Here is a 288,358-nt window from a genome sequence, read left to right as displayed (position 1 = left end):
AATGGGGCAGAATGTCCCTGTTGTCATGGACTGGACAAACCTAGGAAGAAGAAGGATGGTTTGGGTAAAGTGAATGATAGGATTTGGGATGGCAAATCAAAGCCAACTAATATTCTTACAAGCGTCTCCTTATTTAAAACTGTTCATGCACATGGAACAGTTATTTATCTCCACAGTTTAAAGTTATAGTAGTTCTGGTGGTTAAGATATTTCTGCTTTATGTCTCAGTTTCCTCTGCATAAAAGATATTTTTAGATAATCTCTAAGGAGTCCTTCACATAGAATATTCTGAATCTGAATATTAGCAAAACATAACACAAAAGCATGGAAAAGATTACAGTCATGATCATTCTTGGCTGTTCACAGATTTCTCCCATTTAGCTAGAACCCATTATTAGCCATTCTTAAGAGCTTCTTGCCAGTCCTTTCTTAAGCCACATAATGAAATAAAAATTCCTATATTATAAATTTCACTGGAGAGGGATTGAGGACTTTGGCTTTCTAATTCATGAGACAAAGCTAAGCAATCAAGAGACCAATGAATTGTAATTAATTGCAAAAAAAAAAAAGAGAGAGATGAATTTTAAGTAGCAAGGGTGATTGACCTTCTTCTGGAAGGGCCATGGGAGTACTAGGAAGCAGGTTAGGCGAGAAAGAGGAGGGAAACCAATTTCAGAGAAAAGATTTTTGAAAGTGAAGGTGGAGGGATAGTTAGCTGAAAATAATAGAGGAAAATAAGTACCGTCTTTCTTTAAGATACAGAAATGAGCCAATTAAGGGACTATATCTGTCTTCTCTCCTTGGTGTCTCTGAGGATCCTGAAGTCTGAATGGCAACTAGCAATATTCTTGGGGGAATGGGGAAAAGCACAGACTATACTTTTCTGTTTCACCTGCAATACTTTTGTACAGAAGAAATAAGGTTAAAGGGAACGGTAAGACTAAAGGAGTCACAAGGAGTGGCAGACCTAAGAAGCAGGAGACCACTGGACTGTGAGGGCCTTAAGATCCCAGACTGTGATACTGAGATACCCAACACTTCACAGAAGGCTCAGTCCATTATGCAGTAGACACTCCATGAATGGGTGAGTAATTAATCCCATGAAATTTGCCTTAGAGAGGGCGAGGGAAAGGGAAAATTTGACTATCGTTATATTATGAGTGATGTATGAATGAGCTAGAGGCTTACAAGCTGGAAGGACTATTTCATCTTAGCCACATACCTTCCAGGATTACCATCCTCCGGTTGGCAATATGGGGTGGGAGGCTACGGTGGAGAGAGCAGTGGAGCAAGGCCTGTGGCATGGTGATCATGACAATTCCTCATCCCCTAGACTTTGGTATGCACTGGTTGTTTTCCTAAAGCAATCTGTCAAGCAAATTCGACTTCAGGAGAAATTCAATAATGTTACAGATTCAGTAGTTCTTTCAATAGTGTTTGCCTTAAGTCTGAGTCAAGGCCCTCAGAGATTTAAATTCTCCTTCTGTGTTTAGTTGCTCAGTTGTGTCCGACTCTTTGTGACCCCATGGACTATAGCCCTTCTAGGTGGACCAAAATAGTCATAGGACTTCCCAGAGTAAGTGGAGCTCCAGATCAGTCCTAGGGAACTCATCTAAGATACTCACAGAAGTGTAACAGTCACCTGTTGCTGTTTCCCTCCTTTGTGTGTTTACTTCCAGCTCCACTTCAGTAGATGGAGAAAGAAGCCTAGACTTGGACCCCGAAGATGGGAATCTCATTGCTTATCAGTTGGTTATCTTTTGGCAAATCTGCAGACATCTCCAAGTTTTCTGATTTGTAAAATAAACATAAAACCTACATGACTTATTACTGTGGGAAACAAAATACCTTAAAATCCAGCAAAATTATCACAGCAATTAGAATATAATCCTAGCACAGAAGCCTAAAAGACTTCTTTTGATCAAGTCCCTGTCTATTTGGTCAATATTCTATTTCTTTCCCTTTATTCCTTAAGTTGCAATGTGGACCTTCTCTTTATTGCTCAATATCAGATATCAGATCTCTCCCACCCCAGGGCTACAGTAATCTTCTCCTTGACATTTCCTTCTTATGCTATGCCACCTAGGTCTCAGCTCATATGACATCTTTTCAAAGACACTTCCTTCATCCATTCTATCAAATATTTCACATCTATACATTCCAGTCCCACCATCAACCCCACTGGTCATGGCCTATTTCATTCTTCTGTTCCATTTTCTTGTTAGCAATTGTCACCATTTGCACTTATTTTGCTAATTTGTTTCTTAATGTGTTTACTAGTTGTCTCTCCCCAGTCAGTAATATAAATACAAGAAGAGCAGGGACATTATATTGCTTGTATTTGGAATAATAAATATTTTAGTTAAAGTTGTAGAGTCAATGGCTTTCCAGGTGGCTCAGTGGTAAAGAATCCTCTTGTCAATGCAAGAGACACAGGAAATTCTGGTTTGATCCCTTGGTCAGGAAGATCCCCTGGAGTAGGAAATGGCAACCTACCCCAGTATTTTTGCCTGGAAAATTCCATGGGCAGAGAAGCCTGGAGGACTATGGTCCATGGGGTCCCCAAGAGTCAGATATGCACACGCAGGAAAGTTACTAAGTGTTTGAAACAAAATATTTTAATGAAAGGGATTCATAAACTGTGAAGCACTATGCGCACATAAAGAAGCATTTGCGTCAGTCGAGAGGATGCTAGAGGAGAAACAGCAGAAGATGAAGAACACTAGATTTTCATTTTGCCTTGACTGCTTTTCAGTTGTCTGGAGGAGGGCAAGTCACTCCTTCGACTCTCAGTACATTGGTTTCCTCATTTGTAAAAGAAGGGAAGTGGGGACTTTCTTGGTGGTCCACTTGTTAAGAATCCCCCTTGCAAAGCAGGGGACGCAGGTTCGATCCCTGTTTGGAGACCTAAAATCCCATGTCTCGGAGCAGCTAAGCCCAAGCACCACAACTACTAAGCCCATATGCTCTGGAGCCCAGGCACCACAACTGAAAAGCCCATGAACTGCAGCAAAAGACCCCAAGTGCTACAGGTAAGACCCTATGCAGCCAAGTAAATAAATACATATTAAAGAAAATTAAAAGGACAAATTCATGTTGATGTATGGGGAAAACCACCACAATATTGTGAAGTAATTAGCCTCTAATTAAAATAAATTAATTTAAAAAAATTTTTTAAAATGAAAGGAGGAAACTGATACATGCCTCATAGGTTGCTTTAAGACTTAAATGCAATGTTGACACAAATGTCAGTCATATAAATTTTTGTCATTCTCCAAAATGTGATTCTAAACTAGAAGTATTAGGAGTTTCTTAACATCTTTTTTTTTTTCCAAAGAAGCAAGCCTTTTGGATACCATTAGTGCAAAATCATAAAGGGAGTTTATTTTATCCAAGAAAGTAAAAGTGAAGTCACTCAGTTGTGTCCGACTCTTTGTGACCCCATAGACTGTAGCCTACCAGGTTTCTCTGTCCATGGGATTTTCCAGGCAATAGTAGTGGAGTGGATTGCCATTTCCTTCTCCAGGGGATTTTCCCAACCCAGGGCTCGAACCCAGGTCTCCTGTATTGTAGACAGACGCTTTACCACCTGAGCCACCATCCAAATTCTTCCCTAAATCATCAAAATTCTGCCATCCATGCCTTCGTTTTCATAAGTATATTTGCATATCCTAATTAGAACCTTTGGCAAGAATCTGAAGAAAGGAATTTAGGATTTTGCCCTGAAGGAAGAAGATAACTCTTTCCAAAACAGCTACTCCATTTTCACGCTGCAGAAGAGAAGTGGCGAAGGCATCAGTGTTACTTATAGAAATGAGACTGAGCAATCGGATTAACATCAATTTACCAATGGAGCAGGACAACTCATTTCAAGTAAAGCACATGATAGTTTATTTAGCAACAACTGCTTGCTTCTTCTACCTCTGTGTAATGACAGCTGTTCTAAGGCTTTCACAAGGAAGACTGTAAAGAAAGAAGATGAGTGTGTTTACATTTGATCCAAGTCTGTCCACTGCACTTCTCTGCTAAAGTCCAGAGGTTCTTCGGGAAAGGCACGAGTCCAACCGAAACCTTTAGGTCCACTTTTTGACTCTAGAAGAAACTCCGAGCTTGATGGATTCCCAACCTCCCAGCCCGGGGCTTAGAAAGTCTGGGTTCAGGGAGTGAGTTTGCCATTTAAAATTCATGGGCTAACCTTGGGCTAACCATTTCACATCTTTGTAGGCTTTAATTCCTCTGCAACAAAATGGGCATAAAACTGATATCTGCCTCATGGAATTGGTGGGGAGATTAAATAAGACACTACATGGAGAAAACCCTTTGTAAAGGACAAAGTGTTATATAAACATCCCACATTTTAAATTCCATCCTCGTCTGTTCTGACACGAGGAATTACAGCTGTACTTCTCTTGGTAGAGAGGTTTGTAACAGTCAAGGTCCCAAGTGCTCACCGGGGAGGTACATACTTGGTACAGGTGCAGCTTTTTTCCTTCCTGTGCCCTCACTGGCATTGCTAATATATCACAACACTTTTTCCTACTGAGTCTGGACTCAGTCTCAAAGCCCCATCTTAACACTCTAGCAGTTACCATTGATGGAATTGGCATGGGAAATAAAGACTCCTGTGAAACCTATAAAGCCTGTGGCCAAAGTATCTCACTCTCCTCTCTGTTGTCCAGACTGAAGATACACATGGGGTGCCAGACATGTGCATAGCAATGACATCCCAGAGCAACAGAGCTTCAGTCATTACGCACATACACAGTGCAATGCTGGCTCAAGCATGTGTTTATTATGTCTGAGTTAACTTCATAGTGGAAAATAAAACAACTGTTCAGGGAAATGTTGGCAACTGTACAATTTATGGTAAATCAAATTGCCTGAAGAGATGTGTAAAAAGGTTTTGGAGAAATCAAAGGCTCTGGAACTGAGCAGCAAATGTCAAGTTAGCTAGGTAACTGGTGGGAGTGTAGACATCATGTCACTGGATCTATCCCTTAATTGCTCTATGTTTTCCTATCAGCTAGAATAATTAGAAAACATTTTGATTCTCCTTTTGGTTCTGGAAGGAACTGAGCATTTTGTGAAAGTTATCAGAGATCCTTCTTTGACAATCCAGATGTCAGATGCTATCCTGAAAGAAGAGAAGTTGATCTGCAGCTGCCAGATATCCTCACTTGCAAATAGGAAACCCTTTTACTCAGTCCTGACACCAGTTTGCCTGACATGAGGTAACCTACTCTGTTACTTTTTACCAAGGTCAAGCAGTGGCACATTTTATGGGAAACTGCACTTGCTGGCTGGAGAAGGCAATGGCACCCCACTCCAGTACTCTTGCCTGGAGAATCCCATGGACGGAGGAGCCTGGTGGGCTGTACTCCATGGGGTCGCTAGGAGTCAGACATGACTGACGCAACTTCACTTTCACTTTTCACTTTCATGCATTGGAGAAGGAAATGGCAACCCACTCCAGTGTTCTTGCCTGGAGAATCCCAGGGAAGGGGCAGCCTGGTGGGCTGCCATCTCTGGGGTCACACAGGGTCGGTCACGACTGAAGCGACTTAGCAGCAGCAGCAGCAGCAGCAGCAGCAGCACTTGCTGGTTACTCAAGCTAGAAGAGAACAGCTCCCTGCTTTGTGTCACTAGGGATATGACCAAAGAAAGATTTACATATAAACAGGTTTTCTTAATTAAAATAATAAATGTTTTATATGCATACATAGCCAAAGTCTAATTTTCAAAGAGGTAATTTACAATTTTTATGTTAAATATTTCTTTAAGTCCTAGAAGCCAAGAAGCTCATAATAATGACAAGAACAAACGTGGCATATTTTTTTCTTCTGAGCCTAGTGGTTGTTACTTCTATTTGCCTCAAGGGTCTGCATTAGGGCCCAGTTCAAGAAATACGTCTTCAACAAATGGGTCTTTAACTTGGGCAAGGGATAATGCAGCTCTTCTTATTCCCTGTTGACCCCCTTTTTAGGCCATTTTTTAATCTTAGTGTTAAATAGTTCACAAATTCCTTAGAGTTTATAAAACACTTTTTCAGGCTATGTATCTCTGGTCCTCACATTACAATTTTAGCAATATCAATACCAACTTTCAGAGGAAATGTGGAGACTCAAGGGGCTTAAACCATTTGGCCAAGATCACATAGCTGGAAAATGCAAAAACATAGGAGTTAAATCCATATAAGCTGATTCCTAGAATGGTCTTCTTTACTACCACACGCCCACCTAAAGAGTGACTTAAGATAGGATTATGTTTCCTGTGAAACTAAAATAGGGAATTTTCTTTTTTTAACCTAATAGAAATTCCTGGGGCCAGGAGAGTGAGCCAAGATGGAGTCAACCTCTCAGTTCTGTGAGCGGTCTCAGAATTAGATAAGTATTAAAGAGAACAAATCAACACCAACAAAAAAAAGAGGAAATCCAAAGGAGCCAGAGATACCAGGCTTGGGGCTGGAGGGAGGTAATGGCAAACAAAAGCAGTTGTGAATAAACCAGACTAGTGGTCCCCAACCTTTTCAGTACCAGGGACCAGTTTTGTGGGCAATAATTTTTCCACAGACTTGGGAATGGGGGGTGATTTCAGTACATTGCATTTATTGTGCATTTTATTTCTAATCTAACGCTGCCATTGATCTGACAAGAGGTGTCAGTTAGCAGTCTGAAGGTTGGGACCCCTGAACCAGACAATTGATTTGCAGTGTACATTGGAAACTAGAAATTTTGTGACGCCAGATTTAGTGATTGATTCAACAGGGCAATTTGTAGCCTTCCATGTGGGTAGAGAGAAAGTAAAGTATCTGAAGTCTATCCCGGTTGGCCTTCTACTGATTCTCTGGCTTAGATGCCCTGGGCTGAGTGGTATTTGGGAGAAACTAAACAGATCACTTTATGGGAAATAAATGGGAAAACAGTGGAAACAGTGTCAGACTTTATTTTGGGGGGGCTCCAAAATCACTGCAGATGGTGATTGCAGCCACGAAATTAAAAGAAGCTTACTCCTTGGAAGGAAAGTTGTGACCAACCTAGATAGCATATTAAAAAGCAGAGACATTACTTTGCCAACAAAGGTCCATCTAGTCAAGGCTATGGTTTTTCCAGTGGTCATGTATGGATGTGAGAGTTGGACTGTGAAGAAAGCTGAGCGCTGAAGAATTGAAGGTTTTGAACTGTGGTGTTGGAGAAGACTCTTGAGAGTCCCTTGGACTGCAAGGAGATCCAACCAGTCCATCCTAAAGATCAGTCCTGGGTGTTCATTGGAAGGACTGATGTTGAAGCTGAAACTCCAATACTTTGGCCACCTCATGCGAAGAGTTGACTCATTGGAAAAGACCCTGATGCTGGGAGGGATTAGGGGCAGGAGGAGAAGGGTACGACAGACGATGGGATAGCTGGATGGCATCACCGACTCGATGGACATGGGTTTGGGTAAACTCCGGGAGTTGGTGATGGACAGGCAGGCCTGGTGTGCTGTGATTCATGGGGTCACAAAGAGTTGGACACGACTGAGTGACTGAACTGAACTGAACTGAAATAGATCAACAGTTCCCACTAAGGCAGAGTGGCAGTGCGTCACATTTTAATTCGTTGTTTCCAAGAATGCAGACTGTTACAACGTAAGTTGTAGTAGGCATGGGAATGGAAACTGACCATCCAGGACTGGACACGTTTAAGAATGAAGGGAGCACATGTACCAGCAATGGAAAATTGAGCCAAATAGTAAAAGGAAGTCAAGGTCAAAGCAAACCCAAAAAAACCATAACTGACTCATAGAGAGAGCCAGGGACCACCCCAGTAGAAGGTGCTACAGAACCAGACCCATGCTTGAGCCTGTCCATTAATAGTGACTGCTATAATTTAGCATATACTTATGAGTATGGCATGTGTACAGTGACTATAAATATTCTTTCATTAATCTTCAAAATACTGTGAATTGATTATTTTTAAAAACAATGTTTGCAGATAAGAAAGCTCTGGTTCAGAGAGATTCAGTGACTTATTCAAGGCCAGACAGCTAGTAGGAGGCATGCCAGGATTGCGACAGAAACCTGGCTCCAAAGCCTGTGTGGCTTAGCCAGGACGCTCAACATTTTTCCCATTACATGGAGGGATTGGACAGTAAATTGATGGTGGTGAACCATATTTAATAACACCACTCTAAGTATTTTTTTAGTCATGTCAACAACATACAGTTGCCAAGTGTTTTCTTTATGTTTTTATATCGCTCTACTGATTTTTAGCATCATTGGCAGCCAAGGCTCTTCTCTTTTCTTCCTGAGCCTCCAGAACCTCATTTAGTAGCTGATAACTCTCTGGGTACCAGTGTTTGACTAGCTTGTATAATCTTAGAAAATTTTATTGACCTCATAGTGCCCACTGAGCATCATGGGAACAAGCAGTTCAGCATCTCAAGCACAGCTCTAAAGAGAAAACTTTCACAGAGATTTATAGAGGCCACTGTCCATATTGTAACATCCTTCATAGGCTTTTTCCATTTATCCCACTTTCTCCACTATGACAGTGCATGGCTCATGATAGACAGCTGAGGACACAGGCAAGGTGAAAGCGTAAGCCTGCAGCTGTAACCTTAATGGACAGCTGGTTTGAAGATGGCTATTTTGGGGAATCTCATTTTGATCTGTGAGTCATTCTGTGGACATTTGGCATCACACTGTGGATGAATCTGCCTGCTTTCTCCACATAGGAGCCAAAGATATATTGCTTCACTAGTGTCCAGTGAGCTTCAGGATCACAAAATTGCTAGGGTATTTTTAAATATTCCCGTTAAATGAAGGCAGTTGTTGTTCAGTCACTTAGTCGTGTCTGACTCTTTGCGACCCCATAGACCGCTGGACACCAGGCTTCTCTGTCCACCGTCTCCTGGAGCTTGCTCAAATTCATCTATTGAGTTGGTGGTGCCATCCAACCATCTCTTCCTCTGCCAACTGTTTCTCCTCCTGCCTTCAATCTTTCCCAGCATGGAGGCAGTGATATATTCTAAAACAAAGGGAATGTGAACATCATAAGAAGTAGAGGGTTTTACATTGAAGAGCAAAGAGGAAAGGACTATATGCCCACATGTCCAACACTCCCTAAACTCAGCTTCTAGTATAGCTCACTCCAATTCATTTTGATGACCTCAAATCTTCCCCAATAATAACATATTTGTGACTTAAAGAGTTGTTATTTGAACATAGGCAGAGTTTTAGTATTAGTGTTTTCAGTTTTAATTAAGAGAAACTGAATTTGTCTGATTTCAACAGAAAAGTAATTCATAAAAATATATATATTAGGGAGCTCTTGGGAAGGCTGGAGAAACAGAGTCAGAATAAAATTAAAAACCAGTTTGGTGAGGAATCTGTTGCTCGTATGGCCACAGATGACACTAGAACTCATCTTTACTATGGTCACCGGCTCCTGGGTGCAGCCCCTGGCCAGCCCGCCCTTGATGCCAATGAGATGGATTCGCTTCAGGTCCTTCTTATTTGCAACACTGACTCCTGATTCAGATTCCCACATGGGTGGGCATGATTAGCCAGCCTAGATTAGGTGTTCATATTTTAGTTGTAAAGGAGGCTGGGAAATCACTATATGGTCTTGTTGGCTTATAAAGTAGAAGACTGGCTCTATTTCCCTTCAAAGTTCATAAAGTACAAAACTGCCCCCATCATGGTACTAGAAATGTTGAAGGACAGTGGCTAGCCAAAAATGTAACACTTTTTGTCCATGTCACTTCGAAAATTTTCAAATGACATCATCTTCAAATTGCAACATAGGCTTGTGTTTTACAGACTATTACTTGCTTGTTTAAATTTTTTAAAAATTCTTTTAAAAAGTTTCTGATATTCAAAATTATTCTTATGCCATTCTTAAAATCTGTTTAAAAGCACTTTCTGGTCAGCATCCTCCTAAAACTAGGTAAGTCAAATTCCCAACCCCAAAATATTTATTTTTGTTTCTGGGTCATTTCTATTTAGCTCAATCAGTCACAAAAAAAATCCATGATTGCTAAAAATAAATTAAAAAGTAAGCAAACAGATGAAACTGATGAGATACAAAATACTTAATAAATGTCTATTACGTAGATATCTCTTTGTTTTGAATTGCAGCTGTTTTGCAATAAATAGCACAGATAGAAACAAATTCAATAAAAAATCCAGAGTCTTAGAATAGCAGATATTCTATGCTCTTAACTTCCTAAAGAGTCATTCAATATGCCACTCTTTGCTAAGTCGCATGGAATCTATTTAGAATCAAACTAATGATTAAACCCCTAAAAGAGGGCCTGCTTCTTTGTCTAAATGACCGATATTTTAATATAGAAATCCTTTTTGTGTGTGTGTGTGGAGTCAAAATATAACTATGTATGTAGGTGTACATGTAATTTTTTTTCACCTGAGAGATAGTCATCATGTTTCAATATTGTCCATGTAATAAAGGACAGAAATGGTATGGACCTAACAGAAGCAGAAGATATTAAGAAGAGGTGGCAAGAATACACAGAAGAACTGTACAAAAACAATATTCATGACCCAGATAATAATGATGGTGTGATCACTCACACTCACCTAAAACCAGACATCCTGGAATGTGAAGTCAAGTGGGCCTTAGGAAGCATCAAACAAACAAAGCTAGTGGAGGTGATGGAATTCCAGTTGAGCTATTTCAAATCCTGGAAGATGATGTTGTGAAAGTGCTGCACTCAATATGCCAGCAAATTTGGAAAACTCAGCAGTGGCCACTGGACTGGAAAAGGTCCGTTTTCATTCCAATCCCAAAGAAAGGCAATGCCAAAGAATGCTCAAACTACCGCACAATTGCACTCATCTCACACACAAGCAAAGTAATGCTCAAAATTCTCCAACCCAGGCTTCAGCAATACATGAACCATGAACTTCCAGATATTCAAGCTGGTTTAGAAAAGGCAGAGGAACCAGAGATCAAATTGCCAACATCCGCTGGATCACTGAAAAAGCAAGAGAGTTCCAGAAAAACATCTATTTCTGCTTTATTGACTATGCCAAAGCCTTTGACTGTGTGGATCACAGTACACTGTGAAAAATTCTGAAAGAGATGGGAATACAGACCACCTGACCTGCCTATTGAGAAACCTATATGCAGATCAGTAAGCAACAGTTAGAACTGGACATGGAACAACAGACTGGTTCCAAATAGGAAAAGGAGTATGTCAAGGTTGTATATTGTCACCCTGCTTATTTAACTTATATGCAGAGTACTTCATGAGAAACACTGGGCATCCAGAAACACTGGATGAAGCACAAGCTGGGATCAAGACTGCTGGGAGAAATATCAATAACCTCAGATATACAGATGACACCACCCTCAAGGCAGAAAGTGAAGAAGTATTAAAGAGCCTCATGATGAAAGTGAAAGAGGAGAGTAAAAAAGTTGGCTTAAAGCTCAACATTCAGAAAACTAAGATTATGGCATCCAGTCCCATCACTTCACAGAAAATAGATGGGGAAATAGTGGAAACAGTGTCAGACTTTATTTTGGGGGCTCCAAAATCACTGCAGATGGTGATTGCAGCCATGAAATTAAAAGATGCTTACTCCTTGGAAGGAAAGTTATGACCAACCTAGACAGCATACTAAAAAGCAGACATTACTTTGTCAACAAGGGTCCATCTAGTCAATGCTATAGTTTTTCCAGTGGTCATGTATGGATGTGAGAGTTGGACTATAAAGAAAGCTGATCACCAAAGAATGGATGCTTTTGAACTGTGGTGTTGGAGAAGACTCTTGAGAGTCTCTTGGACTGCAAGGAGATTCAACCACTGCCTCCTAAAGGAGATCAATCCTGGGTGTTCACTGGAAGGACTGATGTTGAAGCTGAAACTCCAATACTTTGGCCACCTGATGCAAAGAGCTGACTCATTGGAAAAGAGCCCGATGCTGGGAAAGGTTGAGGACAGGAGGAGAAGGGGATGACAGAGGATGAGATGGTTGGATGGCATCACTGACTCAATGGACATGGGTTTGGGTAGGCTCTGGGAGTTGTTGATGGACAGGGAGACCTGGCATGCTGCAGTTCATGGGGTCAGAAAGAGTTGGACATGACTGAGCGACTGACCTGACTGACTGATGTAGTATTTCCCAATTTCCCATATCTATAACCAACAAATGACTGAGTTCAAATCTAGCTGGTGAAAGTCATTGATCAAACACTGTTAGTGAACTGAACACACTCAACTATCTCTGCTGTTTCCTGACCCAACCTAAAGAAGAGAGAAAAGGAAAACAAAGTATAATTTAAAAGACAGAATTGGAAAGGAGGTAATCATAGATGAAACTGGGGAACCTAGAAGACACATGGATGAGTCTTTGACTCTGAAAGGCAGAAAAAGCTGAAAATTGAATCATCAGGGGTGAGTAAATAAGCAGGAAGCTGATCTCTTTGCTTTGTAGAACTCTAGGATAAAGTTCAAGAAAGGGACGTAATAGGACTCTTTGAAGACAGATGGGCAAATTTGGGTTAACAAAAGAAGATTGGTTGCAAGTCTTTACAAACAACATTTACAACTCCAAACATCCTTATCCTTCCTTGGAAGAAGCCTGAAAGTTTACCTTCTGGTAATGATGAAAGACACAAACTCTGTGTATCAGTGCTAAGGGACACCAGGTACAACAAATGACAAGAATAAGGAGCTGACATTGAAATAGAGGCATTAAGGGAAAGTGGGCACAGAGACTGGGAACATCTATTTCCTACCATGATTTGGCTCTTAGATGTCGGATAGGTAATTTCTACATATGAAAAATATTTAGTAACCAGCAAGTACCTCTCAGTCATTGACGCTGGCAGTAGGGTCCTGGTGTATTTAGCTGTTGTTGTTGAGTCGCCCAGTTGTGTCTGACTCTTTGTGACCCCATGGACTGCAGCACACCAGGCTTCCCTGTCCTTCACCATCTCCCAGAGTTTGCTCAGATTCAGGTCCATTGAGTCAGTGATGCCATCCAACCATCTCATTTCTCTGTTTTCCCCTTCTCCTCTTGCCTTCAGTCTTACCCGCATGAGAGTCTTTTTCAGTTAGTCAGCTCTCTGCATCAGATGGCCAAAGTATTGGAGTTTCAGCTTCAGTCTCAGTCTTTCTAATGAATATTCAGGGTTGATTTTCTTTAAGATTGACCAGTTTGATCTCCTTGCTTTCCAAGGGACTCAGGATTTAGTGGACCCCAGCCATACCTGCTATTGCTAGGTCTTGGTGAAATAGGGAGTCTAGGGTTTCTGGTATGTATGTCATTGTTTAAAAAATTGCTGATACATGCTAAATAGCAATCTTGTTCATATCTCCAAGTAACAACAACAAAGGGGAGAAAAAAAGAAAACTTGTTTTGTGGGTTAATGGACTAGCCTAACAGAAAAGAACACTGATACTGACATTTAGGATCCTGAACAAAATAGCTAGAAATTGCTTAATCACCCTACAGTGAAGCCTTCTATACAGTAAGCTCCTCCCATACTCATTGTTCTCTATCTATGCCTTAGATTCTTCTTATTATATGAACCATCAGGTACTAGATACTAGATAATAGTATATCTCAGTTCAGTTCAGTCGCTCAGTTGTGTCCGACTCTTTGTGACCCCATGAATTGCAGCACGCCAGGCCTCCCTGTCCATCACCAACTCCCGGATTTCACTCAGACTCACATCCATCAAGTCCGTGATGCCATCCAGCCATCTCATCCTCTGTCGTCCCCTTCTCCTCCTTCCCCCAATCCCTCCCAGCATCAGAGTCTTTTCCAATGAGTCAACTCTTCACATGAGGTGGCCAAAGTACTGGAGTTTCAACTTTAGCATCATTCCTTTCAATAGTATATCTAGTACATGATAAAAGTATGAAAGTACCTGGATATCCAGGTACTAGATAAAAAGCCTCTGTTTACCTGTAAATAATCTTTAGAAAAAGGGGAACACAGAGGAGACAGAAATACCTTAAAGAATAGACGAAAACATTTTAAAAGCTGATTTCATATTCTCAGAGGTACTTATTCATTAAAAAATATTCATGAAGCCTGGTGACAAAATACTCTACTGGGTACCAGAGTTTAAACATTTTTTTCTCTATTTATTATTTTAATATAAATTTATTTATTTTAATTGGAGGCTAATGGGAAATAGATGGGGAAACAGTGGAAACAGTGTCAGACTTTATTTTTGGGGGCTCCCAAATCACTGCAGATGGTGACTGCAGCCAGGAAATTAAAAGACGCTTACTCCTTGGAAGAAAAGTTACGACCAACCTAGATAGTATATTCAAAAGCAGAGACATTACTTTGCCGACTAAGGTCCATCTAGTCAAGGCTATGGTTTTTCCTGTGGTCAGGTATGGATGTGAGAGTTGGACTGTGAAGAAGGCTGAGTGCCGAAGAATTGATGCTTTTGAACTGTGGTGTTGGAGAAGACTCTTGAGAGTCCCTTGGACTGCAAGGAGATCCAACCAGTCCCATTCTGAAGGAGATCAACCCTGGGATTTCTTTGGAAGGAATGATGCTAAAGCTGAAACTCCAGTGCTTTGGCCACCTCATGCGAAGAGTTGACTCATTGGAAAAGACTGTGATGCTGGGAGGGATTGGGGGCAGGAGGAGAAGGGGATGACCAAGGATGAGATGGTTGGATGGCATCACGGACTCAATGGATGTGAGTCTGAGTGAACTCCGGGAGTCGGTGATGGACAGGGAGGCCTGGCGTGCTGTGATTCATGGGGTCACAAAGAGTCAGACACGACCGAGAGACTGAACTGAATTACAATATTGTATTGGTTTTGCCATACATCAACATGAATCCGCCACGGGTGTACACGTGTTTCCCATCCTGAACCTCCTTCCCTCCTCCCTCCCCATACCATCCTTCTGGGTCATCCCAGTGCACAGCCCCAACATCCTGTATCATGCATCGAACCTGGACTGGCAATTTGTTTCATATATGATATTATATATGTTTCAATGCCATTCTCCCAAATCATCCCACCCTTGCCCTTTCACACAGAGTCCACAAGACTGTTCTATACATCTGTGTCTTTTTTAGTGTCTCGCATACAGGGTTATCATTACCATCTTAGCAGCATGGACAAAGACCATTCAAATGAAGAGCTTATATATTGCCTGTATGTTAGTCACTCAGTCGTGTTCAACTCTTTGTGACCCAATGGACTGTAGCCCACCAGGCTCCTCTGTCCATGGGATTTTCTAGGATATTACAAGAATACCGGACTGGGCTGCCATTCCCTTCTCCAATATAATGTGTACTATACTATGTTATATCTTCCCACTATTCTTGCCTGGGAAATCGCACGGAGGACAGAGGACCTGGCAGACTACAGTCCGTAGGGTCTCACAGAGATGGCCACAACAGAAGAGACATAGCATTTATACTATGTTATGGGGCTTCCCAGGTGGCGCTAGTGGTAATGAAATGCCTGCCAATGCAGGAGATAAGAGACAAGGATTTGATCCCTGGGTTGGGAAGATCCCCAGGAGGAGGGCATGGCAATCCATTCTATTATTCCTGCCTGGAGAGTCCCATGGATAGAAGAGCCTGTCGAGCTACAGTCCATAGGATCACACAGAATCAGACACAACTAAAGCAACTTCGCACACACACATACTATGTTATACTGTAGCATAAAATTATATTATATAATATATATATACTAGAACCATATTATGTAATAATGAGAACATTGAAGAAAATACAGAAAGGGAATGTAGTAGAGAGTGATGGAGCAAATAGTGGTCCCCATGGAGGGCTGTTTTATATAATGTATCATAAAAGACTAGAGTCACCCTCATATAAATGGTATTTAAAGCTATAGAAGTAAATAAGTTCACATTAGGAGAAGATGTATCTATAGAAGAGAAAAGAGGGCTGGTTTCTGTTTCAAATAGTCAATTACAATGTTTAGACAAAGCAAACTGTTAAATGCTCTTAAGAGTGAAAATGTTTAGAGATTGAAATGAGAAGCAAAGGAGACTGAGAAGGAGAGCTGCATTCAGGATAAGAAAAGGGGGCTGGGGGAAAAAGTATACAGAGTATACATGTTCTATTAAGAAGGCTTTAGGAAATTAAAAACTGATAGCAGAAAAACAATTCAATTGAGGACTGAAAGATAAAGTTGAAGAAATCTGTCAGAGAATAAAACAAAAAGAAAGAAATAGGACACAGGAGAGGAAAGATCAGAAATCTAGAAAAATCAATAAATCAACTATACTTGAATTAAAAAAAAAAGGGAATATGAAGCTACTAGCAGGAAAAATAAACAAATCTTGAAAATCAGATCAGTGGTACCATTGTCCAAATGATAGGAGTTCCAGAAAAAAAGAATGTAAAAAGGAGCAGAGGAAATGAATAAAGAGATGAGGCAATGAAATTTCCTGGAAATGAAGGACACAAGTTTGCAGATTGGAGGGATCCGCTGAATTCCCAGAACAATAGATATTGTGCATATTGAACATATATGCTGTCAGGGGAGAGTTTCACCAAACTTTTAGGAATCAGAATGGTATTAGACATAACAGTAACAAAATGGGGAATGAAAGAAAATGGAGCAATGCCTTCAACATTCTGAGGGAAACAAAAGTGTGTGCATAGTAAACCACCCAAGAGTGAGAAGAATAAAGACGTCTTCAGACATGTAAGACCTCAAAAGTATTACCTTTTCCACAACACTACTGGAAGATTCGTTCCAACACAATTAGAACATAAACTATGAAAGACACTGAGCTCAGGAAATAAGCAGTCACATATGGAAGAATCAAAGGACAAAATCAAATTTCAAAATGATGGGGAAGAGACATCCCAGAATAACAGGTCTAGAGGCTGGCACGTTGAGAGTAGAGAAAGAGGCCAAAGGGTTCACACTAATCTATCTATGGAAGAATAAATGTCTTATAGAATGCCTGATATGCTTGAACAGACTGAGATTTACAATTCTGTAAGGGTTTAGGAATGTTAGCAATAGGTAAATAAAAACAACCAAAAGAAAGTAAGTAAATTCTAAAGAGAAGGAAATGATTTAAAATTATATAAGAACATGTAATCTTGAATAATACACGACTCCACTCTGAATACTATTTAGTCTTAAAAATATAAACACTCACAGAGTGCCTCATGAACTATGGACTGAGGTTCATGACATTGTACAGGAAACAGGAATCAAGACAATCCCCAAGAAAAAGAATTGCAAAAAAGCAACATGGCTGTCTGAGGAGGCCTTACAAATAGCTGTGAAAAGAAGGGAAGTGAAAAGCAAAGGAGAAAAAGAAAGATATACCCATTTGAATGCAGAGTTCCAAAGAATAGCAAGGAGAGATAAGAAAGCCTTCCTAAGCAATCAATGCAAAGAAATAGAGGAAAACAATAGAAGGGGAAAGACTAGAGATCTCTTCAAGAAAATCAGAGATACCAAGGGAACATGTTATGCAAAGATGGGCTCAATAAAAGACAGAAATGGTAACACCTAACAGAAGCAGAAGATAATAAGAAGAGGTGGCAAGAATACACAGAAGAACTGTACAAAAAAGAGCTTCATGACCCAGATAATCACGATGGTGTGATCACTCACCTAGAGCCAGATATCCTGGAATGTGAAGTCAAATGGGCCTTAGGAAGCATCACTATGAACAAAGCTAGTGGAGGTGATGGAATTCCAGTTGAGCTATTTCAAATCCTGAAAGATGATGCTGTGAAATTGCTGCACTCAATATGCCAGCAAATTTGGGAAACTCAGCAGCGGCCACAGGACTGGAAAAAGTCCGTTTTCATTCCAATCCCAAAGAAAGGCAATGCCAAAGAATGCTCAAACTACCGCACAATTGCACTCATCCCACATGCTAGTAAAGTAATGCTCAAAATTCTCCAAGCCAGGCTTCAGCAATACGTGAACTGTGAACTTCCTGATGTTGAAGCTGGTTTTAGAAAAGGCAGAGGAATCAGAGATCAAATTGCCAACATCCGCTGGATCATCGAAAAAGCAAGAGAATTACAGAAAAATATCTACTTCTGCTTTATTGACTATGCCAAAGCCTCTGACTCTGTGGATCACAATAAACTGTGGAAAATTTTGAAAGAGATGGGAATACCAGACCACCTAACCTGCCTCTTGAGAAACCTGTATACAGGTCAGGAAGGAACAGTTAGAACTGGACATGGAACAACAGACTGGTTCCGAATAGGAAAAGGAGTATGTGAAGGTTATATATTGTCACCCTGCTTATTTAACTTCTATGCAGAATATATCATGAGAAACGCTGGGCTAGAGGAAGCCCAAGATAGAATCAAGATTGCTGGGAGAAATATCAATAACCTCAGATATGCAGATGACACCATCCTTATGGCAGAAAATGAAGAACTAAAGAGCCTCTTGATGGAAGTGAAAGGGGAGAGTGAAAAAGTTGGCTTAAAGCTCAACATTCAGAAAACTAAGATAATGGCATCCGGTCCCATCACATCATGGCAAATAAATGGGGAAATAGTGGAAACAATGGCTGACTTTATTTTTTTGGTTGCTAAGATCACTGAAGATGGTGATTGCAGCCATGAAATTAAAAGATGCTTACTCCTTGGAAGGGAAGTTATGACCAACCTAGACAGCATATTCAAAAGCAGAGACATTACTTTGCCAATAAAGGTCCGTCTAGTCAAGGCTATCTATGGTTTTTCCAGTGGTCGTGTATGGATGTGACAGTAGGACTATATAGAGGGCTGAGCACTGAAGAATTGATGCTTTTGAACTGTGGTGTTGGAGAAGACTCTTGAGAGTCCCTTGGACTGCAAGGAGATCCAACCAGTCCATCCTAAAGGAGATCAGTCCTGAGTGTTCATTGGAAGGACTGATGTTGAAGCTGAAACTCCAGTACTTTGGTCACCTGATGCGAAGAGCTGATTCATTTGAAAAGACCCTGATTCAGTGAAAGATTGAGGGCAGGAGGAGAAGGGGATGACAGAGGATGATATGGTTGGATAGCATCACCAACTCAATGGCCATAGGTTTGGGTGGACTCTGGGAGTTGGTGATGGACAGGGAGACCTGGCGTGCTGCAGTCCATCGGGTCACAAAGAGTTGGACACTACTGAGCAACTGAACTGAACTCATGAAGAGTGAGAGTCAGTGTATGCAAGGTATTCAGGAAACCAATGCCTGTCACTGTAAACTTTGTAATACTATTTGATTTCTGAAGCTAAGAATGTTAAAAAATTAAGCAGCAGAAAAAATATTCACAGTGTGTTGCAATTGTTTAATGTATTTTGAGTGCAGTATGATATAATTGTTAGTCAGAAAATAGCATATATTGAAATTCAATTATATCTATATCTATAGAGAAATACGGAAGGTCATACAAAAAATGTTAGCAGTTATTAACTCCAAGTTATGAAATTTTCAGTGATATTTGCTCTCTTCTTTAGAGGTTTATGAATATTATGAACAACACTTGAATTATATTTATAAATAAAATGTATGATAAAGCTACTTCAAATTAAAACATTTCTCAGGTAGATCAGATTTTCATAACCTGACAAAGTTATTATAAAATATATATTTAAGACTATTTGTGAGCTAAAACGTACTCCAAAACAAAAGGATTGTCTGTGATGCTAACACAAGAGAGGCTACTTTGTACTAGTTATTTTTTTTTTTCTATATGTGTTTTGTCTCCCCAGTGATGATGTAAGTTACCTTGGAGGCAATAATTCTTTCCTAGACAATTTTCTCTCCTTCATAGCTCATTCATGGCATCTTGAAAATTATAGCTGTTCTCTCTCTTTTTAGAAAGACAGAATTAATCTACTAATATTATTATTTATAAATATAAAATATATAAATATATTCACATTAATTAAATACAAGATATAAAAATGTATTCAATATAAAATGTACATATATATGCATATATATACTGAGAAAACATAGGCAAGTGCCGTGCTAAAGGCTAGACGTAACTTGTCCTGTTGAAGAGCTATCAATGACATGGAGTTATGTGTGAAAGGAATGTTGAAATCCTAAATATCTGTGATGATTAATTTTATGTGTTGACTTCAGTGGCCCATGGAGTATCCAGACATTTGGTCAAACATTCTGTGCATGCTGGTGAGGGTATTTCTTCTTTTAAAAAATATTTATTTTCTTTTCATGTCAGGTCTTATTTGCTGATTTTCGCTGCATCACTTGGGATGTTTCACTGTGGTGCATGTACTCTCTACTTGTGAAATATGGGCTTAAGTAGTTGTGATGCATAGGTTCTAGAGCACACAGGCTCAGTGGTTGCGGCTCCGAGGCATGTGGGATCGTAGTTCCCTAACCAGAGATTTAGCCAATGTTCCCTGCATTGCAACTAGGATTTTTAACCGCTGGACTACTAGGAAGGGTGGGCTCTTCAGGTGGCACTAGTGGTAAAAACAAAAAACAAAAAACCCACCTGCCAATATGAGTAGACGTAAGAGATGCAGCTTCAGTCTCTGTGTCAGGGAGATCCCCTGGAGGAGGTCATGGCAACCCACTCAAGTGTTATTGCCTGGAGAATTCCGTGGACAAAAGAGCTTGATAATCCACAGTGATGCACACAGTCGGAGACACCTTGAGTGGCTTAGTGTGCACACACCTAAGTGGGTATTTCTTGATGAGAATGGTAGACTGAGTAAAGCAGATTGCTCTCCTGATGGTGCCTGAAGAACTATGGATGGAGGTTCATAACACTGTACAGGAGGCAGTGATCAAAACCACCCTCAAGAAAAAGAAATGCAAAAAAAGGCAAAATGGTTGTCTGAGGAGGTCTTACAAATAGCTGAGAAAACAAGAGAAGCAAAGGCAAGGGAGAAAAGGAAAGATATACCCACCTAAACCTAGTGTTCCAAAGAGCAGCAAGGAGAGATAAGAAAGCCTTTCTCAGTGATCAATGCATAGAAGTAGAGGAAAACAGTAGAATGGAAAAGACTAGAGATCTCTTCAAGAAAATTAGAGATACCAAGGGAACATTTCATGCAAAGATGGGCACAATAAAGGACAGAAATGATATGGATTTAACAGAGGCAGAAGATATTAGGAAGAGCTGGCAAGAATACACAGAAGAACTATACAAAAGAGATCTTCATGACCCAGATAATCATAATGATGTAATCACTCACCTAGAGCCAAAGTGAAGTCGCTCAGTCATGTCTGACTCTTTGCGACCCCATAGGCTATAGCCTACCAGGCTCCTCTGTCCATGGGATTTTCCAGGCAATAGTCCTGGAGTGGATTGCCATTTCCTTCTCCAGGGGATCTTCCCAACCCAGGGCTCAAACCCAGGTCTCCTGCATTGTAGACAGATGCTTTACCATGTGAGCCACCAAAGTCAAGGGGGACTTAGGAAGCATCACTATGAGTAAAGGTAGTGGAGGTGATAGAATTCCAGTTGAGCTACTGATGAGCATCATCATAAAAGATGGTGCTGTGAAAGTGCTGCACTCAATATGCCAGTAAATTTGGAAAACTCAGCAGTGGCCACAGTACTGGAAAAGTTCTGTTTTCATTAAAATCCCAAAGAAAGGCAATGCCAAAGAATGTTCAAACTACTGCACAATTGCACTCATCTCACATGCTAGCAAAGTAATGCTCAAAATTCTCCAAGTCAGGCTTCAATAGTATATGAACCATGAACTTCCAGATGTTCAAGCTGGTTTTAGAAAAGGCAGAGGAACCAGAGATCAAATGGCTAACATCCACTGGATCATCAAAAAAGCAAGAGAATTCCAGAAAAACATCTACTTCTGCTTTATTGACTACAGGAAAGCCATTGACTGTGTGGATTACAACAAACTGTAGAAAATTATTCAAGAGATAGGAATACCAGACCACTTGACCTGCCTCTTGAGAAATCTGTATGCAGGTCAAGAAGCAACAGTTAGAACTGGACATGGAACAACAGACTGGTTTCAAACATGGAAAGGAGTATGTCAACCTGATTATTTAACTTGTATGCAGAGTACATCATGTGAAATGCTGTCTGGATGGAGCACAAGCTAAAATCAAGATTGCCAGGAGAAATATCAATAACCTCAGATATGCAGATGACACCACCCTTATGGTAGAAATTTAAGAAGAACTAAAGAGCCTCTTGATGAAAGTGAAAGAGGAGAGTGAAGTTGGCTTAAAACTCAACATTCAGAAAACTAAGATCATGGCATCTGGTCCCATCACTGCATGGGAAATAGATGGGGAAACAATGGAAACAGTGACAGACTTTACTTTGGGGGCTCCAAAATCATTGTGTATGGTGACTGCAACCATGAAATTAAAAGACGCTTGTTCCTTGGAAGAAAAGCTATGACCAACCTAGACAGCATATTAAAAAGCAGAGACATTACTGTGTCAACAAAGGTCCATCTAGTCAAAGCTATGATTTTTCCAGTAGTCATATAAGAATCTGAAAGTTAGACTATAAGGAAGGTTGAGTGCCGAAGAATTGATGCTTTTGAACTGTGGTGTTGGAGAAGACTCTTGAGAGTCCCTTGGACTGCAAGGAGATCCAACCAGTCAATTCTAAAGGAAATCAGTCCTGAATATTCATTGGAAGGACTGATGCTGAGGCTGAAACTCCAATACTTTGGCCACCTGATGCAAAGAACTGCCTCACTGGAGCAGACCTTGATGCTGGGAAAGATTGAAGGCAGGAGGAGAAGGGGACGACAGAGGATGAGATGATTGGATGATATCACTGACTCAATGGACATTAGTTTGAGCAACTCTGGGAGATAGTGAAGGACAGGGAAACCTGGTGTGCTGCAGTCCATGTGTTTGCAAAGAGATGCACAGGACTGAGAGACCAAACAGTAACAACAACTTGTCTGATTTCTTGAGGTGAACAGAGGTGTTTCTCTTGCCTTTGTACTTTAAGTAATGCTTTAGTTTTTCTTTCTTTTCTTGGACCTCAAACTTGGTAGCTTTGGGACTAGCACTTACAGCATTGTCTCTAAGGTTCTGAAGCCTTCAGATGCAGGCTGGTATGAGAATCAACTTTCTGTGTCTCCAGCATTCTTACTGCAATCTTGGAGCTTCTCAGCTTCCATAATCATGTTAGTTGATTCCTTGTAACAAATCTATTTCTCTCTCATGCTCCACCCTGTTGGTTTCATTTCTCTAGAGAACTTTGAGTAATTCTGTATCTATGAAGTTAAGGTCAATATTTATCATTCTTTTGTAAGTGCAATACTTGGATGCAAACTCAAAAACGACAGAATGATCTCTGTTTGTTTCCAAGGCAAACCATTCAATATCACTGTAATCCAAGTCTATGCCCTGAGCCATAATGCTGAAGAAGCTGATGTTGAACAGTTCTATGAAGACCTACAAGACCTCGTAGAACTAACACCCAAAAAAGATGTCATTTTCATTATAGAGGACTGGAATGCAAAAGTAGGAAGTCAAGAAACACCTGGAGTAACAGGCAAATTTGGCCCTGGAGTACAGAATGAAGCAGGGCAAAGGCTAATAGAGTTCTGCCGAGAAAACACACTGGTCATAGCACACTCTTCCAAAAACACAAAAGAAGACTCTACACACGGACATCTCCAGATGGTCAACACCGAAATCAGATTGATTATATTCTTTGCAGCCAAAGATGGAGAAGCTCTATACAGTCAGCAAAAGCAAGACTGGGAGCAGACTGTGGTTCAGATCATGAACTCCTTATTGCCAAATTCAGGCTGAAACTAAAAAAAATGGAGAAAATTACTAGACCATTCAGGTATGACCTAAATCAAATCCCTTATGACTATACAGTGGAAGTGAGAAATAGATTTATGGGACTAGATCTGATTGACAGAGTGCCTGAAGAACTATGGATGGAGGTTCATGACATTCTCCAGGAGACAGCAATCAAGACCATCCCCAAGAAAAAGAAATGCAAAAAAAAAGCAAAATAGCTGTCTGAGGAGGCCTTACAAATAGCTGTGAAAAGAAGGGAAGTGAAAAGCAAAGGAGAAAAGGAAAGATATACCCATTTGAATGCAGAGTTCCAAAGAATAGCAAGGAGACATAAGAAAGTCTTCCTTAGCAATCAATGCAAAGAAATAGAGGAAAACAATAGAATGGGAAAGACTAGAGATCTCTTCAAGAAAATTAGAGATACTAAGGGAACATTTCATACAAAGATGGGCTCGATAAAGGACAGAAATGGTAGGGACTTAACAGAAGCAGAAGATAATAAGAAGAGGTGGCAAGAATACACAGAAGAACTGTACAAAAAAGATCTTCATGACCCAGATAATCACGATGGTGTGATCACTCATCTAGAACCAGACATCCTAGAATGTGAAGTCAAGTGGGCCTTAGGAAGCATCACTAGGAACAAAGCTAGTGGAGGTGACGGAATTCCAGTTGAGCTATTTCAAATCCTGAAAGATGATGCTGTGAAAGTGCTGCACTCAATATGCAAGCAAATTTGGAAAACTTCAGCAGTGGCCACTGGACTGGAAAAGATCTGTTTTCATTCTAATCCCAAAGAAAGGCAATGCCAAAGAATGCTCAAACTACCACACAATTGCACTCATCTCACATGCTAGCAAAATAATGCTCAAAATTCTCCAAGCCAGGCTTTAATAGTACATGAACCATGAACTTCCTGATGTTCAAGCTGGTTTTAGAAAAGGCAAAGGAACCAGAGATCAAATTGTCAACATCCGCTGGATCATCGAAAAAGCAAGGGAGTTCCAGAAAAACATCTATTTCTGCTTTATTGACTATGCCAAAGCCTTTGACTGCGTGGATCACAGTAAACTGTGGAAAATTCTTCAAGAGATAGAAATACCAGACCACCTGACCTGCCTCTTGAGAAACCTGTAAGAAGGTCAGGAAGCAACAGTTAGAACTGGACATGGGACAACAGACTGGTTCAAATAGGAAAAGGAGTACGTCAACGTTGTATATTATCACCCTGCTTATTTAACTTATAAGCAGTGTACATCATGAGAAACGCTGGGCTGGAGGAAGCACACGCTGCAATCAAGATTGCCCTGAGAAATATCAATAACCTCAGATATGCAGATGACACTACCCTTATGGCAGAAAGTGAAGAAGAACAAAAGAGCCTCTTGATGAAAGTGAAAGAGGAGACTGAAAAAGTTGGCTTAAAGCTCAACATTCAGTAAACTAAGATCATGGCATCTGGTCCCATCACTTCATGGCAGATATATGGGGAAACGGTGGAAACAGTGGCAGACTTTATTCTTCTGGGCTCCAAAATCACTGCAGATGATGATTGTATCCCTGAAATTAAAAGATGCTTACTCCTTGGAAGGAAAGTTATGACCAATCTAGAAAGCATATTGAAAAGCAGAGACATTACTTTGCCAACAAAGGTCCGTCTAGTCAAGGCTATGGTTTTTCCAGTGGTCATGTATGGATGTGAGAGTTGGACTATAAAGAAAGCTGAGCGCCGAAGTATTGATGCTTTTGAACTGTGGTGTTGGAGAAGACTCTTGAGAGTCCCTTGGACTGCAAGGAGATCCAACCAGTCCATCCTAAAGGAGATCAGTCCTGAGTGTTCATTGGAAGGACTGATGTTGAAGCTGAAACTCCAATACTTTGGCCACCTCATGCGAAGAGCTGACTCATTTAAAAGACCCTGATGGTGGGAAAGATTGAGGGCAGGAGGAGAAGGAGATGACAGAGGATGAGATGGTTGGATGGCATCACTGACTCGATGACCGTTGGTTTGGGTGGAGTCCAGGAGTTGGTGGAGGACAGGGAGGCCTGTTGTGCATGGGGTCACAAAGAGCTGGACACAACTGAGTGACTGAACTGAACTGAACTGTGACCCATGGCCATTCATGTGTCCTGGGCTACTGCCTATTTATCACTGTTATTCTAAACATAGATTATTCAAAATATGACAACAAATTCCAACTCCTTGTATCAAGGATGAGAGTTTGAAAGCAACTTTATGTGGATAAATGTCTCTCATAAGCAGATGTTACCCTTAGCAAAGTCTATCTGGAGAGAATATAAATACTGGCAGGATGGAGAATGTTAGCTTATGGATTCAATATATTATGACAAATGAACATATAATCATCACAGTAATCATAAATAAAGCACCTTCTATGTGCAAAACATTATGCTAGGTTTTGTGGGTAGTACTGAGATGAATAACATGTGCATGTCTATAAATCACCAATGCTGAGAATAGATAATCTAATATTATGATGAGTTACAATACGTTTTTTAACATGTAACCCATGGATACAATATAATTTACCTCTTAATGGATATGATTGAGGCATGATTCATGGATGCTTTTTTTATCTGAAAAGAAAAATTCTGTGAAAAGACAAAAAGCTACAAGAATTAGTTTCAGGGTTAAAATTTAGTTATCATGGTCTTGTGACTGTAATGGATTTTTATACCCTTGAAAATGTTGTTTGAGTTTCTCCAATAGCCATATCATAGTTATGAGTAATCAAAGAAAAAATATTTCCCTCAACTAACATAATTTCTGACACACACAAAAATGGAAACCTTGATTTTACAATTTAGTGAGTTAGCATCAGTCATGGGAACTACTGGGAAGTTCACAATCATTTGTCCAGCTGACTAAAATCCACCCCAGATATACAGGTAATGGGTTCATTTTTCAAACCATGGCATATTTTGGAATTTCTTAGGTTTCTAGTCCTAGTAAACAAAGTAATCTTGTAGTTGCTAAGGCTGACATAACTTTATCTTTCTCTCAGGAACTGAGAAGAGTATTTTTGAACAGCATTTTGTTCAAATATATGAGACTAAAGACATGTGAATAAGTATATTTAAAATAAATGAATAAACAAACAGAAACAGCAAGCACATATAAAGAAAAATATAAATACATAAATATAAAGAAACAAGCTGAATTCTGTTCTTAATTACTTTTTATTTGGTTTCTGCTGATTTTCACTTGAAGTTAAACTATAAATGGGTTTCTTTACCCCAAGAGTGAATATAACTGGTGCAGCCAGAGCTCCAACTTCAGGCAATACTGGCAAGTCACTCCAGTCTAGTGATAGAATAAAAGGGAAAAAATGAGTTAGGCTGGGGAATGTCTATTTCTATCAGTTATGTTATCTTGGCATCAATCTTCCTTTCTCAACCAAATGGTAGACATTTACCTCCCCAATATAAACATGACTATAAACATTTTTTGTTCCGTGAATTTTCAGTTTTAATGTACATTGTATGTACTGGATGGAAATCAACAGAAAGAGACATCCCTGGCAATAGTTATCTAGGCATACTGAAATATGGGATTGGGAACTCATGTACACCCATGGCTGATTCATGTCAATGTATGGCAAAACCAATACAGTATTGTAAAGCAAAATAAAGTAAAAATAATAATTTATTTAAAAAAGAAAAAAAGAAAAATGAATAGCTGTTTTCTACATTTTTAGCAAATAGAATTTTTTTCTTTAATAAATAATATGGGTATAACTCTTGAAAGTACATGACTTTCATTGAATCAATTCCATTAGCATGAATATCTCTGTGAAGTACATTCCATGCACAAAGAACCTCAGTTTTTAATAGAGTTAAACATAGGCACCATTCATTATATATAATTCTGTAAGTTGGTATTCTGCCTACCTTAAAATTAAATTAAGCCCATATGCTTGCATGCTCAGTTGTGTTCAACTCTGTGACCCCATGGATTGTAGCCCACCAGGCTCCTCTGTCCATGGGATTTTCCAAGTGAGAATACCAGAATGGATAGCCATTTTCTCCTCCAGATGATCTTCCTGACGCAGGGATCAAACCCATGTCTTTTGCACATGTCTCTTGCGTTGCAGGCAGATTCTTTACCACCATTGTGGTTCAGCTGGTAAAGAATCTGCCTGCAATGCATGAGACCTGGGTTCAATCCCTGGGTTGGGAAGATCTCCTGGAGAAGGGAAAGGCTACCCACTCCAGTATTCAGGCCTGGAGAATTCCATGGACTCATAAAGAGTCGGACGCAACTGAGCGACTTTCACTTCACTTCACTTCTTTACCACCATCAGAGACTCTATCTATATACTTATGTATATGTATATACATGTATATATATATGTATATATGTGTATGTATATAGAGAATAAAAACATACCTGATCTAATATAGATTCCTAAAGCCTTGAGATTTTTATTCATATTTGTATGAGGGATAAACAGTGTTAGCAGAAATTAATAACAGGATTTTTTCAATCCTGGTTTGTCATTTTTGAAATTAACTTTATGCCACAGTATTGGTTATTTCTTCTGATGTCCTCCTCTAATATCACAAATATGAAGTTCTTTGGTTAATCATGCATGTGTAATTATCAGTCTATATACTGTGCAAAATTGCAATCAAAATACTCTGTGACTCTAAAGAAACCCTTGGCATTTTTATTTCTCCTTTTCTTTACTTATGAGTCACAGATGATAACTCTTAATTCTCAGGATTGTTATGAGCCTTGAATAACTCCATAAGAGTGATTTGTATATCTCAAACAAGTTCTAATACAGCCAGAAGTATTCTATTAATTTTCACAGTGGTAAGTAATCTTGATCTATTTATGACCAATAATAATAGCATTTTATAGGTTAGGTATTTTTAGCCTAAGTATGAGTCCAACTGGTATAAAAAACAAACTCGTTGGATTCTTGCCCTTTTTTGCTGTTTGGGACAATTAGAGAATGTAGTCTAGCTGTGAAGCATCTGATTTAGAATCATCAAATTCCAGAGCAGGAAGGATTCGTGAGATCATTGTGTCTTTCATATTTTTCTAAGTATCTTTGAGTCTACAGTGATGGGCAGATGATTTTGAGGGGTGCATACATATAAGGCTGATCTGTACCCAAAATTCAGATGGTGAGTTTTGAGTCATTATTATAATATGGGTGCAGAGTCATTTTAAAAATGTGATCATGATCTTTTTCTTCTCTTAGTTGAAAACAGTGTTCTAAGCAAATTGCATCAAGTTCTCTGGTTTCCACTTAACCTCCCTGACAGTTCTGCTACACCCTCCCTGCCTCTCCCACTGTATTTTGTTGTTGTTGTTGTTGTTAAGTAGTGTCTAACTCTTTTGTGACCCCATGGACTGTAGTCTACCAGGATCCACTGTCCATGGCATTTCCTTCTCCAGGGGATCTTCTTAACCCAGGGATCAGGCCTGCATCTCCTGTGTTGTTGGCAGGTGGATTCTTTACCACTGAGCCACCGGGGAAGTCTCTCCTGCATATAGGATGGGTTATATGTTTCTTTACCAATAAGAGAATACTGGCATTGATTCAAATTATAAGCAGCTGGTTGCTGAATCTCATGTAACATTTCAAGATTTCATGATCATGTGTAATTTTTATTTGGAATGTCTTGGGTGAGAAAAATTCATTTCTGATGAAAAATTAAGTTTAAAGTTGCAATGAGAAAAATATTCTTTCATATACTAGCTATAGAATTGTGCTACTGAAATATTAAAGACCATATTTTATCCATCATAAAAAATACCAGAGTGTACTGATGCTTGGGTACCTTGGGTTCAAATCATGATTCTACCAATTCCTAGCTTTGTGACTATGGTCTCAGTTTCCTAGCCAATAACAGTACATAACTAAGTTGCTGTGAGGATTAAATAGGTTAAAACAAATAAAGTACTCAGAACATTATCATAATAAATGCTAGTTACTTATCATCATCTCATCAACATCTTCCTCTTTTTCAGAAAGAAATCTTTTTAAACCCCCCCCAAATACAGACTTATCATCTTATTGGACATTTGACCAGCTTTTTTTCTTCACAAACTGAAGGTTGAATTTCAACCAAATAATCTTATATTGAAGAAGCCATCTCAAGGGCAGAAACATGCCTGCCGAGCTGTTTCTCTGTGTTCCAGCACATTGAGGAAGCAAAGTACTACTGGTCTTGGCTCATTAATCTGGGCAATGTTTAAAAACTCCAAAGCAACACACTAACTTGTCTTCAACTAACAAAAACATTTATTTAAAAGACTCAGGTGAGGCATCGAGTTTGGCAAATAAAAACTGGAGTATCAGGCATGCTAAGAAGTAAGATCCTAGGCAGATTCCTTGTCCTATAAGAAAGTCAACCATAGAAATCATAAGAAAAGTGTTTGCATGCTAAGTCACTTCAGTCCTGCCCAACTCTTTGTGACTCTATGGACTGTAGCAATCTAGGTTCCTCTGTCCATGGGATTCTCCAGGCAAGAATACTGGAGTGAATTACCATGCCCTCCTCCAGGGGATCTTCCTGACCCAGGGATCAAACCCACATCTCTTAAGTCTTCTGCATTGGCAGACGGGTTCTTTACCACTAGGGCCACCTGGGAAGCCCATAAGAAGAGTAGAAAATGTTGAAACAGGTAAAAAGCATGGTGTCAGGGGTCATTCCTGGGGTCCCAGGATTTGGGGTCAGTCCATGAGGCCCTGGGATTTGAGTCCACCACATCCAGGAAAATAAGTCTTGCAGACCTCTCCATTTTCTCTCCAAACCTGGCCTCCTAGCTGCTCCTATGCAGACGTGATCTGCAAAATATTACTTGGTGTATATGTGTCAAAAAACACTGAAAGATTTTAGTGGCAGAAATACACTAAATACAGATTTTTGGCTAAATAATAAAGACAATATAGAGTCAAATCCAAGACTGAGGCAGAATATAACACTGCTCGTTCCCCTGTGTCCTAGACTTTCTTGATTTAATCAAGTCATGTGTCCAGGAACACCCTTAGTTGCAGGCAAATCAGGATATGTTGGTCACTCTTATCTTCAAATAAGGAATATCTTGAGAATAAGAGAATTGGAAGTGTCATAGAATTTTTAACTGTTCAAATTTTCAGCAGTCAAAATATGGAGTTTGACCTACTGTAGGGACAATAATTTCTCAACACTGTCAATTTTTGTATCACATGTATGGTCAGTGAACTGCACTTTTGAGCTGTGAGCAGATCTTTACTTCCAAGTGAAATAAGTGGAAGAGAAAGATCTTTAGGGCTAACTCTGCTGGTACAGGCAACTGTTCTAACACGTGGTAACCAAGATGTCTAATTTTCTATATTTTCTGATGGTGATGATGGAGGTGAAGATTTCATTCCTTTCAACTCCTGTGCTTGATAATTTAGTCAGTGATAATGATGCAATTTCACTGAAGCAAGCTCAGAAACTGAGTATTTCTCTAATTAACTATTGGAAAAATATTTCATTATTTTTCAGTATAAAATGAATGTGTTGTTCACAATCAACATAATTATCGCAGCATTTCACTCTGAATTCATAAATATATATTTATACTTCAACTGATAGGATCTCAAAGACTAAAACATACAAGGAAATTGTAGTCCTACATTTAAAATGCTTACCCATATTTGAAACTGAAAATTCTAACAATGTAGAACAATGTATCTAAGTGACTTGTCTTATTTCTGTTACACTGACGTTGACACATTGACACATGAGGGTAACTTAGTCAATCTCATGATCATTGAGATTATACGTATTATCAGAGATGCCAGGAATGATGCTAGGATTGGGTGTTCAACAATTTGGTCTCTTAAAGGCTGAGGCTGAAGCCAAAGTTTGCCGGGAGCCACCACGGGAGATCCCACCCATGACAAGGTCATGTGGAAGAGAACTATTAAGCAAGGCTTGAGAACTCAAGGGGCTCCCTAGGCTTTCTCGAGCATCTACCCCAAAACTAGCATCTGTCCGTTTTACTATTTCATGACTTTCACCAACTCCTCTGACATTAACAGGGGGCTAACCCTGACCACCTTTCTCTGGAGAAAATCAACTTAGGGCTATAGCTAATAAGTCTCCTGGACATGAGAGCAATATTTCAAATCAAACCCCCTCTGTTAGCATTCTAGCTTGCTCGGCAGGTATATCCAGACTCTTACAGCTACGCATGTGATTATTTACAGCCTCCCAACTGTGAGAGGCACGGAAAGCCTAAAACATAGAGCCTTTGAAAGAGTTAAAAGTTATTAGAGTAGTGCTGGTGTAGGATTTCATTATTGGGCCAATGCTTGTTGCTAAGTTCCCATATCCCTTATCCACTGTTCACCTGGAATATATTAGTTAACATAGTGAGAATGTAAGAAAAACAAGTAAAGCCTTGAAATTAACCACATCAGACTTCTGAGCTAACTGGTTCTTTCTTGTAACTCACTGCACCTTTGCTCTGTGAGAAACGTAACTCTGTTTAGCATTTTCTGAGGCTGACATAGATTAGAAATATAAAGAAAAGACACTTTGAGGGAAAATAAGTTTCCTGGTTGAGCAATCTTTATCAAAATAGGGTCATAAAATGTTCACAGGCCTCCAAGGCCAAAAGATACTGTACACAACATCATTTGTGGGAAAGGTATGCAGAAAAATCCTGGTTTCGATAAGGGCAAAACTGCTGGAATGTTTGGGCTGACTCTGTATGACCTTGCATCTTTCATTTCCCTCTATGTACAAAAAAGTATATAAATACCTTTTGAAAATAAAGCTATTGGGCCTTGCTCACCAAAGCAGCTGGTCTCCTCATGTCAATCATTCTCTCTCTCTCCCTCTCACTCTTTCTTTCAGGCTGATCCCTTGGAGCATAGAGGCTCCCTGCGTTCACTTATCTGCCCAGGTTTCTAAGACCTGAACCAGAAGATGTTCTGTGTCTTCACTCCCTTGGGAGACCGGGAGGGCACCTGCAGACTCCGTGAACAAGGCAAACTTCTTGTCTCAGAGTTTTATTGGCTTTCTATGTAAACCAAGGAATACCAGCCTCTTTCTCTCCTCTATTTTCTTATCTTCAAAATTCTTTCCTTCTCTCTCTCTAAATCAATCACTGACACTGTTTCTCCTTCGGGTTTCCCTGGATCCTGCGGGGGCTGGAATCCAGCAAAAGTTGAAGAGTAGATACTGGCTAATTTGGAGGTCAAAGTTATATGTTCGGTTTAGTTCAGTTCAGTTCAGTCGCTTAGTCGTGTCCGATTCTTTGTGACCCCATGAATTGCAGCACGCCAGGCCTCCCTGTCCATCACCAGCTCCTGGACTCCACCCAAACTCATTTCCATTGAGTCTGTGATGCCATCCAACCATCTCATCCTCTGTCGTCCCCTTCTCCTCATGCCCCCAATCCCTCCCAGCATCAGAGTTGTTTCCAATGAGTCAACTCTTCGCATGAGGTGGCCAAAGTATTGGAGTTTCAGCTTCAACATCAGTCCTTCCAAGGAACACCAAGGACTGATCTCCTTTAGAATGGACTGGTTGGATCTCCTTGCAGTCCAAGGAACTATCAAGAATCTTCTCCAACACCACAGTTCAGAAGCATCAATTCTTCGGCACTAGCTTTCTTTATAGTCCAACTCTCACATCCATACATGACCACTGAAAAAACCATAGCCTTGACTAGACGGACCTTAGTCAGCAAAGTAATGTCTCTGCTCTTGAATATGTTATCTAGGTTGGCCATAATTTTTCTTCCAAGGAGTAAGCGTCTTTTAAGTTCATGGCTGCAATCACCATCTGCAGTGATTTGGGAGCCTGCAAAAATAAAGTCTGACACTATTTCCACTGTTTCCCATCTATTTCCCATGAAGTGATGGGACCGGGTGCCATGATCTTCGTTTTCTGAATGTTGAGCTTTAAGCCAACATTTTGCTCTCCTCTTTCACTTTCATCAAGAGGCTTTTAGTTCCTCTTCACTTTCTGCCATAAGGGTGGTGTCACCTGCATATCTGAGGTGATTGATATTTCTCCCGGCAATCTTGATTCCAGCTTGTGCTTCCTCCAGCCCAGTGTTTCTCATGATGTACTCTGCATAAACATTAAATAAGCAGGGTGACAATATACAGCCTTGACATACTCCTTTTCCTATTTGGAACCACCCTGTTGTTCCATGTCTAGTTCTAACTGTTGCTTCCTGACCTGCATACAGGTTTCTCAAGAGGCAGGTCAGGTCGTCTAGTACTCCCATCTCTTTCAGAATTGTCCACAGTTTATTGTGATCCACAGAGTCAAAGGCTTTGGCATAGTCAATAAAGCAGAAATAGATATTTTTCTGGAACTCTCTTCCTTTTTGCATGATCCAGCAGATGTTGGCAATTTGATCTCTGGTTCCTCTGCCTTTTCTAAAACCAGCTGGAACATCTGTAAGTTCACGGTTCAGGTATTGCTGAAGCCTGGCTTGGAGAATTTTGAGCATTACTTTACTAGCGTGTGAGATGAGTGCAATTGTATGGTAGTTTGAGCATTCTTTGGCATTGCCTTTCTTTGGGATTGGAATGAAAACGGACCTTTTCCAGTTCTGTGGCCACTGCTGAGTTTTCCACATTTGCTTGCATATTGAGCGCAGCACTTTCACAGCATCATCTTTCAGGATTTGAAATAGCTAAACTGGAATTCCATCACCTTCACTAGCTTTGTTCATAGCGATACTTTCCGAGGCCCACTTGACTTCACATTCCAGGATGTCTGGCTCTAGGCGAGTGATCATACCATCATGATTATCTGGGTCGTGAAGATCTTTTCTGTACAGTTCTTCTGTGTATTCTTGCCACCTCTTCTTAATATCTTCTGCTTCTGTTAGGTCCATACCATTTCCTTTATCGAGCCCATCTTTACATGAAATGTTCCGTTGGCATCTCTAATTTTCTTGAAGAGATCTCTAGTCTTTCCCATTCTGTTGTTTTCCTGTATTTCTTTGCACTGATCACTGAGGAAGGCTTACTTAGCTCTCCTTGCTCTTCTTTGGAACTCTGCATTCAGACGCTTATATTGTTCCTTTTCTCCTTTGCTTTACACTTCTCCTCTTCTCACTTCTCTTCTTTTCACAGCTATTTGTAAGGCCTCCTCAGACAGCCATTTTGCGTTTTTTGTATTTCTTTTCCATGGGGATGGTCTTGATCCCTGTCTCCTGTACAATGTCATGAACCTCTGTCCATAGTTCATCAGGCACTCTGTCTATCAGATCTAGCCCCATAAATCTATTTCTCACTTCCACTGTATAATCATAAGGGATTTGATTTAGGTCATACATGGATGGTCTAGTGGTTTTCCCTACTTTCTTCAGTTTAAGTCTGAATTTGGCAATAAGGAGTTCATGATCTGAGCCATAGTCAGCTCCTGGTCTTGGTTTTGCTGTCTATATAGAGCTTCTCCATCTTTGCCTGAAAGAATGTAATCAATCTGATTTCGGTGTTGACCAGAGACCACTGAACACAAGATTAAAGAGGCTCTGGAGTCAAATCCTATGAGCTTCCATCAGCCCTGGCATTTCTTGATTGCTTCTAGCTCTGCTTCCCCTATTGACCTGCCAACTTACTCACCCACATGAGGTGGGTTGTATTTCTACATTTTGAATCTGAGGGCTTTCAAAAGGGCATCCCTGATAACAAGGCTGAGTTCCCAGGTGGCACTGTTGATAAAGAATCTGCCTGCAAAGCAGGAGACCTGGATTTGATCCCTGGGTCAGGGAGATCCCCTCGAGTAGGAAATGGCAACCCACTCCACTATTTTGCTTGGGAAATCCCATGTACAGAGGAGCTTGGTGGGTTATAGTCCATGGGGCTGCTAAGAGTTAGACACAACTGCGCACACACACACACACGGATGACAAGGCTAAATGAGACAAGGACATAGTGAGTGCAGATTTCCATGGCTCAGTAAGATGGGATTATACAAGCATTCAAGGAGCAATACACACATAATATCTGCGTGTATGGGGTAAGGAGGTTAGGAGATACGTGAACAGATCAGACAGGATTCCCTAATCAATGCAAGAATTGTAGAATATTTGTGGAACCCATTCACCTATTTCTGGCCTCTTGATCTGATGTTTATGAAGAATTGAACCCTCTAACTTTCCTCTAACTCTCTGCTCTTACCCCCTACAGCTAGATTCAAAATTACCTCCATCTCTTTATCTCAAGCATGACCCTTTTCCTTAGCAGACAGGATATCTGTCACCCGCTCCTCCTACACCCACCCAGTCCCAATTCTTATCTTTCTTTTTTCTCTTTACATTTTTCTTATTGTGTTAACATTTACATAGCAAAATTTACCATTTTAATCATTTATTAATATATGGTTCAGTGGCATTCAGTGCAGTCACACTGCTGTGCAACCATCATCACCATCCATCCCCAGGACATTTTCATCTTCCCCAGCTGAAACTTTGTGTCCATTAAGAGGCCAAACAGCTTAACACCTGATATATATAAGTGAATCACATTGCTGTACACCTGAAACCAACACAATATTATAAATGAACTATGTGTGCATGCTAAGTCGTTTCAGTCTTGTCTGACTCTTTGCAACCCCATGGACTGTAGCCGTCCAGACTCCTCTGTCCATGGGATTCTCCAGGCAAGAATACTGCAGTGAATTGCCATGCCCTCCTCCAGAGGATCTTCCCCACCCAGGGATCAAAATTGCTGCTCCTGGCTCCTGCGTTACAGGCAGATTCTTTACAGCTGAGAAACTGGGAACACCCACATGAACTATACTTCAGTGTAAGTAAAAAAAGAAATTATTCAAGGAAAAAAAAAAAAAAAGAAATTACTCAAAGTTTCAAAAGCCAAGGTCATCAGAAGCCAGGGAGCCAGATGAGTGAGTGAAGGTTCGATACAAATAATCCAAAAGTCTTATTAAGCGAAGGTTTTAGGGGTCTGTTTTTCTTGGGTGCTGCCCATGAGACAGAGCATCTAAGGGTAGGACCTTGCTTCCGAATCTTATTTCTGCTGTTGAGGATGGGATAATGTTACTACTGTGAATGCAAGGAACTCCAGAATAACAACTGCTCTCAGCTCGATTCCAAAACTTCCACCACTACCTGACACTAGTCTTCCTTTAGTCCCAGAGTGGATTGGAATATTGACCCATTAGCATAATCCAGTGACAAGAAAGGGACTTGGAATTTATCTCATTCACAATTATGTTACCTTTGTAGTCTGGACACTTTCAAACAAAATAGTTTCAAAATTATTCCAGACCAGTAATACCCTGTGCATCTTGCAGAAACAAATGCAGAACTTCAATCTGGGCTATGCAGGATTCCCACAGCCATCAGGTGATATTCACTGAGATAATGGCTTGAGAGATTTTAGGAACTGATGGAAACATTTCAGTTTCACAAAGAGCAATGATATCTTCTGCTATGTTGCTAGATATTCCACCTATGATACCCACAAACCAATATAATCACAAGAGGAAAGTCACCATACACAAGTTTAAACCAGTGGTTTTAGTATTCTTTTTGTTTCAGTTTTGGGCTTCTCTGGTGGCTCAGAAGGTAAAGAATCTGCCTGCAGTGCAAGAAACCCAGGTTTGATCTGTGGGTCAGGAAGATTCCCTGAAGAAGGGAATTGCTACCTACTCCTGTAGTCTTGCCTAGAGAATTCCATGGACAGAGGAGCCTGGTGGGCTACAGTCCATGGGGTCACAAAGAGTCAGACCTGACTGAATGACTCACACTTTCACTTTTCACTTGTTCCAGCTACCAACAATTAAGACAAACTTCTTGCTCAATTATAGTTATTAGTTTGTATCAGGTAATAGTAACGTCTATTAATTCTGCTCACTACTTCTTCTCTCACATATATTATGCAATTTTTCATGCAGTAAACTGCTTTTGGAAGGAGGCAGGGTGGAGACCATGAAGGGAGGGGGATGTCATTGTAGGATTGATAATCCTGCCCCCTGTTTAAGGGACTAGTGACTCTCACACTAGGATCTGGGACTCCAGTCTGGGTCTCAGGGAACCTCTCAAGGTTACCAGAGACCCTTGCTGTCGTCCTCTACTGTCCTTTATCACTTAACTCAATACTGCTTCTTCGCTTCAATTCTTCAAATCAATTGTTCAGTTGGACTTTCTGTACAGTTTTTGGTATTGTAAAGATGATCTTTTTCATATAATTCTGGGATCCATGATTCAATACCCCTTGCCTCAGCTCAAAATACTAATTTCCAGGTGTTCATCAAGAAGGAGAGAAATGACAAAATGAATAGATTTATTACTTTATTTTTATATCTTAAAATTCAACATATTTGCAAAGTCACCCTTGTGATTATCAGGATCAGTCGCAGTTAGAATGGCATGACGAACTCACATTTATGACTGGAGCTATAGATGAACACAATAGATCATCCCATTGTATAAGAAAGAGCACCCCATTCAACTGTAGTTTTCTACATACAGAAATCCTCCTTGGAAAGGAGCAGCCACTACAGGGGAATCCCATTAATGCTCAGCCAAGTGAGAAGAATCTATATCATGGGGAGGGAAATAGCTATAGAACACCAGATGTTTCTAATTATTTTCAAATGAAATGGACTAAGTTGAATTTTAAACAAAAATAATCTGGGAGGGTAAAATAATATAGATTCTTCCCTTGGCTTTTATAAGGAAGGGTAATAAATCCATCTAAGTACTCATCACTGCTTCTATTCCAGCCTTATCTCCAGTTATCAAGCCCTTCTTTTTTGTCATAAGAATCATATTCAGCATCTATTTATAAGCTTTTCCTCAGCCCCATCTTCTTGGTTTGCTCTGCTTGAATTCAGTGTAACATGACTGAGGACTTCCCACCTCAAGACTAACTGTCAGATCAGATGATGCCTCTAGGAATCTCAGAATTATCTGAAGCTGAAGGACCCTAAAGTTTGGGGCAAGAATCCAGCAGTTTTGACAGAATGCACCATCTACTCTTTTGGGGATATAAGCTAATTCTGGAAAAGCATAGACCTTCTTCTCTGTGGAGGAATAATTAGTAAAAACACAGAATCTGGGCAAAATTAAAACTGCAATTCAAAGGAAATGGACCTCACAGAAAAATGAGAATTGCTCTTCACCTAAAACAGATGGATTGGAGGAAGCAAATACATTAAAAACTGTTTTACCCAAGCTCTCTCAACACAATTCAAAATGGTGCTCTGTCTGTAAAACTAACATGAGACGGACACTGCATCTTCTTCAGGACAGTTTATCTGACAGCCTATCTCCTGGGCCCCCAGCAGATTTCCCAACCTGCTGCTGCTGCTAAGTCACTTCAGTCGTGTCCGAATCTGTGTGACCCCATAGACAGCAGCCCACCAGGCTTACCCATCTCTGGGATTCCCAACCTGGGATCCAGCAAAAGGACTGAGAACCCCTTGGGAATTTGACTTCAAACTTCAGTGGGATTTGATTACAGAACTTCCACAGGACTGAGGAAACAGACTCTTGGAGGGAAAAACAAAACTTTGTGTGCACCAAGACCCAGGAGAAAGGAGCAATGACCCCACAAGAGACTGAGCCAGACTTGCCTGGGAGTGTCCAGGAGTCTCCTGAGAAGGCGTGGGTTGACAGTGGCCTGCTGCAGAGTTGGAGCACTGACTACAGCAGTCCTGGTATGTTGGTATTTGTCCTTATGAAGAAAGTCGCCATTACCACCATTACCCCTACCATAGTTTGGTCTCAGGCCAAACTACAGGGAGAGAACACGGCCCCACCCATCAACAGAAAATTGGATTAAAGATTTACTGAGCATGGCCTGGCCTGCAGAGCAAGACCCAGTTTCCCCTAAACCCAGTCCCTCCCATTAGGAAGCTTGAACAAGTTTCTTATCCTCATCCATCAGAGGGCAGACAGAATGAAAACCACAATTACAGAAACCTAACCAAACTGATCACATGGATCACAATCTTGCCTAACTTAATGAAACTATGAGCCATGCCATCTAGGGCCACCCAAGACGGATGGTCATGGTGCAGAGTTCTGACAAAACATGGTCCACTGGAGAAGGGAATGGCAAAGCACTTTAGCATTCTTGCCTTGAGAACCCCACGGACAGTATGAAAATTTTCCTTTGACTCTATGCTAAATACATCCTGTACCTGGTGTTTACCCTTATACCACACTTCCCCTTGTAGTTACAAATCAGAAAGAATGCTGCAGAGGCATCAGACTGCCAGACTCAATTACTGGGTTACTGATGCCCGTCTATGACTGTCTTTGAAACAATGCAAGAGGAAGAAATGAACATCCTAACACCTTTGCTTCTCATCACCGACCCCTGAAGGCAAGTCCTCATCTTATATAAACCCCTAGACTCCTTATGGAATAGGGGTACAGCTGTTGATGCATGAGCCTGCTGTGTTCCCCTCTTTGCCAACTGAGAATTAATGCCACTTTTCTATTTCCTCCAAACTTTGTGTCCATATTTTTCATTCAGCTTCAGTGGGCAGAGAAGGCCAAGATTTTGGCCAGCAAAAAAATGACATTTAAATAGAGTCAAATAGTTACAGTATGATGTAATTCTGGGGGAAAAAACTCAAATCTGTCTCCATCAGGATTGCCTTGCCTTATAAAATCCTGCAAATCCTTTAAAGCCAACTCAAATCCTGCTTCCCTCAAGAATCTCTAAGTGCTCTGGTCAGCCAAACTAAACCTCTCTTTCAGCTCTCTCCTCCTCCAGTGGATGTGTTAACTAAAGTTCACGTTTGTATCATTCTTCCAATCGCTTTTATATACTTAAAGGACAGAAGCTTCACATTAGCCATCTTTGTATTCTCCTATTTGGCCAGAATGTTTGTTGGTCTGAAATAAACTATATTACATTAATCAGATTCACTCTCGTGAAATTTGCAAATACATGGTTCCTCTGATTTAGAATAGAAAGGGCAACAAGTTCAATGTATTTCTAGTCAATAGTCTTAATTCTGATGAGACATTGTTTGCCTGGATTCTAAAAAGGGTATATGAGGGGTTTAATTATAATATTTTAATAAGTATATTCTGCACAGAAGTTGAATCAAATTATTCTATAATGGTACTAACAATATTTCTACCAATTAATTATTATTGGTTGTATCTGGAAAAGTTTTACATAGGGATTGCAGTGGAGGAAAGCAGGAATGTCAGAGATAGGTGTTGAGATTATGGGAAATGAAGTTGGGGAAAAGGGGTGAGAGACTTCAGAGAGCCATGAATGACAGGAAAAACTTAGCACTTCATGGGCCCATTGTTAACTTCTTCCTGTAAAGATTAACCGATGGTGATGATGGTCCTTTAATCTTACTTTTCTGGGGCTTCATTTAAAATGAGGTTTAGCTTGAGACAGTTCCATGAAGGAATCTAAAAACCGTTTTTGTTGTTGTTAATCTAAATTAACCATTTGAAAAATAGGATGGTAAAAGTATGTTTGGGGGAAACAAAAGAGTTATAAAATGTATTAGAAGGAAGAGATCTTGGAGACAGGAAATTCCTAATAGAGCAGCTTTTTTTTTTTTTTTTTTTCAGTAAAAGGAGGGGAAAGCAGAGATTGGAGTGGAAGGAAGGAGAAGGGACAGGATGTGAGAATCACAGGAAACTAAGTTGCTCCATTTGCCAGTCTGTCTAGTTACCTCTGAAAGCCTTTTCATTTACTAATGATTCACTCGTTTTGAGTTTTCTTTGGACTTCATTTTTTGTTTGTTACTACTGATTATAATGATAAAGCACTGAATTAGCACTCTCACCATATGTTAAGGTCTTGAAAACTAATGTAAAGGACAAAGATGTTTCTTCTTTGAAAAATTCTTTGTGATTTTAATTTTTCAAGCACTCAGGAAGTAAATCTGAAAGGGTTGGTGATTGAGATCATTTAGTAGTATTGTTTTCTGCCATGCTTCCTTGGCTACTGAGTATATTTTGACGGGGAGTGTGTTATTCAGAGTACTGAGGTGTAAAAGATTTCTTCAGTACTTTGCAATACTTTCCACATAATGGTGAAAAACATGTTCCCTTGGGCCTAAGCCAAAGGCTTTTAATCTATTGCCCAGAAAAGCAACCTTGTCATATAATATAGTAGCTGAGGAACTGGCTCTTACCTTCTTATGAAAGTGAGGCAACAGGGACTGAAATTTTCTTATAGTATTTTGTAAGTTTCACTTTTTAGTAACAAATGGAGTTAACTTGCAAGAAATGTAGAAGTGTCTACAGTTTATTTGAGGTAACATTTTAGGGTTTACTTTATTTCATTCCCTTCCTTAATTTTCAGAAAACAGAAGATATTGGAATATACAAATATAATAAAAATATTCAAGACAAAAATAAAAACCAACCAGTTGCATTAATTTTGGAATTAGGGTTTTCAAAATGACAAGCTGTTAAATTCCAGTTGCTCTTCTAGATATGATCTCGAGTGGTCTCTGCCTGCAACAGCTTGGAATGGGGCTTGGATTCCCAGCCAGGGATCGAGGCTGGGTCTTGGCAGTGAAAACAGCACACTCTAACCACTAGACAAGTGGTCAGTGACAAGTATCCCGGTCTTTGGCTCTGCAGAAAAGAATTTCCAAAAAGATGGAAAGTAGTGAAGCAAGTAAAGCATTCTTTAAGTACAGTACGTGTGGATAGACAGGGAGAGAGCCGTTGAGTCGTCCCCTTGTGGTAGCTTTGTTGGGGGTGTGTGCAATTTCCATGTTTCTCTCTCGCAGCAAATATCTGAAATGGGCAGACCAGTGTTACAGCTCAGTTACAACTCAGTTTTGTTCAGGAAACAAAGGATATTTCACCCTCGAGGTGTGAGGGTGCACTGATCCAAAAAGAGAGGCCTCAATCCATCTTGGCTTCCTCCTTTTACATATTTGTCTCCTCCGCTCCTTGAGCCTACCCTATGCAAATCAAGCTAGCCAAGAAGGGGGCATGTTTGTTTCACCTGAAGTTCTCACTCCAGTCCACAGATTATCTTTCATTCCATTTTCACGGGCTTTTCTCTATCTTTGCCTTTTAGCCATTTGCATTATGGACTCCTTTTTCCTGTTCTAACTACCTAACAGTTTGAATTACTTTTATGGGGTATTTCTTCTGGTTTTCCTTTGGTAAATCATTTGATTGCCTGTTTCACAGTCCATATTTGATGTATCTCAGTATCCTCCCATGTGTGTGCATACATCTCTTAGCCAAGATAGGTTTTACCGAAAAGGCATCTGGGTAGAACATCATTTGACATAACTCACCTTTGACCTCCAAAGAGCCTTTTCCGCGCATGTGTGGACACAGAGGTCTCCTGACTTCGACAATAAGAGATATGTGGTCTGAGCAGGGCCCAGTCTCCTCCCTTAATTATCCTGCTAGTTTTGTTTTGGAATTTTGGTCAACAGAGAATGTCTCAAATTGCTTTACCCAGGGGGAGAAGGGTGTCCATCTGCCTCCTGCCTCATTATAATATGCTGAGAAATGGCGTTTCTGGTTATTAAATCCAGAGCTGAAGTTATTTTCAAATAATTACTGTTTCACTCTTCACAGGCCAATGAAAACAGGCTTGAAAACCAACATTTCCTGAATATGATGCTGAAAGCTCAGCTTCTCCTACACTAGCACCAAATGGAACCTCAGGGACAGTTTGGGTGAAGTAGAAAAGAATAGTTTTATTGTTTTGCCAGGCAAAGGGGGGCACAGCAGGCTCCTGACTCAAAAAGACTATGAGTTTTCATAAGGAGTTTTACAGCAATAGTTCAAGCGTGGGGTGCTGACAAGCTTTGGTTGTATGCAGGGTCTGCAGACACACCCTTAATCTCATCTCAGGTGGTCTCCTGAGCTTGATGAGCTTCTCAGTTCAGTTCAGTTCAGTCACTCAGTCATGTCAGACTCTTTGCGACCCAGTGGACTTCAGGACACCAGGACACTTCCCTGTCCATCACTAACTTCCGGAGCTTGCTCAAACTCATGTCCGTTGAGTCAGTGATGCCATCCAACCATCTCATCCTCTGTCATCCCCTTCTCCTTCTGCCCTCAATCTCTCCCAGCATCAGGGTCTTTTCTAAGGAATCAGTTCTCTGCATCAGGTGGCCGAAGGATTGGAGTTTCAGCTTCAGCATCAGTCCTTCCAATAAATATTCAGGACTTATTTCCTTTAGGATTGACTCTTTTGATATCCTTGCAGTCCAAAGGACTCTCAAGAATCCTCTGTTTTTGAACCATAGTTCAAAAGCATCAATTGCTGATGAGCTTCTCAGGTCCTTTTAATCTTGCCTCAGGTGGTTTATCACCTGCTTTCCCCTTGATTAGCAACTGTTCTAATCTCTCTTTTGGAATGCAGGAAAGATCACATAAACTAGATTCTTGCTTACAAGAAATGGGGACAAAAATGTTTCTATGCCCAGGAGCCCCACAGGGTCTTGCTTGGTCTCAAATAGAGAAGGTAAGAAGATAACATTCAATAAAACATGACTTTGAGAAGTATCTAAACAGAAGATATTTGTTTGCAATTAAGAATTTCTTATCTTACACTGATGCAGGACCCTTCTGGGATTTCTGGGCCCAAAACCCTTTTTGTGTTTCTGTTTTCTTGTTAGCAGGAGATAGGCTTCATTCAGCTTCCATGAATAGGTTATCCCTACTAAATGCTGACTGAGCATGCACACAGCCTTAACAACCTTTTTTGCATTGCAATAGTTAGGTTCAGTTCAGTTCAGTCACTCAGTCATGTCTGACTCTTTGCAACCCCATGATCACAGCACGCCAGGCCTCCCTGTCCATCACCAGCTCCCGGAGTTCACTCAGATTCACGTCCATAGAGTCAGTGATGCCATCCAGCCATCTCATCCTCTGTCATCCCCTTCTCCTCCTGCCCCCAATCCCTCCCAGCATCAGAGTCTTTTCCAATGAGTCAACTCTTCGCATGAGGTGGCCAAAGTATTGGAGTTTCAGCTTTAGTTATCATTCCTTCCAAAGAAATCCCAGGGCTGATCTCCTTCAGAATGGACTGGTTGGATCTCCTTACAGTCCAAGGGACTCTCAAGAGTCTTCTCCAACACCACAGTTCAGAAGCAATCAATTCTTTGGCGCTCAACTTTGTTCACAGTCCAACTCTCACATCCATACGTGACTACTGGAAAAACCATAGCCTTGACTAGATGGACCTTTGCTGGCAAAGTAATGCCTGTGCTTTTCAACATGCTATCTAGGTTGGTGATAATTTTCTTCCAAGGAGTAAGAGTCTTTTAATTTCATGTCTGTAATCACCATCTGCAGTGATTTTGGAACCCCTCAAAATAAAGTCTGACGCTATTTCCACTGTTTCCCCATCTATTTGCCATGAAGTGATGGGACCAGATGCCATGATCTTCATTTTCTGAATGTTGAGCTTTAAGCCAACTTTTTCACTCTCCACTTTCACCTTCATCAAGAGGCTCTTTAGTTCCTCTTCACTTTGTGCCATAAGGGTGGTATCATCTGCATATCTGAGGTTATTGATTAGTTTTTTCGGCAATCTTGATTCCAGCTTGTGCTTCTGCTAGCCCAGTGTTTCTCATGATGTACTCTGCATATAAGTTAAATAAGCAGGGTGACAATATACAGTCTTGATGTACTCCTTTTTCTATTTGGAACCAGTTTGTGGTTCCATGTCCAGTTCTAACTGTTGCTTCTTGACCTGCATATAGGTTTCTCAAGAGGCAGGTCAGGTGGTCTGGTATTCCCATGTCTTTCAGAATTTTCCACAACTTATTGCGATCCACACAGTCAAAGGCTTTGGCATAGTCAATAAAGCAGAAATAGATGTTTTCCTGGAACTCTCTTGCTCTTTCAATGACCCAGCAGATGTTGGCAATTTGATCTCTGGTTCCTCTGCCTTTTCTAAAACCAGCTTCAACATCTGGGAGTTCACAGTTCACGCACTGCTGAAGCCTGGCTTGGAGAATTTTGAGTATTACTTCACTAGCGTGTGAGATGAGAGCAATTGTGCGGTAGTTTGAGAATTCTTTGACATTGCCTTTCTTTGGTATTGGAATGAAAACAGACCTTTTTCAGTTCTGTGGCCACTGCTGAGCTTTCCAAAATTGCTGGCATATTTACTGCAGCAATTTCACAGCATCATCTTTCAGGATTTGAGATAGCTTAACTGCAATTCCATCATGTCCGCTAGGTTTGTTCGTAGTGATGCTTTCTGAGGCCCACTTGACTTCACATTCCAGCATGTCTGGCTCTAGGTGAGTGACCACACCATCGTGATTATCTTGGTCATGAAGATCCTTTTTGTACAGTTCTTCTGTGTACTCTTGCCACCTCTTCTTAATATCTTCTGCTTCTGTTAGGTCCATACCATTTCTGTCCTTTATCGAGCCCATCTTTGCATGAAATATTCCCTTGGTATCTCTAATCTTCTTGAAGAGATCTCTAGTCTTTCTCATTCTGTTGTTTGCCTCTATTTCATTGCATTGATCACTGAGGAAGGCTTTCTTTTCTCTTCTTGCTATTCTTTAGAACTCTGCATTCAGATGCTTATATCTTTCCTTTTCTCCTTTGCTTTTCACTTCTCTTCTTTTCACAGCTATTTGTAAGGCCTCCTCAGACAGCCATTTTGCTTTTTTGCATTTCTTTTCCATGGTGATGGTCTTGATCCCTGTCTCCTGTACAATGTCACGAACCTCATTCCATAGTTCATCAGGCACTCTATCTATCAGAATTAGTCCCTTAAATCTATTTCTCATTCCCGCTGTATAATCATAGGGATTTGATTTAGGACATACTTGAATGGTCTGGTGGTTTTCCCTACTTTCTTCAATTTAAGTCTGAATTTGGCAATAAGGAGTTCATGATCTGAGCCACAGTCAGCTCTTGGTGTTGTTTTTGCTGACTGTATAGAGCTTCTCCATCTTTGGCTGCAAAGAATATAATCAATCTGATGTTGGTGTCAACCATCTGGTGATGTTCATGTGTAGAGTCTTCTCTTGTGTTGTTGGAAGAGAGTGTTTGCTATGACCAGTGCATTTTCTTGGAAAAACTCTATTAGCCTTTGCCCTGCTTCATTCCATACTCCAAGGCCAAATTTGCCTGTTACTCCCAGTTGTGGATGTGACTGGTGATAGAAGCAAGGTCCAGTGCTGTAATGAGCAATACTGCATAGGAACCTGGAATGTCAGGTCCATGAATCAAGGCAAATTGGAAGTGGTCAAACAGGAGATGGCAAGAGTGAACATCGACATTCTAGGAATCAGCTAATTAAAATGGACTGGAATGGGTGAATTTAATTCAGATGACCATTATATCTACTACTGTGGGCAGGAATCTCTTAGAAGAAATGGAGTAGCCATTATGGTCAACAAAAGATTCCAAAATGCAGTACTTGGATGCAATCTCAAAACGACAGAATGATCTCTGTTCGTCTCCAAGGCAAACCATTCAATATCACAGTAATCCAAGTCTATGCCCCAACCACTAATGCTGAAGAAGCTGAAGTTGAACAGTTCTATGAAGACCTACAAGACCTTTTAGAATTAACACCCAAAAAGATATCCTTTTCATTATAGGGGACTGGAATGCAAAAGCAGGAAGTTAGGTTCAAGCAGATGCTAACTAGGGAAGGGAGGGGATGCAGTGTCCAGGGTTGTTGTTGGTCAATCATTCAGTCATGTCTGACTCTTTGCCACCCCATGGACTGTAGCACGCCAGGCCCCCCTGTCCTTCACTATGTCCTGGAGTTTGCTCAAGCTCATGTCCATTGAGTTGGTGGATACCATCCACCCATCTCATCCTCTGTTGTCCCCTTTTCTTCCTGCCATCAATCTTTCCCAGCATCAGGGTCTTTTCTATTGGGTAGGCTTTTCACATCAGGTGGGCAAAGTATTAGAGCCTCAGTTTCAGCATCAGTCCTTCCAATGAATATTCAGGGTTGATTTCCTTTAGGATTGACTAGTTTGATCTCCTTGTAGTCCAAGGGACTCTCAAGAGTCTTTTCCAACATCACATTTTCTCTAAAATGTCTATTTTATTTCATTTTGATGTCTTTGTGAAACCCGTTATGTTCCTTAGGAACCCAAGAAACAGAAATTTTAACAGTTTAAATTTCACAGTTACTATAATCCAAAGGACTAAGGTGAACTTTATTTCTATAACTCAATTTGATCTCACTTTGCGTTGCACGGCTTATTGATTGTCATTTCAAATTTCTTCTCCCTTGTCCACCTCCTTCAGGGATAGTGTTTGGACTAAAGGAGATGTATATTTCAGGGATGGGCAGGAGGAGTGAAGGTGAGCTTGTGGTCCTTGACAACACCAGTATGGCTTCTGCCACTAACATATTTGGAATGTCTTCTTGGTCTTGCATGGTGACTGCTGTGCAAGAAAAGAATGTGGTGCTTTTCTTGACTCTGCCAGGAATGATACATAAAGAATTTCAGTCAGTGACTGAAATATCACACCCTTTCAATTGTAAGTTTCCTCTCTTCTTTTACAGAAATTTGGGTAGGTAATGGCTCTCACTTTCAGTAAATTTCCATATTCTATTTACGGGCATGACATTTTGGATCTTTTTCCTCACCATTTGTGAGGTAACAAAAAAAATTCAAGAGTATTTATCCCTGTGTCACCTGCCCATTATTTTTAATCCCCAATTATTTAAACACCTAACCCAACTCTCTGCTACCAGGGATTTATTTTTATAAACAAGATGAGGAAAAGTGAGAAAAAAATATTGATTCAGATGGGTGGTAACTACTTTCAAATTCTCCACCTTACACATACATCCATGAGTTTTCTATAAAACCCTCCCTCTCAAATATGATGTCTTTGCCTGTTGGTCTTGACAACTTTTTCTCAACCTTCAAAGGGAACCCATATGCTTCAGGGTTCAAAGAAGAAGGGTCATGGAGGAGAAACACATGCTGATTAGTATAATCAGAATTTACGCTCTGGCCCAAGCGCATGTTTATGGTAGAACCCGATAAGATTAATGATGGAGGTCCTCGTGGTAACAAAAGAGTGTCATAAGATTCGACTAAATGTCTAAGAAGGTAGGTGCTTCTCTAGATGGATAATGAGTTTTGGCTGCACTTGAGTCTAATTAGGAGAAAATGAGTGTTAATTTTTGAAGCTCAATTGTGTCTCACAGTTTAAAGCCTTAACACAGTGGAGGTTGTTGATCACAGAACTAAGATGTCATTTTGCACAGACTCTCAGAGCAGACTCTACCAACGGAATGGCAGGAAATTTGCATGAGAGGACATCATAAATTCACTTGGTACTAATAGTGAGAGAAAACTCCTTTCAGAAGAGATACTGTGCGCAAAGAGCCGAGAGGGAAGAGATGAAAATGGAAACATCCATCAAGTAAAAAAAGGGTGTTTAGAAAATCACTCTTTCTACTCCATCCATCATGCTTTCAGAGACTGCTGTGTTAATCCATTTACCACCCCGGAGCATAAGTCCAAAAACAAAGTACAGAAGTACTCCTTGAGGAGAGCTCTCGAGGAAACTTCTGTAGAGTCTAATATAGACAATGGGGATTTCCCTCATGTCACATCCGAAAAATATTGAGAGCAGTTTACATACAGCAGCAGGTAGTTTTTCAAATATGAGTCATTTCTTAATTACTTGGCCTAGGGAGTTTTTTTCTCTTCTTTCCTCACAGCGCAAATTCTGAGTTGTGAACACAGGCTGCAGATTCACCCTCACCTCTTCATGGCATGTAAATTTGCTAATTTCTTCAGGGCTAAAACCAAAATAAGCTCTCACTTCTCTGAATGCTACTGGAGTTTATTGTGTACTCGGTTACAGGAATTTATTAGCTCTCCAGATAAAAGGAAAGGATGTTAGTTAGAAATGTTGCAATAATTACAGAAAATCTTCAAAATATTACTTCCTTAGCCTTTACAATTGCGCCAAAGAAGAAAAGCCAATGCCAAGTCCTTATTTGACTATTGCATATTATCAATTTCAGTATTATACCTTGGTAATGAAAACAGTTCCTTTAATTTTCAGAGTGCTTTTTTGTCTTTTTATAGTGTTTTTGTAACTTTTGGGGGCTTCCCTGGTGGCTCAGTGGTAAAGAATATAACCACAATGCAGGAGATATGGGTTCGATCACTGGATCTATAAGAGCCCCTGGGGAAGGGAATGGTTACCCACTCCAGTATTCTTGCCTGGAAAATTCCATGTACAGAGGAGCCTGGCAGGCTACAGTCTATGGGGTTGCAAAGAGTTAGATATGACTGAGTGACTAATACTTCATAACCTTTATCACACTTGATTCATTGATATAAATGTTCTGAAAGTTAAGCATTTCCTTATTTGATCAAATAATAATTCTTTCAAATAAGTGAATAAATGTTTCTTTGTGTGTAGAAAAAACATATGAAATTATTCAATGGAAACAGTTTCTGGGCATATTATATTGTAGTGGTTTCAATGGAGCACAGCAACGAAAGAAAAAATAATTAGATCTCATCAAAATTAGAAACTTCATTGAATTAAAAGACACAATCAAGAAAGTGAAAGAACAACTGATGGAGTGAAAGAAAATATTTGAAAATCATACATGTGTAAGGATTTAGTATCCAGATTACATAAAGAAATAATATAACAACAAAAAAAGACAAACAACCCAGCTTAGAAAATGGGCAAAGCACTGAAATAGACTTTTTCTCAAAGAAGATAGGCCACTAAGCAAGCATATGAAAAAAATGCTCAATATCATTAGTTATTAAGGAAATGCAAATAAAAGCCACAATGAGATACCACTTCTTGACCAGTAGGAAGGCTATTTTTAAAAAAGTGAAAAGAAACAAGTCTTGGTAAAGATATAGAGAGGTTGGAGCCCTCCTATACTGCTAGGGGTAATGTAAAATTGTTAGCTTCTGTGGGAAACAACCTGGGAGTTTTTAAAAAGTTAAACATAGAGTTACCATATGATCTAACAATTGCCTTCCTATGTATATACCCAAGAGAACTGAGAACATATGTCCAAACAAAATCTTGTGCATTAACATTCATAGCAATCAAAACCATAATAGCTACAAAGTAGGAAAAACTCCATAGACTGAGCTTCCCTGGCGGCTTAGAGGGTAAAGCGTCTGCCTGCAATGCGGGAGACCTGGGTTTGATCCCTGGGTCAGGAAGATCTGCTGGAGAAGGCAATGGCACCGCACTCCAGTATTCTTGCCTGGAGAATCCCATGGACGGAGGAGCCTGGTGGGCTACAGTCCATGGGGTCACAAAGAGTCGGACACGACTGAGCGACTTCACTTTCTTTCACCTTTCAGAAACAACCCAAGGGGCTCTCAACTGACAAATCTCTAAACAAGATGTGATCAATCCATACAATAGAATATTTTTCGGCATAGAAAAGGAATGAAATATTGATACATGGTACAAAATGGTTTAATTATGAAGACATAATACTAACTGAAAGAGGCAGACAAAATAGGCCATACATTATATGATTCCATTTATGTGAAATGCCCAGGAGAGTCAAATCAGTAGAGGAAGAAAGTAAATTAATGATTGCAAGGGTCTAAGGGAGACAGATCATTCTGCCGTTTTTGAGACTGCATCCAAGTACTGCATTTCGGACTCTTTTGTTGACTATGGTGGCTACTCCATTTCTTCTAAGGGATTCCTGCCCACAGTAGTAATCCAAGTCTATGCCCCAACCAGTAACGCTGAAGAAGCTGAAGTTGGACAGTTCTATGAAAACCTATAAGACATTTTAGAACTAACACCCAAAAAAAGATGTCCTTTTCATTATAGGGGACTGGAATGCAAAAGTAGGAACTCAAGAAACACCTGGAGTAACAGGCAAATTTGACCTTGGGGTACGGAATGAAACAGGGCAAAGGCTAATAGAGTTTTGCCAAGAGAATGCACTTGTCATAGTAAATACCCTCTTCCAACAACACAAGAGAGGACTCTATACATGAACATCACCAGATGGTCAACATCAAAATCAGATTGATTATATTCTTTGCAGTTAAAGATGGAGAAGCTCTATACAGTCAGCAAAAACAAGACCAGGAGCTGACTGTGGCTCAGATCATGAACTCCTTATTGCCAAATTCAGACTTAAATTGAAGAAAGTAGGGAAAACCACCAGACCATTCAGGTATGACCTAAATCAAATCCTTTATGATTATACAGTGGAAGTGAGAAATAGATTTATGGGACTAGATCTGATAGATAGAGTGCCTGATGAACTAAGGATGGAGGTTCGTGACATTGTACAGGAGACAGGGATCAAGACCATCCCCATGGAAAAGAAATGCAAAAAAGTAAAATGGCTGTCTGGGGAGGCCTTACAAATACCTGTGAAAAGAAGAGAGGCAAAAAGCAAAGGAGAAAAGGAAAGATATAAGCATCTGAATGCAGTGTTCCAAAGAATAGCAAGGAGAGATAAGAAAGCCTTCCTCAGAGATCAATCAAAAGAAATAAAGGAAAACAATAGAATGGGAAAGACTAGAGATCTCTTCAGGAAGATTAGAGATATCAAGGGAACATTTCATGCAAAGATGGGCTCAATAAAGGACAGAAATTGTAGGGACCTATCAGAAGAAGATATTAAGAAGAGGTGGCAAGAATACACAGAACTGTACAGAAAAGAGCTTCATGATCCAGATAATCATGATGGTGTGATCACTCATCTAGAGCCAGATATCCTGGAATGTGAAGTCAAGTGGGCCTCAGAAATCATCACTACGAACAAAGCTAGTGGAGGTGGTGGAATTCCAGTGGAGCTATTTCAAATCCTGAAAGATGATGCTGTCAAAGTGCTGCACTCAACATGCAAGCAAATTTGGAAAACTCAGCAGTGGCCACAGGACTGGAAAACGTCCATTTTCATTCCAATCCCAAAGAAAGGCAATGCCAAAGAATGCCCAAACTACCGCACAATTGCACTCATCTCACACGCTAGTAAAGTAATGCTCAAAATTCTCCAAGCCAGGCTTCAGTAGTATGTGAACAGTGAAATTCCAGTTGTTGAAGCTGGATTTAGAAAAGGCAGAGGAACCAGAGATCAAATTGCCAACATCCACTGGATCATGGAAAAAGCAAGAGAGTTCCAGAAAAACATCTATTTTTGCTTTATTGACTATGTCACAGCCTTTGACTGTGTGGATCACAATAAGTAGTGGAAAATTCTGAAAGAGATCGGAATACCAGACCACCTGACCTGCCTCTTGAGAAATCTGTATGCAGGTCAGGAAGCAACAGTTAGAACTGGACATGGAACAACAGACTAGTTCCAAATAGGAAAAGGAGTATGTCAAGGCTGTATATTGTCACCCTGCTTATTTAACTTATATGCAGAATACATTATGAGAAACACTGGGCTAGAAGAAGCACAAGCTGGAATCAAGATTGCCGGAAAAAATATCAATAACCTCAGATATGCAGATGACATCACCCTTATGGCAGAAAGTGAAAAGGAACTAAAAAGCCTCTTGATGAAAGTGAAAGAGGAGAGTGAAAAAGTTGGCTTAAAGCTCAACTTCAGAAAACTAAGATCATGGCATCTGGTCCCATCACTGCGTGGGAAATAGATGGGGAAACAGTGGAAATAGTGTCAGACTTTATTTTGGGGGGCTCCAAAATCACTGCAGATGCTGATTTCAGCCATGAAATTAAAAGACGCTTACTCCTTTGAAGGAAAGTTATGACCAACCTAGATAGCATATTCATAAGCAGAGACATTACTTTGCCAACAAATGTCCGTCTATTCAAGGCTATGGTTTTTCCAGCGGTCATGTATGGATGTGAGAGTTGGACTGTGAAGAAAGCTGAGTGCCGAGAATTGATGCTTTTGAACTGTGGTGTTGGAGAACACTCTTGAGAGGCCCTTGGACTGTAAGGAGATCCAACCAGTCCATTCTGAAGGAGATCAGCCCTGGAATTTCTTTGGAAGAAATGATGCTAAAGCTGAAACTCTAATACTTTGGCCACCTCATGGGAAAAGTTGACTCATTGGAAAAAACTCTGATGCTGGGAGGTATTGGGGGCAGGAGGAGAAGGGGACGACAGACGATGAGATGGCTGGTGGCATCACTGACTCGATGGACATGAGTTTGAGTGAATTCCAGGAGTTGGTGATGGACAGGGAGGCCTGGTATGCTGTGCTTCATGGGGTTACAAAGAGTCAGACACAACTGTGCGACTGAGCTTAACTGAACTGAGGCTAGAGAGAAAAGGGAAGTGAGTGCTTATATGTATGGGATCTCTTCTTGAGGTCATGAAAAGTTTTTTAACTTTAATATATGGCACGTGTGCTTCATTGCTCAGTCATGTCCAGTTCTTTGCAATCCCATGGACTGTAGCCCTCCAGAATCCTCTGTCCATGGCAATTCTCCTGGCAAGAATACTGGAGTGGGCTGCCATGTCCTTCTCCAAATATATGGCATAGCAGATTTTTTTGTAAACAAAAAATAATCAGTAAACTGGAACATAGAAAAAATTACTCAAAATGCTTATCAGAGAGGAAAAGTAACTGAAAGTGAGAATAAGTGATATGGAAGGGAGTGAGAAGTCTTGGCAAACTTCTAACTAAACTACAAAAGAAGGGCAGAGAGGCAATAGAAGGGAGTCAACATGTATTTTAAAAAAGAAGGGAGACTCAAATATATTTTAAAATAAAAAAGCAGTCCTCATTTCAGAAAACATAAAATTCTGAAGAGTATATATAAGAAAAAATCCGCAAGTAGACTCAGCACAGCAGAACACAACGACAAGAAAGGAGAAGACAAATAACCTATTGATATGGAGAGAAAAGATAGATTTCCCAAGAGAAATAAATATTAAGATGGCAGTTAGCTTCCCAAGGAAAAAAAATTAAAAAAGCATGCCGGAAAAGAATGGCATAACACCTTCAAGGTATTGAGAGAAAATAACTAACATTCTAGAATTGTACACATCATAAAAATATCTTCCAATAATGAGAGCAAAATAAAACCTTTTCAGGAAAAAACTGAGCAAATGGGACAATAACAAACTCTAAATAAAAGCTATTAAAAAAGGTGGGAGGTTTGATAATGGGCAAAGACATAAATATATGACAAATATAAATATGATGAGCATAAATATAAATCTAAACAAAAAAATCAATAGTATAATAATTAATAGTAATAACATCTAACTCATAGAGTTAAATAAATAAGGTGAGTCAAAATGCTGCACAATAATAGTATATCACTTGGGAAGAAGCTGATTAGAGTTACAGTCATCTGAGGTTCTTGCTTTGTTTATGAGGAAGGAAAAGATAATGATTAAACTTTGCATATTAAAATTTTTATACTGAGCATTAACAGAGTAAAAAAAGGCAGTAAAATTTTGAATTGCTAAAGGGAAAAATAAAATGAGAGGAAAATACCAAACCAAATTAAAGCTTCTATATTCACTGTGTAACAAACTAGCCTAAAACATAGTGCCTCAAGACAGCAATCAATTGTTACTGCTCATGAGCCTGTGAATTAATCAGACAGTTCCTCTAAACTGGGCTAGTTTAGTTGTTCTTGAATGGAATCACTTGTGCCGTGTTATCAGACGCTTTGTCCTTGGGAGCTGGCTAGTCTGAACTAGTCTTAACTAGGACAATTCATCTCTGCTCTATGTGGTTTCTTATCCTCCAGCAAGACTGGCCTGCTCTTATCACTTGGCAACTAGTCAAGTTCCAATAGAATGAGTGAAAGCCTAGTCCAGAGATTGGCAAACTTTTTCTGTAAAGATCCATACAGTGAAAATTTCAGACTTTGTGGACTAGACCACTCAACTCTGCCATTTTGTCAAGAAAGTATCCATAGCCAATATGTAAGTGGTTGAGCTTGGCTGTGTTCCTATAAATCTCTACTTACAAAAATAGGCTGCAAGCTAGATTTGGCCAGTGGGCTGTAGTTCATTGACTGCTGGCCTTGGCTTAGAACTGGCACTAGATCCTCTTTCACCTCTTAATATGAACAGAAGGAATTGCAGTCTTATTATGAAAGGGATTTGCTTATAGGGAAAGACCTAATTGTATCATATTTTGAATGAAAAACCCTTTATAATCTCAGTAAATCAAAAAGAAGTCAAGAAAAGATGGGGGAAGGTCCACAGAAAAGGCAAAAATAAGATAATAAAGCAATATAAATAAACTCAAACAGGCTGTTATTCATAAATTCACAGTAAATGTGAAGGGAATCTTCTCTCAATTTAAGGCTATAAAGCCAAAATTGCTAGAATTGCAGAGAGGAATTTTAAAATTCATCATCACTGTGGGAGATTTTAGCTCATTTCTCTCAGTAATTGATTAAGCAAATGACATTATAGAGTGCAGCTGAAGACGTGCTTCACAGCCCTGCAATGCTAGTCCCTGATACATATTTGAAAGTTATTCATATATGTATGCACCAAGTCTCATGTACAAGATGGTTCATAGAAATCATCACGTATAAAGCAAAAAAATGAAACCAATCAAATGTCAGGCAAAAGGAGAATGAACAAAGAAAATGTGCATGAGATCCATAGTAGAATCCTACACAATAGAAAGACAAATAGAAAGACTCCAGCTATACAGATGAATCTTAGGAACTGAGAGGGTATGTACAAAGCACACTGCAGAAAAGCATCCATAGTCTGACTTCATTCACCCAATGCACAAAACAGACAAAATTAAGCAATGTAGTTTTAGAAATATACAAACGGTAAAACTATTAAAAAGGAGCTTATCTTTGTAGGTGACCTTTGTAGGATGGGAGTGGGATTGATTTTGGACGAGTGATGCAGTAAGCGGCAGCTTGCAACGAGCAGCAGTGAGCCGCAGCTGGAAGCAGAGTCTTAGTTTCCTGGATGGGTGTTCTAACCCCTGGACCACAGGGGCCAGCAGTTAGGGCTAGAGTCCTCAGTCCTTGCCTGCCTAGTCAAGAATGAATTCAGGTGAGAAGGCAGAAGGTAAGGCGTAAAGGAAAAATTTTATTGAAAAGAAAATTACTGAAGAAAGGCACATGGGCAAACAGAGTCGGGTTTTGAGGAAGTTTAAATCCTTTAGAAGGCGGCAGTTTTCTGGGTCTTTGTCTTCCCTCAGGCAAATCATCTTGCTTTGTCTCCACTTCGTTAATTTGTCTCAGGACCCTCCCCTGGGGTGTGCATGTAACCTTCAGCCAAGACTGATCTCGAAGTGAAGCCTTCTGGGAGGAGCAAGACTCATTTTGGCCTGGAATTGTCCCCTGGTTTTTGACCCCAAGGAGCCTTTCTGTGCATGTATAGTGTCTCCCTTTGATTGGTAAAGAATATGCCTGCAATGCAGGAGACCTGGGTTCAATCCCTGAGTTGGGAGAAGGAAATGGCAACCCACTCCAGTATTCTTGCCTGGAGAACTGCATGGACAGAGGAGCTGGATAGGCTACAGTCCTTGGGATTGCAAAGAGTTGGACATGACTGTGTTACTAACTTTCACTTTTACTTTCAGAGATATCTTAATCCTTTACTCAAACAGGGTTTGCCTCCCTTTGTCCTTGCTACAATGGTCATCTGAGTTAAATTCGCTCATTCCAGTCCATTTTAGTTGGCTAATTCCTAAAATGTAGATGTTCACTCTTGCCATCTCCTGTTTGACCGCTTCTAATTTACCTTGATTCATGGACCTAATATTCCAGGTCCTATGCAGTATCACTCTTTACAGCATCGGATTTTACTTCCATCACCAGTCACATCCACAACTGGGTATTGTTTTTGCCTAGGCTCTGTCTCTTCATTCTTTCTGGTGTTATCTTTCCACTCTTCTCCAGTATAATACTGGACACCTACTGACCTGGGAAGTTCATCTTTCATTATATCTACTACTGTGCAAGACATAACTCTTCCCTGGTGGCTAAGATGTTAAAGCATCTGCCTACAATGTGGGAGACCCGGGTTCAATCCCTAGGTCAGGAGGATATCCTGGAGAAGGAAACGGCAACCCACTCCAGTATTCTTGCCTAGAAAACCCCATGGACAGAGGAGCCTGATAGGCTACAGTCCATGGGGTCGCAAAGAGTCGGACACGACTGAGCAACTTCACTTTCACTGTGCAAGAACCACTTAGAAGAAATGGATTAGCAATCATTGTCAACAGAAAAGTCCGAAATGCAGTACTGGGATGCAGTCTCAAAAATGACAGAATGATCTCTGTTTCCAAGGCAAACTATTCAATATTAGAGTAATCCAAGTCTATGCCCAACCAGTAATGCTGAAGAATCTGAAGTTGAATAGTTCTATGAAGACCTACAAGACCTTCTAGAACTAACAACCAAAGAAGATATCCTTTTCATTATAAGGGGACTGGAATGCAAAAGTAGGAAGTCAAGAGATACCAGGAGTAAGAGGCAAATTTGGCCTTGGAGTATAGAATGAAGCAGGGCAAAGGTTGACAGAGTTTTTCCAAGAGAAAGCACTGGTCACATCCAACACATTCTTCAAAAAAAACAAGAGAAGACTCTACATATAGACATCATCAGATGGTCAATACTGAAATCAGATTGATTATATTCTTTGCAGCCAAAAATGGAGAGCTCTATACAGTCAGCAAAAACCAGACTGGAAGCTGACTGTGGCTCAGCTTATGAACGTCTTATAGTCAAATTCAGACTTAAATTGAAGACAGTAGGGAAAACTACTAGATCATCCAGGTATGACATAAATCAAACCCATTACGATTATGCAGTGGAAGCAACAGATTGAAGGGATTCAGTTAAGTTCAGTTGAGTTGCTCGGTCGTGTCTGACTCTTTGCGACCCCATGAAATGCAGCATGCCAGGCCTCCCTGTTCATCACCAACTCCCAGAGTTTACTCAAACTCATGTCTATTGAGTTGGTGATGCCATCCAACCATCTCATCCTCTGTTGTCCCCTTCTCCTCCTGCCCTCAATCTTTCCCAACATCAGGGTCTTTTCAAATGTGTCAGCTCTTCGAATCAGGTGGCCAAATATTGGAGCTTCAACATCAGTCCTTCCACCCAGGACTGATCTCCTTTAGGATGGACTGGTTGGATCTCCTCGCAGTCCAAGGGACTCTCAAGAGTCTTCTCCAACACCTCAGTTCAAAAGCGTTAATGCTTCTATGCTCAGCTTTCTTTATAATCCAACTCTCACAACCATACGTGACCACTGGAAAAACCATACCTTGACTAGATGGAACTTTGTTGGCAAAGTAAAGTCTCTGCTTTTCAATATGCTGTCTAGGTTGGTCATAATTTTCCTTCCAAGGAGTAAGCTTCTTTTAATTTAATGGCTGCAATCACCATCTGCAGTGATCGTGGCACCTAAAAAAATAAAGACAGCCACTGTTTCCACTGTTTTAAACCTATTTTCCATGAAGTGATGGGACCAGATTTCTTGATCTTTGTTTTCTGAATGTTGAGCTTTAAACCAAGTTTTTCACTCTCCTCTTTCACTTTCATCAAGAGGCTTTTTAGTTCTTCTTTGCTTTTTGCCATAAGGGTGGTATCATCTATGTATCTGAGGTTATTGATATTTCTCCTGGCAATCTTGATTCCAGCTTGTGCTTCTTCCAGCCCAGTGTTTCTCATGATGTACTCTGCATATAAGTTAAATAAGCACAGTGACAATATGCAGCCTTGACATACTCCTTTTCCTATTTGGAACCACTCTGTTGTTCCATGTCTAGTTCTAACTCTTGCTTCCTGACCTGCATACAGGTTTCTCAAGAGGCAGGTCAGGTGGTCTGGTATTCCCATCTCTTTCAGAATTTTCCACAGTTTCTTGTGATCCACACAGTCAAAGGCTTTGGCATAGTCAATAAAGCAGAAATATATTTTTTCTGGAACTCTCTTGCTTTTTCAATGATCCAGCAGATGTTGGAAATTTGATCTCTGGTTCCTCTGCCTTTTCTAAAACCAGCTTCAACATCTGGGAGTTCACAGTTCACGCACTGCTGAAGCCTGGCTTGGAGAATTTTGAGCATTACTTTGCTTGAGTGTGAGACAAGTGCAATTGTAAGGTAATTTGAGCATTCTTTGGCATTGCCTTTCTTTGGAATTGGAATGAAAACAGACCTTTTCCAGTCCTGTGACCACTGCTGAGTTTTCCAAATTGGCTGGCATATTGAGTGTGGCACTTTCACAGCATCATCTTTCAGAATTTGAAAAAGCTCAACTGGAATGCCATCACCTCCACTAGCTTTGTTCATAGTGATGCTTCCTAAGGCCCACTTGACTTCACATTCCAGGATGTCTGGCTCTAGATGTGTGATCACACCATCATGATTGTCTGGGTCATAAAGATCTTTTTTGTACAGTTCTTCTGTGTATTCTTGCCACCTCTTCTTAATATCTTCTGCTTCTGTTAGGTCCATACCATTTCTGTCCTTTATTGAGCCCATCTTTGCATGAAATGTTCCCTTAGTATCTCTAATTTTCTTGAAGAGATCTCTAGTCTTTCCCATTCTATTGTTTCCCTCTATTTCTTTGCATTGATCCCTGAGGAAGTCTTTCTTATCTCTTCTTGCTATTCTTTGGAACTCCGCATTCATATAGTTATATCTTTCCTTTTCTCCTTTGCTTTTAGCTTCTCTTCGTTTCACAGCTATTTGTATAGCCTCCTCAGACAGCCATTTGCTTTTTTGCATTTCTTTTTCTTGGGGATGGTCTTGATCCTTGTCTCCTGTACAATATCACACACCTCTCTGTCTATAGTGAATCAGGCACTCTGTCTATCAGATCTAGTCCCATAAATCTATTTCTCACTTCTACTGTATAAACATAAGGGATTTGATTTAGGTCATACCTGAATGGTCTAGTGGTTTTCCTCACTTTCTTCAATTTAAGTCTGAATTTGGCAATTAGCCGTTCATGATTTGATCCACAGTCAGCTCTTTGTCTTGTTTTTGCTGACTATATAGAGCTTCTCCTTGTTTGGCTGCAAAGAGTATAATCAATCTGAGTTCGGTATTGGCCATCTGTTGATGTCCATGTGTAGAGTCTTCTCTTGTGTTGTTGGTAGAGGGTGTTATGACCAGTGTGCTCTCTTGGCAAAACTCCATTAGCCTTTGCCCTACTTAATTCCGTACTCCAAAGCCAAATTTGCATGTTACTCCAGGTGTTTCTTGACTTCCTACTTTTGCATTCCAGTCCCCTATAAAGAAAAGGACATCTTTTTTGGGTGTTAGTTCTAAAAGGTCTTGTAGATCTTCATAGAACCATTCAACTTCAGCTTCTTCAGTATTACTGGTCTGGGCATACACTTGGATTACTCTGATATTGAATGGTTTGCCTTGGAAACAAACAGAGATCATTCTGTCGTTTTTGAGAATGCATCCAAGTACTGCATTTTGGACTCTTTTGTTGACCATAATGGCTACTCCATTTCTTCTAAGGGATTCCTGCCCACAGTTGTAGATAAAATGGTCGAGTTAGATTCTCCCATTCCAGCCCATTTTAGTTTGCTGATTCCTAGAATGTTGACGTTAACTCTTACCATACCCTGTTTGACCACGTCCAATTTGCCTTGATTCATGGACCCAACATTCCAGATTCTTATGCAGTATTGCTCTTTACAGCATCGGACCTTGCTTCTATCACCAGTCACATCCACAACTGGGTGTTGTTTTTGCTTTGGCTCCATCACTTCATTCTTTCTGGAGTTATTTCTCCACTGATCTCCAGTAGTATATTGGGCACCTACCAACCTGGGGAGTTCATTTTTCAGTGTCTTATCTTTTTGCCTTTTCATACTGTTCATGGTGTTCTCAAGACAAGAATACTGAAGTGGTTTGCCATTCCCTTCTCCAGTGGACCACATTCTGTCAGAACTCTCCACCATGACCTGACTGTCTTGGGTGGCCCCACACGGCATGGCTTAGTTTCACTGAGTTAAACAATGCTTTGGTCCATGTGATCAGATTGGCTAGTTTTCTGTGATTGTGGTTTCAGTCTGTCTGCCCTCTGATGTCCTCTCTTAGTGCCTACCATCTTACTTGGGTTTCTCTTACCTTGGACATTGGGTATCTCTTCACGGCTGCTCCAGCAAAGCACAGCCGCCACTCCTTATGTTGGACATGGGATTAGATCTGATAAACAGAGTCCTTAAAGAACTATGGACAGAGGTTCCTGACATTGTACAGCAGGCAGTGATCAAGGCCATCTCAAAGAAAAGCAACTGCAAAAAGGCAAAAAGGTTGTCTGAAGAGGCCTTTACAAATAGCTGAGAAGAGAATCTAAAGGCAAAGGAGAAAGGAAAGATATACCTATTTGAATGCAGAGGTCCAAAGAATAGCAAGGAGAGATAAGAAAGCCTTCCTCTGATAAATGCAAAGAAATAGAGGAAAACAATAGAATGAGAAAGACTAGAGATCTCTTCAAGATATTTAGAGATGCCAAGGGAACATTTCATGCAAAGATGGATGCATTAAAGCATAGAAATGGTATGGATCTAACAGAAGCAACAGATATTAAGAAGAGGTGGCAAGAATACACAGAAGAACTATACAAAAAAGATCTTCATGACCCAGATTACCATAATGGTGTAGTCACCCACCTAGAGCCAGACATCCTGGAATGTGAAGTGAAGTGGGCCTTAGGAAGCATCACTACAAACAAAGCTAGTGGATGTCATGGAATTCCAGTTCAGCTATTTCAAATCTTGAAAGATGCTGTGAAAGTGCTGCATGCAATCTGCCAGCAAATTTGGAAAACTCAGCCATGGCCACAGGACTGGAAAAGGTCAGTTTTCACTCCAGTCCCAAAGAAAGGCAATGCCAAAGAATGCTCCAACTATCACAATTGCACTCATCTCTGCTGCTGCTGCTGCTAAATCGCTTCAGTCGTGTCCAACTCTGTGCGACTCCATAGACGCAGCCCACCAGACTCCCCTATCCCTGGGATTCTCCAGGCAAAACACTGGAGTGAGTTGCCTGCCATTGCCTCCTCCAATGCATGAAAGTGAAAAGTAAAAGTAAAGTCGTTCAGTCGTGTCCGACTCTTTGCAACCCCATGGACTGCAGCCTACCAGACTCCTCCACTCATGGGATTTTTAGGCAAGAGTACTGGAGTGGGGTGCCATTGCTTTCTTTGTGCACTCATCTCACACACTAGCAAAGTAGTGCTCAAAATTTCCAACCTAGGCTTCAACAGTATGTGAACTCAGAACTTTCAGATGTTCAAGGTAGATTTGGAAAAGACAGAGGAACCAGAGATCAAATTGCCAACATCTGTTGGATCATCGAAAAAGCAAGAGAGTTCCAGAAAACCATCTACTTTTGCTTTGTTGACTACACCAAGCCTTTGACTGTGTGGATCACAACACACTATGGCAAATTCTTCAAGAGATGGGAATCTGCCTCTTGAGAAATCTGTATGCAGATCAGAAAACAACAGTTAGAACTGGACATGGAACAACAGACTGGTTCCAAATAGGAAAAGGAGTATGACAAGGCTGTATACAGTCACCCTGCTTATTTAACTTATATGTAGAGTACATCTGGAGAAGGCAATGGCACCCCATTCCAGCACTCTTGCCTGGAAAATCCCATGGACGGAGGAGCCTTGTGGGCTGCAGTCCATGGGGTTGCTACGAATGGGTCACGACTGAGCGACTTCACTTTCACTTTTCACTTTCATGCATTGGAGAAGGAAATGGCAACCCACTCCAGTATTCTTGCCTGGAGAATCCCAGGGATGGGGGAGCCTGGTGGGTTGCCATCTATGGGGTCGCACAGAGTTGCAACGACTGAAGAGACTTGGCAGCAGCAGCAGCAGAGTACATCAAGAGAAATGCTGAGCTGGATGAAGCACAAGCTGGAATCAAAGTTGCTGGGAGAAATATCAATAATCTCAGATATGCAGATGATACCACCCTTATGGTAGAAAGTGAAGAAGAACTAAAGAGCCTCTTGATGAAAGTGAAAGAGGAGAGTGAAAAAGTTGGCTTAAAGCTCAACATTCAGAAAACGAAGATCATGGCATCTGGTCCCATCATTTCATGGCAAATAGTTGTGGAAACAGTGGAAACAGTAAGAGATTTCAGTTTTTTGGGCTCCAAAATCACTGCAGATGGTGACTGCAGCCATGAAATTAAAAGACTTTTGATCCTTGGAAGAAAAGCTATGACCAACCTAGACAGCATATTAAAAAGCAGCAATGTTATTTTGCCAACAAAGGTCAATCTAGTCAAAGCTATGGTTTTTCCAGTAGTCATGTATGAATGTGAAAGTTGGATAGCTTTCTTTATAAGAAAGCTGAGCACCAAAGCATTGATGCTTTTGATCTGTGGTATTGGAAGAAAACTCTTGAGAGTCCCTTGGACTGCAAGAGATCAAACCAGTCACTCCTAAAGGAAATCAGTCCTGAGAGAAGGACTGATGCTGAAGCTGAAACTCCAATCCTTCGGCCACCTGATGCGAAGAACTGACTCACTAGAAAAGACCCTGATGCTGGGAAAGACTGAAGGCAGAAGGAGAAGGGGATGACAGAGGATGAGATGGTTGGATGGCATCAGTGACTCGATGGACATGAGTTTGAGTGAACTCTGGGAGTTGGTGATGGACAAGGAGGCCTGGCATGCTGTGATTCATGGGGTCGCAAAGAGTCAGACACGACTGAGCGACTGAACTGAACTGAACTGAACTGTCCTTGCCACAATTATTACTTGACTATTGTCGTGACTATTATCTTAAGGTGTTTACAAGAGACAAAGACTGGGTATTTACCCTGTTTCTGTTGTTACTTCCATTTTGGAGGGCAAGCAGTAGGTTGATTGTAAAGTCCTTAACTGGAGCCCATCTATCTCTTGTCTCAGGGAAGGCAAACAGGAATCTAGCTGTAAGTATCTAGCCTGAAGCCCACTTTGTGCCCCATGAAATGCAAACTGGAGGTCAGCTGTAGATGTCAAATTTGGAGCCCATCTATCTCCTACCTCAGGATTGAAGAGGGCATACTGGGGTCTTCGATATTTTTTGAGGAAGGAGTCTATTTTATATAATCTTTTTCCAATATAAATCAAGAAAGATTTTCTGAGTTTCCTCTTCTACCATTACTTACTTCATATGCATAATATATACCCTGTGAGGCCCAACACATCTTAGTGGAGGAGAGAGAGAGAGGTTATGCGGCCATGGCAGATGAGGCTCTGGGTTCTCGTATATTACAAATTCCCTTGCAATTACGTTGTCCAGAAAGTGGAAATTGTACCTAATTCTACTAAATAGAAAGAGTTTGCCTTTTTCCCAATTTTTTATAAATGATATTTATCCTCAGGAGATTATCATTTGATTTTTTTTTCTTCATTGATTCTGGTCTTTATATATGTTTTTAATAAACGTGCATTTAGGAATTTTTGTATCACTTAAAAGACTCTTCAAGCTAAAATCTACAAGTCATGTGTAATTGTTTAATACACCAAATAAAATGCGTTATTGCAAAATTTACTCTGAGCATGGGATTGTTTAATCCACCAAGTAAAGCATGTTAAGTATTGCAAATTTTACTCTGGTGTGAGTGTTTTCTCTAACCTGATGCCATTAAACCATGTGTGCCACTTATAAAAACCTTGCATTTCATTGGTGGGAGCATGCTCAGTCATGTTCAACTCTTTGTGACCCCATGAACTGTAGCCCATCAGTCTCTTCTGTCTATGGAATTTCCCAGGCAAGAATACTAGAATCTGTTGCCATCTACTCCTCCAGGAGATCTTGCTGATGCAGGGATCAAACCTACATTTCCTGTGTCTCCTGCATTGCAGGCAGTTCTTTACCCCTTAAGGCTTCAGGGATGCCTGTAAACCTTGCATCCTTTAGTAAATGAAATTGAGTCTTAGGTATTCTAGCCATCATCCTATTACTTCTCCGGAATCCTCTTGCTCATTCAGTCACTCTTGATTGGATGAAATAGGAAGGAGAGAGGGAATATTTACTCATCAACCAAGGGCTCCCCTGCAGATGCAACCCCTAGAGGATTAAGTGGAGAAGGCAACGGCACCCCACTCCAGTACTCTTGCCTGGAAAATCCCATGGACAGAGGAGCCTGGTAGGCTGCAGTCCATGGGGTCACCAAGAGTCGGACATGACTGAGCGACTTCATTTTTACTTTTCACTTTCATACATTGGAGGAGGAAATGGCAGCCCACTCCAGTGTTCTTGCTTGGAGAATCCCAGGGACGGGGGAGCCTGGTGGGCTGCTGTCTATGGGGTCGCAGAGAGTCGGACACAACAGAAGTGACTTAGCAGAGGATTAAGAACTTCCTTTGAGAATCAGAGACTTCCCTGATGGCTCAGATGGCAAAGAATCCACCTTCAATGCAGGAGACCCAGATTCGATCCCTGGACCAGGAAGGTCCCTAGAGAAGGAAATGACAATCCACTCCTAGAGAATTCCATGGACAGAGGAATCTGGGGGGCTACAGTCCATTGGGTCACAAGGATTCGGACATGACTGAGTGACTAACATTTTTCACTTTCGAGAGCCAGAAAGGCAGGGAGCACAATATTGAGAGATGACTGATCTCTTAGACGGGATGAGGCAGAAGCATAAACTTCACTCACTCTTTCCCTCGCCTTGTCTCTAGTGCCCAGGCAGCTTTGAGCTTTGTGACCTTGACCCTCACCCTGATTCATGTTCGCCGGTGGGACTTTCTGGCAGAAGTGAATTTCCATGGCTTGCTGCTTAGCAATCCCTAGCCCAGGGTCTTCACCCTTCCTCTAGCTCTGCCCGCCATGTGATATTTCAGTGACCCATCCCCTAACCCAGATCCAACAGCCGGTGGAGCTATTATTATCCCTTGTAAGTGAGGTTCACATAGCATTAAGGCCAAATCTTTATTGATTTCTTCACATATATTAAATTACCACTGATTTCTGTAGAATGGGTGAGACTGCCTGGGTTCTAATCCCAGCTCGATCACTTACAAGCTGTGTGCTTGTGTGCTCAGCTGTGTCCTATTCTTCACAACTCTATGGACTGTAGCCTGCCAAACCCCTGGGTCCATGAGATTTTTCCAGGCAAGGATACTGGAGTGGGTTGCCATTTCCTCCTCCAGGAGATCTTCCTGACCTGGGGATCAAACGTGTGTCTATTGCAACTAGCTGTGTGGCCTGGAACAAATGTTCAAGGCTTTGTTCCTGGATTTCCTGTTCGCAAAATAATGTCCCATAAAGCCCAACATGATCTGTTTCCCATTTCTTTCCTCACTTCCTTCAGGTCTTGGTTCAAATCTCAGTCATCTCAATAGAAAGACTTTTCACAACTAGTTTCTCTAAGATAGCAATCTCCCCCTCCTCATCTGATGCCAACCTGTTCTCTACACCTTGTAACCTGTTTTAGTTGCTTCCGAGTGCTTATAAACATCCAATATGTTACATATGTTGTTGTTCAGTTGCTGAGTTGTTCTGACTCTTGGCGACTCCATGGACTGTAGCATGCTAGTCTTCCCTGTCCTTCACTATATTTGTTCAGATGTTCTCTCCCTCTTGGTAATGTAAAATCTGTGCACAGGAATTTCATCTTCTCTGTTCATTACTGTATTCTGTGTGCCAAGAACAGGGCCTGATACTTAGCAGTTCCTCAAATGTTCTTGCTGGTCACTCAAACTCTATGAAACTTGATTTCTTCTTTTGAACAAAGGGAGAAAAATCAAATTGTCTTGCAGTGATGTGGCAGAATCAGAATGAAAGAAAATTCATTTCTCTGACCTCCAAGTCTGGGTCAGAGATGACTCCTAAAGTCTCCTCCAGCACCCAGAGATTATCCTTATGGTGATACTTGTTATGAAGAGCTTGCTTACTTTTCTCTAACTGAGGTCTAGGTGATACCTGTGATACTTAATTACATGGTAGATGCTCAATCAGAGTTTTGTAAGTGAATAAACGACATAAAAAAACAAGGCTTTAAAAAGTAAAACATCGTTCCATGCGTACTTAAGCAGCTGTCTGAGGAAGGAGGGCTAGCTTCCTCTTTAAACAATACCCAAGCTAGGAAAAGGAGAGGGTAAACAGAGAGCCTGAATGGTGACAGCAGTCATATTTCAACTGATGTAAATGGGTAGAAAATGAAGGAAAATAAACACTGGTTAGCTCCAAACTATTTCTGATTCCACTTATATAGCTGACAATCACCACTACACAATGCATAGGAAGCGTTTCTATCAGTAACACGTCATATTCTGGTTCTTTCCATTTTTGCTTATTATAAATAGATTCTTGCAAATTGAATCCCACAGTGGAATGTCCTGCTCTAAGCAATATGTATTCTTTCCTAATGGACTGATCTGGGTGAGAAGACTTTCCCATCCAACCCATGCAAACTGATTCTGTGAGCAAAGTCTAGATGGATCCAATGTCATCCATACTGTTTTATTGAGATGAGATAATATAATTTCCTTAGTCAACAGTTTCTAGTTTATGAAGCCATAGATCCATTCCAGGAAAACATCTGTCAGGTTGCTTTTATTCCTATGAAAGTATTGTGGTTTTTGTTTGTTTGTTTGTTTGTTTGTCATGGAAAACTACTAATCTAGGAGAGAATATTCTTGTCTGGACTTTGCAACTTATTAGCTATGTGATCTTAGTACAATTAAATAACCTCTATGAACTATGGTTTATTCATCCAAAAACTGGGATAATTGTAAGAGATGACCCCAAGTGTCTCTAATTCACCAATCACTTTCCCCAGCATCTATCTAGTTTAGTTCAGTTCAGTCACTCAGCCTTGTCTGATTCTGCAACCCTCGGACTGCAGCACACCAGGCCTCCCTCCCCATCACCAACTCCCAGAGCTTTCTCAAACTCTTGTCCGATGAGTTGGTGATACCATTCAACCATCTCCTCCTCTGTTGTCCCCTTCTCCTCCCACCTTCAATCTTTCCCAGCATCAGGGGCTTTTCCAATGAATCAGTTCTTCGAATCAGGTGGCCAAAGTATTGGAGCTTCAGCATCAGTCCTTCCAATGAATATTCAGGACTGATTTCTTTTAGGATTGATTGGTTTGATTTCCTTACTGTCCAAGGGACTCTCAAGAGTCTTCTCCAACACCACAGTTTAAAAGTGTGTTCTTCAGCACTCAGCTTTCTTTACAGTCCAACTCTCACATCCATACATGACTACTGGAAAAACTATAGCTTTGACTATACAGACATTTGTCAGCAAAGTAACCTAGCAGCATCTAGAAAAGTGTCTTAGACATAAAAGATGCTTGATACCTGTTCAAAGAATTCTGATACATGATACTGAGAAACTATGATTGGTCTTTTGCATTTTTATAGCATATCAACTCCTAGCACATAAGTAGAGTTCTGTACACATTTATTAAAAAGGAAATGATTTCCTTTTACTAGTAATAAAGAGTTTCAGATATTGCAATTTGAATTGTGGGTAATCTAGAGTTAATAATTTTAAAACTGTATTGTTTAAAATGAATAAATAGATACAAGAAAATCAATCCCCGTGACTTGTGCTTCCCCGGTCTTCCCTGGAAAGCTCAGTCATGTAGTTGCTGATTTATTGCCTTCATAAGGGGACTGGGTCCACACAGAGGAGCATCCCATGTGAATCTGAATCTGAAGATCTCAGGGCATGGCTTTTGACATGGAAATTGGTGAGAAAGTGAGGTCTCCGGTCGCTCAGTGTTTTCAGAGTCAATAACACAAATGTCAGATCATGAAGGAAGCTCTCACACTAGCAATATGAGGAAGAGACAGAATTTATGATGAACTATTTTCCTCCAGGAGAAGAGGAACTCCTGTGGCATTGGTAAAAGTCACCTACTGCCCAGTCCAACAAGAAAACCTTAGAGCCCTCTTGGTGGACACAGCATAGCCTAGAGAGTTGTGAATGGAATCACTGATTTGCAGGCTCTATGGACAAATGATCTTCTCTATCTTGATTTTTTGACATTATGTATGAAGAAATTGCTGATGTCAGTCTGTTACACAAACATGGTTTCCCTAATGATGAGTTGTTTACTTGCAGATATAAATCACATAAAATCTATGAAGCCCTCAGCACAGAACCATTCATCTTGCTGAGAAATGAATACCTTGTGAATGCTCTGGAGAATGGAGCATATCATCTTCTGTGAGGCTAGCACATTTTGGATGAAGCTCTATTTCTGTGTATCCAACTGAAAGTGAGTTGTCTTCCTTCTTAGAACTTGGTTTCTCTTGAGGTCCAGAGAATTTCTTCCTTCTATTACAATCACTTGGATGTGTGTTTCATTTTTTTTTTCTTCTTCCAGTCTTATATGAGATATAATTGGCATATAACATCATATTTGTTTAAGGCATATGACATAATGACTTGATATATGTATGTTTTGAAATGATTGCCATGATAATTCTAGTTAATACTCATCACCTTACAAAGTTATAAAATTTTTTTTGTGATGGGACCTTTTAAGGTGTTCCCTCTTAGCAAGTTTCAAATATGCAGTATAAAGTTATTCATTATAGTCACTATGTTGTACACATTCCCAGGGTTTATTGATTTTATAACTGGAAGTTTTGACCACCTTCACCCATTTGGCCCATCCCCAACTCAAACTTCTGACAAACTAGTCTCTGTATCAATGAGTTCAGTTTTTTTTAGATTCCACATGTAAGTGAGATTAAGTACGGGTTTTCATTCCTTCACTAGACCAAGGAGCTGGAGTTGATTTCATAATCATTGCCTCCTGAGCTGAGCCAATTACTTGCCAAAGTGACGTTCCACGTGTGTGTGTGTGTTCAGTAGCTCAGTTGTGTCTGACTCTGCAATCCCCTGGACTGTAGCTCAACCAGGCTCCTCTGTCATGGGATTTCCCTGGCAAGAATACTGGAGTGGGTTGCCTGACCCAGGGATCAAACCAGTACCTCCTGCATTGACAGGCAGATTCTTTACCAATGAGCCACCTGGGCAACATACTCTAGTAAATAGTAAAAAAAAAAAAAAAAAAAAAAGGAATGATTTAGGCATTAGTCTACTATTTCAGAATTAATTATTATCATCTTCTCTTTTAAATAAACTCCACTTGATTCAGCTTTAGAAACTAATTTATGCAGAAGCCCTCTGGCTTAGTAGATGGAGTCAGCTTGGAAGTCAGGAGAAGTTTTTTACTGTTCATTTTTTAAGGACCCTTGGGGGAAAAGACCTTACTTAGCATTTCTTTCCTGGAATAGTAGAACTGAAACGACTCATAAAGGTCATTCGGTATATTTCCTCAGACACACAGAGGAAGAGGACATATATAGATTGGCACTGTACATTAGCGGTCAAGGTGAAGACTGTGTCCTAACCCTCATCTATGGGACACGAGACAAGATAGTGTTGACTTTGGAGGGGAACTGGCTTCGAAGCAGTAGGAGGACACTCTATTAAGTGATAGAAATATTCTCTATCCAAATCTGGATGATGGTTGCTGGCATGTGTAAACATGTACAAATCCTGCACTTCTACACTTAAATTTATATATTTTATTGAGTATAACATTATATTTCAGAAAAAATGAAATATTTTAATGAAACTGCCTAGGTCCTCATCCATCATTTTATTATTTCTCATATGTCTGCCATTTTTCTGATTACAAAATAATGCATACTTAGCAAAAATTCTGACATATCAGATATGTAAAAAGTTAGATAATGAATAACTTTCAAAATGCCATTATCAAGAGAAGAAATATTGTTAAAATTTTATTATTCCCAGGGTATACTTTCATTTTAAAAAGCAGGTCCTTTGAGAGTATAGAAGTACTAAGTGTTGCCTTCACGCCAACCACACCCAGCCCTGGCTCATAATCTCTAGGATATATTTACAGTGGAGAAGTCGTGACAGGCACTACTGTCCCCCGCTTCTCAAGCTTGTTAAGCCCACGTCTCCTTTTGGTTCTGGACAAGTCTTAGTTTTCTCCACTGTTGGTTCTTCTCTAGACTCCAGAGTTTGAGGGTTGTTTGCCTTTTCAGTGACTCCTCCATTCTACCTGCCTACAACTGACATTAGGAGAGTATTACTGTGTTACTAGTTCTTCCACTATTAAGGAACTTAGAACAGGTTCATGTTACTGCTCTGTCTCAAAGAAATGTTGCTAAACATCACAGAAGAATGAATGAGAGGTGTGATAGGAGTAACCAGCCAAGGAACTGACAGTCTCAGGGAGCTGTGAACACAGTTCTCCTTTGTAAGATACAGGTAGCAAGAATTTGAATTTCCTCACATTTCTGTTCCTATTAGCAGAGGATTAGCAGTCAATTTTGTCTCCTTTTAAATTCCACACATTGGATAGGCGCTAACGAGAACAGAAATTAGCTTGTCTGTCTGAGCCTGGAACTTGCCAGCTCATCTTCTTCCTATCTCTTCCTTTCTGATCAACTCAATCCTGAATAAAAACTGGTGGGTCCAAGTAGATTAGAGGTCAGGACTTAGAACATCTGGTTGTGCTAGAAGGTTAAGGAAGTGCTCAAAGGATGATGGAGATACATTAAAAGGACACAGAGCATCAAGATAAGCAATGATAGTAAAGAATTATAAGCCATATTACATACACATTGATTATGAGTCAGTAAATGAATCAACTGAAACTGTGGGAAAGAAAAGGATATTTACATAGTTTCAAGGTACCTCAAAATGCTTGTTATTACAAATGGGAAAATAGTAACTTTATAGTGGATTGGCAGACTCTAATCGACTGATCAAAGTGCACATCATCAGTAATGGACCAAACTGAAGATCAGAGAAATAGAGTCAAGGGATTAGATATGATAGATGTTTGTAACATTGCACAGGAGACAGGGATCAAGATCATCCCCAAGAAGAAGAAATACAAAAAAGTAAAATGGCAGTCTGAGGAGGTCTTACAAATAGCTATAAAGAAGAGAAGTGAAAGGGAAAGGAGAAAAGGAAAGATATACCCATTGGAATGGAGAGTTCCAGAGAATAGCAAGGAGAGATAAGAAAGCCTTCCTCAATGATCAGTGCAAAGAAATAGAGGAAAACAACAGAATGGGGAAGACTAGAGACCTCTTCAAGAAAATTAGAGATACCAAGGGAACATTTCATGCAAAGATGGGCACAATAAAGGACAGAAATTGTATGGACCTAACAGAAGCAGTGGTAAAGTGCGGGAGACCCGGGTTCAATCCCTGAGTCAGGAATATGAATATCTCCTGGAGAAGGAAATGGCAACCCACTCCAGTATTCTTGCCTGGAAAATCCCATGGACGGAGGAGCCTGGTAGGCTACGGTCCATTGGGTCGCAAAGAGTCAGACATGACTGAGCGACTTCACTTTCAACAGATGCAGAAGATATTAAGAAGAGGTGGCAAAAATACACAGAAAAACTGCAAAAAAAGATTTTCATGACCAAGATAATCACGATGGAGCCAGACATCATGGAATGTGAAGTCAAGTGAGCCTTAGAAAGCATCACTATGAACAAAGCTAGTGGAGGTGATGGAATTTCTACTGAGCTATTTCAAATCCTAAAAGATGATGCTGTGAAAGTGCTGCACTCAATATGCCAGCAAATCTGGAAAACTCAGCAATGACCACAGGACTGGAAAAGGCCAGTTTTCATTCCAATCCCAAAGAAAGGCAATGCCAAAGAATGCTCAAACTACCGCACAATTGCACTTATCTCACACGCTAGCAAAGTAATGCTCAAAATTCTCTAAGCCAGGCTTCAACAGTACATGAACTGTGAACTTCCAGATCTTCAAGCTGGATTTAGAAAAGGCAGAGGAACCAGAGATTACATTGCCAACATCTGTTGGATCATCAAAAAGCAAGAGAGTTCCAGAAAAACATCTACTTCTGCTTTATTGACTATACCAAAGCCTTTGACTATGTAGATCATCACAAACTGTGGAAAATTCTTCAAGAGATGGGAATACCAGACCACCTGACCTGCCTCTTGAGGAATCTGTATGCAGATCAGGAAGCAACATTTAGAACTGGACATGGGACAATAGATTGGTTCCAAATAGGGAAAGGAGTACGCCAAGGCTGTATACTGTCACCCTGCTTATTTAAGTTAAATGCAGCGTACATCATGAGAAACACTGGACTGGATAAAGCACAAGCTGGAATTAACATTGCCGGGAGAAACATCAATCATCTCAGCTACGTAGATGACACCACCCTTATGGCAGAAAGTGAAGAAGAACTAAAGAGTCTCTTGATGAAAGTGAAAGAGGAGAGTGAAAAAGTTGGTTTAAAGCTCAACATTCAGAAAACGAAGATCATGGCATCTGGTCCCATCATTTCATGGCAAATAGTTGGGGAAACAATGGAAACAGTGAGAGACTTCAGTTTTTTGGTCTCTGAAATCACTGCAGATGGTGACTGTAGCCATGAAATTAAAAGACGCTTACTCCTTGGAAGAAAAGTTATGACTAACCTAGATAGCATATTAAAAAGCAGAGACATTACTTTGTCAACAAAGTTCCATCTAGTCAAGGCTATGATTTCTCCAGCGGTCATGTATGGATGTGAGTGTTAGACTATAAAGAAAGCTGAGTGCTGAAGAATTGATGCTTTTGAACTGTGGTGTTGGAGAAGACTCTTGAGAGTCCCTTGGACTGCAAGGAGATCCAACCAGTCCATCCTAAAGGAAATGAGTCCTGAATATTCATTGGAAGGACTGATGCTGAAGCTGAAACTCCAATACTTTGGCCACCTGATGCAAAGAGCTGACACATTTTAAAAGACCCTGATGCTAGGAAAGATTGAAGGCAGGAAGAGAAGGGAATGACAGAGGATGAGATGGTTGGATTGCATCACCGACTCAATGGACATGAGTTTGTAAAAACTCCGGGATCTGGTGATGGAGACGGAGGCCTGGAGTCCTGCAGTCCATGGGATTGCAAGGAGTCGGACACAACTGAGTGACCGAACTGAACTGAACTGAAGATTAGATGCACTGAGAAGAACACAGCATCACTCCTGTGATATTTCTGCCAGAGATGAATAACCTAGATCTAGTTGTGAGGAAACATCAGAAAACATAAACTGGGGATTATTCTACCAAATAACTAGGCAGTAACCTTCAAAAACATCAAGGCCATGATAGTGTTTCATATAGAAATAATGAAAAAGACATGTACTGTGTGATTCTGTACTGTGTCCTTTTGCTACAAAGGATAAAGGACATTATTCTGGCAATTAGTGAAATTTGAATGGATCCTGAAGATCAAATGGTGGCCAAGTTATCAATGAATTTCCTGATTAATGGCTGTGCTGAGGTAACAGGGAAGAATGTTCTTGTAATGGGGAAGAATGTTCTTGGTTTTTGGAAATAGAATATATTAAGTATTGTGGGGGGTTAAAAAGTATAACCTCAACAACATCGTTGTTGTTTAGTTGCTAAGTGGTGTCCAACTGTTTTGTGACCACATGAACTGTAGCCCACCAGGGTCCTCTGTCCATGAGATTTCCCAGGCAAGAATATTGGAGTGAGTTGACATTTCTTTCTCCAGGGGATCTAAATTTACAAAATACTTTTATTGATACTCTCTAATTAAAAAGGATAATTAATAGACATATAAGTGACATAGTATAATTCAATAGAAAGAAAACAGGTGGGTAACAGAGGGCTAGAGTCTATCTAGTTCCCTCACTGTCATTAAGAAACTTTGGGACTTTAGACAGTCACCTTCTGGGCCTTAGTTTAATATGTATCAAACGAAAATAATAATATCCATCTACATCTGTCTATAAGGATAGAAAGTCACTAAGAGATATAAGTGAAGTAAATTTTTAAATGTTTCAGTATTACTATATAAATAGAACTTACCAGATTTTCTATAAAATCATTCTTAGAATCTATGCATGGGAACATTTTATCTGGTGAAGACAATTAAAAATAGGTCCATATAATAGAGATTAAAGCCCTAGAGATAAACTTGGTCCTTTAATGAAGTTTGCTGTAGAGCAAAGCGAGTAAGAACACTATTCCAATTCCCTGCTGCTGCTGCTAAGTCGTTTCAGTTGTGTCCGACTCTGTGCGACCCCATAGATGGCAGCCCACCAGGCTCTGCCGTCCCTGGGATTCTTCAGGCAAGAACACTGGAGTGGGTTGCCATTTCCTTCTCCAATGCATGAAAGTGAAAAGTGAAAGTGAAATTGCTCAGTCGTGTCTGACTTATAGCGACCCCATGGACTGCAGCCCACCAGGCTCCTCCGTCCATGGGATTTTCCAGGCAAGAGTATTGGAGTGGAGTGCCATTGTCTTCTCCTCCAATTGACTATTTAATGCCTAATTAAATATACGATGCCCTATGAAAGTAACAAGCAAAATATTCAGGCAGTGGGATAAGTTGTGGGGGAGGGAGCAGTGGAAATAATCCCTATGGAGAATTTTTAAAATATTAAAACCAACCAAAAGACCATCTGCTTTTAATTTTTACCATGTGCTAGTGATTGTAGATCACTGTCACTGTTCATATACCACCACTTTCAGGATGAACCGTAGTTCTGCCCAGGCCTTCTACCCCATCCTTGTTATATCAACGTATCATAGTGTTTAGGAATAGAAAGTAGAACTTCAGTCCTGCAAGGACAATGTACAGGCTACAGAACACAACTCCTCTTCACACATACATCCACACACACACTCACCCCTCAGTTGGCAGTACTTTTCTGACCTTTCTTATCCAAGATCTAAAGGATCTTATAAGATTTTTGATAGAAGTTTGTCAACTAAAGTTGGAGTTCTGCTACGCTCCCAGGCAGCAGAATGTGGAAAGATCAAATCTGGGGAGGCCAACATCTTCTGGAATGTGAAGAACTGGCTGTGATTAAGATGAAATTTTATGAAACTTCTTTTATATGGCGGACTATCTTTATCAACGACTTGCTCTTGCTTCGTATTTTAGTTTTGAAATATTTTCTTTCATTGCTTCTCACTAAGAAACTATTCTATTTGGCTCCCCATAGTTAGCCAGGTAATGAATCATTTATAACTTGCCATTAACATCCAAGTTTTAATTTTTATATCTGGATATAATTTCCATGTCTTTTTCAGACACAGCTTATAGGATTTTTTAAAACTTCTGTGAGGGTTCTTTAAAATCCTCAGAATCTGCAAAATTCAAGTATAGCATAAAACTGAAAACTTTACTATAGAACGTGATTAATAACTAGATGACTTAAAAAGTCTTTGTTAAAAGGAATATTATGTACTTGCAAGCTTATTGGGAGTTCAGTTTGTTTCTATTTATTCACTTATTATGTCTATCTTCCATGAAATCTATAAGCCTAAATAGAGGAGCTGTTTTAAGCACCCGTCTGCTAATTTCAACCCCTCAGTCGTCTCTGGGTCTGTTGCTATTGACTACCACATACTCCCCCCTGTTATAGGCGACAGACACCTTTTTGGCTTTTAAAGATAGCTATCTAATTTTTTAATTATAAGCCAGACATTGGCAAGGCTCCATTTTTAAGAGTCTGGTTGCTTTTCTTCCAAGAAGGGGTGTTGAATTTTTTTATGGCAGGAATAACTGACTGACAGATCAGCAAATTCCCTTGGAGGCTTGTTTTTAAGCTTTGTTAGATGGGGTCTAGGGCTTCCCTGGTGGTTCAGTGGTGAAGTATCTGCAACATAGGAGCTCTGAGTCCGATCCCTGGATTGGGAAGATCCGCTGGAGAAGGAAATGGCAACCCACTTCAGTATTATTGCCCGGAGAATCCCATGGACAGAGGAGCCTGGCTTCAGTCAATGGGATCACAAAGAGTTGGACACTACTTAGTGACTAAATCATCTTCATCATCGTCAAAAGGAGTCCAGTGCAGTCCTTAGTGGAGAGCCCGATCTCTTTGGTTCCCAGAGAGAAATCTGTATTTTCAGTGGTCTCTTCAATTGAGATGGTAAAGCTCTATGGGAAGTCCAAAACCTCCTGAAAGCTCACAGAACCCCTGTAGCTATTTCCTGCCTGTTTCACTGAGCTGCCTTGTAAGAACCGTATTTAGGTGAAGATAAGAGACCAATAGGTGGGTTTCTCGAATTCTTTCTCTGTGTGACTCCTTCTTCCCGGTACCCTGGCCCACAAGTCCCAGCTCCTTCAGCATCCCCGCTCTAATCTCTGCTCTCCTGTCAACTCAGGGAAACTGCTCTGCGGGGCCTTCCCCTCCCCCACCCAGAGAGTGACTCAGGCTAACGCCTATCCATCCATCAGGGGCTCACTTAGTGCATATTTCTTTTCTTAGGAGTGAAATTCTTGAGCAGCCCATTGTCCAATGTCTAAAAACACTGTCTTCATGTTTTATGCCCACTTTCATATTTGTTTAAAGTACAAGTCTAGACCTGTCAGTACCAGAAGCAGAGACTAATTTGTTTGCCTTTACTTCTCTGTTTTCAATGTATTCAAAAATTTTAAAATACTTATTGATCCCTTTAAAAGTGTTATCTGTGGTATGATTTTCCAAAGTGTGTTCCATGAAAAATTTAAAAGACTGTGTGCTAAAATAGCTTAGAAAATGCATTTGTCTTGACAGCAGGACACCTCAGAGCCATAAAAGGCTAATATGGATTATACACTTTCAAGGGGCTACATTATTTGCAACTTTCAAATTCATTTTACCACAAAATCCATTTTTTAACAAACTGTCTTGTGATAGTACTAAACAGTGGACCACTTTTTGGGCAGTGAAGATCTGTGGCTGCTATTTATTAATTTTATTAAAAATTTATGCACCTAATTAAAAAGGAAGTATGGTTATAACTATCTTCTAAAATTAATTTTTAGATGGCAAGTAAGCTCAGTTTCTTCTTCTTTTCCTTAACACACTTCCAGCCAAAATTATTCCAGGAAGTCCTCAAGACATCTAGGGAAATACATGTGTACATATACATAGATTCCCAATGGCTAAGTTTGCAGCTGGGCCCTTTTAATATTTTATGTATCATGAAAAAAGGATAGTTTTAAAGGGATAAGTATAATTTTATATTATGGAAACATGTATTTCATTTTGACATTTTTTTCTTAAAAGAAAAAGGCATTTTTGTGATACTGTAAGATTGTCAGTATTTTTCATTCTCTGAAGTTATCGTCTTATTGTGCTATTTGATAAACGAGGTGTCACTAAAACATGAGAATGATGAGCCTTTAGGAGAAGCAGCAGCAGCTGTGAGATCTCTTCTTTACCATTAATAATTAAACTATTTTAAGTGTTTCTTACAGAGCTGTCCTCCTCCAACACACACAAAGATCTGGATACAGCTGGTTTGGTTGAGAGCAGTTCCTAGCTGCCACAAGTCTAGGAATTATATGGAAACAGCAGGAGTTGGGAAGATCCCCTGGAGAAAGAAATGGCAACCCAATACAATATTCTTGCCTGTGAAATCCCATGAACAGAGGAGCGTGGTAGGCTGCAGTCAGTCCATGGGGTAGCAAAGAGTCAGACACAATTTAGAGACCAAACAACAACAGGAGAGGGCACAGACATGAAGCCAACGGACTGAGGGACATTCAAGGCCCAGGGTATAATCTGACTATTTTGCTTATGTCTGCCAAGCAGTGTCCCTCTCTGGACCTTGGTTTCTGCAACAGACAGTGAGCTCCTTGGACTAGGGAATTTCAGAATTTGCTTCCAACTCTTACATTCTCTGGATCTTGTTGAATAATACGGTGCTCAGATGCTCATTCATGTCTGACTCTGTCACCACATGGACTGTAGTCTTCTAGGCTCCTCTGTCCATGGAATTCTCCAGGCAAGAATACTGGGGTGGGTTGCCATTTCCTCTTCCAGAGGATATTCCTGACCCAGGCATCAACAAGCATCTCCTGAATCAGCAGGCAGATTCTTTACTACTAGCGCCACCTGGGAAGCCTTGAATAATATTGTGAGTGTGTTGAGTCGCTCAGTTGTGTCATGCTCTTTGCAATCCCAGACCGTAACCCACCAGGCTCCTCTGTCCATGGAATTCTCTAGGCAAGAATACTGGAGTGGATAGCCATTCCCTTCTCCAGGGGATATTCTTGACTCAGGGATGGAACCCAGGTCTCCTGCATTGTAGGCAATAAGAATGTGTCAACTGCAAATTGGCACTTGCCAAGAGCATTGCAATGACTGAACAAGACCTTCGCCATCTGCCTCTATGGAGATTGAACCCCGTGCTGCTATAGCTGTTGACCTTCAACAACCCCGGGGGAGTTCAGGCTGGAGTGAGGCACTCTGTGCTCCAGGGAATCTGATGGGACAGGTCTTTAGATAGTTGGATGTTTTTAGGAACAGATTTGGTGATCTCAATCCTTGCATCTCCTCGTATCTAGAGAAACACTAAATCCCTTCATGGTGACATCAGATCCTCATGACTAACAAAAAACCTTTGTTAGCACTCAACCTAAATTGAGCGCTTCATGGTATTGAACTCCTCCTTCACCAAAACGTTATATATTGACTTTCCCCCACTGCTGCTTTGGAGCAGTCTCTCAGAGCTATCTGCGATGCTGCCTCCCAGGCTGCAGTCCTCATTTTGCCCCAAATAAAACTTAACTCACAATTCTCAAGTTGTACATCTTTTTTAGTCAACAAATGTCACTTCTAGATAGCATTCCTTCTGCCTGGAGTATAAGAGATGTGTTCTGAAAAACACTGGAAAATATGGCTGTCAAGCAACTTGTGGGTTCATTTTAGCTTTATGCCTGTAAACTGAAAAATTCTTACCCCTCATATTTGGCCTTCCTGACTTAAATAATTCCCCCCAATCACTATCAATTTGTTATCTGTCAAAACCTCTCATTTCAGTTCTTGTCAAGTGACGGAGGTGATGGCTTTTCTCCTGGAACATTATTCCATGTTCCTTCTACCAATAGCAAGAGATTATTAAGCAGGAAGAGAGGCTTTTCCTGCAAAAATACAATAGGATTTTGCAGAGAACTAGAACAAAGGTTTTTTAAATCCCTTAAATGAAGTCAGGAGGAAAAAAATAAGTCATTCTGGTTTTAGTTGCTAACAAAGGCAGAGAACGAAAAAAAATCAGTTACTATATTACTTCTCCATTAGCCAAGCTCAGCACAAAGTGAAAAAGGATTTCCTGATACAACTGTACATTACCTTCCATTGCATTATAGGTTTAGATTATAGCAGAGGGGAAAATCAAAGATTTCGCCTTTGTTTTCCCTGGAGCCTCAGATGCACCTGATAGTGTATCTATCTCTAGGAGCATTATATACAGATACCATGGGATGCTCTGTGTTGGTGTCCTAACTAAGGACAGGTAAACCTGCAGAGCTGCAGGTCCTGAGGCTGCATTCCCTGAGGCAATGCATTTCCCCAGAGAGCTGGAGCACCTTGGCTAAGGGTGGTGCAGACTGGAGACTACCCACAAGTAGAAATGCAGGAAGGCTAGCCCTGAGGGGCAAGGCAAGTCCATGGAGTGGGGGAGGGGCAGCGAAGAGATATGAGGTCTAATGCAGGGAAGATGGCCTCTCACTGGGCCATTGATTCAGCTTTCTCATTTTGGAATCCCACAGGCATAAAGGCTAAGTACGGGCTATGACAAAGTCAGCTACTTACTAATGATATGAACTGGGGTGAGTTACCGAAATCCTCTGAACTTCAGTTTCCTCCTCTGTAAGATGAGGATGATAAATTTAAAACAAATAAAAGAAGTGAGGATAATAAACTTAACCATAAGATGATGAGAAGTATATTGAATGAGTGAAGGCAAGTAAAGCACTTAGTATCTGACTTGCCAAAGCTCAGTGTTAGAAATACTACAGTCACATCCTTTTATCCTCTAGCTTTGCCAGCTTCCAGCTATTCCTAGTAGCTACTAGAATGTGAGCTCCAAGAGGGCTCAGATTGTATCCTTAAGGTTCATGGTTGTATCTTCAGCTTAGTAGAGTACCTGACACATTGTAGGCACTTCACGGATAATTGCTGAATGAAAAAGTTAATACATGAAAGAATTTCTGACTAGCACTCTTGGACAGCCTGCCTCCATCTCTGTGAGGGTGGGCCACGCAGCCACGAAACACTGGGCCATCCCAAGGTGACAGGCTTTGCCCTGAGCCTGATCATTCATATTATCGACGTATGGCTCTGATGATGTAGGCAAATGTATTTGCTTTTAAAAGGAGATGGCAACCCATTCCAGTATTCTTGCCTGGGAAATTCCATTGACAGAGGAGCCTGGTGGGCTTTAGCCCTTGGGGTCACAGAGAAGTGAACATGACTGAGCGACTAACACTAACTAACTGTAGTTTCCAGCACTTTGGTCCAGGTCTTTCTTGTATGTGTGTGGGACTGTAATGTTATCTTTTTTTGTTACACATAAACATTTTAAAATTCATGGTGCTGGGCCAATAGATTAGTAATATCGCTTTGTCCTATCTCTCATAGAATTTCCCAAAGGAAGCAATTATAGCAGGTACTTCATTTCATCTGGTCTTCTACAGTAGAGTTTATCTGTATACAGGCAACTCATTATCCTGATACAGATTTTCCACGCTGAGACTCAGCCACTCAAAATCTTCTTTAAAGCCCTGCCCATGGAATAACTATCACATTTTAATACAGCTCTTGTGGAATCTCATTTCATAGGCAAGGAAAAGAGAGAGAAAAGATGGGTGAATAGAAGAAGGCATGTCAGTAGCGGTGCAAATAGTAGGCTTAGAAGTTGACAACTGAAGTGGTGGAGGATAACACAGAAGATCAGAGAGGAATCAGAGAAATGAAGGAGGCAGGAAGGCACTAGTCACTAACAGGCTCCCACCATGTGCTGTTCATACTTCTTATTATAGTATGCACCACATTCTATGCTATTCTTTTTCTAAAAGTTGTTCCCTACCACTATATTGTAGATTTGATGATGTAGACCCTGTTTTAGTCTCATAGTCTAGCCTAGCCTCTGTCATATAGTAATTCTTAATAATTTTGAATGGATTAGTGAATTAGTAGATGGAAGGATGGATGAATGGCCAGAATATAAGAGAGAAAGGAGAAAAGTAGAGATTATTTAATAAGAGTGAGCCAAGTATCTAGGACCCAGAGCAATTCCCAAGGTTGACCACAGGCGCAGAGTCTCTTTAGGTTTGGATTGAGGGAATTTCTTTCCTGAGAAGGAGAGGATGCAAAAAGGCACAATTTTCAGTCAGAAAGCTGAGTTCCGTATGATAGAGAAAAATCTAAATATATTACCACATGAGAGCAAGAATCAGCATCTAGTTTTGAAAGTAGAGGCAGTAGCTTGAAAAAAAAGTAGACAATATTTCATGGTACACTGGAAACAGATATTGCTACCTAATTAGATTTGATGCGTCTCCTTAGGAAAGCTTATGTGTGAATGGCCAGTTCAAGTGTAGCAACCAACATTTCCCTGCCAAATCATTGATTATTAAAAACATAAACTTGGATTTGAAGGGTTGAGGATGGAGTCTGAATACTACACAGAAATCTTTCTTACAGAAAAGCTAGGTCATTGGGAGAATGAGTTCATTGCATTTGAAAGGTACAGGGGATGGAGACTTCAGTATGGCTTCAAGAGTCAATATGAGTATGATTAGACCTCAGAGTATAACTCTTCTTGGAGGAAGAGAAGCTCACAGTGGTTAGTTTTGCTCTTATACTTGGGGTACCAGATACCACTATGTTGCCAAGCTGAAGATATGAAGCTCAGAGGCAAGAGCTGGCACATTAGCATAATGGGAATGAAGCCATTCAACCTGCAAAAGGAATGCTGAGGATTTTAAATTCCAGAATATGAGATGATTTTCCAGGAATAAAACTTCTACCAAAGAAAGAGACTCAGTTCAGTTCAGTTCAGTCGCTTAGTATGTCCAACTCTTTGCGACCCCATGAATAGTAGCACGCCAGGCCTCCTTGTCCATCACCAACTCCCGGAGTTCACTCAGACTCGGGTCCATCGAGTCAGTGATGCCATCCAGCCATCTCATCCTCTGTCGTCCCCTTCTCCTCCTGCCCCCGATCCCTCCCAGCATCAGAGTCTTTTCCAATGAGTCAACTCTTCACATGAGGTGGACAAAGTACTGGAGTTTCAGCTTTAGCATCATTCCTTCCAAAGAAATCCCAGGGCTGATCTCCTTCAGAATGGACTGGTTGGATCTCCTCGCAGTCCAAGGGACTCTCAAGAGTCTTCTCCAACACCGCAGTTCAAAAGCATCAATTCTTCGGTGCCCAGCCTTCTTCACAGTCCAACTCTCACATCCATACCTGACTACTGGAAAAACCATAGCCTTGACTAGACGGACCTTAGTTGGCAAAGTAATGTCTCTGCTTTTGAATATACTATCTAGGTTGGTCATAACTTTTCTTCCAAGGAGTAAGCGTCTTTTAATTTCATGGCTGAAATCACCATCTTCAGTGATTTGGGAGCCCCCCAAAATAAAGTCTGACACTGTTTCCACTGTTTCCCCATCTATTTCCCATGAAGTGATGGGACCAGATGCCATGATCTTCGTTTTCTGAATGTTGAGCTTTAAGCCAACTTTTTCACTCTCCTCTTTTACTTTCATCAAGAGGCTTTTTAGTTCCTCTTCACTTTCTGCCATAAGGGTGGTGTCATCTGCATATCTGAGGTGATTGATATTTCTCCCTGCAATCTTGATTCCAGCTTGTGCTTCTTCCAGTCCAGCGTTTCTCATGATGTACTCTGCATATGAGTTAAATAAGCAGGGTGACAATATACAGCCTTGACGCACTCCTTTTCCTATTTGGAACCAGTCTGTTGTTCCATGTCCAGTTCTAATTGTTGCTTCCTGGCCTGCATACAGATTTCTCAAGAGGCAGGTCAGGTGGTCTGGTATTCCCATCTCTTTCAGAATTTTCCACAGTTTATTGTGATCCACACAGTCAAAGGCTGTGGCATAGTCAATAAAGCAGAAATAGATGTTTTTCTGGAACTCTCTTGCTTTTTCCATGATCCAGCGGATGGAGTACCCTATTTAGTGATGTTTTAAGGGTTCCTAGATTTGTTTTAATTGTATATGCTGAGACACATAAACATGGAAGTTATTGTCGCAAGGGAAGAAACTTGTATTCACAGATTCCCAGTAATCAGCTGGGCCACATGGAGTAGCACCAGGGTCAATTAGGAGTTAGATGGAGAGAAGTAAGAGGCTTTGCTGTGTTTTTCGTAGGATAGAATGGGTGAATCAGGGGGCTTCCCTGGTGGCTCAGGGGTAAAGTATCCACCTACCCAGCAGAAGACATGGATTTGATCTCTTGGGTCAGGAAGATCCCCTGGAGAAGGAAATGGCAACCAACTCTAGTATTCTTGCCTGGGAAATCCCATGGACAGAGGAGCCTGGTGGGCTACAGTCCATGGAATCACAAAAGAATCAGATATGACTTATACTAAAACAACATCAACAACAACAAAGGGTGAATCAGGGTAAACAGGCTTAAAACTGGCTAGTTTGAATAATTTCAGCAGGCTCCAAGATTTAGGGGCTGTCACCAGTTATCTGCTATTTGGCTCTGATAGTTTTAGGTTTGACTTGACTGAGCCATGGTACCTAGATATTCAGTCAAACATTATTCTGATGTTTCTGTGACAGTGTTTTGTTTTGTTTCGTTTTTAGATGAGATTAACATTTACATCCAGGGACTTTGAGTAAAGCAGATTGCTGTCCCTAATGTGGGTGGGCCTTATCAAATCAACTGAAGGCCTGACTAGAACAAAGACTGATCTCCCCTGAGCGAGAAGTATTTCTGCCGGAAGTCTGACTTTGTACTCACATTACAACTCTTCCCTGAGTTTCCAGCCTACCAACCTGCCTGTAGTTTTGGGTTTACCACATCTGTACGAGCACAAGAGTCAATGCCTTGAAATAAACTCTCTCCCTCTCTTTCTCCACAGCACACACAAACACACACACATCCCATTGTTACTGGCTCAGCAGAAGCCTGACTAACTCACTGGACATGGGGTGATTAGAACAGATGGATAGCAGCCAGGAGTGTGAGAGTAAAGGAAGTGGCTGGGGATGTAGGCTCTGGACTGGTTGGTTTGCATTCACAAAGGACCCTCCCAGGAGAGTGGTTACTAACTCTAGGAACTGGCTAGACCTGGGACAGCAGTCCCTTCAGTGTCATCAAGGTCACTTGTGTCAAAACGTCAACATTTGGAAAAGAAAAAGAGATGGTTATTACAAGTAAGAAAGAGGAAAGCTATGGGAAACTGACGGAATAGATTGAGGGTCATTCCTATCTCCAAATAAAAATGCTGCAGAAGCTGTTACTGAGAAGCTTCTATGATGCGTGGAGACCAGCAAGGCCCCTGCTCTCAATACGCTTACTTTTAGCATTGAATAAAGGCCTGGAGAGAAGCAGTGGGAATCCTCAAGCTTACTAAAAGGCTAGCAAAAATATAACATATCTCACCCTAGGCTGAGGCTGGTGATTGAAGCAGAGAGAGGCTTGGCCAGGGAAATCTAAGCTCTTGGAAACTCAGAGCTCAGACCATTTAGAATAGATCCATTTAGAACAGGTCGGGGCAAGGGCGATTGTGGGTGACTCTCTCAGCACTGAGTTCATCCAGACTGAGACTGATTTCTAGGTGATCCAGAGGACCTCAGCACAGCAAAGACAGTTGCAGTAGTCCTGCCTATGGTGTTGCCAGGTCATGAATGGTAGAGGCAGAATGAACCAGGTGGATGGGGAGGCTGTACAAGCAATGAAAAAGGTGACCACTGTTTTTTTTTTTAATTGAAGTATAATTGCTTTACAATGTTGCGCTAGTTTCTGCTGTACAATGAAGTAAATCAGCTATATGTATATATATATCCCCTCCCTCTTGGACCTCCCTCTCCCCTTCATTAAGGCAGCTCACCTTGGCGCTCTGTGGTGACCTAAAAAGTGAGCACTTTAAGAAACGAATCGCCAGTCTATGTTCAATACAGGATACAGGATGCTTGGGGCTGGTACACGGGGATGATCCAGAGAGATGATATAGGGTGGGAGGGGGGAGGGGGGGTTCAGGATTGGGAACTCATGTACACCCATGGCTGACTCATGTCAATGTATGGCAAAACCAATACAGTATTGTAAAGTAAAATAAAGTAAAAATAAAAAATTTTTTTAAAAGGCACTGCCTTTTTCCAATTTATCTATAGGTTCCTATAATCTGCCTTTCATATTTCTTGGTCTAATCTCGTAATAGAGGTGGCTAGCTGTTTACCAAATTAATTTTCTCTGGCAATTAATGTTTGTGGACAGAGTTTGACCACATTTTCCAGCCTCTTTTACTCATAGGGGTGGTCATATGACTCAGTCAGTGGAATGTGAACACAAGTGATGGGTATGGTTTCTAAGCTAAGGGTTTTAAGAAACAAAAGTGCCGGCTCCATGCTCTTTCCCCTTTATGGCTAACCGTGATGGCAACCCCCAGGCCGACCTTATAAATCACAGGTTAAAGACGGCAGATGCATCGCCAGCATGAGGCCCTGAATGACTTTACAGTCTGAATTGCAGACCAGGAACATCTACCTTGGACTATTAACGTGAACAAAACCCAGATTTTTGGAGCCATTGTTTATGTTACATCAATTCAATATCATGACCCTACCATAAGGATAAATGAACATTATTTTCTCTATGTACAAAGGACAAAGAGACCATTTCCCCCTTTCTCCTCTTAGTATTTTTTTGTTTTTTGAGATGCACTGAATCTGAGGTTTTGCTCTAACCTTTGGAATAAAGACAAATCTCCATGGGAATTAAGCCCAGGCTACAGTTTTTATAATATAGAGATATCTCCAAAGCCATGAGCCACATAACCTTAGCTTAGGGCCCCTCATGAGATGAACTGAGACTGTCACAAGCTTCAGCCCTTTTGTCTCTCAAGAAGATAAAAAAGCTTTTATTGCTTTTTTCCACCATTTTGCTGTATAAATTTGTCTGAAACTCTGCTCATACTTTGTGGTCACTTTTCTACGTTTTGTGCAGATAAATATTTTAATGTTCACTCAATAGTAGATCGTATTCTCTCTCTCCTACATAGAAGGATTGAATTATTGTTGGCAGGATTAGATTATCGGATTATTTCTCCAACACCAATCAGAAACTGGTCCCATAAGTGGGACTTTGCTATAACAAAACCCTAAAATATTTAGATTTGACTTAGTGGTCAAGCATCTGCTGGGGAGGAAACAGATATATCATGTTATACAGTGGCAAAATGACAGGTAATATTTTCGCCTTCATTGACCTGGAAGCTAGAACAAGTGTCTTCTGCATTTTTAGTTCTAGGGGAATAGGTTAGAAAAAGCAAGAATGTTTTCACATCCATTGTGTGTTTTAGTGCATTTAGCGAGGTATTATAAAGAAGAAGTGAACCTGTACAAGAATTGGCTGGTTTGAAAGTAGAAATAAAAGTTGAAAGAGGTGTAGAAATTTAGGTCTGAAAAGTTCACTGCTTCTGGATTCCAAACTGGAAGAAACATAAAGGCTTTGAGCTTTTGAGAAGGTCTGTAAAAACTTACCAATTTAATGAAGAAACTCAGTCCTATAGCCCAGATCAGATTAAGAATGCTATTAGTTTGAGAGAATTCAGCGTAGGTAAAAAGCGTAGCACAAAGTCCAGGAAGGAACTTTGGGTATGATCATTGGTCATTGATGGAATTGACAGGGAACACCCAGACCAGAAGCCTAGCACTTTTGAAGGAAGTGAAAGTGAAAGTTGCTCAGTTGTGACTGATTCTTCACAACCCATGGACTATGCAGTTCTTGGAATTCTCCGGGCCAGAATACTGGAGTGGGTAGCCGTTCCCTTTTCCAGGGGATCTTCCCAACCCAGGGATCGAACCCAGCTCTCCCACATTGCAGGCAGATTCTTCACCAGCTGAGCCACAAGGGAAGCCCTTTTGGAGGAAACACATTGCTAAAAACAAAACAAAACAAAAACTATAGGATAAGCTTGGCCTTAAAAATTCTTGACTGCAAAAATTTTTGAGCCTCCATCTTCCCAGAAGATAGAGATAGGGACCATAGAAAATTATAGACTGGGGCGTTCATCCAAGGTCAAGATCCAAGGTTTATTAAGAATTTTCTCCTCTACAGAATCAGTGTTCTTCACAAGACCCATCCCTCAGTACCCCTTCCTTGCCATGAACCACTGCCTCCTAGTTGGCCTTACTTCCTTATCCAGAAAAGAAACTTTCATTTGGTTGCTCTGTGGTGGGCTAAGTGTCCAGTGGCAGAAACTTCTTGTCTATATTCCCAAACTCAAGATGCCATAAACAGAAGAGAGAGAGAAAGAAACACATATCTCCAAGATATTCTGGCCTTAGAGGTGGTAAGATGGGACTTTGGGCTGTCTCATTTTGGGAGGAAGGCAAGTGAAGCTTTGGGGAACAGATGGATAAAGAAGATTTTAGGAAGTTATGCTCTATATTTACTCATTCAGTTTTCTTTCTTCTCTTCTTCAAATCTTTAGCAAACCTTGAATGTTTTTCAAAACTTTCAGAGATGGATTTGTTTTTTATTTAATGTTTTTCCGCAGACAGAGAGAGGTTTTAAGGCAGAGCAAATGGTTGAGATATGACCGTGTTATACGCACATCACATTTATTTGGCTAAATAAGCACAGCATAGTGAAGATACCACTAGTACATCAGCCTTTTAAAACAAGCATTATACTTTCATCTGACAATTAAAAATTGTCCCTAAGTCCTGATAGTAGCTTGTTTTACCCATTTTCTGTTTCTATGAAGGAGCCCAGCTTGCTCAGTATATACATAGGTTATTATTACTTCTTTTTAACTCTAGGGTATTTCTGTCTTGAGCTGCAGAGCCAAAGAAAGAGACAGTGTTCTCACAGAAAATGCATGCTTTTCTTCCTCCACTGTGGGGATGGGATGGCCCACAGTTGCACTGGCTTAATCATGCCTGCACCTGGCAATCAATCACTCTTCTGGAGACTGCATCCCATTAGGCAGCAGCACAAAAAGGACTCTTGCCAAGCAGAAGCAGGGGCAGAAAATGCAATTCCAGTCTCTGACAGTGATGGAACATAGATTATGCCAAATCTTTGCCTGTTGTCCCTGGATATGAAACAGGCACAGAAAAGTTGCCAACTGAGTAGCTCGGCTGATGCTTCCTTTAGAAGAAAACACCATGTTTTTTCATTACACAATTTATCCACAAGGGACACAAAACTAAAACTATTATGTTTTTCCTAGAAGACGAATTATAATATGATATGATATGCAAGATATACTCCAAGTAGAAAGTTCAGTGGCAAAGAACTGACTCTTATTTCCAACCATGTGCAAGAATTTTGTGAATATTCTTTGCAGATTTAACCCTTTCCTTTTCTACCTAATCCCTCAACTGCCTACTTCATTTTGTTCCCTCCCCAAAACAGTTGATTTAAACCCTGGTCCACCTTAAATAGATCCTTCTTGAAAATCGCAAGATCACAGAATGTTGAGACAGGAAAATTTCATGCGCGATTTTTGCTTCATCACCTTGTTTTGAGTACTGAGAAACTAAGCCCAAGAATGATGAGGTGATGTAACCAGTTTCAAATACTAGAGAAATGTCAGGCTCAGGATTAGTTCAGAGCTTTTCCCTTATTTCTAAGTGTTTTTCTATTTACAGTGAGGTTCCTGAATGTTTGATAGACATTTTGTCAGCTGAATCCAGTAGGTCTTCAACTACAATTCTAAATTTTAACTCTGCTGAAAAGACACTGAAGAGGCAAGTTCAATGCTCTATTTAAGGAGAAAAAATAGTGCTCCTTGGGTTCTTTTATGAATTGCTTCCTTTGTACTCATAGATCTTCCTCAAACAAAGATTTGCTGCCTTAGAGTCTAGGGTGAGAAATATTGGCTTGTCCAAAAAAGGCATTTATCCTAGACAGATGAAAGTTATCAATTGTAGACCTGCATATAAACAATAGTTATGTAAAGATGGTTAAAGTTGGTAATCAATTATTCAATTAGTTAATTCATTCTTTACTCATTTCATATGTAAATATTTAGTGCCTGTGATGTAGGCAAGATACTGTGCTAAGGCTGTTCATGAAGAACCCAAAGGTGAATAAGTCCAAGTCTGCCCTGAATGAGCTAATTTCTGGTCACCTACGGAACACTGAGAAATGGGTTTTCAGCAGAGTATTTTGATTCTGTAGGAGTGGAGAGAAGCAAGATGTTTCTGGAGGAAAAGGTTATCTAACACAATTTCTCTATATATCCATTTTTAAAAGTAGCTTTTATTGAGGAATGATTGACATACAGTAAACCTCATATATTTAAAGGGAACAAGTTAATATGTTTCACAAATGTAAACATCCATGAAAGTCAAGTCAAAATGATAACATATCCACGACACTAGTTTGCTAGTGCCCTTCATAATCCCCTCCTCTCACTCGTTCTTGACGTTAAAACCCAGCCCCCAAGAAAACAAGGAGTGCTCTCTGTCATTATAATTAGGTGCAGTCTCTATAATTTATGTAAATGGGATCATCAAACTCTCTTTTGTTTAGCTTTTGTCACAGCATAATTATCTTGGGATCCATCTACACTGTTGTGTATATCAACAGTTTGCTTCTTTTCATTGCTAAGTAATATTCCACTGAATATATAAAAATATATATATAATATATACATACACATATATATACATATACACACATATATATTCACTGAATAAAATATTTACATATACATATACTATTTATTTATATTATAAATATATTATATTTATAGATAATATTTATACTATCTATATATATTATATATGTATTTGTATTATATGTTTATTTTTTATATTTATATATATATAATATAGTACATGTGTGCATGTGTGTGTGCTAAGTCATTTCAGTCGTGTCCTACTCTTTGCGACCCAATGGACTGATCCTGGCAAGCTCCTTTGTTCATGGGATTCTCCAGGCAAGAACACTGGAGTGGGTTGCCATGGCCTCCCTCCTCCAGGGGATCTTCCCAAGCCAGGGATCCAACCTGAGTAAATGTATAAATATATAAAAATAAATATATAGAACAAACACTTATATAATATATATAGTATGAATATTATCTATAAATATAACATACTTATAATATAAATAAATATTATATGTATATGTAAATATTTTATTCAGTGAATATATATATGTGTATACACAATTTGTTTATCCATTTATCTGTCATTGGAAGTTTGGGTTGCTTCCAATTTCTGACTGTTACAAATCAAGCTATAAATATTCATGTGCAAGTCTTTGTTTATGCAGACATGTGCTTTCATTTACCGTGAGTAAATGGAAGGGAATGGAACAGCAGTGTCACGTGATCTATGAATGCTTAACTTTTGAAATAGCTGCCAAACAGTGTTCCATAATGGTTGCACCATTTTGCATTCTTACCAGCAATGTATGAGAGTTCTAGTTGCTCCATGTCCTTGACAATATTTGGTATAGTAAATCTTTTTAATTTTGGTCATTCCAAAAGTATCTTTCTATATCCACATACACACTGATTTACAGAAAGGCTGGTAGCCTCTTTGGAAAAAACCTTGAACTCCATCTATCATTTCCATTCAGACTTATATATGGAATAAGACAAAATGCACCCCTGGAAAAAAATGTATCATAAAGGGAAAAAGAGTGTGTCAGCGGGAACCAGACTCAGGAACGGAGCCAGAGAAGACTATCAGTCCTGGAGACAGTGTGGTGGTGAGGAAACTCATCTTGAGCCACTTTGCTGGCCTCATACAATACACGCATGCATGCGCAACCGTTGTTCCTTCCCTGAAGTCTGAAGCACTCGAAGTGTGGGAGCCACCTAGCTAAGGCGCTCTTTTTCACCCACATAGCACACAGAAGGTGTGCCGTCCTTTTCACTTTACAAGGGTGATGGTAGGGATCTCTTAGGTCAAACTGTCCCCTATCCATCAACAATGGACATGGCAGCTTCCCAGCCCCACTGGGCCTCCTGTGATGGCAGTGGTATTGGTGGGGGCAGAGTTTCAAATCCAAGTAACACCTCTGAGGAACAGTGGGGCTCAGGCTGACCGAGGGGATGATTTCTAATCAGAACTTGATGAAAGAAACATGACAATAGCCTTGAGGATAATTGAGAAAAAACTGTGATTTACTGTTGCATTTCTAAACTAATCAAGCGGAGGATCAGAGTCATTGATCTGATCAATAGATCACATCAGAATAGAATAGATGGTAGAACAGATGGAACTACCCTTACCAATTGCAGAAGCCTGAGACTCTCAGGTAACACACTTATGTAGCCATTAAGTCAGAGACAATTTAAAAGAGACATAATAGATGGGTGAGGGCCTCCCTGGTGGCTTAGCAGTAAAGAATCCACCTGCTAACGTAGGAGATGTGGGTTCTATCCCTAGGTTGGGAAGAGCCCCTGGAGATGGAAATGGCAACTCATTCCAGTATTCTTGCCTGGGAAATCCCACGGACAGAGAAACCTGGTGGGCTACACTCCATGGGATCACAAAGAGTCAAACACAACTGAGCAACTAAACAACAACAAGAAATGGATAGTGACAGTGGATATTTATTGAGAACATAATGATGTATCAGGTAGTATTCAGAGTGCTTTAAATGGATAAACTCATTAAATCTTGTATCACAAGGCTTTCATGTTGTAGGTTGCAAAGCCAATAACCAGAAGTCAAAGCATCTTCATAGGAAATGTATGGGTTTTTTCTTAAGCTATAGGGATGTAGTAACAGATTCATTTGCTTTATCATATTATCATAACTGTACCTAGAGATGCTGTCAAAAATATTATTCCCATTTTAGAGGTGAGGAAACTAAGCCCCAATGAGCTTAAAATAATTGCCCAAGGTTATATAGCTTAGAAGTGGCAGGATCAAGATTAGAACTGAGGCAATCTGGCTCCACAGTCTGTTTGTAATCATTCTACTGTGTTGATGTAGAGAGAGATGCAAAATGTTCCTGATTTCAGAGAAATGTAGCATTAGCTTTTACTGAGGGAATTAGAGGAGCTTCACGCACAATAGAGTATTTTAAATTACATCTTTGCATAATTATGACAGTAGAGAATGGGAGGTTTATAACCATTAGGTCAGGATGGAGAGCATTTCTGCCTGATATCAAATTATGCCAATGATTTTGGATACATTTTTTTCACTCTAAAATTGAGTGGAGTCAGCTTATATCAAATATAGCTGGACTGATTTATTAAGGATACATACATATTTTATTAGCTTTTATATAATGTAACACATATATGAATATTATCTTCATGTCTTCTGACCACTTAGAATCTTTTTTTTTTGTAATTAGGAGAAAAACAAATTAAATAAGTAAAAGCAAAGTACATTCTGTAGATCATAGTAAATTCAAAATATAAAATAATTCAATGTACTAGATCAAGGTATCTTTCAGTTACATTATTATGTTACTTAGAGTCTTTTAATGTGATGGGCTAGACAAGGCTGTGGTCCCTGTGATCAGTTTGGTTAGTTTTCTATGATTGTGGTTTTCATCCTGTCTGCCCACTGACAGATAAGGATAAGAGGCTTATGGAAGATTCCTGATGGTAGAGACTGACTGAGGGGGAACTGAGTCTTGTTCTGATGCACAGGGGCATGTTCAATAAATCTTTAATTCAATTTTCTATTGATAGGCGGGGCTGTGTTCCCTCCCTGTTTGAGCTGAGGCCAAACTATGGTGGAGGTAATGAAGATAATGGCAGCCTCCTTCAAAAGGTCTGATGACTGCTGACCTCAGTGCCTCCAACCCTGCAGCAGGCCACCACTGATCCACACCTCTGCCAGAGATGCCTGGACACTCATGGGCATTTCTGGTCAGTTTCTGGTGAGGTCACTGCTCTTTTCTCCTGGGTCCTGGTGCTCATAAGATACCTAGGGAACATTTCATGCAAAGATGAGCACAATAAAGGACAGAAATGATATGGACCTAACAGAAGCAGAGATACTAACAAGAGGTGGCAAGAATACACAGAACTATACAAAAAAGATCTTCATGGCTCACATAACCACAGTGGTGTGATCACTCACCTAGAGCCAGACATCATGGAATGCAAAGTCAAGTGGGTCTTACAAAGCATCACTATGAACAAAGCTAGTGGAGATGATGGAATTCCAGTTGAGCCGTTTCAAATCCTAAAAGATGAAGCTGTGAAAGTACTGTACTCAATATGCCAGCAAATCTGGAAAACTCAGCAGTGGCCACAGGACTGGAAAAGGTCAGTTTTCACTCCAATCCCAAAGAAAGGCAATGCCAAAGAATGCTCAAACTACTGCATAATTGCACTCATCTCACACGCTAGAAAAGTAATGCTCAAAATTCTCTAAGCCAGGCTTCAGCAATACGTGAACTGTGAACTTCCAGATGTTGAAGCTGGATTTAGAAAAGGCAGAGGAACCAGAGATCAAATTGCCAACATCCATTGGATCATCGAAAAAGCAGGAGAGTTCCAGAAAAACATCTATTTCTGCTTTATTGACTATGCCAAAGCCTTTGACTGTGTGGACCACAACAAACTGGGGAAAATTCTTCAAGAGATGGGAATACCAGATCTCTTGACCTGCCTCTTAAGAAATCTGTATGCAGGTTAAGAAGCAACAGTTATAACTGGACATGGAACAACAGACTGGTTCCAAATAGGAACAGGAGTATGTCAAGGCTGTATATTGTCACCCTACTTATTTAACTTATATGTAGCATACATCATGAGAAATGCTGGGCTGGAAGAAGCACAAGCTGGAATCAAGATTGCTGGGAGAAATATCAATAACCTCAGATACACAGATGACACCACTCTTATGGCAGAAAGCAGAGAAGAACTAAAGAGCCTCTTGATGAAAGTGAAAGAGGAGAGTGAAAAAGTTGGCTTTTATCTCAACATTCAAAAAACAAAGATCATGGCATCTGGTCCTGTCACTTCTTGGCAAATAGACAGGGAAATAATGGAAACAGTGAGAGACTTTATTTTTTGCAGGCACCAAAATCACTGCAGATGGTGACTGCAGCCATTAAATTAAAAGACGTTTGCTCCTTGGAAGAAAAACTATGACCAACCTAAACAGCATATTAAAAAGGAGAGATGTCTCTTTTGCTGTCTTGCATACAGGGTTATCATTACCTTCTCTCTAAATTCCATATATATGTGTTAGTATACTGTATCGGTGTTTTTCTTTCTGGCTTACTTCACTCTGTATAATAGGCTCCAGTTTCACCCACCTCATTAGAACTGATTCAAATGTATTCTTTTTAATGGCTGAGTAATACTCCATTGTGTACATGTACTACAGCTTTCTTATCCATTCATCTGCTGAAGGACATCTAGGTTGTTTCCATGTCCTGGCTATTATAAACAGTGCTGCGATGAACATTAGGGTACACATGTCTCTTTCAATTCTGGTTTCTTTGGTGTGTATGCCCAGAAGTGGGATTGCTGGGTCATAAGGCAGTTCTATTTGCAATTTTTAAAGGAATCTCCACACTGTTCTCAAGAGGGAGAGGGTGGGATGATTTGGGAGAATGGCATTAAAACATGTATACTATCATGTAAGAAACTAATCGCCAGTCTATGTTCTATACAGGATACAGGATGCTTGGGGCTGGTGCACAGAGATGTTCCAGAGAGATGATATGGGGTGGGAGGTGGGAGGGGGGTTCAGGATTGGGAACTCATGTACATCCATGGCGGATTCATGTTAATGTATGGCAAAACCAATACAGCATTGTAAAGTAAAATAAAGTAAAAACAAAAATAAAATAAAAGAAAGAAAAATTTTGTAAAAAAAAAAAGAGAGAGAGAGAGAGATGTTACTTTACCAACAAAGGTCCATCTAGTCAAAGCTATGTTTTTTCCAGTAGTCATGTATGGATGTGAGAGTTGGACTATAAAGAAAACTGAGTGCCTAAGAATTGATGCTTTTGAACTGTGTTGTTGGAAAAAGACTCTTGAGAGTCCCTTAGACTGCAAGAAGATCCAACCAGTCAAATCTAAAGGCAACCAGTCCTCAATATTTACTGGAAGGACTGATGCTAAAGCTGAAACTCCAATACTTTGACCACCTGATGGGAAGAACTGACTCATTAAAAGACCCTGATGCTGGAAAAGACTGAAGGCAGGAGGAGAAGGGGACAACAGTGGATGAGATGGTTGGATGACATCACTGACTCAGTGGACATGAGTTTGAGTAGGCTCCAGAAGTTGGTGATGGAGAGGGAGGCCTGGAATGCTCCAGTCCATGGGGTCACAAAGACTTGGACACAACTGAGTGACTGAACTGAACTGAACTGAACTGAATGTGATGGGGGAGAGCATGTGCTAGGAAGTAGAACTACCTGTGCTGGCCCAGTTCCTGGCTCTACAACTTTTTAGCAGAGTGGCCTTAGATAAGTTGTCAACCTCTTATCACAACTGTAAGGAGTTTGAGATGTTTCCCCACTTGCCATCCAACAAGTCAGCCCTGTCACAGTTTCATGGATACTGGAAGAAGATATGAGACTTCTGAGTCAGAGACAAAGAACTTGATTACTCATGGCAACAGCAGTGGCTAAAATGCCAGCATCTGTGCCAGTCCCCTCAGCCCCGGTTCTTATAGGATGATAGAAAGAGAGCAAGAAATGCCTACACATGCCATGGATTGTGTCCACAAGAGAGGAACCTCAGTGTAGGGAACCTGAATCTTTTATAGTGGGCAGTAAGCCTGCCTGAACTTTGTCCTTAAAAATTTATCTTTATTACACAGGTCAATTAACAGACTTGCCCTTTGCACCTGAGGGAGATGTTATCTCTGTTTTCCCAGCCTGTTTGCCATACAAACATTTCTGAATAGATAGTCTGGAAAAAACTCACCAGTGCCTCTGCTCTCAAGTTGTACAAAAACATGAGAGACTCATGGAGGATTGTCTCCCAGCTTTTGTAGGTGCACAGTTTATTCATCTAAGAAAGAGGCATAGTTATACATCTTCACAGAATTGCTGTGATGCTATATTTGAAAAGAACTTAGAAGATTATACCCACATTTTAAACATCCAGTGTTAGTTGTAGTTCTTGTTGTTGCTGTTATTTTTGTTGCTATTATCAATTATTATTATTCCCTACATCCTTCCAAAAAGAAAAAAAAAAAACTTGTGTACAATCTCAATTAACATCAAAAAGTTCTGCAAATGATTGCTGGGGTTTGCATATTATCCATTACTCTAAACTCCTGCTCCTGGTACAATTCTCTAATTTTTAACGTCTGTTTTTCAGATTCTCCAGTTCTCTCTGATTTGTCCCTAAAATGTGACCATAGTCTCATCTCCTTTACCCCTGTCACAAGAACAAATAGAATATTCTTGCATTTCCACTGAAGTAAACCTTACTCACTGGAAAACCATTCAAGTTTAGAAAAATGCAACATCCTCTCTTCTCGACAACTGAATGCTTTCCTGTTCACCTCCTCATAAAAGATGCCAATATTTGTAAAATAGAAGCATTTATTTTGGCACATTAAGGTTGTTTGACTTTCTTCATATGTATTTTCCTACTACCTTCTCTTTTGAATATTGAGATGAATAAATTTAATTTTCCCTACTGTTCAAAAGCAATCAAAACAAAACTTTTTATATCTGCACTTTAATGAGCTTTGCTTTAATGATTAATTTAATGTGAAGTTAGTCAACACTTAATCATTACAAAAATACAAAATAATTATTCAAATGCCTGAGTTGGGGTTCAGTGGTAGTTAAGTACAGCAAAATCATGTTTAAACTATTTTAATAGGAACTTTTGGGATTCCCCACTGGTTCAGAAGTAAAGAATTTGTCTACAATATAGGAGACAATGTAAAAGATACAGGTTTGATCCCTTGGTCAGGAAAGTCCCCCGGAAGAGGGCATGGCAACCCACTCTGGAATTCTTGCCCAGAGAATCCCATGGACAGAGGAGCCTGGTGGGCTATAGTCCATAGAGTCGCAAAGAGTCAGATATGACAGAAGCAACACAGCACATGTGCACCACTGCTAAGTCACTTCAGTTGTGTCCAACTCTGTGTGACCCCATAGACGGCAGCCCACCAGGCTCCCCCGTCCCTGGGATTCTCCAGGCAAGAACACTGGAGTGGGTTGCCATTTCCTTCTCCAATGCATGAAAGTGGAAAGTGAAAGCGAAGTCGCTCAGTTGAGTTCGACTCTTAGTGACCCCATGGACTGCAGCCTACCAGGCTCCTCCATCCATGGGATTTTCCAGGCAAGAGTACTGGAGTGGGGTGCCATCGCCTTCTGCGACATGCACCACAGGAACTTTCAATTAAGGTTTCATTTTGTTTGGGAGAAACAGAAGAGTGAAGGAGGGAGTTACGATCAAATAAGACAGAGCAAAGCAGTTTTGCTCCACACTGTGGAACAATTTAAGATAAATTCAGGTAAAACACAGGAGAGACCAAGCAGAAGAGGGGCACAGAGGAGAAGTTCAGCACCCTAGTGGTGGAGGTAGTAATGATGGTGGTTCTTGTGATGATGGGAGCTGTTAGTTTCGGGTTATTTTCTTACTATGGCTACTCACCTTGCTAAGCATTTTACTTGTTGAAGTACATTCATTAGGCTCTAAGACTCTTGCATTCAAGTCAAAGGGTGGAAATGTAACAGACAAAAGGTGAATATAATTTAAGAATTTAAAAACAGAATTGGAATTGTGGAAAGAAACAATGTTTGCCCTTAGAACCATTTCTAGGGGCTTTACTTTTTAAAATGTAATTTTCACAGTTGTCACTGGGGTCACTGGGGTCATTGGACACAGGAAGTTGGTCTCCTCAGAGCACTTTCAATGGATACATTTCACAATGGGCTGAAATGCCTTGGGTTTTATAAATTTTGTGATTTATCCTAGACCCTGACAAATTCCAGCTGGACTTTTTGGCCTGCAGTAATCACTTCACACAACCAGGCTCAAAGTGGGTGATTTAGAAGATTTATCACAATAGTACAGAAAATATATTTGATGTACAGTCTAAGGAAGGACAAACCCCCCACCGTGTGCCTATCTTCTGGAGCACTGAAGAGGAAAGATGGTTCCTCTCTGTTGGATTCAAATCCAATATCTTTTGGCTGGTTTATTTTAATTAGAGCTAGGAAAAGAAATGAACCTACAGATTTCATTTTAATCAATACATTCAGTTTTTTTCTACCTAAAACATCTTTTTCCGAATTTTATTAAAAACCAAGCAAAGGGAATGGAATTAATTATACAATTTCTTTGCATAGTTGGAGTGTTAATCTAGAGTGTTGTTATGTCTATGGGACAGAGACAAACCCAGAAAGTTTCCAAGTAATCTTTAACAGTTAGGATTACTTCTGATTTTGTATGAAAGAAAAACCAACATAACAGGAAGCACTCAAGGTTTAGTCTTCTAATAGAAAAGGAAGTAGAATAGGCTCTTCAGTATTGATATGAATAATTAGAAAATCAGACTCCTTCTTTCTCTCTGCCTTTGGCTTTCACCTTGAAGGCATTCATGGTCCAACACAACTACTGGAGAGCTCACCATGCCTGTAGCCCATGCAACAGAAAGGAAGAAGCAGGATGAAAGAAGAGTGCACCTCCTAGCTGTGTTAACTCCCTTTTATGGAAAAATCACAAAATTACTCCATAGTAATGCTTCCATTACCATCTCCCTGCTCAGAACATCATTATACATGCATTAGAGAAGTCTGATAATTATAAGTTGTACATGGGCATATTGCCAGTTCATATAAAAGTGGGATTCTTTATTGAACAAGAAGTAGAGAAATTTTTGGATAGGCAAGTAGCCATTGGACAGCAATCTAAAAAAATAAGCATCCAGGTGCTTCCTCTCACCTCAATTTATTGAAGTTGACTGTACAGAGAAACCACACAGAGTAAATGAACACCTGACACTTCCACCCAGACAACACGCAATAATCCTCATGGAAATTCTAGCTGCTAGTGGACCTCACACAGACCAGGACCTGATTGAGAGTTAAGCATCCAGGCTACAGAATGGGTTTGAATCCTTGCATTACACTCTCTGAGTATATGGCTTCATTTTCTTCATAAAATAGGACTGTTTGGGAACTCTGCCCCAAAGGACTGTGGGTTAAGAGAATGCAGGACAAGCCCAGAGGATTGTGCCTGCTACACACTGATCACACTATTAGCTACTCTCCCCAGAGAATTCTATTAGCTATTCTGTTAGCAATTCTCTACAGCAATTTTTCTTATCACTTATCCCACGTGACTTTTCATGACTCTAATCAAAATAAATTTATAGTCCTATTCTAAGTAGAATAAGACTTTATGTCCTATTCTATGTCTAATGACATAGAACCGCCTCATTACTCAAGGAATAGCATCAGAAATGTCCACACAGATTAGCCAGTCACCTCTCTGATGGGTGCACAGGTATTTTTAGGATGTGGCATTTCTTTGGTCTCTAGTCTCCTGTGGCTAAACTGAGTCTGCATATGTGGTCTTACATGTAAATGGTGCTTCTGGTGACAACTGGCTAATGTACTTTGAATGGAGACCACCTAGCAAAGGTCCCGGATTATGGTGGTAGAGGTTGGCCTTTTACCTGGATCACAGAATACATCTCAGGCATTATATTTATTTATTTATATTTATATGTTTTAGGGTTTTTTTTTTTTTTAATTTAACACAATGTTAAAAGTATACCAGATGGCTAATTATAGCTTCCAGAAACAAAAGACTACACCTAAGTTTATTGCAGTTGCCTCATAAGGAATATTATGATGAAATCATGGTTCCATAAAGTTGACAACAAAACAGTGAAATAAACTTTAAATTCAAATTTTGGTTCATTTACAGTCTCATGCCACTTTGCTTCCCAGTAAACAACACAAAATGCTTGCTTTGCAATCACTGAAAAACCCAGAATTATCCAACAGCATACTCTTCATCTCCAGACTTCCTTCACAATGCCTTCTTCCTCATTATTCCTCTCAAGTTGAATGTCTATAACCACACTCTTCAACCAAAAAATCATATATTACTTGCTAACATAGTGAAATATCAGAAAGGTCTAAATTTTCAACAATGAAATATTGCTTTAAAATTATGAACAGCTAAATAAAGGACCTCTGTACAGTCATTAAAAAAAATCATGTTCCTACACTTAATATATCATCCAGTCATTCCACTCCTAGTTATTCACCCAAGAAAAAAGAAAACATACACTAAGACTTGTACATGAATGTTCACAGAAGCTTTATTTGTAATAGCCCCAAACTGGAAACAACCCAAACATCCATCAACAGGTGGATGGATAAAGAAATTGTTGGCTATCTTATCAGGCATTGCATTCAGTTTGACCTTCTTGTAGAAATTCCTATATTTTAGACATTGTACTTAATTTGATTTTCCTAAAGAACACCATTGTGGAAAACCAGACCACTGGGACTAAAGTGCAAATAATATTGTATTACTACCCACTATTCCCCTGATGGGGAAGCCTTGGTAACTCAGCTGCAAAGAACCTACCTGCAATGCACCAGACTGCCTGCAGTGAAAGAGACTTGGCTTTGATCCCTGGGTGGGGAAGGTCCCCTGGAGAAGAAAATGGCAACCCCCTCCAGTATTCTTGCCTAGGAAACCCCATTGACAGAGCAGACTGGTGGCGACAGTCTATGGCATTGCAAGAGTCAAACATGAATGACTTGACGACTAAACCACCACAACCACCACCACCATCCCTCTGATGAGTTTCAGTTCAGTTCAGTTCAGTCGCTGAGTTGTGTAAGACTCTTTGCGACCCCATGAATCACAGCATGCCAGGCCTCCCTGTTCATCACCAACTCCCGGAGTTCGCCCAAACTCATGTGCATCGAGTCTGTGGTTAGATGATTAAATTAGTCAGTGACTAGATTTCTCATCCTCTGTCGTCCCCTTCTCCTTCTGCCCCCAGTCCCTCCCAGCATCAGGGTCTTTCCAATGAGTCAACTCTTCGCATCAGGTGGCCAAAGTATTGGAGTTTCAGCCTCAGCATCAGTCCTTTCAATGAACACTCAGGACTGATCTCCTTTAAAATGGACTGGTTGGATCTCCTTGCGGTCCAAGGGACTCTCAAGAGTCTTCTCCAGCACCACAGTTTAAAAGCATCAATTCTTCAGCACTCAGCTTTCTTCACAGTCCAACTCTCACATCCATACATGACTACTGGAAAAACCATAGCCTTGACTAGATGGACATTTGTTGGTAAAGTAATATCTCTGCTTTTTTAATATGCTATCTGATGAGTTTACTATTTTGTAAGAGGATTTCTAATTCTTTACATTCTCTAAATTTCATAAGCAAGGTCAGTAGGAGCAAGGAAAGGATCCTTTTCTTGTTTTGAACACAAGGAAACAGAGACACAGCTCTCAGTGTCCTACTTGAAGTCATATGCATTTCAAGCTGCAGAGCCAAGACCAGAATTCAGGCCTTCTGACTACAAGCTGGTGCCTTTTCAGCTCTGCCAGAAAGCAAATCAGCAGGGAGGATGCTGAACAGCTTCTAGTTGTCAGAAAGCCGAGTTTGCAAGCAGTTTCTGGAATGGTAGTGATGACAGCAGGTGAGACAGGGCAGCTGTTTTTATCAGGTCATAATTCTGTGTTAGCAGCTTCCACAGAACATCTTTCATTTACCCTGGAGGAGTTAGTGAGAGTCACCTTACTTTCACTGGCATCTGAGGTTTTGCTGCGATGTGGTATCAGAGCAATGGGAACTGGCACTTGTGATTAGCAAAATGAATCCCTGGTGAGAAGTGCCAAATGATGGTAGGGAGACAGAACATAAAACAAAGACAAGCTCCTTCATATTTTCATCCCACTAAAATTAATTTAACCACTATGCAGTCCTGAGTTAGGTATTAGGGACAAAATATGAATAATAAACTACAAAACTAGCAATAGTTTTGAGTCTGGTGTTCACAACCAACTGGGAAAGAGATCAAAGCACCTCTGGCAAGTACTGTCTTAGAAAGTTATACAGAAACTGTAAGAAGAGGGACAGGCTGCTTTGTTTTTGGTGTGGTAATATTTAAACTACCCCTTGAGATATGAGGCGCTTTTATCACTGAAACAGAAGTTGTAAGGGCATAATGGATGAGGAGACAAGATGACATGTGTCGTGGTCAGGGAATTCTAAGTGTTCATTGTGGCTGAAACATATGGTGTAGGGACTGGGGCTGGAAGGGTGGCAGAGAGAGGTAGAGGTGAGAGATGAAGTCTGAAAGGTATAATGGAATATGACATCAAGAAGGAAGTGAAGGGCTGAGGAATTTACACTTTATTTCACAGGTGGAAGAGAAAGGTTTAATCAGGAGAGTGACATAATCAGAGCTGCCTTAGAAATAATTCTGGTTCGCCATGAAAGTTAAACCCAGAAAAGTGATGCTAGGCGCGCATGGAAAGGTAACCCAGGAAAGCAATGGGTGTTGCCTGAATAGGAGAGCTGATTTGTATATTTTCCCCCTTAAATTTGCTTCTACTCTTTTATGTATTTGTTTCCCCAGTAGTTTACCGGCATTCTGGAGACATTAGCGCTGTTTCCAACTAGTTTAGGAGTCCTAGCCAATGGTCAACATGAATATTCATGACAGACCATACTATCATTTAACATGAGTAATTAAAGATGTGTTTAAACAGTCCTGGGGTCCAGGAGTCTCTGGCGGAGGCACGAGTTGGTGGTGGCCTGCTGCTGGGCTGGGGGCACCGAGTGCAGCAGTGCATACATGGGACCTTTTGAAAGAGGTTACCATTACCTCCACCATAGTTCAGTTCAGTCGCTTAGTCGTGTCCGACTCTTTACGACCCCATGAATAGCAGCACGCCAGGCCTCCCTGTCCATCACCAACTCCCGGAGTTTACTCAAACTCATGTCCATCGAGTCAGTGATGCCATCTCATCTTCTGTTGTCCCCTTCTCCTCCTGCCCCCAATCTCTCCCAGCATCAGAGTCTTTTCCAATGAGTCAACTCTTTGCATGAGGTGGCCAAAGTATTGGAGTTTCAGCTTTAGCATCAGTCCTTCCAATGAACACCCAGGATTGATCTCCTTCAGAATGAACTGGTTGGATCTCCTTGCAGTCCAAGGGACTCTCAAGAATCTTCTCCAGCACCACAGTTCAAAAGCATCAATTCTTCAGCACTCAGCTTTCTTCACAGTCCAACTCTCACATCTATACATGACCCCTGGGAAAACCATAGCCTTGACTAGATGGACCTTTGTTGGTAAAGTAACATCTCTGCTTTTTAATATGCTATCTAGGTTGGTCATAATTTTCCTTCCAAGGAGTAAACATCTTTTAATTTCATGGCTGCAATCACCACCTGCAGTGATTTTGGTGCCCCCCAAAATAAAGTCTGACACTGTTTCTACTGTTTCCCCATCTATTTCCCATGAAGTGATGGGACCAGATGCCATGATCTTCGGTTTCTGAATGTTGAGCTTTAAGCCAACTTTTTCACTCTCCTCCTTCACTTTCATCAAGAGGCTTTTCAGTTCCTCTTCACTTTCTGCCATAAGGGTGGTGTCATCTGAGTATCCAAGGTTATTGATATTTGTCCTGGCAGTCTTGATTCCAGCTTGTGCTTCTTCTAGCCCGGCATTTTGCATGATGTACTCTGCACATAAGTTAAATAAGCAGGGTGGCAATATACAGCCTTGACGTACCCCTTTTCCTATTTGGAACCAGTCTGTTGTTCCATGTCCAGTTCTAACTGTTGCTTCCTGATCTGCATATAGGTTTCTCAAAAGGCAGGTCAGGTGGTCTGTATTCCCATCTCTTTCAGAATTTTCCAGTTTATTGTGATCCACACAGTCAAAGGCTTTGACATAGTCAATAAAGCAGAAATAGATGTTTTTCTGGGTAAATAACAGGGAGGGAACACAGCCGCACCTATCAACAGAAAATTGGATTAAAGATTTACTGAACATGGCCCCGCCCATCAGAACAGGACCCAATTTTCCCCTCAGTCAGTCTCTCCCATTAGGAAGCTTCCATAAGCCTCTTCCCTTTCTCCATCAGAGGGCAGACAGACTGAAAGTCACAATCACAGAAAACTAACCAATCTGATCACATGGACCACAGCCTTATCTAACTCAATGAAACTATAAGCCATGCGGTGTGGGGCCACCCAAGACGGATGGGTCATGGTGGAGAGTTCTGACAAAATGTCGTCCACTAGAGAAGAGAATGGCAAACCGCTTCAGAATTCTTGCCTTGACAACCCCATGAACAGTATGAAAAGGCAAAAGATAAGACGCTGAAAGAGGAACTCCCCATGTTGGTAGATAACCAATATGCTGCTGGAGATCAATGGAGAAATAAGAAAGAAAGAAGAGATGGAACCAAAGCAAAAACAATACCCAGTTGTGGAGGTGACTGGTGATGGAAGTAAAATTCGATGCTTTAAAGAGCAATATTGCATAGGAACCTGGAATGTTAGGTCCATGAATCAAGGCAAATTGGAAGTGATCAAACAGGAGATGGTAAGAGTGAACATCAACATTTTAGTAATCAGTGAACTCAAATGGACTGGAAAGGGTGTATTTAACTCAGATGACTAAAATATCTACTACCGTGGGCAAGAATCGCTTAGAAGAAATGGAGTAGCCATCATAGTCAACAAAGGAGTCTGAAATTCAATACTTGGATGCAATCTCAAAAATGACAGAATGATCTCTGTTCGTTTCCAAGGCAAACCATTTAATATCACTGTAATCCAAGTATATGCCCAGAACAGTAATGCTGAAGAAGCTGAAGTTGAACGGTTTTATGAAGACCTACAGGACCTTCTAGAACTAACACCCCCAAAAGATGTCCTTTTTATTATAGGGGACTGGAATGCAAAAGTAGGGAGTCAAGAAATACTTCGAATAACAGGCAAATTTGGCCTTGGAGTATGGGATGAAGCAGGGCAAAGGCTAATAGAGTTTTGCCAAGAGAATGCAAAAACACCCTCTTCAGAAAAAACCCTCTTCCAAAAACACAAGAGAAGACTGTACACATTGACATCACCAGATGGTCAATACGAAAAACAGATTATATTCTTTGCAGCCAAAGATGGAGAAGTTCTATACAGTCAGCAGAAACAAGACTGGGAGCTGACTGTGGCACAGACCATGAACTCCTTATTGCCAAACTCAAACTTAAATTGAAGAAAGTAGGGAGAACTACTAGACCATTCAGGTATGACCTAAATCAAATCCCTTACCATTATACAGTGGAAGTGACAAATAGATTCCAGGAATTAGATCTGATAGACAGAGTGCCTGAAGAACTATGGACCGAGGTTTGTGATATTGTACATGCGGCAAGGATCAAGACCATCCCCAAGGAAAAGAAATGCAAAAATGGAATATGTTTGTCTGAGGAGGGCTTACAAATAGTTGTGAAAAGAAGAGAAGTGAAAGGCAAAGGAGAAAAGGAAAGATATACCCCTTTGAATGCAGAGTTCCAAAGAATAGCAAGAAGAGATAAGAGAGCCCTCCTCAGTGATCAGTGCAAAGAAATAGAGGAAAACAATAGAATGGGAAAGTCTAGAGATCTCTTCAAGAAAATTGGAGATGCCAAAGGAACATTTCATGCAAAGATGGGCACAATAAAGGACAGAAATTGTATGGACCTAACAGAAGCAGAAGATGTTAAGAAGAGGTGGCAAGAATACACAGAAGAATTATACAAAAAAGATCTTCATGACCCAGATAATCACAATGGTGTGATCACCAACCTAGAGCCAGACATTCTGGAATGGAAAGTCAAATGGGCCTTAGAAAGCATCACTACGAATAAAGCTAGTAGAGGTGACAGAATTCCAGTTGAGCCGTTTCAAATCCTAAAAGATGATGCTGTGAAAGTATTGCACTCAATACGCCAGCAAATCTGGAAAACTCAACAGTGGCCACAGGACTGGAAAAGGTTAGTTTTCATTCCAATTCCAAAGAAAGGCAATGCCAAAGAATGCTCAGACTACCACACAATTGTACTTATCTCACACACTAGCAAAGTAATGCTCAAAATTCTCCAAGCCAGGCTTCAACAGTACATGAACTATGAACTTCCAGATGTTGAAGCTGGATTTAGAAAAGGCAGAGGAACCAGAGATCAAATTGCCAACATGGATTGGATCATCAAAAAAGCAAGAGAGTTCCAGAAAAACATCTATTTCTGCTTTATTGACTATGTCAAAGCCTTTGACTGTGTGGACCACAACATACTGGGGAAAATTCTGAAAGAGATGGGAATACAGACCACCTGACCTGCCTCTTGAGAAATCTGTATGCAGGTCAGGAACAACAGTTAGAACTGGACATGGAACAACAGACTTGTTCCAAATAGGAAAAGGAGTACATCAAGACTGTATATTGCCACCCTGCTTATTTAACGTATATGCAGAGTACATCATGCAAAATGCCGGGCTGGAAGAAGCACAAGCTGGAATCAAGATTGCCAGGACAAATATCAATAACCTCAGATAGACAGATGACACCACCCTTATGGCAGACAGCAGAGAAGAACTATAGAGCCTCTTCATGAAAGTGAAAGAGGAGAGTGAAAAAGCTGGCTTATGACTCAACATTCAAAAAACAAAGATCATGGCATCCGGTCCCATCACTTCTTGGCAAATAGATGCAGAAACAATAGAAACAGTGAGAGACTTTGTTTTTTGGCGGGGGGCCTCCAAAATCAGATGGTAATCGTAGCCATGAAAATAAAAGATGTTTGCTCCTTGGAAGAAAAATTATGACCAACCTTACAGCATATTAAAAAGCAGAGACATTACTTTGCCAACAAAGGTCCATCTAGTCAAAGTTATAGTTTTTCCAGTAGTCACATATGGAAGTGAGAGTTGGACTATAAAGAAAGCAGAGCGCAGAAGAATTGATGCCTTTGAACTGTAGTGTTGGATAAGACTCTTGAGTGTTCTGTGGACTGCAAGGAGGTCCAACCAGTCCACATTAAAGGAAATCAGTCCTGAATATTCATTGGAAGGACTGATGCTGAAGCTAAAACTGCAATACTTTGGCCACCTGATGCAAGGAACTGACTCACTGGAACAGACCCTGATACTGGGAAAGATTGAAGGCAGGAGGAAAAGGGGACAACAGAGGATAAGATGGCTGGATGGCATCACCGACTCAGTGGACATGAGTTTGAGTAAACTCTGGGAGCTGGTGATGGACAGGGAGGCCTTGTGTGCTGTAGTCCACGGGGTTACAAAGAGTCGAGCACGGCTGAGTAACTGAACTGAACTGAACTGAACTGAGGTACCTACTGAAAAGACCCGCAGGCAGACATGGGGGGACTCCTTTGTGGCAGCCCCATCAGGAAACATCCACCGCATATGTCTGTGCCCCTCTGCCCACTGCAGGTCATTTTGCTTCAGATATAACAGCTCTGTAGTTTATGTGCAAAATCCCAGGTACTGGCCTGTAAAAGGACAGCGTTAGCAGGATAAGACAGATACTGAGAATCAGAAGTCTGAGGATTCTTGACATTTCCTGTAGCAATAAGCCACAGAGAATCACTATTCAAAGTTTAACTTTAAGAAGCAGTGCTTAGGTTGCCCTGGGCAGGGTTAAGAGTAGTAATCTGCTAAATAAAGAAAAAAGTTGGGAGGGAAGCTGTCCCAGGCAGCCCAGGAGATACCTCAGGTGGTTTTGTGATCCTAATGCAATCAATCAGATAAGTGTGGACAGAGAAGAACAAAAAGAAAAGGGTCACCTGAGCCAAAAACTTGATTTCAACAATTTCGTTTCCTGAGTTGAATGATTGGTTTCTGAATAAATTTTCCAGGTAGTTCAGTGACTTGAAGTCACTGTTTTATGCCTAATTTTACACATACACATGAATATGCATAATTTTCCAGGCAGTCAAGTTTTATGAATAGTCCCAGCTAGAGATATATGGGCATCTGTGATCCATTTTACGTAAGGCAACGTCTTTTGTAAGTAAGACATATGGAAGTAAGTATCATGCTAAATTTCTTTTGCAATTCTTTTTTTATTTGGAAACAAAATATTTATGTTTTCCTTGTGTCCTTAAATCTACTTAGTCAAAAATCTGCCTCCACTATATCCTTCCAAGTGTCTACTCACTGACCACTTGGGTAGGGACAATGACAATAATAGCTAATATTTACATAGCATTTGCCAGGTACTATTCTAAGTATTGAAGAGGGCATGGCAACCCACTCAAGTATTCTTGCCTGGAACCCCGTGGACAGAGGAGTCTGGTAGTTTACAGTCATAGGGTTGCATAGAGTCAGACACGACTGAAGCAACTTAGCAAACAGGACTTTCTAAGTATTTACTATTTATTAATTTGTTTAATCCTCACATTTATCTAAAAATATAGGTCTTCATAAAAGTTGGGAAAATTGGGAACAGAGAAATTTAGTAATCTGCCACAATCACAATGCTACACATGGCAGAGCTGGAGCCCACCTCCAGGCAATCTGTCTTTCTTACCTTTCAGAGTGCCGCCTGGCCAGAGGCTCATAAACAGCAAGCACTAGAATTTGATGGAAATCATGTTAACTCAAGGGCAAAGTGTTCACCTTTAATATCCAGTATCTTTTTCTTGATTATTCCACAAAAAGAACTGAAAGCAATTTTCTAATAGACTGGAGAGCATGCCAATTTGATAAGATGTACTATCTGTGAACCAGGGGGCAACAGGCCTGGGTCCTTATCCCAGATGTCACATCTGACAAAAGATTTCACAGCTAATGCTCATTTTTTATTAATTTTATTTTACCAGTTTCCCATCCATGCTTTGTTGAAAAAGAGATCCGAGTGGCTAGGCATTCAAATATCACAAAGCTCAAAATGCCTGTGTCACATGTCATCATAACTATCATTACAAAACATAAAACAAAACAAAAACAAAACCCCTCTGCTTATTCTTTAAAAGGCTGCAAGAGAAAACAGTGGGGTTACACGGTGTCCTATGATCGTATTATATAGGACTTACTCGAAGGTCCGGGAGTGTTAGCATCTGTAATCTTCAGGTCCACATTTTCAGACCTGATTCTAGGGCCCTGAGATTCAGAGCCATTATTTTCTTTTGCACCAGAGAACTAGATGCATGGCATGCAAAGTGCTTGAGATGAAAAGGTAAGAAGGCTTCCCTTGCTTCCTCTCCCTCCGCACTTGGTGCTCTGTACAGATTGCTTTCTCATCTATTGCCCTACATATGAGACCTGAATTATGCCTTCACTCTCTAGTTGATACATTACACCACTGATCGCTCATAAAAGACGTGAAGAGGAGAGCTTATCTGGCATCAAAATCTGAGTCTTTTCCAGATTCCCTTGGAACTTGAAGGACACCATCCTGGGTTACAGTATCAACCTGCCAAGAACCAAGTTTTGGTAAATTATTTAAAGAGAGAAAGATATGTCCAAATGTTACATCAAAACCTGGTCTTATTCTTTTGCAAATCATGAATAAGAATGTGATATCAAGTAGGAAAATATGGCTTCTGGCTTTTGTCCTTACTCCCCAACTCCCACCACTGACACAGCAGACCTTTTCTCAGCTCTTCTGGGCTTGTCCCTTTGGTCATTTTCCTTTATTTAACAATTCAGTTCTCTCCCTTGTTATACCCTTCTACCAACCTTCTCTAACAGAATTACATGTGTAATTTTTTCCACATAATTATATGAAAATATTTTCATTTAATGAAGCTGTGATTAACTGGGAAAGATAAATCATATAGATGGCTACATTTTCAAGAAGTGAAGGGTGGAAGAAACAGGCATTACAGGGTGAAAGCGCTTACTGAGTGCTTCTGGTTTACTAAGCCTTATGGTTTACTAAGTCTCTAATCAGCTGTGTGATATAACTGGAGTATGGGAAGCACATAATTTTATCAGCATGGTGGCTTCATTAGTCATAGGATTCTCACCTGCCTGTGTCCTTCTTTAAAAGCCTAGAAAAGCCAAATACTTTCTCAGCCTCTTTTGCAAATAGAAGTAACCCCTGACCCAGTTCTAGTCAATAAAATATGAAGGGAAATCTGCTGGAAAATTCTAGAAGAATCTTCTCCCTATTTTCTCCCTGTTAAGAGAGCAGTGCAGGAGGACAGGCTCTCTCCCCACTGCTCCTTACTTCTATACGTGGTTATGTAAGGACATGATGATGGGAGCTGCTGTAGCCATCTTGCAACAAGAAGGCCAAGAGAATTTCAGGGACACTGACAGAGGGGTTGATGTCACTCAGTTGCTGAAGTATTCACTCAAAAACTGTTGAAAGCTTATTAGGCACCACGCACTGTACTATGATAGGGGTTCATACGTACAAAATAAACAATGTCCCTGCTTACAGGAGGAAAGACAACCAATAATAAATATACATCAACTAGAGTTAAGAGTTATGGTGAACAGTTATGAAGGATAAGGGGTCTGGGAAGTGATGGAGTGATATTATATATAGGTGGATAAAGTGACATTTGAGAGACCTAAAGGAAGTGAGGGAATAAGTCAAGCAGATACTGGGGGTGGGAGTGAGAAGGAGTGCTCCAGGAAAAGGGAATAGCATATGCAAAGGCCTCATTGCCTCCTTGGAAGCATCAACAAAGGAGAAGATGTAAGTAAGATTTACTTACTGAGATTTTGCCATGGAGAATCACATGGGTGAAAAAGAAACTGGACCAAGAAAGGAAAGTATGGTTGAAAGGATTCCTTTTTCAAGGAAACAATCAGTGCTTCTAATCTCCTTATTCTGATGAAACATATGGCAGGTCAATTCTGAGACTGAGTGAGACTGGAAATGACCAAAAATAGACCTCTTTGGAAAGCTCTGGATAGTTTCATTAGAGCATTTAGTAAGTATATTAAAAAAGTAAAAACAAGTCAAATTAAGGTCAAATTTTACTTAACTGAATATATTCAGCTATTATCATTTTGACATGTGACACAAGCCACATTTCAAGCGTCCAGGAGCCACTAATATGGCTGGAATATCGAACAACATATCTTCAGAGAACCAAACATGAAAAGAAATGTTTTTATTAGAAAACTTCTGTAAGTTTGTGTTTTTAAAACTCATTAATAATTTTACCTGTTTTAATGTATGGGCTTCCCTGGTGGCTCAAGTAAAGAATCTCTGTGATGCAGAAGACCCAGGTTTGATCCCTGGGTTTGGAAGATCCCCTGGAGAAGGGAACGGCAACCCACTCCAGTAATCTTGTCTACAGAATTTCATGGACAGAGAAGCCTGGTGGGCTACAGTTCATGGGGTCACTCCATTTTATGGAGTCAGACAACTGAGTGACTAACACTTTCATAACCAAAATACAGATCATTTTTAAATCAATAAAACCTAGAACAATATTTGAAAAAAAATCCAGGTCTTGCAAATTCAAGGGAAAATTGAGATAATAATATCCACTAAGTTGGTACATACTAAATGAGATGATACATGGGTTTAAAAAAAAAATAGAGCACTGTAAGAATACGCCTCAATGGATATGAATAGTATTGTTCTCTTATTTTATTAGAATCTTGGTTCCTGGTCCCTGGTTAAATAAACACTTCAGAAATCTGTAGATAATTCTTTCTTTCCAATATTATTATGTCATTGCCTTTAAAGCCATTATACACACTGACCAGGAACACAGTTAAAGTCCTAGGAATAATCATTTTGATAAAAACTGTGACCTTTCCCAACATTCGAGAAATATCTGAGTATGACCATATGGAAAATCTAGATAGTTTCTAAAGTAGCTACAAATATGTGGGGAGAGGGAAATTCTGATGGTTTCTCAAGACTTTTCTGAATTATCACTCATTATTAGAGAAATGCAAATCAAAACCACAATGAGGTACCACTTCACACCAGTCAGAATGGCTGCGATCCAAAAATCTGCAAGCAATAAATGCTGGAGAGGGTGTGGAGAAAAGGGAACCCTCCTACACTGTTGGTGGGAATGCAAACTAGTACAGCCACTATGGAGAACAGTGTGGAGATTCCTTAAAAAATTGCAAATAGAACTACCTTATGACCCAGCAATCCCACTGCTGGGCATACACACCGAGGAAACCAGAATTGAAAGAGACACATGTACCCCAGTGTTCATCGCAGCACTGTTTATAATAGCCAGGACATGGAAACAACCTAGATGTCCATCAGCAGATGAATGGATAGGAAAGCTGTGGTACATATACACAATGGAGTATTACTCAGCCGTAAAAAAGAATTCATTTGAATCAGTTCTGATGAGATGGATGAAACTGGAGCCGATTATACAGAGTGAAGTAAGCCAGAAAGAAAAACACCAATACAGTATACTAACACATATATATGGAATTTAGGAAGATGGCAATGACGACCCTGTATGCAAGACAGGAAAAAAGACACAGATGTGTATAACGGACTTTTGGACTCAGAGGGAGAGGGAGAGGGTGGGATGATTTGGGAGAATGGCATTCTAACATGTATACTATCATGTAAGAATTAAATCTCCAGTCTATGTCTAAAAAAAATAAATAAATAAATAAATAAATAAATAAAATAAAACCTGATTTAATTTCCTGTATTCTGAGAGATATAAGTAAATGTAAATATGTAAACATCTTTTTTATTGGTAATGACTGAGATTTCTGAATTTCTCTGTAATTATGTTTAGCAGGGGGCTATGCTGAGCGGCTCCCCCGAATCTGTCAGCTTTTCACAACATAGTAACCCACCCATCACTGCCTCAGACCTTCAGTAAATACACAGGCCATGTGCCTGCACCTACAGAACTTCACAGGTTTCCATGGATACCGGAATTTTAGTGCTAAGGCACATTTACTACCGTTTTTCTTGTCACCGAGAGTCCTGTAAACATTTGCGCTTTAAGATTTTGTTCAGAAATTTAGCATTTTATAGAGGACTGAGTCAGAATTGCATTTTCCCAAATGCTTTGTATGATTTCCCCTTAGGGCAAAGTCCCTGAAATCATTTACATTTGTGGCCTCTTTTTAGTGATGAGCTTTTCTTTATTAGACTAATAAAAGACAATAAAGGCTTGACTGCATTGTCAGTATCACTTTTAAGGACAGATATTTATAGTATATAAATGTTACAATTAATAAATAAGTTTGATCTACATTAAAACAGAAAAAAGCAAATAGGAAAGCAAGAGCAGGAATATTATGTAGATACTTGGCCATTTCTCTTTCTGAGTAGGGTGAAATATAAGTGTCAGTTTTAAGGACACCCCTGTGTCACATCTATTGACCAATCATTGTTTGAATGTACTTTCTTATATTCAGGATTTTTTTTTTTTGTATAATTAAAAGATCTTTTTGTAAATCTGTGAACATGGAAGGCTATGTCATTTCTTTTCTCATTTCCTATGTGTATAACTGAGGCTCAGGTTTAAGGAACATACCCTGTGTCACACAGCTAGCAAGTGGAAGAACTGAGATTAGAACTAAAGACTCCTAACTCACTGTCCAGAGCTTTTCCACTGTGCTTTTCCTGGGCAGAATACAGGCAACTTCCTCTATAGAAGGCATGCCCCTGTTCTTCCTTCCTTGCCTCATGCTGATAGGTTTCTGTGCCTCTGACCTGGGCTCCATTAAATCTTCCTTTTCTCCACTTGTTTTCCGATCATTCAGTCCCCTTAAACTGCCTCAGATACTTGGCTCAGCTTAACACACCAAGCTGAGTAATTTCACATGCACATAACCATTGGGAAGCAGAGTTGCAGAGACATCACATAGCCTGGATATGCACTGCATAAGGACTCAGTATGGAAACAGATTTCTAGTTCCAACCATATTGACCAAGAATGTAAAAAAACCCATTGAATGAGAGGCTCAAGAACTCCATACCAAAATGCAATCTGAGCAGACATGTTGCCTGGATAGACAAGTAGAGAAAAAAGCTTTTATTTTTTGCAGCATTGACTTTTGGGGCAGCACTGGAAGTATATGCTTGTCTCCACTCTCACCTGTTATGTTCTTGTAGCCAAAAACCTCTGCGTCATTTCAGCAAGTATCTCAGTTAAGGTCATGAGATCATCACAACATCATTTTTGAATGAAGTCTCATTCACCGTGTATTTGTATAGGCCTTTTGTTTTTGCAGTTTTTTCACCTAAAAGGAAGACATTGCTTTTAATATCTAAGGGAGTCTGGGTAGAGGATGAACTCTTTTTTAAATTCATTATTAATTGGAGGATAATTGCTTTACAACATTTTATTGGTTTCTGCTATATAACAATGTGAATCAGCCATAAGTATACATATATTCCCTCCCTTCTGAACCTTCATCCCACTGCCCCCTATCCCACCTCCCTAGGTTGTCACAGAGCATGACGTTGAGCTCCGTGTTATACAGCAACTTCCCACTAGCTGTCTGTTTTGCATATGGTAATGTATATGTCTCATTGCTACTCTCTTAATTCATCCCATTCTCTGCTTCTCTTGCTGTGCCCACAAGTCTGTTCTCTATGTCTGCATCTCTATTCCTGACCTACAAACAGGTTCATGAGTACCATCTTTTTGGATTCCATGTATATATGTTAATATATGATGTTTGCTTTCTCTTTCTGACTTACTTCACTTCGTATAACAGGCTGTAGGTTCATCTACCTCAGTTCAACTGACTCAAATTCTTTCCTTTTTATGGCTGAGTAATATTTCATTGTATATATGTACCACAACTTCTTTATCCATTCACCTGTCAGTGGACATCTAGGCTGTGAGGAAGAGCTCTTGACTAAGAGACCTGATCTGGACCCTCCCTGGGGGAGGCCCTGAGTGAAGAACTCCATGTCTCAGGCCTCAGAGTGACTGCCAGAACCTGAGGAATCATGGGTTTGCTGTCAGGCTCAAATGAGAGAAAGAACAGGAAAGTGCTTTGCTACTTGTAAAATATGCATTAAAAAATATAGGGTTGTTCCGGATAAACAACAAGGTCCTAATGTATAGCACAGGAAACTATACTCAAGATCCTGTAATAAACCATAATGGAAAGGATCTAAAAACAGAATGTCTACATGTGTACAACTGAGTTACCTTTCTGTGCAGCAGAGATTAGCACAACGTTGTAAATCAGCTCTTCTTCTATTAAAAACCAAAGCAAACCAAGAATTCTTTTGAGGAGTAATGTCACACATTGCCAATTGATTTTAGAGTCCCTATGGTAAAAAGGCAAATAATGATTCTTGTTAACACTGAGCTTTTTCTGGATTTTATTCATTTTACAACAAACATGGCAGAAGTATCTCCATTATGGTTATTTCAATATGTTTCAACCCTTTCAGCCTAACTAGGCAGCAACTTAAAGTGTCATCCATGTGGTGCTTCACTTAATATAATAGCCAAAATAATGGGAATTAGTTATTTGGTTGTAATCTAACACCTGGTCCCATCACATACCATGTACAGCCCTTGACATCCCAGGACTGCAAATCTAGATTCAGGCAAACTGGCTATCACTACCCTACGCTAATTCCTCATTCTTTCTGGATGGAAATTTTAATTCTGTACTGTTCATCCATAGAGTACCACTGAGGAGTGATTAAGTATCTCTTCAATCTGTAGAAAGGAAGAGAGAACTCAAGAGTTCTCTTGAACAACAAAGCTTTCTCTGTTTCTCCTACAAATTCCATTCAGACATCAAATTGAATTTACTCTTAACCGAATGCATTTTATCTATACCTGGCAGGGATCTAGAAGTAAAATTACAAGATTTATTTCATTTTAATTCTATCATGATGCATTTAATCACAAATACCCCCAAAAAATGAAAAGACAATTTATCATTTTGTTCTGACTGAGCAACCCTCCTTGGTTCACATTCATGAATCTATAATGCAGGGAGGAGAGCGGATGATTAAGTGTCCGATTAGAGAAAACAGATTAACCTGGCAAACATAATAAATTTAGCTCATAAGCAGGATGGCTTTATAAATGCTCACAATAACTCTCCTGCATAAAATCATGAACCACAGCCTTCGGTGGTTGATGACTCAATTGAAATAGTTGGGGAACATAAAGCAAATGCATGTTTATGGATTTCTTTTTGACATATTAAAAGAACACTGAAAGGTATGTCTAATTCTGTGTATAACTCTAAAAGTACACTAAATAGGGAACATGCAGGAAAAATATTAACTCATGAAAATAAAGCTACACTCTCAAGTGTTCAAGTTTCTACTTTATCAAAAAATATATCTAGAGTCCACGTACTTTCAATGTCTACTGATTAATTTCCAAAGATGTCAAAGCCAGACCTCGATTTCAAAACCTACAGATTCACCCTTAACCTTCACCACAGAACCTGGTTCCTTTATAAAGGCGGCTGCATCTTTAGGTACTTCTTATTCCATTGGGACATAACAACATAAAATTAGAGAGCTAGTTCAGCCTTTGAATCAGTAGGGAAAAATCCTTTCTTTTAGCTGAGAGACCACTTATATCAGAGTAAAATCTAGGTTAGGACGACTTGTTTGAAGGCAAGTCCTTGTGCTGTGCTCCAGAAGGTTCACTTAGCAGTCTGTGGGCCTTCCTTACTTAGCTGGTTTGTTTTCCTGGCCTCCCATTTTTAGCAAGGAGAAAATGGATACCCTTCACGCCCAGCTTTATTTTTAAACTTTCATGGCTTTATTCCTGGAGGCCTCTGTTGGCCTATGGCCTGAAAGAGAGTCAGATAGGGGCTGCCCTGTCACGTGCACCCAGGTCACACTGAATAAGAGACCTGCTCTGCTCCTCTAAATAGAAGCAGACCCTTGCTGGGGGCAGGGCAGGGCTGTGGGGGAGGGGAATTGGCTGCCTCGGAGAGCCTGGTCTTTAAGGAAGGCCGCATCCGGAGCCAGGTAAATTTCCCACTGGAAGAGACGGGTACCTGTGCACCCTTCCTTCCTCCGTTCCCCACTCCGCCCACTTCTGAAGTTGATCTTGGGGGGCAGGGTGGCGACAGGGAGAAGGCCAAAGTGGGTGGGGGGGTCCACGCGTGTCCCCACAGTCCTGGGCGCTGGATCGGGCTCACAGAATACACCATGTTCTGTAGGTATGTGTGGGGGGAAGGAGGAAGGTTTTTTAAAGTCACTGCTTCTTCCCTTCTCCTTTCCCCATTATCCTCCCCCCACTCCCTAGCTTAGACTGAGGTGCTCTCTTGGGGCACAGGGACCGGGACCCTTTCTGCTGACTCCGAGAGTCTGTATAGAGCTAGGAGGGGGCGCACTTCGAGCGGATGCAGTGTGTATTCATGCTTATAACACTGCTGGGCTCAACAAGACAAGTTAACTGCACCACCTTCGCGCCTTGACCAGCCAGGACGTCCCAGTGGCGGGGCGCGGGTCCTTGGTTCCCGCGCTGGGGCTGCGCCTCGGCTGTAGGGTTTGTGTGTGCGCCTGTGCGGGGTCGGGGGGACAGGTGTCCCGCGGGGGCTCCCAGCAGTGCGGCGTCGGGGGCGACAGAGACGTGTGCGCAGTCGGGGGCGAGCGAGCGGAGGGTACTCCGGCGGCGGCGCGGGGCCGGCCGGCTGGGCGGGCGGCAGGAGCGGCGAGCGTGCGAGCGCGTCGGCGTCGGGGCGCCGGGAGGTCTCCGCGCGGCAGGGTGGAGTTGGCGCTGGAGGCCGCCCTGGTTACCGGTGGACGGCCACTGCCGCCTTGACCTCCCTCCCCCCAGATGGAGTGGAGCCCCGGCCGTTAGCGGGAGGGGCGGCAGCCGTGAGGCCGGCGCGACCCCAGGACCCTCGCCGCTGCCCCTGCAGGGGACACCAAGCCGGCGTCAGAGTGAGGTGTCTTAGGGGTGGGGAGGGAAGACGGCTAGGCCCGCAGACAGCCTTGCTGAACCTATTGTCAGGCGAGAGCCCCAAGAACCAGTGGAGAGCGTGTAATTTCTCCCACATCTTTTTTTTTTTTTTTTTTTAAGAGGCCACAGGGAAAGAGAGACTCGCTTTCCTAAATCACACAGCTATCAAATGACAGAATAGGGACTGGATACCTGGTCTTGCTTACCAAGGCCTCTATCCCTTGTGTGTGTGTGAGGTGGGGGTGGTGGTGGTGGTGGTCGTGGGGTGCGCAGGGGGGTGGTAAGTCGCTTCAGTTGTATCGACTGTTTGCGGCACTATGGACTCGAGCCTGCCAGGCTCCTCTGTCCAAGGGGTTCTCCAGGCAAGAACACTGGAATGGGTTGCCATGCCCTCCTTCAGGGGATCTTCCCGACCCAGGGATGGAACCCGCATCACTTTATGTCTCCTGCATTGGCAGGCGAGTTCTTTATCACTGTTGCTGTTGTTCAGTCGCTCAGACTCTTTGCAACCCCATGTATGCCAGGCTTCCCTGTCCTTCACCATCTCCCAGAGCTTGCTCAAACTCATGTCCATTGAATTGGTGATGCCATCAGACCATCTCATCCTCTGTTGTCCCCTTGTCCCTCCTGCCTCAGTCTTTTCCAGCATCAGATCCTCATGGAAATGAGTTATAATATAAACCTTTATTATTATTGGAGAAGGCAATGGCTCAAACAATGGTGATATCACCATTCAGGACTGTTAGTATAATTTATGTGCTGGAAAAGCCCAGCCATTCTCTTCTCCCTGAGCTTGGGATCCTCATTCCTTCATTTATTAAACATTCTGGGCAGTTATTTGTGCCAGATAAGCTCTGCAGCAAACTGAAGGTTTAGAGATGAACAGGAACCGGTGTCTCCATGGAGCAGGAAATTCCCTAGACACCAGTAAGTGATGCAGGTGTAGGAAACATAGTGGGTGTTAGAGAAAGGAGCAGTGGTAATTTGGAAGCACACAGGCAGTTCTGGCTGAGTGGAGGAAGACCCTGGGGAGGAGGTGGTATCTGATCTGGACCTTTAAGAGTGGGTCATTTGGAAATGATCAGCAAATGCCAAGAAGAAATTTCGTTATTAGCAAAGTAACTCCAGGTGAGAGTGAGGAATAATGGTCTGGTTTGCTTAGAACATAGGGATGAATAAGGAGTCCCAAGATTACAGACGGGATGCAATGCAGACTCAACATGAGGATCCATGGAGGGGTTCCAGGCAAGGAATGATTGGGCAGTGGCTGAGGAAGCTTCATAAGACTGGGACGTGGAACCCTCAGCTGTAGGGAGAGGATGTTGGACCAAGGACCCTTGCAGCTCTGAGAGTTTGTGAAGTAGCCAATCTGGGAACAGGGAGATTTGTGAAACCATCTCAATGTGGCAGGGCTATGGATGAAATGTGCTGCTGGAGTGGGAAAGGGTCCAAATTGAATTGGAAGACTTTTGGACTGTAAGGATAGCCTGTGATCATGTTTCAGACTGCCGATAGCGTCCTTGGGAGTAGTTTGTGAAAAAGTGCTCTTAGTATTCTTGTAGCACAGGTGGCTTCCATGGACATGAGCAGCAGTTAATCAGCCTGTCCCTCTCTGTGCAGGGGGCTGTAATTTCTTTGGATGTATCCCCGGGGACCAACAGGGAGCTATAAACAGGGCAGCTTGTTTTGGCAGTTGAAAGAGGAAATTTCTTGCATAAAGATTACGGACTTACTTTCTTGTCACTCTTTATTATAAACTAGTCAAACAATTCTGTGCAGATGAACTGTTAAAATGAAGTATTTTTACCTTAAAGGTGACACACACAGCTTTCAGCAGAGGACTTAAAAATGTGTCTTTAATTGGTTCTGAATTACTGTGTTTCAGAAGCACAACATGACATACGTGGGCTTGAATGAAATGGGTGGATGGCCATGAAAATAAAATTATTCAAGCAGACAAGTTTAGACATTTATCTAAGGTATGAGTCTGGGAACCTTCTAAATGCATCTAGAACCTTCTCATCTTGACACCTTCCCTACAGAAGAGCAGGGGTTCCCTAAAGCTCCACTTCCGATGACTCACTGGTTCCATGTATGAATGTTTAAAACCTTCGGATGTTGTTTTATGAAATACACATTCTGTATGCTTTTGCAGCTTCTTTATCTGATGGATATTTGAGGAGAGGGGAAAGATGAACTTTTGTTTTGTAGCAGTTCCTTTGGTTAGTGATGTTAATCAGTGATGTAAGGAAGGAGCATGCAGTCTGGAAAAAGAAGAGACTTGGGACTGAATTATAGTTCTGTCACTATCTGTGTGACTTTAGTTCTGACACTTAAATCATATGAGTCTCTTGTTTCTTCATCTGTAAAAAAGGTGATGGTAATCGTCAGGTCACAAATGTCACGCAGTCTCAAAGGTCGGTAAGGGAGGAGATACAGTGTACATGGGGACAAGCAGTTAAGGATGGAGAAGAGGCTGGCCTAGGCGTAGGCTAATCCAAGTCCAGATGTGGGCTCTGCCCTTTCCCACTGTGTGACTTTGTGTGAGTCCCTCAGCTGTGGTAAATGTCAGCTTCCTCATCTTTAAAACGGGGGAAATAATTATGTCTACTTTGTGGGGTTGGTTTGAGGATTGCACAGTTACTGGGAAATAGAATGAGACGAACACTGGAGATCAAAGAGAACTTGGAAGGCCTCCTTACCCTACTACCATCTTCCCCACCTCCCATGGAAATCTTCTTTTTATTGACTGTGACTGTGTTTAAAGATCTTCAGTGACAGGGACTGCTATCTGTATGAGGGCCTCCATGTCATTGTTAGATCACCTTCATTGTAAGAAGAATTTCCCTCATATACAGCTAAAAGCTGTCTCAGTATAATTTCCACATATTTATCCTCTTCTATGCTCAGTGGGAAAAAATACAGTGAATTTTCTTTTTCTGTTAAAGATTTTTATTTTGAGGTAACTGTAGATTCACATGCAGTTGTAAGAAATAATGCAGAGAGATCCTTTGTGCCATTGCCTGCTTTTTCCCAGTGGCAACTTCTTGCAAAACTACACTGCAATATCACAGGTTATTGACATGGACCACATGGAGAGGCAGCCTATTCCACCACCTCTAGTTTCTCATATGTTGCCTTTTTATAGCCACACCCACTTCCTTTGTACCATTTCGTTAACCCCTGGCAACCACTATTCATTCTCTATTTTTGTAATTTGGTCATGTCAAGGATGTTGTATATAGATGGAATTATATATATAACGAGTTGTGTCATTGGCTTTTTTCACTCAGCACCGTTCTCTGGAGACTCATCCTGGTTATGCTGTTGCCTTTATCAGCAGTTTGTTCTTTTTATTCCTTAGTAATGTTCCATGTTGTGGATGTGCCACAAATTGTTTCTTGTTCACCCATGGAAGATCATCTGGGATGTTACCAGTTTGGGGCTATTATGCTAGAATAGGTTTTTGTATAGGTTTTATACAGGTTTTTGAGTAAATATAAGTCTGATGTCTTCAATCTCTGGAAAAAATATGTAGGAGTGCAAGTGCTGGATCATATGGTAGTAATAAGTGCTTCCTTGGTGACTCAGCAGTAAAGAATCTGCCTGCAGTGCAGGAGACATGGGTCCCATCCCTGGGGAAGATCCCCTGGGGGAGGACTTGGCAACCCACTCTAGTATTCTTGCCTGTAGAATCCCATGGACAGAGGAACCTGGCAGGCTACAGTCCAAGGGGTTGCAAAGAGTCAGACATGACTGAAGCAACTTACGCACACACACGGTAGTTATGAGTTATGTTTTTAAAGGAATTTCTAGACTGCTTCGAGTGACTGCAACATTTTATATTTTCACCAGCACTGAGTGAATGATTCAGTAACTCTACATCCCTGCCAGAATTTTCTCTGGTCACAGTTTCTTTGTTTTTTTATTTTAGCTATTGTGATAGGTAAGTAGTGCTATCGTGGTTTTAATCCAAATTTCCTTAATTGCTAGTGATGTAACATGGCTTGCTTGACATCTGTGTCTCTTCTTTGACAAAATGTGTCATTGTGTCTTTTGCTCAGATTCTAATTGTAGTCTTTTCAGTTGTTAAGTTTTGAGTGTTCTTTTTATGTTCTTGATACTGGTCCTTTCTTGGGTATGTGGTTTTCAAAAATATTCTTCTGCTCCATAGCTTATCTTTTTTGTCATTTTAGCAGGATCTTTTGTGTTGCAAAAGTTTGACATTTTGAGGACATCAAATTTGTCAGTTTTCCCTTTTATGGATAGTCCTTTTGGTATCAGTTTCCCAGGTAGAGCAGTGCTAAAGAATCCACCTGCCAATGCAGGAGATACAAGAGACGCTGACTCGCTCTCTGGGTCGAGAAGATTCCCCAGAGAAGGAAATGGCAACTGTCTCCAGTGTTCCTGCCTGGGAAATCCCATGGACAGGGGAGCCTGGCAGGCTGCAGTCCATGGAGTCGCAAAGAGTTGGACATGACTGAGCACACATATGCACACTTCTGGTATCAAGTCTAAGAAATCTTTGTTTACCCTGGAGCCTGAGGATTTCCTCCTGTTTTTCTTCTTTATGTTTCATAGTTTTATATTTTGCGTATAAGTCCCAGCGTGACAGAAGTAACACGGAGAAGACCTGAAACAAGAAATCATATCTCTCACACGTAGACCAGTTATTTTTTCCCCTCCATGTTTTATAATTCAAGGATTTCAGTGAGTATTTTTCAGAAATTGGCATTTGCTACTATCATATTAGCTGTAAAATGGGATAATAACATAATAAACTCAAATCATGGTAGATTTTTTAAAAAATTAATTAGGGTTAATTGAGATAGTGCACTTGAAAAAAAAAACATGTTATACTACAAAGTACTTTCTGTTCAAATAGTGGTTATTATTGTAAGCTTGAATAGATCTCTGAATGCTAACAGGCAGCTGTGTGTGCTTGCTGCTTCCTATTCATGGGAAATGTGTTTGTTTATATCATAGTATAGTATCTATTTTTCCTTTTAGTGCCCATGTGGCCAAATTTTGAACTGCCATTTTAATAAGACTCAAACATATTTGAGAGGGTGGTTAGACTTAACGGTTTCCATAAAGTTGTTTTAATAGTTGTTTTTCAACAGATGGACAGCTTGCATTTGGCCTCATTTCTGTGACAGGGTGATGATTGAACTTTTCAACAGATGGCATACAAATACTTGAGAAAACACCCTCCCAATATTAATTGTTGTAAAAAAGACTTTTTGCGTGCCAGGGAAATAATAGTCTGTATTCCCAAGTCCTTTGCCTGTGCTATTATAATTATAATTTAGATGATTTGGAAGTTTCCCTTTCTGGCACTGGGGTTTATTTTGTAAATGAGTATCTACATTAGAGTGAGAGATGCCGAGGAATACTCTGTTGTCATTTAGATGTTCAACATGGATATAGCATGAAATCCCTTTTTGATTATCAATGAATGTACATAACTTCCTTTTACTGAGTCATTCTGCTTCAGTGCTATACATAGGAAATGTAATGTTCCATAAAAATCACCCCTCAGAGACTTACATGTTCTTTCTTAAAAATACTGTCTTCAAAGGAAAAAAATAACCAAACTGAGAATTATCAGACATACACATTAATATGATGAACCCCCCAAACTTCAAAATTGTCTCCTTTCTGCCTCAACTACTTTGCACTGTTTTAGGATTCAAAAATGAAGAATCAGACAGTAAGCAGGGCAGTTGAGGAGTGGTGGAAATCTGGAGGGTGTTTGTGATTGTCACAGTAACAGGAAGCATTTGCTGATACTTAGTGGGTATGTTGCTGAACCTGGATTTGGGTCCTCTTGCTTCACATGCAGCAAAGTCAATCTCCTGAGACTGGGTTGTGGTGAAGGAAAGTATAGCATTCATTGCATGGTGCCAAGCAAGAAGAATGGACAGTTCATGCTGAAAAGATCTGAACTCCCCAATGGCTTTCAGAGAAGGGTGTTTAAAGGCAAGATGAGGGAGGGGTTCACAGGCTGTGTGATCAGCTTATGCTCAGTTCTTATATTGGATGGTATCCATGTGAAGTTTCAAAGATGATTAATCTTGTGATTTCAACCATTTGGGGGTCTATATGCCTGAGGTCAGTAGTTTTCACCTGTAAAAACAATTTAGGAATGTGAGATCTTTATCTGTATCTTTCAGGGAACTAGGAGTTTGGTGACTCTACCATGTGGCTGATTTATAGTCTAAATTGTTACCAGTTTCCCCACTCAACAGCTATTCCTTTTTTCTACCTTTTCACATTTCCTAATCATTAACTCTTCTTTTAAATTCATTAACTCTTTCTTTGAATAGAAATTATAACAAAAAGTATTTGTGGGGAATGTCCCAAAGATTAGCTATTTAATTGAGACAGTTGAGACATATATACTGCTTGTTATGTGCCAACTACTTCTTTACTTATTTTAAATTTAGTTTTAGCTGGAGGATAGTTGCCTTACAGTGTTGTGTTGGTTTATGCCGTACACCTAAACATTAAGTCTTGAGCCAGCCTCTTGAGACTCAGGGGAGGTCTGGGAGACTCAGATAAAGCAAAAGACTTTTACTTCAAAGGACAGTGACACAGGGAATTGTATATGGTTTCAGGTGGAGGCAAGTGTGCCTAAGTCTGCACAGCACAGTTCGACACAAGGAAGAAAGGTCCTGTGTCTTACAGTATATCTGGATATCGGACTGGACACTCATCTGAGCCTGGAACTTGTGTCTGCTTAAAACACAGAGTAAGTTTTGCAATTCAAGGTTTTTGCTTTTTTTTTGCACAGAATGTTAGTGTCTACCCAAATCTCTTCTTTTTGATTTTACTATGTTGCTATATGAAAGGCTGAAAGACTCTGATCTTCTACTTCTAAACCCTGACTTATGTTTATTATAAGTGCTTTATTATATTTTTGGGTATTCATGAACTGAGCATTTACACAGTAAAACAAATATTATTACAAATTTATTTCCCCTGTCTATTCCAAATAGGACATCATATTAATTTTTGAAATATTGTGTATAGGTAAATTACCTTATCCATGAATTTCTGGATTTAAAGAGAGAATTATGAAATGCTTATTATAACAAAGGAGGCCTGGGGTTAATCAGTATGAGAAGCATTGCTGTAGAAAATTAAGCAATAGCAGACAAATTCTTTCTCCACTTGCCTGTATGTGCACACATAATTCTGTGTTGGAATCATTCAAAGGACAGTGGTGTGAGTCTAAATATTTACTAAGGAACGCAATCCCAATAAAGTCTGTATTATTATATTTCTATAGAAGCCTTGAACTGATTTTCTTTTGGCAACTCATATCAGCTAGATCTTGGTGTCTGTCATTGCAGATGGCATTTAATGATTGCTTTAGTTTGAGCTATCCTGGCAATCCTCAGCCAGGGGATTTGATTGAAGTGTTTCGTCCTTGTTATCAACATTGGGCACTGTACTTGGGTGATGGGTATGTTATCAACATAGCACCTCTAGGTAAGTTTTGCTTTCTGAAGTTCCTGGGAGTTTTTTAGCTTTCTTGCTACAAGGAGTAATCATAAACAAAATCATAAAATAAACCAGAAATACAATGTAGAAACTAGGTAAATCCAGCTGTTCTAGGTTTTTGGAAGGATATTCTCAGACATCCTGGACTGTGAAGTCAAGTAGGCCTTAGGAAGCATTATTACGAACAAAGCTAGTGGAGGTGATAGAATTCCAGGACTTCCCTGGTGGCTCAGAGATTCCAGCTGAGCTTTTTCAAATCCTAAAAGATGATGCTGTGAAAGTGCTGCACTCAGTATGCCAGCAAATTTGGAAAGCTCAGCAATGGCCGCAAGACTGGAAAAATTAAGTTTTCATTCCAATCCCAAGGAAGGGCAATGCCCAAGAGTGTTCAAACTACCATACAATTCACTAATTTCACATGCTAGCAAAATTATGCTCAAAATCCTTCAAGCTAGGCTTTAGCAGTAAGTGAACCTAGAACTTCCAGATGTACAGATGCCAACATCCATTGGATCATAGAGAAAGCAAGGGAATTCCAGAAAAACATCTACTTCTGCTTCACTGACTACACTAGAGCCTTGGACTGTGTGGATCACAACAAACTGTGGAAAATTCTTAAAGAAATGGTAATACTAGACCACCTTACCTGTCTCCTGAGAAGCCTGTATGCTATATAAGTCAAGAAGCAGTAGTCTGAACAGGACATGGAACAATGGACTGGTTCAGAATTGGGAAAGGAGTACGTCAAGGTTATATATTGTCACCCTGCTTATTTAACTTATATGCAGAGTATGTCATGAGAAACACTGGGCTGGAAGAAGCACAAGCTGGAATCAAGATTGCCAGGAGAATAACCTCAGATATGCAGATGACACCACCCTCATGGCAGAAAGTGAAGAACTAAAGAGCCTCTTGATGAAAGTGAAAGAGGAGAGTGAAAAAATTGGCCTAAATCTCATCATTCAGAAAACTGAAATCATGGCATCCAGTGTCATCACTTCATGGCAAATAGATGGGGAAACAGTGTCAGACTTTATTTTTGGGGGCTCCAAAATCACTGCAGATGGTGATTGCAGCCATGAAATTAAAAGACTCTTACTCCTTGGAAGGAAAGTTATGACCAACTTAGACAGCATATTCAAAAGCAGAGACATTGTCAACAAAAGTCTGTCTAGTCAAGGCCATGGTTTTTCTAGTGGTCATGTATGGATGTGAGAGTTGGACTATAAAAAAAGCTGAGCACCGAAGAATTGATGCTTTTGAACGGTGGTGTTGGAGAAGACTCTTGAGAGTCCCTTGGACTGCAAGGAGATCCAACCAGTTCATCCTAAAGGAGATCAGTCCTGGGTGTTCATTGGAAGGACTGATGTTGAAGCTGAAACTCCAATACTTTGGCCACCTGTTACGAAGCACTGACTCATCTGAGAAGACCCTGATGCTGGGAAAGATTGAGGGCAGGAGGAGAAGGGGACAACAGAGGATGAGATGGTTGGATGGCATCATTGACTCGATGGACATATGTTTGGGTGAACTCCGGGAGTTGGTGATGGACAGGGAGGCCTGGTGTGCTGCAGCTCATGGGGTCACAAAGAGTCAGACACGACTGAGTGACTCAACTGAACTGAACTGAATCAACTGGGGAAGATATTTGCCACAAATGTGACAAGAGTCGGTGTCTTTATATATAATATAAATAGATTATTTCAATCACTTAACATCTATTTTTAGATTTTTATTGTATGTGCCAAATATTATTCAAATGCTAGGGATACATAAGCCAGTCCCTCTACAGTAGAACTTACATTCTAGTGCACAGAGAGAGAGAGACAGACAGAGACAGAGAGAGAGGAGACAGAGAGCCTGAGAGAGGGAGTATGAACAGAATACAGAAAGCAATGTTAGATTAGAGATAAGTGATATGGAGAAAATAAATCATAGAAGCAGGTTAGGAAGTGCTGGGGAGTTGTAGTTGCTGCAGTTTGAAATTAGCTGGTCGGGAAAATCTCACGAGAAAGTAACATTTGAGAAAACTTGAAAGAGGTGAGGAAACCCAGCACATATTTGGGGCAAGAGTTTCTTTGTCTGAGGGAACAGCGAATACTCAAATACCAACAAACAAATGAGTAAAAGATTGTGAACAGTTTGTAGAAGATGAAACTCCAATACCCATTTTTAAAGCATTCAGCTTTTCAGTCATCTAGGAATTATAAAATGATAGGTTTTATGCCTCTCACATTAGCAGAATTTTAAAAAATGAAAATCAGTGTTGATAAAGGTATAATGAAATGAACACAGGATATTGTTGATAGAAACAAAGTTGATAAAATCATTCCCCAAAACAATTCAGCAAGATGTGTTAAGAGTCTTGAGCTTCCCTGGTGGCTGGGTGGTAAAGAATCTGCCTACAATGCAGGAACTGCAGGAGACATGGGTTTGATCCCTGGGTCGGGAATATCCCGTAGAAGAGAGCATGGCCACCCACTCCAGTCTTCTTGCCTGTCCAGGGACAGAGGAGCCTGTCGGGCTACAGTCCATGGGATTGCAAAGAATTGGGCATGACTGAAGTGACTTGGCATGCATGCATGTTAAGAGTCTTAAAGTGTTTCCATGCTCTGACCCTGTAATTTTACCTCTATGAATCTATTCTTGGGAAATATTTTTAGAGAACTTATTTAGGATTCGTGTATGAGAGTGTTCACTGCTATCTCATTTATAAAGGTTTAAAAAAAGGACACTGGGAAAAAATAGGGAAAAGAAATAAGTAACTTGATTTTTTATGGTGGGTAAAAAATTAGACAATGGATTAATAATATTTAAAAGATAATGGTTAAATGAATTAAGATTTAGCCACAGATACTATGATTCTGTGTTTGGTAGAACTTTTTAGTTGCAAGTAACATAAATCAAGTTAGTTTAGACAAAAGGCAAATTCATTGCTTCACTGAAGGAAACTACAGGAAGGGTAAAGATGATGCTGGTCTCAGGGATACCTGGATCTAGAAGTTTAAACACTATCAAAACTCTTTGTCCCACATCTGCATTCTTTTTTGTATATATTTTATTTATTTTCCCAGGCTGTGTCTAAGAAGCTGAACTGATGACCCTAGGCATCCTTAGGCTCACATCCTTGTAGGCTGGTGACCCACAGGAGAGAGATACTCCTTGTCTGCTGAAGTTAGAAAAATCATGGAGAATGATTCTTGATTGTCTGGTATGGGTCCCCTGTCCGTTACTGAACCATCACTATGTCCAGGAATGGGACAGTATGACTGGCTTAGACAGAGTCTTTTCTAGAAAGAAAGAAGTAGTGGTAGGATGAGGTGCTAAGCAGACTAAAACAATGGCCACTTTAACAGCTGAAAGTCATTTCTAGATATCTTTAATTGTATGAAAGATGATCTTGTATGACAACTATTGGCAAATTACAGATTAAAATGCAACGTGTAATATGGTACCAAGATTGCAAAGAAATCATATATACACACATACATGTTAATGCAAATACATACATGTGTATTTGCAAGTGATAAAGACAATATAAATTCATTAAAATAATAAGGATAGTTGTTTCTAGCAGGATAGCAGGTAACTTGTATTTAATGTTTATGCTGTATTTTTCTGTATTTTCTACATGTTTAGAAATGAGTACAAGCTATTAAGAAAAATGTGTGCAAATAACAAAGAGCCTAGAATGTTTTTTTCCCTCAAGATGCGTTAAAAAAGAAGTGTTTACAGGCTGAAGTTTTACTTTCTTGAAAGCTTCTGAGAACCTTTAATGAAGTGATTTTTGTGAGATTTTGAGCTATTTGCCACTTTTTCTGGAATACTGGAAATGGAAATGGCAAATAAAATGACATTTAAAATACAGAGCTATTCATTCTGTAGAGTCTAGTGGTTAATACTAAGAAATTCTTTATATTATCTCTGCAGCTTTCACATTTAGAAAACAATATGAGGCTTTTGCGCTGTTTCCTTTTTTTCACCTCTTAAGCTCCATACTAATATGGTTCAAGCACTGAGCTTTGACTGAAATTAAATTCCTGTTTCTGTTAACTACTTGTGTGATGTTCCACAAGCCAGTTTCTCTCTCCAAGCTTTGATTCTGTCATCAATAAATTGATTGCTTCAAACTAGTTGATGAGTAATTCTAACTAGGATATACGTGTTCTGTGAACTTGTACTGTGTAAGAATTTAGACTATGTAAGGTATTGAAAATGCTACTCCAACGAAAAGGAGTTCAAAGGAGTGAAAAAAAAGAGGGGTAGGAAAAAAAGTTTGCTTTTAGTCATTACTGAAAGGAGAAGTGTCTAAACACTGGTTATATAGCAGCCCTTCATCTCATGGTTTTCTTGAACAATGGCCAAGCCTAGCAATCTTGGGCAGATAGAGAGGGCCTAGGGCCTGGCCTTAAAGCTGAACACTAAGCAATCACTTTTCCAGTCTCAGATGACAACCATGGCAAGTCAGGATACAGAGATTTGGGGCTGTTAGGCAAATGCTTACCAATAGCGGCAGTAAGATGGAGTGGCGGGGCACAGGGCACTGTAACAGGGGGACGGAGCACAGCAAAGGCCCACGTAGAGTGGATAGTGCCTACTGCATTAGGGTTAGTTTTAGGACTTAGTTTCTTGGCTGAAGGAATTAGCAAAACAAAGACAGGGCTCCAGCTGATCCCAACTGACCCTATCAAATGTGTAGGGTCCCCTGCAGATTTCAAAGTAAAGCCTGATTAAAAGAACAAGTGTAAAAGCAGAGAGGTGGCTGTAAGAAGTGCAGCTTAATTGTAAGAGGAGAGCATCAATCTTAACACTCTGCTGCTAAGCCCAAGCATACTAGTTTAGAAGGGCTCTAATGCCAAAGAACAGGGGCTTTATAGAAAAAGGGGGCAGTGATCTTCTCTGTACTATGTTAGAAACATATGCCAAGATCCCTAATAATAATACTAGTTGATAGAGAACTTATACCTCAAGAATGAGTAGATTTTTCACACCCAGTTTGTTCTGTATGTTGTTTAGTCGCTCAGTCATGTCCGACTCTTTTGCAACCCCATGGACTATATAGCCCTCCAGGCTCCTCTGTCCATGGATTTCCCAGGCAAGAATACTGGAGTGGGTTGCCATGCCCTGCTCCAGGGGATCTTCCCAACCCAGGGATCGAGCCCTCATCTCTTATGTTTCCTGCATCGACAGGCAGATTCTTTACTGCTGAGCCACCAGGGAAGCCCAATGGGGAGATAGAAATTTTCAAAAAGTTTTCTTATATTCTCACTCTTACAGTATCGAATAAATGTTATTGGTAAATTAGAGAATGAATGTTGATGGTTAGTAAGATTAAGTGGTTTCTGGTTTGAGGATGAGTTAGGATGGCATTGGAGTTCACTGGGCTGGATTGTTGTGTTTTGCTAACCAGAATTCTCCTTATAGAGGATGGCATTTCCACATCGTTTACAAGTGCCAAGTCTGTATTCAGCAGAAAGGCCCTGGTGAAGATGCAGCTTTTGAAGGATGTTGTTGGAAAAGACATATACAGAATAAACAATAAATATGATGATACATATCCCCCTCTCCCTGTTGAAGAAGTTATCCAACGGTCAGAGTTTGTTATTGGGCAAGAGGTGGAATATGACATACTTGTCAACAACTGTGAGCATTTTGTGACTTTGCTTCGATACGGAGAAGGAGTTTCAGAGCAGGTGAGTTTTCTTTAAGAGAAATAAAAATTTCTTACATTGGGAAGATAATAACTACCCAGTCTTGATCAAGTTTTCAGGCCTCAAGCAAATGGAAAAGAACAAGAATATATGAGAACACTGAAGGACAAAGAAGGGAATTGAGTTACCCAAGGTCACTCAGAAAGTTCATGACCAATCAGACGAGAACATTTTGTGTCATGAATCTGGGGCTAGAAGGGACTTGAAGCAGAGTCAAGACCATGTCTTTCTGTCTGTCTTAATGCCCCCTGTCCTTCAGTGTTTTTTTTTTTTTTTTTCATTACCGTACCATACAGCAGTTAAATCAGTAACTATATATATTGAAAAGAATGTTGACTTTTTTGAGTGGGACTTCCTTTGCCAAAAACATAGATGTTAGTACTGAGATTCTTTTCCATTAACTGAAAGAGGCTAACTGATACCATGGATTTGTGGATGTCTTTTTCCCTGGTGGCTCAGAGATTAAAGTGTCTGCCTGCAATGTAGGAGACCTGGGTTTGATCCCTGGGTTGGGAAGATCCCCTGGAGAAGGAAATGGCAACCCACTCCAGTATTCTTGCCTGGAGAATCTCATGGAGGGAGGTGCCTGGTAGGCTACAGTCCCTGGGGTTGCAAAGAGTTGGACACGACTGAGCTACTTCACTTTTCAGTTTCCTTGCAACACTAATTTCAAAGAAATGTTGTGCTTTTAAGTGGATCCAACGCTAAAGTGTCTGTCTACAATGAGCGAGACCCGGGTTCAATCCCTGGGTTGGGAAGATCTCCTGGAGAAGGAAATGGCAACCCATTCGAGCATTCTTGCCTGGAAAATCCCATGGACAGAGAAGCCTAGTAGGCTACAGTCCATGGGGTTGCAAAGAGTCGGACACAACTGAGTGACTTCACTTTCACTTTTGATTCATTGAGCTTTTGGATGATTGCTTAGTGGATTAATTGACTTTATTTTTAAGGTAGCTTATAGTTTTGCTATTTACCACCACTGTTCAGTAGTGTAGCAGATTCCTCACTGAAAGCAAACTTGATTCAGTTACCCTTTCCCTACTTACCTTCCCACCAATTCAATTGCATCATTGATATTTTAGCCCAAAGGTTTATTAAATTAGCAGTATCTTGAAATGGTGGATCTGTTGTATAAATGTCTATTCTAAGCATTGAAATTATAACTCTGCTCACGAAAGCTTGGAAGAATAGAAAATAGAACATAATGAAAGGATACATTTATTTTTGTTAAGAAATAATTTAATTGGAAATTCATTTTTACTAAGAAATATATTACTCTAATGAACTATACACATGTAGCAATAAATTGTTTCTGAGCCAAAACACAGAGGATACAGACATAAATATCTGCTCATTTTTGCATTGAAAAGTAGTGGTATAGCTAGGAAATAAAGTTTGTTAATGATAAAGTCATCCACAGTACTCAGCAATTTTTTAGAATGTGGCTAAATCAAAAGATGGTACAGGTCTCTTTTTGCTCTGACTCTTACCTGTACTCTCTCATAGTCTTTTCACCTTTCATACCCAGATCAAGATCCGTGAAAAAGTAACTATTTTTCAAGAACTAGGAGAACTCTTCTCTAGCAGGTTCTGATGGGTGTAGTAACAGCCTTAAAGACACATCTGAGCTTTGGAATTCTGCTGATCTGAGCTAGAACCCCATCTTCACCACTTCTAACCTGGATAACTTTGGACACGTTTATCAGTTTCTTAATCTATCAAACAAAGTTGTTTCATAGATTGTAAGAGATTTTTAAAGTCTCTTAGCATGTTCTATTAAATATTACTCATCCCAATGAAAGATATACTTTCCATCGATATTACTTTTTATTTTAGCAATTTTATAGGTCTTTGTTGATACTGTTCAGTAATATTCTGTTGATCTAACAGAAACTGCAGCATTTGAATTATTATTTTTATTACTATCAATAATAGTACTAATAATAGCTAATGTTAGATTTGTTTCTGGGGTCCCTTTAAGGCTCAGGGATCTTGAGCATAGAACAGTTTCCTTGGGAAGTGGCTGTGTATTTCCAGCTCAGTTCAGTACAGTTGCTCAGTCGTGTCCAACTCTTTGCGACCCCATGGACTGCAGCATGCCAGGCCTCCCTGTCCATCATCAACTCCTGGAGTTCACCCAAACCCATGTCCATCGAGTTGGTGAAGTCATCCAACCATCTCATCCTCTGTCATCCCTTTCTCCTCCTGCCCTCAATCTTTCCCAGCATCAGGGTCTTCTCAAAAGAGTCAGTTCTTTGTATCAGGTGGCCAAAGTATTGGAGTTTCAGCTTCAACATCAGTCCTTCCAATGAACACCCAGGGATGCACTGGTTGGATCTCCTTGCAGTCCAAGGGACTCTCAAGAGTCTTCTCCAACACCACAGTTCAAAAGCATCAATTCTTCAGTGCTCAGCCGTCTTTATAGTTCAAATCTCACATCCATACACGACCACTGGAAAAACCATAGCCTAGACTAGACGAACCTTTGTTGGCAAAGTAATGTCTCTGCTTTTGAATATGCTGTCTAGGTTGGTCATAACTTTCCTTCCAAGGAGTAAGAGTCTTTTAATTTCATGGCTGCAATCACCATCTGCAGTGATTTTGGAGCTCCCCCAGGAATAAAGTCTGACACTGTTTCCACTGTTTCCCCATCTATTTCCCAGTTAAACAAAAAATGGTAAATGATAAAAAGATTAGAAAGGTGGAAGGATTGTGGGTCCTATCCTTTTCTTCTTTGTACTTTTCTGTATTTTTTGAAAAAATTAATGGACTTTGCTTTTTAGAGTTTTAAGTTCACAGCAACATTGAGCTGGAAGTATATACAGAACTCATACATATTCTCTAGCCCCCACCCCGACACACACACACATATCCTTCCCCACTGTTAGCATCCCATAGCAGTGTGGGTTATTTGTTATAAAAGAAGAGCCAACATTGATACATCATTATCAACCAGAGTTCATTCTGAAGGAAACTAGAGCATACCACCCCAAATATGTTACTTTGGCATAAGGATTATTTTGAGCAGTTGAGAAGCAATTGAGTAGGAGCAGAAGGAAATAAAGCTCCCTGCCCTCCCCCTGTTTTTCTAAAAGTAGGACAGAAGTTTTCAAAGGTGGCCCCCCTCCCCACTCTACCAGGAAGGACAAAAGGTAATCACCCTGGACACCCCGTGTTTAATGTCAGACCCTTAGCAGCCTGGGGAGGGCACTAGAGGAATCTACTTAACAAACTACTTACAGACTTCTGTATACCATTAGTTTCTTACCTTCCCACAGGTGGTTGCCCTTGGAAGACGAACCACTTTTCCCTTGCTTCGCTACAAATTTATTTTGCTACAAATTTATTTTTCTTTGGTGAAGACGCTCTATAAGTCTGAATTCTAAGCCACCTCTTTGAGTTACTTCTTCCCTGAATTTCTCCCATGAGTGTATGAGATGTGCATGTTAATCAACTTTTGTTCATTTTCCTCTTGTTAATTTGTCTTTTATTACAGAGCCTCAGCTGAGAACTTGAGATAGGTAAAGAAAATAATTTCCTTTCATCAAATAGTTAACGTTAGGGTTCACTCTGTGTTGTACCTTCTGTGGGTTTTGACAAATATATAATGACGTGTATCCATCATTACACTGGTCATAGCAAACACCCTCTTCCAACAACACAAGAGAAGACTCTACACATGGACATCACCAGGTGGTCAACACCAAAATCAGATTGATTATATTCTATGCAGCCAAAGATGGAGAAGCTTTATACAGTCAACAAAAACAAGACCAGGAGCTGACTGGCTCAGATCATGAACTCCTTATTACCAAATTCAGACTTAAATTGAAGAAAATAGGGAAAACCGCTAGACCATTCAGGTATGACCTAAATCAAATCCCTTATGAATATACAGTGGAAGTGAGAAATAGATTTAAGGGCCTAGATCTGATAGATAGAGTGCCTGATGAACTATGGAATGAGGTTCGTGACATTGTACATCAGACCATCCCCATGGAAAGAAATGCAAAAAAGCAAAATGGCTGTCTGGGAGGCCTTACAAATAGCTGCGAAAAGCAAAGGAGAAAAGGAAAGATCTGAATGCAGAGTTCCAGAGAATAGCAAGAAGAGATAAGAAAGCCTTCTTCAGCGATCAATGCAAAGAAATAGAGGAAAAGAACAGAATGGGAAAGACTAGAGATCTCTTCAAGAAAATTAGAGATACCAAGGGAACATTTCATGCAAGGATGGGCTCAATAAAGGACAGAAATGGTATGGACCTAACAGAAGCAGAAGATATTAAGAAGAGGAGGCAAGAATACATAGAAGAACTGTAAAAAAAAGATCTTCATGACCCAGATAATCATGATGATGTGATCAGTAATCTAGAGCCAGACATCCTGGAATGTGAAGTCAAGTGGGCCTTAGAAAGCATCACTACGAACAAAGCAAGTGGAGGTGATGGAATTCCAGTTGAGCTATTTCAAATCCTGAAAGATGATGCTGTGAAAGTGCTCCACTCAATATGCCAGCAAATGTGGAAAACTCAGCAGTGGCCACAGGACTGGAAAGGGTCAGTTTTAGTTCCAATTCCAAAGAAAGGCAATGCCAAAGAATGCTCAAACTACCGCACAATTGCACTCATCTCACATGCTAATAAAGTAATGCTCAAAATTCTCCAAGCCAGGCTTTAGCAATACATGAACCGTGAACTACCCCGATGTTCAAGGTGATTTTAGAAAAGGCAGAGGAACCAGAGATCAAATTACCAACATCTGCTGGATCATGGAAAAAGCAAGAGAGTTCCAGAAAAACATCTATTTCTGCTTTATTGACTATGCGAAAGCCTTTGACTGTGTGGATCACAATAAACTGTGGAAAATTCTGAGAGATGGGAATACCAGACCATCTGACCTGCCTTTTGAGAAATCTGTATACAGGTCAGGAAGCAACAGTTAGAACTGGACATGGAACAACAGACTGGTTCCAAATAGGAAAAGGAGTACATCAAGGCTGTATACTGTCACCCTGCTTATTTAACTTATATGCAGAGTACATCATGAGAAACACTGGACTGGAAGAAACACAAGCTGGAATCGAGATTGCTGGGAGAAATATCAATAACCTCAGATATGCAGATGACATCACCCTTATGGCAGAAAGTGAAGAGGAGCTAAAAAACCTCTTGATGAAAGTGAAAGAGGAGAGTGGAAAAGTTGGCTTAAAGCTCAACATTCAGAAAATGAAGATCATGGCATCTGGTCCCATCACTTCATGGGAAATAGATGGCGAAACAGTGGAAACAGTGTCAGACTTTATTATTTTGGGCTCCAAAATCACTGCAGATGGTGATTGCAGCCATGAAATTAAAAGATGCTTACTCCTTGGAAGAAAAGTTATGACCAACCTAGACAGTATATTCACAAGCAGAGACATTACTTTGCCGACTAAGGTCGTCTAGTCAAGGCTATGGTTTTTCCAGGGGTCATGTATGGATGTGAGAGTTGGACTGTGAAGAAGGCTGAGTGCCGAAGAATTGGTGCTTTTGAACTGTGGTGTTGGAGAAGACTCTTGAGAGTCCCTTGGACTGCAAGGAGATCCAACCAGTCCATTCTGAAGGAGATCAGCCCTGGGATTTCTTTGGAAGGAATGATGCTAAAGCTGAAACTTCAGTACTTTGGCCACCTCATGAGAAGAGTTGACTCATTGGAAAAGACTCTGATGCTGGGAGGGATTGGGGGCAGGAGGAGAAGAGGATGCAGGATGAGATGGCTGGATGGCATCATGGACTCGATGGACGTGAGTCTGAGTGAACTCCAGGAGATGGTGATGGACAGGGAGGCCTGGTGTGCTGCGATTCATGGGGTCGCAAAGAGTCGGACACGACTGAGCGACTGAACTGAACTGAACTGATCCATCATTACAATATCATACAGAATAGTTTCCCAACCCTGAAAATCTCTGTACTCTGCCTATTATTCATTCCTCCCTCTCCATAAACCTCTGATAATCACTAATATTTTTTTTTTTTACTGCTGTGTGTTTTATCTTTCCCAGAGTGTTATACAGTTGAAATCATACCAAGCAAAATGCACTTAAAATTCTTCCATGTCTTTTCATTAGATGGTTTGATTGCTCATTTCTGTTTATCACTGAATAACATTCCATTTTCTGGATGCACTACAGTTTATTTATCCACTAACCTACTGAAGGATATCTTGATTGCTTCCAAGTTGTGGTGATTATGAATAAAGTTGCTAGAAACATTTGTGTGCAGCCTTTTTGTGGATGTAAATTTTTGGCTCATTTGGATAAACACCAAGGATTATGATCGCCAGATCATATGGTAAGAGTATGTTTAGTTTTGTTAAAAGAAAAAAAAAAGAAAAAACTGCCCAGCTAGCTTCCAAAGTTGCTGTACTAGTTTGAATTCCCACCGGTAATGAATGAGAGTTCCTGTTGCTCCACATCTTCCTTAGCATTTGGCATTGTCAGTGTTTCAGAGGTCAGCCATTCTGATAGGTACATAGTGATGTCACCGTTGCTTTAATTTGCAATTCCTTAAATATGTATGATGTTGACCATCTTTTCATATATTATTTGCTATCTGCATATCATATTTGGTGATGTGTCTCAAACTCTTTTGCCCATTTTTAATTGGGTTGCTTACTTGTTTTCATATTTTTGAGTTTTAAGAGTTCTTAGCATATTTTAGAAAACAGTCCTTCATCAAATATGTCTTTTGCAAATGTTTTCTTCCAGCCTGTGGCTTGTCTTTACTTTTATAAATTCCTAAAATCAACATTTCTCACTGTTAGAGCCTAAACAAGTTACTAAAATACGCCTGTCTTTGTGAACTATGGCAGCACCCTTGAATGTGCCTGTATGAGCTGACACACAGTACACCCTGACTGTGCCTCATTGCAGCACTGTAGCCTTAGAGTCTTGGGGGAAGAGAGAGTTTTGATAACTACTGTAGTTGTCTGTGACCCAGCTTCACTGATAGCTGGACCCAGCTGCTTCAGTTGTAGCTAACATTTCACTGGGTATGTATAGATCCTCAGAATGAGGTCTTTATCATGCCTGTCCCCCATCCCACACACACACCTGAAAGCCCTGTATAGGACAAAGTGTGCAGGATAGGATTTGGTGATAAGTTAATTCTAAATCATTCACAAAAAATTCTTGTTCATGCTGGTTCACCACAGACATCCTGGGATATCTTAATCTTGCAGATCAATCCTGTTACACATAACTCTTAAGGGATTTTTCCATTTAGAATGCAACTTGAAATAAATGTTTGGAATTTGGGGAACTGCACACTGGAAGTAGTTTATTATAATTTTATCTTGCCTGTGCAGTCTTAGGGAATTTTGATTTAGGATTGAGTTGTCTGTCCTCTCCCCAGGTCTCATAGATGTTTGAGATTTCTCTCACAAGTTCTGTTTCTAGTGGCTGAAACACAGCCAGTGAGTTAGGACTGCATCTAGCTGTCCTCCTACCCCCACAGGATCCTGCAGGTTTTCCCAGGGCTGTCCCCTGCTGCCATTTGACCCCTCTGTCTACAGACACCAGTTACACCTTCCAATTTTTTCACTGCCTGGCACTTTTCCTGTCAGACCTCCTTGGGATCTCAGCATCTGCCTGGAATTGCATGATGCTTGGGCTTGGTTTGCAATCCTTGATCCCTGTCTGATTATTGACTCTGCCCCTTTTTGGAATTCTGCCAGGTATCTTGTATCTCCCACCCTATTTTTGCTCCCTGTGTGCTATGTGGGTAGTTCTCTGCTACAGTGAATTCTGCTTGGAAACAATTTAGGTAGCAACTAATTAAGAATTACAAATAAAAGAAATAGCCAACCAAATACATAAAATGAAGAGTTGTAAACTAAAATAGGATTTTTCAACTGTTTGCCAATGTCATTCTGCCTGGCAACTAGGGATGGTGGCAGAGCAGAGACAATTAGAGGTCGTGTCCCTACAGACCACAGGGTGGTGTAATGAAGTGAATACTCTTAAGTTTGTGCTGCTTTCCTGGCCAGAACCCTTGCTGCCTGTTCCCCATAGGGAAGCCTCAGTTAGGGAGGGAGCATTATGTTGCATTTGTGGGTGGCAGGCTCAGTGGTGGAGGGCTATGGGTTAGACAGAGGGCATGCTCCAGTGTTAGCTGGGTCAGGTTTTTCAGCATTTGGGCTGGTCCCCAGAGTTGTTTAGGAAAAATGTTTTGCTTTATTTGAAAGCCTGACTCTTAACTCTTAGAAAACAACTCTTTTCCAAATACCTGATGACACTGAAGTATCTGAATGTGACCTTTGGGTCATAAAATTGCACTCAAACCCTTGCAGATGGAAGGTAATATTAGTTGAGTGCCATGCAACCATGAATATTCATCAGTTCCCTCATCATGATGATGATTAATACCCTTAAAGCTATAAATGTCTGAACTCCTTTATGGACAGTTGAACTTGAGAGTGATTTATTTTTGTTTGTCTACATGAGAAATTAATTTTTGCCATAATAGTTAACATTAGTATTGACTTATCTTAAAGTTTGTTTATTGGAATAGAAAGTGTATCGACCAAGTAAGAGTATATGATATTTAGCTCAGATCACATTTCTGAATTATTTTCCTAACAGCTTTAAGTCAGGGAACACACACACACGTACACACACATGTCCATCCAAATGCTGTCATATTTTTAATAGACTTCTTGAGTGAGTACTCCTGCTTTCTTATCTTGTCTACACTCCCTGACCAATGCACACACATACACACACACGCACTATTCACCTTGGTATGGACCCAGCCAAATCAGTATGTGCTTAGGAGGAGGGGTGTATAGGGGGAGGACACATGGTTCAGGTCTAAACTATATCCAAATGCCCTGGTGCTATTACCTCCCTTGGGCAAATCACTTTTAACTTCTCAAATTGTATAAAACAGTAATGCTATACTGTCCAGGTGTACCATGATGATTATTAGGAATTGTGGCATAATAAGTTTATAAACTGTCAGAGGCTATAAAAATAGGACTGTTTACCTATGTGTATTTATATCTTTGTCATAATTATAATAATTATAAATTTATTTCATCTTCATTCAAAATTTTAATTTTACATTCAGCTTTACATTGTACATTAAAATGAGTTAAATGAATTAAAATTTAGGAAACAAGCTAAAGCTGAGGTTTAGGACACTAAGATGCTTTTAGAATAAGATGTGTTTTTGATTCCTTTTTCCTTATAGGCCAGCCGAGCAATAAGTACCATTGGGTTTGTGACAGCTGCTGCTGGTGCCTTCTCCTTCCTGGGCTTGTTTCCAAAAAGACTAAGACCAAAATTCTATTAATTTACTGAAGAGATATTGGAGCTGAAGGAATTTGTGAGGAGGAAAAGTAACCTGGGATAAATACTTATTTTCATTGCATCATTATTGTTCCAAATTCCAGTGATGGATGGCAGACTCTTTAATAAATTGCTTACTGGCATTATCTCATCATTGAGCCATGGAAATTTTTCTCCCTTTGTAGTACAGATTCATGTGGTAGCTTGAACAAGAAGCAGTGGCCTTTTGAATGAACCGGCAGCAGATCTTAATATCACATCATTTATCCTTTTTCTTCTATAAATATTGTTTTTCTTTCCCCTGAGGGTAACTATTCAGAGAGATGAAGAACCTTTTATATGTGACTGAAAAAAAATGTTAAAAACCCTTAACTGTTTGGATTGGTATCAAAATTCATATTCCTTTTCTGGTGAGAGAAGAAACTTGAAGTAAAGCATTTGGTTAGGTAGCTTAAGAATCTTTTATTAACAAACTGTCTGAGAGTGGATACTCGTCTCCTTGACCCTGTGTAGGTGTGAGCAGGTGAATGGGAGAAGGAGCTCTTGGTTCCAGTGTTTCGGATCCAGTGATTTCTCTGGCAGCAACTCCTTTGTCAGGAGTATGTGACAAGCAGGAATGGGCTGTGGCTTCTACCGAGTTCCATTGTCCCCTTTGGATTTTGAAGTATTTGAAGACTTTGGCCCTTTAAACCTGAGTTCTGTTCAGTTCAGTTCAGTCGCTCAGTCGTGTCCGACTCTTTGCGACCCCATAAATCGCAGCATGCCAGGCCTCCCTGTCCATCACCGACTCCCAGAGTTCACGCAAACTCACGTCCATCGAGTCGGTGATGCCATCCAGCCATCTCATCCTGTCATCCCCTTCTCCTCCTGCCCTCAATCCCTCCCAGCATCAGAGTCTTTTCCAATGAATCAACTCTTTGCATGAGGTGGCCAGAGTACTGAAGTTTCAGCTTTAGCATCATTCCTTCCAAAGAACACCCAGGACTGATCTCCTTAATTTTTTTAAATTTAAATTTATTTATTTTAATTGGAGGCTGATTACTTTACAATATTGTATTGGTTTTGCCATACATCAACATGAATCCGCCACAGGTGTACACGTGTTCCCAGTCCTGAACCCCCCTCCCATCTCTCTCCCCATACCATCCCTCTGGGTCATCCCAGTGCACCAGCCCCAAGCATCCTGTATCCTGCATTTAACCTAGACTGGTGATTTGTTTCTTATATGATCTTATACATGTTTCAGTGCCATTCTCCCAAATCATCCCACCCTCTCCCTCCCCACAGAGTCCAAAAGACTGTTCTATACATCTGTGTCTCTTTTGCTGTCTCGCATACAGGGTTATCGTTACCATCTTTCTAAATTCCATATATATGCATTAGTATACTGTATTGGTGTTTTTCTTTCTGGCTTATTTCACTGTATAATCGGCCCCAGTTTCATCCACCTCATTAGAACTGATTCAAATGTATTATTTTTAATGGACTGGTTGGATCTCCTTGCAGTCCAAGGGACTCTCAAGAGTCTTCTCCAACACCACTTTCTTCACAGTCCAACTTTCACATCCATATATGACCACTGGAAAAACCATAGCCTTGACTAGATGGACCTTTGTTGGCAAAGTAATGTCTCCACTTTTGAGTATGCTATCTAGGTTGATCATAACTTTCCTTCCAAGGAGTAAGCATCTTTTAATTTCATGGCTGCAATCACCATCTGCAGCAATTTTGGAACCCCCCAAAATAAAGTCTGACACTGTTTCCACTGTTTCCCCATCTATTTGACATGAAGTGATTGGTCAAGATATCATTAAACATAGGTTTAAGGTACCATATTTGGAAAACAATATCCTATATTACTTTTTATGGCATTTACTAGAAGGCAAGGAGTATGGCTCAGACTGTAAAGCAGCTTCCTGCAATACAGGAAAGTTGGATTCGATCCCTGGGTTGGGAAGATCCCCTGGAGAATGGAATGGCTACCTACTTCAGTATTTTTGCCTGGAGAATTCCATGGATGGAGGAACCTGGTGGGCTATACAGTCCATGGGGTCCGAAAGAGTTGGACATGACTGAGTGACTAACACTTTTACTTTTTCAACCAGGGAGAGACTCATGATTTTATTCTTGCATTTTATTGATTATGTGTTGGATGAAGCAAACTACTTTGTAATACCTTTCCAATGGAATTCTTGTTTGGTAGCAGATGGGGAAAAATGGATGACAGTCTCTCTATCCTGGGATTATATCAGATATTATAATGTTACCCTCCAAACCACATTGCTAGTCAGTGACATCTTTATTGTATCATGGCCAAAAGCATGACATTAAATAAAGGAAAAGTTTAAGTAAATATGGGGGGTTGTGGTGCAGGGACGGAAACAAAAATATGGTAAAGGTAACAAACAGCTGCCTCAAAGTCTTAGACATAGTAAACTGATTTGATTTTATTCGTGGGCCAGAAAGTCTGTACAATCTAACTGTAGGATTAAGTACAATGATAACAAGAAAGGGTCATGTGGTTCCATCAGGGCCCATAGAGACCCTGTCTGTCTTCCTGTTCCCTGACTAATCCCTTCCCTTTCTTACGGCACCAATTCTGTTTCCAGATAAACCCCAAAACTCTGTCTTCCTCCCCTGTTCCTCTGGGAATAGTGTAAGTGTCTTCTATCTGATAGCATGGTCCAAAATTATCCTTCCATTTTCATTCTAAATTCAATTTCTTATTCCTATTATGTCCTACTCTTAAGTAACAGTAACATTAAAAAAGAAAAAAAAAAAAACCAAAACAGGCTCTTTCCTAGTATTGTCAAGTCTGGGCAGAACTGGCAGCAGCTTTATGTGTTACGGCCCCCAGGATATGCTTACTTTTTAGTAAAGATGCCTGCAGAGGACAAATGTTAGCCTTGAACAGGAGACCTGGGTGTGGTGGGATTAATTGGCAACACAGAGGATATTTTGAGGATCCTTAAATCACACTTCTTCTGGATAGCTGGACACGCCCACTCTAGAAGACAATCTTAGCAATACTGAATAATTGTTACAAATGCACTTTTAAATTAAATTCATGGATTCATTTTTTCACAAGTAGTGTTCAGGGTTCTAGTAATGTTCATCCTTAAGGGTAAGCACATAAAGTTAGTCATCAGTTTCCCCTGAAAATGGCCACTCTTGGTGACGGGCAGCTTCAGCCTGTCCATTTATATGTGGCCATGTTCACTGTGCTTTTATCAAACATCTTTTTCCAAGACTAGTAAACATTTCTCTGAGTGTATTTTTACTGTATTAGTCTAGTGTAGAGACCAAATTTATCATGTCCCGTCCCCACCTTCAAAAAGATGTGTGAAATAAAGATATCACCTATCAGATACCTAATAGATTGTTGAAGAAACTGAGAGAAGCGAAACATTTATTGAAAAAAGATTTAAAAATATTTTTATGCTATCTAGATATACTAGAGTATCAGCTGAATCCTCTCATTCTAAAAGTCAAATTACTAAATAGAGATATGTCAGCTCAAGGAACCTAGCTGCTGTATGTTTTAGGTTGACATATTTCTTAATCTTTAGCTAAAAATATTTTTGATATTTTATTCTTTTATTGGTATCCACTAAATTAGACATTTTTAAAAATTGTCACTCTCCAAGAGCTGTGCATCCAAGAAAAGGTTAAAAAGCAAATAAAATATAAACATAAAATGCTTGTTTTCATAGGAATTTGCATTTATGCTGCTGGCTTGTGTAACAAAGTGTATGGTACTATTTACAGCAATGAATTGCTAAAATGTTAAGACATTTTTTCAATCCTAAAGATCTCATAATTGTAAAGACATGATTGAATCCATATATCACAGTATTAGGCATGTAATTGACACTCATGGAATGGGACTGGTTAGCTAATTGCCTATGACCCATTAAAGATCCATTTAATTAGCCAAATTAGATTTATGGTTACAAGGAAAATGTAGTAGGTAATTTAAAATGTTCACTAGGAATAAATATCCTCTCAAGGTCACAGTGAGGTTGATATATGTTAAAGGTAATAATGTGCAGAACGTATTTGTAAAGGATGTACCCTTTCTTGTGATCCTTGATGTGCATCTAATTGATTTAGATTATGAAAAGATGAAATGGATCTTAAGGTTGTTTAATATTCTGAGAATTTTCATGCTGTAGATAAAAACATTATGGGTTCCTTCCCTGGGATTGATTTTTTTCAGATGAGCAATGATGAGTCTGGGCCAACTTTTAAAGTTAGAACTTAAGATTTTTCTTTGTCAGTAATAAAAAGCAAATAAAGGTACCATACTTCTTAAGAGTGAAAAGTACATTTTAATAGTTTTATTATTTTTGTGATCTAATCCAGAACCTCTGGCTCACTAGCCCCGAAGCAATATACTTGGGAGATGCCAATTTCAGTAGAGTTTGCTTAGCTGTGCCCAAGCCAAAGTTATAAACAATTATCAGACACCTTCATCTTTCTCCACGTCCATACTTAACAACAGGGATGAATTTTCTGAAGTAAATTTCAATTCTTATTTCTCTATTAAAACCATACAAAGAACCAAAAAGAAGCATTCTGTGACCTGGAGAAAAGATATACGCATAGATGTTCTTTGCAGGTGAATATAAGATTAAGTAAATTTGTGACAAGTTATTGAGAGAAGCTTTTTAAAATATATAGATTCTTTTATTTCAGTAGATGAAAATAAAAATACCTTGATGAAACTTTCAAAATTAAACTCTCCTTTAATTTTTCTTTCTTCTATTGATGTACATACTATTAATTTTACTACCATAAAAAGCTGTGCATTTGAAGCAAGTCAGTGCTATGCATTGTGAATAAAATTTATTAGAAAAAAATGATACTTTAGAAAATACATTATTTTTCTTAGTGATAGAGGATGAGGTCAAAATAAACATATATAAAGTCCTTTGTTGCAAGGTTCAATGCACTGAGAAACGCACTTTGAATCTTCAGATGGAGGAAGAAAATAAGGGTAGACTATTATCACCTCTCTACAATGTTTTAGATCCTGGTAAAAGGAGGATGCTGTTTAACAATTCTGATTACAATCTGGTCCAGAAATGTTGTTCTGTGGTTTGGCCTCCCAAATTAAGTTTTTCTTTTGGAATCTGTTCAGAGCTTTCAAAGCCTTGGTTGATGTAGAATCCATTTCTGCCATCGCCTGAATAATCTGTCCTGTTTGTAGGAGGCCAGGTTGGATCTTTTGCCAGTTTTCTTTGCCAGATCCTATACTGACTTTTAGAATAGATTCCACATTCTTTCTTGATCAATAGCCAGAGTGCTCGATTTTGAAGGATGGCATCCTAGAAGATCAGGTAGAAAAGACAATCAAACCATCACCTATTTTCCCTGGCAGCCAGGTTGCTCATTGCTACCCTGTTTCCCCAGGATTCCTCTAAATGTGCTTATTATGTATGCTCAGTGGTCACTTCTTCTTGTAGCCCCATGAAGCCTAGCAGCTTCCTGGGTTCATTTCCTTGAGAACTGAGTGAGCTTGTGTTCATAGAAATCTGCCAAAAGCTTACAGTCTTTCATTTCCACAGATTTCCTAGTTCAATTCTGGCAGGAGAGTCACTTAAAATTATTTTACTGCCAGAATGAAATAGCAAAATAATGTACTCAAAATCAAGAAAAGAAAAGAAAAATCACTGTTACTTGCTCCTTGATACAAAGAAGGCATCAAGTAATGGTTTGTTGAATGAATGAATGAACTCTAGAAACCAAATGGGTTTTGCTTTCCACTTTTTGTTGTTGTTTAGTTACTAAGTTCTGTCTGACTGTTTTGCGACCCCATGGACTATAGGCTCTGCCAGTCTCCTCTGTCCATGGAATTTCCCAAGCAAGAATACTGGAGTGGGTTGTTATTTCCTACTCCAGGGGATCTTCCCAACCTAGGGATCAAACCCACGTCTCCTGCATTGGCAGGCAAATTCTTTACCACTGAGTCACCAGAGAAGCCCTTTGCTTTCCATTTTGGGGGTTCTCTTTTTTCTGTGATTATAAGCACATACAATTTTATGCATTTATAGTAATAGAAGTGATCAAATATTGCATTCCACTTTCTCTGTCATATACAGTTTGTAGCTACCATCTTCTCAATAATCATTTTTAATGATTGTATAATGTTTACTCAAATTTCTGTATTACTATTTAGTAGCACCTCTACTTTTGGAATACTTGATTCTAATATTTTATCACTGTAGATAATACTGTGATGAAAATCTTCATACATGTAAAATTTTCTCTTTTTAAGTTATTTTTTAAATGAAATCTCAGAAATGGAATTCCTTAAGAGTATGAGAAATTTTAAATGCATTGTATACAATGGAATATTTGTATATACACATATTTTTTCTTAATTTGGTTGATACCTTTTCTCAAGGAACTTCATGAATCTTTTCTTTTAAACTGTCCCTTAAAAAATAGTACCTGAGTTTTTCACTGAGAAGGTAAATTCATTTAGTGACACTGAGTAGAAGAGAAATGCTATAGGAGAAGACCTTCAAGGGTAAGAATTGACTAGAATGAGCAATGGCTTCCCTTCTCTCTTAATTAAGGAAGCCCTTCTAGACAGCTCTTCACTCTAAAAGGTCTCACTGAATTTTAGAGCTGGAAGGTCATTTGATCTAGTCTCTACCAGATTATTAAGACTACTAGGAAACACTTCAGTACTCTTGCCTGGAAAATCCATGGACAGAGGAGCCTGGTAGGCTGCAGTCCGTGGGGTCGCTGACAGTCGGACATGACTGAGCGACTTCACTTTCACTTTTCACCTTCATGTACTGGAGAAGGAAATGGCAACCCACTCCAGTGTTCTTGCCTGGAGAATCCCAGGGACAGGGGAGCCTGGTAGGCTGCCGCCTATGGGGTCGCACAGAGTCAGACACGACTGAAGCAACTTAGCGGCTGCAGGAAAGTACAATATAAGGCCTTCATGTGAGACAAAATTAGCTAATTTGATGTTTTGCTTCCTACACTGCAGATACCGAGAGCATTTCTTTGCAGCCTTCAAAGAATTTTAAATCATTCTCACTTCCCCCAAAGAGAACATGTGTAGTTTTTAAAAAACACTTAATAACCATTACTTTTGGGGGATAAAAGTGGTTGCTCTAAACAATGAGCATCTGTTGAGAGTCAGCCCTTTATTTATCCTTCCCCCCAGATAGTGAGCCATACAGAAACTTCTTTACCTCTACAAAGAAGGCCACACAGAACTGGGTGAGAGCTGCCACCAAAACTGAAACCCTCCATGATGTTACAGTTGGGACGAACTGTTGAAAAAGAAATACTGCCTTTATACTTTGCATACTTTACACTTGACACGCATTCTCTTATTTAATTTGTATATATTTGTAACAACTCTCTGGGCTTAGAGGGTAGACGTTACTCTCTCAGCTTTACAGATGAGAAGGTTGCCCTAGGACTCAATACCAAGAAATAAATGGCAGAGTCAGAATTCAAATAAAGTCTGACTGCCTCTCGCCCAGTGCTCCCTCCACTGCCTGATAATTAACATGGAGTCAGCGTGCCCTGGATCAAAGACATGAGACAGGACACTTTGGAGCCTGTGTTCTCTCTTCATTATTATGTTCTCAAATATAAGAAAGATTAAATCATGCATCTAATGATATTATTACTCCTAATGCTCCCAAAGCAAAATCTACTTGGAGCTCATTCGTTCAGTAACATTGACAAATGAGTAAAAGAAATAAAAGGTAGACAGAGGTTCAAGTTTATTTTGATAGACACTTGGTGAATAATTTCTGAATAAATATTCTCAGCCCTAAATCTAATGCCTTGATGAAAGCTGAACTGGCTCAATCTATCTCCTTTTAAGGATTAAAGAGTACCCTTGACTACCAAATACAGTTGTTGAATAGGTGTGAAATCTACAACTTCCTATGGATACATCCATAACAAAAGATGAATTACGAAATTCCTTTTTTGACCCTAACAGGTAGGATGACTGTGTAGAGGCTGAGCTCTGCTTAGGACTAAAACCACAGACCCTCCATAATGTTTAAATGCTCACCTTTGATTCTTATTCCTGTTCTCATAGGTTATTTAAAGTTAACAACATGTTACTTTTCCTCCTAAGTGGAAACAGCCTTTCTCGAGGATGTGAAACAGGCTTGCTAGGTAGCAGGTGGTCTGGAGAGGGCTGTGAGATCCGGCAGTGGATCACTGGTAGTGGAGCACCTGCCCTTTCCCACATCCTACTATTGCCCTGATCTGGGAGGTCACTTCTCCAGGCCTGGGCCTGGAAGAGACTTGTCACATTACTTTGGAATTATCTTCTGTGATGCTCTCCCCTCCTAGCTTCTGAGCTATTTGAGAGCAGTGACCACATCTTACTCGTTTTTGTAACCCCAGTGCCAAGCCCACTCTGAAGCTTCACAATGCTTTGTAAGTGACTGACTGGTCTGGGTTTTCATATCCTAACTGCTTCTCTTTCCACAGCTTGTCTTCCCTCACACACAGCGTTCCTGCTGTCATCTAACGAATCTGTCTTAATGCTCCACTGAAAAACCTGCTCTGATGTCTTCAGTGACTCCCATTGCTCTCGGCATAGTGTTGAACTATCATTGTCTGCCTTCCCCCATCCACGTCTACTCCACAATTTACTGGCTTAATCTTAGCTAACCTTCTAGGTGGTCTGTAAAACAATTCTTGCTTTGGATTTTCCTCTCAGCCATGCTCCATTCTTTTGCATTTCCAAAACGAGAGAGATTGAGCCAGCCCTCTCTGCTTGCGCTTAGGCTGTTCTAGTTGGGAATATCCCTACGTCCTACTTAGCAAAGTCGAACCTATCCTTCCAGACCAGATCAAGCTGCATCTCCTGCATGAAGCCTCCTGTGGAAGCCGCAGGCCCCAGGGAGAGCTCTTCCTTCCAATGTCCCTCCCACTTCTCTCTGTTTTACACTCTCTTCAAGCATGGATGGCCTCAGGTGGCCATGCCATCACTTCACTGGGTGTGGCTCATCTTTGGAACTAAACTATAGGTAGAGGGCCAGAGCCAATCTTTGTCTTTCTATTTTTCCTACAATGTCAGGTCCAAAAATAGGCTCAATAACTTATTAATAAATTTAATTTTAACCCTTGAAATAAGACCCCCACCCCATTGTCAGTGTCTTACAGACAGAACATGACTGGCGTACAGTCAACATTTTCTTACTCTTCACAACTACATTATAAAGGACTTATACTATATGATTAAAAAATTAAAGTTGGAGGATTAATTATTGTATTAATGCATTAATTTCATTGTATTAGTATAACATAGAAGAATAAAATATCCAAACACAGTGTTTCAGGTATAAACAGAATAAATGACCCAATCAATGATACTAATAATATGAAAACACTCAGACCAGCATGTGTGAGAGAGAGATATGTTATTTGCTCTTCTAGTAAATGAAAATCTTCTTGTGCGTTACTTCAGTCATGTCCAACTCTGTGCGACCCCATAGATGGCAGCCCACCAGGCTCTGCTGTCCCTGGGATTCTCCAGGCAAGAACACTGGAGTGGGTTGCCATTTCCTTCTCCAATGCATGAAAGTGAAAAGTGAAAGTGAAGTTGCTCAGTTGTGTCCGACCCTTAGCGACCCCATGGACTGCAACCTACCAGACTCCTCTGCCCATGGGATTTTCCAGGCAAGAGTACTGGAGTAGGGTGCCATTGCCTTCTCCGAATAAATGAAAATAGCCTCACAATATTCAGTGACTAGAGAGAATATGGGTGTAACTGACTTGTAAATTATCAATACAATGCAAATACAGCCCCACTGCACACGGGAGTCACGGATTCCACATACCTCCATTCCACGGTATATATCTTGAAAATCAGAAAACTGAAGGAAAATTGTGAGGCCCAAGGCAGATGCCAGCAAAAATGAGAATATATCTGAAGAAACAGCAAACATTATTTTTAGATGCTGAGGGAGTGTTTCCTGTAATTTGGCACACATGTTTCAGTATCAATTATCTTTGTTGGGCAAATACTGGATACATCTTCAGATGTTTTGATATATCCTCATATGTTTTAAAATGTGTTCTAATGCTTACAAGACAAAGGTGATATCTTAAAAATCTTTCCTTGAAAGGCTGAGTGTAGAAAGTTGGTAATTAAATATATTCTAGTAAACTCCATGAAGAAGTTACCTCAACTGAGGAGTCCTTGGGGCTGGGAAACCCTGCAGTGACCAGCTCATGTAAATGGTCACCAGAGAGTTCCTGATGCTTTATCACCTCGGGTCTAGTGAGTCATTCATGAATAAATTATTTACACAGTCAGTCTTCTTAGTGGCACCTCTGTCTTCTTCATTGCTTAGAAAACAAAGTACAAGGGTCTTGAGTGATTGATGTTCAAGGCCTTCCACAGTCTGGTTCCAATCAGCCTTTCTAAACTCATCTCTGGTTGCTCTTCCTTAAGTTCCGGGAAAGTTAAACCATAAACCTGCTGCTCACAGAGACCCAGTGCCTTCTAGCTTTTGTGCCTTTGTTCACAAAATACCCTGTGTAGATGGTAGTCTTCCAGTCTTGGCAAGTTCCCAGTTTTTCTTAAAAAGCCCTGTTCCAGTACCACTTTCTTTTTAAAGACTCTCCAATTCTCCCTTACCAAGTTTTATTTCATATGGTATTTATCACTCTGCTCTGCATGGTCTTCATATATATATATTCAGTATGTTATAACCACCTTAAAGGGATTTTGATCTGCTTCTCTGGGACTCCAGTTGGAAGTGGAAGTGAGAAACTCACATGCATATCTGCTGGCTTCTTTCTCTCCAACCTGCCCAGATGGCTTTACTTTGGGATGCTCAATTTCTCAGGATGCACAGTGCCAACATCCCTGTCCTTATTTCCCCAACCCCATCCCCTCTTGTGGCCATTAGCTTCTAGGCACTTTGTAGACAGTGCTTTATATATGCTTTTCAATGGGATTAGCTCCTTCAGGCCCAAACAGCAGCATTTAATCAGCGTTCCTGTGATATAATACTTACAGTCTTCAAAATTTAAAAACAAACTAGATTTTCTCTTACATTCTCTCTACCTCATTTCTTCCAGTGTTGATGGTTTATGGGCCCCTAACTCTGCACAGATCTACATTAAACAGAAATCAGAGGAACTGTCCCACTACAGCAGGCCCTATATTTTGAAGCCACAAGAGCTCTGTTTTAATCCTCACCACCTACACTCACCTTCATATTCATCCATACCTCACTCTGCATATACAACTAGATGAAGCACCTCTTAGAAGAATACCCATGCTTGCTTGAGAGGAGTGTGCAAGAAAGGAGAGAGCTGCATCTCCTAAAATAAAGCAGTCTGAGCAGAATGGTGACGAGAAGGCCCTAGGAGGTGGCTGTGTGGAATTTTAATTTCCTTCAGTGTTTCTGAGTCCCAAGGACCCAGATGTTGGGAAGAAGATGATGCCCCAAATGTCCATCCTGATAAAGTACTCACTGAAACTGGGCTGAGTACCGTGCACGTCACACTGCTCTCAGACCCGGGGTCTGAAAAGCAGACCAGGCTAGGGCACAAATGAGCAGAATGGAAACAAAATGATGAGGCTCTCTTCTTTAATTCAGCTTTGGACAACTTCGTAAAGAACTGAAGTGAACGTTGCCTTCCTATAATTAATTACTAATGATGAGGAAACTGGAATGAATGGGGTTCTGTTTGCACAGGTGATTTGGGAAGACAAGCCCTGGGCAAACCATTATAGCCTATTCTCAGATAAGAAGAGGCTTAACAAATATTCACACCTGTTTCCATAAAAATTAAATCTGTACTTGTTCTATAGCTCATCATCATAAAGTTGATCTGTCAAAGACTGTTAAAAAAGGTAAAGACTTTTCTGTCACATTAAAATAGAATTTTGTATTTTAATAGCCATTCTGAGAACTTCTGACTTGTGACCTTGAGACTATATGATTTACTGTAAGATTATGTTTGTTAGAATATGTTTATAAAAAACTTTTTTCATTTAAAATTACCAGTTATGTTTGACATACAGACTTGAATTTACCCACAAAATTTAAGTCCCTATGATGTAACTAGTTCAGCTCTAATTAACTCATGTTTAGAATGACTTTGCAGCTATTATTCAAATTAAAGTACTAGCCAATACAATATGTTCTCCTTGTAAAATCTATTTACAATAAAAAAAATAGTAACCTGAAAACATAAAATAGAATCTTGATTTGTTTTGACAGAAGCCAGGGACATTATCAGATACTATATCAAAATTAAGAAAAATTTGAACAAAAATAAGAAATTCAGGAAAAAAACATTGTAAAAACTGTAATTAAAACAAGATTTTAGCATGCTCTCAAAACCTCTGACAAAACAGCTATACAAAAGAAAATGGGGAGGGGGGGATGAAAACAGAAAGCATGTGAATAATATAATTGCTAAAACTGGTTTTATATGATAAATTAATTTTTAATTTAGGAATAAGAATGAGACTTACTTCTCTAATATCTATGACTCTTTTTAAAAATTAGAAATTAGAGTTTATGACATGTGATATACAAAATTGTAGTAAAATTTCCAAATCAGAAATATTACAGGCTAGATTTTCTTTGACCACGACAAATAAAACTAGAAATTTGTAACTAAATTTAAAGGAAAAATCTCCCCGCATACAAATCAAAATTCTAAAGATCTGTTGAGTCAAAACTAATAGCTTCCCTTTGGAAGCTTTTAAGAAAAAGAGTAGTAAGAGAATGAAAACAAAATCCTTTCCCACTTGAAAATTGAAAACCACTATTCTTGTAACTAGTGGGTCAAAGAGGAATAAGTCATAATAAGAGAAATATGAAAATGTAAATAATGTAACCCAAACTACAATTATTGGTCCTGATGTTTTTTCTAATTTTATAAGAATAAAAGAAAATATATGGATTATAAAATCAATTCAAACATTAAAGAATTTTCCAAGGAAAGTAAGAAGAAGGGGAAAATGAGAAAAGCAAAAATGAATAAATTAGAAAATAGAAAACATACAGAAGTATTAAATCTGAGAGCTGGTTATTTAAAGAAAACCAGTACAAGTATATTTCTGGTAAGAATAAAGGAACACAGTGCACATAAACATAATATGAGAAGATATTAAAAGTTGTAGATGGCATTAAAATTATAATAATATCATTCAAAACCCTCTCCTAAAAAAATATAATCTCACTGAAATGGAATTATGGGTAAAATTTTTTTAATTTTAAAAAACAGTTTAAAAAGATACCTAAATAAATTCTCAAGAAATTTATTCTTTTAATGAAAATATTTGGAACCAGATGATTTTACTGGGCTCTCATAAATAGTAAAGGAATAGACTATTTCTAACTATAAAATATTTTTCAAAGGAAAGAAAAAGTACAAGAATTTTAAAGTCCTAATATCCACACCTAAAAAATCTCTAACACAAAATACTTCAGACCAATCCCAGACAAAATATAGATATTAAAAGCAATATTGAAAAACAGTAGGATCCATTTTACTAAAAGTGAAATCCACCACAAATAAGTAGAATTTGTTCAAGAATATGGAAATATTTAATAAGTTTATTAATGTAACATGTTCTAGCAATAGGTCAAAATAGAAAACAAGTATAATCATCCTAGTAGGAAGGATGAAGGGCAGGATATAAGGAAGACAGTTGATGAAATACATCTCCCATTTTATAATTTTAAAACATACTCTTGATTTACTGGAAATAGAAAAGTATTTTTCTTCACAGGATGTGGCCCACCTTGAACCAATATTCAAAACCATATTTACAAGTGAAAAATTACTAGAAGTATTTTTATGAAGGAGTAGAACTATCTGCTGCTTCCACTAGTACTTAACATTGTCCTGGAAATTCTGGATTGTACACTAAAACTGAAAATATAAATAAGTATTATAGCTATTGGAAAGGAAGAAGGAACGTTGTTTTCTTTTTTGGTAATGCTGTGCGGCTTGTGGGATCCTAGTTTCCCAACCAGGGATCAAGCCCGTGGCTCCTGTAATGGAAGAGCAAAGTCCTAACCACTGGACTATCAAGAAATTCCCTGTGGAACATTATTAATTGCAGATGATAGTAATTACCTTTCTAGAACACTCAAATAGCAAAGACTGATAGAAAAATTCAGAAAGGATTCTGAGTAGAAAATCAACATTATAAACAGCACTATATCATTCACATATATTTGTGATCACTGATTAGAAAATATTATGGAAAAAAGTAAATCACTATATAAAAAATACAAAAAGCAGAAATTCATTTTTAAAATAAATGCATAGGCTCTATAATGGAGAAAGCCACAAATATTTACTAAGAGACATAAAAGAAAATATGAATAAATTAATAATACTCAAATTAGGACATGACTCATGACTAATCAATTCAGCACATGCTTATCTGCACAACGTGTTTCTGCCCTTGGGCTTTTTACCACCTGTGATAATTATGGTTCTGTACTCAATTTTAGAGTATTGCGATTGTTTCCTTCTCGGCCAATCACTTCACCAGTAAGCTGCAATTCTGGGGATAGTGGGAGAGTAAAAAAAACATATTTGAAAAGAAAAATTAAATTTCACACTTACAGTTTGTGTAGATAGGTTTTCGAAATGGCTTGCCCTTAGAAAAGATAAACGCTGTTGTGATACAGTTGATGGTAGTGATCGGCCACAGTGTGGTACTTTCAAAGCTTAAAACTGAACCAGGAAGCAATGCTCCATTTCCAGTCCCGTTTCTTGACAAACTCACATTTGTTGAGAAATTACTCTGGCTGTCCAGAAAGCACTTACTGGAAAAGAATAACCAGCATTTATGGAACTTTCATTGTATTTTTATCCAGCCAGTAGGAAAAAATTAGCTAATCATGACCCAGGGACCTTACCTTGCAAGCTGTTCCAGCAAATAACTACCAGGATATATTTTGTTCACCTCTTGCAGTGGCAAAGCAGAAATAAACTGCAGAGGAAGTCAAGATTGTTCTTTGTCCAGAAGCCTATCTAGAACAAATGATCTGTCTTGCAACGGCACCCCACTCCAGTACTCTTGCCTGGAAAATCCCATGGATGGAGGAGCCTGGTAGGCTGCAGCCCATGGGATCGCGAAGAGTCGGACATGACTGAGCAACTTCACTTTCACTTTTCACTTTCCTGCATTGGAGAAGGAAATGGCAACCCACTCCAGTGTTCTTGCCTGGAGAATCCCAGGGACGGGGGAGCCTGGTGGGCTGCCGTCTCTGGGGTTGCACAGAGTCGGACGTGACTGAAGCGACTTAGCAGCAGTAGCAGCAGATCTGTCTTGAAAGGGCTTGGATGACAATTTCCTGTGAAATTCCTTTCAGTTTAGAGCATATGAACTCTGTGTATGTATGCGTGCATGCTGTGTTTCCTTTTGTGAGCTGATATAAATCTCTTAACATGGGTCCTGAGTTGGAATCTGCCTATTCTGACCCATTCTCCTCACATAACCAAAACCTCTTCATGAGGATTTGAACAATCTTCTGCTTATGAGTGTCTGTGTTTCTGTTTTGCTAACAAATTAAACTCTAACTTTTCAGGCAGGCCCAGAAGACTTTCAAACTCTGGTCTCAGTCAACCTTTCCAGCCTTATCTTTTGCCAGACTTCCCATGCTCCTTATACTCCAATCATAAGGGAATATTCCTTTTCCCCTTTTGCACACCTCTGAGTCCACATCCTATTTCTATCTGAAACTCTTTACATTCAGTGGTGAGCATAACTAGTGCCCTTCAGTCTTCTCTCTAGTGATGCGTTTAGTTCATTGTTTTGCAATTATTCCTTCACATATTTCTATTTTCCATTCTTGGGATCAGAGTTCTTTGAATGTGAAATTTTACTTCTGGTTTTATTTCCCTTTGCTTGTTTGTTTTACTCAAATATGTAGCAAATTCTTAGCACCTAGCACAGTGATGCCACATGATGTTTTCTCAGAAAAACATTTAAGATATGGACTTTCCCAGTGTTATCTGATCCATTTGCAATCTTCAATTTTTCAGTAATCAAACCCGCAAAGAAATTTGTTTTCATCGGCTCTCTTGTTTAGTTTCAAACTTTTTGCTAGTATTACAACTGTTTATAGATAAAATTCATTTTTCAATTGTGAATTCAAATGCGAGGCGTAAGTCTTATCCTAGACTTCCTAGGCTCCCAAAATGGGCTTTGCATATAGTAGATATTCAGTTGGTGCCTGCAGAATACATTAATGAAGCAAGCAATCAACAGTCACAAAGCTTTCTAGCCCAAAGGGAATAGATAGACTAGAAGGCCTGAATTACAGAGTTTAACACCAAAATATATCTAATCTAATAAACTTGCATGGCAAATAAGGCAGGACAACCCATCCATCACCCTTTTGGTTACCCCAAGTTGCCTCCTAGATTCATTCAGAAGGCCACTTCTCCAAATACATGTGCTCCAATTTGTGGAAAAATCTGGTTTTGAAATAAAAATGAACTCTATACTCTAAGTAATACTTGAATTGCTGAATTTGGGTTTTAAATGACAATCTGAGACATCATTTTGTAGTTTCCAATCTCTCCACTGATCCCTGGGGCTCTGATGCCTTCAGAATGACAGAGGAGTGAAGGGGAATTTGTACAAGCCCTACTCCGAAAGGATCAGCTCTTTCTGCCCTTCTCTTTTGGAGATTGGGCAGGCTTTGTCAGAAAAAAACAGTTTGAGCATCTAAGTTGACCTCATCTTACCCTTTATTTATAGTTAAGGAAATTAAAGCCCTGGGAGGTGAAGAGACTTGCCCTGAGTCTACGGTAAAATCAGAACACTGATACCATCAACAAATATTTTAATTTTAAATTCATTTGAAAAACTGAAACTAATATAAACAAATCTGTTTTGTATAGCAGGGGCCTATTGACTTAAGCCCATCAGCCAAATCTCGACGCCTGGTTTTGTCAATAAAGTTTTATTGGAACACTGTCACACTGACTTGTTTATGTGTTGTCTCTGGCTGCTTTTTCACTGCAACTGAAGAGTTGAGTAGTTGCAGCAGAGACCACAGAGCCCACAAGGCCCCAAATTTTTACTACCTGGCCCTCTACTAGAGATGTTTGCCAACTTCTGGTTTGTATGACATCCAAACCACCAGGGAATGAATATATTCATCCAGTCAAGTAACTATTGCATCTATATATCAACAGCCAATGTGGAGATCTTTTCCCAGCCACTCCACATAGCTCACCCCGGGACTCCAGCCATTGACTCTGTCCTGGGTTCTATCCCATCACTGAGGTTTTGTAGTACAGAAACAACTTTGGTTAATTAAAATCTTTGAATATATTTCAAACTAATTTGAACAAAGTCATTATATATTCATTGTACCACCTTCAGAAAGGAAAACTAAGGAACGAAACTTTACCTGTATCTGTAGACCTCACAATACCAGGGCTGCTGCTTCAACAAAAGAAATGCGCAGACCTGCACAATGCAGTTGAAGCAGGCGTTCAAAACAACTGACAGCAGCAAAGGGGGAGAGAGGAGCTGTCCTGATGGTCGGTATGGAGCCAATTTTGGGTACGCGTGCGTCGCACTCACTGAAAGACAAATGTATTTTTCCTAGGTCCAATTTCACTATTGAGAATAAAAGATTGAGATGCATGTTATTCTGAGTCTTGCATCAGGGTTCGGATACAGTAAACATGCACTGAGGGTTTACATCTAGATAAGTTCACTGCCCAGCTGCACACCAGTGCTACCAACCTTGGCCTCGTCCATGCTTTGGTTTCATCTTCAGAAATGAAAAGTGATGGATTCAAAAGTTCTATAATTAATACATGTAGGTATATAAAAGATGGCCTCCCGCCTGAATAAGAGTACTGTTATCTCTCAAGGACGATGGGAAAGTGGAGAATTAAGCGGTAGAGAGCAAGGAGGCATCCAGTTGGACTAATGTTCATGTGCTGGGAAATTTTTTAAAAAAGCAAAAAACGTTCACTCTATTATTCATTCAGCCAACATTCTTTGAGCACTTTAGTGTACCAGGATAGATGCTACAGGTGTGTTCTGCCATCTCCTGAAGAAGTGTGCAAACGGAGGACTGCTAGAGTGCATTAGACTTAGGAAAAGGAACTTAAAATATTGCCTTTAGATGGGAGTGTTAAAATACATTTTGGTCCTAGTATTTGTTTTTTAACATTTGGTGTTGGCAATGGGCAGTCACCCGTGGCTCAGCAAGAAAGCATCCACCTGCAATGGGTCGGGAAGATCCCCTGGAGGAGGAAATGGCAACCCACTTCAGTATCATTGCCAGGAAAATTGCATGGACAGAGGAGCATGGTGAGCTATAATCCATAGGGTCACAAACAGTTGGACAGAACTGAGGGACTAAGCACACCCTGCACACCAAAAAAAAAAAAAAAAGGTGGTTACATCTGTCTTAGAAGTCTCATATTCTAGCAAACTGATAAAAATGGAGTGTACTTTACTTTCAGGGCAGAACAGGAAAGAAGCTTGGAGAGGTCAGGATGTTTCAGTTCTTTACATCTGTCACTTCTCTCATTTTCATAGCTTATGACTGCTTTCTTTGATGAAAGAAAGAGGGGTATATATCCTTAGGGCTGTGTTCATTCCAGGGGGGACAGGGCACTGAGGAATGAGCATCCAGTGCTGGATAATAAAAGTGTACAGTGGGTCTTTAGTTTGTTCGGTGCATGTTCTGGGGTAACGACAGACAGTCTTTGGTCTTTCATGATCTCATGCATGCATACTAAGTTGCTTTAGTCATGTCCAACTCTTTACAACCTTATATAGACTGTAGTCCACCAGGCTCCTCTGTCCATGGGATTCTCCAGGCAAGAATACTGGAGTGGGTTGCCATGCCCTCCTCCAGGGGATCTTCCCAACCCAGGGACTGAACCCATGTCTCTTGCCCTGATGGGCAGATTCTTTATCACTAGTGCCACTAGCCCCTCTGGGGCTTCCAGATGTGTGGGAATATCTAAATGACCTCCAAAGGCTCTTGCAGCTCATTTAGCTAAAGCTCTCTGGCTGTCTAAGCTTTAACTTTACTAATTTAATCAATTTTTCCAGAGGATGTAGAACTAGACTCTACAAGGTATGCAAAAGTAAGAAGGACATCTCATCTGCTTGAGTCCCATTGGGAAACACATGGGGTGTGTAATAAACAAAGTGACTAGTCTTTGTCTCAGATTCCCGGGAGGTCACCTCTGGACACTTGGAGTGAAGAGTCTCACTGTCTTTGTCTTCACTTCTGGGAATATATCCTCTAAATTTTTGGAATTTCCTAATTGATCAGTTCAGTTCAGTTCAGTCGCTCAGTTGTGTCCGACTCTTTGAGATCCTCCCTCCCTGTCCATCACCAACTCCCGGAGTTCACTCAGATTCACATTCATCGAGTCAGTGATGCCATCCAGCCATCTCATCCTCTGTCGTCCCCTTCTCCTCCTGCCCCCAATCCCTCCCAGCATCAAAGTCTTTTCCAATGAGTCAACTCTTTGCATGAGGTGGCCAAAGTACTGGAGTTTCAGCTTTAGCATCATTCCTTCCAAAGAAATCCCAGGGCTGATCTCCTTCAGAATGGACTGGTTGGATCTCCTTGCAGTCCAAGGGACTCTCAAGAGTCTTCTCCAACACCACAGTTCAAACGCATCAATTCTTCGGCACTCAGCTTTCTTCACAGTCCAACTCTCACATCCATACATGACCACTGGAAAAACCAGTCTTGACTAGACGGACCTTAGTTGGCAAAGTAATGTCTCTGCTTTTGGATATGCTATCTAGGTTGCTCATAACTTTTCTTCCAAGGAGTAAGCGTCTTTTAATTTCATGGCTGCAATCACCATCTGCAGTGATTTCGGAGCCCAAAAATATAAAGTCTGACACTGTTCCCACTGTTTCGCCATCTATTTCCCATGAAGTGATGGGATCAGATGCCATGATCTTCATTTTCTGAATGTTGAGCTTTAAGCCAACTTTTTCACTCTCCTCTTTCACTTTCATCAAGAGGCTTTTTAGGTCCTCTTCACTTTCTGCCATAAGGGTGGTGTCATCTGCATATCTGAGGTGATTGATATTTCTCCCGGCAATCTTGATTCCAGCTTGTGTTTCTTCCAGTCCAGTGTTTCTCATGATGTACTCTGCATATGAGTTAAATAAGCAGGGTGACAATATACAGCCTTGACGTACTCCTTTTCCTGTTTGGAACCAGTCTGTTGTTCCATGTCCAGTTCTAACTGTTACTTCATGACCTGCATACAGATTTCTCAAGAGGCAGGTCAGGTGGTCTGGTATTTCCATCTCTTGAAGAATTTTCCACAGTTTCTTGTGATCCACACAGTCAAAGGCTTTGGCATAGTCAATAACACAGAAATAGATATTTTTCTGGAATTCTCTTGCTTCTTCCATGATCCAGAGGATGTTGGCAATTTGATCTCTGGTTCCTCTGCCTTTTCTAAAACCAGCTTGAACATCAGGAAGTTCACGGTTCACGTATTGCTGAAGCCTGGCTTGGAGAATTTTGAGCATTACTTTATTAGCATGTGAGATGAGTGCAATTGTGCGGTAGTTTGAGCATTCTTTGGCACTGCCTTTCTTTGGGATTGGAATGAAAAGTGACCTTTTCCAGTCCTGTGGCCACTGCTGAGTTTTCCAAATTTGCTGGCATATTGAATGCAGCACTTTCACAGCATCATCTTTCAGGATTTGAAATAGCTCAACTGGAATTCCATCACCTCCACTAGCTTTGTTCGTAGTGATGCTTTTAAGGCCCATTTGACTTCACATTTCAGGATGTTTGACTCTAGATGTGTGATCACACCATCGTGATTATCCGGGTCATGAAGATCCTTTTGTACAGTTCTTCTGTGTATTCTTGCCACCTCTTCTTAATATCTTCTGCTTCTGTTAGGTCCATACCATTTCTGTCCTTTATGGAGCCCATCCTTGCATGAAATGTTCCCTTGGTATCTCTAGTTTTCTTGAAGAGATCTCTAGTCTTTCCCATTCTGTTATTTTCCTCTATTTCTTTGCATTGATCACTGAAGAAGACTTTCTTATCTTTTTTGCTGTTCTTTGGAACTCTGCACTCAGTTGCTTATATCTTTCCTTTTCTCCTTTACTTTTCACTTCTCTTTTTTTCACAGCTATTTGTAAGGCCTCCCCAGACAGCCATTTTGCTTTTTTGCATTTCTTTTCCATGGGGATGGTCTTGATCCCTGTCTCCTGTACAATGTCACAAACCTCATTCCATATTTCATCAGGCACTCTATCTATCAGATCTAGGCCCTTAAATCTGTTTCTCACTTTTACTGTATAAGCATAAGGGATTTGATTTAGGTCATACCTGAATGGTCTAGCGGTTTTCCCTACTTTCTTCAATTTAAGTCTGAATTTGGTAATAAGGAGTTCATGATCTGAGCCACAGTCAGCTCCTGGTCTTGTTCTTGTTGACTGTCTAGAGCTTCTCCATCTTTGGCTGCAAAGAATATAATCAATCTGATTTTGGTGTTGACCATCTGGTGATGTCCATGTGTAGAGTCTTCTCTTGTGTTGTTGGAAGAGGGTGTTTGCTATGACCAGTGCATTTTCTTGGCAAAACTCTATTAGCCTTTGCCCTGCTTCGTTCCGCATTTCAAGGCCAAATTTGCCTGTTACTCCAGGTGTTTCTTGAGTTCCTACTTTTGCATCCCAGTCTCCTATAATGAAAAGGACATCTTTTTTAGGTGTTAGTTGTAAAAGGTCTTATACGTCTTCATAGAACCGTTCAACTTCAGCTTCTTCAGCGTTATTGGTTAGGGCATAGACTTGGATTACCGTGATATTGAATGGTTTGCCTTGGAGACAAACAGAGATCATTCTGTTTTTTTTTGAGATTGCATCCAAGTACTGCATTTTGGACTCTTTTGTGGACCATGATGGCTGCTCCATTTCTTCTGAGGGATTCCTGCCCGCAGTAGTAGATATAATGGTCATCTGAGTTAAATTCACCCATTCCAGTCATTTTAGTTCGTTGATTCCCAGAAAGTCGACATTCGCTCTTGCCATCTCTTGTTTGACCACTTCCAATTTGCCTTGATTCATGGACCTGACATTCCAGGTTCCTATGCAGTATTGCTCTTTACAGCATCAGACTTTGCTTCTATCACCAGTCACATCCACAGCTGGGTATTGTTTCTGCTTTGGCTCTATTCCTTCATTCTTTCTGGAGTTATTTCTCCACTGATCTCCAGCAGCATATTGGACACCTACTGACTGGGGAGTTCCTCTTTCAGTATCCTATCATTTTGTCTTTTCATACTGTTCATGGGGTTCTCAAGGCAAGAATACTGAAGTGGTTTGCCATTCCCTTCTCCAGTGGACCACATTCTGTCAGACCTCTCCTACTGATAGGAGTATCAGACTCCTACTGATAGGAGTATCTTTTCTGTTCACAGTAGGCCTGAAGAGAGTTTGTGCTAATGAGACGACTCAGAATGTATGAGTTGGCCATGCCCAAAATATCAACTGTCTGATTAGAAGGCTGGGGGCTTTGAGCCACTTGCTATCAACTCAACCTTCAGGGGAAAAGAGAAGAGCTGGAGTCTGTGTTCAATCTTATGGCCAATGGTTCAGTCAGTCATATCTATTTAACGAAACCTCAGTAAAAATTCTCTATACTAAAGCTCAGGTGAGTGTCTCTCTCTCTCTCTCTCTTTTTTTTTTCCAATATTCTGAATATGGTCATACATCACTGTGCAGGAGAGTAAGACAAACTGACTCCTGAGGGAGAGGCCAATGGAAATGTCATGTTTGAGATCCTCCCAGATCTTGCCCTTATGTCTTTCCCTTTGGTTGGCTCTATCTTGTACCCTTTTGCTATAATAAAGCTATAATAAGCTAAATAGCCCTTTCCTGAGTTCTGTGAGTTGTTACTGTGCATGATTGAATTCTGAGGGACTAGTAAGAACCCCTACATTAATAACCAGCAGATGAGAGGTGTTCATAGCATGGGGACTCTCAAGCTTACAGCTGATATCTAAAGTGAAGGCAGTCTTATGAAGGCTGTGAGGTCTGGCCCAGCTCCAGGTAATTGGTGTCAGAAGTTATCGCATGGGCTCACAGGGCGGACAAGGTGGCCTGTGGTCAGTGCTGAGAAGGGGTGCAAGGAGACGGGGGCTGCAGGAGGCAGAGGCCACAGTGCTTGGATTTCTCTCTGTCGTCTAATATCCAAGGTAGAATGTGACCACAGAGTTCATGGACAGGCTGTGGGTACTGGAGAGACGTGTAATTGCATCTCCGTGCATCTGCCTTCTACTTATTTGGTTTTCTCCTTTTTGGATGCTCATTGTAATTTCTGCCTTTTACACAGGGGCTGTGAGAGACTGAATTATTGGTCTCATCTCATTGTGAAAGAGTATACTTTATCTCCCCTTAATGTTGTTTTTTTTTGGACTTCGCTGGTGGGTCAGACACTAAAGTTTCTGCCTACAATGCGGGAGACCCAGATTCGATCCCTGGGTCGGGAAGATCTCCTGGAGAAGGAAATGGCAACCCACTCCAGTATTCTTGCCTGGAAAATTCCATGGATGGAGGAGCCTGGCAGGCTACAGTCCATGGGGCTGCAAAAAGTCAGACACGACTGAGCAACTTCGTTCGTAATGTTGTTTTTTACTGTATGATTTTCTCTGGCCAAAGAGATGTTTGAAGGGTTATTATTTTTATTTTTAATTGGAGGATAATGACTTCACAATGATGGTTTTTGCCACACATCAACATGAATCAGCCACAGGCATACCCAGGTCCCCACTTTCAGGAGCCTCCCTCCCCATCCCACCCCTCTAGGTTGTCACAGAGCACTGGCTTTGGTTCCCTGCATCATACAGCAAATTCCCACTGGCTATCTGTTTTACATATGGTAATGTGTGTGTTAGCAGAGTTATGAGGCATGCTTGTGTGGCTTGGCTTGCTCTCTGGCTCTGCTCTCTTTGCTCTATACTGATAACACACCCAGGTCTGTCTATTCAGCCTGGCCTCAGAAAGAAAATTGTGAAACAAACCTCAGGTAAACCCAGAACCTGGACCACAACCACCTAATCTACATCCTAAGCAGAGTGGCTCAGAGGAGTCCACCTAGACCAACTGAGTGATAGTTAGCTCACAGAAGCATAAGTGGGTGTTGCAAGCCACTGAGTTTTGAGGGTGGTTTATTATACAGCATTACTGTGACAATAGCTGATTGATGCAGATTATTACATAAAGATTATTTGAACTTTTTCGGTTTTAAAGATGTTTAATACTTTCTGATAGGGAAATATACTTGTATACTTGAACTATGGACAGAGGTTCGTGACATTGTACAGGAAACAGGAATCAAGACCATCCCCAAGAAAAAGAAATTAAAACAGCAAAATGCTTGTGTGAGGAGGCCTTACAAATAGCTGTGAAAAGAAGGGAAGTGAAAAGCAAAGGAGAAAAGGAAAGATATACCCATTTGAATGCAGTTCCAAAGAATAGCAAGGAGAGATAAGAAAGCCTTCCTCAGCGATCAATGCAAAGAAATAGAGGAAAACAATAGAACAGGAAAGACTAGAGATCTCTTCAAGAAAATTAGAGATACCAAGGGAACATTCATGCAAAGATGGGCTCAATAAAGGACAAATGGTAGGGACCTAACAGAAGCAGAAGATATTAAGAAGGTGTTGCCACCTCTTGCCACCAAGATATTAAGAGATGGCAAGAATACACAAAAGAAGCAAAAAAGATCTTCAGGACCCAGATAATCATGATGGTGTAATAACTTGCCTAGAGCCAGACATCCTGGAATGTGAAGTCAAGTGGGCCTTAGGAAGCATCACTACGAACAAAGCTAGTGGAGGTGATGGAATTCCAGTTGAGCTATTTCAAATCCTGAAAGATGATGCTGTGAAAATGCTGCACTCAATATGCCAGGAAATTTGGAAAACTCAGCAGTGGCCACAGGATTGGAAAAGGTCCGTTTTCATTCCAATCCCAAAGAAAGGCAATGCCAAAGAATGCTCAAACTATTGCACAATTGCACTCATCTCACACGCTAGTAAATTAATGCTCAAAATTCTCCAAGCCAGGATTCAGCAACAGGTGAACCATGAACTTCCAGATGTTCAAGGTGATTTTAGAAAAGGCAGAGGAACCAGAGATCAAATTGCCAGCATCCGCTGGATCGTGGAAAAAGCAGGAGAGTTCCAGAAAAACATCTATTTCTGCTTTATTGACTATGCCAAAGCCTTTGATTGTGTGGATCACAATAAACTGTGGAAAATTCTGAAAGAGATGGGAATACCACACCACCTGACCTGCCTCTTGAGAAATCTGTATGCAGGTCAGGAAGCAACAGTTAGAACTGGACATGGAACAACAGACTGGTTCCAAATAGGAAAAGAAGTACGTCAAGGCAGTATATTGTCACCCTGCTTATTTAACTTATATGCAGAGTACATCATGAGAAATGCTGGGCTAGAGGAAGCACAAGCTGGAATCAAGATTGCAGGGAGAAATATCAACAACCTCAGCTATGCAGATGATAGCACCCTTATGGCAGAAAGAGAAGAGGAACTAAAGAGCATCTTGATGAAAGTGAAAGAGGAGAGTGAAAGAGTTGGCTTAAAGCTCAACATACAGAAAACGAAGATCATGGCATCCAGTCCCATCACTTCATTGCAAATAGATGGGGAAACAGTGGAAACAGTGTTGGACTTTATATTTTGGGGCTCCCAAATCACTACAGATGGTGATTGCAGCCATGAAATTAAAAGAAGCTTACTCCTTGGAAGAAAAATTATGACCAATCTAGATAGCATATTCAAAAACAGAGACATTACTTTGCCAACTAAGGTCCGTCCAGTCAAGGCTATGGTTTTTCCAGTGGTCATGTTAGGATGTGAGACTTGGACTATAAAGAAAGCTGAGTGTGGAAGAATCGATGCTTTTAAACTGTGGTACTGGAGAAGACTCTTGAGAGTCCCTTGGACTGCAAGGAGATCCAACCAGTTCATCCTAAAGGAGATCAGTCCTGGGTGTTCTTTGGAAGGACTTATGTTGAAGCTGAAAGTCCAATAGTTTGGCCACCTGATGCAAAGAGCTGACTCATTTGAGAAGATCCTGATGCTGGGAAAGATTGAGGGCAGGAGGAAAAGGGGACGATAGAGGATAAGATGGTTGGATGGCATCAGTGACTTGATGGACATGAGTTTGAATGGACTCCGGGAGTTGGTGATGGAGAGGGAGGCCTGCCATGCTGTGGTTCATGGGGTTGCAAAGAGTTAGACACGACTGAGCGACTGAACTGAACTGAACTGAAGGACAACCATTTTCAAGTCCCTACTTATTCCTGGGATTCTCCAGGCATGAATACTGGAATGGGTAGCCATTCCCTTCTCCAGGTGATCTTCCCAATCCAGGCTTTGAACCCAGGTCTCTAGCTTTGCAGGCAGATTCTTAATTGTCAGGGCCACCAGAGAAGCCCTTTACTAGGTCCAGAGGCTGTGCTGAGTGTTTTATAAATATTACCATTATTTCTTTAAGAAACAATGCAATATATGTATTTATCTCCTACTTTACAGGTGAAGTAACTGATGTTTGGAGAAGTAGAATCCTTGCTATAGTGAGGGACACAGTGATAATGTATGTCTGTCTGATTGTAAAGCTTCATGTTGGCTCGAATGGTAAAGTATACATGTACCTAGCTGTGAGCTTCCTGAGGAAAGAAATCCTGTCTTGCTCAATGTCTGTCTTTTACTGAACCTAGCACAGAGCCTGCTGTATGGGAGGACTTAGCAGCTTCAAAGTTTTTTCTCAAAGTATAGTTTTTAATTGCTCATCATCATCTGGATATTATGTATGTATGTTTCTCCTAAATAGTTGGCTTCCTGTTTTATTATGGACATTTCAAGTCATGCAAGTCAAATTTTAGGAGGCTAATGAACCCACCCAAACTTAATGCAAAATTTTGAGCATGTGTCAGGAAATTTCTAAGGAGAAAAAGTATCTTTATCTTTCATTAGATCCTTCCAGAGGCCCAAGACCCAGAAAGGACTCACTGAAGCACAGATGAAACTTAAGAGATGTATTTATGTGATGGATAAATCCTCCCTGCAGCCTCCTCCTCTGTACACTGCCTTCTTCCATGTGCTGGAGTGATTGCCCAAATGGAGCTGAATTACATGACTCTTCCCTCATTCATAAAAGTGATTGAGCTAGAGTGGGCAACTCACCCAAGTGAAGGTGATCAGTTTTCTTTCTAAACAATTTGCAAATGACACTGAGAGGTTGAGCTAATTGGCTGTAGGAGGACAAGCAGAAAGGTTATGGAGACCCAATAATAGTTACCATTTGGGGTCATTTGCAAAGCGAATAAGTAGAAGTCAATTGAAAATAAGAAGGTTAGATAGAAGAAGAAAGACAGAAGATGATCTCTTGGAAATAAGGGAAGAAGACTCTAGCCCTCCTCAGGCCCAGGTGCTTCCCAGTTTCTGTTCTCAGATTATTTTTTGTGTGTGAGAACTGTAGTCTTAAACATGCTCCTTCAATTTTCTTGTTCTAATTTGAGTGGGATTTGCTGAAGAGAACAGAGACATAGCTAAACAAGTTCCTTTCAAGATGGCTTCTATACCTATGAGGGTCAAATGGGACTTCAAGAGATGCATTTTCTTTTTCTTCCTTTCTTCTTTTTTGGCACTGGTGCAGCTTGCAGAATCTTAATTCCCCAACCAGGGATTGAACCTAGGCCCCTGGCTGTGAAAGCTTCATGTCCTAACCACCAAGGAATTCCCAATGCACACATTTTCTTAATTGACTATTGACTCCATCTTACTTTTGTCCTAGATTTTTCCTTCATATATTATATCCTACTGGTGGTGGTGAAAGTCACTATACAGTCCATGGAATTCTCCAGGCCAAAATATTAGAGTGGGTAGCTTTTCCCTTCTCCAGGGGATCTTCCCAACCCAGGGATCACACCCAGGTCTCCTGCATTGCAGGCGGATTCTTTACCATCTGAGCCACAAGGGAAGACCAAGAATACTGGTGTGGGTAGCCTATCCCTTCTACAGGCGATCTTCCCAACCCAGGAATCGAACCAGGGTCTGCTGCATTGCAGGATGATTCTTTCGCAGCTGAGCTATCAGGGAAGCCCATCTTGTCTTATTAGCAGCCTTTGTCAGTTCAGTTCAGTTCAGTTCAGCAGCCTTTGTATGTTGCCTTAAAATCTTGTGGGGACAATGCGGGGTGTGGCTATATAAGCAAGTAAATAAATAAATAATATGATAGTATTATCTTTTTAAAACATTCTCCAAGAGAATATACTGGTAGATTTATTTCACTATGGTTTTGAAATTAATTTCGTAATTTTTTTATACAATTTTTAAGTGTTACAATCCATTCCACTTGCAGTTATTACAAAATATTGGCTATATTCCCCGTGTTATACAATTTATCCTTGTAGCCCATCTTACATTCAGTAGTTTGTACCTCCTACACCCCAGCCCCTATAGTGTACCTTCCGCTCCACCCCAGGTAGCCACTAGTTTCTTCTCTATATCTGCGAGTCTGCTTTTCTTTTTTTCTTTGTCATATTCACTAGATTATAGATTAGATTCCAGGTATAAGCAACAGTATTTTGTCTTTCTGTCTTATTTCACTTAGCATATTGTGATGGCATTATCTTTGTCCCTTACTAATTCAGGCTTGAAAGTCAAACCTGGGAACCTGGAAATGTAGATGGGTTGATGAGAGTGATTTCACATTGATCGTCCATGACTCAATGTCGTCAGATAAATGTTCACAGTTCTCAGCCTAGTAGTCAAGATTCTGTGACCTGACCCAATCTACTTTTTCAAATTTTATCTCCTGCTGTTCTTTCCACACACCCTACAGTGTGGTCAAATTGAAAAACTCATGCCCTATATTTATCAGCTCTCTCTTGCTCATGCTGCTTCCTTCTACTTGAAATGCCCTTCTTTTGGTAAAAGATATTTGAAATCTATTCAGTCTTCTTATTTTGTTTTAAATGCTACTTCTTCCATGAAGCCAACCCCAGTATCTCTCTTTTCTCCATTGCTGTCTTGTCCCTAACTACAGATCATCAAAACAAACTCCCCTTTCCAAAACTCCCAGAGCATCTGTTGTTTCCTAGTACTCACTATTTTTGAGTTGTATTTAATCTATTAATGTATGTGAATTGTCCACTAAACTCTATATGTCAGTGATCAACATTTTAATGCCCAGGTACTTATGTGCCAAACACACAGTAGGAGATGAACACTTTTCTGAGGTGAGGTTGAATGGAGATTCTCCTCTTGTCTGGGGAATTTTGCTGACCTTCATATTTGAGGACGATGAAAAGAAAAATAAGTGAAAATGAAAGTGTTAGTGGCTCAGTCATGTCCAACTCTTTGCGACCCTATGGACTATAGCCTGCCAGGCTCCTCTGTCCATGGAATTCTCCAGACAAGAATACTGGAGTGGGTAGCCAATACTTTCTCCAAGGGATCTTCCCAAACCAGGGATTGAACCCAGGTCTCCTACATTGCAGGCAGATTCTTTACCATCTGAGCCACCAAGGAAGACCAAGGACAAAGAAAGGTAAGTGCCAATTTAATGTCAAGAGAGACGACTGCCGTGTTGCTATCGTACCTACTCAGAGGGATTCGTAATGGTCCTTCAGGGGCAAACAGGCCATCCTCCATCCCCCAGGTACCTACGTACAGACTATATAAGAGAAAACCATGGAGATGATGAACAAATTCCTTATAGGAATTGTTAGGAGCAGTAAGAACTGTGGTTTTAGTCTCAGCATCACAGCTCAAATGAAAGTAAATCATAAGAACCTCTGTAGGAAAAAGTCCTGAAGTGGCGAGGGTGGAGATTAGCGCTCATTGTCCTGCTTGTAATATCAAAGGGAAGAGAGAGGGAGCAGCAGTGAGACCATGTGCCACATCTGTCTAGTAGGCCAAGCAGAAGCTCTGTAAATTAGCCGGGCTAGAGCAGTCTCAAGGAATTTGCCCAATGGGGCAGTCGGCTGAAGTTAGAGAGACCAGCAGAAGAAGAAAGCTGTGTGATATGCACCACCAGAAGGCAGTTAATGAAAGGAATCCTGAGGGGTCAGAGGAGAGAGCACCACCTATATAAGGGAGTGGTCTGGTTCAGACAATCCACAGGGAATCTCTAAAGAACTCAGGAACTCACTAGTGAGCCCCATGCAAAGGGCCTCAGTTTAGATGCTTACCTTGTTAGAATACACTCGACAGGTGATAAGTACAATATCCCCATTTAAGTAAAAAGTCCTGGGCTCTTGCTACTTGCATTCACCGAAGCAGGGTTGAAAGTAGCTGACACAGGAAAACAGAGTTCATGGCCTTCTCTAACACCACCTACTCCAAGCCATGCATGGGTCAGGCTTCACTTGGGGAAGAAAACTTTGAATTGGATGATAATATGAAATGTTGATTTATAATACCTGGACTTTTCACATCATTTCAATACCTGGAAATGACCGGGAAATGATCTGCCTATAGTATAACTGAACTCACAGGGATGGGAAAGTGATAGTGTTCAAAGGCAGAAAGTAAAAAGAGACCAAAAAAAAAAAAAAAAAAAGGTATTTCCATTCTGTGTTTCTTACCTTCATCAGTCTGGCTGATTTAGTAAGCCAGCTACACATTTGTTGCATACTAATTGAATGAAGTGCTCTCCTTTGGAAAGAACACTATGATCTATCACCCTTCTTTTTACTCCCATGGGTAACAGTGGTCCTGCTCTGAGTCATCCCAGCTCTCCCACTCAGCCTGCTCTGAGATGAGAGGCTGTTTCACAGGGTGAGCAACTGGTATCAGCGTCCATAGGCTCTTGCCATGGGAAACAGTAAAGTATACTCATCACCTTGAGAGTCAAATTCATGACCAAAATGAAAATTGAGTGTGCAAAAGCTCAAAACAACTTGCTTGAGGTCTTCTGGCAATTCTGAGGCAAAGCTACCACCCATATTTTTGAATTTCTAATCCAACAGTCTGCTTGTACACAGTCTTAAGTTTTTTCAAGCGCTCAACAAGTTAGTCAATCATCTCAAAAAAAAAAACAAAAAAAACGAGGGGTGGGGTAGTGTAATATCATTCATCTTGTGATGAGTGCTTCTAGGCGGCCATGCACTATGCTATACACTACGTGCACTGTGTTATCTAATCCACACAACCCTGTAAGGACCTTTCACATGAATCGATTTTATGTGTGTGTGCGTGCTCAGCCTGATGCTTTGTGGCCCCATGGACTGTAGCCTGCCAGGGTCCTCTGTCCATGGAGTTTGACAGGCAGGAATACTGGAGTTGGTTGCATTCCCTTTTGGGGGATCTTCCAGACCCAGGGACTGAACCCACATCTCCTGTATTTCCTGCAGTAGCAGGCAGATTCTCACTCAGTCACCTGGGAAGCCCCAGTGAATCAATTATTTATTTAGTAAGTAACTTACCAGAGGTCACAGAGATAGGAAATGATGGAGGATGGCCATACCCTTCACTTCATGCTTCTGCCTGCTAGCTTTGCTCTTGAAACCTCCTGGTACTCTTTTCTTTTTTATATCATTGTCCATGTTCACAAGAAAATCATGCAAATTGCTTAAAATGTAGCCAACATTGTAGAAGCAAATTTACCCATCGACTTATCTGATTCAAAATTATCCAGTCATATGAATATTAATAACAGTATTTTAATGGGCTATGAATAGATATTTCATTCCTAAGAATCAAAATTGATATTACTTAAATCTCTGACACTGGTAAATTTTGTCACTGTGATAATATAATAAATGACTTCAATATCAGTTTCATGTTTTATGATGCTACATGAAATCCTCAAGGTTATTAATATCCTGCATTGCTGGATGTTTTATCTATTATTTTTCAAAACACTTCTATTGTTGAACAAGGAAAAAGAGATGAGTGTGTCATCCTTTTTCTTTGCTCCCTGTTAAGGCAGTCACCTTTCTCACTTATTAGGAGTTAGTATCAAGCTTTAAGTTCCTTGATAGGAAATATTGTATCAGTGTCATCTCAAAAGAAGGAAATGAGCAATAGTTGCTGCGAGCCACACCTTGCTTTTGAGAGAATTCCACTAGAATAAAATGCTAGCATTTGTTCTCAAACATCAAAGGCCTTAGCAAAAATCTGGTTTCCCGTCAATAAGAAGTATAGCTGAATAATGGAGAATGACCTTTGGGTTTTCAAGATTTCTCTTCCTGGATTTCTTGTACACTTTTCTGTGTATAAGACACAAACCTACAAAGAACTCAGAATATGTTGACAATTTTATGAAATTAAGACCTATTTTTTAATCAGAATATATTAATGTCAACTCTGAGGACTTTAAGCCTCACCTTACTACCAATACCACTTTCAAAAAATTGATAGGTAATGAGGTCTGGCGGGCTTCCCAGGTGGTGCTACTGGTAAAGAATCTGTCTGCCAATACAGGAGACAAGAGACTCGGGGTTCAGTCCCTGGGTTGGGAAGATCCCCTGGAGGAGGGCATGGCAACCCACTCCAGTATTCCTGCCTGGAGAATATCATGAACAGAGGACCCTGGTGGGCTTCAGTCCAGTTCGCAAAGAATTAGACACAGCTGAAGCAAATGAGCACGCACGCACACAGTGAGATCTGGAGTTAAAGTGTCATTCTCAGAAGCTCTTATTTGTATGAATATTTCTAGAATTTTATGGATAAATAAAAACAATATGGTTTTCTTTGCTAAAAATCTTACTTGTTAAACAGACCATCAACGTAATGGCAACATCTTGCATGAGATACTGGTAATTCCCAAACAGTTGTAGTTGCTGAAAATGAAGAAAAGTAAAGATAAGTGAGGATTCTGATATCAAAACATCTTCACCATCCCCAACACTCTTCTTGAAATCAGTCAGGAAGCAAGTGTTACCTAAGCTCTTTAGCATCTCATTGGATAGAATAAAACCAAATCACTCTTTTCCAATGTTTAACTTAATTCCATATTATTAATTGCAATGAGAATCAGTCAGTTGGGAAAAACACTCTCTTATTGGTCACAGTGATTTTGGCAGCTGCAGACTCAGCCTGGGTAGTTGAACTCTCAACAGAAGATATTAAAACCTGAAAATTTTGCTAGGAACTTTACACTTAAAATTTGAAATCAAGGCTTCAAATCATTGAAAAGGGTTTTCTCTCTGTCTTTATCCATGGGTTGAGTTCACATGATTCTCTTGAAACCCATTTACTTTCACAAACAAGTTCCCTATCCCAAGTAAACCCATTTCAGACTTCATTCTGGTACACTTGCCTTTTTTAGGTTTGTGTAGACATAGAACTCCCTTTCAGTTTATACTGGAAGTATTTAAATAAACGAGTCAGCTAAGTACTCTGCAAGAACTTGCCTTGCAATGCCTTTTGCAGACAGGTCAAGTTTTCTTCATAGCTGTTGACTGAGCACTAAGTCATAATCTGGCTCTATGCATATTACCAGATCACACTGATGCCAGTGAAAATATTTCTGTCCCCTTAGAAAGTGAACTCAAGGCCAAGATGTTTCCAGGCGAAGGTTCTTGGAGAACACTCTTAACTTAGATCTAGACCATCAGAGTGAATGACATGGAGTAGACTGATTTCAATCAACTCTATCCATGGAGACTTTGGAATTGAAATTCTGATTTCTTAACTTTCAGAGAATGCAAATGGTTTCTGAGTTCTTCTCATCCTGCAATTCTATCTCTGTCTTTTTTACATTTCCTTCTCACATTCTTTTCCCCTCAGAATGGTAACATTATACATGCAGGGTGAGATGGAATAGGGAGCCCTTTCAAAGGCAGCTTTACTTTTTATTTTGGGAGTTTTCAGAGAACCATAGAGGGCTTTAGAAATCAGTCAGCCTGACTTCCCAGAGGTGAATAAAAGCTCAGCCAAGGGCAAGAACGAATTTGTTCTTAGGGACAGAAGTAGAACTTGAATCCAGGTTTCCTGGCTTCCAACCAATTTCTTCTCTCTAACCACCTGGTTGCCCCTTAGCCTCTATGTGCTTCTCACAATCGTTATCCCACCTGAGGCTGGAGTCTTGTGTTCCTCGCTTTCATCAGTATGTCTCAGGAAGGCAGTAAATTAATTCCCCTTGCCCCCAGTGTTCCCTGAGCCTGATGGATTATTTTACTGTAGACCAAGTTATGACTGACGTGATGCAGATTACTTTCAACCTATACATATTTCTTCCATATAGCTAGTTAATTTTTAGATGATTATTTTTATCATTTCATTTCAAAAGACTTTTCCAAACATTTTTTACAGAACTGCTAATCCTTTACTAATGACATGTAGAGGTTCTGGGCAGGTTCAGAACTAAAGCTCTGGTATGGGAATCTTTCCAGTTTTTAGTCCTTCAAAGTCAAATTCAACAACTTCTCTCTCTTTTTAATCTCTTCTTAGTCTGCCAAAAATATTCCACAGTTGGAGACTGATGCATTGCCTGCTGAGTTATATTTAGGCTGCTCTGAAGCTCTCTCCATACTCTAAGTGAAGAAGTAGAGGCTTGAGGAGGTCAAGTGTCTCAGGTTATCTAGAGAAAAACAACACTCTCAGAAACTGAGCCACATCTACTCATTTCTAGCTCTGTCTCATGCACAGGTATACCAAGTTCTCAAGTTTGCGGACACCTATTTTGAAAAAAAGTAATTTATTTATAAAACACTAAATCCTGTGTAGGAGCTGTACCCCCACGCAAAATAAACAGGGGATGTAAATGCAATTAGAACTGGGAAGAAATTATTTTGGTTCATACCCAATAGAGCAGTGATGTGCCAATAAACTGGATCATGCCGTACATGGTCAAGTATTTAAATACCCCGAAGGATGAAACAAGAGCAGCTCGGCCTTCTCTGTTTAAGAAAAAATAAAAGTAATTGGTTCTATATGATACATATCTCCCAGTCTCCTTTATATTTTCAAAGGAACTCATTTTAATGGCTTGCTGATATATACTTGGGCTTCCCTGGTGGCTCAGACGATAAAGTGTCTGCCTACAATGCTGGATACCTGGGTTCAATCCCTGGGTCAGCAAGATCTCCTGGAGAAGGAAATGGCCACTCCAGTACTCTTGCCTGGAAAATCCCTGGGCAGAGGAACCTGGTAGGCTACAGTCCATGGGGTCGCAAAAAGTTGGACATGACTGAGCAACTTCACTTTCTTTCTTTGATATATACATTCACTTCATCACTGATTCATCCTCTCAATGATTCATTTAACTATTCATTCACTCAATCTTTCCTTCAACCATCATCTCACCCATTGACTCTTAAGCTCGCTCTTACTTAAAGCTTATAAGATAGCAGCATTATGCTCAGAGTCACAGAGGATATAAATTAATCAGGCACAGTCCTTATTTTCAACAAGCTTCCCATGAATTAAGAAGATTATAAACACAATACACTGTGACAAGGTGCAACATGTCAAGCATTGACTGGCTTGTGCTTCATTTCATCCTGGCAACACTTGCTCCTTGTGTATGTTTGAGAGTCCCTTAGAGTCATGATGCTAAGGACTGGGTGCTCTCACATTATAGGAAAAAAGTAGATGTGATGCCAATATTTGAGATGAAATGGGCTTTGTTGGCTTCAGTACACCAGGAAGAACCCAGGGTAATAATGGGAGCTGGTTTGGAAACACAAAGAGAAAAAGACAATTGTAAAAATCACAGTGTCAAAAGTAAATAGTCCCTAGTCAATAATATTTAGTAATTTTCTAATGTGTCAGATGGTTACCGGACTTATCATGGTGATCAGTTCATAATATACATATATGTTGAATGACTATGTTGTACATCTGAAATTAATATAAGGTATATCAACTATACTTCAATAAAAAAGGGAAAAGGTAAATATTCTTTAAAAAATTCTGTTTGAACTATTATTCTTCTAATTGGGTCTAATTAGTAATGGATTATGTCAGGCCAAAGTAGCACATGTTGGGGGAAGGAGGAACTTGGCCAACAAGCACTCCTGCAGCCTCCTCTTGTCAAGGTAGAAGTGAATCCATATGGGAGGCAGCCCATATACTCTTGATCTCCAGTCCCCAGTGACATGGACACCTGTGCTGCTCAAAGTTTTCCTACAGGCCAGGGACATGAGAAGGAAAACCCAGACAGCCAAAAAGCACACTGGGTCTTGGGCAAGATGAGAAGGTTCTGGTGGGAGATAGGCCAGGACACCTCAGGTCAATGCTTTCCACCAGACTGTGAGATACTACCTTTCTGTTTTCAGCACAGAGGGGAGAGAGAAATCCAGGTGAGAAGGGGAAAACATGTGAAACCTAGATTGTTTTCTGACATAAACTGTGTGATTTCATCCTTTATTCTTCAGTTGTGTACACTTCCCAGAGAATAGACACCCAGATCAAAAAAAAAAAGTGCAAAAATCCAAACTGGTAAAGCATAAAGAGTGTTTGCAAGGCCTCCACAATGACTGTTATTCCTAATGGACGTGAATTTTAAGTGGTTCATTAATTTACTTAATGCATTCCACAAACGTTCATCGAAGGCTCTGATGTGTCATGGGAGGCACAACGACATAGAAGTTAATAAGGCATAGTCCTTGCCCTAAAGGACTTGCACTATAACAAGCCAATCATGTTTCAAAGAATAATAATGGAAACCTGTAGACCTATTTACCTAAAACTGCACATTATCGCTCTTCTAAAGGATATTTTCTCAGGACTATGCAGGCATCAAGAATAGCAAGGGTAAATTCAGCATAACAGAGCTGAACTCTGTATTTTTATGAATTTGTGAAGTATAAAAGAAGAGGGTTTCTATCGTGAAGACTTACTAAGCCATCTGCCACTAGAGAAAATTCTGCATCCTGACTTGTATTTTAAAACAATATATTTCAATCATAAATGCATCACACAACTTTCATGAGAAAGAGCATCAGAAGTTCAAGTGCTTTTTGGATGAATCAAGTATGCACTTGGTACAACTGTCCAGGAGTTTGAACCCCCTATATGAGGCCTCCACACCTGGTGTTCCAGCCTCACCTCCACAGTTCCCATCTGAGAAATCTTCCAGCTCAGTTTAGCAGTCAGGCCCCTGCACTCTCCAATGAAAGCCCCATTTCTAAACATGGCTCTCCATTTCCTTTATCTGGAATTCCCTCCCACCTCCTTAGTGTTTCCATACATCCCATTTATGCTTCAAATTGCAACCTACCTCTGAAACAGTCCCTCCTAGCTTGAGTTATCATTCTGGACTACTGGCATGATGACTGTATTGTTTGCACCTTCATTTATGGAAAGCTAATTTATTGAGCACCTCTCATTCCTTAGGCAGAAGATTCTGTGTTAGGTGATTATATCTACATATATCTTTCTATACCCCTTACTGGAATGTGAGTCCTCCAGGGCAAAGTTCTGTCTCATTTTTAATACACCACATTTTCAAGAACAATATTTAAAAAGAGCCGCATGAGTGAGCTGAGTGTCCCGGCACTCTTGTTTTGTAGTCACCACGACACAAAGCAGGTTAAGACAGTAGTGATAGTAAAGGTCAGTTCAGTTCAGTTCCTCAGTCGTGTCCGACAAGACCCCATGAATCGCAGCACGCCAGGCCTCCCTGTCCATCACCAACTCCCGGAGTTCACTCAGACTCACGTCCATCGAGTCAGTGATGCCATCCAGCCATCTCATCCTCTGTCATCCCCTTCTCCTCCTGCCCCCAGTCCCTCCCAGCATCAGGATAGTAAAAGTAGGTGCAGTCAATTTGGATATTCACTAATCTGTATTTTGGAGACATATTGCTGCTAGGAGAAGGCTATGTGGTAGAGGATTCCTCTTCTGCTTCTTCTCCATCCCCAACTCCTGAGAGAAAGGTTCCAGTAAGCATCCAACATAAAAAACTAAGGGAGAGGAGAAGTGAGATATACAGCTGGCTTTAAAATATCAACACTAGCGTCCACAGCCATGTATTCTTTAAAACTCAGCAAAGTCACCTTCTTGATTTTATAAGCATTCTTAGGCAGCACTCACAGCCCCCTCCCCTTAACTGGTGCTCGACAGCACTGCAGCCAAGTTTCTGCCGTGACATTTGTCACTTTCAATTAGAGTTGAATTCCACCTGGAGCCAAACAGTGAGCCAGACGGTCAGAGGATAGAAGAGGAAGAGGTAGCTTACCTGATGAGATGAGGCACACACTCGATGTTGGTTGTTTTTGAGGTGAAAGGGGAGGCCACAGATGCCTCCTGCTCTGACAGCGAAATGCCCGCATGAGCCATTTTCAAAGCCTAGAATGATAAATCCATGTTATACCCATGACTCCTCAGACCAGGCTCTAACTGTTCAAACACCCCAAGGCTATTTTTCACATTATAGAGTTGATAGTATTGTACCCTTCCACTGCTGGATCTCTGTTTAGGCTGCCTCTCCACCTGGATACATGAAGTTACCAATTAAAGAGGCACCAACAGTGACTCAGTGGTAGAAGAAGGTGTGTGTGTGTGTGTGTGTGTGTGTGTGTGTGTGTGTGTGTGTGTGTGTGTGTGTGTGTGTGTGTGTGTGTGGGGGTGTGTGTGTGTGTTGGTTGAGGGGATGTAGACAGGCTAAGAAAGTGGAAGGACTCATTTGAGAAGTCGATTAAAAAGATGACAGCGTTTGGATGGACCTTTGTAGAGGCCTTTACCATCACAATTTTATACTTAACAGGTCATCTTCATGAACTACAGGAAAAACTGTCTAATGCCCACCTTCCCCTAGGCTGCCTGATCCAGCCAACCAGCTAACTGCTGGGATGAAATTTGGGACATAGAGCACCTTCGCTGGAGGCAGGGACCAGATTACACTCATCAGAGAATCTTTCCAAGGTATAGGATGTCTCACTGAAATAAGGACTCTTTTCTCATCAAGACTGAAAACTGCTCAGAGAGTGCCCCAAGCAGACAGCAGCCAATGAGCAGGCAGCCAGCCCCTAATCCTACAAGAAGGGTATGAACATAAAATGAGACTTTGTATTTCTGTACTGCTATAGAACTTGCAAAGTTCCTGGGAACCATGGCCAGTATACACCAAGTTCATGTTCAATGAATATTAGAATATTTCCTTCTTCCTCATTTTTCCCTTAGTACTTTGTACCTCTACCATGTAATTTAGGACCATCTGCTTTATATGTTAGGATTAGTTTTATGCATGATTTTTTTCCCCACCAGGTAATGAACTTTTCAGTGGCAGAGACTATGTCCTGTATAACATCTGATTTATTTGTTTTGTTTTAAATTCCACAGTTAGTGAGAATGTGTACTCACCCTAGATTTGAAGAGCAGACTGACGGCTATCTCCTTCTCACAACGTATGAGGCAGAAAAATTCATAACCACTATCTAAGTATGAGCTTAGTTTATTACAGAACTTTGAAGAAAATATTTAAGAAAGAGATAAAACAAATACCCAAACCTTAAGTATACAATAGGCTTTGGAAATACAAAACAATTCTCTTCATTACTTCTCCCACAGATTGGCTCCCAAAATATTTTCTGACATACATAAATCTTCAAGGTAAGCTACTATTTCAACTGTATCTTTGAAACTCAGATTATAAAACATGTACTGCCTTCTACTGTATCAGAGAAGTAATCTGCTGAGAATCTTGTAATTTCAGTTTGCTATTGTATGTAATAACCAAATAATTTGGTTTATGATTTTGCTGAGTGTGAAAATTTGGGAGTAAATCGAGATTGTATAAAGTAACCCTGGTGGAGAATTTGGCAGGAATAAGTACGATTTACACATAATTCAAAGCTTTATCATCAGTTTCAAATTTTTCCTTCACTAAGCCTTTACCAGATGTGTGACTTTAGGCAAAAAAAGGGAAAAAAAAAAAAGAATTTACCTCCCTGAGGCTCATTTCCTTATTTATAACAGGAGAGATTTAAACCACCTAGTCTTGTAAAGTCCCTTTTGGGTCTGAAATACGGGAGCCTCTGTAGCCTGTCTTTGTCTTTATTATTCTAAAAGTTGCTAGAAAACAGCTGAAGTGACTCGTCTCACTTTACTCTTCACCACATCCAACCCATACTCTGGTAGAAATGAATATAAACATCAGAATGACTAAGTGATGTGATTGGCAGAAGGGTGAAGAGTCAGACCACAGGGGATGTGGGGTCCTCAGGAGGGATATCAATGCACCCCCTGCATTGAAGAAGTAATTTCTACTCACCCCACAGTCATTAGCTCCATCTCCGCACATGCCTACATAATAACTGTGAGGGAAAGGATAAGAAACGTTAATAGCTTAATGCCTCACTTGAGTAATTTACATCACAACTAACATGCATGATGTGTGTGTGTGTGTGTGTGTGTGTGTGTGTGTGTGTGTGTGTGTCTCCTGAGCATGTGTAGATTCAAGCTGAAGGAAAGTAACTTGGAGAGAAATATTCCCAGAGGAATAAAGCTCTGGAATATTGTTTCAATCAATCACATGGAAATGATGGCAATACTGCCTAGGACATCCATAAAGATATTCGCACACTTCAAAAGAAGTCCTGTTGGATTATATCCACCAAGGCCAAGTTGAAGTGAGTACTGTCATAATCACAGTGTTTCTCACACCCTAACGCACAGATCGTAACCTAGTCCATCTGTGTTTTGGTTGCTCACTGCTGCTGAAAGTTTAGCATGTAGACACTAGGAGAAGAAACACTTGGGAAACGGTTTGACAGATAACAACTAGAGATGTATATACATATTCTAGATGCATCTTGGAGTGAAAATAAGATAACACGCTTCCCATCTATACCAGTTTGATGTGCAGGCACAACTGTATAAAGAGAAGAGTGAATTTTAAAGCTGTTACTAAAGGAGTTTCTGATGCAAGACACACTGTGTGTTCCGTTATAAGGAAATAATACATTGGAGGTATTGATTAATGGCAATATTATTAAAGGCTCAGTGGTAACTTGCTAAAAACATGTGAAATAATACAATATAGGAGAAAATGAAATTCTCAGAGAATTTCCTTATTATTAGTTGACATAAAAAACGGCCATCTTTATAGGTCAAAGATGGCCAAATGTAAACAAGTTTGTAGGTTCAATCTACTCTTTAGTAAGTATATATGAAAATCTCACGGTAAACATTTTATTTGTGCTGATGTACGTGTCAAGACTATACATTTGCTGAAAATGGCTTCCTTTCATCAGGCATAAAGTACGTATTTAGTCTTTATATCGCAGGAGGAATCTTACATCTTCTAGTGTTGTCTGAATAAAGAATAAATGCTGAGTGAAGAGCAACATCTGGAAATTGAGAAGATAACTTATTCTGAGATAGCATGTATCACCCTGAATTGATTTTTCTTTAGGGGAATACAGCTTTTCAAAAGTAAGCATTTAAGCTGGCAACATTTCTCAAGTATTTGAGAAGGGCAAAATTACTTTCTTCAGCCAATATCATATAATGACCATGTAAGTAAAACAGTCATTTTAGACACTGGTTACTAACCCAGCCTCAAGGCATTATGGGAGTTAATAGGCAGTTTGGGAAACGTCCCTAAGAATGCTTAGGCAACAAAAAATAATAGTCAAAAGCAGTCTCTTGAGTTTATCTACTACTTATCAGCAATTATCTAAAGCTTTACTACTCTTCATTCCTTACTTAACTTTCTAGAAATCTGAGTCCAGAAGCTGTCACCTTCCCAGCAAGTAACAGGTAGGTCTGGTCTCAAGAAGAACCATTTCACTCTCACGTGACTTGGTCATCTGTATTCTTGAAGGAGTTAACAAAGAACTTTTCCCTTTGTTTTATTTTTGCCTCTATACCTGAAACAGTAAAAATATAATTTCTTCTCTTTCCTGGAAGATCTGAAATTGCTTACATATCTTCTAATGGACCAACCTCAAATAATTCCAGGTGATAACTCACACGCTTCCTCACTTCCCACCCCCCCACCCCCATTCTGAGCTATACAGAATGCTGTTGTTTCTAGTCTCTGTATGCAAGCAGGGGGATCTTCCTTTATGATAAGCCCTACCAGCTGCAAAAGGAATGTTCTTTGGGGCAGACAGCTTCTAAAGTGGCCCACCTTCTGGAATTCATGAGGTTATCTAATGCCTTCCTTTGAGTGTGGACCAACCAAGTGATTTGCTTCTACTGAAAGGAGTAAAGTGACAGGATAGGATGTCATTTCTAAAATGAAGATATAAAAAATAGTCATCTCTCTTCTCTCTCTCTGACTCTTCTTGCTTGCTAACTCTCACTGGAGCTAGCTGATACTCTGTGAGAATCCCTATGAAATCACTCCTGGCAAGGAAACAAGTGTGGCTTGTGCCCAACAATGAGTGAAAAATTGAGACTCTTAGCCCAGCTTTCCACAAGGAACTGAATCTTGCCAACGACACCTGGAGTGAGGCTGGCGGGAGAACCTTCCCCGCCAAGTGGCTCAGATGACTGCAGGACTGGTCGACGCCTGATGACACCTTGAGAGGGACCTGGAGCCAGAAGACTCTGCTAAGCACACCTAAATTCCTGACCCACAGTAACATTAAAAAAAATAAATGGTGTTATTCTAAGCCTCTGTGTTTTGGGGATAATTTGTTACACAGCAATTGATAACAAATACACTCTCCTTTCATGCACTAAAACCTACTTTAATTTCTGAAATTCTTCAACAAGGCTAGATTTCTGCCCAGGGGACATTCTTGCAAAAATCGTTCCATTCACCAGAATCTAAAAGAAAAATAACAATTGCAATAAGATTAGAACAAAGAACACTTTTAAAATAAAAGAAGAGTCTTGAAAAATTACTTCTGGCCACCATTTTCATATAGCATTGGGTGATATAATATCAGACCAAATACCAGGAAAGGGCAAAGGGGGATTTAACAGTTTAACTTCCCTTTTGGTTCTCCATCACAAGTCTATTACTTTGTTCCCGATCATTTTTCCAAGACGGGATAAGCTCTAATGAATAATAGTAACTGAAAAGCAGAGGAGTATATGATTAAAATGCTTAGGCAACTACAGTTCTTTTCATTAAGCACCATCTCCACAATTGCAGAGGAAGGAGCAATAGATTGGGAGTTAAGAATCAAGGTTCTATTATAGTTCTGTCCTGGACTGTGAAGACCTTAGGCAAATGACAATGTCTCTGAGTCTCAGCTTTCCCATCTCTTCAATGAGGAACTGCACTAACAGCTTTCTAGACACCATGGGGGTCTAGACTCTATGGTCCTCAACTGAAAAGGTGACAGGACTTTCAAGACACTGCTAACAGATGGTTGCTGCCGCTCCGCTTGTTTCCTTCCCACCAATGGCACCACTCTGCAGGGCACTATTTTAAAATGACACACAGCAACAAGATAACAAATGATTTTGAAAATAAACCATAAAGCCTTTGTTTCCTCCTGCTGTAATTTAAGAATCCAGGCAGGAATGAGAATAGAGCTCAGCCTGACATGAGTTAGTGGCTTTCAGAGAAAAGCAAATTCCAAACAACAGGCAGCGTGTTTGGAACTACCTCTAGGTTCCCTCTGCTGGGGAGGCAGGGAGGAGGAAAACAGATTGGACTGGCTACGGGGGGCGGGGCAAGGGGCAACACCAGCCTCAGGCTCTGAATAGGAGGCCTTGGACACGTGGATGTGTGATGAGTGATGTAAGAGGAGTGATGAAGGGAAACCTCTTGAAGAAACAGTGCTCCCTGTGAGGCTGTTTATTTCCTAATTTGAGATAACCTTGCTAATCATCTCCTTTACTGTTCACTTACCCTTTTCATCTCACTAATTTGAGGAGCAAAACTAAACATGTCATTTCTCCAGTACTTACTTTTGGAAGCAAGCTGTTGAAATGCTGCAGTATCACTTGGTATGATTTCCCACTCATTGCAAAATGGTAACAGCTCCCTTTTTCTTCAACAGGCACTGAACTGTCTCCAATGTTGATGTAGGTTTCCTAAAATCAAAAGGGCATTATTTCTAGCTTGGATCTTAAGGATGTTGCTGTTTTCCTACATTTTATGGAAGGAAGTGTATTCATGTTATGCAACAGTGTGAGGACCAGCAAATATATAATGTAGAATTTGTCCACAGAACTTAGACTCATATAAACAAGACACTCAAAATGTTCCCCAAAAATGAAATGAAAAGAGATTACTTTGGCAATATGAGGCTCTGGATCCTAGTCTGGGAGATAATATGTGTGATGTCAGGCTACTGAGGAAATCATTCCAAGGTTCCAATGAGTGACTCCAGGGAAGAAGAGGAAACATTCTTCCCTTCCCTTCCTGCTCCTCAGCCAACCTTTTGTTTCCTAAGATCTCTTACCATTCATTCAGAAATCATGCCCGGATTTCTTCCCTGTAAAGTAGGTAAACCCTTTCTTCAGAGTCTAACCTGACCTCTGCCCAACACTTCCCTCAAGGTGCCCAGATCCCCTTCCACCTCGTGTCCCTGCACCTTATTATTGTTATTTTTGATGCACTATGCATGGCAGTGGGAATCTTAGTTCCCCAGCCAGGGATGGAACCCATGTCCCCTGCACTGACAGCACAGAGTCTTAACCACTGGGCTGCCAGGGAAATGTTTGGACTCTATTAAAAATTAGTGAAAATCTGTATCCTGTAATAAATTATAATGGGAAAAATATGAAAAAAGAGTATATATGTATAACTGAATCACTTTGCTATATAGCAGAAACTAACAATACTAAATCAACTATACCTCATTAAAATACATTAAAAAATATACCATCCTTATTTAAAAATCTGTATATGTACATGCAAACTAATTTTTATTGAAGTACGCTAAGGACTTTTAAAAAATTAGTGAGGATCTGACTTTCGTCACACAGTGCAATTGAGGCAATACATGTAGTTGCTGAGGCAAGTGAGTTTAGAAGGAAATCAGCACCAGAAATCCACTGAAAGCAGAGATTGGAGCACAATGGATTTGAGCTAAGTTAACACACCTCTTCACAGGGTAGGGGCAGGGCCACTCCATACAGCTGTGTAGCTTGTGTGCTGCACAAAGAAATACTCGACACGGAACAATCTGAAGGGCTGGTCAGCCTGAAGGAAGGGAGCTTTTTGTAATTTATCACCCTGAGAACCACCTCTTTGAATTCACACAAAAGCAGAGGCGACCCATCTAGTAATGAAACATCAAGCTGCAGCCCATTCTCTTCACAAGAAAGAGCCATCCTGGGGGAAGTGCACAGGAAGCTTGCTGCCCAGAGAAGCCCGACATCTGGTCATGCCACTTCGCAAGTCCAGTACAGTCTAAATGACCATGAATTAGGGGAGTGGGGATCAAACAGCCCGCTTGATGCCCTGCTCTGCAGCTCGCCAGTGTGTGTCGTGGCAAGCTTACCTCTCTAGGCCTCAGCTGTCTCGTTTGTAAAATGAATACTTTGCTCAACTGTGTAGGGTGACTGAGGATCAGATGGGAACTATGGATGTAAATCAGTGAGTCTCAGCCACATCTGTACTCAGGAATCACTAGGCGAAGGACTCAGTTCCCAGCCCAGAGAGTCTCACTGAATCTCTAGTTTTAGCCTTGGAAGCTTGAAAACGCTTCTGGGTAGTTTCTACATGAAGCCAAGCCTGAGGAGTGTCAGTGGAAACGCTAAAAGCTTTGCAAACTGTAAAACTCTGGGCAGATGGGAGGAGGGATTACTACTGTGATGACTTCTAATGCTGAGAGAGGGCTGCCCAGGGTCAGGGCTGTATTGCATCAGCCCCGGTCCATGGAGGGGCTTTCTGACATTCACTCACATTCTTTCCAGGCCCATTCTCCTGGTTCTCCACCAGCTGCCAGGTCACAGAAGCAGGGGTGAACTCTTCAGGTTCTTTGGCTTCAACAAGGATGACTTGGCTCCCTCGAGGAATCATTTCAGAATTCTTCGCAACAGTAATGGCTGTTTGAAGATTGTCACCTAGATGACAAAGAAAGAGGACTTGATTTATGTAGAAGCCTCTCAGCATCCAGGACTGAATGCTCCCTCCTCTGAGTGACCATAATATGTTGTTAGTGCTCTTCGGGGGCATTTAACACTTTCTGCATTTTTCATAATGTTTATCAAGCCTGTCTGTTCCTAGTGGTCAAACATTATGTCTACCTCTCCCTTTCATCCTAGCATCAAGTCCAGGAACATCTCATATTTCCAAAATATGCACTAATGAGTAAATAAATGTTCAAGTGCTTTATAACTCATCCTCAGGAGACTGACAATTTTCAGTGGTGAAGGTATAGGCTTGGTCTGATAACATCAACCTAGTCTTGGGATCTCAATTCCAATTAAGTTAAAGAAAAAAAAAAACACTTAGGATCAGCCATGTTGAATTTAATCATCACAAACCATGCCTACGCCACCTCCCTGAAGAACAGTCTCACCCCTTTACACAGAGGTGTCACTGGGGTTCTTCAGGGGTTCTTTATGAGAACCCCATTCTCATCTTTCAATATCTGCTGTGAGCCTATTGGCCCTGAACAAACCCTGGATAGGAACAGAGGGCCTTAGGCAAAGAGAATGAGACATGGTCCTTGCCTCCAAAGCTCACAGTCATTGAGAGGAGCTCCCCAAGTTCCCAGGTAACTGGAGCAGAGGGCAATAATCTTGACAGCAAAGCATTGTTCGTCCTGCCTCGGCCACAGGGACTCACTCAGCTCACATTGCCTTTTGCTTATGCCTAGGATGGATTTAACTTGTTAGGCTTCCAGAAACGCATACCAGTAATCATCACAGTCCTGATGCGGGCCTCACTCAGCTCCTTCAAGACTGCTTTGGTTTCCTTTTTCAAGCGATTCTCCATTACGAGAAGTCCCAGAAATGTTAACTCGGACTCCACATGTTCTCTTTGGGTTTGGGAGAAAGTCAATATTAAAGCATATCCATACAGTCTCAACAGTTGAATTTATTTCTTTTTAAAATTTCTAAGTTTTATCAATGTCACACATGCACAGGTTTAACAAATCAGAAAGAATCCAAAAGTCCATAATAAAGAAAACCTATAGCCCCTGTCTTCACAGCACCTTCCCCCTTCTCCTTCCCAGATGTGACCGCTTCTACATCTTTTAGCTGCTCTTTCCATGTTTTTAAACTCCATTCTTTTAAAATAATGTATTTATCTTCCAATTCTTCTGTGGGTATTTACAATTTTTTGTTAGTCATATAGATTTTAAATTTGTAAGCATATAAGCAGTTTAAAATTTATAAGTATATAATCTGACATGTAAGCATGTATTTTTAAATTTGTAAGCATTTTAGTTTAGTAGGCATTTATTAAGTACATACTGAATACCAGATATTATAGTAATAGTTGGATATGGAATCATTTATTTCAGCCTCCATCTGTTGCCTCCAGTAAATACATGAATGACATCAGTCAAGAATTTAGTTTTCAGAATTTGAAATTGGAGGGTTGGAGTCTAACTGTGTTCCATTAGTTATGTGAGACTTCTCCTCGAAAATAAAGCTCAGATGTTTTTTAGAAAATAAATTTGGGGGCCAAGACTTCTTTCTTGATCCTCTGTTGTCCCTTTTTCTGTCCAGAGTGGAGTTACAATTGCAGGGAGAGGAAGGGGGAGGAGAGGGAGACCTAGGGAACCGATCTCTGTGCCTGCTCTCAGCTCACCCGCCATGTTCAGGGTCTACCTTCCATGCGCTGTGCTTAGTCGCTTAGTTGTATCCAAGTCTTTGTGACCCCATGGGCTGTAGCCCACCAGGCTCCTCTGTCCATAGGGATTCTCCAGGCAAGAATACTAGATTGAGTTGCCACTCCCTCCTCCAACGGATCTTCCCAACCCAGGGATCGAACCCAAGTCTCCTGTATTGCAGGCGGATTCTTTACCATCTGAGCCATCCGGGAAGCCCACGAATACGGAAGTGAGTAGCCTAACTCTTCTCCAGGGGAATCTTCCCAACCCAGGGATGGAACCAGGGTCTCCTGCATTGCAGGTGGATTCCTTACCAGCTGAGCCACCAGGGAAGCCCCTACTTTCCATAGTACATGACAAATCAGAGGCTCATCCTCTCAGGTTCTACAGGGTGAACCAACTTTCCTCTTGGAATCTCTCTCTCTCTCTCTCTCTGGCATGATGTAGGCTACAGTATCCTGCTGATTCAGCTACATTCTTCCAGTTACTTTACATCTTATAGAAATTTGTAGAAATCTCTCATCTACACTTATTGCTTCTCTAGTTTTCTTTGAAACTATTTCTTTTCTATTATGTTAGTAGGATTTGGGAGGGAAATGATCACATGGTCAGTAAACTTCTTTAAGAGAAAGAATAGAGTTGAATCTCTTGATGAGAAATAATTTACCCTCGGATAAGAATACATTAAAGAAACATCTCTCTGGAGTAGAGAGTGAGTAGCTACATCCTCCATTCAAAAGTCCAATCACTAAATCACTACTTTAGATCTTACATTAGGCATGCTGGTGAACACTCAGATAATCAAATATGAATTCTGCCATCGTGATCTCAGAAAATATTATAATTCCCATCATTTAGCTTCATGACTTTCTATTAAAAATTGCATTTATGTTCTATTAACTAGAACTGAAAGAAAGATCCCCAAATCTTCTCATCAATTTGTTCTGTTTTGGATCTCTGTTTTATGACTCTTCCCTTGTTCACTGCTTCAGGTACTTGGGTATCTCAGGATTCTACAACATTCCAGCAAAATCCTTTGCACTATCCACTGTTCCTATTGTCTGCAGTGCTTTGCCCTGGATATCTGTACGCCTTACTCCCTCACTTTTACTCAGATCTCTGTTCAGTGTCCTCCTTGGAGGACTTCCCTGATCACCCCATGTAAAATACCACCCTCCTGTCATTTAAAATATCCTTTTAACCTGCTTTATTTTTTCCTTCAGAGCATTTATCACTGCCTGACCATATGTTATAGATTAACTTTATTATTTGTTTCCCCCACGTAGGATATAAACCTCGAGAAGGCAAGGATTTGATTTTATTCACTTCTGAATCCTCAGTGCCTTGAGGGACATCTAATAATAGCCCAGCTCAATAGGAATGGGCTAAATTCACAAAAGGGTGAGTCTTGTTAAGGAATTTTCTTCTGTTTTTATTTTGTCTTTTTTTCCCTAAGCCATCCTAAGAAACTCATCTACTTCCTCACTATGATGCCAGCTTTTAAAACATTTTTAATTTTCCTAATTGGAAACCTCTCCTAAATATAATTTGACTCTAAAAAAAATCCTATTCTTTTACCCTGTTTGAAAATAATAACTATATTATAGGAAGCATGATAAATAGGCTCCTGATATTCTTTGGGAAAACCTGAGATGGTCGGAAATCTAGCACATTTGTGCTCATTTTTTGTTATATTTATAATAATGTCTATCTCACTGGTAGTTTTTAAATGAGAATGTCACAGTTGCCTCCATGTATATAGCAGCTGGGTAGTGCCTACATTCCACTTCAAGCAAAATACATCTTGTCTTCACATATGACCTTAACTTTCATTATTAAAATTTGTATCTTGAAAAATTACAAAATCCTGTGTTATGAGTCTTTATGTTTGCTCAAGAATAGCTAACACCTTGAATACTAAACCTGAGAGTGGCATTCATATATTTCAAAATGAGCTTTGTGATTCTATTTAGAAGATTAAAATGTCATGACTGAAAGACTCGTTAGAGATTGTCTAATCCCACAGTTTATAGTTGGGGGAAATAGACACGTGTAAGGAAGGGATGTGATTGTTGATTATATTGGAGTAGATGGACTTAGGTTGTAAATAGTAACACACTACATCTATGCAGATGGGCAGATAATTTTAAAAATTGTATTAAGTGAGGACCTCTCTGTCAGCAAAACAAAATCAAACATGAGTAACATATACGGTCTCTTATTCAATTTGGCACAGTATTTCTTTACTCTTTTGTCATAAACAATTCAAAAACAACCTTTAAAAACTGCAAAACTTAGAAAGAAAAAATAATTTACAGATTACCCTCTGCAGAGGACAATTTACCCGTTGAATGTAATAAAGAATACTGAATTCTATTTCATATAAGGAACTCAATTTTCATTCACTCCTCCAGCTTTGAGGGGGTATACTACTGATTCCTGAAAGAAATCAAGTCTAAAAATTTCTGGAGGTCATTTGAAGTGACAACTGTATTCTCTGAACCCTATTTTTCTAGGGGACCCCTAATCTGTCAGCCACATGATGCTCCAAAGTTGAAGAGGGGTTGTTTGTTTTGGATGGGATGATGGGACATAGGGCAGAGATAACTCAGTGACATCGGAGAGTTAGGAGATCTCAACTGCCATCCTTGTTTCATCATGAGCCAGCACTGTGGCCTGAGCAAGTCCTCCCCAATGTGGCTTAGAGTTGCCCCTCTCTAAACCAAGGCATTCGATGAGTGATTCTCCATCTCTAAGTGGTTTCCTGGTGATTTGGCTTCCATCCATTCATCTCCAGGGCTCATTCTCTTCATGCACACAGAGCCTGCCCTGGTGCCAATTTCTGAGCTCCCTACCTGGTTAAACTTATCACTTCTGAAAGCTTCTCCATCTTCAAGACTTTGTGGGCAAGGGCAATGACACGGAAGCCTTGCACTGTGTAATTTCTTAGCTCCTTTGGGAAATTCCTGGGCACTGCCAAGAGAGAAAAGAGAGGTAAGCACAGGTCCCACTAAAGGTGGCTTAACTCCTAAACAAAATCCTGGATGCAGTCACTATGCTTTGTTTTAACGTTCTCTCCATAGAAATGCTTTAATAGAAACACTATGGGGCTTTCCCTGGCAGCCCAATGGTTAAGACTTCACCTTCCAATGTTTGGGGCAGGGGGTGTGTGGGTTCAATCCTTGGCCAGGGAGCTAAGATCCCGTATGCCGCTCAGCCAAAACATCGAAATGTGAAACAGAAGCACTATTGTAACAAATTCAACAAAGACTTTAAAAATGGTTCACATTTTAAAAAAATATTTAAAAAAATAGAAACACTATAACTTCAGTTAAAAGCCACAAACAACTTCATCAGTATGTTATTCTTATAATCTAACGGAAATAAATGCCAAACATGTACTGGTCATCAACTGGGTGTCACATACATTAGCTGAGTACAGTAAAGACAGACCTCAGGACCATCTACCCAGATGAAATGAGGTACTGCAGGCCAAATCTATCCCAGTCTTGATTTGTAATTAAGGTTTTATTGGAACACAGCCATGCCCATTTGTTTGTTACCTATGGCTGCTTTCAGGTTACAATGGCAGGGTTGAGCAGTTGAGCCAGAGATGGTATGGCCTGCAAGACCTAAAATATTTATTACTTGGCTCTTTGCAGAAACGTTTGCCAATTTAGATAATGGATGACACACACCAACCTTTGTGTGTTTTGACATGATAATCATAACTAAGGTTAATATGTCTATAAAATTTGTATGGTTTATGTATGTATGGTTATATAAAGATATTAGGGAAAAGAATAGCATAATAAGGGTAGTAGCTTAGGCTCGAGTCTCCACTGTGCTGCCAGCTAGCTTCCTGACCTTGGGCATTTTAAGTCTCTCTTCTGCATCTCAATTTTCCCATCCATAAAAAGAAGAGGTTATAGATGTCTATGCTCCCACTCAGCACAGACTTTCTGTAATTCTAAAATATCAATAATTCTGGAGGTGAGGATCTATTTCAAGGAAGCTGCTAACTCTCTATTTCTTAAACACAAGAAGGAAAAAGAAATCACTGAATATGATATTATCATATGTCAAGGATCAGAAGTTAGGACAAGAAGAAGAATTAGACTGACCAGACAAATAAGCAGCGGCAAATGACACCTAAAAAAAGTAACAGCCAACTATAGACCAACAGTCTGTAAAGGATGGAGTTAATGGGAGCTATGAGGAAGATCAATGTCAGAAAAATGGAAGGAATTCTTTAAAAAATGACTCCAAGTACAGAAAGAAGTGAAAGCAATCATTTGCCAATTCTTAAAATTCTGTGCACAAGCTGATGGCTATCAGCAATTGTAAGGAGAATATAGATGAAAATCAGGAGAAAAAAGGCCAATTTTATCCAAATGAACTCATTTGAATGCAGCAATATTCTTACAAATCTGGACTGCAGCTTAGAGAGTACATGTTTATAAGATGAAGAAACAATACAAATCAGCTTAAAATCTGGCCCAGAAAGATGAAATTGCTGTGAAAATGATCAATTACCTTGCTCTAATACCACCTAATTTACTCTAATCACTTTTTTTCCCCTAAAAGATTTCTTGTTTTTATATTCTCCTCCCACTGATCTGAGACACCATAAGCGGTTCCAGCTCCCAGGAGGTGGGTGACAGAGCATCCCTGTTTGGAGAGTGAGTCTGGAGGTGGGTGACAGAGCAACCCTGTTTGGAGAGTGAGTCTGATGCTCAGACCTGTCTCTTTGGTTCCTTCTGAGCGCTACGCATTCTCACCATCCCTGGTCCTCTGACCCCAGTGTAGTTTCCTGATTGGTCCTGATGCTTGTTTCTCCTTCTCTAATGCCGCAGTGTGGTTGGGCCTTTCTGGCAAGACCACAGTCTGATATTTACTCTCTTTTTGTCTGCTTTGAAATGATCACCTCTGCCTTCGCAGATCTGCTGGGCCCGCTTTCCACCTACCGAGAAAACCACCACCTCCATGTTCATTGATTTAGGCTAGTTTGCTCTGTCTGAGTTTTTAAGTAGTTTCACCTCCTGAAAGAGGGAAGTGCCAGTTAGTACCTGTTTCAGGTCTGCAGAACCGAGCCAGCATCTCCGGGGCTCCCTTCACGTAGACATGGAAGTGATCCTCCCCCGCCAGCTGAGCAACCACAGACATCCTCTGCAGGCTGGAGGAAAATGGAAACTGACGCAGGACGATGATGGCTTCCACCGGAGTCTAAGTACACAAAGAGAGGGGAGCTTAAGAAGCTATTAAGGAAGATTTAGAAGACGTACACCAAAAAATAATCTTTATTCTGCAGTGAGCCCAGGGACGTGAGGTGGCATATTGTCACAACATTGATATGTTTCTAGCTGCGTCTAAAGCGGTTCCCTCATCAAGTTGTCTGGTCTACAAAGCCCTTTCCCTTGGGGGCCTGAGAAATCCTAATCATCTTCCAGGCCAAGCTCATAGGTCACCTTCTCCGAGGTACTTCTCTCTCAGCAGCACTACTGACTCCCACCTCTGGACTCCTGCTCTTTCTTCAGCCTTTATTCTAGCACTTGGCACATTGTATTACATTTGTTTGCACTGGTATTGATTTTTCTATCAGTCCATGTATTCCTCCAGCACGGAGCACAACACGTCTAGTTTTGAAATCACTTTATCTCTTAGCACCTAGCACAGAGCTTGAGCATACATAGGTATTTTGTGAGTGTTTGTTGAATAAACTAACAGACAAATTTAGGAATGAAGGAATGAGCAAACCAACTGTACATACAGTTAGGATAAGACAAAATAATAGAAATATAAAGACAAATAAAAGGCAGGGGAATTTCACCAGTTTTAAGGGGAAAGATTTATATAATTTAAAGAAGCAAACTATACCTGACTGGCTTTTGGTCCTGGCTTTATTATTACATTTGAATCTGATATCCCAAGTTCACAGTAGTCTGCATTGCAATCTTCGATTATCTGCTTTCAAATGAAAACATTCATAAGATTCCTTACAGAAAAACAATTAGAAAGAAATACCTCTCATTTGCATAGCACTTTAATCTTTTCAAAACCCCCTTTACATTTTTTTCTCTTCTAAGCCAATTATTTTAGTACCATCATTACCAAATTTCTGTTGTTTTGATTCATATTAAGGATCTTATTGTAAAATGTCAAAGAGCAGAATTATTGGGATTACATTTTACGTAGTAACTGTGTGTGTGTGTGCGGGCTCAGTTGTGTCTGACTCTTTGAAGCCCTGTGGACTGTGGCCCTCCCAGGCTCCTCTGTCCATGAGATTCCCCAGGCAAGAATACTGGAGTGGGTTGCCATTTCCTTTCCCAGGGCATCTTTCTGATCCAGGGATTGAACCCGTGTCTCCTGCATCTCCTGCTTTGGCAGGCAGATTCTTATCTCTGAGCCACCTGGGAAGCCAGCAATAACTGATGGAGGAAGCATTAACTGCAGCCCACTGGCTCTTCCTAAAAGGTATGTCTTGTAAATGGACAAGGGTAGAGCCCTAGTCTCCATTACACCTGAGCACATTAGCTCCCAGATGACAGAGGACTGAATCTTGAACTACTTCTTATGCTACGTCTATGCTACTAGCCTAACTGGTTAGCTAGAGAGTTACAAGTTAGCTGCTAGCAAATTAGAAAGCATATTTGAAAATAGTTTGTATTCTTTGGCTGTTACAGCGCTATAAGTTATACCATCTGAAGAACCAATATTTAGCTAAAATATGGGAAAGGCAGTCAGATAAAAATAAATAGTAGAAGTCAGAAAATAAGAGACAACATCTGGTCTCTCCTCTACCACTTACTTGTTCAACCTTGGGGACATCACTTTGTTTCTCCAAATCTCAATTTCTTTGGAAAAATATTCTGACATTCCTTATGGTTGCTAATATTCTTAGAGTCTATAAGAACATTTTCACTCCCCCTTATGGTTAGTGAAAGTTTCTTAATAACCAAAAGATATTTAACTAGAGATTTATCCAGCTTTAAACTCAGTGAACGATCTTGCACTGTTATGCTCCGTTTAGAGTGGATACAACTGGTCTTAAAAACAGTGCTTACAGAGCTAATACTAAAGATTTATGTCCCCATATAAGACCCCAACTCGTATGTCACTTGTACTTAGAGAGGAAGCCTCCTCTTTTGGAGAAGGGGAAGCAGTGTTAGAACCAGGATCAAAGTCGTATAGAGTAATAATGACCATGTGGAGCTCCTAACTGGGTCAGCACCAGCGATGCTGGTAAGGATGTTGGTGCTGCTTGCTTACAAAAATTACACTGATTCCTCTTCATTAAGATCCAGGAAAGTGATTTCTGTCTTGCCTTTATACTGCAAATAAAAAATATTGCCTTCCATATCGGCAAACAAAGAATGTTGCAGCCATCAAGCCGTCACATTACAGCCATCTGGATGGTAAACCCTGAGGGAACTCAGGATGGAAACTGCCTGCCACTGCAGCCACTTCCTACAGTGAACCCTTAGGAGGAGACTCAGGATGCCTGATGGCTCAGGGGTAAAGAATCTTCCTGTAATGCAGGATATGCAGGAGACATGGGTTCAATCCCTGAGTCGGGAAGATCCCCTGGAGGAGGAATATCCTATGGGCAGAGGAGCCTCACAGCCACCTCCATCAGTGCACCCTGAGGAGACTCAGGATGTGAAATCACAGGACACTAGCCCCAGACAGCTGAGATGCATATCAAAGAAAAGATTGCAGTGAGCCCAGACTCCTGCATCTTCCCATACAAATAAAAGCTCTAAACTCTTTAACTTGAGATATGTGGTTTTCTTTAATTAACAGTATATATATTTTTTTATTCCAACTACCTTGTCTTTGCCGCAAAAAATCCTATACATGTATCCTAGCTACATACCCCTTCTTCCCTCTTCAGGACAGTCTCGTAGAATTATCTGAGATGCTGTGTCTTGGGCTTAAGTCCTCAGTTTTGTCTGTCAAATAAAACGTAACTCAATTTTTAGGCTGTGCTTTTTTTTTTTTTTCCCCAGCAGTATCAAGCATCTCTCCACAGCAAATGCTCTAATTTTACTTACTGATATCAGAAATTCCCTGTTTACCAGGTTTCCCCTTTTTTCATTTTGGCCTCTAGAAATCTACAATTTTCCTACAATAAATCCTTAAATTAGCCTCTTTGTGAACTGTCCTTCAGGCTTCCCAGGTGGCAAGTGGTAAAGAACCTGCCTGCCGATGCAGAAGTCGCAGGAGACATGGGTTGGATCCCTGAGTCAGGAAGATCCCCTGGAGTAGGAAATGGCAACCCACTCCAGTATTCTTGGTGGAAAATTTCATGGGCAGAGGAGCCTGATGGGCTCTAGTCCATGTGGTCACAAAGGGTCAGAGAACATGACTGAGCACACACTCTGTCGAGGGGTTCTACAGGTCCCTCCAATTGTTGGTTTTCACTTCTTTACAGCTCTGTTTAAATGCTGTTCTGCATTTCATGTAAGTAGTTTTAGAAAAAAAAATTCTTTTTGAAGGGAAGAACCATGTGGTTAATTAACTAACTAATGAATGAATGAATACCCTCCATTCTTCGGACTCTTTACAATGCCTGGCCCCTGCAGGCTCACAGTTTCAAAGCTCCAGAAGTGAGTCATTGTTATCCAAATACACATGTGAGGTAACGATTCAGAACCTTTGTTCTGGATTTGAGGTCAGAAAGCTAGAGAGTGGTGGAGTCGAGTACCTTCCCAATCCTGTCCTGACCGTTGCTAGTAGGACTTTATATCCTTCCGCTGTCATTCACACTCAGCTGAGGAAATTGAACCCCCTGGATTGACAGGCCTCCCTTCTGGTGTCAAACCCTTTCACTGGGTTGGGAGGTCCCCTGGAGAAGGAAATGGCAACCCGCTCCAGTATTCTTGCCTGGAGAATTTCTTGGACAGAGGAGCCTGGGGGCTACAATCTGTGGGGTTGCAAAGAGTGGGACATGACTAAGCTGACTAACACTTTTAAGACTTACACTGTCTATTAATAATACAACAGCTACCAACAAATTGTGGCTATTTCAATTATTTAAAATTTAAAAATTTAAAATTCAGTTCCTAAGTTGCCTACCCACTATTCATATGCTCAATAGCCAGTGTGGCTAGTGGCTACTGTGTGTACAGCACTGCTTTGGATGAGTGTTTCTCCAAGGGTGTTTGTGCTACAATTTGGCCTGTCAAGGTTTTTGTGGTGAAACAGGTTTAGTAAATGCTGCATATTATATCCTCTCTTGAATATTCACAATATACCACCGTATATTAACATTAAAGAAATTCTATAATCAAGAAATCAAATTATCTTTGTTTAAATATCAGTTCCCAAATTTATTTGGTGGTAGACCCCTATATCATGTTGCAAAGGTTTATAGAGTTTTGGAGCAGAGATTGGGAGATTCAGGTAGGATCAGACCTTCATTCATTTATACACTGCTATGATTCTCTGGGTTTCAACCAAAGTTAGGAAAGCCTAGGCACTCCCAGTGAGTACTGGATATTTCTTCACATTTTCCTCATTCAGCTGAACCAAGGAACAATCACCTTACCCAAGCGGTGCCCTCAAACATTTTGAGGTCCAGTGGGTCTCCCTGGATGGTCCCATCAAGGAGGATCAGAGAGTGGCAGCTGGCCATGGCTGCACACAGTGGGCCCCAGGGCAGAGCCTTGCCGGAGGTAAAGCTGTGGACTTCCTGGAAACTGGTAGAGACAAAATTAGCAAGCTAAGGTCTTCAACAAAATCATTTTGCACACCCTGCCCTGCAATTTTACTGAGATAAAATTTACTGATACCTCTCCTCTATGCTCAAAACCTTCACTAGCTCCCTTTCCCCCCATACCTTATATGATAAATTCTGAGTGTTTGGGTATAATGACAGGGCATCATTGACTCGACGAACGAGTTTCAGCAAACTCCAGGAGATAGTGGAGGACATGTAAGCTTGGCATGCAGCAGTTCATGGAGTGGCCAAGTGTTGGACACAACTTTGTGACCGAATAACAAGAAACAGAGCCTTTTGTCAGGTTGCCTGCAGCCAGCCCACAGGGTGGCAGTGTTGTGGGAAGGTAGAATGTGGGAAGGCTCAGAGCTGACATCTGCAAATTGCAGAGCTGTCTCTAGAAAACGACCAGGCAAGAAGTCTCCAGGCCAGTGGGGTAGCAGGGATGGAAAGGAAGCCTGCCTGCTGGCTCCATTCTTCTTCAAGTAAAAGCAGGCGTGGATGGGGAATTTCCCTGGCAGACCAGTGGTTAAGATTCCACCCTTACAACTCAGGGACCGTGGGTTCAATTTCTGGTCCTGGAACTAAGATACTACATGCTGTGCTATGCTGTGCTTAGTCGCTTAGTCGTATCCAGCACTTTGAGACCCAATGGACTATAGCCTGTCAGACTCCTCTGTCCATGGGATCGTCCAGGCAAGAATACTGGAGTGGGTTGCCGTGCCCTTCTCCAGGGGATTTTCCCCACCCAAGGATCGAACCCAGGTCTCCCACATTGCAGGAGGATTGTTTACCATCTGAGCCACCAGGGAAGCCCATGTTGTGTAGCATGGCCCCAAAATTTAATGAATAAGTACAATAAAGAAAAAAAAAGCAGGCATAGATTCAAATAGTTCTCACAAGTCGGCCCTTTGGCTTTCACCCCTATTTCTTAAAACTCCTGGCATGGATATCTAGCATCAAAAACTCATTTCCCTATTTGACAGTAGACGGTCTCTCCTCCCATCTTACAGCTGAATAAAAACTGTATCCAGGGTTTCTACTCCTCTCAAAGTCTCAGAGTACTAGGGCAAAAGGAAAGAAGGAATGGAAACTGCAAACATCCCTTTCCCCTTTCATTGCTCTGGTCCGTAGAGGTCTGCCTGTCTGGACCAAAACCTGATCTGTGCATCCAAGCACCCAGAAGCAGAGGCACATTAACAGGAGCCCAGGGACTTCACTGTCACGTAGCCCAGAAATCCTCTGCACCATCACACTGCCTGACTACTGTTCCCTTGTGCCAGGGCTGTGCCCAGGACCCTGTCACCAACCTGGAGAGTCCCTGCATGACTCCTTCAGTGACAGCAGCCGCAGCCACTGTTGGAGCCCAGGTGGTATTCCCAGAGCTCAAGAGCAGAAGTGTCTCCACTGACTGAGAAGGTGGGTCCCAGCCCTGCAGGGAAGGGAGTGCAGGGGGCATTCTCTGAGGATGGGCCTCCCTCCTGTCTCTAGCTCTGTTTGGGGATATTATTTATGTCATTGCCCTCTCCACTCCCTGTTGTTGTTGTTGAGTCACTAAGTCATGTTCGATTCTTCACAACTCCATGAACTGTGGCACACCAGTCTTCCCTGTCCTTCAATATCTCCCAGAGTTTGCTCCAACTCATGTCCATTGAGTCAGTGATGCTATCCAACCATCTCATCCTCTGTCACCTCCTTCTCCTCCTGCCTTCAATCTTTCCAAGCATCAAGGTCTTTTCCAATGAGTCGGCTCTTCATGTCAAGTGGCCAAAATATTGGAGCTTCAGCTTCGCTCCCTAGTGCCAGCTTTTAAACTTCATCTGTAAAATTTGCAGCCATACTCCCTTCAAAACCCATCTCATTTGTTATCTCCTCCAGGTGGTACTCCTTAATCTATTCATTTTCAAAATGAATTTCTACCTTTTATCCACTATGTTATTATAAAAATCAGGACTGTGTCTTTTATCAAGCAATCGTTATCATGTCTTCTTCCTTATTGTGATATCTGTGCCTTAATTCTTTTCCCAGCCATGCGGTACATTGCAGATGGGTCCATTTGCACCTTTTATCTCACTAAAGTCTGAACTCCATGAGGGGGGAGATGGAGGTCTTCCTTTCTGGATTTCCCACCTCACAAGCCACCCAGGAAGTCTATGCAGTTTTAAATTAAGCACAGTCCTGATTTCACTCTTTGCCTTTTGTTTTATTCACTCAACTCCCTAATCGTCCACCTTATTCTATTCCATTTTTCATGTGGAGTTTGAAGATCTGCTTTCCCCCTCTGATTCCGAATTTAGAACTCATTTAACTTAACAGGCTGATTAATGGGGAGCCAGTACCAGCCAATTGTTATGTATATTTTATGTGAGATTCATCCCTCAACACTGGAAGGATGGACTGGTAGCCCTACCGATCACACACTCTGTCTTCATTACAGTGCCTACCAGTTGTCAACAGTAGGGACAGTCCCCCAGAGGTCCAGTCCATCTTCTGTAAGAGTGCCAGTCTGCAAAAAAATTAGAATGGGTTTTAGCAGAAGATTTAGAGCTTTTAATTATAATTTACACAAAACCCAAGCTCCCAGGAAAACAAAGTATGTTTAGCTGTCCCAAGCCCTTTCTTTTTACATTAGATGTTCAATAAAAAATTTTTCATTATTGTTTATATTTGTAGTACGTGTTTATATTTGTAGTATTGTTTATATTTGGAGTACAGCTCTCCATTAGTTTTCCTTTTTTTTCCTTCTAAGAACATACTTTAAAGATTTTTATTTTCCATTTGTTCAATGATTCTTTTTAACATTTAATTTGCTTTTTATATTTTATTAAAGTATAGTTGGTGTAAAATATTCTACAAGTTATAGGTGTACTATATCACTATAGTGATATTCACAATTTTTAAAGGTTATACTCCATTTACACTTATTATAAAACATTGGCCAAGCTCTTACTGGCAAGCATCACATTTTAAATCAGAGACGAGCACCTGAAGGAAAGATTCAGCCAGTGACAAATGATTCCCAAAAGACCATATTGAAAATTAGGTTGAGTCTAGTCACTAATTACCAAACGCAAGTGTTTCATTTTGTGTGTTTACTGCCGTGACCACTGCTGTTGCCGAATGAGAAAGGTTCAGTGAATAGAAATCCAACAAGAACCAGCTCAGTCTGACTTCTCAGTTGGCACCTGTTGTCTTTCTAAAGCAGAGGTCAGAATGTTTTTCTGTTTGCAAGACTGTTTAGTTCCTAGTCTGCTATATAGTTCACAGCTATTTCCTAAAAATATGGGTGACATGGTGACTGTCCAGATTGATAACAGAATGTTGATAAAGGGCTTTGAGACTACAGAGAGAAGTGAAGTGCTCCTAATAAATATTAATTAATGTCCAGGAATGGGTTTGACTGTTAGATCAAGAGGAAAATGGTGGGGAGGGCTGATTTGCTGCATCAGGAGAAAGTATTTGTCAGATAATGTAGCAGAGAAAGCAAAATGGGGCTGAGTGCTATCACAGCACTTTTAATTTGCCCATTGCTTCACAGTTATTAATTACAAACCCTACTGTCTTTATGCAATAGGCCAATGGCATTTGGCCTGGTCTACACCCTGTCAGAGCAAGGAGGTGGGTGGCTACCACTGGCTCAGCTCTAACTGTCAGTAATGCATTGAGAAGTGATAGGAACGTCCTTTTCAACACTGACACCTATGTTTCTGACACTTTTTTTCTTGTAAATCTTCACCATATAAGACACTGAAGTTTTCGGTTTTCCATCAAATGATATCTTTTATCATCATAGCACATTTGCATTAGCACCATGCTTTACAGAGAAGTGTCTGCAGTGCTTTCTCTTCTTACAACTGAGTAAATAGGGTATAGACAGTCTCAGTATAAAGGTGAAATGAGCGGGCAAGGGTCCATTGGCATATAGACTGGAGAGAAAGAACCAGAATCCAGCCTGTTTGGAGGCTTCCACCAGAAGACAAATGTTAAGTGAATTCTGAAAAGCATGTGGAGAGACAACGTCTGAGCTTCTGGATTAAAGAAATAGGAAAGTTTGTTTCATTAACTAATTTGGACTTCAAGGAGAGCTAACATGCTTCGTGTAGGTTATTCCTTCAAGAACAACAACAGCAAAAGAAAAAAGCAAAACATGTACCTCCTATATTTTATAAGGACTCCAATCTGTGTGATTAGATTCCAAAGGCTCTTGAGTTGCTCCATTTCAGCAAGAGTTAGCAACTTAATTCAAACTGAAATGTTTTCCTGATGATTAGATATGTTTTAAAACATCAATATCTTGAACATGAAAACAGAGATGATACCGTAGCAAAAACAGATAAGGGACAAAGTTATTTCTTTACATGAAAATAACCCTTATACAATAAAACTAGCCATAAATGGAAAAAGCACTAAAAATTACAGTTGCTGTTCTAAAGTGAATAAGATAGAAAATAAAACTTCTTAGTATAAATACTAGTTCAGGCTTAGACTGAATTGAATAGAAAAGAGAGAGAAAACTTGTTTTAAAGAACTTGTAAGAAACCAGTGTAAAACTAGAAATATATGGGAATAAATGTACTCAGAAGCCCAGTGGTGAATATCTTCTAAATTGAAATAACACTAGGTGGAAATTCAATTAATTGTGGAGGGTTTTATTCTAACATCATGGTGATAGAGTTTTATAATATGAAAGCTAGAAAGAAACAGAGAATTGTACTTCAGCTATCTTATCTTAAAAAGTCACACAGAAACTTGGTGTCAAATTCATGATTAGATTTCCCATTTTGCTGATTCCCAATCATGAGTGTTTGCATTATAAGATGCCATCACAACACATGGAGTCTGGCCAAATCTGCTGTCGAGCATCCTTAAGACAGTCTAGCAAAGGAGCACAAGGATGTGGAAAAGCTTTCTACAGGAAGGAAAGGGAACACCTCTGGAAAAATTAGTTTTAGAAACAGATATGTAATGAACACATTTTGTAAATCTCCCTCCTATATTCTACACCCTGGTGAGGCTGCTGGGTCAGTAACAGGAATTGTTGTCAAGAGTTGTTCTCTGGCCCTGAATCTAAAAGGTAGCTACTGTTAAGTTAACCTTACAGGTTTCTTTGTCAAAGGAAACTAGAAAAGAATAGAACTGAAATGATGTAAGAGCTTTGCCACTTGTACCTGGGGACCAGGACTTGTCAGGTCTGCTCATGGTGTCTCTCCAGCTTGGCCTTTGCTCTCTGTTCCTCTTTGTCTAGGACAAGGAGCCATCTTCTCAGAGCACGTGAAGCCCTGAGCACCTGGGCTCATCGGTTCCAGCTGCATCCTGACCTCGTAGCCACGTTCTTACCACCCAGAGTCTGGCTCCCCGCCTGTGGCAGCCCTGGTATCTGTGTGCTGCTGGGCTGCTCACAGCTGAGCCTGGGGCCCATTCTGCCTGACAGCCAAAGCCACAGCTCAGAGGTGACTCCCACCTAAAGCAGGTAACCACACCCCAGTGCTTGGCTTATACTTATTTAGCATGCATTTCACTGTGTTTTCATCATCTATGTTTCCCTGTTTCCTTCTTCCTCATCTAGCTTGTGAGCGTCTCAAGAGCTTGCAATATCTCACTAATGGGGCTCTCTGCCAACGTCAGTTATCTAAAAAGCAGCAAAACCTTCATCATTTATTCTCATGAAGACAAAGTGAAGACATGGAGGGACCAGACCAGACTTCTGCATTAGAGCTGGTAAACTGGGTGCCCGGGTGAGGTGACTGATACTGCAGCCCTGCCTGGTCCCCCACAGAAGCCACAAGGAGGGGTCCTGGGACCTGTCCCAGAACAGCTGTCCCCTCCTCCAAACATACTTCCCTTCTGCCACCTTTCCAGGCCCTAAGCACAGACAATCTGCCGCAGTCCTGAGGCTCGACATCCTGGGAAGCAAAGGGAAAAAGAAGGACCAGAGTGTGTAAACACAGGTCACAGCCCCTGCTTTCCAGTTCCTGAAAATAAGCAGCGGAGGAGAAATGAATATGCCCCCTTAAGCTCTGGACAAAGCACCGAGGGAACAGAAATGTTCCTCATATTATTTTTTGCCTGAAAAAAGCCAGTCACTCATAAAAGTGATTACAGTAAGAGATTGTTTTGAAACCCGAAACAGGCACGAAAATATTAAATTTGACAGGAAAGAAATGCTGATATGACGGCTAAATCACTTCCTCAAGACTCGGGAGAGCAGGCTTCCAGAACATGCTCTCACACCAGCTCTGTGTGTGACCCTCGTGGCCTCCGTGTTCCCATCTGTCCCAGGAGGGTGCTGGGCTAGACAGTCTCTGAGGCCCTTCCTGACTTGGCTGTGTCCCAGTATCATTAACCTCCAACATGGGGAGTTGAGCTCATACTTTGTCAAAGCATACAAGGTTGATTTGCCCACACATATTGATCCGCTGTGGGGAGATGCAGAAGATTCTCTTTTTCTTCAGCCTCCTCTGTGCGTACACGATGCCTGTGGTCAGGGCAGCTGGCAGCACAGGAGGGACCGCCACGGTGAGGAGGAGCAGGGCCATGGCCATGGTGTCTTGTGGAGAGGCCTGGGGAGGGAGGGACACACAGGTTAGCCTGGCAGAAAGCACGTGCTCCCTTCCGCTCCATCTCCTGTCGCACCAGTGCAGTTCTGGAAGCTCAGAATAGTCGTCATGAGCCAGCTGTCTTGGTTGGACTGAGTATTCTCCAGGTTGAGTCTGAGAAATCAACAAATTGTCACCCTCTGCAGAGGAAATGACACCCTGGGCCCCCAGACCACACCCTACTGTCCTTCCTGACCCAGCTTCTCTCCGCTCAGCCTTCTGTCCATCCAGAGGGCCATCCCTTCTTTGCCCATCAGGCATTTGCACACCCTCTGGACTCCTGGTCACTGGGACTAGACTTGAGTTGTAATAGTTCACACATGGCCTGACTGTTGCTTTCTCAACGGTTCTACAAACTCCTCCAGCACAGCAGCTGTGCCTCCTTCATCTTTGAAGTCATCTTGGAATTCATCTTACTCGTCACCAGATGCGGAGACTAGCGCCTTCTGACACAGCGAAGGTGCTCAACACATATGGGGAGTGCCTGGAAACCTGATGAAAACTAGGACCAGGATTCTGCGAAGATCTCAGCATATATTCACTGCTGTGGGTAAGCCAATAAAACTAGCTTGTTCTCACTGGATACACACCCTGAAACACTATATACACACACTGTTTATTTACTCCTCACAACCACCTTGCAATGTAAATACTGTTATTTCCTCCATTTAACACAAGAGGAAACTGAGACTTTAAAAAGTAAACAACTTTCCCCAGGCTACATGCTGCTCAAGTGGTGAGGATGTAATCCCTAGTCTATTCATCTAGAGGGAGGGCACAAATGTGTGTCATATTACCAAGCCAAGTCCCACAGAATCAGGATTCCAGGCAAGCCACCAAGGATCACAGGACTAATAAAGGCAGGGCCGAGATCAAATCATAGGCTGCATAACTTTCCCCTGCTCTGTTAACTAATGGCTTTCCCTCTACAACCTTGCCTAGGTTTTCATGAAATTACCTTGGTTTTAGCCATAAAGTTCTCTTTTCAGTATTGGAAACATAGATTCAAGTTTAGTAACAATGGCTACTTGGCACATCTTTGGCCAATTCTAGTTTATCATGAAATCCATCATTTCCTGATTTTCCCAGCCCCAGCCACAGAGGAGCTTTACCCCTGAAGACTCAGCCCTGCCTCATGCTGAGCCAGTGCAGACAGAAGCAGCCAAAAGGTCTGCAGGTCCAGACCTACAGGAAGAAGGGGTGTGCAGTGAGAATGCTGCTTTGGTATGTATTGGACATTGAGTCTTGCCCAAGAAACTATCGTGTGCTATCCCCACCAAGGCTTCCTGGCCCATAGGAGAGGGCTTTTGCCTGTTTTCCTGCTCAATGCTCATGTTTCCCAGATGAAACTGACACACTGCCTCAAATTCCAGCCCCACTGGTTTTGACTTTCTGCTTCCATTCTTTCCAGACTCTATTCCACTGGTGCCCATGTGCCCTAACCTCCTCTAACCTCCTTCCCCCTAGAAATGCTCTCTGAGAGTTTATTTAAGATTGCAATGACTATGCAGAGCTCAGGTTTGAATGTGAACATTGCCTAAAAATTCTCATGACTGCCTTTGCCTCTCCCCCACACTCAACACACACACTTTTCTATGTTATCACCAATGCCATCAGTTTGGGCATTTTAGAGTCCACTCACTCCCAGTTTCATACCTGTGTTTGGATCCTTTTATTCACAATGTTTTAATTCTCCCCTATAAGCCCACACTGCTAAGATCCCAGCCTGTTTTATAGAAGAGACTGCAAAATTCATAACAGAATCAGATTCTCAGGACCAGAAAGGACCTCATGGGTTATTTGTTACAATTCTTTCCTGTACAGCCATCACAACTATTCAGGGAGACATCCAAACAAAACCAGACATCATGAAGCTTATAAAGGGAAGAGGGGGTCCATATAGTACACAACTCCGTAAAACCAGACATTCAATTTCATCTCAGAACCTAACAAGAACACAGGGCAACTCATTGACTGCATGGTGTGTTGAGTATTCCCTTGACAATGTACACACTCGAATACAGCAACACTTCCAAACAGTCCAAACGTCTAGGCATGGCATTCAATATCCCCTTTAATCTGATCTAATCCTACCTTATTAGATTTATCTCATAACTGCTTGCTAGTTCCAGAATTCCTTTGTGTTTTTCTTCCTTTGCATTTTTGTCATTCAAATGTGTGTATCCTTACTGCTTTCTAATCTTAAGACCAAATCTTCCCCATCCTATAATGTTTGGGAAGCATGTTTTTCCTCTGAGGGAACATGTATTCCTCCGGACTTGGATATCACAAATGCCACACACGCAGTAACCTTTCACTCCCATCCAGGTGGTGAAAGGAGCTGTGAACTTCACAACTTTTAATAGCTACACCTTCCAATACCATTTCCACTAATCACATGTGGCTATTTTAATTTTTAAAAATTGAAAATTTATTTCCTTTATTACACCAACGCATTTCAAGTGCTCAGTGAACACATAGTTAATGCCTAGCAAGTTGACCAGTGTAGAGCTACAGAATATTTTCATCATTCTAGAAAGCTCTATTGGATGACATTGATTCTAACCCTATAGCTAGGTTAACTTCCTCGAGAAAGTTATCCTATTAAAAAGCCCTACCCCCAAGTACTTACTCCATGGTACTTATATACACCAAGGGCATAGAAAAAACCCATGATTCCAAGGAAGGCCAGGGACACTATGAACTTGAAGGCGTCATTGTACAGTTTGAAGTTCAGAGGCCGGGGGTAGAGGATGGATCTCACCAAGTCCCCTTTGGCTGTATTGTAACCTACACAAAGATAATCACAAGTGGTGAAAGGTCTTTTAATACATTTTTCCCTAAAATCAAAATGAAAAAAATGGTTTGCACTGAATTAAGAATTGGTCAATAGACTCATTTGAAAATGGAATTAAAACAGTATTGTTGTGACCTAACAGTTTTACATTTACTATTCTTCCAAGTTGCCAGGAATAATAAATGGTATTCACTTCGCTTGTCTCAATTTCTCTTGCGCTGGAGGGCATTGCTTCAATGGCTCAAACAGTGTAACCCCCACTTCACATATGGGGCTAAGGAAACAGACCAAGGAGCTGATGAAGGCAGTGACCAGAGAACAAGAGATGCTGAGAAGGCGTACAGAAACATGTGTGTTGAAAGTAACGGAAAATTAAGAGAAAAGTAAAGCACAAGGCAAGGAATTTTATACGCCTCTGGTCATGTTGTTCTTAAATTCAAAAACCTTCCAGGACACACACATTTTAGAATAAAGATCAAATTTGTAGGCATGGCATTTGAGGTCTCCCGCCTTATCCCTAGTCCCTGCTTCCTGGTCCCAGAAGACCTTCGTGCATCCCTTCTCTTATGTTTCTTGGACACAAATTAGCCTATTTCCCCAGCTCTCTGCTGTGATTGGCTAAATCCTTCCCATGGTATCAGGTTTGGCTCAAAATACCATCTCTTCAAATAAGTATTTCCAGAATTCTACTCCCATATTTCATAATCAAAGTAATTTCTCCCTCTGTCTGTAATTTAGAGCTGGTATTTGCTAGTTTTAAGAAAGGATAAAAACCAACTTGGTTGTATGACATCCCTCTATGCACTGTGTTTTGTTAGCTATAAATGCATTTGTCTCTTGTATCAGATCATAATCTTCTTTGCGGGCAAAGAGTGTCTCACGTTTGCTTTTCTTTAGCCCTCTATGAATAGCACTTAGTAGATACTCATTCACTTCTAAAGTACTGGCAAAAAAATTGGCTACTATATATTCCAGACATGAATCAATATTGTAAGTATAAAGCATGCTTTAATCCCACTTCTTGATGAACATCTGCTCTCCTGAAATATGACTTTGTAGACTTTGAAGGAAAACAGCCAAATTTTCTCTAACCTGTTGCTTTAGCGTTTTACAAGCTCAGATCAGCAGTTTCCATGATCTCCACCCATGAGCTTTTTCTTAGGCAGCAGCTTGAAGGATATTCTCATGCCCACTGACTACTTTGAGCATAAAAATCCCTCAAACCTTGATATTTTTGATTAAAAAACTAGGTAGAACAGTTGAATCATGGACTAAGCTAAAGCATAGAGATATCAAATGCAAGATATATTTTGGGTCTATAAATATACGAGGTGGCAGAAACACAGGTCATGAGTAAATACAGAGAGCTGAGACCAGATCATGGAAGGTATTGATCATGTAATGTTATGTGAAAGAGTGGGACTAATATGGGTAGTCTTGAAACATTCTTGAGCATGGTATTTATGAATTGCTCCAAACTATGTTTTTGAAGTGAGACTTGGTGACAAATTGAGGAATAGGTTAGAGAAAAATTAAGCAAAGCATAAAAAAAACAATATTTAAGGTGAAAGTTAAAGTGATACTTTCAAATAAATATTTCTTCTGTAATAATTTAGACACGATGTGATAGCTTCAGTTCAGAGGGAGACAGGATGCAGGAGGTATTTGCAGAATCTGTAGGATGTGGTGCCTTATTTGGTAGGAGAGAAAATGAGGAGTAAAGACAATATGAAGAAACTTGCTAGATTGGTGATGATGTCTACAGAAAGAGGCACTAGAGGAGGATGAGCCCCCTTGTAGATGCCTTGAATTTGAAGCATCTTTGGACCTGCTGAAGGCGTCCAGTAAAAACCTTGAGATAACAGCCTGTCATATGATTCTTTGAAAAGAAAAATTTCTTAAGTGATCATGGTTGAAACAATTTATTTCACTCAGAGGAAGTACAGAGTGAAAAGAGAAGTCGTCTATGGACACAGAGTAAAACCAAGAACACAGTTTTGCCTTTGAGGAAGTGTGCTTCATCCCCGTATGTACTTTATCACAAGCAACAGTATTCACAATGAACAGTTCAGTTGGAAATAGCAGCAACAAAGGCAATGGCACCCCACTCCAGTGCTCTTGCCTGGAGAATCCCATGGACCGGGGAGCCTGGTGGGCTGCAGTCCATGGGGTCGCTGGGAGTCGGGCACGACTGAGCGACTTCGCTTTCACTTTTCACTTTCATGTACTGAAGAAGGAAATGGCAACCCACTCCAGTGTTCTTGCCTGGAGAATCCCAGGGACGGGGGAGCCTGGTGGGCTGCCATCTATGGGATCGCACAGAGTCGGACACGACTGAGGCGACTTAGCAGCATTGGAAACCAGAATGTGACAAACTCCATGATTGTAAAGAAGATTTCCCTAATCCAGCTCCCCCGCCTCTAATCATGGACCATGTTTACAAAAATGGAATCTACTGACCTGTTTGCAAAACGACTGCTCTTACTGGCCCCTGCCCAGAGGTCTTGACCTGAATAACTTCTGTTCCACAGAAAAGGACATGTTTCCGATAATCTTCCAAGCTGTGGGATTTCCAGGCTGTGGTGTTCTCCGCATGGGGCAATGGTGTCTTTATAACAGGTATACTTTCTCCTAAAGAAGATGGTATTTTGTTGATTTTGCGTGAACTTGGGTAGTAATTTAGAGCTGGTATTCACCAGTTTCAAGAAAGGATAGAAACCACAGTTAATCTGTTTGTTCAGTCAGATGACTATTCTTAAGGATGTTAGTGATGCAAGCAGTGGTATACTTGATTATATTTCAAATATTTGTTTAATATTTGGCTATCTTTCCATACATGGCCAGTATGGTTTACTGTTTTTATTTAAAAGCATCCCGTTTTAGAGAAAGGAGTTGCCACTTATTCTGGGCATAAAGAAGCTACAAAGCACGTGTATAGTTATTGTACTTGCCTCTTATTCACTTGTTTATCTATCCATTCATCCATTGATTTGGCAAATATGTCTAAGTACTTATTCCATACCAGGCATTGCTCTAGATGCTGACCACATAATCATGGATGAGACAGAAATTCTGACCTCCTAAAGCTCAGGAAGCCAGACCCGTAAATATCGGTAAATAATTCATTAAAACACAGTGTGGTAAATATTTTGATAGCAGAACCAGGTGATCTGAAGATCCAACCCAAAAGGAAAATCAGGAAAGATTTTGCGTGCAAGTAATAGGTGACAGTTGAAAGGCAGTAAGCTCCGTTAGCTTCAGGAGGAGGGGAGAGTGTGCTTAGGAGATCTAAGAGAAAGGGCATGGTGTGCTCTGGGTATCAATGGCAGTTGAGGGTGTTTGGATGTCGAGTTTGGGGTAGAGAAAAGCAGCCCTGGAAGTACAGAGATGGGTGAGAAATGATGCCTGCCGGAAATCTGTACAATATTCTCAGCACTCTTCATGCTGGGGTGGAAGGAGAGGGAAACAGATGAAGACTGTCAAAAGGTACCAACTTCTCAATAAGATAAATAAATAGTAGGGATGTAATGTAAACATGATAAATATGACTAACACTGAATATGACCAGTACTGTCACATGCTATATATGAAATTTGTTGTGAGAATAAATCCTAAGGGTTCTCATCATAAGAAATTTTTTTATTTCTTTAATTTTTTATTTATTTATTTTTTGTGAGATGATGGATGTCCACTGAACTTGTAATCATTTCATGATGTAAGCCAAGTCACGCTATACACCTTACATTTATACAGTGTTGTATGTTACTTACATCTCAAATCTCAAAGGAAAAAAAAATATTCTTCATGATCTTTTTTGGATCTTGCAGTGAAAGAGAAATTAATGTAACAAGATAGGACCTCTGTTTCCTCTTCCCCTTTCTGGATGACCTCAGCTGTACTTCCATTAATTAGCGTGTCTAGAAGGATATACCAGTAATGCCTAGCTCCATCTTTCCTCTCTCCTGGGCCCTTGTTTGGTGCATCTCAGTTGTTGGCTGTTCATCCCAACCTGGATATTCTACGAGCCTCTGGAACTCACCGTTTCTAAAATCTGTATCAGTATCTTTAGCCCTAAATCTCCTCTTTAACTTCCTGTTTCTCTTATAGTCTTACCTTGTTGCTGAGTCACAGATTTACAGTCTCAGAACCATTTTGATTCCTCCTCTTTCCACAGTCTGCCTTTTCACAGAACGATTTTCCAAGTCCTAACACACCTTCCTCTGAGTGTCATTCTTGGACTCTTGCATCTGGGTTCCAGTGGCTTAAATGGCAATCATTGTCTGGTTCTTGGTAATTGCATTAACAATGGATTAGCTGTGATTTGTTTAGTTCTCTGAAGTGCAAGCATGTCCTCTGGGTAATTTGAGGTCACAATGGAACTAATCAATCTTTTTTATAAATAAACATCTCAGCTGTGAAGTCCTGAATTAGGAAAATCCCCAGTACTTCCTTATGTGTTTTGTCTTTAGTCTCGCGCCTACTACCATATTCACAAAGCTTCTGACACCAGAGGTGTAGGGTTTTTTTCCTCCACAACATGCAATTCTGTGACATCAGCTGATTGTCCTATAATTTAACTCAATTAAATTCAATTTTGATACCATCTATCTGGAGATAGTGTCACATTCCACAGGTTAAGGGCTCGGTCCTATAAGACTGTCCCCACCCCATTCAGATGTCAGTTGCAAATCCAGTTTGTCATCTGTGCTTCTCAAACATGACCCATAAATCTGAGGTTCCCATGATCCCTTCCTTGGATTCAGTTAATTTTATAAAGTGGCTCACAGAATTCAGGGAAATACTTACTTACATTTAGCTGTTTATTAAAGAGTATTATAAAGGATACAGATGGACAACCAGGTGAAGGGATACCTGGGGAACGGTCTGGGAAAGTTCTGAATACAGGAACTTCTGTCCCCCTGGAGTTGGGGTGCATCATATTCCTGGTATGTGGGTGTGCTCATTCACCTGGAAGCTCTTTGAACCCCATACTATTAGGATTTTATGGAAGCTTCCTCATGTAGATGTGATTAATTATCAACTCCATTTGCAGCCTTTCTTCCCTCTATAGAGAATGGGGGTTGAGGTTGAAAATTCCAAGTTTCTAATCATGGTTTGGTCTTTCTGGGGACCAGCCCCCATCCAGGAGCCATCCAGGTATATACCAACAGCAGCCTCATTAGAGCAAGAGATGCTCCTAGTGCTTTTATCAAGTAGGAATTTACAAGTGTTTCAAGAGCCCTGTGCCAGGAACTGGGTCAGAGACTAATATATCTATTTTCTCTTATCTCCCATTCTCCTAACTGTTCCTCCCTCCAGTCCCCCTTTCAGTCTTCCCAAACCATTTCCAGATGAATCCTAACAGAGGCCCCTTTATTATCTCATTCTTTTCTCAAAAATCCTTCAACCTTTTCAACTGCCGTTACTCATAATCCTCAAACTCTCCTGCTAGGTTGTCAGAGCCACCACCATCTGAGCACCCATGGCTGTTACTACCCTACACAGACTTCAGCTAAACTAGGCCAGGGATGTATTCTATTACTGATTCCCATTCTTTGCCAGTATTCTTCCTCGACTTTCCCTAATGGTTGTACAACCAGATATTTCAGATACAAAGAAAATCAGCTGGGAGTTCAAAAGAATAAGCTTCAGAGACAAAATAAAAATGCCAATAACACTTCTGGGCTCATAGATTTAAAAGCACTAGAATCAGTTGAAACTGTCATCAGATTTTTGCTATTCAATTAGCAAGATAATGTTATATTTCCTACTTGGAAATACAGTTGTACTGATTATAGTTATACAAGTTTAGGTTCTTTCTCGTGATCTAGGTAATATCAGAGGACAAGGACTTTGACATTTAAAATTTTTATATTCAGCATTTTCCCAGGGATCCCAGGAAAGTATGGATTCTCCAAACAAAAGTTTGGATATCTATGTAGGCTGGAGAGGGTTTCAGAAGGAAAGACACTCACAGCCAACTGTTTACTTGGCTTCTGAGACCCGAAGATGCAGGCTGCTGTGAAGCTGAAACTCCCTCCTTTGTCCACAATGAGCCAGATGTCTCCACATGGTGACAGTGCTTTGAAAGGTCAGGTCCTTGTTTATTTACACTTCTGGGACCATCAGATTATAAGCTACTTGAGGGCAGGGACCTTTTCTCATTTCTCTTGTTGATTCTAGCACACAGTGCAGTACCAGCACATAGCAGGCATCTCTGAAACTTGATTTAATAAATGGATGAATGAGTGAATAAATGAAAGAAAGACAGGAGTGAGAGAGAAGAAAGGAAAACGGGAAGAGAGGAGAAGATCTGATCTGCCCACTGACTACAAGCTTGTCTGACAGGATATAAATATGAAATAACCTTAGGGGAATTCCTGTGTCCAGCTCAGATCACTACATGATTCTGCACATACGATTCAGATAGATCAGTAATTCTGATGAGCAGAGGAGGGCGAGGGATTGTGGCAGAGAGAAAGTCACCCCTCCCCCTCATAATTATCCCTGAGAGAACGAGGGACAGCAGCTGCAAGAGTAGGCTCTGGGGATGGAATTTCTGGGTTTAAGTATTTTATTTTCTTCATAGAACTTGCTGTTATTGGGAATTTGTGTCATTTATCTGCCTTCATGTTTTCTGTCCTCCCACTAGAGTCCGCTCCACGAGGGAAGAAGTCTGCCTGTTCACTGCTATCTCCCCAGCACCTAGTAGGGCGTCTGCTCCATAGTGGGGGCTAATAAACATTTGTGGAATGAATGAATGAATGAATAAACAAATGAATTCTAATTTCAGCTCTATCACTTTCAAGCTGTGTAACCTTAGGCAAATAAATTACTCTCTCTGGACCTCAGATTCTCTCACTTTACAGACTTGTGGATTGAATGAAAAAACATGTGTAAAATGCTAGCATAACACCTAATACTTATGAGAGCTAAGAAAAATTAGCTATTGCTACCAGGAAAACATTTCTCCCCACGGTACTCCCTTTTTTCTCTGGACCCTTTGGGAAGAGCTAAATCTTGAAGGGGATCACTGTCTCAGGAGGCACAAGAAAAGAGCAAGGGACTGGCTTTTGAGTTTCAGAAGTCACTCATAAATTTACCATAAATTTTAGAGACCATCTGAGAGTAAGAACAAAGCTTTTCCGCTCATCTTGCCTTTCTTTTACTACGTTTCTAGCCAAATAAAAATCCAAGGAGAGGAATTGGAAGAAAGTCTAAAGAGAGCTTGGATACTGCATGTCTATGAGAGAAGGGGCCCGAACCAAATAGGACATAGAAACATTCTATAAGTTTGTGGAAACTGAGAGGAAACATCACTGGGGTCTGCCTCATTTCCTGGTAGATAGGTCCCTGATGTTCCCTGAGCTCTGAGTGGCATGAGAGGCAACCACAGAGAGGAGTGTGTCCTAGACCAGAGGCCTCTCCCCAGTACCTGGCACAACTTCTGTAGCCAGACTAGAATGGGGGCGTGGTGGCAGGGCTCCTGCTAACTGCTGGGGAGGTCCTGCTAACTGCTGGGATACCTGACTTATATCAGATGCTTCACACTACACACTTTCAAGAATGGCCAAATTTGAAGCCGAAATTAAAATGAAGTGTAGGTATAAAATAAAGTTGAGTTTTTTGCATAGTGGAGTTTATGACGAGAGGATGAGGTTAAGATGATGCTAAGGAAAATTTTGCAGTGCGCATAGTGCTATAAATGGGACTAATCCTGAGAAAGGAAAAGGCAAGGAGACACAAAACACAAAAACAGTAGCTGGACCCCTCCTCGAATCATTGTCTTCACTCCTATGGTCCCTCATGCCTGGAAGCCAATCCACCTCCAACTCCGACGATTCACTCATTAGCTTAGCAGCCCTCGTCTCTTCACCTCAGTTTCCCTATCTGTAAATTGGGTATTATAATAGTGCCTAGTCTAATTTGTTTTATGCTACAATGAAGTGAGATATAAAAGTTGTTTATGAAAGTATAAATTGCTATACAGATGCTAGGAATATTGCTACTCTTCTTACATAAAGACTTCTGTATATGTAAAGGACTATTTTTGCACATGGGGGATTATTACCTGAGTCACATTTGCGACTCAAATACATACTCAAGAAATACAGTTGCAGTTTCAGGAATCTAACCTTAATCTAATTACTCCATCAGGATCCTTCCCAGGAATACATAGTGAATGGGAAGATCTAGTCAAGCTATGTAATAAAATATTCAAAGCATGCTGGTACTGAGGTCTATTTCAAGAAATTAACGAGAAAGAGAGGGATATATTTCTATTTTGTGATTATCTTTAAAGTTGACTTTATCAGTATTTAGGCTACATAGATATTAATGCTGATGCCTTTGTTTTTCCTGAAACAGGCCCTCAGAAAAGCCACTGACCATTTGAGGTCATTTTAGGTCAACTTTGCACCTTTGTTAAAAGGTGGCATTTTTGCCTTTGCTGCTTCTCTGGAACTTTCTGAGCTTTCCTAAGAATCAGGCAAGCAAGGTCCTCCAGGTCAGTAGACCCAGGGGAGTAAACCCAGCTGTGCCGTCCCCTCTCTATTCTCACTGCCACGCTCTCTTGCCTTCAGAGACACTGTTCTTGGTCGTCAGGCTATTGGGAATGAGAGATAGTCATTGCCTCTGAGTGAAGAGCACGGTTTTCTTGAGTGTGAGGCTTGTACTTGAGATACTATGGCGACATTCTGGATGAGAGATATGATCAGTATGCAAGTCCTCATCACTACCATTGCAAGGCAGTTTGATCTTAACACATTGGGATATTTTGTAATTACACTGCATATATTTACGTTTACTGCATTTTCTTGTCTCAGTTTCAAATTAAGCAGGCTCATCTTTAATGAGCTTTAATACGCTTCTGTTGAACAATTTAAGGATTAGAGAATGACTCTCTTTATGTTTAGGTGATGTTAAAAAGTTTTGTGCATGTGTTTTTTCTTTTCCTTGTCTTTACACTATTTGGAAACAGAAAAACACACCAACCGTAAACACAAAAGACCAATAATTTCTTTTTTTGTGATTCCGTATGGTTTTTTTCTTCTTTTATTAAGATGCCCTGTGTATTTTCTTCTTTTTGGCTTAAAGAATATGTTACAGATAGTGCCTTACTAATTACACAAATTCAAATGGACTGTACAAAGTACAAATGAGGACAAGGACAGTTCAAGCCATAACTAGAAAACCAGTTTTATGCTCAGTAAGATCAACTGGAAACACGATTCTAAAGAACAGAACTGTTTTACTGCCTTTCTGGAAGACCCAACTCAATCTTTCTCCCACTGAAAACTGGGGCTCAGTTTTCTATCTACAGAATACAGGGCTGGATAAAATCTCTATGCCCTGTCAATTGTGAGGTGACAGTTTTTGTCTGTGTTTTGTTCTAACAGGTGTATAAACCATCCTTCCCTGGTGACTCAGAGGTTAAAGCGTCTGCCTCCAATGCGGGAGACCCGGGTTTGATCCCTGGGTCAGGAAGATCCCCTGGAGAAGGAAATGGCAATCCACTCCAGTATTCTTGCCTGGAGAATCCCATGGACGGAGAAGCCTAGTAGGTTACAGTCCACGGGGTCGCAAAGAGTCGGACACGACTGAGCGACTTCACCTCACCTTCACCTCATATTTATAAAGAGATTGTGCATCAAACAGTATGGTCCTCTCACCCACCTTTGAACTCAAAGCATCTTATTCCTCTCTCTCATGGGTAACTAATTAATTCCAAGTTGTATCAGTCTTTTCTTCTAGTTTCATGTGTATTGTGGTTTTCATTCTTATATTTTTAAATCTTCCTTATCTACATATATTGTTTTCATTCACATGAATAGTCGGGATGTGTCTTCCCCATCTATCTCTCAATACCTTTGTTGCTGTTGTTCAGTCACTAAGTTTTGTCCATAAAGCAGGTAAGTGTATGCTGATCTGCTTTGCTCACTTGGCCTGGTTGTTGGAAGGAAAGAAAGAGGAAGCTCCATGACAACTGCCTACCTGTGAGCATGCCTTCATTCACCACACAACTTCCATCAATCAGAACAGCATCGCAAGGCAATGAAAGCTTTCCTGGAAGAATAAGAACATCTCCAGGAACCAAGAGACGGGATTCCAGCTCTTGCAAACCTATATAAGAGCAACATTTTCATGATCAGATGAATGTTTCATGTTTTTACCTAACAATAAAAACAGCTGAGAGCTCTTATCAACTTTTTGATCAAGAACTACCCTGCATGTTCACCTGCTCCAGCCTCTTTATACTCAACTGCAGGTTCCCAGGAAACTAGGATTAGGGAATTGGTGTCTGGGTGTTAGGAAAGGATTTGCTCAGCAATAAGATCCCATCTTGATCCTAGTACCTGGGACAGCACTCTGTCCACAGGAGACACTTAAGGGCATTGTCCATGGAAGAGTGCCCCTTTGTGTCTGCTTACATCCTTTAGCTGGGTTCCTGACCCCCTGTAGCACACTCAGTACTTGGATCGGGGCCCATGTAAACACTCCAGACAACTTCCACTGCTCTGGAGTGCAGCTCCTCACTTCTTGCTGAGAGCTGTGGTCACCTCAGCCCAGGTAACTCAGAGCAAATGCCCACTGTCCATCCAGCCATCATAAGCCTTATACAAGTCTGGTTTCCATATAACAGATACAAATATATGCTGCTGGGTCTGTTTGAGATGGTTAGTTAGCAAATCAAAAAGCCTTAAGAAGGCTTACCCAGTAACATCTCAATGAGTGAAATATGGAGTACAGAGGGGATTTGAAATAAACCAGACATTGAGTAGAAAGAGTTCAATCAGGGCTGGGGTCAGGGTGAGGCATGCCAGGCACCTAAGGTACAGAATTCAACAAGGGGCTCACTCTCAGTATCCTGTAGGTACAAGTCAGCATTCTTATGACCTTGCTGCCTTAAATTTTCAATCTGTGATGACTTGTTTGCCTTACCCAGCCCCAGTGCTCAGTATAATCAAAAAAGACTTCCTCCTTGACTAATCATCAAAACAAATGAGACCAACTCCACTCCAAATACCAGGATGCTGATGAAAGCAAAACACATCACTTACCTTTGCCTTTTACAGTGATCTTGACCTGGACTTTGTTGTGATCCTCCACGAGGTTGTGCAGCTTCACTGATTGCTGTAAATTTAAAGTCAGCATTTAAATATTAGATAATCCATATCCTGAAAACCACCTGATCTCAGTACAGTAAATGCTGGACCTGCTGCCACAGTCAAACTGACTCTGGGAAAGACTCATCTACTTTCCAAGCTCCTACTTTCCTGTTTCAACCCCTACCTCACTCAACTCCCTATTCAGAGCAGCAAGTATGCTCATTAGCGTAAACTATTTCAATCCCAGGAAAAATGATGCATAGCCAGTTTCACCGGCTAAAGCTAAGGAGCTGAGACTTCATTTCTGGAAGATGCATGATTAGACTGAAGAAAACCAATGACACCACAAACAGGTTACTCCCCTTCTGTGTCTCTGTTGCTCTGTGCGTAAAAAGCAAAGCTGAATTTGATCTGTAAGGGGTTTCCATTGTAAGAGCCTCTGAATATTTAGGTTGTATTTTGATTGCACGTGAAACAACCATCACCTCTTCTATGAACTGGTGGATTTTCATATTGGATAATTCTGCAGACTGAAGTCATACTGCTCTATTTGGAATTCTGATGCTACCACTTTTGAGTTATTCAGCCTATTTAACTCCCTTTTCCTCATCTAAAGGCGGAGGTAAGAACAGTATCTATTTTATACGCTTATTTTAAGCTACTTTATGCTTATTTTACTCCTCACTTCGGATAGTACTCATTACTATGGTATGAGTTTGATGAGAGTTGATGATTAATAAGAAAGCTGTAATTAAAGAAACAAAACAAAATACTTTTCTGAGTACATCAGCTGAACAAATTCACTTGAAGTGGGATTCATTGAGATACGACCCTGACAAAGTGGAGAGAATGGAAGCAGCCTGGAGAAGTGGAGGAAGCATCTCCTAGGATAACTCAGGGATGAGAAAACAGAGGTGAGAGAGGATGTGATCCACAGAGTCAGCTAAACTGACGCTTAGGCCACCAGCCAGACCACAGAGCCATCTAACTGACTCTTAGGCCACCAGCCAGAGGCGAGTGCAATGCCAGACCAACCGGAGCCTCCTGGAAGGCTGTGTATGGATGTCAGTTACTCAGATACCTCTAAGTAGAAGAGGTCTAAATACTGTCACCAGTACTTAAACACCATAATTTAGCTTATCATACCGCTTACCATAATTCAAATATAATAAAACTTCTCTTTAGATATTAAACTATTTTTGTCTGTTTTGTTGATAATGTTTAATGTTATAAATGTCACCAGGCTTAGACAAGAATTACACACAATTATGCAACTTTCCTCTTGAGAGAACATAATGAGTTTGCTAAGTTTGATATTAATATTTATATAGAACAATTTATTATTTATTTCAGTTTTGCTTGAAAAGCTAAACTTCAATCATTTGGGCCAATTGAGTGGAAGAAGTGATATTACTGTTGGGCACAGATTCATTGGCCTAAGGTGACTTCCTGAGGCTTACCTGTTGGCGCATTCATTTAATTATGGATGACAATGAGAACGTGGTTTGGTAGCAAGACCGCTGGATTCAGTCAGGATTCCTGAGTGGTGGGTCAGGCTTACCCACTAACCAGTCAGGTACCCCTATATAACTAACACATTTCACCATATAAGCTGTTTCCTTTGTCAACAGACAACAATGAATTGGATCATTTTCAGGTTCCCTTCAAGCTCTACAAAAACATGATACTGATTTATTTTGCATATCAAAGATTCATTCAGACTTCCAAGGCTTCATAGGAGAAATAATAGTATAGCAAATGACTCAAATTATTGTTTTTAAATAGTTTAAAACTTTATTCAGTCACCAAGGGCCAAGCGTTATTTTAGGCACTTGGAATATGTTGCTTGATTTTTTTAATCCTCAAAATAATCCTATGATGAAAATGCTGTTACCTCCGGTGTACATATAACTAAAAACAAAAACAATAAAACAAAAAACAGGGGCTTAAAAATGTTAAAGTAACTTGCCCACAATCACTGACTTATTAAGTATGAAAATCAACACAACCAAAAGGTTCATGTGACTAAAGCCTTTTCTGTGGGTGAAAATGTTCTCTGAAAGTGCTTGAAAGCAGCTTTTGTCCTAAAGAGAAGAGAAACATCCTTCCTTACAAATTCCTTTATTTTCTTGCATAGCAAACTCCTTTAGTTAATGTCCATTTCAACTTTGCTTAAGAGGATGGTAACACATTTGGAAGTGGTGAAGTCTGGGTCAATAGTACTTGGCTATAATTCTGGAAACTTATGAAGGCATAAAGCTGAATTTGTTTATCAAACTTAGCATCTTGCATAACCTGCCAAGCTTTCCTGTCTTTGCTTGAGCTATTCCCTAGGATATTCACCCCCGTTTTCTACTAGCCAACTCTTTCTATTCCTATACATAAAGCCCTGCTGAAATATCTCCAATCCATAAGTCCTTAACACTCGCAGGAAGAATTAATTGTTCCAGTCTCTGTGTTTCCTCCCGTGTTAGTGCACAGATCCCATTCCACTAGAGCTATCTGTTTTCTTGTCAGGTCTCCTCTCCAAGTCAGGAGGTTCAAAGATGGGACTACATATTCATCTATGTATCCCCTGTGGCCTTCGCATAGTAGGACCTCAGCAAATATTTATTTCACTGAGCTGAATAATTCTACTTCGCCCAACAATTCTGCAGTAAGATAATATAAGCATTCTCTTTGAGCTAACGTACTCAGAAACACTACACACACGGGTTTCTATGACAACCAACCAGCTAGGAGAAAGCCAGCACTGTGATGCTTGCCATGATTTCCAAGCTCGCTGCCTGATTTTCATTAGGTCCCCTCTGGTTTCTCCAGTTCCTGTTCAGTGAGACCAGGATTCGCTTCCAAAACGAATTTGCATATTGTTATTATTCGGAGTCTGTTGCTGTGTGTCCTTGTGTTTGCGGTGGCTGGATTTCCTCCAGAGATGAATAATGAGAGCATTAACTCAGGTGTCTCCTGAGCCCAGCTCAGTCCTGAATGAGGCAGAGAACTATGGGCCAGCTATGTCCATGCTGTTGACAGCAGCCACCCGTGGAGCCGGCAGTGGAGCGTGCAGTACAGTTCAATGGAAATGCAATTGGGTGCCAAGGTTTGTGCTCATATCTGCGTCCAAAGTGGCACGAAGGGACCATGTTGCACTGGGGCGTTTCTTGGCCTAGGCAAGGTAACCTCTCTCTGTGTGGCATTGTCAGTGGCTAGAGTGGATGCAGGGAGTTATCTTATTCCACTTCTGACAATGTTCTTCTCCTTTGCAGTTTTCAAAAACCATGTATTTGTTTAGCATAATTTAGAAGTGGCAGTAAATAGATGCTTTTTCTTCCCTTTCTCCCAGCTCTGCTGCCCAAATCTGCTCTTTGTTATAAATGATCAAAACATCATTTACTGCCACAGGAAACTCACAAGTTACTTGGAGATTTTGCTCAAGGGGAAAGTGACTCGGAGTCAGGAAACCTGGGATGAAGGTCTCTAGCCACCCTTCCCGGGGTGAATGTGATTAAATCACTTTACCTCCTGATCGCTCCTATCCTCCCTCTCATTTGAGTGTCATTTCACAGTTTGCCAAGCCTCATACAAGCACTTCCATTATAAATATCAAATTCCCCTGCAAACTGTAAAGCACTAAATGGATTAGCTAAGGATTATTTAATTAATTAATAATATAGCAATTAACTAATATTAATTGCTGAGGACTTGTGATTTAAACTACAAAGAGATAGTTTCAGGAAACTGGCCCTTTTTGTATAGTGTTACAAGAGCCCTTGCAGGTTGGGTCAGATAAGCTTTTATTAACAAATGCTAACTGCTAATGGGCTTAGTGTCATCATTTCAAAGAAGTCTTTTGCAATATTGCCATCAAGTCTGAAATTCCCATGTTACTGTTTGGAATAAAGGGAGGCATTCAGGGATTTTTAAGTTGTAGGATCTGACTATCTAAATGCTATGAATAATTTTAAAGTAAATATTAAGAAAATGACAAATAGAAAAAATTAAAATACCTAATTTTGGAAAAGGAGAACTTTATAACAAAAAAAAAGAGGAGACTTTTAAAACAAAAACCCAGAAACCATAAAGGAAAAAAAAACATATTTAAAAGGACATATTTTTTAAATCTAGCAAAAGTCAAGGTCAAGATAAAGAAGATTTAAAAAAAATAGAACTTTTTCACATATGTAATGGATATAAAAAGATGGTAAATAAAAGTGCAAATATCTTTTAGACAAAGGAAAGTGTGTCTAATCTCACTAGCAATCAGGGACGTGTAAATTAAAACATCAATGAGACATAATTTTCAAAAATGCATTAGATGGAAAATTTTAAATACCAAGGTATAACACCTAATGCTGGTCAGGATCTGGGAAAATAGATATTCTCATATGTTGCCAGTAAGAGACTGAATTATTCCATTTAGGGAAAATAATACTACAGTATTTATTAATGTCAAAAATATACATATCTTCTTTTGCTGAAGAAAGAGACACAAACACTAATATGTAGGACATACTATATTGTTCAGTTCAGTTCAATTCAGTCGCTCAGTCGTGTCCGACTCTTTGTGACCCCATGAATCGCAGCACGTCAGGCCTCCCTGTCCACCAGCAACTCCCGGAGTTCACTCAAACTCACGTCCATAGAGTCGGTGATGCTATCCAGCCATCTCATCCTCTGTCGTCCCCTTCTCCTCCTGCCCCCAATCCCTCCCAGCATCAGTCTTTTCCAAGGAGTCAACTCTTCGCGTGAGGTGGCCAAAGTACTCGAGTTTCAGCTTTAGCATCATTCCCTCCAAAGAAATCCCAGGGCTGATCTCCTTCAGAATGGACTGATTGGATCTCCTTGCAGTCCAAGGGACTCTCAAGAGTCTTCTCCAACACCACAGTTCAAAAGCATCAGTTCTTCAGCGCTCAGCTTTCTTCACAGTCCAACTCTCACATCCACACATGGCCACTGGAAAACCATAGCCTTGACTAGATGGACCTTAGTCGGCAAAGCAATGTCTCTGCTTTTGAATATGCTATCTAGGTTGGTCATAACTTTCCTTCCAAGGAGTAAGCGTCTTTTAATTTCATGGCTGCAGTCACCATTTGCAGTGATTTTGGAGGCCAAGAAAATAAAGTCTGACACTGTTTCCACTGTTTCCCCATCTATTTCCCATGAAGTGATGGGACCAGATGCCATGATCTTCGTTTTCTGAATGTTGAGCTTTAAGCCAACTTTTTCACTCTCTTCTTTTACTTTTATCAAGAGTCTTTTCAGTTCCTCTTCACTTTCGGCCATAAGGTGGTGTCCTCTGCATATCTGAGGTTATTGATATTTCTCCCGGCAAGCTTGACTCCAGCTTGTGCTTCTTCCAGCCCAGCGTTTCTCATGATGTACTCTGCATAGGAGTTAAATAAGCAGGGTGACAATATACAGCCTTGACGTACTCCTTTTCCTATTTGGAACCAGTCTGTTGTTCCATGTCCAGTTCTAACTGTTGCTTCCTGACCTGCATATAGGTTTCTCAAGAGGCAGGTCATCTGGTCTGATCCCACCTCTTTCAGAAGTTTCCACAGTTTCTTGTGATCCACACAGTCAAAGGCTTTGGCATAGTCAATAAAGCAGAAATAGATGTTTTTCGGGAACTCTCTTGCTTTTTCGATGATCCAGCGGATGTGGTAGTTAGTTTTAATTCAATATATGTGTTGTAGAGAAGAAACCCCTTATTTTCCATAAAGAGGAAAACAGTTGAATAAATTATGGTAGGCCATGGAATATCACATCATTATTTTTAGACATAATTTAGAATTATTTGTTATGGTGGATGGCCATTATATAAATTGTAAAGTGAAAAACACCAGTTCCAGTTTAATTCATATAGGACAATTCTGTTTTGATTAAAAACAATCTAAGAAGTTCATTAAGGAACTTCTCTGGTGGTACAGTGGATAAGAATCTGCTTGCCAATGCAAGGGACATCAGTTTGATCCCTGGTCCAGAAAGATTTCACATGCCTTGGAGGAACCAAGTCCATGTGCCACAACTACTGAGTCCACGTGCCTAGAGCCTTTGCTCTGCAACAGGAGAAACCACCACATTGAGAAGTCCATGCATTGCAAGGAAGAGTAGCCCCTGTTCCCAGCAACTAGAGAATGTCAAGCGACTGAACTAAACTGAACAGAAACTTGTCAGGCTGGTTTAAGCAGAAGTTGAGAGGATGAAGATGCAGAAATGTCTTATGAACCTAAGGTGGGAAGCACAGCCAAGTCTCCCAAGGGAGTTTCCAGACTAGGTACAGGGAAAAGCTGTGAGAATCAGGTTACTCTGTCTCTGTTGGACTGATTATTGCTTACCTCTATGTCTCACTGTATTTTGTTCACTCTTTTCCCTACTTTTTCTGAGGAAGTGTGTGTGTGTGTGTGTGTGTGTGTGTGTGTTTGTCTGCTTGTCCATATGCAGGGATAGAAGGTGGCCACGCTGGCCCTAACTATACATCATAGATCACTTTCCTAATAGAATATGGCCAGCAGCTTCAAGCTTTTATTCTAGGATCCCAGGCAGAAGGATCCCAGTCAGCTTCCACCAGATCAGATGCCCCCTTTCCAACTAGTTGTGCCACAGGGAGAAAGCCACATGGAACAAACCATCTGTGGGCTTCCAGAGCTCTAGGTACACCTAGTTTTCAGAAAAAAAAGGAGTGAAGGTGCAGCATTTTCTCCAAAATATGTTTGCTTCGTTGCATACTTGCCATAGAATAGGAGGCTGGGAGGAGGAACCCAAGTTCCTCAGCTCAGCCCCCTGGTGAAGTCCATCTATGCTTTAGGTTCCTGGATACCATGAACTCAGTCCAGTTCATTTCAGTCACTCAGTTGTGTCTGACTCTTTGCGACCCCGTGGACTGCAGCACGCCAGACTTCCCTGTCCATCAGCAACTCCCGGAGTTTCCTCAAACTCATATCCATTGAGTCAGTGATGCCATCCAACCATCTTATCCTGTCATCCCCTTCTCCTCCTGCCTTCAATCTTTCCCAGCATCAGAGTCTTTTCAAATGAATCATTTCTTTGCATCAGGTGGCCAAAGTATTGGAGTTTCAGCTTCAGCATCAATCCTTCCAGTGAATATTCAGGATTAATTTCCTTTAGGATGGACTGGTTGGATCTCCTTGCAGTCCAAGGGACTCATAAGAGTCTTCTCCAACACCACAGTTCAAAGGCATCAATTCTTCGGCGCTCAGCTTTCTCTATAGTCCAACTCTCACATCCATACATGACCACTGGAAAAACCATAGCTTTGACTAGATGGACCTTTGTTGACAAAGTAATGTCTGCTTTTTAATATGCAGATATTAAATATGTCTAGGTTGGTCATAACTTTCCTTCCAAGGAGTGTCTTTTAATTTCATGGCTGCAATCACCATCTGCAGTGATTTTGGAGCCCCCCAGAATAAACAGCCACTGTTTCCATTGTTTCCCCTTCTATTTCCCCTGAGCTACTGGTGTGTATTTATAATATATATTCCTTTTGTGATGAAGGGAGTTAAAATGGTCTTCTATTATTTGTCCACTCCTGACAGAGTAGTTTATGTGATTAATCAGTCTAAAACTAATAGGGTCCTATGGAAATTTACTCTACAGCACATGCCCCCACATTCCCTGTGGCCAGCCAATTTCTTAATTAATGTTTAAAGTTTTCAAGGGCTCTTGCTCATGCCTTGCTGGTAGCCCTGGCAAAATGATAGAATCCTAAAAAGGTGGGACCTAAAAAAAGTTTAACCTCCACTATCTACAGCTGAGGAAAGTGAGTCCAGAGAGGAGAAAGAGTTCCCAGAGCCACAGTGGATGAATCAGTAGTGGTTTAGAAGCCCACTCTGGGGCCTTCCTGCGCTGCTTCCTTGTTCAGGTTAGAATGCCTGTCTTCCCTCTCTAGGCCACCTCCCATCTTTCCATAATCTAGTTTCTCCACTCCAAGAATAACAGTAAAAACAGCAACAACCATATCAGTGGTAACAAAAAGTAACATTGGATGAGTGCCTACTATGGACTAGGAACATATGTAATTCAAATGCATTGTTTCATTTAATTTTCTCTACTATATACCTGGCATCACTGACTTGATGGACATAAGTTTGAGCAAGTTCCGGGAGCTGGTGATAGACAGGGTGTGCTGCAGTCCATGGGGTCGCAAAGAGTTGGATATGACTTAGCAACTGAACTGAACTGAACTATAACAGTGAACACACACACACACACACACACACACACACACACACACTCACACATCTCACAGAAAAGGAAACTGACTACTAAAGTGTCCAGTAACAAACAGTGTCAAGTAATACAAATAGGATTAGTGTGTGTAGGGTGGGAGGATTTTAACTTGAAAAGATCTCCCTGCCAAAGTCCTCAGATCTTTCTGTATTTTTCCTAGAACCCTGAGATGGTCAGTGATGATATACTCAGGTATATGTTGAGTATGTGTCTTCCCAACAGAAGGAAGCACATGGAAGAAGAACTGTATTCACTGATGTTTGACATCAGCCAGAAAGCACATGAGTGGTTTGAAGGTATCAAATTATCCATTCTATTAAAACAAAGATTTCTCAAAACCCAGGAGCTAGAAATTTGATTTGGGGCTTCACATTACATACCTCTATCATATGACAAAAGTAAAACAACTATAATTTGTTTCCTACTGTGGCTGAACAGAATCTGGCAGATCCTTTATTGTCCTGGTGTCTATTTTCCTACTTTTGTTCACATGCTAAGAGTTCACCAGAACAGTCACTCTTCCCCTAGACTTGGCAGCCAGACACAAAAAAATTATCACCATGAAAGGCAGGTTACTTACTGATCATTATTAATATTTGTGTGGCTTTTGTGATTTTAAATTAGTTCATGATGAAATATACTAGGCCACTCATTTTTAAAAAAGCAAAAACAAACAAAAAACCCTAAACAAAAGAAACCCCTCTAGTTTTCACTCTCTAGCTCAAAGTGTCTCCATTCATTTAACTTTTCATTTTTAAGTCCTGCTTTCTAACTCTTTAAATATATTGCCTTTCTTTCATTTCTCATCAAACACTTCCTAACTCAAAATTTGCAGAATCTAAAACCAGATAAAAAGCCAATCTTAGACCTCATATTTGCCTAGTGACTGAAACAGAGTAAGAATAAAAATCTCTTTCGATTGGACTTGTTTAAAGCCTCCAGGTCTGTTTTACTGACATGTGCCCAGACTCCTGACAGCTAGATGGCATCTCTCCTCTCACGCATAGGTCTGACTTTTCTTTCCCAGCAATGTGCTACTTTGGAAAGGATCTTCTGCTAAAGAAGTATCACACATGTAATAGAATTTCATTTATAGGGAACCAGAAGCCCTGATTCTGTCACAAAATCACTTTATGACACGAACCAACCCCCTGTATCTTAGCTTCCTCTTCACCAGATGACGGATGAAGTTTGAGACCAGGTGATTTTAAAAGTTCGGCAGAGTTGACAGATACAAGTATCACTCTTTCCCCTGTCTAAAAAGTCAATTTCACAATCACGTTTCCAAAAATATACAACAAATACATTGAGACACACTTAGAAGTTGCCTCATAGTTTAGCCTGATGAATCTTGAGCAAAGTAGCAGAACATTTTCTGGAAAGGTGCAGTGGGAAACAGAGACTTAGAGGGGCTGTGGATTTATAAGTAATATTCAGCTAGATTCCACTTCAGAAAGCATTAGTCACTCAGCCTTGTCTGACTCTTTGCGACCCCATGGACTGTAGCCCACCAGAATCCTCTGTCCATGGAATTCTTCAGGCAAGAATACTAGAGTGGATAGCCATTCCCTTCTCCAGGGCATCTTCTTGACCCAGCTCTTGAACTCAGGTCTCAATTCATTGCAGATGAATTCTTTACCGTCTGAGCCACTAGGGAAGCCATCCACTTCAGAATACGCTGTTATATCATTTATAAGACTGATTTTCCTTAAAAGGAAGATTTTAATTGGCTATAAGATGAACAATGATGGAAGATGACAGAAAGGTACTATACTGTCATCATTAATCCATCATTTTCCTATCAGACTCAGACATAGCCTCAGAGTCCTTCTAAACATAGTTACTCAATGCAGCCTTCAGTCGATAATCAGAGTTTGCAAAGATGTTTAAATCTATCTGACATTCCTAAAACCCTCCTTCTGAGATCCAAGATTTAGTAAGCCCTTGCTTTTTGCTTTATTATGACTTATGTTTAACGAAGCAACTCTTTGCTCTCAGTGGAACCATGTTTGGCTTTTCGTGCAGCCTGAGGCTAAATAGAATCCAACTATGATTTCTTTTCTTACCTGTCGCAAATCATACACACTTAAGCCAATGGAGAGAACAGACAAGATGATGATGGCCACTGAGTATTCGATGTAACCTTGAGACAGCCACAAAGTGAGGGTAAAGACTTGTAACACGTAGAATGGATTTAAAACCTGCAGGTATGAAAAGAGATTCTGGGTCACCTGCATGGACCTTAGTGGTAGTCTAATGTCATTTCTTTATACGATTTTTTTCTTTCATTTTTGCAACATACAACAATAGAATTCACTCAGAGCTCCATTAATTTCAGTAGAGGCAATGTCAAGCTCATAGAATGCGATACAGTAGAAGCGAATTTATTTTAGGCGTTCAGAACCATGCTCACAAATTGATCCTTCTTATTTATTTTGAACTTTCAAAAATATCTGACCAATAACAAAATCTAATAGTGTACCTTTTTAAACAGATGGACCCACATTGGGGGAGAAACATGATTCAGACTCTTTTAAGAACAAACTTCAGTGTTGAACTTTGTACTGCAGGCTTCTTTTTCATGTATTCACATGCTACAAGATGTAGTCAAGTTGTGCAATGAAGGATTTCACTTTTATCCAAATAATTCATTTAAAAATAATACTCTCACGTCACAGGTCTTAGCAAGATTCTCTGAGAGCATGGACATTCTCTTAAACAAGAAGGGATAGTCTTACTCAGGAAAGAGAGAAGCCTTATTCAAAGTTGTAGTGAGAATTATGTGCAGAATGTATCACCAGTCCCAAGCAGGTATTTTCGGTCTCTTAATAATATCTTGGACTTTTTTTGTTCCCTCAATTGTCCCCATTCTAGTCCTGCTGACTTTACTATTAGTAATAATAACAGAGAGGGCAAACCCCAGGGAGCTAGAGAAGGTCACACGACCTACACACTTAGCTTGAATTAAACACCCCTTCTGAGCCGGACAAAGATTTTTCTTTTTCTCAGTAAAGTGCTCTTTATAATCAAAATGAATTAGATGAAATATTACTTAAAATCAGTGCTGTTCTTTCTTACCTCCATCTTCTATAATTTTCTAATATATTAAATAAATTTCTACCTTCGTCCTAAAAATAAACTGACATCTGGTTCATAAGTTAATAGGATATAACTTTAAAGTTTCTGAAACCCTTGGCTGTATTTCATTGGTTAAGAAAGCTTGTGTTCCTTAGCTTTTTTATTATTTCCATTGCAACATGCTTTTCATACAAATTATAGCTCTTCTGTCTGTTCAGCATGAAATGCTTTAATTATAAATTATGCATTTCTAGTAATACGATTTTGAGTTTGTATAACCTCAGTAGAAAATTGGTTAAATACTTCTTGTAGAAGAAACAAAACCATCCTAATTAATTTATTTCTCTTATTCAATATTCTTTTGAAATCAAATGTAAAGACATAGGTTTTCTTGTTATTTTTTCTACTAAAGACCTAACAAGTAAGTGTCAGGAAATATTAGCACTCTTTTCAAAGCAGACTAAATAGACACTTGAAAGAGTCTTTGGTAATTTGAAAATGTACATGAATAAGAAGTTTTAAAAGCAATCTGCTTTTTAATAATAGGAGAGATTGTGCTTATGTGCAGGCATGGGATACAGAGGAAACCTCAGTACCTTCCGATCAATTTTTCTGTGGACCTAAGACTGTTCTAAACAAAAAAGTCTAATAAAAAATTATTTTTTAAAAATGGCCATGTAAAAACCGAAATGGCCATCTTTGTGGATTAGAAACAGACTGGAAACGTGGAGCACTGAGCGGAGACAGATCGATCAGCGTGTTAGGTTTTACACAGAGACAGGAGATCACCGGCTAGGAGCTCAATTTTATGAGGAGGCAATGGCACCCCACTCCAGTCCTCTTGCCTGGAAAATCCCATGGACGGAGGAGCCTGGTAGGCTTCAGTCCATGGGGTCGCCAAGAGTTAGACACAACTGAGAGATTTCAGTTTTACTTTTCACTTTCATGCGTTGGAGAAGGAAATGGCAACCCACTCCAGTGTTCTTGCCTGGAGAATCCCAGGGACGGGGGAGACTGATGGGCTGCCGTCTATGGGGTCGCACAGAGTTGGACACGACTGAAGTGACTTAGCAGCAGCAGCAGCAGCAGCAAGTATCCCACAAATGGCAGGAGACAACCAGGCTTGCTAAAGATAACAGCAATAGCCCCTGGATTTGTCCTGCCCCAGAGCAGAGGCTGAGAAAAGTCACAAGCAGCCAGGGTTCCCCAGCAGCAGAGGGAGGAATAGGAGAGACAAGTTTGTGGTGCAGCTGTGACTTTGGCCAAGCACCAAGCTGACTCAGGGCCTGCATCCAACAGATCCACGATGGACAGAGCACAATCCTCCAATACAAGCTCCAGTTCTGAACTTGGGACCCATGGTGACCAGTATGACCCAGAGAAGCAAAGTGAGCAAGGAGTGAGGGATGCACGGAGGAAGGAAAGTCCCAGCCAAGCTGAGCTTACTAAAATAAATAAACTCCACAGCATACAGAGAAAATATTCTAAAACAAACAGAAACACTAAAAAGGGAAGGAGTCACTATCAAGAGACTAGATATAATAGAGTGATAGAACAATACAAAAAAGGATCAAATAATACTTTTTAAATCCTCAAAGAGATCATGAAATGATAACAATCCTTCCCCCTCCCCACTATAGCCATCATCAAAAACTGAAAAAAACAAAGAGGAGATTATGAAATGAAAATCTCTCCCTCACACTGGGAAGGAATTTTTTTAAGCAGATTTGAATTTAGAAAAAGTGATTATTGAAAAGGACCAGTTATAAATCCTGGAATAAAAAAATATATATTTATTGAAATAATAATAAAAAATAAAGCCTCAATAGACAGGAAAAGTAGAAACTAAAGTCAATGGAAATAACCAAAGAAAGTTGCACAAAATACAGATTTTTGTCCTTGTCAAAGTATGCATGTTTTTAAGATTTCCCTGGGTGCTAGAAATGAAAAAGGAAAAAACAGTATTTTATTTTTAAAAACAAATGAAAACAGTTACCTGTTTAACAAGAAGCTTCCATATGGGTTGGATTTCAACCTCAATGGCATTTGGCCCGCACACTAATCTTCTGTAGGAGATTGATCATCTATTAGTGTCACACCAACATGCTTATCAATAAGTGAGTACAGGCGACACGAAGCAGAAGTCCCTTCTCTCCCCTTAAAGGACTTTGTGCTTTCAATTAAAAATTAATATGCCAATCTCAAAATACTACTATATTTGTAAATGAAAGCACATGGTGGACAAGTTGTTTTTCTGTTAAATATACCTTAAGTACAGTATAACTCATGAATCAAAATGAATTTAGAAAGGCATTTTTTAAAATTGAGTATATTCTAAGAGCAGCTAAAAAGAAACAGATATGACAGTGTTCCTAGAATTCTCAGGAATTCTAGATTGCTCTTGATGTTGGAGATCATATCTGTCTTACCTTGGTATCTCTAGCACCTAGACAGGTCTTTAGTTTTTGAACTCAATGAGTACATGAAGGAATGAACCAATGAACTGGAAGATGGTATATGGCTTTCATGGCTAACACTTTGTAAACCCACACACATGTACATTACAATAAGAAGCCCTAAGGGAGGACTACATTAGGAGGTTGGGATTAACATATACATATTACTATATATAAAGTAAGAAATCAACAAGGACCTACTATGTAGCACCGAAAGCTTTACTCGATAGTCTGTAATAACCTATCTGGGAAAAGAATCTGAAAAAGAATGCATATATTTATATATATGACTGAACCACTTTGCTGTAACCACCTGAAACTAACATAACATTGTAAACCAACTGCACCCCAATATAAAATAAAAGTGCAATTTAAAATAGTTTTAAAAACAAAAGAAAGAACTGATATTCTCTCTTTGCCAATGGGAAGAACTATTCAATGTGGGTATTTTGACAAAGATGCACATACCTAACATTAATCATGACAATGTAACTTTTAAGCAGAGATGACGGTATCAGAAACTGCATTTAACCATTCATATACATTTTTCCTGTGAGACTTTATATTATCATCATCATTATAAAGAAAACTGAAGTTTAGAGAAACTAAGTAACTTTCCCAGAGTCTCAGAGTGAGAAAGCAGCAGAGCCAGGCTTCCCACCATGGTCTCTACGACTCCACTTTACTCTCTCCCTCAGTAAAGATGGAGGAGAAAATCTGCCTGATGGACTTTTGGTCTGTGACAGAGAGCTGAGTCCAAGGTTGTCTGACTTCTAAGCCATGCTAGTCCAAATGCAATTATCACTTGCAAGGGATTGCAAGGACTCAAACCAAGGTCTTCCGACTCCTCATGTGTGAAAGCACCGTGGTTCAGAGATATTGAGAAACAGCTAAGTCAAATAGCATGTACTACTGTAAGGGACGTCAGAAGTCCCTAAGTCTCACACTGAAAAAGGACCATAGCTCAAGCCACTTTAGTGGTTAAAATCCTTTTCCAAAAGCCATCAAAATAACCTGTTGTTGGCAAGTATTCAGAACTTCTAAGAATCCTAAACTTGGTTTTCCTCTCTCTCTCCTTGGAATACCCTCCCCACATCCTTCACTTTGTTAAGGTCTGCTTAGCCTTTGAGATGGAGAAGGCGATGGCACCCCACTCCAGTACTCTTGCCTGGAAAATCCCATGGATGGAGGAGCCTGGTAGGCTGCAGTCCATGGGGTCACTAAGAGTCGGACACGACTGAGTGACTTCACTTTCACTTTTCACTTTCATGCATTGGAGAAGGAAATGGCAACCCACTCCAGTGTTCTTGCCTGGAGAATCTCAGAGACGGGGGAGCCTGGCAGGCTGCCGTCTGTGGGGTCGCACAGAGTCAGAAACGACTGAAGCGACTTAGCAGCAGCCTTTGAGAGCTAAATCTGATAATAGAGCTTGGTGGTGATACGGACAGAGTAGGATAACCAAACAGTTAGTCTAGAAATCCCACTAGGGGATTATAGATAGGGAGCTTTAGGAGGCAACTGTAAGTTAATATCACTTGAGAAAACAATCCAGACATTGTAAATATAGCAGGCTTGCTTAATAACAAAACTATACAGGTCAATGGCACCTGCATCTTGCTGGTTGAGGTAAGTAAGTTAATGATCCCATATATATATGAGGAAATGATATTCTAAAGTACAAGTACCTCTTTACACTGAAACCTGAGATAGTTTACTACACTTTAGCATATGTTAGCTTCCCTCATGGCTCAGTTGGTAAAGAATCTGCCTGCAGTGCCGGAGACCTGGGTTTGATTCCTGGGTTGAGGAGCTACCCTGGAGAAGGAAATGGCAACCCACTCCAGTTTCTTGCCTGGAGAATCCCATGGACAGAGGAGCCTGGCAGGCTATAGTCCACAGGGTCGCAAGAGTCGGACACGACTTAGTGACTAAACCACCACCACCACCACCACCTTCCTACTGATTTGAATCGCTCCATGACAATCTGGGTTTGACTGTGGAGGGACAAGAAGACTCCCCCACCTGATTTAGAGGAGAAGCTGATGATGGAAGCCTGATGTCTACTCAAGGATGAGGAAGAAGGTAGTCTCCTCCCCCTCCCCAGTTTCCCTTTGATTATAAAAAATGTAGCCCACTAAGTTCTTATGTAGAGTCCTCTGGCCTGTCCACTTGTATCCTTCACAAGTGTCCTATACTAATAACTCACGCTTATCTATCACTTTGCTTCTCACTGAACTCTTTTTATGTCTTGACTCCACCAAGCTCTGAAATGTATTCTGTGGTTTCAGGGTTAAGAACTTTGAGATTCAACAGGCTTGGGTACTGCTAAGCCTTTGTACTTGTTGCCCCTTCTACCTGGGCCAGTTTCTCTCACATCTTTGCATGGCTCATGCCCTCATTTCATTCAGGCCTCTGTGTAAAAGGCATCTTCTTATTGGAGGCTCTTCTCCAATTCAATTTAAAATAGCTACCCTGACCACCAAGTCAGATTATCTTTATCTCCTTAACCTAACTCATTTTTCTTTACAGACTGTTTGATAATCTGAAGTTATACCTTATTTTTTACATGTTAATCGGCATGCAAACAATAGACTATCTTCCACTATTACATAAGCATCTAGAGGTCACTGGTATATTCCGAATGCCTAAAGCAGGGCCTAATTCATAGAATGTACTGAGGAATGATTAGTTAAATGAGTTGAATGGATGAATGAAGTGTGAGCCTTGGTTCTCTTACCTAGAAAATGGGTTGATAATACCTGCCTAAAACATGTGCCATGCTCAGTCATGTTTGACTCTTTGCTACCCCACTGTCCGTGGAATTGTCCAGGCAAAGAGTACTGGATTGGGTTGCAATTTCTTCCTCCAGTGGATCTTCTCCACCCAGGGATCAAACCTGTGTCTCTTGCATCTCCTACATTGGTGGGTGAATTCTTTACCACTGCACCACCTGGGAAACCCACCTAGAACATGACAGATCCTTAATAAGTAACAACTATATCTGACATAGTCTCCATTCCTGTATTAATTAGTTAATTATTTTTCTTGTCCCTAATAACCCTTCATTTCTTAGTAACCTCTTTGAATTGTAACATATAATTACACGTCTTTTAGCTTGAATTTCCTAGGCTCTCTTTAATGGCAGAGAGGGAGCTTTCTCAGCTCTATTTTTCTGACATCTAGGGGCACAGTATCTGTCACAGAGAATGTTCCCTAAATATTGGAATTAATTAATGAGGACCTTCATGAACCACGACTAGAATACCGTCTCCCCTAACAAGGCTGTAAACCCAGTTTACAGAATGATAGCAGCACACAGGCTGTGGAAGTCAGTTTAGAAAGAAGCAAGCCAAGTGCCCTATGACCTTTTTCTTTGTTGGGTGAGATGGTTTCTAATGTTACCATTAAAGGAGAGGTACCCAGCTCTTATGAGAACTGAGATCCAGTAGGTTCATACTGGCCTGTGATGATCCTCTTTAGGGAACATCCGGAAAATGTGAATAAAAAATATTGCCTGTCATGTCAGTGAATAAAGGATGTTGTAGCCATTTGACCATCACATTGCCGCAGCCACCTTGAAGTTTCATCCTGAGGGAACTCAGGGTAGAAACTGGATGCCTGCTATCTAGAGGGCTGCAGTCCACAGGGTCACAAAGAGTCGCACACAGCTGAGATGACTTAGCACGCCATGTAGCAGTCAACTGCTGCAGCCTCTGATGGTGCACGCTGAGGAGACACGGGATGAGAACACATAGGATACTGGCTCCAGAGAGCTAATGTCCATACCAAAGCAATCATTTCAGTGAGCCCAGATTCTTGCATCTTCCCATACATAGAAAAGTGCTACATTCTTAAACTTGAGACCTCCAGTTTTCTTCAATTAACAGTAACCTGAAGTTCTCACTACCTGGTCTTTGTTGCAAAAATTCCTATATGTCCTGGCTCCTCAGCCCCCTTGCCTCTTTGAAGCTGTCCCTCAGAGTGATCTGAGAGTCCGGTCTCACTGGCTTAAAGTCCTCAGAATGCCTGCCAAATAAAACATGATTCTCAACGTTTATGTGGTCAGGCAGCAACGATGTTTGAATCACAAACTGGCTTGCCCCTTGATGTTTCACCTTTTCCACTGTCTCTTGCCAAAATGTATTGTGTGGCTAGAGATCATGTACTCATCTCAATCTCAGCATGAACCACATAGAATTTTCAGGGATGTTGATCACTGGTTGAAAACCAGAAGAAGAAATACGAGGTTTGAGTTGGGTCACATCAGCAAAGTTCCAAGGAACAAAGGAGATGACATTCCCTGACTTTAAAAATCTGATAAGCTGGCAGGGAAAGGAAGCCCTAGAACAATTCCAGGTGGCCTCATGAAACTCAGTAGTCTAAATGAAATTAAGTAGACTTGCCTAATATTCAGAACCATTCATAATTACTTTGGATGTAGAAGATCTCTCTTCAAAAGAGATTGAAGGGTTTCTTAACAGGGAAGTTATGAAGGCATTTCTGCACTGGTTATGGGCTACCCTCGAAGAATCACTGAGATTTCTTGCAACCATGAGATACTAGTAAATGTGCTGAAAGTTATTTACTTCTTAAAAACCAAGCATGAATGACTAGGAATATTTTCTCTGGCAACGGTCTATATCTCTTTTCAACATGATTACTAGTTCTTTCATTCATTTGTCAATTTATTCACCAAATAATTGTTGAGAATATGTTATCTGCTGGGCCTTTTAGGCTCCGGATGGTGAAGACTAGGCTGAGAGTCCTCAAAGAGGCAGAAGGACCATGTCAGAATCACTGGTGAGCATTTTCAAACTTCATATAATCACTCTGTTTCCATTCTGATAAGCCATCATTAGCGTCCTTGGCAGGGAGGGAGGTCTGAGGTTTTCCAAAGAGTTAATACTAAGCCAGGGGATTCTGGCATGATCCATTTCCATGAAATTTGGGATTTTAGGGAGCAGCTTTATTAGTGTTTGGAGAAAAGTTCCCAGGTGATTCTACTAGTTAATCCCTCGCTCTCCTAATGGAGACCGAGAAGGAGAGAAGGCTTGAGAAATTCACAGATGCAGAGAAATGGCATCCAACTGCTGGCATTTGGGTATGTCATAGAGTATAACAGGTATGTTAGTCTTTGAGCCCTCCCATTTTAAAATAATAATAAAAGTAAGATTAGCATCTTTTGAGAAATTTCTTTCAGGGGAAAAATTCCCAATTTTAGCAGTCCAGAGCCTGCTTCTATACTTTATAATTTATACAGAGAACATTCATTTTACAAATGACAAAAGTCATTTTATTTTTTCACACTAGTCTTCATCTGTGACCTGTTCCTTTCATTTCCTAAAGCACGTTTCCAGGTAACCTCAGGGAAAGTCAAGTTCTTCCAGAATTTCATGCCCTGTATGTTAGCTAATTGAGGTGCTGCTCATCAGCTTTTGTGGGGATGTGCACAGAGCATTCCCAGACAGGAAGATCCAGAACACAGAGGACCATGAGGGCATCTAAATGGAGGTGGGGGTGGAGAAATCCCAGGGACAATCTCACCAGTGAGACTCAGGTCTTAGGCTTACTTGTGCTTTCATAATGTTTTGCTCTGAAACAAAGCATTGGAGTTAAGTGATTTTATACTTTCAGTGAACCCAGAACCATCGAAACATGGGTTATATTTTTAAGTATGTTATTGACTTCTAATCTAATGCTAGGATTTGAGACAATTTAATAGGCTTCCAGAACAATGAGTGAAGCCTGTCTCCTCCACTCTGATCAATTCTTCCTTGTTCTTTTCCAAAGAACTGATCTGATGGACAAGTGTCTACACTTGGGTTGTATTTCTAAAGATGGAGATTTCCAAGAGGATAAAGGTCGTGGTATATAGATATGATTTCTTTTCTGACTTTGGCTTTCCGCAAGACCTGAGGAGTAAAAGAGTAGGATTTCATAGCAGCCCCGCTCTTTCTCTCCCCTGCCTTCCCCTTGCTTAGTTTTTCTGTCTCTATTCTCTGGGAAAAGCTTCTATCAGCTTGGAGTTGAACATTGAAGGCAAACCCATCCTCTTTGCTGCTGTCCACTCAGATTTCTTTCCTCTGTTACTAACAAGCATGCCTTTTTTCTCAGTGGTGTAACAAGTGTTGAGAATTAAGTTTGGTCCTATAGAATCACCAAGCCAATTGTGAATACCACTCCACAGCTCCACATTCAGTGATGTCACACCGGAATCAGCCATGGTTGGAGTATCCCTATTATAGAAATTGGTAAAGCCTATCCATCAAAGCTTTTTTGTTTTTTTCCTTCCAGAGTTCTGGGATACAAGGTGATTGGTCTGGAGCTAGCCCCCAGTTAGGAGGCACCTGGATCTCTTCTGCCAGAAAGTTCTTATGTTTTCAGGAGGCTAAACAGAGGAGGCAGGAACAGGGAGGACTGAGAGAGGAGATGAAGTGTCACTCGACTGAAAAAAAACTGTTCTAATATGAAGACAGCTTGGATGGATGGGGATGAGGTAGGTGTGTTTTTTCATAGGGCCCTGTGTCCATGAGGTAAGAGAATTACTCCAAGTGTCTGTATACCTGTCTAGGACAGTCACTAAGATGGCAAGATGCGTTCAGTTCCTGGATGAGTGAAGGTGAGAGCAGGGAACCTTCTCGAATAATTTTCCTGCTTTCCTCTTGATGGATTCCCTGGTGGCTCAGATGATAAAGGATCCACCTATTATGCAAGAGACCCAGTTTCAGTCCCCTTGATACCCTCTGATAGTTTCTCTCTAGGGTAAATGTGTCACTCCTGATGTCTTCATTTGCTTTTTGCTACTGAAAAGTGAGAACTATGTTCATCTTTGCATTTTCTCTCTTTTTCTGGCTGCTAGGAAGACTGAAAGAGGAGGTTGTATTTTTTGATGACTTTTCATGATCAGAAACTTTTGTGTATCCCTCTTTCTCTATTTCTTATACTGGGTCCTTGCTTTTCATGCAAGCAAGTTCAAATTCATTGAGGAAACTGTTTAGCTATCACTCAACCAACCAATCCATCATATTTAATTTTTGGAAAAAGTGTTTAGTCTTTAAAAAAATAAAAGGGGAAATTTGTGGATGGGTGAGGAATGCTCCATATTTTACTTTCTCTCTTTACTCTCCAAATGGAAAGACTCACAAAATAAAACATGACTATATATTTCTAAGTAGATTATCTCCTCTGTTCTTCATATTTGGGAAACTATATACTTTATCTTGGTTATTAGATTGTCAAGTTCTTTATTGTGTGGACCAAATTTAAATTTAATTATGTATGATGTTTATTAAAGCTTGGCACCTGATAAATAAATAAACGTGAGGTAGCTACATGGATGGAAAATCTGGGGAAATGGTTTCTTAGCAGAGTATATCTATATTCATCAACTAGATTTCCTAAATAGATCAATCCTTTAAATGCCTTGTCAGTGCTAGGAAAGCAATGTGTTTTTAATGACTTTGAAAACTTTTTGTACTTCAGTATTTAAGCATTGTATCTGAAATCTTATATAATGATACTCTGCTTCTAAGGCATTTTGGAATATTGTCAGAATCTAGATGCCCAGTTCATTTTTCATAGTGTTCAAACAGAGGGAAAACTTGAAAACAATAATAGATCAATAACTCACAGGCTTGGTGTGAATACAAATCATGGAGATGCTTGCTAAAAATCCTGTTTTTCTCTCACCACCACCCTAGCTTCTACTTACTAAATCAGAATTATGGAGAAGAACCCAAGAACCTGTATTTTAAAGACTGAATTGCTCCTTCACTTGAGAATTTGTGTTTCTGACCTAGTGTGAAGAAGATCAGGCAAATCCTTCTTCTCATCCCTAAAACTGGGCAAGAAATATAGGGGATTATTAAGATTCTTGAGAAAACTTGCAATGGTTTTCTTTCAGAGTCACCAGGATTCACCATTTCAAACTACAGATGAGTGAAGCAGGGACTCTAGGTCACTGTGAGTTAATGAGAAGCCTAAGCATTTCCTGTACTATTATCCTATCATTTCCTAACCTATGTGCCTTTATAGATCTCATTCTCACAACTGTACCTCTATTCTTTGTCGCTCTTTCCCACCAGTCAGTTAATGTCTCCTGGACCATGACTAAGTCTTATTTATCCTTAGATCCCTAGTGCCTTGCAAAATGCCTGGCATATTAGAAGAGTTTAGTTCACAGATCAATGAATGCATTTATTTATTCATTCCTTCCACACAAGTCTATTGAGCTTCTACCATGAATCAGGCACTGTTCTAGATTCTGTAAATAATAGTGGTGAATGACATAATTAACTGAGCAAACAAAATCCTCATCTCCAGGGCCAGTTCTCCTAGTAAAATGCAATCATTATATTGTCTTTCTGTCTCTCAGAGGACCTGGAGGATTAAGATGCTGATGTTTATGAAATGACTCAAGTTTTTTTGAGGAAAGAAATGAGACAACACAGAGAATACTGTTCTATAATCCTGAGAGAAAAGATCAAATATTATTTGATTGCATTGTTCTTTTAGTCTTCCCTTTTTAATAAGTGTGCCTAAAATGAGAATAATTTAGAACACTCTGATGCCAGTAAATGAACTGGGGTTATGTGAAGTGGAGGTAGCCTTGTGCCAACAATTCACTCATCTTAAGCCATGCAACATTTCCATTTATGCTAGCAAAATTTTCTCTGGAGTACCCCAAACCCTACCTGATCTCTTGTTCTTCAGTGGTAAGACCCAGTCCAAACGTGTGATGGATGTCATAGCAGCTGTTGCTATCTTCCAGCAACCTAGGATGTGGTCAGGACAGGAACTGCACTTCAGTTCATGGTGCTCAACAAATCAGTGTTCTTCCCTTATATTCTGATGAGTGTTGAGGGAAAAACTCAGACTTACCCAACTTTCTGAAACTTCTTCTCCAAGTTGTTCCAAACATACCTGATTTTCTGCACTTGGATACATCGCAACTGCGAGTACAAATGTGACAGAACAGAAAAGTGGAAAGAAAATAAAACAGCTCAGTTGTGTCTGTTTGTGACCTTCCCAACCCAGGGATCAAACCCAGGTCTTCCACATTGCAGGCGGATTCTTTATCAACTCAGCTAGCAGAGAAGCCCATAAAACAGATGTCATTCACAAAGTAAAGCCCGTCAAGGAAGGTGAGGGTTGGTTAGTCCAGGTCCTCAAACAGCTCTCACTTTTCTTGACATAGAGCTATAATTTCCAGCCCAGCAGTGTGATTTTCAGAACTTTCATCCAATAAACACATTATTCTCTTGCAAAGAAAACACGCTGTAACATTGTACTCTTAAAATCAAATCACTTACTTTTAATTCTGGCTTCAGTACAGCTTTGTTTATGACTGAGTGGCAGTCGGCCACCAGGGGTTCTTCTGTGTTCTTGCTTATAGGAATCTTCAGTGTGGATAAGTAGAGGCAGATTACCTTCTTCCTCATATATCTTTGAAATTCATCCTAGAGAAGACAATTCAGCCCATGAAATTCTGCAGTGTTATTCCATAAAGCACTCAGTCAACCAAATACCTGCCAAGTCCTAGACCAGACATTGCCAAAGTTTGGGCTACCGATAAAAGCATTTGCATTGCCTTGTAACTTGCTAGACATGTAAGAGTCTTAGTCTCACCCCAGACTTGCTGGGTCAGATATTATTGGGAGGCTAACAGTCCATGTTTTAAAGAGTCCTCCAGGTAATTCTGAATTGCACTAAAATTTGAGAACCACTCTGCTAGGGAAAAAAGAGAAAGATATACTTTGCAAGAAAGTTCATATTCAGGAAATAGTCTCCAGCTATCTTAAAATGACATCTAGGTGTTTAAAATGTATAATATCCCTCAAAACACATGTTTTTGAAAAACTGAACAGTAATTCCCTTGTATATGTTTAAGAGTTATAACACTGACAGCCATTGCTCATGTTATGGCTAAGAGCACTTACAATTAGCCTGACATGGCAGAAAGTTCTCCAGGCAGATGTGGAGGAAATGTCCTACATTCCTAGGTCAAAATAAGGTGTAGCAAATAGATGACAGAGATAGTCCTGCCATATTGTATCTGGGGGGCAGGGAAGCTCTTAAACAGAGGAGGATCTGCTCTGGAGTGCTGAGCGTCACAGGCTGTGCACTAGATGCAACACAGAAGGGCACGCACCGTTGTCCTTAGCAAAACAGTGTCTGCTTCTTGCAAGGAGCATGGGATACAGTAGGCCCATACCCTCCACTGGGGCTTCCAGTAGAATATTAGGGGAAGGACCCCACAGGTCAGCAGGGATGTCACAAGGAAGAGAACTCTGCGTAGCTTCTGGGTCTGGTAACCAAACACCTCCTGGAGAGTAAATAAAAAATCACTCTATGTTTTCCCCACAGAAAATCACATTTTGTTCCAAGACACACAAATGTTAGGTGCAGATTGGGTTGGGAGAGGAATCTAGTTTTGGTTGGTTAGATCAGATCCTTTGCTTACAGCTGTCAGCTGATACAATAAAAAAGAAAAAGAAAGAAAGACTCATTTTGCTATCCTGGCACATGGAACTAAAATGTTAGGAGCAAGGAACAGGCAGACTTATTTGGTTCTAAATATTCATGAGTCACCTCAGATTTATTAATGTAAAATACCTATGTTTTAGATCAGATTTACTTCTTTTAGATAAAAGGCTTTTAAAAATTATTAATATGAACTTATTGGCGGAAGATGATAAATTATGACCAATAGGATTCATATCTTGTTTTAGGAATGAAAGTGTGCATAAATGTACTGCTTTGTAAAACAGTAGGGTGATATAAATTAAGAGATTATTTGTACATGTGAAAGATTTTCAACAGACAGCTTATAGGTATTCATCCTGAGAGTAACATGTGAAATATTTTTGCTTTTAATAATTGATTAGTTAACACTTGTCATGAATTGTGTAAAGATTTGAGATGTAGTTTTAGGGGAATATAAATAGCCAAAAACAATAGATTTGCTTAATTAAAGCTAATTTCTAGTTTCCACCTCCTACCATGAAATTTCACAGTATTGTTTTCTAAATTTCAAAAAACTAGATAGTGTATTTAGAAAACCCAGAGGGCTCCTGATTATGAGTGACATTGTTACTCTACCATTATTTTACTTTCTGCTATTATTGTGTGTGTGGGTGTGTTTTCTATGACTGAAATCTGGGTCCAGATCATAGGAGTGTAATGTCAAGAAAATAGGTTTTTCTACAGCACTTTCAGTGGCGGAATCTCCTGAATTTTATGCCAGTTTACTTTTAAATTTTTCTCTATTTTCGACCATGCTGAGTCTTTATTGCTGCACGTGGGCTTTCTCCAGTTGTGGTGTGTGGACTTCTCACCGCAATGGCTTCTCTTGTTGCGGAGCACAGCCTCTAGGACACTTGGGCTTCGGGAGATGTGTCTGCAGGCTTAGTTGCCCTGCAGTACGTGGAATCTTCCCTGACCAGGGATTGAACCGCTACACTGGCAGACAGATTCTTAACTGCTGGACCACCAGGGAAGTCCTTAGGACAGTTTGAAAGTGAAAGTGAAGTCGCTCAGTCGTGTCTGACTCTTTGCGCCCCATGGACTGTAGCCAACCAGACTCCTCTGTTCATGGGATTTTCCAGGCAAGAATACTGGAGTGGGTTGCCATTTCCTTCTCCAGGAGATCTTCCCAACCCAGGGATTGAACCCTGGTCTCCTGCATTGTAGGCAGACACTTTACCGCCTGAGCCATCATGCTCATAATAAATCTTTTGGCTTACTTCTTTGGGAAAATTTTTATCTTCAAAATAATCATTGTAATTAATATTTTCTAATAAAGAACTCTGGTAGATCAAGATTTCAATAAAAGTTGATGAAAGTAACACTTAAACATATTGAAAAGGTCCCAGGTTTAAGAAGCAAAGATGTAAGTTAGAGTCACCACTCTGTTGGTTTCCAATTATGTAAACTTAGGTAAATCATTTCATTTCTAGGAAATCCCAATTTACTCTTCTACAAAAACAATTAGAAATATGTACTTTATAGGGCACTTGGACTCAAATGAGATAATGTCACCTTAAGTGTTCTGCAAAGTAATTACAAGGTTAAGAGTTTCTTTCCACCACTCCTTAATAGGATCACCTACTTGGGGAAAAATTATCCATTAAGTTTTGCGATGCAACTATTTGGAAATTATTCATGATAAGCTTTACATGCATCTTAGAAACACACGTTCACTCTGCTTTAAGCGTATTTTCAGTTAGAGCTCCTTTCTCTCTCCTATCTTTCCTCTGATTCTGTAAACCTGCTTTGGTTTTTATTTGTCGGGTACATTAGGTTTATTAGACTCAAATAAAAAGTATATGCCAGTGCACATATTATGTCAAAAATATGCATTCTTTCACATTTTAAAAAATGGAATAGCTTTAGCTTTACGTTTGTAAAATTTATTCATTTCCTTTTAGTTTGGGCTGTGTTTAGCTCATTGCTGCAAGTGGCTTTCCCTAGTTGCAGAGCCAGAGCTGCTCTTCAGTTTTGGTGTGCAGGCTCCTCTTTGCATGAGCTTCTCTTATTGCGGAGCACAGGCTGGATGGAGGTGTGTGGGCTTCAGTAGTTGTGGCACATGGGCTTTGTTGCCCCGTGGCATGTGGGATCTTCTCAGACCAGGGATTGACCTACTGTCCCCTGCATTGCAAGGTGAATTTTCAATCACTGGACCACCAAGGAAGCCTAATAGTCATTCTTTTACAAAGCTATTTACAGGGTCTGTTTCCAAAGCCCAAGAGTACGCAAAATAGAAGCAGAATAGTTTGGAATTTTAGTTCAGCTTTTAGCTGAAATGAGCACATTTGTAGACAACATAACTTTTTTCTGTTTACTTACATACAGCAATGGCATTGGTAATCATAATTCTGGTTTTCCATCAGGTCTTTTCTATACAACAATTATTTTTATTAAAAAGTAACTCACAATTATATCAAGACTTCAGTGAAATCACTATGGCTACATACTTCCAATAACCTTATAAATTGAGTAATTCTTTAGAGAAAGCAAGGTGATAAATTATATTAAGAATTATAAAGATGTTTCTATCCCCTGAATCAATAATTCCACACTCAAAAATATACCCTAAGGAAATAATACGGAAAGTGATGTATATAAAGATTTCAGCACAGCATTATCTGTAATAGCAAAATTATTAGAAAGAATAAATGATAGCTAACAGTTCAATAAGATGTGAGTGAAAACAATGGGCTATTGTGGAACCATTTAAAACAAAATGTATGAACTCGATTTAGAAGTATGGGTATGATATGCTGCTGCTGCTGCTGCTGCTAAGTCACTTCAGTCGTGTCCGACTCTATGCATCCCCATAGACAGCAGCCTACCAGGCTCCCCTGTCCCTGGGATTCTCCAGGCAAGAACACTGGAGTGGGTTGCCATTTCCTTCTCCAGTGCATTAAAGCGAAAAGTGAAAGTGAAGTCACTCAGTCGTGTTCGACTCTAGCGACCGCATGGACTACAGCCCACCAGGCTCCTCCATTCATGGGATTTTCTAGGCAAGAGTACTGGTGGAGTGCCATTGCCTTCTCCAGGGCATGATATGATATATGATATAATGTTAAGTGAAGAAAAGAACAGATAAAATAGATGGACAACAAATAGCAATATGATGAACTTTAACCTTACTATATCAATAATTACAGAAAATGCAAAAGGTCTTAATTCTATGTTTGAAAGCAAAGATGATCAGGCTAGACAATAAAAGATTTAGTATATGCTGTTTAAAAGAGACACACTTTAAAATGTAAAGAAGCAGATAGATTACAAAGATAAAGAAGGGGAAAACATAGCACACAAACACTAAAAAAAAACAGAATCAATAAAGCTATATTAATGGCAGACAAAATAGACTCTAAAAAAAGAAATAAGAGGAAAAGGACAAAGATTTATTCAACAAAGAGACATAACAATCTTAAATTTTTGTGCATCTATAAACACAATTTCAAAACTTATAAAGCATACTTGATAGAACTTAAATTTACTCTTATTATTGGAGATTTTAAAACATAAAGAAGGAAATAATAAAGATAGGAAGAGAAATAAAGAAGATAGAAAGTAGACATACAATAGACAAAATCAGTAATGCCAGATTTGTACTTAGAGGGGTTAATAAAATTGATAAACTCAAATCTGAATATTTTATGGTTGTTAAAGAAAATGAATGTGTAACCAAAAGCCATAATACCAAAGAAGATCTTCAATCCCAGATGGCCTGTGAATCCTTTCAAATATCTGAGGTAGAAGCAATATCAGTCTGTCACAAACTCTGTCATAAATAGAGGATGTAGGAATACTTCCAACTCATTTTATGAGGCTGGCATATTCAGATACCAAGATCAGATAGGTATGTAATAAGAAAGAAAAATTATAGGCTAGGATTTATAAGAAACATGGATGAAATCATCCTGAAGTACGTTTTCTAAATCAGTGAAATATTTTAAAAGTGATGTGTCATTATCAAATGCAGTTTATTCTAGGACTACAAGAACCTGAAAAATCAATGCATTTTGGTAAATTAGCTTGAGGAGGAAAATGAAAATCAGATACAGAGAAATTTTCATGAAATTTAATACCAATACATTAAAAAAGAAAGAAACCTCTCAGCAACCTAGCAACAGATAAGAACACCTGTCAGCTAATATCATGCTTAATGATAAAATATTACTGCTCTTGAAGTGACAAGCAAAATAAGGTTACCAGCAATCACCACTAGTATACAGTGTAGTACTGGAAATCTTAACCATTGCATAAGACAAGAAAATGAAATAATGTTTATAATAATTAGAAAATGAAAAGTAATAATACTATATTATATACTTGAAAGTTGCCAAGAGAGGAAGTCTTAAATGTTCTCACCACAAAAGAGAAGTGATAATTATGTGAGGTGATGGAGGTGTTAGCTAATATTATGGTGCCAATTATTTCACAGTATTTAAGTATATCTAATCAATTCCCTGGTGGCTTAGATGGTAAAGCATCTGCCTACAATGCCGGAGACCCGGGTTCAATCCCTGGGTTAGGAAGATCTCCTGGAGAAGGAAATGGCAACCCACTCCAGTATTCTTGCCTGGAAGATCCCATGGACGGAGAAGCCTGGTTGGCTACAGTCCATGGGGTTGCGTAGAGTTGGACATGACTGAGCGACTTGACTTGACTTGACTTTACTAATCAACATATTGCATGCTTTAAACTTACAAATTTTTATATGTCAATTATATCTCAATACCTTTGGAAAAAAAGAAGTAAAACTCTGTTTATGAGTAGATAATGTGATTACATACGTAAAGAAATTCAAAAGAATGTGCAAACAATTATCGCAGTTAATAAGTGAAATTATCAAGGTTTTTGGATACTGTGTCAATATGGAAAAGCCAATTGTATTTATGTACTGTATACTGGTTACTATATACTGTTACTATATACTGGTAACAAACAACTTGAGAGTAAAGTTGAATATCATTTGTAGTACTATCAAGGGGAAAAAATCAATTATCTTGTGATAGTTCTATCAAAATTGTGCAGGAGCTCTGAACTAAAAACTACATATTACTACTGAAAGCAAAGATACAAATAGAGAGGTTTATTAAGTTTAAGGACTAACCATTAGCAATCCCATTTAACTAACTGATGATTGAATTCATGGAACTGTACAATGAAGATCAGTGTACTTTTTGACATCAGTGTATGTATATATGTCGATAAAAAATAAAACAAAAGTAGAGTTTGTTATTAGATGTCCAAGCAGGTGGAAGTTACTTTACTTACTTTAGTGTGATTGAATTGAGCAAGAGAGAACGACAGCAAAATTTGGGAAGTGAATGATAAAAGAAAAGGACCATAGAAAGGACTCCTATGGAAAGTGGGAAGTTCGGTGACCCGGGGAAGACAGTAACTGTCTTGAGCTGTGGATGACTGGAAAGTGCCGAGATGCATAGGAACAGAGTTAAAAATCACATCTCTAATAACCAAGATAAATTTCTGTGTAAGACATTGCTTATGGCTGGAAACAACTCAGTATTAAAATATCAACAGCTTTTTCCCTGATCTGTCAAAAAAAAATCAGTAGAAAAATAGATAATAGACAGAAATAAAAGACCTTGCAAATGTCAGAGTAACTTTCAGAACTGTGTAGCTCCTTGAGCAAAGATGAGCAGAAGGAATGTTTTTGTTTCCTTGATAAACTGGCCTCATAAATCTTAATAAAATTCCATTCTATCCTTTCTCAGTTTTCCCAGAGTTTATGTGACTAGATACGCAACTTGAGGTCTCAGCTAAAAGAATCACTACTTTATTTGGCACTCTTTCAACCTAGTCTCAATTGGTTTGTCAATGTTTGTGTGATTCAAGTTTATCATATTTTCATTTTAACCAATTAATCTCAACTATAATTTGATTGTTCTAAATGATTATTCTTCGATACAGTAAGATTCACTCAGATTTCTCCTAAATACTGATTCAGTTCTAGTAAAATCCACTAAGAAATGCAGGATAGATGAGAGAGCCAGGAATATTATGTGAGCCATGATTGGAAGACAAGTAGAATGTAGAGGTTTTTAAATATAAAGGTACTGCAAATAGGAGTGAGAAGATCAAAATTTCAAGCTCCTTTCAGTGAAGTGAGCTTTGCCACCTATTAGCTATGTGACCTCAGGACTTAACCTCTCTAAGTCTCAATTTCCATCTCTGTACTCAGAGGATATTAATAACACACACCTGGACAAATAGTTGTGAAGGTTAAACATGAAGTGTAAGGTGCTGAGCACAAAGGAAGTGCTCAGTCAATGTTAGCAGTGGTTTGATAATAGGTTTCTAGTGGCTCAGACAGTAAAGAATCTGCCTGCAATGCATAAGACCTGGGTTTGATCCCCGAGTCAGAAAGATCCCCTGCAGAAGGAAATGGCAACCCATTCCAGTATGCCTGCCTGGAGAATTCCATGGGCAGAGCAGCCTGGTGGCCTACAGTCCATGAGGTTGCAAAGAGTCAGACATGACTGAGCAATTAACACTCCGGCTTTTCAGTCCAAGGAGGAAAAGAGGTGACTCAGTTTTGAGTTGCAATATACTGAGTCAAGGTTGGCATTGGAAACAGGCTGTATTCCATTGGCTGAGGACACCGGACCTGCCACTTACTACTGGAATTGAATAGCACAGAGGTTTCGTCCATCTTTGAATAAACTTGAATTGTAGTTTCTCGAAGCAGTAATGTTCCCTCACTTCTTTGTTCCCCAACAGAATTCTGTATTCCAAATACTAGGAGAGGTGGCATAGCCTTAAATGTCTTTTCCTAGACCCAGAGTACAGAGTAGGCAGACTCTGTACTGACTAGGAGTAACTGAAATGTGCAGGTGCCTTTTGATGGAGGTTCTCTAAGGTCACAATTTAGAGCCTTCTCCAAGTCTGCCAGCAGAGCCCCTGTTCTTTACAGCCTACTCTGTTACCTTCTAGAAGCCCTCACTCCTATTTCTTGCTCCGTCACTTGCCAGTTAATGTGATTTGCATAAATGATTTAATTCTCTGAACTTTAGATTCCTTGTGTGAAAAATGTGTCTGGTTGTAAAATAATGGAAGTTGTCTGACATCACAGTTATATGCTGGGGTTAGGGCATAAGAAAACTAAGTTCAAATCATGCCTCTACCACTTAGGCACTTAACACTTGGGAAATCCACATGACTTCGGATTATTCAATTTCCTCCTTCACAAATAAAAATAGAAACATTAACTATTTTTCTGGGTTATTGTGAGAAAATAATGAGATAATGCATGCAACGCACTTAATACAGTTCCTGAAACATCTTGAACATTCAGTATATGTTGAGAGTAAACATTAGCTTGGTTAATTTACCATCCAACAAAATTTCAGTGGGTTATGAGTAGCCAGCCTTGTTGAACTGACTGTGAAATGATTTGACCATAGGCAATATTCAGAGCTAAATGCTATTTGCCAAAACCATAAGTGGTGCTTCTAAAAGTGGCTTAAGTGGAATTTTTGCTTTTTCCCCACAGAGCACAAATTGTCAAAACCGAAATAAAATGCAGGCTAAAGAGAAAACTGCTCACCTTTGTGATATGTGAAACTAGGAAAGGCTTTAAGATAAACACCAACTTGATTCAAAGACTTACTAGATGTAGTAACTACATACACAAGTATCCCAATGCATACATACACACCATTACAGTCACCCTTCACTAGTATGGGAGGTAAACAGTGTACCAGATTATCCTCTCTCTGATGCCGACATAATATGACCTTTTGTATGCTTACTTCACTGAGTGCAATTTTCTCAGCTGTAAAACTGGTATCTGAGTAACTAGCTCGTAGGGATTTCGTGAGAACATACGTGAAGCACTAGCACATAGAGGACATTAACTACTTCTTTTCTTGATAGGTAGTTTGGCAGATATACAGCTACCATCAGAGACAGAACCAAGATTGTTCACACTGTTTAGGAAAGGAGAATTACAGGGCCCAGCTTCATCTAAACATAATTTCTTCCCCAAATTCCCTTTTGGTGGGGTCTTCTTTGTCTTATAGAACTATCCCCAAGGGTTTCCTTCCTACTTGTTCTGGAATTTTCATTGCATCTGGAGCACTAGAATATATGAAGCCCTGGTCTTGTGGACAGGTCTTTTTTCAGTTTTTGTAACCTGTCTTATTATGTTCACCATTCATGTATTTATCCATCTGAAATATTTGTCTCATACCCACCATGCAAAAGTATAATAGTGATTCAGGATTTTTGGAATGGGTATTTTGGGTTACAGTTCATAACATTCTCATTTATTCAAGCTAGATTATTACAGCTCAAGGTTACAAATTTATTTATTAAAATAAGATATGACATAAATAACTCTCATTACTTCAATTACCTTTTGTGGATGGCAATGCCAATTTCCTGTTGTGACAAGTTGGGTTTTACCTTAAGCAAAATTTTTCAATAACATTAGAGTAAGTTAGCCTTTTCTCTGTAGGTCTCAAACTTTTAGTCCTTTGAATCATAGCCAAAGAGATAATGTCTCTGTGTCCTTTTATGAAGCTAGAATTAATCATGTTTTATCTTCTTTTTTTAAAACAACAATCACAGCTCCAGGTTTCTATTCATTATTCACAGTCTACCCTTTGTTGTCTTTATCTGGACATGCCAAATTGTGTTCTTTTATGTGTTAAATGGGAGGATATTCTTAAAACTGCTCTCTTATCTCTAACTCTGCCATGTTTCAAAGTTCTTTTCTTTAATGTTAAAGATAATATTGTCTGTAGGTAATGAATCATAGTAGTGTGGCCATTGTTCCTCATCCTACTATTACTGGCTTGGTGTGATCACAGGTAGTAATTTGTGTTAGTTATCGCTAGTTACCAAGTATTGTTAATTATAGCTTTCTATATTTTGTCCTGCATTCATGCCATGGAGTACCCTTTGGGTAAGGACAAATGTCATGAGTACTTTCACTTTTATCCACATTTGGCAATAAGAACTAACCTTTCTGAGCATTTACTTAGGTGTCATTTAATCTTCACAAAAATCCTATGAAATAGATATTACTATGTATTAAAATAGCTACTATTATTAATAATAATATTTGTAAACTGTTAATTATAGATCAGATAAACTGAGTTTTATGGGGAGGAATAAATTAGGAGTTTGGGATTTACATACATATACTACAATATATGAATAGATAACCCACAAGGACCTACTGTATCAGTTCTGTTCACTTGCTCAGCCATGTCTGACCCTTTGTGACCCCATGGACTGCAGGACTCCAGGCCACCATGTCCATCACCAAATCCCAAAGTTTACTCAAACTCATGTCCATTGAGTTGGTGATGCCATCCAGCCATCTCATCTTCTGTAGTCCCCTTCTCCTCCCAACTTCAATCTTTCCCAGCATCAGAGTCTTTTCAAATGAGTCAGTTCTTTGCATCAGGTGGCCAAAGTTTTGGAATTTCAGCTTCAACATCAGTCCTTCCAATGTATATTCAGGACTGGTTTCCTTTAGGATGGACTGGTTGGATCTCCTTGCAGTCCAAGGGACTCTCAAGAGTCTTCTCCACAGTTCAAAAGCACCGATTCTTCAGCACTCAGCCTTCTTTATAGTCCAACTCTCAGATCCATACATGACTACTAGAAAAACCATAGCGTTGACTAGACTGACCTTTGTTGGTAAAGTAATGTCTCTGCTTTTTAATATGCTGTCTAGGTTGGTCACAACTTTCTTTCCAAGGAGTAAGTGTCTTTTAATTTCATGGCTGTAGTCACCATCTGCAGTGATTTTGGAGCCCCCCAAAATTAAGTCTGTCACTGTTTCCACTGTTTCCCCATCGATTTGCCATGAAGTGATGGGACTGGACGCCATGATTTTAGTTTTCTGAATGTTGAGTTTTAAGCTGACATTTAGGCTCTTTAGTTCTTCCTCACTTTCTGCCAGAAGTGTGGTGTCCTTTGCATATCTAAGGTTATTGATGTTTCTCCTGACAATCTTGATTCCAGCTTGTGCTTCATTCAGACCAGTGTTTCTCATGATATACTCTGCATATAAGTTAAATAAGCAGGGTGACAATATACAGCCTTGACATACTCCTTTCTCTATTTGGAGCCAATCTGTTGTTCCATGTCCAGTTCTAATTGTTGCTTTCTGACCTACATACAGGTTTCTCAAGAGGCAGGTGAGGTGGTCTGGTATTCCCATCTCTTTCCACTAGCTTTGTTTGTAGTGATGTCTCCTAAGGCCCACTTGACTTCACATTCCAGAATGTCTGACTCTAGGTGAGTGATCATACCATCATGATTATCTGGGTCATGAATATCTTTTTTGTATAGTTCTTCCATATATGCTTACCACCTCTTCTTAATATCTTCTTCTTCTGTTAGATCATTCAGGTAAGACCTAAATGAAATCCCTTACAATTATACAGTGGAAGTAAGAAATAGATTCAAGGGATTACATCTAATAGAGTGTCTGAAGAACTATGGATGGAGGTTCATGACATGGTACAAGAGGCAGGGATCAAGACCATCCCCAAGAAAAATAACTGCAAAAAGGCAAAATGATTGTCTGAGGAAGCCTTACAAATAGATGTGAAAAGAAGAGAAGTGAAAGGCAAAGGAGAAAAAGAAAAATATATCCATTTGATTGCAGAGTTCCAAAGAATAGCAAAGATAGATTAAAAAGCCTTCCTCACTGATCAATGCAAAGAAATAGAGGAAAACAATCGAATGGGAAAGACTAGAGATCTCTTCAAGAAAATCAGAGATACCAAGGGAACATTTCATGCCAAGATGGGCACGATAAAGGACCAAAATGGTACGGACCTAACAGAAGCAAAAGATATTAAGACGAGGTGGCAAGAATACTGCATAGCAAATGGCAAATATACTCAGTATTTTTTTTAATAATTACAAAGGGAAAGAATCTGAAAAAGGATGTATATATGTATGTCTTTATATATACGCGTGTGTGTGTATACATATACTGAATTACTTTGCTGTACACCTGAAATTAACACAATATTGTAATGAACTATACTTCAATAAATAAATAAATAATCAAAAATTAAAATATTTGCCAACTCTCCCAAACAAAATAAAGTAAAATAAAATGTAGACTTGTTGACAAACTAGAAAAATAAAAAATAAGCACATGGGCTGCGCAGAAGTAAAAGTACAACTAAGGATTTTTGTTTGATAAGACTCATGGTGAGAGAGCACTAAATATACATCAAAAGGAAATGAAATGCATAGGCTGATTACCAGGGGCAATGTTAAGAACCAAAATTGGCCCTACGTCAAAGGCATGGGGCCACATGGCACATTCTGCTTAAAGTTATTCGTGGAGTAAGAAGTATTCGTAAGTAAGTTATTTAGAGCATCACTAAACAGGAGAAGTATCTCAGTAATTATTTGCTTCAAATTTCTCTCTTGGAAAAAAAAAATAGCTGTACACCATCTTTCACAGATGAACATCCACTGTCTGCTTAAGACAGACTACTCACTACCTGGCAGGGTTGCACCTTCACTTGGACAGCTGTGATGGCATATTCATTTTTCTATCACTGAATAACAAATGGCTTAAAACAACACAAATTTATTGTCTCACAGTGTCCATGAGTTAGGTCCGCCTAGCTGGGTCCTCCGCTCAGAGTCTCATAAGACTAAAATAAGGTATTGTCTGGACTCTGCGCCTTCTGGAGATCAAAGATTTCATTCAAGATCACATAGCTGTTGGTAGGATCAGTTGCTTGTAGCTTTAGAACAAAGGTCCCCGTTCTGTTACTGGTTGTCAGCCAAAAGCTATTCTCAGTTCTCAGTTCTTACAGATTACTCAGAGCTTCTTATTACTCTGAACCTTCTATCTACAAAGGTGCAAAGCAAAGCCTCCTTTGCTCATATCTCTCTCATCCTTTAAAGATCTCTGACTTCAAGAAATGTCCACTTTGTTTTCTGGGCTCACTGATTATGTCAGGCTTATCCAGATACTTTCTCTCTCTTTTTTAATTGAAATATAGTTGATTTACAAGATTGTATTAGTTTCAGGTGTACAAAAAAGTGATTGAGTTTTTTTTATTCCATTATAGGTTATTGTAGGATACCGAATATAATTTCCTGTATTATACAGTAAATCCTTGCTGCTTATCTGTTTTATATATAGTTTATACTCATCTCACACGCTAGTAAAGTAATGCTCAAAATTCTCCAAGCCAGGCTTCAGCAATATGTGAACCGTGAACTTCTTGATGTTCAAACTGGTTTTAGAAAAGGCAGAGGAACCAGAGATCAAATTGCCAACATCTGCTGGATCATCAAAAAAGCAAGAGAATTCCAGAAAAACATCTATTTCTGCTTTATTGACTATGCCAAAGCCTTTGACTCTGTGGATTACAATAAACTGTGAAAAATTCTGAAAGAGATGGAAATACCAGACCACCTGACCTGCCTCTTGAGAAACCTAGATGCAGGTTAAGAAGCAACAGTTTGAATTGGACATGGAACAACAGATTGGTTCCAAATAGGAAAAGGAGTACGTCAAGGCTGTATATTGTTACCCTGCTTATTTAACTTATATGCAGAGTACATCATGAGAAATGCTAGGCTGGAATCAAGATTGCCAGGAGAAATATCAATAACCTCAGATATGCAGATGACACCACCTTATGGCAGAAAGTGAAGAGGAACTAAAAAGCCTCTTGATGAAAGTGAAAGAGGAGAGTGAAAAAGTTGGCTTAAAGCTCAACATTCAGAAAATGAAGATCATGGCATCTGGTCCCATCACTTCATGGGAAATAGATGGGAAACAGTGGAAACAGTGTCAGACTTTATTTTTTTGGGCTCCAAAATCACTGAAGATGGTGATTTCAGCCATGAAATTAAAAGACGGTTACTCCTTGGAAGAAAAGTTATGACCAACCTAGATAGCATATTCAAAAGCAGAGATATTACTTTGCCAACAAAGGTCTGTCTAGTCAAGGCTATGGTTTTTCCTGTGGTAATGTATGGATGTGAGAGTTGGACTGTGAAGAAAGCTGAGTGCTAAAGAATTGATGCTTTTGAACTGTGGTGTTGAAGAAGCCACTTGAGTGTCCCTTGCACTGCAAGGAGATCCAGCCAGTCCATCCTAAAGGATATCAGTCCTGGGTGTTCATTGGAAGGACTGATGCTGAAGCTGAAACTCCAATACTTTGGCCACCTCATGAGAAGAGTTGACTCATTGGAAAGGACTCTGATGCTGGGAGGGATTAGGGGCAGGAGGAGAAGGGGACGACAGAGGATAAGATGGCTGGATGGCATCACTGACTCGATGGACATGAGTTTGAGTGAACTCTGAGAGTTGGTGTTGGACAGGGAGGCCTGGCATGCTGTGTGATTCATGGGGTCGCAAATAGTTGGACATGACTGAGCGACTGAACTGACTGAACTGAACTGAACTGATACCTGTTAATCCTGCACTCCTAATTTGCCTGTTCCTCCCTCCTTCTCCCCTTTGGTAAACATTGTTTTGATTTCTAGGTCTGTTTCAGTTTTGTACATAAATTCATTTTTATTATTTTTTAGATTCTACACATAAGTGATATTATATAATATTTATCTTTGTCTGACATTTCATTTAGTATAATATTCTCTATGTCCATCCATGTTGCTGCAAATAACAATGTCTCATTCTTTTTTATGACTGAGTAGTATTTCTTTATGTATATATACACTTTGTCTTCTTAAACCAGTTGTCTATTGATGGGCATTTGGGTTTTTTCCGTATCTTGGTGATTGTAACTAGTGCTGCTGTGAACATTAGGGTGCATGTATTTTTTTTTAAACTAAGTTTTCATCTTTTCTAGATCTATGTCTAAGAACGGGATTACTGAGTCATATGGTGCCTCTATTTCTCTTTTTTTTTTTTTTTTGTCTCTAGCTGTGTATCACTGCAGATGGTGATTGCAGCCATGAAATTAAAAGACACTTACTCCTTGGAAGAAAGTTATGACCAACCTAGATAGCATATTCAAAAGCAGAGACATTACTTTGCTGACTAAGGTCCATTTAGTCAAGGCTATGGTTTTCCTGTGGTCATGTATGGATGTGAGAGTCGGACTGTGAAGAAGGCTGAGCACTGAAGAATTGATGCTTTTGAACTGTGGTGTTGGAGAAGACTCTTGAGAGTCCCTTGGACTGCAAGGAGATCCAACCAATCCATTCTGAAAGAGATCAGCCCTGGGATTTCTTTGGAAGGAATGATGCTAAAGCTGGAACTCCAGTACTTTGGCCACCTCATGCGAAGAGCTGACTCATTGGAAAAGATTGATGCTGGGAGGGATTGAGGGCAGGAGGAGAAGGGGATGACAGAGGATGAGATGGCTGGATGGCATCACTGACTCACTGGATGTTAGTCTGAGTAAACTCTGGGAGTTGGTGATGGACAGGGAGGCCTGGCGTGCTGCAATTCATGGGGTGCAAAGAGTCGGACACGACTGAGCGACTGAACTGAACTGAACTGTGTATCCTTATTTTTAATTTTTTGAGGACCCTGCATAGTTTTCCACAGTGGCAATACCAATTTATATCCACCAACTGTTTAGGAGGGTTTCCTTTTCTCTACACCGTCTCCAGCATTTATTATTTGTAAATCCCTTTTTGCCCTATGTCCCCTGCATTACAAGGCAGATTCTTAACCAGTGAACCACCAGGGAAGTCCCCAGAGAACTTCTTAAATCTTGATTCTGTCACCTATATTGTTCTTTCTCCCTCATAATGGGGTGCCGGTTGAAGATTAGATAAGCTTGTCAATCTATAAAATGGTGACTAAATAAGAAAGAGACAGTAAGGCTCACTTTAAAATTTTCAAAGTTAGTCCTTTGAGTTTTATTTTGTTTGTCCTTTAATGGAAGATTAAGAGTATGTGATAGGGTTTAAAACAATTCAGATGTTCAAAATTTCTGATTTTTCTTACCAACTCTTTACATATTATTTTTAAAATGATAGACTTCAAACAATTATCATTCCCCAAGTTTAAACAGAGGAAGAGGAAATAACCTTAGCATCAAATTCACCTATTACATTATTTCTGTAATTTTCAAAGCCACGTGACACCCCCTGACTCCTTGCATGTAAATTTACCCTTTATATTTTCATAGCACTTTCCATGTTTCCTACATGACCCTTGCAAACCTTGTGAGTCAGAAGGGGTAACTGATGTCATTCTCAGACAACTAACAAGGTTCCATAACGTGTCCGTAGCCACCCAGTCAGCTGTGGAGCCTTGACTAAGATCTGCTGTCTGAAGTCCACGGCTCCTCCACTGTATTCCAGAAAAAAAGTTACCACAAAGGGAAGTTCTCTCCTATCAAACCTGTGTCCTCCGCGCCAAGCAGCCATTTTGCCTTCCGGCGGCTGCCATTTGTGATTCTGACACTAAAGTGGTGGGCATCTGTGCAGAGGGGAGCACCGAGGGAATGGTTGGGCCTGACAACCAGTGTGACTCATGCAGCACTTCTGTCTCAAGGGCAGAGTCTGTCTCATCTCCACCAAGTAGATGCAGCAAGCAAGGCCCGAGAGGACCCCGGAACAGAGGCTGCTATGCACCCCCTGTGCCTCCTGATGCACGTGGCTGAAGAGAAACATGGCTTTTTCTCCCAGGAGAATAATCATAACGCTGAAATGATACCAGTCATTCATTGAAAACAGCCTTTCTTCCAGAGGTTCCATGGAACAGTAGTTATGAGGGAATCTGCCCCGCCAAGAAAGGATTCCATGTATACCAGGTGTGAAATAGAGCACACTCTAATGCCCTTTGCGTAGATTCACAGTGAGGTGCAGTATACTGGAAGCTCTGAGAGGCCCTGAAGTTATTGGTCGGCCTGTTTCACCAAGTACTTCTCAAACTTAATTGTTAGAGAGAAAAGGGAGAGTTTTTATATAATAAATACTATTAACAATATTGTACAACAGAAGATATTTTTGGAAAGGCTGTCCTACCTCATTTCATCCTCACCACAATTCCAAATGGTTGGTGTTACTAGCCTCATTTAACAAATAACCCCGGGAGGTTAAATAACTTACCCAGCAGGACCAGATTCTAAGCCCAGGTCTGCCTGAGAACAAATCCCTATCCATTAGGCATGAACTGTACAGACTCCAGACTCAGTGAGGTTCTGTGGCTGTGAAGGAGGCTGTGGGCTGTGAGTGAAACAGCGGGGTCCTGAGAAGATCACAAGAGGAGACAAGAAAAGCTGACTGCAAATGGAGAGGCTGAGGAAACACGTGGGCAGAAGAAAGGAGATGCTTTTGGGGGAAAACGTGAAGGAACCAGCGACCACTGGAGCCAGGTGGCAGTGCGGGGGTAGGGAGTGGGAGGCAGGAGACTGGGAAGGGCAGTCAAGGCCTGTACACTGATGCTATCTATCACGTGAGCTATTGTGAGGGTAACATGAAAGACTGTTTGTCAAACACCCAGCGCAGCACCCGCACAGGAAGTATGCGGAGGAGCAGGGGCTGGAGAACAGGAGATGGTAAGGCAAGGTTCAACTGTGATACGCCGGCCACACCTTGTATCTGAGATGAGCTCAGGAAAACGACCCAAGTCTGCACGTGGATCACCTCACAGGCCCTCTCCACCCATGGAGGTAGTTTCCACTTCACACCCTTTCACACAATCACAGTGTTTGTTCACTGGAAATGATGACTGCAAGGAGAAGTCAAGTCTGGGCCACAGGAAACCTTTGGGAAAGGAAGAGCAAGTGCTGAGAGGTTGCAAAGGCTGGGATTAGGCCAGGCCCTGGTTGAACTGGCCTACTGATTAGCTAAGAAAAATTTCAGAGTTTATCATAAGGCTATTTTACATAAGTATACAGATTTCTGGCTTCTCTTTCAAACTCAAAAGATCTGACAGCGCTGGGCCTGCGACATCTAGAATGGCAATTGCCTGGTGGCAGGTGGCAAGTGTCCTGTCAGCTGTGGACCTAGGTCACCCCTTTAGCTTGCCTACTAGCCAGGTTTCCTGACTCACCTCAGTAGGATTTGCATCTGTGCTCTCTGCCTAAATTCTTGAGTAAGATTTATGAAGGAGAGATTGACAGCCGCTCCTTCTCCCCCTCCCTAAGATGCCCTGACAATGAGGTAAACCTAGTGGGAGTTCCTAACAGAGGGTTTTTTTGGTGGATTTCTCTAGAATTGTTTGATCACCAAACATTTTCTTCACCAAATAAATTGGTGACTCCTGCTATTTAATCCTTTGATACCCATGCCTTCTGTGTGGTTAGTAGAAGTAAAACACTAGACTGTAAACTTTAAAAAATACAGCACTGAGTTAGAGAACAATGAAGAGAAAACAGATTTTTCTTTTGAACGCTCATCGACATGCTGGAAAAAAGCAGCAGACCTGGTACAGAGTTGTTCGGTAGTGAACACAGGCGAGTAAGTTTTAGTTCTTTGCAACCCCTTTAGTCTGAGGATTTTAGAACACTATACCACTGTCAAGATCTGTGGGGCAGAAAAATGTGAGCCACTTTTGTAATTTCAATTTCCCAGCAGCCACATCAAAGAAGTTAAAACAAAAAAAAAGCAGGTGAAATTAATTTTCATAACATTTTATTTAATCCAATCTATCCAAAACATTGTTACTTCAATGTGTAACCAATATAACAACTATTCATGGGATATTTTACACTTTGTTTTTAGTGAGCTTTCAAAAGCCTATGCGTGTTTTATTAACACACTAAAGCACATCTCAGTTGGAATTAGCTACTTCTCTAAAGGGGCTTCCCTGGTGGCTCAGTGGTAAAGAATTAGTTTGCCAATGCAGGAGACAAGGGTTCAATCCTTGGGTCAAGAAATGGCAACTCATTCCAGTATTCTTGCCTGAGAAATCTCTCGGACAGAGGAGACTGGCAGACTGAAGTCCATGGGATTGCAAAGAGTTGGACATGACTAAGGGACTAAACAGCCACAACTTCTCTAAAACCACATGTGGCCAGTGAAGGTATAAATGACATCATTTATTTTCCATAGGTTCACAAGCACAGTAAGTACGGAGTGGATATTAATTTCTGACAGATTTCACAGGGAACCGGAAGAACAAGGCAGAAAATTGATACCCTTTGGATATATGAACCCTGTCCTCTGGGTTCCGTTCTGCCCTTCAGTGCACCCTCTCTATTCCATCCTCTCTTTTTCTTAATCTCTATTTCTCATTGCCTCGCTAGAGTGCAAACAGCGGAGGGTGTGCAGCCGGGAGGAGTGGACTGGTTTCCTAGGCTGGCCCTCGGAGGCTAAGGGCAAGTTGCTTAACCTCCCAAGTCTCATGTTTCTTGTCTATGAAATAGGATTAATTCCTTCCATGAGTTCTGAGGATCAAATAAAATAATAAATGTAAAGTCTTCAGTACTAAAGAGATATTGTAGTTTTCAAGATTTTCATAATTACTTTTCAAGATTTATATGTGTTTGGTGGAAGGGGCGGTGGGGAAAAAGAATCAAAGAAGTGAGAACTGTTTGTTTGTTTGTTTAATATGGTTACACTGTAGTCCTTCTTCAGTACTTGGTGCTTAAAATCTCTCTCTTGGCTCTTGCAAGGCATGATTTCAGCCCAGAGCACTAAAAATAAATGAAAAATCTTTAAAAAGAGTTTCGTTTTTTTGCCTGCATTTGTCTAATTATATAGAGTGCCAGATGATAAGTGGGAATGCCTCTGTGAGTACCCTGTGGGTGTGTACAGCCATTACTCTGCAAAATGTCTGAGGAGGGAACTTCATGGGTCCAATCAAAGCACATCAGGATGCCAAGAGCTAAAAGACACACGGTCATCATCTAGAAGACACAAGTTTGTCTCCCCTGAAGGTTCCCCTGCTGTAAAAGTGTGCCTTGTGGATCTCCAGGAGCCTTATCAGACTTCAGCCTCTCCAGCTCCAAGTAGCCTACAGGCTCAGACACTTTTGAGAAACTATAATAAAAAGAAGGGAAGACTCACCAGTTCGTTCTCCTCTCCTGGGTTGAGCAAAGCCTGATGGTCCTTTTTACTTTCCTCCTCCATCTGAACAGGACAGCCAAACTAATTCCCTGGGGAAATGTCAAAACCGCCAGGGCTTCAGTGAATTCAGAACAATCACTAATTGTCATTGCTGTTCTCAGGCACTTTTAAAATCTCTTAGCACACGCCTTACCTATTAGACTAACAAAGGAAAGAGAGGAAATACTTTCCTCAGCCACAGGATTGGTCTGTTAATCTACCCGTTTCTTTTTTTAATTCTTAGTATTTACTTGCCAAACTAAATGTAAGTGCCTCCAGACTTAAACTGTTGAACTAGGAAGATAAATCATTTCATATACTGTCCATAAATATCTCAGCCAATGAATGTGAATGGTCACTTTGCCAAAACCTGAGACAGAAGGATTAACCAGTGACAGGTGACTGAAAACCTTCTGGACTTCAGGAAAGTTGAGCGTACTGTGACCATGAAAACTGAAGGAACGGGTTTTGGTTCCTGACAGGGAATGCAGGAATCATTTTGAAATCGGGAAAATCTGAATTCTAATCCCTGCTCTACTGATGACTCTGGACAAATCACTTAAAATCTGAAGTGAGGATTTCTATTATATAACATGTCAACAGGAAGGATAGAGTTGACATGAAGATCTAAGATAATGCTGATAAAAGTCCAGCTATAGCACGTGTCACACTCCACAAGAGACCATCATAGTCTCACTAACCAAGAAGAAACAAGCTTTCTAGAAGTAAAGTGTAATAATAAAACATATTTTTTTCACTTTCACTTTTTAGTTTAAAAAGTTTTCAGATAAAAAAAGTAGATGGATCTAAAATAAATAAATAAATAAAAGTAGATGGATCTAGAAAGGCTAAATATTGGGAATGTCATCTAGATTTCAACAATTGTATAATCACCCCTAAATTTTATATTTTAACAAAAAGTAGGTTCCTTGTGATCTATTTAGGAATTGGTTAAATTGCTCATGATAAAAAATTTTATCATCTCGTTGCCTTTTTGTTCCATCTAGTCCTGGTGCAATAATGTCAGGATGCAATAACTGAACCAAATTCTTGCAGCTTTGGCCTTGGAAGAAAGTTGATTGCCTTGAGGGGGCACCATTGCCCACGTTGAAGTTCAGGAGAGGTCAACATGTTTTCTGCCTCAGGAAAAAAGTGGCTGATGAGAATAAACAGACAAGTATAGCATTTCATGCCAGAGGGGCTACTGAAAGAAGAACACGCCATCACAAATGTTGCATTTTAAGTGACACCAATCTAAAGTAGAGCTCAGACTCAGAGGAAAAGAGCCCACCATTTTAGTAAAACCTAAGAAGAGGTAGCAGAAGTACAGAAGAACTGTACAAAAAAGATCTTCACTACCCAGATAATCACGATGGTGTGATCTCTAATCTAGAGCCAGACATCCTGGAATGTGAAGTCAAGTGGGCCTTAGAAAGCATCACTACGAACAAAGCTAGTGGAGGTGGTGGAATTCCAGTTGAGCTGTTTCAAATGTTGGAAGATGATGCGGTGAAAGCACTGCACTCAATGTGCCAGGAAATTTGGAAAACTCAGCAGTGGCCACAGGACTGGAAAAGGTCCATTTTCATTCCAATCCCAAAGAAAGACAATGCCAAAGAATGCTCAAACTATGGCACAATTGCACTCATCACACACACTAGGAAAGTAATGCTCAAAATTTTCCAAGCCAGGCTTCAGCAATATGTGAACCGTGAACTTCCTGATGTTCAAGCTGGTTTTAGAAAAGGCAGAGGAACCAGAGATCAAATTGCCAACATCCATTGGATCATGGAAAAAGCAAGAGAATTCCAGAAAAACATCTATTTCTGCTTTATTGACTATGCCAAAGCCTTTGACTGTGTGGATCACAAGAAACTGTGGAAAATTCTGAAAGAGATGGGAATACCAGACCACCTGACCTGCCTCTTGAGAAGTCTGTATGCAGGTCAGGAAGCAACAGTTAGAACTGGACATGGAACAACAGACTGGTTCCAAATAGGAAAAGGAGTACATCAAGACTGTATATTGCCATCCTGCTTATTTAACTTATATGTAGAGTACATCATGAGAAATGCTGAACTGGAAGAAACATAAGCTGGAATCAAGATTGCCGGGAGAAACATCAATAACCTCAGATATGCAGATGATAACACCCTTATGGCAGAAAGTGAAGAGGAACTAAAAAGCCTCAATGAAAGTGAAAGTGGAGAGTGAAAAAGTTGGCTTAAAGCTCAACATTCAGAAAATGAAGATCGTGGCATCTGGTCCCATCACTTCATGGGAAATAGATTGGGAAACAGTGGAAACAGTGTCAGACTTTATTTCTTTGGGCTCCAAAATCACTGCAGATGGCGATTGCAGCCATGAAATTAAAAGACGCTTACTCCTTGGAAGAAAAGTTATGACCAACCTAGATAGTATATTCAAAAGCAGAGACATTACTTTGCTGACTAAGGTCCATCTAGTCAAGGCTATAGTTTTTCCTGTGGTCATGTGTGGATGTGAGAGTTGGACTGTGAAGAAGGCTGAGCACCGAAGAATTGATGCTTTTGAACTGTGGTGTTGGAGAAGACTCTTGAGAGGCCCTTGGACTGCAAGGAGATCCAACCAGTTCATTCTGAAGGAGATCAACCCTGGGATTTCCTTGGAAGGAATGATGCTAAAGCTGAAGCTCCAGTACTTTGCTCACCTCATGCGAAGAGCTAACTCATTGGAAAAGACTCTGATGCTGGGAGGGATTGGGGGCAGGAGGAGAAGGGGATGACAGAGGATGAGATGGCTGGATGGCATCACTTACTCGATGGATGTGAGTCTGAGTGAACTCCGGGGGTTGGTGATGGACAGGGAGGCCTGGCGTGCTGTGATTCATGGGGTCGCAAATAGTCGGACACGACTGAGCGATTGAACTGAACTGAACGAAAGACTTGAAGGACAGTCATCATTCACTTCTTACTGATCAGTTATCTACTCATATATTTTGCTAGAAATAGTTCTCCTCTAGGGAGCATGACTTCAGGTAAAAGCACCAAGGATGAGTCATGGCGTGTCTTAGAGTGGGCACAGGACCCAGTTCTCAGCAGTAAAATACAAGGGAAAAAGCTGGAGTCTTCTGGGAAAGAATGTCCTATTGACAAAAAAGAGAGAACTTTTTTCTTCCTTCCTTTTAAGATGATACATGAGAATGCAATACTCCATGTGTGACAGCCATCTTTAGATCATGAAGAAGATGAAAATAGTCAAGTTAATGATGGCAGAGAAAAGGATGAAAGAGCTTAGATCCTTACAATTCCACTGAACCACAGTGTTACCCTGGGACCACCTAGCTCTAGACACTTCTTAAACATATAATTAAATGTTTCTAAAAAGTCACTGTTTGTGGTTTCTGTTACAGCCCAAAGATACAAAATATAACACTCATAGCAGCTCAGCAATTATGAGTTAAACAACAGGCATTCTAGACCCTGTGCTGAGCTCTTAGGAGTCAGTGGTGAAAAGGAGAGAGTCACCACCCCAAGGGCTGGTGCTTGGGTACAGTTGCTATAGGCAAATAAACAGCCTCTTAAATAGGAAGGGCATCAAACTCAGGCTTAATGTGATAATAACAGGATAATAACTCAGGATAGTAACAGCTTCCTGAAGGAAGTGACACCTATCTGACATCTCAAATATGAGCACATGCTAACTAGGTGGAATTGTGAGCATCCACTAGTTGTGGATGGTGAACACACTCTTGACCAGAGACAGAAGCATAAAATGTGTGAAAATGTTCAAGAGAGGTGAGAAAATATAGCTTATTTGGGGGTACCGAGAGATATCAAAGTAAGGCTTGAGAACCAAGGGAATGAGGAAGAATATTGGACAATGAGCTTGGAATGAGAACAGATGCGCCTGCCACGGAGAGCTTGTAAACTGAGTTAGACTGGTTGATCATGAAGTTCGGTGGGTACTGAGCCCTTGCTTCAGCCGCCAGAGGACATGCTCTGTAAGAAAATAATCACTCCTGGTTTAAATCCTACCTCCTGGAGGATTTGCAACAGATATTAAAGCTTACAGGATCTGCTGAGAGGCGCCCGTAAGCAAGAGAGAGCCAGTCACACCTCAGTAGCTTAGCCAGTTCCTTGAAGGCCCACGAGAGGAAGAGCCTTGTGGGGGGTGGTGGCTAGTAGTGTGGGGGTGAGGATAGCAAGGAAGGTGACTCAGTCACGGTGGGAGGACCTCCTAGGGGTTGTTTAGTCATGGAGCTCAGGAGGGAGAGGTTGCCACTTAAGCTGACACTCTTCCAATCTTTTCGATCTGGAGAGGCCAGATTCCTGATTGCCTGTGACTGGAAGCAGAACACAGTCATCCTGATGAACCAAAAAGGCAAACTTCCTACTCATGAGCAGTTGTAAGCATCACATCCTGTAAGGTAGGTCCCTCCAGGGACACCACCTGCAATGTAGGAGCTGCAGGAGACTTGGGTTTGATTCCTGGGTTGGGAAGATCCCCTGGAGGAGGGCACGACCACCCACTCCAGTATTCTTGCCTGGAGAACTCCATGGACAAGGGAGCCCCATGGGCTACATAGTCCATGGGGTCGCAAGAGTCAGACACAACTGAATCAACATAGCACTCACTCACTCACTCCAGAGACAGGAAGGAAAGGAAGAGCCAAATGAGGAAATAAACGAAAAATAAAGTGAAATATTCACTTCACACAAGGACCTGAGGAAGTGATTAACACCCTTAAAGCCAGGTCTTAGCTCTTCAAAGGGTCTTTTTGTTCAGAGTGAAGCCAGAAGTAAATGACTGAGAGAGTATCTCCCTGGACAATCCTTAACTCAAAATACAATTTCCAGAAAACAAATAAGATGCAGAGATGGAAGTTGTTTGCTCAAAGCTACACAGCAAAATACTGGCAGATCCAGGACACAGAGCCAGGTCTCTTGGTTCTAGTCCAGTTTATTTCAACCAGGAAATACAATACTTCCCCCTTGAATGCTGTATTTTCTCTAGAACTCTGCCGTGGTTCTGGAGAGGTGAAGGACATGGGGGTTACATGGAATAAGGTAGAGGAAAAGTCTCCACCTCTAGTCCATGAGGCCTAGAAATGAAGAAGCAACAGGCAGAGTGGAAAGTATTAGAACCGTGCATCACACTCCTACATGGTAGGGACAAGATTCCTTCTGAAAGGTTGTTGTTGAATCACAATGCTGGGATTCCTGGCCTTGAAGGAGAATTCAATCCGGGGCCAGAGACGAGGCTTGATTGCTCAGAGCTTAAAGGAGATAGAGAAAGCTTCTGACATAGGCATCAGAAGGGGGCAGAAAGAGTGCCCCCCTGCTAGTCTTCAGCTGGATGTTATATAGTCACTAGCAGTCTGTTAATGAAAGAAAGGATGTCTTGAAACTCAGAATGGCACCAGGCCCCTCACCCATAAGATGCATTTTGGGATAATCTTGGCACCAAATGGTTCATCCTGGGCCATAAAATGATTAACTTGAATCTTGAAGAAGGGCAGATCACCATACAAACACTTTCATTTGCATAGATTCCAGGAACAATATCTGAGTATAACATACTGGTTTGTCAAGTAGGTTCTGAGCCAAAAGGCAGAACTGACTTGAAGACTGAGTTTGGGGTAAATGCATAGCACATTAGCATAGCTTAAGATAAACATTTCCATAAGAAAAAGGCATTGGATATCTCTAGGTTTGATAATAGCTTCAGGTGAAACCAGGTGTCTTTATGGCAACACAGTATCTTGAGAGAAACCTCCTTTTAAATTTGTATAAAGAAGGAAACAATATCGCTGGTTTGTTTCCTCCTGCCGCTTAAGAGAGATAAAAATGTCTGATACTTGCAGGCTATTTCCTCGGTTTGGAGACCCCTGGCCTTCCTGCCTGTTACCCTCTCGCTTCTTCCCACTTACCCATGACCTAGAGAGAAAACTAGTGTGGATTTAGATGTTTCGTCTAGATTTCTCTACTGCACTGGAGCCTTTCTGAAGCATCCCATCGCACAAACATTGTTGGACACCTACACGGGCAAGATTGCTTAGTTAAGGCAAACTGACTGCATAATGACCACAACTGTAACAATTTTCAGCGGCTTAACACAGTAGAAGCGTGGGTCTAAGTCTATAATAATAGGAGGGCATTGGTGGAGTAATCGAGGGGGGTCTCCTCCAATGATTCTGAAGCTGCGTTCTTCCATCCTGCATCTCCACCATCTTCAACACAAGCTGTCTGAGGCTGCTATGATTGTATGAAAGATGGGGGAGAGTTAATAAAGGTGTCTATGGACTAGTCCTAGAAGAAATACTTTGTACTTGTGCCAAAAGATTGGCTAGAACTGGGTCAGATGACCACACCTGACTGCAAGATGATTAGGGGGTGTGGTCTGCCTATGTGCCAAGAAGGAGAAAATATGAACTTGGTGGTCATCCAGCAGTCTTTGAAGAGCTTAGATTTCCACATAGACCCTGTGATGATCCCAGTGAGGGATAAAGGGGTGGATCAGGTCAGATTCTTTCCCTGAGAAGACTCAGAGTCTGATGAAAGTGGCAAAGCCACGTAGACATGACTGCAACACAAGAGGTGAGGGCGGCTGTGTTATTGCAGACTAAGGAGGAGCATGCGTAAGAGGCCCTATTATCACTATATTATATTATATCACAGGACCCGCCACACCCTGTGATTCCTCCACAAAACAGGCTTCATCAACCTACAGGAATCTCGTCCCATGCCAATAAAATTCCATTTCCTCCCTCTTACACAATCAGACTTTCCAGGGCTCTCAATCGAATCTTACTAACATAATATCTGGTTGAGGGACCTTATAAGCACTCTGTAATGACCACAACGTTAAGAAAGTACTTGAATTTCTGTACATGACTAATCTTCTTTCTGAAATATGGATTCAAGAATGTAGGCAAATGTCCACTGTAACTGCACTCAATCTGCTGAGAGGCAGATCTGCCCAAAACTTGCTCCTTCCACCCTCAGCCTTCACTTCACCAAGACAACCCACACTTTTCCCACAGAACAAATCAGGGCAGAGGGAGCTCTGTTTAGGAAACACAAATACGGTGAAGGTATGCTTTGTCTTTCCCACTCTCTATTTTAAATTTCTGTTCAGCGATCATCAGCAAATAGAGAATTTGGTGACTGTGTCAAAATTTAGATGAGTAGAAATAAAATTGTATCTTATCTGAGGACAAAAAAAGAATCCAAACTGTAAACAGGGACCTTCCCTTTTTACCCCTCAGCTTCTCTCTATCCTGTTAATTCATTCAGCAAACAGCTTCTGAGCGCTCAGATCAGGGTTAGGACTGAAGCAGGTGGGGAAATGAATCACTCTCATCCTGTCTTTGGGGCTTCCCAGGTGGGTCAATGGTAAAGAATCTGCCTGCCAATGCAGTAGACATGGGTTTGACCCCTGGGTCTGGACAATCCCTTGGAGGAGGAAATGGCAATCCACTCCAGTATTCTTGCTTGGGAATGGACAGAGGAGTCTGGTGGGCTACAGTCTCTGGGGTCCCAAAGAGTCAAACACAGCTGAATGACTGAGCATGCAGCACAGTCCTGTCCGTAGAGAGTTCACAGTCCAGTGAAGAAAGAGTCAAAAATGTGGCTCTGCTTTAGGGGAAAAAAATGAAATAAGCCAGAGGGGACAGATGGAGAAATGGGTGGAAAAGCTCAGAATCCTTGAAAGCAGAGGAATGACAAACCTCTCTCATCCAGGAACTTATTCACTTTGGTGGGGTTACAGAGAACTCTGAGAATTAGGGAACTTTTATCCTCCCAGGAGTAATACACCTATCTATACACATGCATAAAATTTTACTTACATCAGATTTACCTACCCATTATCAAGGCTAATCGCTTTATTTCATATTTCATGAATTTGTTAAACAAATACTTACTGGGGGCTTCCTTTCTAGAAAGTCCTGTTCAAGGTGTTAAAAGGACAGGAAGGGTCAAAGCAGACAAAAGCCACTGCCCATGGAGACGACAGTACAGTGGGAAAAGACTGACAACACAAGTAAATGCGTTAAGCTCACAGCTGGGGAAACAGTGACATGGCTGCGGAGGGAAACAAGGGTAAAATGGGACTAGGCACGTCAGAGGTGTCTGGAGTGAGGGGGCAGAAAACAGAAGGAGATGTGGAGTTGTATTTTAATTAAATTGGGCAGGGAAGATATACTGACAAGGTGACAAGGACAGAAATGGGATGGAGCTGACAGAAGCAGAAGGTATTAAGAAGAGGTGGCAAGAATACACAGAAGAATTAAACAAAAAAGATCTTCATGACCCAGATAATCACGATGGTATGATCACTCACCTAGAGCCTGACATCCTGGAATGTGAAATCGAGTGGGCCTTAGGAAGCATCACTGCAAACAAAGCTAGTGGAGGTGATGGAATTCCAGTGGAGCTATTTCAAATCCTGAAAGATGATGATGTGAAAGTGCTGCACTTAATATGCCAGCAAATTTGGAAAACTCAGCAGTGGCCACAGGACTGGAAAAGGTCTGTTTTCATTTCAACACCAAAGAAAGGTAATGCCAAAGAATGTTCGAACTACCATATAATTGCACTCATCTCACACACTATCTAAGTAATGCTCAAAATTCTCCAAGCCAGGTCTCAATAGTACAGGAACCGTGAACTTCCAGATGTTCAAGCTGGATTTAGAAAAGGCAGAGGAACCAAGATCAAATTGCCAACATCCATTGGATCATCAAAATGGCAAGAGAGTTTCAGAAAAATATCTACTTCTGCTTCATTGACTATGCCAAAGCCTTTGACTGTGTGGATCACCACAAACTGTAGAAAATTCTGAAAGAGATGGGAATACCAGACCACCTGATCTGCCTCCTGAGAAATCTGTATACAGAACAAGAAGCAACAGTTAGAACTGGAGATGAAACAACCGACTGGCTTCAAATTGGGAAGGGAGTACATCAAGGCTGTATGTTGTCACCCTGCTTATTTAACTTATATGCAGAGTACATCACAAGAAATGCTGAGCTGAACGAAGCACAAGCTGGAATCAAGATTGTTGGGAGAAATATCAATAACCTCAGATATGCAGGTGACACCACTCTTATGACAGAAAGTGAAGAGGAAGTAAAGAGCCTCTTGATGAAAGTGAAAGAGGAGAGTGAAAATGTCAGCTTAAAACTCAACATTCAGAAAACTAAGATCATGGTGTCTGGTCCCATCACTTCATGGCAAATAGATGGGGAAACAGTGAGAAACATTATTTTGGGGGGCTCCAAAGTCACTGTGGATGATGACTGCAACTACAAAATTAAAAGACACTTACTCCTTGGAAAGAAAGTTGTGACCAACCTAGAGAGCATATTAAAAAGCAGAGACATTACTTTACCAACAAAGGTCCATCTAGTCAAAGCTATGGTTTTTCCAGTAGTCACGTATGGATGTGAGAGTTGGACTATAAAAAAAAAAAAGAAAGAAAGGAAGATGAGAGCCAAATAATTGATGCTTTTGAATGGTGGTGTTGGAGAAGACTTCTTGCAAGTCCCTTGGACTGCAAGGAGATCCAAGCAGTCCATCCTAAAGAAAATCAGTCCTGAATATTCATTGGAAGGACTGATGCTGAAGCTGTAACTCCAATACTCTGGCCACCTGGTGTAAAGAACTGACTCTTTTGGAAAGACCCTGGTGCTGGAAAAGATTGAAGGCAGGAGGAGAAGAGGATGACAGAGGATGAGATGGTTGGATGGCATCACTGATTCAATGGACATGAGTTTGAGTAAGCTCCAGGAGTTGGTGACAGACAGGGAAGCCTGGCATGCTACAGTCCATGGGGCCACAAATAGTTGGACACGACTGAGCAACTGAACTGAACTGAAGGCATATGGCTATCTGGGCCCAGAGAGCTCTGGGTAAAGGGAATAGAAAATATCCAAATGCTTAAGCTGGGTGCCAGGAAGGAAGTTAGTGTACCCAGACCTGTGTCTACAAGGGACAGGGCCACAGGACTGGAGGTAGAGTTAGATGCAGTACTGGGGAGCTGGTATATTTCACACCTAGAGCAGATAGTTTTATTTTTCATTTTATTTGAAGTATAGTTGCTGTACAATATTATATGTTACAGGTGTACAATGCAGTGATTCTCAATTTGTAAGTTACACTCCATTTATAGTCATATAACATAGTGACTCTAATCCCTGTGATATACAATACATCCTTGTAGCTTGTTCTACACCTAATAGTTTGTACCTCTTACTCAGCCAAGTTGCCCCTTCTCCTTCCCTCTCCCCACTGACAACCACTAGTTTGTTCTCTATGTCTGTGAGCATTTTTCTTTTCTGTCTTATTCACAAGTTTGTTGTAATTTTTAGATTTCACATATAAGTGATGCTATAACGTATTTGTCCTTGTTGAGTAGTTCATTCTTTTTCCTTCCTCCTCTATGTGGCAAATGATTTTCAATTTGTGAGAACAACAAACAGAAAATAAACATAGAGGCCAACATAATATTTTATTGGATTTTGTATATGTAATTACACCAATAAAGTGTTTTAAAAATAAATAAATATTACTGTGCATGAGGAGAGATAATGTTTTAAAATTTTAATAATGTATTTTTACAAAGAAAAAAATTCATGCAGTATAATTAATAGATATTGTGGTAACTAATACATGAATTTTAATAAAACCAAAACTGCAGTGAAAGGTAAAATTTGGGCAATTATCAAACCATTCCATGTGATGTAAAATTTTATCTTCTTGACCAAGTCTTTAGTTTTATAATGAACAGTTGAAAATTTTAAAGAAAAATAAATTTGATTTTAAGGATATTCAAATTAGGTAAAATACTTCAAGTATAAACTAAAATTTGCACTTACCAAACGGTATTTCAGTTTGCATTGTGCACTCCATTTTATCCTTTTTGAAGAAAAACTGAGGAAGTAAAACTGGATAAATAGCTGGAGAAGGGATAGGATACCCACTTCCATATTCCTGAGCTTCCCAGGTGGTACAGTGGTAATGAATCTGCCTGCCAATGCAGGAGACACGGGTTTGATTCCTGGGTCTGGAAGATCCCTTGGAGGAGGAAATGGCAACCCACTCCTGTATTCTTGCTTGGGAAATTCCATAGACAGAGGAGCCTGGTGGGCTACAGTCCGTGGGGTCACAAAGAGTCAGACATGACTGAAAAACTAAGCGCACAAATTAAAGCCAATGGATGGAAATCTGAGCTCTCTGGGTAATAAGCTGGATTTACACGGTTGGAAAAAAAGCAGCCTTTGGACTTGTAATCGTAGCTCATCAACCTCCTAAGTTCTTCTCAACTCAATCCTGCCCACACGTATGAAAAGCTGCCATAAGCAAAGCACTGTTCTAGGCCCTCAGATGAAAATCTAGTGATGACTGAGACTGGAATCTTGTCCTTGAGCTCAGTTTACTGCAACCATGCTCTAGAATCAAAATCTGCTATATTCTCCACTTCCCTCCAGTTTCTCTTAGGATCCATGTCCCAAGGAGTGTTGATGAACTCATCTCTCATGGACAGGCTCAAGTTTAGCTTGTCGTTGGATGCATAAACCATCCATTGCTTAGCTGGAGTGTCTGAGGCATTTTCCTCCTATAGAAACTAGGTAGTTCAGAATCTATTGACAGAGGCTGTGACTTTTGAAAATGACTGATTGTTGGAATATCTGAGCTTGTAGTAGAACAAGGCAGCCCAGGGACTTCGGATTAGAGCATTTGAATCAAAAGGGAAAGAAATATTCCACGTTGACCACTTACTGCTGTGACCTGGTCAACTGGAAAAAGGCTCCTCCTCTTCTGTTAATGGCTTTTCTCTGGGGTTCTCATTTCTGCTCCTATTTTAGGCATTAGTGCCCCTGCATCTGCCCTTTGTAAGGGCAGAGACACAAGTTAGGTAGCTGACCTAGTTCTTCCATGGCCCTCGTGGGAGTCAAGTATGAGAATTTGTATCTAATGCAAGGCTCTACTTCTTCTCTATTGTAAAACTTACTTTATTTAGTTCAGGAACAGTGATTTTGTGTGAGTCACTGGAGCAGTAAATTTGTATTTAATTGCTCTTATTTGAGATTTTTAAAATGTTGTCTCTTCAGTCATTAAATGTGTTCATTTATTTACTCTACTATATAATATTTGCTCTACTTATTTACTCTATCATTTATTTAGGGAAAACCACTAGACCATTGAGGTATGACCTAAAACAAATCCCTTATGATTATACAGTGGAAAGATTTAAGGGCCTAGATCTGATAGATAGAGTGCCTGATGAACTATGGAATGAGGTTCATGACACTGTATAGGAGACAGGGATCAAGACCATCCCCATGGAAAAGAAATGCAAAAAAGCAAAATGGCTGTCTGGGGAGGCCTTACAAATAGCTGTGAAAAGAAGAGAAGCAAAAAGCGAAGGAGAAAAGGAAAGATATAAGCATCTGAATGCAGAGTTCCAAAGAATAACAAGAAGAGATAAGAAAGCCTTCTTCAGCGATCAATGCAAAGAAATAGAGGAAAAGAACAGAATGGGAAAGACTAGAGATCTCTTCAAGAAACTTAGAGATACCAAGGGAACATTTCATGCAAGGATGGGCTCGATAAAGGACAGAAATGGTCTGGACCTAACAGAAGCAGAAGATATTAAGAAGAGGTGGCAAGAATACACAGAAAAACTATACAAAAAAGATCTTCACCACCCAGATAATCACGATGGTGTGATCACTCATCTAGAGCCAGACATCCTGGAATGTGAAGTCAAGCGGGCCTTAGAAAACATCACTACGAACAAAGCTAGTGGAGGTGATGGAATTCCAGTTGAGCTATTTCAAATCCTGAAAGATGATGTTGCGAAAGTGCTGCACTCAGTGTGCCAGCAAATGTGGAAAACTCAGCAGTGGCCACAGGACTGGAAAAGGTCCATTTTCATTCCAATCCCAAAGAAAGGCAATGCCAAAGAATGCTCAAACTACCGCACAATTGCACTTATCTCACATGCTAGTAAAGTAATGCTCAAAATTCTCCAAGCCAGGCTTCAGCAATACGTGAACCGTGAACTTCCTGATGTTCAAGCTGGTTTTAGAAAAGGCAGAGGAACCAGAGATCAAATTGCCAGCATCTGCTGGATCATGGAAAAAGCAAGAGAGTTCCAGAAAAACATCTATTTCTGCTTTATTGACTATGCCAAAGCCTTTGACTGTGTGGATCACAAGAAACTGTGGAAAATTCTGAAAGAGATGAGAATACCAGACCACCTGAACTGCCTCTTGAGAAATCTATATGCAGGTGAGGAAGCAACAGTTAGAACTGGACATGGAACAACAGACTGGTTCCAATAGGAAAAGGAGTATGTCAAGGCTGTATATTGTCACCCTGCTTATTTAACTTCTATGCAGAGTACATCATGAGAAACGCTGGGCTGGAAGAAGCACAAGCTGGAATCAAGATTGCTGGGAGAAATATCAGTAACCTCAGATTTGCAGATGACACCAACCTTATGGCAGAAAGTGAAGAGGAACTAAAATACCTCTTGATGAAAGTAAAAGAGGAGAGTGAAAAAGTTGGCTTAAAGCTCAACATTCAGAAAATGAAGATCATGGCATCCGGTCCTATCACTTCATGGGAAATAGATGGGGAAACAGGGGAAACAGTGTCAGACTTTATTTTGGGGGGCTCCAAAATCACTGCAGATGGTGACTGCAGCCATGGAATTAAAAGACACTTACTCCTTGGAAGAAAAGTTATGGCAACCTAGATAGCATATTCAAAAGCAGAGACATTACTTTGCCAACAAAGGTCCGTCTAGTCAAGGCTATGGTTTTTCCAGTGGTCATGTATGGATGTGAGAGTCGGACTGTGAAGAAGGCTGAGCACCGAAGAATTGATGCTTTTGAACTGTGGTGTTGGAGAAGACTCTTGAGAGTCCCTTGGATTGCAAGGAGATCCAACCAGTCCATTCTGAAAGAAATCAGCCCTGGGATTTCTTTGGAAAGAATGATGCTAAAACTGAAACTCGAGTACTTTGGCCACCTCATGCGAAGAGTTGACTCATTGGAAAAGACTGATGCTGGGAGGGATTGGGGGCAGGAGGAGAAGGGGATGACAGAGGATGAAATGGCTGGATGGCATCACTAACTCAATGGATGTGAGTCAGAGTGAACTCCAGGATTTGGTTGTGGACAGGGAGGCCTGGCATGCTGCGATTCACTGGGTCGCAAAGCGTCAGACACGACCGAGCGACTGAACTGAACTGATCATTTGTTTGCTCAAGTATATTATTTACTCTATTATATTCTAGTATTTTCCTAATGCTTTATATGTCCCAAGTTGGTTGCCCTCACTGCCCTCAAATCCACTGACTTTGATTTGGGGACTATTCGCATAGCATTTTATATATAAGTCAATAATGGCTCTTAACACTCTCAAGGGAAAGAATCATTCCACAAGGAGTGGAAGAAATAGCAAGTGTTCAATAAATACTGTAGATGAATAAATCACTCTTTTCTTGCTTGGGGAAACTGCTTTATACTATTGCATTTTTCAGATTAGGTGAATGCTTACAGAGTTTTCCCTTTAGGATGCTCAATGGCAGAGTGGAAAATAGAACTATAGGAGATATCCGTGGTCTGTCTAAATCCCCTTGAATGTTCTTCAATGCATTTATGTGTTTTCTTCTGAGGTACCTGCAACTCCATGTAGAGGATTGCCCTTGAACCCTTTAGCCTGCCCTAGCAAAGAAACAAAAGCACCTGGAGTTTATTCCCCATACCCACCTGGCCCAAACAGCCATTACCAATGACTAAGGCTGAAGCCTGAAGCTCTTCCTCTTCACCAAGCGTTGGCACACAGAGGTGAAGTTTACATTCTAAAGCTGCCTAGTAGCATTGGGTTGAGGTTAAGACTTTGTCAAAAATGACATTCTCCTTTGTGTTATCTTCTCCCTCATCAGTTCCTCCGAGGAATACTTCCTTAATAAAATATTTGCATATGAATCCATGGCTTACTGTCTGTTTCTGGGAAGTTCAACTCCAGAAAAGAGCTAAGGGTTCCTAATATTTGTAACCCCCATTCTGGATCTATCAAGGAACTCATTTTTTGGGGGGAGAGATGGGGAATTACTTACTGATAAGCAGATTTCATCTTTGTTTTCTTTCACCTGGCTCTTACCTAATACCTCACTTCAAAGCCTCTTCTCTCCCTAATTTAAAATTTTCCATTCAACTTCTCCTGAGTTTGGTCTAACCATTCTTTGTGCCTAAGGTATTAAGATTGTTCCAGGAGAATTCAATAGCTCATTTTATGCTTCTGGAAATGTATTGACTCTTGTCAAGGACTTTAGGCCTGGCTAAGCTTAAGCCACATTGTCCCAGCCCTCTGTATGTTTAGTAGCAGGATAGGACCAGAATGTCTGTTTAATTTCATATTCTGGAGGGCTTTCCAGATGACTGGCTGCAAGAACAAATCTACAAAAGCTGCCAGGTGCATGGCTTGTCAGCTGAGTACTGGAAATGTCAGTGAGAATGATTGTCAACTGTTTACTGCATTTGTCAGGTTAAGTCACCTACCAGTGTCTGACTAGTGGCCAAAAAGGTATCCCAGTGTTGATAGATACAGATTGATAGAGGCAGAATGAAGGGACAGGGTAGTTGATTAAATAATCTCACTAGGGGATTATAAGTAGAGAGAAGTATGGAAGACCCTTATAAGTTAATGATCATTCAAGAAAACAGATTTGCTTAGCAACAAAACTAAGCAGGCTTGCTCAACAACGAAACTAACAACAAAACTATAGAACAAGTCAATGACGCCTGTATCCTGCTGGTTGAGGTCAGTAAATTAATTATTCTTAGAACATGCTCTCTGAACACACTAAAAACAAAAGTATAGGGGAAAGGTGGCATTTGAAAGTAGAAAATCTTCATTACACTGAAATCTAAAGGTGATTAGCCATATTTTAGCATATGTTACCACCTTTCTACTGATTTGAATAACTCCATGACTGTCCCAGGTTAACCATGTAGAACAGAAAACTCCCCTACCCAGTGTGGAGGAGAAGCTGATGCTGGAAGTTTAAAGTCTACTGAAGAATGAGTAAACAGGTGATCTTCTCCTCCTCCCAACTTTTCCTTTGATTACAAAACTGTAGTTCTCAGTTCTCAGAGCAGCTTTCTCTTGCCTGCCCACTTGGATCTCTCTTAAGCATCCTATACTATGAAATCCACTTCTTATCTATCACTTTGCCTCTTACTAAATTCTTTCTGGGCCAAGACAAAGGAACCTGAGCATCAGTAAGTCCTGACACTAGATGAATGGTTTTAATTAAAAGACAATGGGTTCAAGTCCCCTCCTAAGTCATGAATCATGGGTTCAATCCCTTGTCTGAGGTGTGCTTGGGTTCAAGTTCCATCCAAGAATTGTGGCTTCAATATCAATACCTTGGTGAACACTAAACTCATATCTTTGCTCCCCTCACAGCTAAAAATGTTATTGACCATTGAGACCAAATAAAGATGCTGATCAGAAGAACAGTGGCATTTCTAAAACTGATGTTGTCACTGCTCAAAGAACAGAGGTTCAATAACATTCGTCAATATAAGAGGCTTCCCCAGAAAGAAAACAGCTGGGATGAGATGGGAACCTACAAAGATGAGAAATGGACTTAGACATTCTAAAGTGAGCTGGGGCCCAGGATCTATCCTAAGAAGAATATAACCCTCTAAATTCACGTCCTAAAGCAAATTTATTTCTTATTAATCAATTCTAGATGATCTAACCTGGTTGGAGAGACGAGTATATTCAGACCTGGGTATGGTCCAGGATCAGTTATTCTTTTTCTTCGTCATCTAAAGGATGGACTAGATTGGATACCTTAAGGAATGAAGGTTTTACATATATTTTCAAACTAACTTCAAGAACACAGAGTATTAAACACCATTCGACATTTTTGCTTTTGGTTAGTGGCAATGCTTTGCTTTCCCACTGAACTTAGCCAGCAGGTGACTGTTTTGTCAAGAATGGAGTACTTAGTACTCTAACAAACAGCAGGGATAAATGAGCTCATCTCAAAGGGAGAGAAGTCTGTCAACAGGCTTTCTTCCCACCAGGAACTGCTTTTTAACATAGAGTCAAGAATATAGCAGTGGCATAGTATTTCCAAAGGAAATATGCCACAAAATATCTCAACACTGCAGGAGACGGCAGAAAAAAAGTGTAGATGAGTCTCTATGAGGACAAATGCAAGATAGTACATTTAGGGAAAAATAAACTAAGTTATTCTTTTAGGATTATAGTTCATAAATCTGATTCATCATCAGAATCACCTGGAGAGCTTGACAAAGCTATGATTCCTCAAGACTCATTCTGCAGATTCAGAGTATATCTGAGCTTGGGTGCAAGACTTTATTTCTAATAAGCTCCTTGGGGATGTTCATAATGGATCAAGTCTGAGCACTATGTTCCAAAAAGAACTTTATGAAGTGCTGTGGACAATTCCTTGGAGAGAGTGGGCAAAAAGATCAACCAAACACTACCTACAAATATGTCTGAATCTGGACTATTTACACAGGCCTTTGCATCTCATGGGAGATTCTATAGACTCGGAAGTCATCCAGGAAGGGCCAGTTTCTAAAAAGCAGTCCTTCAGAACTGTCAGATAATGGGACAAGAAGGGCTTCAAAATAAAGTCTGAAAAGAAATTTGGCTTTAGAAGTACAAGTAACTGATCCTGTCAACAAAAGCCAGCAGTAGGCCACCCTGCATCTCATTTTAAATAAATAAGGAGATTAACTAAGAAAATAATTTTAGACAATTAGCAAATTATAGATAATTACATTTTAAGTAAAATAAAATTAGATTCATTCAATTCCTGCAAGTTTCTCATCAGTTCATTCATTCTCAACTTATGCATTCTTTTATTTACTCCTTCACTGATTCATACAACACATTAAATAGCTATATTACGTGCAAGGCCAAGATTTTAGAATCCTCTTTAAAGCTTGAGAGATGTAGGAAAAAAATAATGTGCTGCATTTAATATTATTTGATTTTTGCAGATACAAATTAGGTAATAAATAATATTTTCATGCCAATAGTCAGGGAAAGAAGATGTAGACACAGTAATTTGCTCAAAATCACAAATGAAAGATGTCTGGGTTAGAGTTCAAACCTGCCTGACTCCTAAGCTTACACTCTTAGCTACCATTGCCATTATCTGAAAGAGACACCTTTGAGATTGACTTTATCTATCTGAGCACTGCTTGACCCCATTGAATAGATCAGACATGGGGTACTGGTCAGGAGCCCATGACCTCAGCTAGCATGGCTATTCCTATGCCCTCAGAGGCTAGCTCTGTCCCACCCTCCAGACTCCAGGTGCAGGCCTGAGCTCCCACTTTGCCCTGGGACACCTGCTGTGCCAGAGTGAGGTGTGGGCAGACACAAATACTTGATCTTTCCCAAATATGAGTTTTGGCATCCAGATCAAATAGGCTATAGGTCATAGAATTTATCTAGGGAGGATCTGAACTTTAAAAATTGTCCCCAGATCAAACCAGTTTTCAATTAGTCATGGATTGTGGTTCAACACTTGAGGCTATTTTAGCCCTTATCCAATTCTCAAGGACTTCCCAGGTAGCTCAGTGGTAAAAAGAATCCTCCTGCCAAGGCGGGAGACACTGGTGCAGTCTCTGGGTCTGGAAGATCCCCTGGAGGAGGAAATAGCAACCCACTCCAGTATTCTTGCCTAGAGAATCCCAAGGACAGAGAAGCTTGGTGGGCTACAGACCGTGCGGTTGCAGAGCAGGACACAACTGATTGGCTGAGCACTCGCACCAATTCTCAAGACTAACCTTAGCCTGAGTCAAGAGAGAAGCGACTCAGCTTTCAGGAAAGTGCATCCAGCCAGCTGTCTTGTACTTTGTTCAGTTCCTGAGCAGATCAGGAACTTGGTATAGCCTTGGGTCTCTGAGCTGTTTGCTCGGAGTGCTTTATCCCTAAGTTTTCCTGCATATACTTTCACCAAATGCACCTTCACCTCCTGGAGCGGTATCTCTCCTGTCTTTGTAACCGATGTTTCCTTGGTCACATAAACCCAGGACTGTAGTCATAAACAGGGTCACAGAAGCACTGTCGTACTGAAGTCCCTCCTGGATCACCGAGAAGACACACAGAGTGCCATAGCATGCTCTTCTTTCCTCTGCAGACCACAGTCCACCCGCCCAAGATGATGATGCTTCCGTGAGGTTCCTGTGAGTTTCATTTCACCTGGAGGTTGGTTGCAGAGGACTGCAGTCTGGATTAGATCAATCTCATTGCAATCTGGATAAATCTGGATTAGATGCTCTAATCACATCTCCTCATCCTCTATCTCCTTTAGCTACTCTCTAACTCCCTTAGCCATTTGGAGACATGCTCAGACTGTTTGTAACACCTGTGTGACACCACCAGCCACTAGGAAAATGCATCTTACTCTGGGGCTCGCAGAGTAAGCCCCAGTCACCTCTCTGCCAAGTGACAGAGGGCACAGGTGGATTCCCTTCACTGCGCTTTTATTACACCCTGACACACCAACCACAGAGTGGGCTTCTATCTCTACCTGTGCCCCTACCCCTATCCTTCTCTCTCTCACTGTCTCTATCTCTAGTCCTTTCTGTTTTCATCACAGGCCCTTGCGAAAGTTTGTAAATTTAGGGTGAAACCAGAGAACAGATTGAAAAATATACAGTTAGTTATACTTAAACTTTTCCCCTCTTCCCCAATATCCATTGTTCAGTTTTTCAAACAAGTTTGCCTGGTTCGATTCTCTCTTCCCTTGAGTTGAGTACCTTTCTAGAAGTGCCTTTGCTCTCACAAATAAAGTTCTAGTGTCCTCTGCATACTGAGATGGTCTTTGTAGCATATATCTAGCCCTTCTAATTTCACAGCACACCTCCCCACATCTACTATACACATGGACAGCCAAATTCATAAAGACAACCTTGGAATCACTATACTTTGTACTTTTGGTTGCTTTTATTCATGTGCATTGTTTTAGTTAAGCTTCTTTGTATTGAATGGAAAACAGATGTTCCCAGACAAAGAAGGAGAAATAAATCAACAAAATGTCCCAATGATTATATTTTTTATTCAATCCTGCCACAGCTGCTTACAAAGTCCCAACCATGGCGTTGTTCTGGGTGCAGAGCGGGAAGATGAAATGAATCAGGCTTTGTTCCCAGTTAAAATGGGGTTGCATAGACACTGGGGGAAATTGAAACACTACAGGATCATAATACAAGGTGAAAAGAGCTGCCTGCTGCACAAAGGGTGAATATATAGAGTGTGATGCATATGTAGATATCTTTTGGCTTGGCAGGTTCAGTAGCATCCCAATTGAGAAATAGGTGGGATTTGGATATATGAAGATAAGAGCAACAATTATAGAGAAAACAGCATGAGAAAAGGTATTGAGGTGGAATAATGGTTCCTGTATGCTGGGAATAACAAGTGAGTTACTGAGTGCTGGGAACAATAGTTTGCTGCGTTAGAGAGTGCAAGGATGAGACATGTCTGAGATGAGGCTACATGTGGCCATTGCAGGGGGTCTTAAATCCCTTTCTAAGCAATATGTGTTTTATTTGGTAGATAATGTAGACTATGAAGGGTTTCTGACCGTGGACAGCCATGATCAGAGTTGAGCAATAAAATTCATAGAGACCTAGAGAAGCAAAAACAGAAGAGCGACTTCAGTTGGGGAAACTAGATAAGAGATTCTTAATTCAGGCAAAGTTTTGGAGGGAAGGAATTTCTACATGCGAGACAGTGCCGCAAGAGTGTTCAGGGGCTTAAGAACTGATTGGAGCGGGGGACTAATGAGACTCTTTGTTACATGCTAAGTTTGTGGCTACACAAGGAAAAGTCCTCACTTACCCACAAAGCCTTGATGTCACACAGAGACGCCTCTTTTGGCTTGTGATACAATAGGAATGGTGTCCTGTGAGCTGTGCAGTGCCTAATACATGCAACATATGTGAGACCTACCTGTGGAGTAAGGCCACAGGTGCAAGGCTTTGAACCAAGGCCACAGAAGCAGAACTCAGAACCAAGGTCACCTCCAAAGCCAACTGAGCCCCTTTGTAACTGTTGCCAAAAGGCCCCTGGTCATCACTAACAAGCTTCTTGACACCAAATTAGGCAAAGGTGCCTGGTCTGGTAGTCAGCCAGTAGCCTGGTAACCAATCACCTAATGCTGACTTTCCAGCAGGAATTTTTTTTTTTTGTCTTAGGCTGTAAAAATTGGCCATTAACTCACAAAAACTGTTGACCCTCCCTGGTCTGTCAGGAGGGCAGCCCGCCGCGTTGGCAGTGCCCACATTATCTCTGCTCTTTGTTCTTAATAAACTCACTCCCTCAAGAAATGCTCCATGTCTGGAAATTCTTTTCCAACCCTCACTTGGGCTGCCTCAACACTTCTGGCAATATTGTCATCCTCACCCACACCTTCAAATTCAACAGTCTCCATGGTCGATGTGTGTGCAGAATTTATCACAGGCCAGTACTTTGTCAGATTTTTCATGGGGTTGAAACACTGAGAAGAGATAATGGGGATGAGAGAGCAAAGAAATAGAGCTAGGAGAGCCTGGATAATCCCTTGAACATGCTTCATTCAAACATGGAAGTTGCTCTAGAACATGTTACGTTTCCCCCCCGCCCCAGTGAATTAGCTGATTTGATTAGCAGAATCTGGCTAGAAGTGAAGACCATAAAGGATTTTCACTGGGAAGCCTAGACTTGGAAATTAGACCCAGGTCACCCATTTCCTAAGTGCATGATTTGAACAATTGGGTTTTTTTTTTGGATAAAGTGCTCAGATCAGGCTAGACTTTTTGGAAGAAGTGACCAGTGAGCTGAAATCTGGAGGAGAAGGAGACGGCCATGAGGAAGGGGGGTTGGTGGAAGTGGGGGGAATATTCAAGTGAGAGAGCATGGCAAGAGCGGCCTTCCTGATGAAGGAACAAGGTCGACAGGCTTGGGAAGGCCAGGGGGGCTCGGTCAATACCTCCAGGAGAGATACGTTTGGTCGTTGTTGCTTTTATTTGTATGTTTGTTCAATTCTGAAGAAAGTCATTTTGCTGATAAAGTTCAAAGGGTCATATTAACAAGTCTAAAGAAATCAAAGGACAGACAATGTTGTGTGGCAGCAACTTTCAAGGGTTTTTTTTTTTTCTTTCACATAAAAAAGTGAGCACAGTACACAGCCAAGAGAGAATTCATATGACCCTTTTACAGAAACTGTACAAAGCAGAGGAGGAGCAAAGTTCAAGCAGGGATACAGGCTTCTGCTTCTGGAGACAGAAGGCAGAAACCAGAGCTCTATCTGCTCTCATGACATCGGCTCTCAGAGCTCTGGTTTTATTTTACTCTCTCAGCCGTGGGAGCTGACCTTTTCTGTGATTGATGGTTAGCTCCAAAAGAACTTCTAGGAAAACTAAAAACTCTTTCTGGAGGAAATCATATTTATGATGACAATCCATTGGATAGTTGCCTTGCTTGCCTTCTTGTCTGTTGATGCTATGAACATCCCAGGGAGAACAACACGGAGGAGTGACGCCGCAGGGACTTCACGGCAGGAGTCCCGTGTCTGAAGCCAGCTCCAGGCTCCACTCACGAGTCGGGCGCCCTCAGACAGGTTACTGAGGCTTTGGAGGGTTTAGTATCTGATGAAAAGGAGGAGGGTAACCCTCACCCTGCCTTCCTCCTAGGATTGGTATGAAGCTTAAATAACAGACTGAGAATGAAATTATTTTGGAGACTATAATGCCCTGTAACAAAGCAGGGAATAATCACCTCTGCAGTGTTAGAAATGCCTGGGACTTTGTAAAGAAGTGGCTTTTTTGGCCACATAACTGAAGGAGACTACCTCATTTTATTATCCAGAGTGAAAGACTTCATTGCAGAGAAAGAGAGATCGATTTTAGAACAACAGAATGATAGATTCTACTCATCGCTTTTGTACAGGATAATTGCTGATAGTACAAGGCTCTGAATAGTCACTTTTTCCAGTCATCACATCTGCAAGTGTGCAATGCACACTTCTGTGAACATAGAAGGACACAAATGGCACAGCCATATTTTCATTCTCTATTTCCACCCTTCCATATTTAGTAAGGTGAGCCTGGAGTCAGGGTTCTTCTCCATGGGTAAGAGCTGTACACCTTGGAGTGAAGATACAGGTGAAACCGTTACTCACTCAGTTGTGTCTGACTCTGCGACCACATGGATTGTAGCCCACCAGGCTCCTCTGTCGATGGAATTCTCCAGGCAAGGGTTACTGGAGTGGGTAGCCATTCCCTTCTCCAGGGAATCTTCCTGACCCAGGGATCAAACCTGGGTCTCCCGCATTGTAGGCAGATTCTTCACTGTCTGAGCCACCAGGGAAGTGGTGGTAAAAGAATCTGCCTGCAATGCAGGAGACCCAGGTTTGATCTCTGAGTCGGGAAGATCCCCTGGAGAAGGGAATGGCTACCCACTCCAGTAGAAAATTTAACCACCACTGCTACTTTTAGGGACTTCTCTGGTGGCTCAGATGGTAAAAGAAGATACCAGGGACTCTCCCAAATGATTTAGACCAGGTGACTACGTCCTTTTCTCCTCTATGTCCTGGTCAGGAAAGCACACTGGGTACAAGTAGTGTGGCCCTTGGGTTTGGGGCACTTTCTCATGTTCTTTTTCTTAAATATTTCAAACATTTCTTTCTGAGAAAATACATCAGAAGTATCCCCCAGTTGTCAATTTGTCAGTCAGGACCCCTCACTGTGCACCTTTTTTTTAGATTCCTGTCCCTATCAGAAGCCACCTTCCAAGTGACAGAGCAGTCAGCCTGTGTATCCGCAGCACAGGACCTCCCCAGCCCAGCCCCCCACAGGGTCCAGCTCCTGTTTTGTGTGAGCAGCAGTCATAAAAACTCAGCTGGAGGCTGAGATCCAGGCTATCAAGTCTGAAAGGAATCCAGCAGGTAACTGAGTTTCATCTGATACTTGACTTCCTTTGCTAAATGGTTTTCATATACCCATTGCAATCACCAATGCCAGGGAGTGCACACCTTGTGAGGTCACCAGCTTCCACCTCTATCCACGCTGACTAATAAGGCAGCAGTCTTCATGTCAGCCTGAAGCCATTCCCACCATCGTCTTAACCCATTGGTGGAGCCACCAGATCCAAGTCAGAACTTTCTCCCTCAGGTTAACCCCTTCAACTTTGAATACCATTCTGGTGTCTCTTGAATCTCCATTTTTCCTGTTTAAACATTTCCTGCTATTTTACTCACTGCCTCTAAGATCTAGTTCGTCTCAATTACCATGCTTAGAATAAGTCCCTTTTGGCCAAGGTTTTAGGGCTGCTTGGTGGATGAGGAACCAGAGTTTTCCACGCCTGTTCTCTGCCAGCTGTGTGTAAATCGCTAAGGATGGAATCACTTCTGATCAAGACAAAAGCAACTGAGTTGCAGAAAAACAAACAAACACCTGTGGTCTGGGGTTTTGTTAACACACCTCTAGTCCAAGGCTGGCAGGCTGCCTGACATTCTTTTGAACTGGAGGCGCTGTTATTACAAAGGCTTGCCTCTTTGCACCTGACAAAGAAGAAATTCACTCTTTGTTTGACCGTGAGATCACACCGTGCACCCTGCCCTGTTGGAGCTTAGTTATTAGGAGGCATTTGGAGGTTACAGAAGGTTTGCTCAAAAGATGTGTGTCCAAGGTCTGGGTGTGCTCTCCTTCCCCTGAATCTCAGCTTTCACATTTGTAAAGTGGGGATGGTAAGCCCTTCCTTGTCTGAGTTCCAGGAGAACTAAGTAACTCAGATGGCTGGTGGAGGTGACATGATTGGTGAGAGGGGGCTCTTCAAAGTGTGAACAGTGCACCCACGCTTGCTCATCACTAGGCTGTAGGCTGTCTCCAGCTTGCCCCTGCCCACAACTTTTGAAAAATGAGAACAACTATTAGTTTTAGAAAAGACATTTAGAGCTGGCCTATCATTGCCAATGCTGACTTTGTAAAAGGAAACATTCCTTTCTGTACTGAGGAAGACAATGATCCTGCAGCCTGTTTTAATGATTCTTCACACCCTATTTTAAAACCAGAAGCAACAAGATGTCTTTATGGCTGAGAAACACCATGTTCCAGAATTATCTACAGTCACAGGGCACTGACAATGTGGGAGTTCAGCCAAGGAAGGGAATGCTTGCAGATACTCTTGGTAAGTAGCCAAGTCACAGGGACTCACTCTCTGCCCCGAATATCCATTTAGAATTAGCTGTTTGTCATGAAAATG

At 40.5% G+C, this 288,358-nt stretch overlaps 2 protein-coding genes and 1 long non-coding RNA gene across 27 annotated transcripts; 2 read left to right on the top strand and 1 right to left on the bottom strand.

Moving 5' to 3' along the window:
* The first annotated feature begins 118,251 nt into the window (after positions 1-118,251).
* PLAAT1 (phospholipase A and acyltransferase 1) lies at positions 118,252-184,455 on the top strand. 20 transcript variants are annotated; one of them, XM_060404656.1, is made up of 7 exons: positions 126,689-126,827; positions 132,264-132,532; positions 171,439-171,488; positions 181,403-181,444; positions 182,288-182,463; positions 183,554-183,595; positions 184,153-184,455. In XM_060404656.1, exons 1-5 carry the CDS (start codon positions 126,689-126,691, stop codon positions 182,460-182,462), a joined length of 675 nt encoding a protein of 224 aa, XP_060260639.1. In that variant the 3' UTR covers position 182,463; positions 183,554-183,595; positions 184,153-184,455. The 20 variants fall into 20 exon arrangements, 18 of the variants coding, with proteins under 18 accessions (XP_060260612.1, XP_060260608.1, XP_060260616.1 ...); XM_060404672.1 differs by having other exon boundaries at positions 184,149-184,455; XM_060404629.1 differs by lacking the exons at positions 171,439-171,488; positions 181,403-181,444; positions 182,288-182,463; positions 183,554-183,595; positions 184,153-184,455 and adding exons at positions 118,252-118,390; positions 123,912-124,040; positions 125,951-126,084; positions 136,190-138,798.
* ATP13A5 (ATPase 13A5) lies at positions 146,189-263,158 on the bottom strand. Of its 6 annotated transcripts, none has more exons than XM_060404606.1 (30): positions 263,019-263,158; positions 243,691-243,864; positions 242,852-242,998; positions 242,421-242,491; positions 242,234-242,314; positions 233,081-233,150; positions 230,073-230,207; positions 219,709-219,781; positions 218,642-218,770; positions 211,109-211,279; positions 208,484-208,641; positions 205,627-205,815; positions 201,700-201,761; positions 199,085-199,235; positions 195,412-195,501; positions 194,604-194,760; positions 192,390-192,507; positions 188,609-188,733; positions 187,653-187,813; positions 185,708-185,833; positions 184,533-184,612; positions 182,106-182,148; positions 180,072-180,181; positions 176,691-176,787; positions 174,654-174,726; positions 159,295-159,469; positions 156,491-156,693; positions 151,720-151,808; positions 149,095-149,175; positions 146,189-147,207 (listed from the first exon to the last, which is right to left on the bottom strand). In XM_060404606.1, the coding sequence occupies exons 1-30, from the start codon at positions 263,079-263,081 to the stop codon at positions 146,947-146,949; spliced, it is 3,663 nt and encodes a 1,220-aa protein (XP_060260589.1). In that variant the 5' UTR covers positions 263,082-263,158; the 3' UTR covers positions 146,189-146,946. The 6 variants fall into 6 exon arrangements, with proteins under 6 accessions (XP_060260589.1, XP_042089025.1, XP_060260591.1 ...); XM_042233091.2 differs by having other exon boundaries at positions 195,412-195,498; XM_060404608.1 differs by lacking the exon at positions 149,095-149,175.
* Positions 200,442-212,282, top strand: LOC121816694 (uncharacterized). Its single transcript, XR_006056364.2, has 4 exons — positions 200,442-200,674; positions 204,501-204,725; positions 204,822-206,401; positions 206,941-212,282. It is a non-coding gene; the product is annotated as an uncharacterized LOC121816694 (long non-coding RNA).
* Positions 263,159-288,358: the final 25,200 nt, after the last annotated feature.

The sequence above is a fragment of the Ovis aries genome, chromosome 1, assembly GCF_016772045.2.
Source record: "Ovis aries strain OAR_USU_Benz2616 breed Rambouillet chromosome 1, ARS-UI_Ramb_v3.0, whole genome shotgun sequence".
Lineage (NCBI taxonomy): Eukaryota > Metazoa > Chordata > Mammalia > Artiodactyla > Bovidae > Ovis > Ovis aries.
The sequence above is the reverse complement of the archived record's forward strand: the minus strand, read 5'-3'. Positions and strand labels throughout refer to the sequence as shown.

What these genes read in the sequence shown, in the direction of transcription:
- PLAAT1 (XM_060404625.1), top strand. Translation starts at nt 126,689, where the DNA reads ATGGCATTTAATGATTGCTTTAGTTTGAGCTATCCTGGCAATCCTCAG. An exon ending in TATCAACATAGCACCTCTAG is followed by an intron (nt 126,828 to 132,263) that starts GTAAGTTTTGCT and finishes TTCTCCTTATAG; the next exon opens with AGGATGGCATTTCCACATCG. An exon ending in GAGAAGGAGTTTCAGAGCAG is followed by an intron (nt 132,533 to 136,189) that starts GTGAGTTTTCTT and finishes CACTGGTCATAG; the next exon opens with CAAACACCCTCTTCCAACAA.
- ATP13A5 (XM_060404606.1), bottom strand. Translation starts at nt 263,081, where the DNA reads ATGGAGGAGGAAAGTAAAAAGGACCATCAGGCTTTGCTCAACCCAGGA. An exon ending in GTGTGTATGATTTGCGACAG is followed by an intron (nt 219,782 to 230,072) that starts GTAAGAAAAGAA and finishes TTAAATTTACAG; the next exon opens with CAATCAGTGAAGCTGCACAA. An exon ending in GAATGAAGGCATGCTCACAG is followed by an intron (nt 211,280 to 218,641) that starts GTAGGCAGTTGT and finishes CATCTTCTTTAG; the next exon opens with GAGAAAGTATACCTGTTATA.